This window comes from Stegostoma tigrinum, chromosome 34 (assembly GCF_030684315.1).
Source record: "Stegostoma tigrinum isolate sSteTig4 chromosome 34, sSteTig4.hap1, whole genome shotgun sequence".
Taxonomy (NCBI): Eukaryota; Metazoa; Chordata; class Chondrichthyes; order Orectolobiformes; family Stegostomatidae; genus Stegostoma; species Stegostoma tigrinum.
The window spans coordinates 13,054,599-13,312,513 of NC_081387.1; the positions used below are offsets into that span (position 1 = coordinate 13,054,599).

At 43.2% G+C, this 257,915-nt stretch overlaps 5 protein-coding genes and 1 non-coding gene across 11 annotated transcripts; 3 read left to right on the forward strand and 3 right to left on the reverse strand.

Annotated features, from left to right (window-relative positions):
* Positions 1-2,757: 2,757 nt before the first annotated feature.
* LOC132206282 (U1 spliceosomal RNA) lies at positions 2,758-2,921 on the forward strand. The gene has a single exon (XR_009442957.1). It is a non-coding gene; the product is annotated as a U1 spliceosomal RNA (small nuclear RNA).
* A 44,329-nt stretch (positions 2,922-47,250) lies between these two features.
* On the reverse strand, positions 47,251-71,932 carry c34h6orf136 (chromosome 34 C6orf136 homolog). 2 transcript variants are annotated; one of them, XM_048520115.2, is made up of 7 exons: positions 71,870-71,932; positions 70,698-70,884; positions 66,670-67,554; positions 65,040-65,128; positions 60,830-61,030; positions 57,471-57,540; positions 47,251-54,901 (listed from the first exon to the last, which is right to left on the reverse strand). In XM_048520115.2, the coding sequence occupies exons 2-7, from the start codon at positions 70,860-70,862 to the stop codon at positions 54,758-54,760; spliced, it is 1,554 nt and encodes a 517-aa protein (XP_048376072.2). In that variant the 5' UTR covers positions 70,863-70,884; positions 71,870-71,932; the 3' UTR covers positions 47,251-54,757. The 2 variants fall into 2 exon arrangements, with proteins under 2 accessions (XP_048376072.2, XP_059495358.1); XM_059639375.1 differs by having other exon boundaries at positions 70,698-70,945; positions 71,870-71,906.
* Positions 71,933-86,560: 14,628 nt separating this feature from the next.
* Positions 86,561-149,389, forward strand: abcf1 (ATP-binding cassette, sub-family F (GCN20), member 1). Of its 2 annotated transcripts, XM_048520258.2 has the most exons (27): positions 86,561-86,822; positions 90,444-90,484; positions 94,123-94,191; positions 95,995-96,121; positions 97,587-97,633; positions 99,314-99,427; positions 101,901-101,978; positions 106,772-106,849; positions 107,202-107,288; positions 112,718-112,840; positions 120,663-120,776; positions 123,698-123,820; positions 125,171-125,271; positions 128,014-128,099; positions 128,947-129,086; positions 129,911-130,059; positions 130,543-130,626; positions 131,689-131,813; positions 136,326-136,438; positions 138,863-139,034; positions 141,010-141,084; positions 142,448-142,518; positions 143,722-143,754; positions 144,520-144,688; positions 146,649-146,713; positions 147,720-147,792; positions 148,891-149,389. In XM_048520258.2, the coding sequence occupies exons 1-27, from the start codon at positions 86,705-86,707 to the stop codon at positions 149,055-149,057; spliced, it is 2,742 nt and encodes a 913-aa protein (XP_048376215.1). In that variant the 5' UTR covers positions 86,561-86,704; the 3' UTR covers positions 149,058-149,389. The 2 variants fall into 2 exon arrangements, with proteins under 2 accessions (XP_048376215.1, XP_048376216.1); XM_048520259.2 differs by lacking the exon at positions 107,202-107,288.
* Positions 149,390-151,572: 2,183 nt separating this feature from the next.
* mrps18b (mitochondrial ribosomal protein S18B) lies at positions 151,573-169,411 on the reverse strand. 2 transcript variants are annotated; one of them, XM_048520260.2, is made up of 8 exons: positions 169,252-169,411; positions 168,895-169,033; positions 160,918-161,044; positions 159,257-159,354; positions 157,911-157,979; positions 154,701-154,767; positions 152,902-152,961; positions 151,573-151,886 (listed from the first exon to the last, which is right to left on the reverse strand). In XM_048520260.2, exons 2-8 carry the CDS (start codon positions 168,961-168,963, stop codon positions 151,663-151,665), a joined length of 714 nt encoding a protein of 237 aa, XP_048376217.1. In that variant the 5' UTR covers positions 168,964-169,033; positions 169,252-169,411; the 3' UTR covers positions 151,573-151,662. The 2 variants fall into 2 exon arrangements, with proteins under 2 accessions (XP_048376217.1, XP_059495540.1); XM_059639557.1 differs by having other exon boundaries at positions 168,895-169,411.
* An 823-nt stretch (positions 169,412-170,234) lies between these two features.
* Positions 170,235-200,362, forward strand: ppp1r10 (protein phosphatase 1, regulatory subunit 10). Of its 2 annotated transcripts, XM_048519877.2 has the most exons (20): positions 170,235-170,625; positions 176,115-176,336; positions 178,159-178,297; positions 179,360-179,446; positions 180,530-180,665; positions 183,196-183,247; positions 183,825-183,905; positions 184,813-185,013; positions 185,465-185,564; positions 187,141-187,250; positions 187,672-187,772; positions 188,743-188,887; positions 190,089-190,268; positions 190,816-191,062; positions 192,518-192,593; positions 193,598-193,798; positions 194,298-194,394; positions 195,899-196,009; positions 196,128-196,376; positions 197,334-200,362. In XM_048519877.2, the coding sequence occupies exons 3-20, from the start codon at positions 178,191-178,193 to the stop codon at positions 197,441-197,443; spliced, it is 2,391 nt and encodes a 796-aa protein (XP_048375834.1). In that variant the 5' UTR covers positions 170,235-170,625; positions 176,115-176,336; positions 178,159-178,190; the 3' UTR covers positions 197,444-200,362. The 2 variants fall into 2 exon arrangements, with proteins under 2 accessions (XP_048375834.1, XP_048375832.1); XM_048519875.2 differs by lacking the exon at positions 176,115-176,336.
* Positions 200,363-206,954: 6,592 nt separating this feature from the next.
* Positions 206,955-241,296, reverse strand: atat1 (alpha tubulin acetyltransferase 1). Of its 2 annotated transcripts, XM_048520033.2 has the most exons (11): positions 241,225-241,296; positions 239,807-239,898; positions 237,281-237,338; positions 235,478-235,591; positions 232,898-232,999; positions 229,207-229,252; positions 228,457-228,540; positions 226,851-227,061; positions 215,450-215,556; positions 212,436-212,487; positions 206,955-210,142 (listed from the first exon to the last, which is right to left on the reverse strand). In XM_048520033.2, exons 1-11 carry the CDS (start codon positions 241,243-241,245, stop codon positions 209,725-209,727), a joined length of 1,305 nt encoding a protein of 434 aa, XP_048375990.2. In that variant the 5' UTR covers positions 241,246-241,296; the 3' UTR covers positions 206,955-209,724. The 2 variants fall into 2 exon arrangements, with proteins under 2 accessions (XP_048375990.2, XP_048375991.2); XM_048520034.2 differs by lacking the exon at positions 232,898-232,999.
* Positions 241,297-257,915: the final 16,619 nt, after the last annotated feature.

Genomic DNA, 257,915 nt, shown 5'->3' on the forward strand with positions numbered 1-257,915 from the left:
CCTCTTGCCCCCCCTCCCACCCCACCCCCCACTCATCCAAGGCTCCTCAAGCCTCTGCTGCCAATCCACCATCCGCCCCCTGGCCAAAACTTCCACTCCTTCAGGTGCCCGGGCCTAGCGTACAAGTCCGGGCTGGGGGAGTCAGCTCGGGACCTGCTCCGCCCTTTGCGGGAGCGGCCGGACTGAGGTGGAGATGTGTCTTGCTCGTCCTGATGTTGTTGTTGCTACCACCGCCAGAGGGTAAATACCAGATTATTTGGCAGGGAGCGGAGGATGTAGATTTGGAGCGGCTGTTTGTAGGTAAATCCACATTAAGGTACGGGAATCTTTAAAGGCTGTTTATTATGGTTCAGGACCAACAGCCCCCTGTGAAAATGAAGTATAAGAATGGTAAGATTCAGGAATATTGGACGACAATAGGAAACGGAGAGTCCAGTCAAATAGAAAAAGAGACATATGTAAGGGTTAGGAAACTGAGGACAGACAGAGCCCTCGACTAATACAACAATATCAGGATAGAATTCCAGCAGAAATTCGGAGGGCTAAAAGTGGTGGTGAAAAATCTTTGATAAGCAAGATTTAAGGAAAACCCCAATGCTTTTCATAAACCCAGATTGAGCAAGAGGTTAGCTTGGGAAAGGCTAGATCCGCTCAAAGGCAAAGGGGAGGGTATTTATGCGTGGAGAAGGCGGAAGTAGGTAAAGACCTTAACAAATAATTCACATTGATATTTTCAAAGAGCAGAAGGATATGGTGGATGGGGTGTTTTGGCAGAGGTATGTGGATATTCCAATGCATTTTAATGTTTAACAAGGAGCAGGTTTTGGGGGTTTTAAACGCATTGAATTCATCAAGTCCACAGGATTTGATGGGCTGTATCCCAGATTGCTGTAGGAGACAAGTGACAAAATTTCTGGAACCTTGTATCCTCTTTTGTAGGCAGTGGAATATCCCTTTGAAATCAAAGAACAGCTCTTTTGGGCCACTGAAAAGGAGCATTGGCCGACTGATGGGCATGCTGGGAACACCGGCCAACCGAACATCGTGCTGGGAATCGGATCAGGCATTTCAGACAGATATACAAACGGTTCCTTTGGTTGGTTTAATCGACTACGTGTTCATGTCGCAGTGGAACTGAGAAAATAAGCCAGAAGCTTGCAGCATTCACTTGGATCAAGCCAGACAGGCACGCAAGCCTTTCACTCTGGTTGACAGTCGCATAGGTGTTCCTGAGATAATGCTGCGGCCCATCTGAGTTTGGATCAAACTGCTTTTGAGACAGCTGGGCTCCTTAGGTCAGCCCATTCAATAGGGGAAATTGTAATACCCAAGACTGTCTTTTGTAACACCTTTCCTGAGACAGAATTCAATTAACATCAAGTAGCTAAATTACATTAATTACATTGTCACATCAAACTACTGCAAAGCTACTATACTTGGAAATGTATCAGAGATAATGGGAACTGCAGATTCTGGAGAATCCAAGATAACAAAGCGTAGAGCTGGATGAACACAGCAGGCCAAGCAGCATCTTAGGAGCACAAAAGCTGACATTTTGGGCCTAGAGCCTTCATTGGAAAAGACCTGGATATCTACTTTAAATAAAGCAATTTAAATTGGGATAGGGGGTTTCTCACACTCTCCAGGGAGAATATCAGGAAGAAGAAACGGGAATATCAGGGGCAGGGCAAACAGCCTCAACTCCAGTTTGACCAGCTTCAGTTGGGATAACATAAACCTCTTTATCAATTATCAGACCCTCCTCATGCCCCATTGCACGTAAGAGGGACCTTTGGTTTGTTGGGATAGAATCAACCTAAATGTTTTCTTTGTTTACTAGAGATGCAACTGTGTCGAACCGAACTGCATTTGTGGCTCTGTATGAACAAGAAGTGATTTTTTTTAATGAGTAAAGTATACTTTTGAAGCTACACCGAAATCTTGTGCCCCCTCAGCAGATTGCAAACCAGCATGAGGGCATTTAAGAACTGTGAAGTTACTGGAGAAATTAGAGGGAAAGACGGGTTTGTGGAGTCGCTCTGATATTATGCACCAATACTCACCGTGTGTTTCAGCGATAATAAGCCAGGTCTCAAGTGTCAGCAAGTAAATCAGACGCACACTGTTGAAAACAATCTTTACATTTTAATCACGGGTCAGGTTTTTTTGACACAGAGAGTAGTGACTGGAGCGTACAGCCAGAGGGGGAAGGCGGTCTGAGTTTAACGTCTCATCCTAATATTATTGAGAAAAACCGACTGCTGCCCGACACCCTTTATCTAGAATGTGATTTGTCGTGAACTCATGTGTCTGATTGAGGACAGATGTGCAAAGCTCCAGTTCAGCAAAGGCTTAGAGTAGGGCTAAATTGGTTAAAACGAAATGTTTCAAGATTCACGAGCGAAATGTGGAAGTTTTATTCGCATTCACATCAAGTTGTGAAAAGTCTTTTGAAAACAGTGAAGTTCGAACTTGCAGTGTATCTGGGGATTTCTATCAAGAGGCAGCGTGAAGGCAGCTGGGGGCGGAGCGTTTCCTTTTCAGGGATATATGCAAATAAGGAATGTAGCATCCATTTTGCGTATTATTCCAGTAAAACATGAGATTTGGAGATGTGCTGTGATCCATGTGAGGAATTGGGCTGGTCTTCTGGCAGGAAAGGTTCGGTGGGTGATTTTGCGATGTTGGCAAACAGAGTGAATGTGAGTGTGAGAGGTAGCGGGTGTTGTGGGATGTGAGCGAGTGAGAATTGTGAGCATACTTACCTGGCAGGGGAGATACCATGATCAACAAGGTGGTTCTCCCAGGACGAGGCTAGCCCATTGCACTTCGGGTGTGCTGACGCCTGCGATGTCCCCAAATGCGGGATACTCGACTGCAAAATTTGTGGTAGTGGGGGACTGCGTTCGCGCTCTCCCCTGACTTGTTACTCAACAGACAGATTAATATACTCACGACGTTCGGTGAAGTCTACTTGCGTGCTGTTTTCGGGTTCAGTTCTCCATATCTCTGATTGGCGGAAACTGCGGGTATTTTTTATGAGCGGTGTGTTGTTTAAAATTTCCACTTCAACCAGCGTCGCTGCGCACCTTGATCTCACGACATCGCCATTACTTTAAGCATACTCATCCATGTAACCTGCACTTCGCGTTTGAACCGTTGGAGCAATCCCACCAGTACAGACGTGGGAGCATCGTGCAAACTCTCTGCAAGTGTAGAGTTGAACCAGCTGCTACATCCAGGCAACGATGCCGACTTTATACTGCAGAGTTGGGCACACCTAATCTTTAAATTTGTTAAGGAATTTGAATGCGGGTGCAGAAAACATGCCTCCTTTTGGATAACTCCAGAGAATCATTTATAATTGTTGCATCGGAAAGAGTAAACAATTTTGGAAGACCTTTTTCCCCCGCATACTGTTTCAGGTGTGGAACTCGCTGCAGAATGGAGTGTTTGAAGCAGTCTCCATGCATTCCTTTAACAGAAAGTTGCATGCATTCTCAACAGAGAAGGAAATAATGGATTATCGAGCCTGACGTGGCGAGCAAGTGATTGGAAGGCCGGTACTATCTGCAGTTTATGATAAATTCTGGGGCACAGGTTCGAGTCCCACAGTGACCGATGGTGGAATTTGAATTATTTAAGAAATCAGCCAGCCTTTAGAGGTTAGGTTTTTGACTATCATTGGTTAAAAAAGGCTGACGGAAGTAATGTGGGTAAACAGTTGGGGTGTGGTTTGTGCCGTACATTGGTACCACACGTGTATTTTTTTTGCTTTGTGTTTTAACTTCAAGTGGGTCTTATTTGCAGTGCGGGGGCTACTCCAACAGAGGGAGGCAGCGATCCATCTATTTGGATCTGTGGAGCTGAATGTGACGGGAGCCCAACTTATTAAAGCATTCGAGAAGACATGCACTCCAGCTGCCTGAGCCACGGCAGCGTCACAACATAATAACGGGAGTAGACCATCCAGCCTGATGATTCTACCCCACCATTCATTTACGCCATGGCTTTTCATCATTTATATTAATGGTTTGGGTGTGAATGTGGGAAATATGGTTAGCAAGTTTACAGATGACACCAAAATTGTCGGTGCTGTGGACAATAAAGAAGGTTATCTCAGAGTACAAGGGGAGCTTGATCAGATGGGCTGAGGAGTTGCAGGTGAAATTTAGTTTAGATGAATGTGTGGTGATTCGGTGATCCAGTGTAGGATTTATACAGTTAATGGTAGGGCCTCAGGAGTGTTGCTGAACAAAGAGACCTTGGGGTGCAGTGGATTTGCAGGTAGACAGGATGGTGAGAAGGTGTTTGGTACGCTTGCAATCATTGGTCAGTGCATTGAATATAGGATGTTGGGATGTCATGTTGCAGCTGTATAGTACATTGGTCTGGCCACTTTCGGAGTACTGTGTTCAATTCTGGTTCCCCTGCTATAGGAAAGATGTTGTTAAACATGGAAGGGTTCAGAGAAGATTTAAGACCATAAGACATAGGAGTGGAAGTAAGGCCATTTGACCCATCAAGTCCACTCCGCCATTTAAATCATAGCTGATGGGCATTTCAACTCCACTTCCCTGCACTCTCCCCGTAGCCCGTGATTCCTCGTGAGATCAAGAATTTATTGATCTCTGCCTCGAAGGCATCTAACGTCCCGGCCTCCACTGAATTCCACAAGCCCACCACTCTCTGGCTAAAGAAATGTCTGCTCATTTCTGTTTAAAATTTACCCCCCTCCAATTCTAATGCTGTGCCCACAGGTCCTAGTCTCCCCACCTAACGGAAACAACTTCCAATTTACAAAATTCCAACAATTTACAAGGATATTACCAGGGTTGGAGGGTTTGAGCAATAGGGAGATGCTGAATAGACCGGGGCTATTTTCTCTGGAGTATCGGAGGCTGAGGGGCAACCTTATAGATGTTTATAAAATCATGAGAGGCTTGGATACAATCAATAGCTAGATTTCCCCAGGGTAGAGAAGCCCAAAATTAGAGGGCATGGGTTTAAGGTGAGAGGGTAAAGATTTGAAAGGGACATGAGGGGCAAGTTTTCCATGCAGAGAGTGGTGCATTTATGGAATCAGCTACCAGAAAAAGTGGTGGAGGCTGGTACAATTACATCTATCGTCTGGATGGTCGCATGAATTGTAAGGGTTTAGAGGGACATGGGTCAAATGTTGATAAATGGGACTCGATTCATTTCGGATATCTGGGCAGCATGGATGAGTTGGACCAAAGGTTCTGTTTCTGACTTGTATAACTCTATGACTCTATAAGCAAGTTAGAGAAAGGAGAGACAGTGGATGTGATCCATGTGAATTTCCAGAAGGCCTTTAACAGTAAACCCATCACTGCAGGTTTGGAATCAGCTGTAGCTAACACCATACTGAGGATAACAGATTTCCTTGAGAAAAAGACTTTAGAATTGACAGTAGTTACAGCGTCCTCATTAGGCTAGGGGTTTTGCCCCATAATTTTCATTGAATTCAAATTTCCCGGTTTTCTAGGATTCAAAACAACGGCCCTAAAACATCGGCATCCCCACTGCATTATCCCAAGGTTACTAGCCAACCCCCTCTTCCCTTCCTGGTGGAGTGTCAGGGCAGTTTGTTCAGCGCAACAACTGTGAAAATGTCTATAAATGCTCTCACAGAGCAGGAAGCTTTCCAAGGGCCAACATTGCAAATCTGTCTAAGTCTTGAAAATACTTAATGACCCTACTGCTGCAGTAAAGAATTCCACTGATTCAATACGCTCTGAGAGAGAGAAAAAAATTCCTCCTCACCTCATCTTAAATGCTTTATTCTTTGCGATGCAGGCCTCTGGTGCTAGGCTGTCCCCACAAGGGGAAACGACCTACCCATATCTACCCCGCCAAGCCCCTGCAGAATCTTATATATTTCAATAAGATCACTTGTCATTCCTCTAAACTCCATTGGGTACAGGTACAATGTAATCAACCTTGTGAACTGCCTCCAGTGCCAAAAATCTATTCTTAGACACAGTGACTAAAACTGTTCAAGATATTCCAGCTGTGGTCTGACTAGTCCCTTGAATAGTTTTAGCAAAAACCTCCCTACTTTTCCATTCCATCACCCTTTGAAATAAAGGCACATATTAGGCCATACTTTGTGAGTGTCCTGAGGCCTCATCATGTGGTATTAGACAGCAACATGTCTTTCATTCCACTCTCTGAATGGACTGTAACCTGTTGAGGGATTTCACATTGTTTTGACACTGAGATACACAGGAAGCGGCTAACAGAAGCCAAGGAGGCAAAGTTTGATCAGAAAAATGGATTTGAAGGAGTGTCCTCGGGGGGAGAGAGGGAGAGGTGGTGTTGAGAGAGATGGATGGAGACAATTTCCAGAGTTTAGGGCTGAGGCAGCAGAATTTTCTAAACAAAATGAATAGAATGTGTGATTAAAATGTTAAAGTGAATCAAACAAACTGCTGACAAAGTGCCCCTGGAGATCAGAATGTAGCTGACCACATTCTATGTTCAGTGAGTGGTGCTACATTCAGTCGCAACACAGTTTAACTGACCTCGAAAACTAAACATGCACTATTACTGTAAGGAAAAACAACAACTGCATTTTCAGTCAAGGTCTACAGATGATTCCTGGAGGAGAAAAAAAGAAACAGTTGTGATAGCATATTCCAATGGAATGAGATCATGGGGTGTGCGGGTGGTTAAACTAGTGCCAGTTGCCTTTGCAACAGATGTCTTGCCCCTGGTGGGGATTATTCAGAGGAACTTTTATAGCTGCTCAACAGAAGAGTGTGCAAGAGAGTATAACCAGGGTGGGAAGGGTCTTTGATTATGTTGGTTGCTTTCCCAAGGCAGTGGGAAGTATACAAACAGTCAATGGATGGAATGCTGATTTGTGTGATGGACTGGGCTGTGTTCACAACTCTGTGTAGTTTCTTGTGGTCTTGGGAAGTCCAGTTGCCAAAACAGAGATGCATCCAGATAAGATGCTTTCAATGGTGCATCTATAAAAATTGGTTAGTGTCTGTGTGGGCATGCTGAATTTCCTTAGCTTCCCGAAGAAGTAGAGGTATTGTTGTGCTTTCTTGACCATTGCATCGACATGGGTGGACCAGGACAGATTGTTGGTGATCATCATTCCCAGGAATCTGACTCTCTCGACCATCGCCATTGGTGCTGATGTGAGCATGTCCTCCACTCTGCTTTCCGAAGCTGCTGACCGTCTCCTTCGTTTTGCTGACGTTGCTGGAGAGAGACTGTTGTCTCTGCACCATGCTGCTAAGCGCTCTGTCTTTTTCCTGTACACTGTCTCATTTGTTTGAGATCTGACCTACAATGGTGGTGTCGTCAGCAAACTCATAGATGGAGTTGGGGTGGAATTGGGCCGCACCACTGTGAGTGTGTAAGGAGCACAGTGGCACACAGACTTGTGGGACACCAGTGCTGACGATTATGGTGGAGGAGGTGTCATTGCCCATTCTCATTGAGCAGCACATTTTCACAATTTCCAGTGACTTCCAGGTTCCTTGAATGAATTTGGTTAGCACCCCTGCACGGACAGAGAGGCCAGATTGCAAATCCAGCAATGTCCTATGAGACTTCCAACCGGGCCTGATGTGACACCAAAACAAAATGCAACAATGGGGTGTAGGCCAAGTTTAAAACTCACCCTCCGTCCCATCTCCCAACTCCAAACACACACACACACACTGTTTCCTCACTGACAGCAATATTAACACAGGTAGCCAATATGGGAGGGCTGTTCCAATCGGAAATTGTGGAGGGGAGAGGCATTGCTGAGAGAAAACAAAAAGCAAACGTTGCTGGAAAAGTTCAGCAAGTTTAGCTGCATCTGTGAATAAAAAGAAACAGAACAGTTCTGAGGAAGGGTCACCAGACCAGAAATGTTAACTCTTTTTTTCTTCACAGGATTGTCAGACCTGCTGAGCTTTCCCAGCAAATTCTGTTTTTGTTTATGATTTGCAGCAGTTCTTTCGGTTCTTAATTGCTGAGAGATGCTTGCTCTCTAGAGTCAGATCTGGGATCAATTTTAACAACGGCAGAGACTCTGCTGTCCTGTTGATTTCTCTGGCGGGGGTGGGGATGCCAGATGTCAGCTCTTCAAACAGGTACCCGCTGAGTAAAAGAAAGGGAAGGAATGTTCAACTGAAGTTTGTGGAAATTCACTGATCTTCTCAGAGGATACACTGTAGCGGCAAGAAATGCCAAGAGAGCTGTGAAACTGATAGTCCGGTGAGTGAAACGAAAATCCCTGTCCATTTCACGTTGTAGCCATTTGAAGCAGCAACATTGTCGCTCATTCCGAGACTGTGTAACAATCACACAAAAAGAATGGATACTTTATTTCTGAGCGGGAAGGCCAAAAGTGGGTCCCAGCTGCCTGCTTGTTCTCATTGCCCCGCAGTGACATACTAATGTCGCGGGAGGCGGAAAGTGAAGATGCAAACGACGAGAGCTTTTTCACCGTTACTACCTCGGGGCCTTTGGTGGAAGGTAAGGGCGACGGCTTTTGCTTTGTGCTTTCTGTTTTGAATAGACTCCAGCCCGTTCGCGTGTAAAAAAAAACTTTGGAGAAGATTTGCAACTTCTGGCGCCTCCGGGGTCCAAATGCTGCAGTTTACACCCCCCCCCCCCCGGGCTCCCTCTCCTTTCAGACTCACCTCGCTTTTGATCATCCCTCCTTGCCTCGCACTTGCGGCCTTTCACTTTGTTCCACTCCTGCAAAGCGCCTTGAATTGTGTTGCATTGAAGGCGCTCTATGGATTCACGTTGTTGTTGTTGTAATTAAGGTGCCAAACTACTGAACCCACAAGCCCCAGCCTCCTCCCGTTTTACTTCATAGATTTGTAAGAGACATACAGCACGGAAACAGACCGTTTGGCCCAACTCGTCCCTGCCGACCAAGTTTCCCAAAGTCAACTAGTTCCATTTGCCTGCACTTGTCCCATATTCCTCAAAGTCTTTCCTATCCATGTAACTGCCCAAATGCCTGTTAAATGTTGTAACTGTACCAGCCTCCACCACTTCCTCTGGCAGCTCATTTCACGTACGAACCACCCTCTGTGAGAAAATGTTGCCCCTCAGGTCCCTTTTAAATCTTTCTTCTCTCACTCAAAAATATGCCCCCTAGTTTTAAACTCCCCGACCCTAGGGATAAGACCCTTGCCATTCTATTTATCTATGTCTCTCGTGATCTTATAAACCTCTGATCTTATAAACCTCTATAAGGTCACTCCTCAGCCTCCTGCTTTCCAGAGGGAAAGGAAAGGTCCCAGCCTCCCCAGCTTCTCCTTATAACTAAAACCCTCTCGTCCGGGTAAAATCTTTGTAAATCTTTTCTGCACCCTTTCCAATGGAGTAATATCCTTCCTATAGCAGGAGGCCCACAACTGCACTAAGTACTCCAAAAGTGGCCTCACCAACATCCTCTACAACATCAACATGACATCTCAAGCCTTGCACATAATAACCTGAGAAATGTAGGCAAGCATGCCAAGCACTTTCTTTCCCACCACTTTTAAAGAACTATGTAGCCAAACCCCTAGGTCTCTCCGTTCATCAACATCCCCCCAAAGCTCTTTCTTTTATTTGAAAAAATATACTTTATTCGTAAGATGTACCAAAAATAAAACATATTTACACACCTACCCAGTCATGCAAGCCGCTCCGGGTTACCCAGGGGGTACATACACCAACTAAAGGAAAAAAAAAGAAGGAAAAAAAAAAACAAAGAAAACACCCCGGCAGTCGTCTCCCCGCACAGTCCCTGTTGGCCCCCTGACCAGTTGGGGAAGGTGCCAGCTGGGCCCAGTTACCAGATAGGGCCCTTGTTTCTATTCTGGACGAGGGGTTTCATACGGTGGTCTTTCCCCACCGCGCCTTGGCGGCGGCTGCCCCAAGCTTTAGCGCGTCCCTCAGCACGTAGTCCTGGACCTTGGAGTGCGCCAGTCTGCAACACTCGGTCGGGGTCAGTTCTTTCAGCTGGGAGACCAGCAAGTTGCGGGCAGACCAAAGAGCATCTTTCACCGCATTGATGGTCCTCCAGGCGCAGTTGATGTTGGTCTCGGTGTGCGTCCTGGGCAACAGCCCGTAGAGCACGGAGTCCCGCATCACGGAGCTGCTCGGGACGAACCTCGACAAATACCACTGCATCCCCCTCCAAACCTCCTGCGCATAGGCACACTCCAGAAGGAGGTGATCGACAGTCTCGTCCCCCCCACAGCCACCTCGAGGGCAGCGTGCGGTGGCACAGAGATTCCGGGCATTGCATAAAGGATCTCACTGGTAGAGCCCCTCTCACCGCCAGCCAAGCAATGAACATCCCCCCAAAGCTCTGCTTCATGCCAATCTATTTTTTTTAAATGTCCTTCTAACCCTTTGTCACTGAGCAGTCTATTTATAATAGTCTATTTTATTATCTTGGAACTCTCCAGCATCTGCAGTTCCCATTATCTCTGATACTATTTATAAACCTCCTCTGTACATATATGCTGCTTGTGTCCATCCATCCAATGTGTAGTATGCTCGCTAATCTCCGGGAAGATACTTTTATTATCAAAACACATTTTTGGAGCAGGTGATCCTTGGACCCCAGCAGTAGGAGTGCAGTCACCTAAATAACCCTAATACTTTTAAGCGGAGGTGGTTTTAGGATGCTGTCTATCTGCAATCCAACTGAATAGCAGGTCTGGACCAGAGAGGCTGAAAGGTCTGCCCTAACTTATTCTGAGTTAACTAGTGTTGGTAACAGGAGTGAAGCAGTCTGTGTTCAAATGCAGTAAGACCTGGGCAATATTTAGTCTTAAGGTGCCAAGTGGGAAGTAATATTCACACGACGCAATGACCATCTCCATTAAGAGACTAATCACCACTGTTGACATTCAATGGTGTTACAGTTATTGAATCCCCCAGTTTCAATATCCTGGAGGCTACCACGATATTGAAACTCAATTTGTCTCACCAGAATGTACAGTGGCTGCAAGTCAAGGGATACTGTCGTGAGTAACTCACCTTCGAACTCCCTAACTCCTGCCCACCATCTAAAACACCCATGTCAGGAGTCTGATGGAATACTCCCCACCTGCCCGGATGCACCACATCCCCTCCCTCCACCACTGACCCTCTGCAGCAGCAGGGTGTACCATCTACAAGACACCCTGCAGAAATTCATCAAAGATCCTTAGACAGTGCCTTCCAAACCCACAGCTACTTCCATCTAGAAGGACAAGGGCAGCAGAACACCACCACAAGCCACTCACCATCCTAACTTGGAAATCACTGTTCCCTCTGTGTCGCTGGGTCAAAATCCTGGAATTCTCTCCCGAATGTCATTGTGGGTCAACTTACAGCAGGTGGACTGCAGCAGTTCATGAAAGCAGCTCGCCACCAAGGGAGCAAATTGGGATGGGCAAGAAATGCTGTGTCTAAGCCTACATGTTGCAAGTGAATACTAAAAGAAAATGTCTGAGGAATACTGAGAGTCACAGTGCAGCAAAAATGCGTGTGTTCTCAACTTTATGTACACAGGACCTTTGGTGGATTTGGACAAGATCAAAAGCTTGCTTGATCATTCGAAAGGTAAAGGATAACTATCGCATCTGTCTGGGAAGTATGTATTGGAGAACATTTGCTTGCTGTTGTAACAATGTCACTTGTGGTTTATTTCCTTTTTGCCCCTCAAATAAATTTCAGCACGCAATTTGCTGGGCGACAGAGAAAGAAGGAGGGGAGTGGGGTGAATGAGTCAGGTCTGTGATGAACTAAGCAACCTCGTCCTGTGCTAAGGATTGAATGAGGTATCTACATGCACCTTGAATGACATGACACAATACAGAGAGATAGCCTCCAGTTCAATGCCTGAAGATCAAAAGCAAACAGCAGCTTCAATTTCCAGCCCAGTTTAGTAGGACTGTAAAAATATGGACCCAGATTTTCTGTGTTCCTGTCATCCATATCAGGGTGGCAGGAGATGAGGATTTAATCTGAATCACCCTGGGGGACAATGTGGGAGTGTCCCATTGTTGGTTTAATCCCACCCTTCTGCCTGGCTCAGATACTACCCATCAATGTCTGACTGTTCAATTTACTTCTGTGAGAACCCTTCCCTCAATTTGTTAAACTCAGCCTTGCATAGTTTTAAATGTCGAATGTGGCACGTGTGAAATAGTTACATTTCAATGAGCCATTCCCCAGTCCCCGGGAATAGCTCCCCAGCTACTAAACTGAGAAAGTTTGGCTACTTTTGGTTGCCAGCTCCTTTGAGATACACCTTGGGATTGTTTTTCTGGGCCGGGGGTTTTGGGGGTGTGGTGGGTTTTGTTGGGGATGTACAGGGTGGAGGAAGGTTTCTGAGAAGTGCATGCTGCGGAAGTAATTTGTTTTCTTTTATTCTTAAGTGTCTGCAGTGATATCCACAAAATGTGTTCATCTCTTTTTCTGCCTCAGAGCCCACGTCCCTGCACGACATGCGTGAGTGATAACATCAATATGTAACAAAGAGGTGACCTGATACAAGTTCTTAAAGTTTATGAAAAAGTTCTGTGATGTTGCTATAGACTGGATGCTTGCACTTGTGGGTAAGATTAGAATAAGGCCTGTAAGTATTCATTACAAGGTAATCTCTTAAGAAATCAACCAGGGCTATTTAGATCTGAACCAAATGCAGAGAAAATCAACTGGAATGCATATGGTGGTAGCACTGCTGCTTCACAGTGCCGGAGACCCAGGTTTGATTACAGTTTTGCAGCATAATGAAGAAGGCATTTGGCACGATTACCTTTATTGGCCAGTGCATTAGGTGTAGGAGTTGGGAGGCAATGTTGCAGCTGTACAGGGCATTGGTTAGGCCACTTATGGAATACTGCTTCCAGTTCTGCTCTAGGATGTTGTGAAACCTGAAAGGGTTCAGAAAAGATTTACAAAGATGTTGCCGGGGTTGAATAGGCTGGGGCCGTTTTCCCTGGAGTGTCAGAGGCTGAGGGGGTGACCTTATAGAGGTTTATGAAATCATGAGGGGCATGTACAGGATGAATAGACGAGGTCTTTCCCTCAGGATAGGGGAGTCCAAAACTAGAGGGGCATAGGTTTAATGTGAGAGGGGCAAGATTTAAAAGGGATCTAAGGGACAATGTTTTCACACAGGGTGGTGTGTGTATGGAATGAGTTGCCAGATGAAGTGGTGATGGCTGGTACAATTCTAACATGTAAAAGGTATCTGGATGGGTATGTAAATAGGAAGGGTTTAGAGAAATATGGGCCAAATGCTGACAAATGGAACTAGATTAATTTGGGATATCTGAGCAGCATCGATGAGTTAGACTGAAGGGTCTGTTGGTGTGCTGTACATCTCTCCGACAATGACCCTATCATTGTGGGCCGAAGGGCCTGTACTGTGCTATACTGTTCTATTTACAAGTCTGTGTGGAGTTTGCACATTCTCCCCGTGCCTTGAGTGGGTTTCCTCCCACTGGCCAAAGATGTGCAGGTTAAGGTGGATTGTCCATTCTGTATTGCTCATAATATCCAAGGAATGTGCAGGCTAGGTGGATCAGCTCTGGTGAATGTGTGGTTATGAAGGTTGGTGAGCTGAGTCTGGCTGGGATGATTTTTGGAGAGTCAGTGTGGGCCTGAGAAAAGATATAATCATTACCGGTTGATTGTACATCCTGTCTGCAATAGCAAGGTGTAATACTCTGTTTTGCAATTGTCAATTTGTGAAATATTGACGTTAGTGTATTTATTAACATGAGAGGGGCTCTCCCACTTTGAGAAAGTTGCAGAATCGTCTCTCGTGATTAACAATGAACGCATCACTCATTCATTTTTCAGATTTGAAAACCCTCACTGACATATTTGGTATGTATTGGTCACTGCGCTTCAAAACTTTATCAAGTTACTGAATGGAAAAGTTCTGGGCATCCTGGCCATTGGTCCACAGACAATCATGTGACAAAGCCCGTGAAAACTCCTTCAAGACTTAGTAAAGAAAGACGCAGAACTTAAATTCTCCAGAATGGTTCAAAGCCAACAAGATCCACCATGTTTTAGACCAAAGTAGCAGCTAATTTACACTCATCGGTGGTTTACAAAAACAACGGGGTTGTCTTTCCTGAAAAGCTATAGAATCAGGGCGGACTGTCGCAGCTAAGATACAGATCAGACACAAATGTAGTTGAATCAGAGAATCTCCGACGGCGTGCAATCAGGCCATTTGGCCTGACTCATCCACATCCACCCTCTGAAGAGCATCGCTCCCCAAAACCCTACCCCTGTAACCCTGCACTTCCCACGGCTAATCCACCCTAACCCGCACATCTTTGGACTGCGGGTGGGAACCGGAGCACCCGGAGGAAGCCCACACAGAAACAGGGAGAATGTGCAAACTCCTCGAATGGCAGACCATCTTTTCTAATGGTCATTTTACAAAGTTGCACGAGGGCAAGGCCTAACAGACCCAGATCATTCCTTCTGACCTTGATGCTTGGCTTCCAGCTCCTTTTCCTCCTGACTCCTACAATCGGATGTTTAACCCTAGCGTTTTTATTCGGGAACGCCAGGCTCTACGTTTGGCATTTCCCGGAGTGAGTTGCAAAAGTAGCAATCAGTACACGACTTTGCGTTGGGCTATTTTCTTCAGCAGCTCTTGGCTTCCTCCTTGAGTACTTCATGTAAAAAGGCAAGGAATGCAACATTTCCCTTGATCATTTTTATGCTCGCCACAAAACAGCAAGGGTTTCATTTTGCCTGCTGATGTTTTCCAGACAACTCAACCCATACTTTATCCCCCTTCTTGCCTTGCAGAAACCATACAGCCTGATCAGGATAAAGGTACAGTATCCAGATACTGATGGACTCACTCAGTGCTAGATTGAAGTAGTTAAGCGGTGACATGCTTACCTATATTGATGGGAAGAAGTTCCCTATCATTTTCTCTCTCTCCCTCTCTCTCTCTGCTCACTCCCCACTCATCACCACACCATTCCACCTCCAGCTCCAGTTGTTAATTAAGGGTTGGGCAGCTGAAATGAAACCAGTTTGAAAAGGGTGATGGTAGGTATCCCATTGTCTGACAAATTTAAACCGGCCCCTTTGGTCCTCTGGGCAGAGCACCCAGCGGAAGGAAGCTCCTTTATTGAGTTCCAGACAAGTGCAATTTAGAATCTGCCAAGTCAATGACAAAGAAGGGGTTTCATTCTGCCTGAATTGTTACAAAAAAACACAAAGTGCTGGAGAAACTAAGCAGGTCTGGCAGCATCTGTGGGGAGAGAAACCAAGATAATGTCTTAAGTATAATATGACTCTATGAAACCAAAAGGTTAGCTTAGAAGCAACAGTAACACTTGTTCTCTTCATTGACACTGCCAGACTTGTTCAGTTTTTCTAGCATTTTCTGATCTCAGATCTTGATCATCTGCATTATTTTATTAACCCAAATTGTTATTGTTTTCACCAGAGTATTCAAAATCATCTGAATATATTGTACATGGAGTCATAGAGATGTACAGCATGGAAACAGCCCAACCCATCCACGCTGACCAAATATCTTAAATTAATCTAGTCCCATTTGCCAGCTTTTGGCTCATATCCCTCTAAACCCTTCCTATTCATTACCCATCCAGATACCTTTTAAATGTTATAATTGTCCCAGTCTCCACCACTTCCTCTGGCAGCTCATGCCATACACACACCACCCTCTGTGTGAAAGAGTTGCCCCTCAAGTCCCTTTTAAATCTTTCTCCCCCTCACCTTAAACCTATGCCCCTCTAGTTTTGGATAGCCCTACCCTGTGGATCTTGGCTATTAACCCTATCCAAGCCCCTCATAATTTTATAAACCTCTATGAGGTCACCTCTCAGCCTCTGCCGCTCCAGGGAAAATAGCCCCAGCCTATCCCTGTAGCTCAAACCCTCCAACCCCAGCAACATCCTTTTAAATCTTTCTGAACCTTTTCAAGTTAAACAACATCTTTCTGATTGCAGGGAGAGCAGACTGAACACAGTATTCCAAAAGTGGCCTACCTAATGTCCTGTCCACCTCGAACTCCCACACTCAACACACTGACCAATAAAGGCAAGCGTACCAAATGCCTTCTCCACTATCCTGTCAACATGTGACTCTGCTTTCTAAGTACTATGAACCTGCACTCCAAGGTTTCTTTGTTCAGTAACACACCCTAGGATCTAACTATTGAGTGCATAAGTCCTACCCTGATTTGCCTTTCCAAAATGTGACACCTCACATTTATCTAAATTAAACTTCTACTGCCATTCCAGGTTCCTTGTCACACTGTGTCCTCCCATCTATTTTTGTATGATCAGCAAATCTGGATTTATTGTGCTAAGCTCCTCAGTAATGTATGTGGTGAACAATTGACACCCTTGTGATCCTTATAGCACTCCTCTCGTAACAACTTCCCAGTTTGAAAAAAGACCCAGGAATGCCAACTCCTTGTCTTCTGTATGTTAACTAATCCTCACTCCATACTAATGCATTATCCCCCCAACACTGTGAGCTCCCTGCTTGTGTAATAGCCTTTTATGTGACACCTTATCAAATGCCTTGTGGATATAAAGGGATAAATGTTGGCTCGAACTCCCAGACCACCCCCTTGATCATCTTAAAAATAGCACTGTGGGATCCATTATGCCCATTTGAGAGGACATGGAGGAACTCTCAGCACCCTACCTCATCCAAAAACCTCATAGTGAGCTCGAGCAGTGTAAGTTCCTCGGTGAGTTTCACCATTTCATAACATGTTCCATTTTGTTTATGGTAGAATTGATGTTTTTGAGCCTCTGATCACCAATGGCCCTTCACAGGGCAAAAGAAGTATCATCTTCGTAAATTTCCTACTGAGCTAAATGGAAGTCGTTGGTTGTAACGTGTATTGTTAATGTGTGGATACTAAATGTAATCTTTGCTTCATTGTCTTTCAACAACAGAAAAGGCGGGACTCACAGAGAAAGGTAGATGGCTTTCCTAACTTCCAGTTACACCTCAGCCTTTCCTAGGCCACCACTGCTGCAGTGAATTTGTCACGGTTCTACACACCCCACATATCAGCCTAGACAGCAATAGAGAAACTAGGGGCAGGCGTATGGCCCTTCGAATGCAGGCTCAGTGAATCCAATCTCGCCTTATAGGACAGTCCTACCAGCCTCATTCTCAGCCTAGTGAACTTCCACTGCTCTCCCTGTAAGACCAGTGTATCCTTTCTTCAACAGAGAGAGTAAAACTACTCGCAGTTCTCCAGGCGCGGTCTTACCGAGGCCCAGCTTAACTATAGTGAGACATCCCTATGTCTGACCCCAATTCCCCTTGAACGAAGACCAAGATACCATTTACCTTCATGTACAGCTACATCCAGGTGTCACCGCTGTCCTTTGGTAGGATGCAAAAAACCTGGAGGTGACTGATTGATGCATTCCATGCCCAGAAATTACAAAATCCTACCACTTCTGGGGATATATTTTTGGTCAATTTTGCAAATAGCAAAAAATGTTTCAGCATTGGAGTCAATTGGATTAGTTCCAACCATCCCAGATTTTGATTTCTGCAAAAAATTGCTTCAGCAAGCAAGTGTGATATTAACAGAGATATTGGCAACTAAAATCTCCATTATGAGTTGACTAGAAGCTGCTGATAATGAATGCAAGGCTGACCAAACAGCCTCACTTTGAACAGAAGCATTTCAAAAAAGATTTTGCTATTTAATCAGAGTTCAGTAACAACTAACGGCCCACCATTATTTTCCTCATTCTCCACGGAGAGTGAAGCCCATCTCATATGGCTGAGCCAGCTATTGGGCATGTGCAGGACCCAGACACTCACGTTCTGCATGAAAGCAGAAATCACCAGTCCCAGGGAGCCCGCTCTCACATGAAGCGGTCACTTTCGCTGGATGAATAAGCACAGAAAGAGCCAATCTTCGCGGGAAAGCGATTATGAGATCAGAGCCACATGGAACTGAGGCAGACATTGTAGAATCAAACATTCATCAGGTGGTGGGTCATGTGGTTTTAAAAATGCCTTCAGGTAAACCCCGCATGGAACAGTAGAAGCAGATGTAGGCCATTCAGCCTGTCAATCCCACCCCCTGGCTGATGTGGTTGCGGTCACAGCTGTGCTTTTCTGGCTGCAACCTCCATAATTTTTGACTGCCTTGTCTATAGAAGAAGTATATATAACATTATAGGTAAATATATGATGAAATCTCTTAATTCAATCTTGAATCAATTTAAAGACCCAAGATCCGCCACCTTCTGAGGAAGAGAATAACACACTGTAATGACCCTCAATGACCCTCATGGAGAAAGCTTTGCTCTTCATCTCTCTCTATCCCCTTACAAAGGGAAACGTCTTCATTGGAAACCGTGTGCCCTATTTTTATCCTCCCTCACAACGAGAAACATCACCCCCTGCACCAGAATCTGCTCCACCTAGTCCCCTCAAGACAGCAAATACAGTGTCCCAGTGACTCCCTTGGTTAGGTTTGACTAATTCAGCAGGAATTGGAGACATCGTTTTTGGTTTGCATTTTGCTGCTAATGGGCTTATTCACCAGACTCCTGCAAGAACCAATTGAAAAGTTGTTCCTACTTTGCCTTCCAGAGCTTCAAGACCTCCTGAAAAAAGGAGGTGAGTATCCCAATGTCAGCAGGTGAATGCTATGGTGAACAGTGGGGGTGGGGGGGTGGGGAACTGGGGGGACCGGTGGTGACACTCATGTACCAGGTAGGCTCTGACTAGATTGGATGTAGGACCAGGATAAGGAAATCCTGGCCGGCTGACTGGTGTGGTCTCATTCCACTTTTCCAGGTTCAACCTGATAACCCATGGCACCCACGATGGGCTCAGTGGTTCGCCCTGTCAGAGGGTGGCTTGGTTCCATCATCGGGCGACTGTCTGTGTGGAGTTTGTACATTCACCCTGTGCCTGCGTGGGTTTCCCTCCGGGTGCTCCGGTTTCCTCCCACAGTCCAAAGACGTGTGGGTTAGGGTAGATTGGCCGTGATAAATAGTCCCATACTGTCACAGGGATGTGCAGGCTAGATGGGTTAGCCATGGGGAATGCAGGGTTACAGGAATCGGTTGGGTCTGGACGGGAATGTTCTTTGGAGGGTCAGTGTGTCGGCACTGGGCCAAATGGCCTGCTTCCACACCGTATGGATTCTACGATGAATGAAAAATGTATTAGATTGAGCCTTGAATCCAGGTAATGTCCCACCCTCCACTACCTTCTAGAGAAGGGCATTCCACAATCACACTGAGGAAAAAGACATGTCTGTCTTCAAAGGGAGATTTCTTATTCCTAAACCGTAGTCTCTCCACAAGAAGTAACATTCTCCTGACATCCACCCTATCCACTCCCCACGAGCCAACACATTTCAGGCCGGGGCGCTGTTGAAGTAGCATCAAAAATACAACCTATCCCAAAACCCAGGGCCTTTGGTACAAGGTAGTTGGCTCTTAACCCAATCAGGAAGGGTTTCTTCACACAGACAGTGGTGGAAATGTGGGAACCCATTATCAAGGACACAAACAGCGCTACCTCAGCGCTGACCCTCTGACAGTGCAGCACTCCCTCAGCGCTGACCCTCTGACAGTGCGGCACTCCCTCAGTACTGACCCTCTGACAGTGCAGCACTCCCTCAGTACTGACCCTCTGACAGTGCGGCACTCCCTCAGTACTGACCCTCTGACAGTGCGGCACTCCCTCAGTACTGACCCTCTGACAGTGCGGCACTCCCTCAGTACTGACCCTCTGACATTCCCTACACTGGATTTTCTATTCTATTATCTAGAGAAGAACTTGAACATGTGACCTCCCAATCCAAGGATGAGCATGTTACCCACAGAACCAAGACTGACACACTGTGTAAGGGTGATGCTATATAGACATACAGATGCTTCCGTTTTCCAATGCTACAAACAACGGTCAGAAATTGTTTTATCTGTGATGTGCCATGTATTCTACAATGAATAATTCTCAAATGTCTGACTAAGACAGAGCTTTAATCGAGTTGGCAAGGATCACCTTCAAGTCTCTTTGATTGACTGTCCTCTATTTTTTGTATGACAGAAAAGAAATGGAAGGGCCTGGATCTAGGTAAAGTAATCCACAAAGTGTAACTCATTCAAATGAGCAGGAGGTTTGATGGAGATTGGTATAAACCACCAAAAATTCAATCCATAAGTATATATCTTATCATTAAAACACACACCAACATGCAATGCTACACAAGTCACAAATAGATACTTGTCTCACCCGCACACATCTGAGAAATGCCTGGATGGAGATACATCTTGGCCAGTTGCTAGGAACAGTTTGTTATTATCAAAGCCCAATATTCAGTTCCATTACAGTATCATAAACAGTCCTGTTACCGCTCCAAGATTAATTTCTAGCCCGTAGTATCAATTCATTGTTTGTGAATTCTGCTTATTGTTGAAACAGGGGCACACTATCAGGACAGAATTGCAAGAAAACCAAACTTCAAGGGGAGCAACAATTTCTACGGTGTGGGAGGAGAGTGCAGATTGGTTGAGACATTGTCTTGGGGGAAAAAAAGAGCGAGGAATACTTATCCTAAATCATTTCTTTTAGTTGAGGAAGGCACAAAGTGTGGGTATGTTCTTCCTGAGGCAAAAATGTTTTATTCAAAATAAGCTTGTTATACAAGAGTATATTGCCTTGTGTTACTGAATATATGCCATGCCTTTATAAAGCTCTGGTTGGGTCACGAACAGAGCATTGTACCCGTTCTGTTCACCACCAGTTAGGAAGGTAGTGGGCTCCCTTCACACTGTGCAGACATGGTGTTCCAGATTGGTTACAAGGATGTGGGATTTCATCTACGGTGTTACGCGAGAGAGATTGGGACTATTTTCTTTGAAACAAAGGACATTAAGATTTGATGGGCCGGGATAATGGTACAGAATTCTCTCAGATTGGAATAACGTGGGTAAAGAACTGTCAAGCTTTGGGTAAAAGGATGGAGGGTCACAGATTTATCACATTGTGTGAGATATATAGGAGAAGTGTTTTTTTTTGCAGAGCACATTGTTATGAGGGTAACCCTCTGCACAGGTGGGCAGTAGAAGGGGAACTTTCTAAAGGAAATTGGATGGGTACGTGGAAATAGATTTGAAGGGCTGTGGAGATAAGGTAGGTAAATGGGACTGACTGAATTGGTTTACAGAATTGGACTGAATAGCCTCCTTCTGCGCCAAAATAAGCCTTTGTGTTTTGTTAACAGTAACAAGGTTATATCGAGCAGAGGCAGGTAAGTGCATCTGAACAATCAAACTCCCTTAAAGCTTAAAGATGTCATAAGTTAAGGACGTTTTGAGGATCTTTTATTGAATTTGGAGGTGACTTACAGAACAAGGAGCGAATTTCAAAATTAAAATCATGCAACGTCAATTCACGTTCGAGGGACCCCATTTTCTGAAATTTCTTGGCCGAAGATTTGGGATTTAAGGATGGTCTTGCAGGACAAAGAGGAGTTTGAAAAGCAGAGAGGAGTAGGGAAGGAATTCCAGAGCCTTGGCTGCTGAAGGCATGGCCAACAAAGGCTAGTCAGTTAGGACAAGTTTCCCGCTGGACAGACAGAATAATTCAATTTCTGCGCTTCATTTTGGAATTCCTGGTATTGCCCTTTGAGTAGCCTAGTTATAATGATATTGTAATGCCCTTTCCCGTCTCGTACGGGTTCCCCCATCTGACACTGCCTCCCACCCTAGTCCCACAGAGGAAATAGGTTTCCTCTGTCCATTTTCTCAGCTCCTTCAGTGCTACGTGGGGCAGAACCCAGCCGTTGGTTTTTGGCCGCACTAATTTCCATTGCCGAGCTCCCCACTCCATCCCTCTCCACAGCAACTGTCTGACATTAAAACAGACCGCCCACGACCTTGGCGTCACAGCTGATCCTTTGGTCCCTGCATTCGTGGCATCTCGGAGGCCACCTTCTCCACCTCCACTGGGAATGTCATTCAACATCACCGTCAACCCCGCCTTCGTTACCTCAAGCCCCGATGATTCTCACCAGGTCCCTGGGTGGGTCTCGCACATTCTAACCTCTCGGTGAACTTGGGGTCATCCAAAACTCTGTGACCCTGGCTCTTGCATTAAGTCCCTCTGTCATCCCTGTGCTCCGTTGACTCCTGGCCGAGCAGCACCTCAATAGTAAAATTCTCATCCTTGTTTCAAATCCTTCCACAGCCTTGACTTTCCAGATTTCCTCTCACCTCCCCCAATCCCATAGCCCTTTAAGAAATCTGCGCTTCTCTGGCCCACTGTGTGCCCTCAGGGATAATTCATAGGCGTGGACCAGGCCATTCAGCCCATCAAGTTCACACCAATCTTCAAAAAAGCATCCCACCCAGTCCCTATTAGCCTTACAGTTCCTGTGGCTAACCCACCTAACCTGCACATCCCTGGACATCTTAGGTAATTTAGCATGGCCAATCCACCCAAACCTACACATCTTTGGACGGTGGGAGGACACCAGAGCACCTGGACCAAACCCATGTAGACACAGGGAGAATGTGCAAACTGCACACAGACAGTCGCCCGAGGCTGGAATCGAGCGCAGATCCCTGGTGCTGTGAGGCTGCAGTGCTAACCGCTGAGCCACTGATAATGGAACTTATTGGCTGTGCCTTCAGCTCTGGAATTGTTGCCCTATTCCTCTCTGCCTGTCTATCCTTTTAAGGCCCTCTTAAAATCCAACCCATAGAGCAAGCAATTGCCGCCTGGACCAAGAACTCCTTACATTGTGTGTTGTAACTGTTTGTGGAGCACCTCGGATATTTCAGTACCGTAAGTGGGCTGCAGAAATATGTGGGTTTTGTTTTCATTATTGTCAAGACCACCCACCCACCCCTCCCTAATATTGTATATTCAAAGTTTAAGGTCATTGGTGAAATTTACCTTTTGCTTGACACAGTGGCTCAGTGGGTTAGCACTGTGGCCTCACAGCACCAGGGACCCAGGTTCGATTCCACCCTCAGGCGACTGTGTGGAGTTTGCACATTCTCCCCATGTCTGCATGAGTTCCTCTGGGTGCTCTGGTTTCCTCCCACAGTCCAAGGATGTGCAGGTTAGGGTGGATTGGCCATACTAAATTGCCCCATAATGTCCAGGGATGTGCGGGTTAGGGTGGATTAGTCATGGGAAATACAAGGTTACAGGGATAGGGTCTACGTGTGATGCTGTTCAGAGGGTCAGTGTGCACTCAAAGGGCTGAATAGCCTGTTTCCACATCGTAGGGATTCTGTGATTCTAGCTGTGAAAAGAGGGAAGCAGGCCTCTTGCATTTTAAACCTGTTGTAATAACTCAGGGATCCCGACCAGAATGGAGCATCATTTGCTAAAATAGAGCCAATATTCATGGCTAGTATATGAACTAGCCTCAGTCTGGGTCAGCTTATTCTGCTGACCCATCCGTGAGCCTGCTTTATAAAGGGCTCAGGTGATGAGTTCCTCTTGATCAGGCCATTACCTGTTACCAAGAGAGCTCATACTCAACAAGCTCCACAGGCAGATTAATTAGTGATTCCCCATGGGCCAATACATGTACCCCCATGCCTATTGTTGTATTTTGCTGGTAAACAGAAAGAGATTAATTGTTCATTGATTTCTAGCATTAAGAGCACTCCTGGAGTACCATCTGGAGAGGGGTGAGAAGTGAAAACACTTAAACTTTTAAAATCATTATATGTGTGTTCGTAAGCTAAATTTAGAATGGTCGGGTCAATGATATTAATTTTCATTTCATTTTTTGTTGTCTCAGGGATGATCACAGACTAATATCTGTATTCCACCAATGTGTCATGACTCTTTATGCTGTTTAACTTCTGAAACTCAGTCCAGATTATTCAATGTGGCGGGAAGCGGTTTTCCGTGAGGATTGACATTGGGACTAACTGCAGATTACCAATAATTTAGATTGTGGAATTGACAGCAGAATTTCTAAGCTCAAAAATTGAGAGAGACTGCCACATGGAACGGCAGCAAATTCATAAAATCACAGAATTGCACAGTACAGCAGAGGTCCATCAAGTCTGCACTGATGAAGAAACGGCACTAAATCCACACTAAGCCCACTTTCTCACACTAGGCCCATAGCTTTGAATGGGAATGACATTTAAAGTGCACATCCCAATAACTTTCAAACATTGTGAGGTTTCCTACCTCAAATACCCTCACAGGCAGTGCCTTCCAGATCCCCACCACCCTCTTGGTGAAAAATTGACTCTTTAAAGCTGACTAAACCTCCTGCCTTGCACTTTTAAAATGATGCCCCCCTCGTTCTTGATCTAACAGGAACAGATCTTTCCTTTCACCCCTGACAATTCCCCTCTTATCCACAGTTTTGCTCTCTGTCTATGGAAGCATGTACTTGCCATAGAGGAAGCTCAACAGACCTTCAAAAGTCTAAACCCTTGGATGGTTGTGTTGTCTTACGAGTAGAGACTAAGGAAACCCAGGCTCCGGTTTGTTTTAATTTCAACTAATAAGAGGTGAAACTTATAAAATTCTCAAGGGGCATGTCAGAGTGGACATAGATAGGATGTTTACCCTGTCTGGTAAATTCTTGAACCAGGGTAGAGTTTGTCTGATAGAGGGGCGGGTCGTTTAATTGAGAAGGGGAGAAATGTGGGGATGGTGGTGAGGTTTGGAATTTTTCTAATCCCGGTGGAGATTCATTGAGCATGCTCAAGGTAGAAACAGAGAGATGACTGGACACCAATGGTATCAAGGGATATGGCGAGAAAATGACATTGAAATTGATTTGATCAACCATATCTTAACAGAGTGGGGGAAATGACTTCGCCAAGGGAATGGCCCCTCCTGCCCCTCTGTTCCTAAATCATGAAACGGAAACATTCCCAAGTTTGTGTAAAAACCAAAAGAACTGCAGATGCTGTAAATCAGGAACAAAAACAGAAGTTGCTGGAAATGTTCAGCAGGTCCGGCAGCATCTGTGAAATTAAAACAGAGTTAATGTTTCGGGTCCGGTGACCCTTCCTCAGACTCCCTGTTTTCACCTCCACAGATGCTGCCAGACCTGCTGAGCTCTTCCAGCAGCTTTGTTTTTGTTCCCAAGTTTATGTATTTCATCAGTTTTGAAGTCAGTCAGAGTCCATCAGCCAATTGTATACTTAGGTCAGCTGGGTTAATCCCTCAGTGAGTTATGTTTCCTGTTTTCCAGAGCTGGAAGGCTGTGGCCGCACAAAATGTGAGTATTTGACAATGGCAAAAACCTCATCTAATGAAACTTATGGTATGAATTCATACTGGGAGCAAGAAATTAGTAAGAGTTTGGGAGAGGGTTGTGGGGAAGGTGTAATTGCATCATGACCGTCTGGGTTGGAGTTGGAATTGCACTGTGTATATTGCTCATTTGAGGCCACCATATATGCTTGGACCAGGAGAGGGAGTCTGCTAGAATTTGTGATTACCATCTCATGTGGGCATCTCAGTAATTGACTTCCACTCACAGGACAGGATGTGGAGCTCTCCAGTTTCATACGCAATATTAGTGCCTGTTGACCTTCAGCAGTGCGGCAAATCAAGCTGGCAGTAAAATCCAGCTGATTCCACCACATTCCCCATTGAAGTTGCGTGGATTTTAACAGCATAATGTTCACTCCACAGTCTGTATTCAGATAAACTCAGACCTGTGATGAAATCAGTTGTCCACACAGGAGATAGCTTATGCGTACAGAGAAGAAGTCATACACTCTTTTGTCTGTAAGGGAGTGTAATGACAACACTGTAGTGCACAATTTCATGTGAAAACTTCACTGGTTAATTATTTTGACCACTACTGGAGGTTATATCAGTAGGAAACATAAAATCTTGGCACAATATCCTACTGGCAAACATGTTCAGAGCTCCAGCCGATGTTCAGCTCCCCAGACCAATATCAAACAGCCCAAGGTGGAATTGGACCTCCATGGGTACAAACCAATGAAATGGACTGTTCAGGCTAAGCCTCAGTCAGCATTTATTTGCCTTTCCAAATACCATTAGAGATACAAAAGGTGGATCAGGGCTAAACTATGATTGATGTCGGCATCAGAGAGAGTCAAAGCTGGTTCCATACACTGCCCTGATCCAATTCTGCAGTGATGTTGGCATATGATGCTGTTGTAAACCACCCTATCCCCATAGTATTCCACCAGCTCCCTGTTAAGTTTGACTGAGGTCACCAGCAATGATGGGGAGGGGTATGGGACTCAAGGGCAGAATGACTGATGCAGTTCCTTGCTTGTACTGAATGATTTGACCTGGGATAAGAAACTTTGACCTGTCGATGTTAGAAGTGACTTCTCTGAGCCAAGCAAACTAACTTTCCAAGCGTTGGCTGTCCGAGATTTAAAATGGACAGCATCCACACTGCAACGGGATCTATGTGGCCCTGATGCCAGTTTTAAGACTGACTAGTTGAATTTATAATTTCCAGTTGCCAAGGTGAAGTGTGAATTAATTCATGAATAATCATTCATCTAGACTTCTAGATATTAACAACACAATCGCAACACAACCATTCTGAATTAACCTTATTTTTTTTACAAAAAGAGCACTAATTTTGATTGTTCTTCTTGTAGTTTTGAATCACTATTTCATCTCTCCTTTAAACAGTAACTGAAGAAGGGCAGCCCGACGGTCAGTAAATATTTGTACACTTAGTTTATCATTAAGTTGACATTTCGAATTCACTTATCAAAGCTGAACAAAATGGAATATGCTGGAAATATTCTGCAAGATGTCCAGTGCCTTCTATTACTAAACCATGTCCAAAACAAATTATGACACTAAATTTTCTACCTAAGCTTTTAAATTTGTGTCTATATATATCTGCATTTACGTGTTTGTCTATCCTTTCATGGGATATGGACTTGACTGGTAATAAACAGGCATTCATTTGCCACTTCTAGTTGTGCTTTGCTCTCAATTGATCAGCTCTTAAGGCCATTTCGGAGTCAACTGTGCTGCAGTGGGTCCAGAGTCATATATAAGCCAGGCCAGGTAAGGATGGCAGATTTCCCCACCTGGGGAGGCAATCGCCTAGTGGTATTATCACTGGATTGTTAATCCAGGGATCCAGACAATATTCTGGGAACCCAGGTTCAAATTCCACCATAGCACATGGTGGAATTTGACTTCAATAAAAAATACCTAGAATTAAGAATCTAGTAAAGACCATGAATCCATTGCTGACGGTTGAAAAATACCCATCTGGTTCACTAATGTCTTTTAGGGACGGAAATGGCCATCCTTACCCAGCCTGGCCAACATGTCACTCCTGAACCACAGCAACGTAGTTGACTCTGAACTGCCCTCTGATGCCCTCATCCTGTTAATTAAAAAAAAGAGCATTAGTGAACCAGATGCATTTTTATGTTCATTGACAATGGTTTCTCTTCATCTGAAGCTGCTTTTCTTTTTATTCCACAAAGGTTTATTAATGAAACTCTGCAAAACTTTCCTCAACACAGGCCAACACCTCCCAGCTGGTTCTAATGCTTTGTTAAGCAGAGCAGACTCAATAGGTTCAATTACCTACTTCTGCTCATAGGTCTTTGTATGATTGGAATGATGTCAGCTAGATGGATCCACAAAATATGAGTTCCCTGATTGGCACTGTTAACCTGGTGCAATCAGGGAGCCCTGGCTGACAGATAGAAACAGGATTGTCAGAGGTTCACTCTAGGAGTGTTAATCTAGCTGCATCAGTGTCATGTCCTATGTAGGTGTAAATAAAGGGTGACTTGGTGGTGGGATACCAGCCTTCAGTCTTAACCATCAATTTGGAGTTATTTCAAATCCAACAAGTTGAGCGTATTATGAAACAGCCTCAGGGCAGGTGGGACTTGATCCTGGACTGCATAGCCCAGACAGAGGTCACGCACTATCACTGCACTACAAGACCTCTGTAGAAACCGGTTCTCTTGTGCTCAGGATAAGAAAAGCTTTCCTTTCTCACCCCGTAAATTGGTATTCTTGCAAATTATCCTGGTGAGGGCAAAATGAAGAACTTTCACCAAATATGTCTTTTTTTCACCAAGCAGTTACTTGAATTTTGGTATTCTTGTGATGCTATCTTGATGAATGCAAGCCAGTGAGCTTCAACTGCATACCTCTGTTTTTACAGTAACAACAGTAATCCAATGCTTCTTAGAGCAAACACAGGCTAATAGATGATGCAAACTGTCATTTCTGTAAATATTGTGATCAATGCCCATTTCCTAGCTAGTTGTGTCATGCACGAAAAAGCACACTGACCTTTCCTGACATGTTTTTGCATTTCGGGTTGAAATTTGACAAAAGGAGGTGACTGAGTAACAATGCAGTTCTCTCAATCTAAATGATCCGTGAGAGCCCCTAATCTGAAGCTGCAATCCTCAATAAATTGTTTCTTTATTTCAGATGTCGAAACGTTAAAAGAAGCTCTTAGAAAAACAGGTGAGACGATAATAAAACTGTGTAGAACTGTGCTCGGCAGTGTTTCATTGCCTCGGGCGAGCTGGAGTGAATAGCATGGAGTGGAGAGATGGAGGAATTGGGATCATTGAGCTGGAGGTGATGGGTGGCAGTGGTCTTCTTAGAGTCAAAGAATTGTACAGCAAGGAAACAGACCTGGTCCATGCTGACCAGATACCCTAAATTAATACAGCCCCATTTGCCAGCATTCGGCCCATATCCCTCTAAACCCTTCCTATTCATTACCCATCCAGACGTTTTTTAAATGTTGTAATCGTACCAGCCTTCTCCACTTCCTCTGGCAGCTCATTCCATACACACACCACCCTCTATGTGAAAATATTGCCCCTTAGGTCCCTTTGAAATCTTTCCCCTTTCACCTTAAATCCTTGCCTTCTAGTTTTGGACTCCCGTACCCTGGGGAAAAGACCTGGATTGTTCACCCTATCCATGCTCCTCAACATTTTATAAACCTCTGTAAGGTTACCCCTCAGCTTCTGATGTTCCAGGGAGAACAGCCCCAGCCTATTCAAACCATTCAACTCTGGCTGCATCCCTGTGAGTCTTTACTGAACCCTTTCAAGTTTAAGAAAACTTTCCTATAGCAGGGAGACCAGAACTGCACGCAGTGTTCCAAAAGTGGCCTAAACAATGTCCTGTACAGCCGCAACATGACCCTCCCAACTCCTATACTCAATGCATTGACCAATAAAAACAAGAATACCAAATGCCTTCTTCACTATCCTGTCTACCTGCGAATCCACTTTCAAAGAAATATGAACCTGCACCCCAAGGTTCCTTTGGTCAGTAACACTCCCCAGGAACTTAAAATTAAGTGTATAAGTCCTGCCCTGACTTGTCTTTCCAAAATGCAGCAACTCACATTTATCTAAATAAAACTTCACCTACCACTCCTTGGCCCATTAACCTATCTGTTCAAGATCCCATTGTACTCTGAGGTAACCTTATTTGCTGTCCAGTACATCTCCAATTTTGGTGTCATCTGCAAACTTACTAACCATCCCTCCTATATTCACATCCAAATCATTTAAATAAATGACAGAAAGCAGTGGACCCAGCACCGATCCTTGTGGCACATCAGTGGGCCACAGGCCTCCAGTCTGAAAAGCAACCATCCACCACCACCCTCTGTCTCCCACCTCTGAGCCAGTTCCTCATCCAAATGGTTAATTTTCCTTGCATTCCATGTGATCTTACCTTGCTAAGCAGTTGACCATGCAGAAATTCGTCGAATGCCTTACTGAAGTCCATAGAGATCACATCCACTGCTCTGCCCCCATCAATCCTCTTTGTTACTTCCTCAAAAAATTCAATCAAGCTAGTAAGGCATGATTTCCCATGCACAAAAGCCATGTTGGCTATCCCTAATCAATCCTGCCTTTCCAAGCACATATAAATTCTGTCTCCGAGATACCCCTTCAACAACTTACCTAACACTGATGTCAGGCTAACTAGTCTATAGCCCCCTGGCTTTTCCTTGGCACCTTCCTTAAATAGTGGCACCATGTTAGCCACCCTCCAGTACCTCACCCGTGACTATCAACAATTCAAATATCTCAGCAAAGGACCCAGAGATCACTTCTCTTGCTCCCCACAGAGTTCTAGGGTGTACCTGATCCAACTTTATGCATTTTAAGACATCTAACATCTCCTCTTCTGTACTATGGAAACTTTTCATGATGCCACTATTTATTGCCCCAAGTTCTCTAACTTCCATATTCTTCCCTAATTACTAATATACTGGATTACTAATCTAGTGATAATCTCAATATGCCACAACCTCCAATCAGATGGATCAACTGATGGAGAAAGGTGGATGGGATGAGTGGCCTAGTGCTGGTCCTATGTTTCTAATTATAGATTCTCCTTTACTTTATGCTTTTGCTTCACAGAAGAAAAATTAAAGAAAAAAGAGGAAGGTAAAACACATTATTCTGACAGATCCCAAGTTTCTACAAATTACCCGTGGCATTGCTCATGGATAGGGTGGGGTTTTGGTAGTGCATTTTGAGACAATTTATGTCGTGGGGATGTTAGTGTCAGTGAAAGCACAAACTAGAATGTGTTACATTATGTGGAACAGTTTGAGCAGGAATTTCCTGGGGTATTTGTTTTTCAAGGACGAGCGTTCAGAGGACTGACAGGTGATCCAACTGGAATGTCTCCAAGATGTTAGAGGTTTTGACTGTCCAGTTCTTAGAAAATCTAGGGTGCAGGATCTTAGTCTCAGGATGATGGCCTGATCGGTATCTGACGAGGGTGAGGAGGAAATAGTTCACTTGGAGGGTTGTGAATTTCGGAAAACTGAAACCAAGAGGGTTGCAGATGCCCACTCCCTGAATGTATTGAAAATGGAGATTGAAGAATTATTGGAATCTAAGGGAATCAAGGTATATGAGGACATTGAGAGGGGAATGATAGGTGAGATGATGCATAACATCAGTCATGAACTTATAAAACAGCAAGCATGAGGGACCATATAACCTACCCTGTTTCTGTTTCTCATGATCTTAGGTCAGAGGCACATTGACTGTCTTTGGAAGTCTATTCACACCCTTCATTAGGAAGATTGATTGGGATCCCAGAGCATGTATTTGATCATTTTGACACGCCAATGTAAAGTGGGTGAAATGGTTCGTGATGAAGGTGAGAGAATAGTGCCAGGAGCTGAATATGATGACATTAGTAGGAATTTTAACCTAACTCACTTGGAAGAAAATCCAATGGAAACAGGTAAGAGGCTAGTATTACACCCCTGCCTGGTATTAATCTCCAATGACGTCGACGAAGAATAGATGGGGTGAGGGTCAGGGAGGAAATAGGACACCAAGGAGGGTAAAGCCAGTACTGCCAATGAGTTAATTAAAATTGCAGCCCCCCAAAGGTTAATTGTTAACTGTTATTCAGTGCAGACCAATCTATTAGTGTACCGTGTATTTATTATTTTTACCCCTCCTCCTTCATTGCAGAATGCAGCATGACAAATAAAGAACTTGATGATCTAAGTAAGGCCAAATTGAAGCATGAAAAATATCTCTCTTTGCTATTACAACATGTGCAAACCTGCATACCTCTCCGATTAGACCTCAAAGAAGCCTCCAGTTTTATTAATATTCTATTTTTGCCAGCATTCCCAAATTGCAATCTCATCTCTTTAGCTTTCTAGCGGTGAATTGGTTGTCTTCGCTGTGTTATAAACCCCAATTTCTGTGTCTACTTTCGGAATTTCACCTTGGGGGCAAAGAAAATGTCCAAAAAAGATCTAGTCTAAAATAACTTGCTGTGCAATTTAATTTGCATTTCAAGAAAACCTGGCTTAAGTTAGCAGAAAGGAAATCACACCACTAGGTGCCGTTTTAAGTTCCATTTGAGAAGATGTTAAAAATAATTAATCCTGTGGGACTGTGTGACAGGACCTGATAACTTGAGGTTGCAGCCTTGCTCACTGAGCCGGTCTGTTTGACTGTAGACATTTCGTCACCCTGCTAGGTAACACGGTCAGTGCGCTTCTGGTGAAGCGCTGGTGTTCCCTCCTGCTTGTTATTTATATGCCTCGGTTTGCTGGGGGTGGCTGGCATCACTTCTGGTTCTGTTTTTCAGTGGTTTGCACATCAGCTCCAGTTCAATGTGTTTGGTGACGGAATTCCGGTTGGAATTCCAGGCCTCCAGGAATTCCCTGGCATGTCTCTGTTTGGCTTGAGCTCTTATGGATGTGTTGTCTGACTCGAATTTGTGTCCTTCTTTCTCTGTGTGTAGTGAGTCCAGTGAGAATTGGTCGTGTTTCTTGGTGGCTAATTGGTGTTTGTATATCCTTGTTGTTGGTTTTCTTCCAGTTTGGCCTTTGTAGTGTTGCTCACAGTCCTTGCATGGTATTTTGTATATTACATTAGGTTTATTGGTTGTGGGCATGAGGTCCTTTACATTCATCAGTAGCTGTCTCAATCCACACAGACAAAGAAGGCCAATTCGACTGACACAACACATCCATAGTAGCACGAGCCAAACAGAGATATGCCGGGGGATTTGTGGAGGAAATCCATCAACAAACACATTGAACTGGACTCAATATACAAACCACTGAAGAACAAAACCGGAAATAAGACCAGCCAGCCCCAATAAACCGAGGCAAATAGATAACAAGCGGGAGAGAACACCAATGCTTCACCGGAGGTGCACTGACCATGTTACCTAGCAGGGTGACGAAACATCTGCAGTCAAACCGACCGGCTCAGTGAGCATGTCGACAACCTCATCCACAACCCGAGCTACAAACCTTCTCCAAAACTTTAAACCTGATAACTTTAAACCTGTCCGAAGTCAGATCACCTTGTCATTTCTCCATTGATGTGTGTGAGCTAACTGCGTGTAAATTGGCTGGCAGGTGTCCTACATTACGAGTGACTTCCTCGAGTCACAAGAGGTCACAGCTAAACACAGTTGTTTTTGTAATGTGCGTGTTTGCTCCTTGCTTTTCTTTCGGGAAGCAACGTCTTTAACAATTGATTTCTCTTCCTTTATCTCTCCTGGAAACCAGAGAATAGTCTGAAGGAAGGTAGGGCTAGAGAACCTTTTTCTTTTTCTCGATTAAAATCTAATCAAGTGGCAACAACAGCCTTAACAAATGAGCAGGAATGCATTTATACCTCTCTGATCAACAGTGTGAAACTTACACAGAAGACATCAATAACAACAGGGCATTGCCTCCTCTTTTTCAGAACTTGAGAAGATCCGCAAGAATTTTGGTAAAGGACTTTGTAGAATCATAGTATCCTGCAGCGTGAGAGCAGGCCATTCAGCCCATCAAGTCTGCACCAACCCCCTCCAACCGCATCCCACCCAGAAACACCGTATCTCTTCAATTCCCAAGGCTAAACCACCCAGCCTGCACATATCTAGACACTTGAGGCAATACACCATGGCCAATCCAGCCTAACCTGCAAATCTTTGGACTGTGGGAGGAAACTGGAGCACCCAGAGGAAACCCACACAGACAGAGGGAGAATGTGAAAACTCCACACTGTGACCCAAGGGTGGAATCAAACCCAGCTCCCTGGTGCTGTGAGGCAGCAGTGCTAACCGCTGAGCTACCCTTCTGGGAATTCACATCAAACTTAGCTTAGAAGTAGCAATGTGCTGGGATTCAAAGGAAATCAGCTTCTGCCAAGTCAGCAAAAGTGCCTAGTTTGCAAAAACTTTGCCAACAAGACACCAATTAATGGTTTATTTCTTTCTTTCTGACCCCAACAGTGGATACATGCCAGAAGATGGAAGGTAAGATATCCACAAAATCAATGAGTCGTTTGACTCCTGAGAGTGGCAAGGGGTCAGAAGCTCATCAGCAACATGGAAGGATGCCATTTGACCCATGGAGACCATTTCAAGTTAATGTTTCCATTTGTAATGTGTACACTTTTTTCCTACATCAAGCATACTCTTATTTACGTAGCCCCAGGAGTCTTACAGCAGTTGCCAGTGTATAATGATGGTGAGTTCCCTGAGTTGTTAAAAATAGCCTTATGTCCAAATCTTCTCAGTTCAGGCAAGCCTGGTTAAAATTGTCCCTCCAAATAACCTTGGCTGCTCACCAGTGGTTGTTTGTAAGGCTTTGACCCACATAGGTTGCTGGCGTGTTAAATTATTGGAGGGTTGGCGCATGGGGTGACTAGAGAGTTTCGGGCCGTTTCAGCAATTGGTTTTCTGTCTGTGAATTCAAGCCAACGTCCCTCTTCATTGTGCTCCTTACAGCTCTCCAGGAAATCTACGTGGACTTTGGTAGGCCTCAATTCTAACACAAATCTCTCAAAAATATCGTAGGAACGTGTGATGTAGGAAGAGGGAGAGCGGAGGGATAGTGGCCAGAGAGAGGAGGGGTGGTGTGGGTCGGCAGCTGGGGGAGGAATATGAGGGATAACAGTGGAGTCGATGGGCGATAGGGAACGGTGACGCATAAAGGCACCACTAGCTCTTTGGCTCCTCTGGTGGTGATCTGGAGATTATTCAGGGATGCTGAGATGGGGGTCGTGGCTTTTTGGCTACTTTAAAGTCCTTTTCTATTTCAAAACTATACCTTATTCATGAAAAATATCTTTATAAAGTCACAAATGCAATTCTGTTCTGAATAGTAGCATATCAAGGAAACAAAAATAATGGAGTTTACTCAATCCAAACAAACTAAAAGCATGTCTTACACATATAAGACTTACTTAAATGCATTTGAGGCTTGAGGAGAGTCCAATAGCTGAACAGACCGCTGTTTACCTTCGGTAGAAAGACCTCAGACCGTGGTCTTTCTCTGCTGCCCCAAGCTTTATGTTTCCCTCAGCATAGACTTTGGAATGTGGCAGTCTGCAACACTTGGTCAAGATCAACTCTTTGTTCTGAAAGTTTTGGGCAGACTGAAGAGCATCTTTCAACGGCTTGATGGTCCTCCAGGCACAATCGATATTTGTCTCGGTTGCATCCTGGGGAACAGACCATAGAGCCTTGTTCTAGAGTCCATGTTGAAGACCTGGAGCTTTGTGGATAGTGTTAGTTAAGGTTCAATGTGGCACATGAGCTGAATAGGAATCTCTCACACTTTAACATTGTGAGGATTTACGAATTGATGGTCAGTTTGTTTGAGCCACATTATAAATGAGCTTGCCTTGACCTTCGAACCTGGAACTTCTAGATCAGAGTCAGGGAGCCAAACTATTCATCGGAGTCCTTCATTGTCGTGTAGGAAACAGGGCTGGATGCATAACTTCCTATGGGAATCCCACGGGATCACTCTGACACTCCATCCCACTGAAGTGCAAAGTTTTGGTTGGTGGACGATTGTGAGGATGCCTGACAAATGTTGTCCCTTCCGCATCCGATCAGTTTCCCGGGCTAGGCACATGGGTTTTGACAACAGTCTTACAGTCACTGCTACTGAGACTAGCTCTCAATTCTAGGCTTTGTGAAATGTATCTAGCTGTTACCATGGCATTCGTACTAGTGAACCCAGACCAATAACCAGTTTTGGAGTTTAGGCCAATACTCTCTGGAATTTAGAAGAACAAAAGTAGAGCTAATTGGGCTACGAAAGGCAATTGACCAAGTAGACATAGAGAGGATATTTCTCCTTGTGGGGTAATCTAGAAGGATGAGGGGGTGTCAAATTTAAATGAGAGATGAGGAGAAATCACTTCCCTCAAAGGGTTGTGAATGTGTGAATGCTGGGACATTGGGTAATTTTATGGAGGAGATAGATTTTTAATTAGTCAAGGGTGGAAGGTTATGGAGAGTGGGCAGGAAGGTGGAGTTGAGGCTGGGTTGACATTAGCTATGATGTAATGAATGGCCGAATGGGCTCGAGGGGCTGATTGGCCTATTCCTGCTTCTAGCTCTTATGTTCTAGGTCTCTGGATCACTAGTCCAGTGGGCATTACTACTACACCACTATCTCTCTGTTAATTGATTATTAATCATAAAAGTTCAGCACAGATACAACATGCTGAATGATATATTCTTACCCATTTTGTACAGCAAAAAAACTCCATTGATCCTCTTAAGGTAAGAGCAGTCTTTGTGCTATTTACATTTATCCTGCCTGCTGAGGAAATTCCAAACTTGGATCCTCCCAACCAGATCCGAAGTGGGACCGGTCACTGATGATTGTACAGTGTTCAGGTCAATTTACAGCTCCTCAGGTACTAAAAGTATTCCTGCAGCCAGGTCTTGTACGTTATTCAGGCTTGAGCAAAATGAGATTTGTTCGGTGCTGAATTGGACAGATTTTGACGGCCCAGCTCCCACCTTGGTATCTAACCTTGGCATTTAACAGCCTTACCACTACAAAACACCCCCTACTATCGTACCATCAAGACAACAAAGAAATAGGAGCAAAATTAATCTGATCTTGCTATTCAATAAAACCTTGGTATCTAACCTTGGCATTTAACAGCCTTACCACTACAAAACACCCCCTACTATCGTACCATCAAGACAACAAAGAAATAGGAGCAAAATTAATCTGATCTTGCTATTCAATAAAATCATAGTAGATCCAATTATGGTCTTTGTTCTGTTTGGCTGCTAGTTCCCACATAACCCAAAATTCCCTGTCTATCAAAAATCTGTGTAATCCAGTCCTGAAGATACTTGGCATCTCATATGTTTTTATAAGATATTTATTTCAATTCATTGGCCGTCATCGGCTGGGCCAGAATTTATTGCCCATTCCTGATTGTCCAGGGGGCAGTTAAGAGTCACCGTTGAGAATCTGGAGTTACATATAGGCCAGACCAGGTGAGAATGGCAGATCTCCCTTCCCTGAAGCAAGATGGGGTTGTTAAATGCAACAGACAGTCATCATTAGGGCTGGCTTTTTACTCCAGTTTTTTTTTACCGAATTCCAATTTCTCAATCTGATATGGTGTGATTCTCACTCATGTCTCACTGAATGTCCGACTGGAAGTTAAATCACCAGACCAGTGATACTACCACTGTATCACCACCTCCCAAACTCCAAGACCAAACGTTTTATTCTAACAGTACCGACTGAGCACATGCTAGACCATAACATCATCAGATGAGATTGAAGTGGGATCCGAGAGTACAAGGCTCCAAATATATCCTTTCTTACAATCCCTTGTAATATAGAGTCATACAGCATGGAAACAGACCCTTCGGTCCAACTCGTCCATGCTAAACATAATCCCAAACTAAACTAGTCCCACCTGCCTGTGCTTGGCCCATATCCCTCCAAACATTTCCCATTCATGTAGTTATCTAAGCGTCTTTTAAACGTTGTAACTGTATCTATATCCACCATTTCTTCAGGAAGTTCATTCCACACGTGAATCACTGTCTGCATTAAAAAGACATTGTCCCCCATGTCTTTTTTAAATCTTTTGCCCCTCACCTTAAAAACATGTCCCCGGTCTTGAAATTCCCCCGCCCCCACACCCATGGGGGTTGACTGCTTTCTGTGAAAAAGCCAGACCTGCTCTTACTACAACATATAACAGGCTGGTCCTTGGGATAAAGAGGAAAGGTTGAAAGGGTTCGACAGAGTAGGTGGTGGAGGGAGGGGATGGCTCAATGACTGAAATCACAGGGCTAACGGCGCTGCTCGTGGTCTAGGTCTTCCACCCAACCCAAATACAGCACCTCTCCCTCCACCCCAGTGAGCCCCAGTTATTGAGTCCTGTTGTACCAGTCACCACTGTACTGAGACTTGTGCCGGTGGAGCCCAGAATGGGAGCCAGGGTATTGTGGCCACAAATTTAATAAATGGAAATAAAAATGACCTATTTCACACAGTCAGGAGTCATGGTGTGGAATACATTGCCTGGAAATGTGGTGCAGGTGAGGTTTAAATTCAGACGATCCAGAGAGCCAGCAGACAGATACATGGGTAGAATTGATGCTCAAGGATAGCGGGGGTGTATGAGATTAGTATCGGGGGGGTGTGGTAGAATTGGTGCAGACATGATGGGATGACTGGCCTCCTGCACCATAACAATTCTGTGGTTGAAGGGTCATCAGTTGTTGGAATTCTGTTCCCCAGTGAGCTAGTGCCACAGTGACACATAAAGGCACCACTAGCTCTTTGGCTCCTCTGGTGGTGAGCTGGAGATCATTCAGGGATGCTGAGATGGGGGTCATGGCTTTTTGGCTACTTTTAACACCTTTTCTATCTCAAAAATATACCTTATTCATGAATTGCTTCAAACGCCTGATAAAAGGAAATGGGAAATACTGCAGACGGGGATCCAGGTGCCTGCCTCACCACTGCCATTCAATGATTTTTAAATCCCATCTCCCTTACAATAGATGCCGACATTCAATAACTGACATCTCCAGAGACCCACACACCCGGTTCCGCGTTCCATGTGACCTAATGTCACAGTGGTATAGCACATACTCAGCAGCTATTGTTAGAGGAAGGACACCAGAGAGAACAGAAACAGACCATTCAGTTCTAACCTTCCATACCAATCAAGTTTCCCACACTAAACTAGTCCCACTTTCCTGCATATGGCCCATACTCCTCTAAACATTCCCTATTCATGTACTTGCCCAAATATGTTTTACAGTACTAGATTCGCCAACTTTAGGTACATTTAGGTCGTCATTGGATAAGCATATGGACTTACATGGAATAGTGTAGGTTAGATGGGCTTGAGATCGGTACGACAGGTCGGCACAAGATCGAGGGCCGAAGGGCCTGTACTGTGCTGTAATGTTCTATGTTCTATGTAAATGTCGTAACTATACCTGCATCCACCACTTCCTCTGGCAGCTCATTCCACGTATGAACCACTTCCTGTGTGAGCAAGTTGTCCTTTTAACTTTTCCTCCTTTCACCTTAAAAAATATGCCCTCCAGTTTTGAAATCCCCCACCCTAGGGAAACAACCTCTGCTATTCACCTTATCTATGCCCCTCAGGATTTTATAAACCTCTAATAGGTTACCCCTTAGCCTCTTATGCTTCAGTGGAAAAAAAACAGTTCCAGCTTATCCAGCCTCTCATTAAAACACAACCCCACCAACTACCTTGTAAATCTTTTCTGAACCCTCACCAATTTGAGAATATCCTTCCTTTAAGTGGGCAACCATAACTGTACACAGTACTCCAAAAGTGGCCTCACCAATATCCTGCACATGACATCCCAACTCCTGTACTGACCAATGAAGGCAAGCACGCTATATACCTTCTCAACCATTCTGTCTGCCTGTGATGCAACTTTCAAAGGACTATGTGCCTGAACCTCTAGGTCTCTCTGTTCGACAGCACTCCTCAGGGCCCTACCATATCTGTATACATCCTGCCCTTGTTTGTTAAACCAAAATGTATTTACCCAAATTAAACTCCATCTGCCAATCCTCAGCCCATTAACCCAATTGATCAAGACCCCTTTGTAATCCTAGTTAACATTCTTCACTGTCCACTCTTCCACCTATTTTTGGTGTCATTCACAAGTTTACTAACCATGCTTCCTAAATTCTCATCCAAGTCACTTATATAAATGACCAACAGCAGTTGTGTGATCTTTGTGTATAAAGTGATCCAGACGCCTTTCCACCACGTTGTCTTCTGCTCTTCTCCTGCCACAGGGGAGAACTTCAGGTTTGCCCATGTAACCCCATCTGACAACATTACGCTCGCTCACTTAACTTCCCTGTGTCTGTGTGCTGCTTGGGGCTGAATCTTACCAAGAATCAGCAGCAAGTCAATTTTGCCAAAGGCTATGGAGAGGGTTTTTCTTTCGGTGCGAGCTTTTATAAACCTCTAGAAAGGTCAACCCTTAGCCTCCTATGCTCCGATGGAAAAGAGTTCCTGCAAGCTTCTTGAAGCTATTTACCCGACTGTCACCTCAGCACCATGGTCTCTACTTCCCGCTGCTCACTGTTTTTACCCACTCACCCATTAGATGCAAACAACTCACAGTGGGAAAGAAGGCATTAGGACAATCTTTAAAGCCCTGATTTCCCAGATTGGCTGACAGTCTGCATCCAAGCCCCCTGACCACAGCCTGGGCTTACTGCTCTGTGTTTGGATTTCCACTTGGATAAGGCAGCGCCCCAAAAGGTGAGCGCTGGTGGTACCGGGGCTGATACATTAGAACAGACAAGAATTTGGCACTCAGCATCAGGAATCAGAGTGTATCTTTGGGTCAGTTAGCTTTAATTCATGGGGTGCAACAGGGATTGGTGCTGGGGTTTCACAAGTGTCTTGGACTTTACAGAATTATTCTGGATCCCCTTCTCCCACCAGTACCACAGCCCAGACATGGCTTTCCTGGGTTGGCATTTGCGCTGGATAGTACCTGTTTATCTGGCAGTGCTACTACGCAGTCCAGGCCGACACAGTATGGGCAGGCGGACACAGTCATGAGTGGCTGTACCACTCTCTTTCCCCCAATCTAGGGGTGCTCTACAGGCAGGCTGAGCTGGGCCACAAATGATGTCCTGGGCGAAAGAGGCCTGGTGGAAGCTTGTCACCAGTAGAGAATGGCACTGGGAATTTTACTGGCAAGGTACATCCCATCCATGGTCAAATGTGGAAACACCCCCAACACCCACCTCAGAGTAAACCCTCTTTAATAAATCCATCTTTAATCCATATACCCTCTTGCTTTCTTTTTCAGAGACTGAAATCTGAACAATGGAATAAAACGCAGATGAGGAACGCTAAAAAGAACAACGGTTTATATGATATTAGGAAATAGGGAAAAAAAGACTTCAGGAGTCCTTTAACTCTAATTCCTTTGCAACTGTAGGTACCCGAGGAGTACAGGCACCTACAATAGGGCAGACAGCAGTGTTTTCTCACACTGGAAATGAGGTGAGGCTACAAAAGTTGTAATTACTTCAACCTTAAGATATGGGCAGCAAAAAGACAAAGACAAAGCTTCACCCAGGCATTACAAATCCTGCCTGAATTTGTACTTCAGACAAATAACAAGAAATCTGCTCCATTGGTCTAAAGTCTCCAAGGGAAGTGAAATTGAAAATTAATCCACCCCACATTGCCAACACCACAGGGCAGATTTTTAGCTTTCCATCGGAGCCATGAAAATATCTCTGGTCAGCTTGGATGGCAGTTAACAGAAACAAATCAATTTTCCTTTCCTGTTGCTTTCAAAGCCGATAAAAAAAAAATCAGAGCAGTTTCCATATTGGACCGAGGATCTGATCCTTATGCTTCGATAACGGGTTGTAATCCTTCCTTGTTGTGTCTGTAGGTCGCAGATTTGGTGGGAAGGAAACTCAGAGACAAATGGAAATGGATACAACTTTATAAAAGGGACCACAATACACCAAATAAAATTACAAGGGGCTTAATGCCACCTAAATGCATAAAACGCCCAATGACTTGTGGCAAGGATGAGATATACTACAAATTGCAAATTGTCACAAGTTGCTGGGCTCTGCCAACATCCTTGCAAAAGATGGAGTCTCATCATCAGCTTCCCCATAGCACACAATGCTGCTATATTTGCATGTGAATTACCAATTCAAGTTTCTGCAGAAAATGAACACTAGTAATTAAGAGCGTAACAATGCACTAAATGTTTATCAGCCATAACAATGTGATAAATGTGAATGACTTATATGCAACCTCTCTAACCCAGAAAATGAATAACAGAAAGTGTGGGGTCTCATTTCTTCTGCTCCTGTGTTGTTGTTGGAGATTTTAGAAATGGAAGATTTGAAATAGAATAAAAATAGTCTTTCCTGCCTCAGCATTTTATTATAAAATCATTATATCACTCCCTATTTCTCTTTCTGTGCCCAACTTGACTAACTCACCTTATTTTATTCTTGATCATTCTTAAGGTTGTTTCTCAATTTTTGAACCTTGGTGAAAAGGAAGAAACCTTTCTGGCCCATCAATCATAAATGCCTCACTGCCCTGACAGCCCAGCAGGTTTTGGTGAAAGCATTTTGAAGGTTGTGGCTAGTCAGGCATGTCCTAAGACGTACGGTTTCAGCAACTAAAAAGTACCAAGTTCTTGCGTAAAATATTTTTCCAGATTACAGCAATGCTGACAATTTGAGGGTCTCCTAGAAATATTTTGCATTGGGGAAGGTCTAATTATCACTACTCTATTAATCTGGATACCCAGGTCAAGTTCTGGGGACCTGGATTAGAATCCAGTCATGGTAAATAGAAGTCTGGAATTAAAAGTCTAATCACGACCATGAAACCTGCACTAACAACATCGTAGGGGCTATCATTGATCAGAAACTCAACTGGGGCCACCGCATAAAACACAGTGGCTACAAGAGCAGGTCAGAAATTAGGAACTGTGGCTATTAACTCACCTCCGGGCTCCCCAAAGCCTGTCGCCATCCACAAGGCATGAGCCAGGGACGTGATAGAATACTCCCCACTTGCCTGGATAAGTGCAGTCCCAACAATACTCAAGAAGCCAGCTTGATTGGCACTACATCCACTCCCTCCACCACTGACCCTCTGTGCATAGCAACAGTGCACAATCTACACGATGCACTGCAGAAATTCAACGATACTCAGACAGCACCTTTCAGACCCACATCTAGAAGGAAGAGGGCAGCAGATACATTGGAACACCATCACCTCCAAGTTCCCCTCTGAGCCACTCACCATCCTGAAATATATCACTGTTCCTTCACTGTCACTGGGCCAAAATCTTCAAATTCCCTCCCTTAAGGGCATTGCAGGTCAACCCACAGCAAGTGAACTGCAGCGGTTCAAGAAGTCAGCTCACCACCACCTTCTCAAGGGCAACTAGAGATGGGCAAGAAATGCTGGCCAGTCAGCAATATCCATGTCCCACAAATGAATTAAACAAAAACACACACAATGTCTTCACTTGGCTCAATGCATTTTACTTACATGTGAATGAGTTGAACACTTAGCTTGTTTGTTACAAGCTAAATGTGCGGAGGAAGATTTTCAACAATTAAAGCCTTTGTCTGCTCTTTCATAGCACAGGTCACTGCAAGACCGTTCTCCTCAGACTTTCGATTAAATAAGAACACACATGCAACTTTTTATTCCCTTATTTTGATACTTTCTGAAAAAAAAATGTTGACTATTATCAAATGGTTTGTTTCAGTTGGACAACTGCTGCTGACAGACACCAACTGAAGGAACAGTGATATATTTCCAAGACAGGCCGGTGAGTGGCTTAGAGGGGAACTTAGAGGTGATGGCATTGCCACGTATCTGCTATCCTAGTCCTTCTAGATGCAAATCGCCGTGGGTTTGGAAGGCACTTTGAGGACCCTTGGTGAATTTCTGCAGTGTATCTTGCAGATAGTACGCACTGTGCAGGATGTGGGTGTAATGCCAATCAGGTGAGCTGCTCTGTTCTAGATGGTATCAAGCTTCTTGAGTTTTGTTGGGGCTGCACTCATCCAAGCAAGTAGGGAGTATACTATCACACCCCTGACTTAAGTCTGTAAATGTGTTACTTAACAGTGTTGTTAGTGTGCCTTTGCGGAAGGAAAGCGCAACTAACACCTTGGGAGAATCACATGAAGAAGTGCACAAACACACTCACTAAAAGAGTAGGCCACTTTGCCCCTCTAGCCTACCCTTATGCAGCATGTTCCTGGCTGATGGGAATACCACACAGTCCCGCCAAACCCAATGACTTTTCACTCCTTTGTTCACCAAGAATTGATCCACCTGAATAAAAATATTCAGGTTCTCTCCTTCCATAGCCTTTTGAAGAAGAACTCCAAAGACCCACGTGCTTTAGAAAAATAAAAATTCTCACTTGTGTCAAATGGGCGACTCTTCAGTTTTAGGCAGTGACCTCTTGCTCTAGATTCTCTGGCGAGAGGAAATATCCTTTCCTCAGGTATCCTATCCAGATCCGTCTGGATCTTGATGTGTTTCATTTGCAGCCTGATCGATGCTCTTCCTTTGGATATAACCCCGATCGTACCAATCAATAGGTGCATGGTTCTTTGAGGTGCAAGGGTTTATTGGGTTCCCGTTCATCTGAGTGAGGTATGGTCACACATATGATCAATGAGAGGGATAGAGGATAAAAAAATCCTAGAGGCGATTGGGTGAATTGGATTGTCCAGAGCCAGAATTCAAACCGGAACTGATGCTTAAGCACAACGCTAACCACTAAGTCATGCTGTTGGTGGTGTCATGTTAGCAGTAAACTGTGAACATTTCAACATTTGGTTTAGCTGTCACTTCAGAATCATAGGCTGTGAGAGGCAAGTTATTTCATTATAACTTTGGCAACTGAACGTTACAATAAATTTTCAACAAAAAAAACCAATGCATCTGTCCTTTATTCTGTCTTAAAGAGTAATATTTCTACTGCACCTTTCATGACCTGAAGAGACACTAAAGCACTTTACATTCTATTAAAGTATTTTTGAATTGAAACATGGGAGAAGCACCAATTTTTACATAGCAAGTTCCACAAACAGAAATGTCGTATGGTGAGAATTGGTTTTAGATGTTCATTGAAGGATGTATATTGGGTGGAACCCGAGGGAGAACTTCGGTTTTTGCTCTTGAAATTAGGGTCATACAATCTTTACCAACCACCTGCAAAAGGTAGAGATGGCCTCCATTTGATGTGACTACCAAAACCGGGCAATTCCAACAACGCAGCAGTCCCTCATCAAGGGTGAAGGTCACTGAAGTTCAGCTATTGTGCTCAAGTCCCCACACTGAGACGTGTTATTTTGGCTCAGAGAGAGACTGCTTCAGTGTTATGGAATCACAGCTGACACCTAGTTGGAGCTGGATTGAGCAAACCGATCCACCATTAAGCACATACTTAATTTCATCAAATGGCTCCTGGCAAAAAAATGATCCTGGAGGCAACCTTAACTTTAATTTAAAACTTTGGAAGTTCTTGAATAAGCTATCAGCCAAAGGCCAAACTTGCTTTTCCTTTCATTGACATCACTATCAGTTATGTTTTACTAAGCAAACCCCCACCCCTGCACCCCAATATTTGCACTCTCCACCTGTGTCTCTCTCTCACTTTGAGCTTAGTGAGTTGTTGCCTCAATCTCATTGTTAAACATGGAAGAACGTAACAAATTATGAAATGGAAACATTCAAACCAATGAGTACTTGGCCCAGTTCCTGATCCAAATCCAAACTGCTCAGATTAGGGGAAAAAAGGAGTAGACCATTCAGCCCCATTGAGCCTACATGACGATTCAATTATGATTACCTTTTCACTTCCTTAGGCCGACTAGGACATAGAAGCTGAACAGAAAATGTGACATATTTTACATATTGACAGTGTTACTAATCAGGTGTGACAAAATTCTTGAACACTCTTGCTAACAGCATCTTAGGTCTACCAACAGCAAGTGGACTGCAGTTGTTCAACAAGGCAGCTCACCACCATCTTCAAAGGCAATTGAGAATGGGCAACAAACCCACGAAGGCCCACAACCCACAAATGATTTTTTAATAAAGATATATAACACTTTTAGGGAAAAATGTTTGGCCATAAACCTGTAATTCCATTACTGATCAAAGCTTGCAAGTGGAGAATCCTGGTGCCTGCAACTCAACAGCTCCTTACATTCAGGAGATAAGATCACAAGATAAAAGCAGTAGAATTAGGCCATCTAGCATACTGAGCATGCCCTGCCATTTGATCATTGTGGATGTGTATCTCAACCTCATTTCTCCTTGAACACTCTGGATCGTTGAAACTTCAAAAAGGGAGGAGTTCATCAAACATTGCCAGTCACCAAAACAGGGGGCGACCAAGCCAAACAATTAGCTGAGTTTAGCCTGATAATTTAACGTCCAGAGCGTGTGCTCAAAATTAGAACACGCAAAAACAAATATTCTCCTAACAGCTACCTGATGTAGGGCTTTCGATCAAATTGGTTAATGTTTCACACCATAATTTCTATTCCCATGTGGAAATTTCCAACCAGGGCATGGAAACAGTCAGTTTGGAACACACTGGTACGGTTTCTTAATTTCAGTGACTGTGAATGCCACTTTTTAATATAGAGTCATAACACCCAGCCTGGCCATCGCTTTTGAATCAGGAACTCCATGCAGTCTTCAAAATAAAACTGGCTAACTCAACATTTTTTCAAATGTTTAAAATCAGGAAAGAGCAAAAGGAGGGCCATTGATTAATCAATTCGTTCCATCCGAGCCCCGAATTTGCACGAGGGGCTAAATAGGTTCATTCTATGCTCAATGATTGTAATCGCCATGCTAGTTTACCAATATCCATTTAAACTGATAAGCAGCAAGGCATGTTCACAAAAACTACCACACACACACATTAGACATACATCAGGAGGGAGGGACATAAAACTGCATGATAGTCCACATGATTCCACATGCATGAATGATATGAAGCAATAACTTGTTTTCATGGGACGCAGCAATTGCTGGAAAGGCCAAATGTTGTCCCATTACTGCCCCTTGAATGGAGTGGTTTCCTCAGGCTATTTCAGAGCAACCACTCTGCTCTGGATCTGGAGTTACACGCAGACCAGACCAAGCAAAGAAGCCAAATATCCTTTCTGTTATGGATCACAGTATATCTTGAGGGGGTTGCTAAGATGGTGGTCTAAAACATAACCTTTTAAAATCAAAGTGCAAGGCAGGCGTTAAGACATTTCCTAAAAGGAAGGACGTGCCCCAGATGGGTTTTACAACAATTAGTACAATACAGTACAGCACAGCACAGGAGCAGACCCTTCAGCCCACCAGGCCAGTGCCAATTCTAATCCTCATTTGGACCTGCTACTTCCTGCCCATGTGTGGTTTCTATTCCTCTGTTTGCCTCCATTCATCTGACTATCAAGGTACTCCTTAAAATATTCTTAAATGTGCCTGCGATAGGGTTAGGGTTAGCATTATAACCATTTCCACCAGGAAAGCTTTCCAGGCTGCCACAACCCTGTGAAAAAATTTCCCTGCACTTCTCCCTAGATTCTCCCCCACTCGCCCTGAACTTGTGCCCTCTTGTAGTTGACATTTCCAATCTGGGAAAAAGCCTCAGACTATCCACTCTATCTATGCCTCTCAAATTTTGTAGGCCTCTTTCAATTACTGATAATCGTTTCACGGTCACCAGTAGATGGAATGGGTTTTATAGTTTAGATTAATGGAATGTAAACACCAGTGGGATTTGAACCAAATGCCAACAGGATTAATCTGGGCCTTTGGATTACTAATCCAGTGACATTACCACAATCTTCACCCAATAATGACGAAAGGAAAGCAGAGATTAAGGCAGAAATTTGGCATTAGTTTTATTTTCTTAAATATTATGTAGAACTATATACACAGTTTATAATTACAGAGAAGGCCACAATCAGATCACAACAGTAACAAAGCATGCATCCGTGCAGAATACAGCTAATTTTTGTCCAGAGCAAGGCTGTGAAGCTTTATTCAGGAGAGGAAACCACGGGCCACTCAACATGTGGAGACACAGACTCTGATTGAACATGTGATAAGGCAGTGTAAGTCCTTCCATTCAGAGCTCCACTCTGCTCACCAGTGCTCTTTCTCAGTCCTTTATTCTCCGCTCTCTTCTTATTACAGAGGTCAAGATTCTGTCTGTCTCTCCTGACCTCCTTTACCTACCTAAGGAGTCGGGAAAGAGCTGGGTCACGACCAGGAACCATGTGGCAGGAGATGAATGTGCGGGCCAGTGAGGCTGCCAATACTGACTCTGATGGAGTATGACAAGGGCCAGGAAGCCCTGACTGGGACTATGGCAGTGGAAAATTGAGCTCTCAAGTTATCTTTTGCTGATCTTAAGTTAAGGCGAATGGCACCATCTATGTACACTTCTCACTGTATTTTTATATCAAACACACGTGACAACAAATCATTCAGATCAAAATCAAATCAAGTATTCCATATTTGCATTCTGATAACTAAGCATGAATTCCAGCATGAGCAGCTCTAAACAGCCTTGGAGCTTAGCAACTTCTATCTTCTCCAAGATAGTTTCCAACAGTGCTTGAAGTAACTAAAAATGCAGGCTTGTCACCAAAACAGATGGGTTTATATTTTACTGCCGAACTCCTCCTCAGAACTGAGTCATTGAAAGGCAAGCCACAGAAAGTCATGCAACCTTTTTCCTTGAAAGAACCTGGACAGCTTAGGCCAGTGCTGTCCTATTTGGTTAAAATTTCTTCTTAAAAATTTACTTTTCCAAACTTTAGTTTCCAGGCTTTGATCTACATGAGCCACAATGCCAAAACCCCACACAGCACAACAGACGTGACATATTGCTGAAGATCAATGACTCTTTTGTTTGGTATCTTAGAAGTCAAGCAGAAGGTTAAGTGCACAGTGTCAATCCAACAAGCTAAAGTCATGACAGGTCACTAACCTGAAACATCAGCTGCTTCCTTCTTTACAGATGCTAGCAGACCTACTTAGCATTTCCAGCATGGTGTTACTGATTTCAGATTATTGCCGAAATCCTTTTTAAAAAGCTATTCTGAATTGGAATTCTGAATGAAAGCAAGTTCTTCAGCACTGATCACTTCAGATTAATTTTACATGATTATTTTAACCAATCTTTATCAAAAAAATTCTAGCTTTTCTGAAACAGCAGGTTCATAAAACATGTTCTTTATATTTTTCAGATAATTTTTGCACTTTCAGTCCTACAACAAACAGGAGAAATCCAGCCCAGATTAGTAAAGCACTGGCCAAAGCCTTCCAGCCTCATTCAAGGGAAAGGCTGCATTACTTTCTGGGGCTTGCCCTTCAATGACTCAGTTCTCAGTAGGAGTCTAGCAGTGAAACAGTAGCCTTTGTTTTGGTGACAAACCTGCATTTTCTTTTGTTACTTCAAGTGCCACTGGAAACTGTCTTGGACGGTATTTTGTCAGCCAGTCTTTGAAATTATCAGGGCAATATCCCTTTTGCCCACTAAAAATGGACCTCAGTGCCACCATTGTGGCAGCCCCTTCGCCATGTAACCCAGTGTTTCAGACAGTCTCGCCACCTCTACTTTGTAGGCAACTGATGCTGGCCTAGTCAGCAAAACCCTCCACAATACAGGGGGGGGTTAGTGGTCTGGTCACCAGTAGCAACACCATTGTGAAATTGCTATGACCTCCTTCCACTTGATGTTCCCAACAGCAAAACACAGCTTTTGAAGGGAGAGGTGATTTCTGGAGGATGCATCCAGTAGGTGGTCAGCAGAGCTGGACAGAAATAGCAATGGGAATGAGTGGCCAAAAATTACCCAATATAGGAAAAACCATAAACTGTTGGGAATACCAGCATCTTCAAGATGAGCTCTGAAGCCATATCATCCAGACTTGGCTTCTGCAGTGTTGTACACCATACTGGATTTCACTACCTAACCAACCACCGCCAGTGTGAAAACATCATCTGTATAACTGACAGCAGCAATTACAAAAAATGCCAGAAGTTCACAGACACAGGTGGCAGGCAATAGTAGTCCTCTGAAAATCACTGCTACATCCAGTCCTGTATCTACTTCATGATGATTAGGCAGTGGAGTTACCTCAACATTGATCCATTTAGTTTCGGCAGAAAGCCAACTTTGGGTACAGCTCAATATGGGAAGCTACTACACCAACATAAATCTGCGAGCATCCTAAGAAAAATCTTTGGCATGATTAAGTGCTAACTCAGGCAGGGGAAAGTGGAGACACAGATGACCAGGATGTTGCTGCACTGACAGAAATGCACTAAGCACAAGGTCCAGGCAACAGCAGAGCTGGAGAGATATAGCAATGGGAATGAGCGACTAAAATTAGCCAATACAGGAAAAACCATAAACTCGATAATACCAGCATCCTGCACAAAACCAAAGTTGGCAGATTCAGAGAAAATAATTGAAAGGGCATGAGCCCATTTACATACATGAGGAAATGCAAAAACAAGCCGAAAGTCTTTGCACGTTCTTGAAAAAAACAAATGCAGTTGGGTGAAAATTAGCCACTGAAGGAGAACTCAATAAACAGTGTCAGATCAAAGGTTTAAAAAAAATTCAAAACAACTATCTTTAATCATTGAAATTAACTGTTTTACTGAAAACCCTGCTGCAAATGCACTACTCTGTCCACTGGGGTTTCAACGGCCTGTTTTAACAATCATGGGTGCAGAGACTCTCCTTGCCGCCGATTTTAAAAGCGGCTGCTCACCAAAAATCTCACAATGTGCGGACAGCACATTTCCCTTTTCCCAATATCAGTGTGAACCTGGAGCCAAACCAAAGTAATCAGCCAAGCAAACTGAATTATTCACAGACAGCGAACCAGTAAGCAATGTGCACTTGGTTGTTCATTTTGATCAATTATTCGTACAGCAACTGATCGTGAGATCAAGATAGAAGCTGATTTCTTGTTAAATTTTACATGTCACAAATAATATTTTTTTCAGATTTAATGAAGCAGTTCAAGTTTAACTATGAACTTCACAGGCCATTAGAAACTCAGTTACACCAAGGGTTTGCTTTTAAAAACACAAGACTAATAGTATAAAGAGACACATCACAAGTTTTTTTTTTCCTTGATTTTAGTCAGGGTGAGACAAACTACACAACCTACGAGGGAGTGTAAAATCATTGACAGTAACTTCTGAATTTCCACATTATTCTGTCCATGTGGCGTCTCCAGAAACAGCTGTCAGTTGAAGTAACAAGGGTAAATGTCCACAGGCTTGCTATCATTACAACTGCAAACTCTACGCCATTATGACTGATACAGGGAGCATGATTCCTCTACCATAAGGCTCTTGATCAATCAAGTTTTAAGCAGTAAAAAGGATTTTTATAACAACAAAGAGTCCCTCAGGTCTGATCAATAGAGGTACCTCACTCTATATCACTGAGATTAAACAGATGGGAGGCAAGGGAAACAAGATTTGCACAGTGATTCCTCAGGATGCACAGGAACTGTGTATTCTGCACAGACCCACAAACTAGCAAACGTTCAATAAACAATAGAGAGCCTATAAAATCCAACAGTTGTGTATCAATCCAACTTAATGACACAATTGGGAGTACTCACTCAGCAAGGAAAGACTAACGACACTGCCTGATGTCTTAATGCTTTTATTCAGCTTCAGGGAACATTGAAAGCCACTTCACATTTGCAATTTTCAATTCCATCTAAACTTGGCAAGGGATTCGAGCTTAAGGGATTCGATTCAGTCTGGTTGAGAGTCAGGGCATGTAACTAGAAGAAAGTAAATTTTTTTTAAAAAAAGGAAAACTATCACCGAAATTAAGTGAAATTCAGTTCAACCGCATCAAAGCGACGGGCATAAACACAAATATTTTGTGACCTTGTAATTCTGAAATATTCTTTTAGATATGCATTCAGCAACCAAGTAAATAGTTGGATGTTTGAGGCAGACATAAATTCTGCCTCACCCTTTCCTAAAAAGGATCCAATTACGGTTAGAATGCAGCTACAGGAACAGAATTGCAAAACATCAGGAGTGTTCAAATGGAAGCCAACACACACCATTCCAGCCAAATTATAAATTAATGAAATGTTCTTTGTTCAAGAATACAGTGCATGAATATACTTTATCCAATTGCTCATAATCAGCCTAATCGCAGTGCGGAAACAGACATCAAGACAAACGCCATGCTCTTTTCCTCACAGAAAGATAGCCCACTAGGATCAACACTGGACAGAATTGCCAACTTAGCAATTAGAATTTCGGTACAGTAAAGTATGTTTGAGGCCAATATCTAAATCAGTTCCTCCAAGATAATTCACACCCTGCGCTCCCTCCAATATATTCTTTCATATATTCAGGTCCGCTCTCAAGAAACATGTACATAAGAAAAAAACAGCCATAAGTGGTCAACAAAACATAATTTATCCATTCATGTCTAGTAGACAAATACTTGAACACAATTAAGGGCAAATCTTGCTGAGCTGTTAGCTAATATCATCTGGATGGAGAAGACGAAGTAAGTTAAGCCTCCACATTTCTGGACTAGTTTGGGGAGTGGGGAAGGGGTTAATTGTCAACCAGAACACACACCCATTCACTGCCAATGGTGTATAGTAGGGCCTCAGCTCTGAAGCCAACAGTTGAAGACAGTGTAAAGTGAATAATCTGTCGGGTAGGTTCAGCTATGATGTCCTTAACATGCCCTCACTGCTATCAAATATTCCCATCTTTATCACCACCCAGTTCAACTCACTGAAAGCCATACAGCCAAGTAGGAGACACCTTCACGAGAAATTTGCAGGATTTCTCTCTGATCCAGCTGCCTGGGTTTGCATCAGGAAAACTACAGAGACTAGCTTCCCAGTCAGTAACACACACTAGGACATCAGGAAAAATTCTTAAACAAATCTGTTAACTACTTAAGTTATATAAGTTTTGTTCCTTGTCAAATTGGCTGGTGTACTTTCATGTAGAAAAGGGAGGAAAATAACTTGCTTGCTCTATTCCAAATAGCAACAATTTTTTTTGCCAAGACATTTACATGTTATTTACTTTCTGGTGCATAGAATCAGTTCAGTTAACATTCTGAAGATAGATTACAGATTCAAATCAAGGCCACACTGTCAGTACAGAATTGACAGGACAGAGTGAAAAGTATCAAGGCCTAAGATGATCATCTGTTTCACACAAACATCAAACTGTTGTGATATTTAAGAAAACAATGGGGGGTTTTTAATTAAACAATTAAACCTCTCCTCTCTGGGTGACAAGGAAGAGGTCCTGAACATTGCTAAGACAGCACGGTTGAATAGCGTTGAAACTCTGGAACATACTGCACCATATACGTAGTGGGCATTTGCTCAATTTTGCCTTATCTTCTAGTAGAAGTTTAAACCCCAAATTTTAAATTAGGTCTACATTAAAAAGGCTCATTTATGCCGTATATTCTTAACTCCACAGCGCTGCACTAAGCAAAACCCATTCCCTTTCAAAGCAGCCCAAGAACAAACAACCACAACAGACAAAATCAAATGGAAGTGCAAGTGTGGCTGAGAAATAGAAGATGCAACATCTACACCCTCAGCACAACTTAAAGTGCTTTAACTGCCCATGGATAATGCTTTAATGTACGGAAAGGTGGCAGCCAATTTGGACACAGCAAAGTCTTTAAAATAATGATAGAGCACAGCCAGATAATTTGTTCAGTGCAATCAGATGAGGGGGGAAATAGAAGCACTCCCTCAGAAATACTTCTCAGTGACACGACAGGACCTACCCAAGTGGACAGATAGACCTTTGTTTAACATTATACCCAAAAGGCCCTTGCACTCTCTAATAACAGTACTCTCTCAATAATGCTCTGGGAGTCTCAGTTCCTGCCTGTCTCTAATGGAATTTGAGGCTATGGCTAAAATCCTAAGTGCAACAAGTGTTGCTCATACAGCTCAAATTTGCACACAATGGGATTCTGCTAACAGTAATGAAATGAATGATCAATTTTTGTTTTACAATTCAGGGAGCTTTTCCAGTCTTTCAGGGTCTTTGACAGCAACCTGAGCCTGAACGAGCAATTTAACCAACATTAATGAAGCAATATTCTCTAAGTTACGCTGCAGTATCAGGCTGAGATTACATGTTCAAAGGCTGGAACCACAATTAAACCAAACTGATCCATTCAGTGACATGAATAAATGAAAAATAACAACAAGGATTGCTGCCCGTTGAGGAATTACTAAGCAATGAACTTGCGTGCTTCTTCTATTCTCAACAGTACTGCTCAATGTGGTCATGTAATTAAAGGGACAGTTACGGAAAATTCCGGAAACACTCGGCAGGTCAAACAGCATCTGTGGGAAGACAAGCTCAGAGAGAAAGCCGATGGAGAATCACAAACAGGCTTCTTGACAGGCAGAGATGTTTATCCCCTTCTACCCCAGGCAATCAAGACTATCCAGGAACAATAGCAGTCTTCCTCCCTGATAAAAGGCCATTGAGCTGAAAGGTCAAGTGCTGTCGCTCTAAGTGCCTCCTGAACCACTGAGTATCTCCGGTATATCTTGCTTGTCAAGATTTCCAGCATCTGCAGTAATTTCCCTTTGCATCGGGTTTATTTTCCAATATGAACCATCATGCAGCAGAGACTGCAGTTGAATTGCAAATGGGAGAAACCAGAATACAGATTCAGTGAGGCAAGTGTTCCGACTACTGCAGCTGGGGCTATGGCAAAAGCAAGAGGAAATACAGCATTCTGCCCTCTACCTTCCTCAAATCCACGTCCCACTCCGCAAGCCCGCCATTGAATCCCATTGATTTTTTCTAAGTGCAAAGTTAGGTGATGGGGGAGCGGGGAGCCTGATGCATTCCGGGAAATCCAACAGCCTGACGAACAGAACAAACCCAACATTTTTGATTTGATCATCTGGACAACTAGAAATATGCTCCCAACACAAACAAAATGCAAACCCACTGATGCCTTACTCTAGTAGAGTTCACAATCATTTGGATGGAAATTAAAAAACACAATGTACCATGGTCATACTATTTTACACATGGCTCACCTGACAGTATGTACTCTCCAGGCAGCCTAATGCTGCACAGATCTGCATTCTCTCCACCACTTTATGTACAGTGCAAAATCAGTTCAAAGGGGGCGAAACACAGGGGTGCAAGTGGGTGGGGTTTCCAAATGCATCAAGACATGCGACGACCGAAGGAACCTGGATATGTGCAAGGCGCAGCAACTGCCAGCAAGCGAGCGAGCAAGCTTGGCATGTGTGTTCCTGACAGCGCAAAACCCTCTCCCCATCCCTCCCTCTTTGGCGCTCTCAGCAGTGCTTCTCCCCCACTTTGCCAGCAGACTGAGCAAGCAGCAGATTCAACGCCGGGCGGTGTTCTTCCAATCCAAGGGCAACCAGTGCTCCAACAAGCAGTGTCTTCACTTTGGTAAGTGGGGGTTGGGTTGGCATCATCTGTGGGCATAGAAAAAGCAGGGAGAGAAATCAACGAAAATAGGTCACACCAGTATCACGGTTAGAAAACTGTTTCATAGAATCCATACAGTCTGGAAGCAGGCCACTCAGCCCCATCCCTGTAACCCTGCATTTTGCACGGCTAACCCACCTAGTCTGCACATCCCTGGGCACTATGGAGGTGATTAAGCATGGCCAATCCAACCAACCTGCACATCTTTGGTCAGAGAGGAAATTCATGCAGACCACGAGAAGAAATGTGCGAACTCCACACAGACAGACAGACAGTTACCTTGAGGCTGGAATCAAACCCAGATCCCTGGAGCTGTGAGGCAGCCACCTTGCTGCACCAAAGAAGGATCTAAATACTTCTTCAGTTTTATGAACACTTCTGCCTCGACCCGAACCTACCGACAGCAAGTTCGAAATTGTTACCACTTTCCAGGTTAAAAATGCTTCTCCAGACCTCCTCTAAACCTGACACCCCTTACCTTAGTCTATGTCCTCTGGTCCCTTCTATCAAGGGGAAATGTTTCCTCCTATCCAGACTCTATAGTCCTCAATTTTATACACCCCTATCACTTGCCCTCCTCAAATCTCCTCTGCTCTAAGGTAAACAACTCTTGTCTAAGTTCTCTGAAAATTGAAGTGCTTCAGCACAAGCAACATCCTAGAAAGTCTCCTCTGTGCCCTCTCCTGTGCTATCACCTCCCTCCTATAATGTGATAAGTTGAGAAATGAATGTAATTACCAATTCATTCATTTGATAAAAACTATTACTACTACTGATAACTGGAAAGGCAGTGGAAGCGGTCTGAACATTTTTCAGGCAGAGACGGTTTGATTCTTGATAAGCAAGAGTGTGAAATGTAATCACACTCTGACACCAATCCTACGATCAAGCCAACTGCACATGTTCGCCACCATTTTTCTTCCCCCAAGACTGTGCATGCACAGGCACAACATAAAGCCAAATTTTAAAAATTTAGAAGAATTCCTTTGTTTAACTTTTTTATATTCATCAACTTATGGCTTTAGCAAAAATTTGTTTTTACATTTTATTTTATTATTTTTCATCTTTAGGTGTTTTTGGTTTTATTGCTTTTTTAAAAAATTATATTTGAATGACTTCACTCCAGTGTGCAAATAACTATTGTTAGGAAATATGGAAACAAATGTCTTGCCCTTTTATCACTGAGAATAAGCCATAAGCAGCTATGAAATGAATAACTGGATAAATTACTTTGCAGTTGAATAGCATCTCTGCACCTACACTAGAACTTGCAATTTCTCAGCACAACAGATATCTGGGAGTGCTGCACTCAAGTGTCAGCTTAGGACAGTTGCAAAGTTCCAACATGTGAAGTGGGAGGAGGAATAGGGCAGACAGTCGCTGGAACTTGCTCTTCCAATTAATATCATGGCTGAGCTAATGCTCCCTCATGTGATTACATTTCACACTCTTGCTTATCAAGAATCAAACCATTTCTACCTGAAAAATGTTCAGACCGTTTCCACTGCCTTTTCAGGAAAATGAGTTCCCAGGACCTGCAACCCTCCAATGACTTCTGATTGGAACTCTAACCCATATCTTTCTACCCAGGGAGAGAGTGTGACCAACTGAGCCAAGCCTGACAGGCAGTGTGACAACCACTTGTACTGGCTGCCAATAGAAGCTGCTGGTGCAATAATGGAAATTGCAAATCCCCAACTGTTTTACTCCAGCTTGTCCGCTGTGGAACCGCTGAAAAGAAAGTGTGGAAGAAGTCAGACAGAATAGCATTCACCCACAGATTAAAATAGGAGGCTGCTCTCACTACTGCCCTCAAGGGTCAACAGGAATCAATAATAAATGCTGATCTAAGACAGCTCACGTCTCGTGAATTGCAAAAAATGGACAACTGACTTTTGAGGGTGCAGGATGTCATGGCTATGTGGATACTGCAAACAGATGAGGGATGGCCGACTTAAGGGAGCAGGCATGGAGAAACGGAGTAGTTTCAATGGATGACCTCCTGTTCTCTAAAGGTTTGGGGCAATGCCCATCGTTTGAACATTGCCTTGCTACTGGGTACGATGAATTGTACTTGGTTGCTACTATATGACATTCAACATGACAACCACATACAAAATCAGATTTCGTACTGAAGCTTTGCAAAGATCCCTTCAGCCGCAAAAAACAAGAAAAGGAATCTGAAATAATCTTAGCCCCTCTCCATTGTAGTGCGCTCACAAATTTAAGTGTTAGGTTTCGGGAGGTAGAGGGGAAGACAAGTGGTCATTTTTTCTTAAATCCAAAAAACCACCCTAAACAGCTATTCAGCCCAAATTGTCTGCGTTGAATCAACAATGGCACATTGCTCTATTTTCACCCCTCTCATCTAACCTCAATAACTATTTACCTTCTATTGCTTTTTCTTTCATATGCTTTTACACAGATTCCCTTCAAATGTATCTATACTATATGTCTCATCCACACTATGTTGAGAGTAGTCCCACATTTTTAACCACTCTGGGTAAAAAGACCTGCACCAAATTCCCAGTTTCGTATGATCATCTTTTTGCTGACCTTGTCAATCTTGTGTCGGTGAATAAGTCCATCAGGTCCCAAATAGAATGTGGAATATGCATCGTAGGTTCTGCAGCATTGGGAAGGAAAGAAGAGCAATACGCATATTAAGTTTGAAGCAAATCATGGAATGTGCTGCATAGCTTCAACAGCTAAGAGGAATCAGTTCCCTTATTTTCAAAAAAATCTTTATCCTTTCAATGGGGTGTGAGCATCACTGGTAAGGCCAACATTTTTTGCCTGTATGTTTTTTGTAAAATTATGTTCATAAAATTTGTAAAACTATTATTAAACATTGAATATTACAGAGTTTGCCATAAATTCAATATGTCTCAGATTCAGCAGACTAGATATTTATAGGGTGCATTCCGTGTCAGGTATGCTGCCTAAGAGTAAAAACAATTCAAATTAAGTTAGAGCAAGTACAAAACAATTCCTCAACACACCATGGTACACTAATGTACTTGAAAATGTTTTTAATTTGCTTGATTTAAAAAGGTAGATTCTTTGTAAAGTAGACAGACAAAGGTGCTCTATGTTCTCCAGCCCCTCAATACAGTGGTTGAAATGTCTGTCTTCGACATGGGCTGCTATACCGTTATTCAAAGTTTTAGCAAGACCCACAACAAGTCCTGGACCTTGGAACATGCAAGCCTACAACACTTGGAGGACATTTGTTTGCACTGAAAGTTCACCACATTTCAAAGAGTGTCTTTCACCATCGCAGCTGTCATTTAACTCAGTTTGTGTCAATGGAAACAGGCCATACAGCAGGACGCTGTGTCACAGAGCTGCTTGGGATGAACCGTGACAACTGCATCTCTCTCCAAACTTTCTTTACAAGGGTAGATTCCATACACACAGCTGTCTCATATAGGTTGTGTGGAAACAGTTAAACTCTGTGCATAGAAGAAAGATGAAAAGAAGGGATCTTCTCACCACCAGCCAACTGTTGCTCATTTCTAAGTTCTGGAGCGGAGAGATGCCGTTAAGTGACTTTAGATAAGATAAAGCATGGTTAAACTGCTAGAACCGATCCCGAGAGATTGGATAAACTGTCACTTCAAAACACATGGGATAGCTAGTGTGGATTTGTTAAGGGAAGACCGTGCCTTACACATTTGATTGAATTCTTTGAGGAAGTGACAAGTAAGATTGAGGAGGGTATTGCAGTGGATGTTGTCTATATGGGTTTTGGTAAGGCATTTGACAAGGTCCCACATGGCAGACTAGTTAAAAACAAAGCCCACGGGATACAGGGCGATGTGCAGAATTGGTTCAAAGTTGGTTTAGTAACAGGAAACAAAAAGGGGTAATGGTCGATGGCTGCCCTTACAATCGTAAAGCGGTTTCAAGTGGTGTTCTGTAGGGCTTGGTGTTGGGACCCCTGCTGTTTGTTTTACACATGAAGGATTTTGACTTGACTGCAAGGGGCACAATTGGGAAATCTGCCGACAACACACAAATTGGCTGCACGGTGCATAGCTGTAATCTCCAAAATGATATAGATGAGTGGTGGAGGAAACTGGCAGATGGAGCTCAACTCTGGTAAGTGTGAAGCAAGGGATTTAAGGAATACACAATAAAGTGGGAATATGTGAGAGGGATTGATGGACTAAGAGATCTTGATGTGCAAGTACATCTTTAAAGACAGCCGTACAGGTAGCTAAGGTTGTAAAGGAGGCATACCCTCATTAGCAGAGTTATAGAATACAAAAGTAGAGATACAATGATGAAACTATCAGACACCGGCGAGGCTTCATCTGGAGCATATTGTGCACATCTGGTCACCACATTACAGGAAGGATTTAATTGCTCTGGAGATGGTGCAGAAAAGATTTACTAGAATTTTGCCAGGGCTGAAGAACTGTAGCTGTGAGGACAGATGGAGGGGCTGGGGTTGTCCTCCTTGGAATATAGAATGCCGAGGGGTAGAGACAGACACGAGGAGAAAACTTTTTACCCAGCTGTTGCTGGGCGTCTGGTATTTGCTGCCCAAGTTGGAAAGGCACCTGGGTGTCTTTGAGTCAGATAGACAAGATGGGTCAAATGGCCACCTTTGTGCTGTATCATTTCTATGGTTTTTATCTCTTCTATCCACAAATTCTTAAGAACATTACACACTGACCATTGTCTGATGGACACACGATCAAAGGTGTTTTAGTAAATGACACTCTTCGCAATGGATAAATGGTACAGTCAAATATGGCCAGACCTATCCTTTGTTACACCAGGAACTTGGCTGAAACTTACAAGTTTGGGAATCAATACTATATGGAAACAGAGGGTGAGTGATGTACTCAGCCATTAACACAAGTGATAATGGATGCTGTATTAAAATTCTCATGGCTCAAATTACGTTAATTCACAGCTCACAAACTGGTCATTTGGTCCAAAAAACAGCTAGTGCACTACAGCAGCCTCTGCCCAATTTTATCAACAGATTCTTGTGTTTTTGGCTCCCCAATTTACTTAACTAGCCTCTTCATATGTGCAACCCTGATTATTCCAACTATAAGTCATGGTAGTAATTTCCACACACACACACACACACACATCACAACAAACAGACACTGATCTTGAATTCGACAGCAAACATCTTAACAATCGTATTATCTTCTTAGATCCTAGTTTTGCCTCGTCTCCTAAGTGAAGATATCCTGAAGATATCCTCAACAACTCTACTAAAATTTGAATCATTGCATGTTTTTAAAAACGGCCACTAACAGATCACTGCCAGTTAGTCCAGTTTGCCCTGACTCTACTTAAGGATCCTGGGATCATCTCAAACGATGACCAAATGCTCTAGCATAAAACAAATAACTGCAGATGCTGGAGATAGAATCGGTTCTTCAGGCGACTGTTTATGCAAATTCCACACCTTCTCCCTGCATCTATGAGGGTTTCTGGTTTTCTCCCACAGTCTAAAGACGTGGGGTGAGGCGGACTGGTCATGCTAAATTGCCCATCGTGTTCAGGGATGTGTAGATTAGGTGTGTTAGCCATGGGAAATGCAGGGTTACCGGGTGTGGTGAGATGCTCTTCGGAGGGTCAGTGGAACTTGTTAGGCCAAAGTGCCCATTTCCATAGGGATTCTATGGTCTGAAACAAAAAATGTTGAAGAAACTGAGTGGATCCAACAGCATTTGCAGACATAAAACAATTAATATTGAGTCCAGTGGCTCTCTGTTTTCTCTTCAGATCTGACAGACATGCCAAGTTTCTCGGGCAATTTCTGTTTTTGTTGGTTCCGGATTTTCTTGTGACAGGTCTAAAATTCTTTAAAATGCTACAGCCAAAGGACACACTGCAACCAACTCCCCCAGTGAGTATTAGGCAGCTGTAGCCCATAATCTTACCTATAGAGTTCAGTCTTGTCTTTCTTGTAAAATTTCAGTATCAAAACATGGAGCGGGAGTCCTGTAATTCTCCAGCGTACTTGGATGGTCCAGTCCTCAGGATGCTGTGTCATTTTCATTACCTCCATGTGAACATCTGCACAGTAATTCCATGCAAGAAATCGAAGCAACATCACAACTGCCTGATAGGTGGTACGACCCCTTGGAGATAAGCAACAAAGCAGTGTAAATACGAGCAAATTATAAGCTTGGGGGAAATTGGTTATTCTGCCTCTCAAGCTTGCTCAGTTATTCAACACAATAATCTCCTTTGACTCTGCTGTCTCACCCACGTCCCATAACTCTTGATCCCCTCAGGAGGTTATACCAGGCTTGAAAATAACAAGTGATTTCACTACACACATGCCTCTGGGATAGAGAAGACCAAAGATTAAACAGAGTGAAAAACCTTCTCTTGCCCACTGTGAATGGCCAACCCCTTATCCTGACACTATGCTCCCTGGTCTTTGCTTTTACTGGTGTAGAAGCTATATAGAGGGTGGCAATGAACATCTTTCTTTTCCTTCTCCAAAGGAAAGGGATAATGCCAAACTCTGATCCCAACAGCCCATTGAGCAAAGCTACTTTTTGAGAGAGAACAATTTAAAAAAATGGTGGGTAATGACTAATTATGTAGAAGAACTTTGTGACATCAAAATACAAAGAGTTTATATGAGCCATTCGGTCTCAGAGAAAGCAGTGGAAACAAAGCCAGCTAAGTCATTTTAATATTCTGGTGGTGGATTATAGTCTCTTTTGAAGAACTAGACTTGGATTAATAAATCCAAGACCACAGTAGACAAGTTAGAATTTATTTGGGCTTCTCCTTTGTGGTGCCTACATTAGTTCTGTTGTGGTCTACCTTTTCTAAAGAGAATAAAAACGAAGACAGCAGGCAATCAGCAGATGTAATGAAAACACTAGAGGTGGGATAAGTTCCATAGTGTGCACATTACTTCCCTTGGTACTTATCCTTGGTCATTCTGAAGACCTCACACAAGGGACAAGTTGACTCAAATGGATGGAGATAAATGTGTCACAAAACAGGCCTGGCAATAGAAAGCAGCGTGTTTACTTAAACTACACAGTCCCCTTCTTGAATTGCTGCCATCTATCACGGCTGTGTAATTATCTTGTAAAGACGGTTGATCTGTCCTTTGCAGAATGACGACAGCATCTTACAATACACTCCCAGAGGTAGTGTAACTGCTCACGTTGGTTCAATACAATCACAAAAAGTAAAATAATTCAAAGAATTCCAGGTCAGTCCTTTGAAACTTAAAAGGGTGTGAAGCCGCCAAGGCCTCTAATGTTGAACAGGAAGCCACAAGGCCATAAGTCACACAACACCAGGTTACAGTCCAACAGGTTTATGTGAAATCAAAAGCTCTCAGAAAGCTGCTCCTTTGTCATGTGAAGTGCACCTGAAGCAACAGGGACATTGCAGGGAATTCCAGTATAAGAAACATAATTGCTTTAAACTGTGATCCTATAATTAGAATTACAACGCATCCTTTAGGCATCACCCTTCAGAGGACGCTGTCGGTGCAATTTCACATGAACAGTTTCAAGCATTCAACCATGTCTGCAGCTGCAAAAGACTACCACTAGATGGAGATAAGCTACAACTACCCAATGGAGAGGTCAGGCTTTTCAGGCGCTGATATTAATGACCCATCACCTAGATAACTGAACATGCAACAGCAGGTCAATGATTTCAGCTTTAATGTTTGAAAAATACAAGAACCACAGCTAAGTACTTATGGCAGTAACCTCAGTGACCATAGTTGCAGCCTTGAAACAAACAGACTGGAGGGAGGAGATAGTAGGAACTGCAGATGCTGGAGAATCTGAGATAACAAGGTGTAGAGCTGGATGAACACAGCAGGACAAGCAGCAGACGAGCAGAAAGGCTGATGTTTCAGTCTAGGCCTGAAACGTTAACTTTCCTGCTCCCCTGATGCTGCTTGGCCTGTTGTGTTCATCCAGCTCCACACCTTGTTATCTTAGGCTAGAATGACGCCACTTCCTGATGTAACAAGGTGTACAGCTGGATGAACACAGGTCAAGCAACATCAGACGAACAGGAAACCTGATGTTTCATGTCTGGACCCTTCTTCAGAAATGGGGGAAGAGGAAGGGGATTCCGAAATAAATAAGGAGAGAGGGGGTGGCGGATAGAAGATGGATAAAGGAGAAGATAGGGGGAAGAGGAGACAGACAGGTCAAAGAGGTGGGGCTGGAGCCAGTAAAGATGAGTGTAGGTGGGGAGTTAGAGAGGGGATAGGTCTGTCCAGGGAGGATGGACAGATCAAGGAGGCAGGATGAGGCTAGTCAGTAGGAGATGGGAGTAGGCTTGAGGTAGGAGGAAGGGATAGGTGGGAGGACAGGTTAGGGAAGCGGGTATGAGTTGGGCTGGTTTTGGGATGCGAACAGGGGAGGGGAGATTTTTGAAGCTCGTGAAGTCCGCATTGAATCCATTGGGCTGCAGGGTTCCCAAATGAAATATGAGGTGCTGTTTCTGCAACCTTCAGGTGGCATCGTTGTGGCATTGCAGGAGGCCCAGTTGTTTGGTGTGAACCGAGACTAGGTGTTCCACAAAGCAGCCCCCAAGCCTCCGCATGGTTTCCCTGATGTAGAGGCGGCCACAATGGGAACAGCAGATACAAGATACCACATGAGCAGGTGTGCAAGTGAACATCTGTTTGATGTGGAAGGTCTTCTTAGGGCCTGGGATGGAGGTGAGGGGGGAGGTGTAGCACATCCTGCTGGTGGGGAGTGTGGAGTGGACAAGGGAGTCACGGAGAGAGTGGTCCCTCTGAAAGGCAGTTAAGGGCATGGAGGGCAAAATGTCTTGGGTGGTGGGGTCAGATTGCAGATAGTGGAAGTGTCGGAGGATGATGTATTGAATCCAGAGGTTGGTGGCTGGTACGTGAGGATGAGGGGGATTCTGATTTGGTTATTGTGTGGGGAGGGGGTGTGAGGGACGAGTTGCAGGAAATGCAGGTATTGTAGGATGCGTGGAACAATCCCTCTACCAAAGCTACGCCGGCCCTATCCCCCAGTTCTTCCTCCATTACATCGACGACAGTATCAGCGCTGCCTCGTGCTCCCACGAGGAGCGCAAACAGTTCATCCACTTCACTAACACCTTCCACCCCAACCTTAATTTCACCTGGACAATCTCCAATACCTCTCTCCTTTCTGGACTTCTGTTTCCATCTCTGGCAACCACATGGAAACAGATATCCATTTCAAGCCTACCGACTCCCACAGCTACCTAGAGTACACCTCCTCTCAGCCACCTTCCTGCAAAAAAAAAGGCCGTCCCCTATTCCCAATTCCTTCACTTCTGCCACATTTGGTCCCGAGATGAGGCATTCCACTCCTGGACATCACAGATATCCTTGTTTTTCAAGGACTGCAACTTCTCCTCCACAGCGGTCGAAAACACCCTCGACCGTGTCTTTCCTGCATCTTATACCTCACAGCCCCTCCCCGCAATAATAACCAAAACAACAATGCCACCCGAAGGTTGAAGGAACAGCACCTCATATTTTGCTTGGGAACCCTGCAGCCCAATGGTATCAATGTGAACTTCACAAGCTTCAAAAATCTCCCCTCCCCTGTTCACATCCCAAAACCAGCCCAGCTCATACCTGCATCCCTAACCTGTCCTCCCACCTATCCCCTCCACCCACCTCAAACTCCACCCCCATCTCCTACCTACTAGCCTCATCCCGCCTCCTGGACTAACCTACCCCCTCCCTAACTCCCCATCAACACTCACCTTTACTGGCTCCAACCCCAACTCCTTGACCTGTCTGTCTCCTCTCCACCTATCTCCTCCTTTGACGCTATTTATTTCAGAGTCCCCTTTCCCCCTTTCTGAAGAAGGGTCTAGACCCGAAACGTCAAGTTTCCTGCTCCTGATGCTGCTTGGCCTGCTGTGTTCATCCAGTTCTGCACCTTGTTGTCTCAGATTCTCCAGCATCTGCAGTTCCTACTATCTCTAACTACTTTCTGATCTGTTGCCCACCCTTAGTTATCCATCCCATTTAATAACTTTTTAAAAGTACTTTCACAGGCAGCTAAAAGGCAATAGGACATGAAGGATCAATAGTTTTTGATAATACCCACTTTACGTATCTTTCAACAAGCAGGTACACACCTTGTTTTGATCCTTGGAAACTGGCTGATGAATTCTACATTTGGAGAGTACATCCCATAATCGTGCGGCTTCAAAAAGAAATTTGGCAACTAGAAATGTAAGAATATTTTGGTTACAAGCTGTTCATGCTGGCTTATCAATAAGTAAAGCTTCATTTTAATATGCGAGTTGTCAGCAACAATTGGGAGGAAGACTTCAGAAAGCTATTGTACATGGCTACAGCTATGAACACTGACAGTTGACACAAATTTAAAGGAAACTGTGATAACACAATGTCTATTGAAAGTAACAAACAGGAAATACACCCATATGAACAGGAAGCACATGACCATGAACTTAAATAATAATTAGTAATTCAAAATACCAGGCTAACATTCTGGTGATGAGTTTGAACCACACCACCTCAGATGGTGAACTCTGAATTCAGTAACGGCAACCATATCAGCACACAGTCAATAAGGAGGTCAGACACCATCCGAGGAGCAGATGTTGAGAGTCTGGACTCTTCCACTGGCACTTGTTGGAGGGGTGGAGGGGGAACCTGCTGGCTGTGTAGGCAGGTACTAAAAGGAGATATGGCTGTCTTAGTGGGCTTGTTTCAGGATGTGGTCGAAGAGCTTCAGGGCGGAGGAGATATCCAGGGATTGCAGCAGGAAAGAGACTCTCAGCTCTCTTTGGACGGAGGAAAACTTCCCGGTGCATCCTTGGAAGAGGCTTCGCACTATGGATTTTATTGACAGCAGATAGAAAGGACTGCAGATGCTGTGTCAGACCTGATATGCTCCTCCAGCTCCACAAACCATATTAGTGCAGTTGGGAGGGGAGGGCGAAAGGGAGTGTTCTTGCTATGCTGTTTCTTATGTGCTTACAGTTAACGGTGCCTCTTTTGTCCCTGTGTTCATTAATTCATTTTTCAATCAGGATTCACAGGCACCCTCCATTACCTTGTCCAAGTAGTCAACACCTCTTTGACAGCACAAGATTATGAATTTCTCATAGCTGATTCTGATTTTAGTCAGTTATCCATGATGCAGAGTGGAGAGAAAAGACTGCCTTCACCCTTCTACACCAGCACAATGATCCTAATATCAAGACCACAGTACAAACAACTGGTGGACATGAAGTGTAGATTTGGATGGACGCAGCAGCCAAGCAGCACAGAGGAGCAGGAAAGCTGACAGTTTGGGCCCGAAACGTCAGCCTTCCTGATCCTCTGATGCTGCTTGGCCTGCTGTGTTCACCCAGCTCTGCGCCTTGTTATCTCAGATCCTCTAGCATCTGCAGTTCCTACTATCTCTGAAACTGATGGACATGCCCTCTGCTGCTTAGGCATTAAGCTACCAAATCACTCCCTACACTGTTCCACTTATTTCCCCTCCCATTTGAGAGGATCCTTAAAATCTTCCTCACGTATCTAAGCTTTTATTAATTTGCCTTATGTCTCTAGCACCTCAGGATTGAATTTTAACAGAAAGCTCTACTGAAGTACCTAGGGATATTTATTCTACATCAAAGGCACTATATAAAGGTACTTTGAAGACAAAGTAGGTAGCATAGTTACCAATTGACCTAATTAGCTTAACTCTTTCATATATTCAGACAACTAAATTAAAATAAGTAGCGGTCTTACCTCCACCCTCAGCTTTTCATAAAGGACAGCTAAATGTTCCTCCATACTGGGTTCCTTCTTGTGAGAACTCACACTTGCAAGGTTACCAGTGCCACTGAAAGCAGCCAATGCCCCAAGTCGTTGTGCAGAAGCTGTCAGGTGCTCAAAAGCCAAGTGGTATGACATCGGGCAGTAGTCACTGTCAAACAGTGACCTGACAGAGTCCGAGTGCCCTTCGTGCACATCCCAAAGGTTCGCTGTCATCTCAGAAGGTACATCTGGGTGGCAAAGTCGTACACTTGCAAGGGGCATTCCAGTTCCCTCAGGCTTCCCTGTCAGTGATTCTGGAACACTCTCATCCACCAATTCTTTCACCACTGCCCTACTGTCTGAATTAGAGGAGACATGCTGCTCCACTGCAATATCATCTGCGTTGCACCCATCAACGGTCGTGATTGAATCCAAGATGCCTTCGAGCTGGGCCAGTAGAAGTGCACCTGCTTGCTCAGCAGGCAGGCTTTCCACCCTGGAGGCCACCAGCTGCTGCAAATGCACCGACCTGGAGCTGGGCACCTCCAGCAGGGCAGTCTGCTCCTTACCCCGGCCACTCACAACCAGCTGCATGCTAACTTCCTCGTCCAGGATACAGATGAGGGATTGCAGGCGTACGTCACTTGGGAATGACTTTCCACTGCAGGCACTGTGCAAGAGACCATACATGGGTACCTGGGCCCGTTCCAAATCCGGAAAATGGGTTGGCCCAAAGTTAAGGCTATGGGCACCCGCCGTACGCACCGCGACCACTGGCTGTCTCTTGGTCCGGGACTGAATGTGCGCAGCAGCGTGTGTGGCCCACACTGAACTGCTAATCCGCCGGGTAGACCTGCCATTGCACACCTCGAGCTTCTGAGTAGTAAGAGAGAAAAACACAAAGGCTTAGTCACAACAATAACATGTTGCAAGTAATTTCTGACAACTGACATCAACACAGAGCAATGCTCGTCCTCGTGTTGCAGAAAAAAAACAAGGTTTAGAAGGATACAATCCAATAATACAAAGACAGGACTTCACACACCGAGGTCCGGACACCGATGTGTGTGCGCGCGCGTGCGTATATACTGCCTGACAAGGTGCTCCATTTGAGTATTAACAGTTGTAAAGCCCCTTCAAACCTTAGCTACACAACTAACTGATCTTTGAAGACCAATACCTGCTCCAAGAAAAAGCCAGTGAAATGGCAGGTTTTTAAAAATTTCTCAAGTTTAAAGCTCCAACCGTCCTGTTGCCCTCAGTTTCCTTACAATAGCCATAAAAACCAAACTGGGATCATGGCAATTTTCAAACCTTAAAATGGATCATAGCGGGAGGTAGTTTGGAAGCACCTACGATTTTTATCCAACCATGTTCTGTGCCAGCACATTTTACATACTGACATGGAAAGTACAAGACATCACCTTTCTGAGATAAAGGACAGGAAGATTAGAAACTGGATCAGAAGCAGCTTTTTGAGCATCTAAGAAAACTGGCTAATATCAGTTGAATGGTGGTGGGTGAGGGTAGTGAGCAGATGAAGATTAGATATATCACATTGATCAGCTACCAAGATCATGTGGTCGTTGCAGTCTTTTCACATCAGCAACTTGTGATTATAAATTGGTGACCTACTCAAAACAGAGATTTCATTAAGTGGCATTTGTCTGTTCACAACTGCAGTTGGGCATTTTGAATTGATTGACCCAAGGCCATCAGGAACAGGCAATGACAGCCTGTGGATTTGCCGACTGGAGCTGCAATTTGTCTTGAAATTTAACTCAGTCACAAGTACCGAAAGGCATTTCTAAAATAAAGGAACAATTTACTGGCTGACATAAAAAAAGACCATGTATGCTGTCTAATTGTCAGAAAAATGTGTCACGAGTTTACTAGTCACTTTTTCTTGTCATTTCTTGCCTGATTTAATCTTCACATGAACCTAGCCTCATGAGCCTATTTGGCTTCCGGGCAATAAAGCATTGCCTTATCAACGTTTAAAAAAAATCTGCTTGGTTGACAAACAACTCCTCTATCCAGTTAGTAATAAATCCAATTAAGAATTTGAGAGACTTCTCTATCAGCTTGTATTCTCTGCAATTTAGAAGTGGGGCTCTTTCTGCAACAAGTACAATTCTTGAGAAGCTTAACAATGCTAGACATTGTGAACATACATCACATGGGTGAAAAGTCTAACACTGGGCAAAGTTTCATGATAAGAGATGACAATTAGGTGCTGAGACAAGGAGAAATTTTTCCACTCCCAAGAGTTGAGTGTCTCAGAAATTCTCCACCCCAGAGAACTGTGCAAGTTCAGTTGTGGATTATGTCAAGCCAGAGATTAATAAACTACATTGAACACTGAGAATTAAGGGATATAGTGGAATAGCACAGTTGAGTTAATCAGCCACAATCATACTTAAAGTGGTTTGGGCTCAAATTTCTCTACAACCTACTCCTACATTATTTTGGGGACATAGTGCACTAGTAATAATGTTACTGGATGAATAATCTAGAGGTTAAAACAGAAAATGCTTGAGAAACTCAGCAGGTCTGGCAGAGTTGTGGAGAAACAAACAGCAAACATTCTGAATAACTGTAGTAATTCTCCCCACTGCTTGAGCAATGTGTGCAAACAGCACTTGCAATGAATGTTAGATAACTTGCTTTAAAAAGGTTCAGTAATACTTCATGCAATCCTGGATTTTCAAAACAATCCTTATCCAGTCCCAAAACAGAAAAATAAAAAGATACGGTCTTTGTAAGACAGCCAATACTGCTGACCTAAGCAGCAATGCCTACATCTCATAACTGGCTATTAAAAATACGAGATGTTTCACGGACTATTAAGGATGGACAATACCAGAAATGCTCGTATCCCCTGAACAAATAAACAGAGTGTAAGATACAGGAACAGCTAGTGGCCACCAGGACCTCAAGCCTGTTTCAGTCATGAAATGGACTTAATCCCACTTCTGTACATGTCTGTCTGCATTCCCACTGCATCATAACCCTTGACCTCTTGTAAACCTCAGCCAACATAGGAAAGTTGAAATTCAGGATAACCCCAAACTTTGCACGTGTGGATTACGCCTGACTTGTGTTTAGTCTGATTTGAGATGTTACTCAACCAAAATCAAAAACTTCTAATATGAAACAATTCACCTTATAATATCCTGCAATAATTGCTGGCACTCAAAGCTTTCTTCTTCACCACTGTTGCCACACTTTGCAATGTTTCATAAAAATGATCAATATAATTTGCCTTTCAAACAAAACTCACTTGATCGCAACCCATTCTTTGCCATAGTTACAATGATGTGAACTATCTTCCCACCAGTCTGCCTTGTCCTTGTTATTAAAAGCTTGCCTTTCCTAACGTCTATATCATATCTTTCTTCCCCACCCCTTTCAACATTGATGACGTACTGCACTGGTGGGCTCACCATTTCACTTAGTTTGCCCAGTTCAGAGAAATCCCTTGAGTTCTTTGAAATATGATATTCTAATGAAAGTAGTCTGAGAATAGGAATGGCGAATACATCATATCCCTGACAAACTGTTCCTCAGAACATCCTAAAGCACTGAGATAAGAAATAACATTTTTGAAAAATTAGGACAAATCTTGCCCAAGTCGTGACTTTATTGAACAGTGGAACAAATCTGAGAAGAGAAATGAATTAGGGGCAGGAGCAAGTCATGTGTGTTTATGACACCAGCAGACTTTTAGTTGGGTTTTTTCACACTGATGCCATGGGACCTCTTACTCCCATTTGAGTGTGCAGACGCAATCCTTGTTCAACAACATCCAAAAGACAGCACTTCCAACAGTGGTGCACTCTTCAGGTTCTGGCACAGAGAAGTGTCAATTTAGACTTCATGCCCAAGAGCAGGAATGGGACTGGAGATCACCAGTTTCTAACTCAAAGGATGAAGGAAGTCACTCTGCTGACAGGTAACACAACTAATGGACCACAGTATGGCATGCAGTTACAAACCTCAGAATTTTACTAGCTTACCTGTTTATGGCAGAGAGGCAAGGTACTCCATCTCCAAGTCAAATAGTAGTAGCAATCATCGCCCTGTGTCCTTGGAAGATTCCCACAGCAGAGTTGGCGCTGCCTGAGTCCAAATGATGCCAGGCCTCTGGCTGCACTCTGCCTGCAGCTCACAGCAGCTGCCATGCTGGCATACGGCCCAACGCCACTGTGATGTACAAAATCCTGTTACTCCAACTCTCCCAAAGTACCTCACTTTCTTCAGACAGCTAGCAAACAAAAATAAAATCCCACAAGATTCTACTATACACCCAAATAAACAGACACATCAGAAACCTCTTTACTTCTTTCACTACCAACGCACATAACTTATTAAAAACCTCATCAATACACCAGCTTCCTTAAGCTATTTAGCCCCCTGGCTCTCACAACCTATTGTAGTGTTTGGGTAGCTCCAACTCCAGTTCTATCGCACCTCCTAGGATAAGCCTGCCACAATTTGAAAGCTCAATAGGCAAACCCACAGTTCTACCAGTCCTCCCAGGAGCAACAGACTCAGATTGACCACTCCTCCCAGGAGTACCAGGCCCAGTTCTAAAGCAATCACCAATAATCCTGTCCAGAGTTCCAGCAATGCTCCCAAAGGTCGCAATAGCAACTCTATGAACAACTCCATAGTAAACACCCTGCCCACTTAACGCCACCCTGAATATACCAGACACAAGTGCCCCACCTCAGCTCTATCACAGTCCTCATAACTCCCCTTCTATGACAGCTGCAGTAGCCTCCACTCCAGCCACCCCACCTCAGGTCAGCTGCACTCCAGCCCCAATAACCCCGCCCCAGCCACGCCCCGGCCCCAATAACCCCGCCCCAGCCCCAATAACCCCGCCCCAGCCACGCCCCGGCCCCAATAACCCCGCCCCAGCCACGCCCCGGCCCCAATAACCCCGCCCCAGCCCCAATAACCCCGCCCCAGCTCCACCACCACCACCAAACCCTCGCTCTCGACGATTTAAGGTCCAGGGGCCAGCGACAAGCCGATGTCGGCCCCAGAAAACAGCAACTCTGAACTGGAACTCAAGCCTGTGTATCAGCGCGCAGCTTCCTACAGCACCATGCACCCTCTCCTATTCCAGCGCACCCCCACCTTCCCTCACCAGCCGCGGTCTAAACGGGTTGAGAGCGCCCACCTCACTCCAATGTCCTTGGATACCGGGAGCCCACGGCCCCGCGCATGCGCCGCCACCCCAGCCGCAGACGCTTCCAGAAGCTGCGGCGCGGCGCAAGCACCGGACGTGCCTTCCGATTGGCCGCCGTGCGGAAAGCCAGGCGAGCGCCCATTGGCCCCCGTCGCTGAGCGTATTGTGATGTGTGGCTTGGGTAATGCTAAACGTGTGCACCGCCACCCCAGCCCGGCATTCTGGGAGTTGTAGTCTCACTTGCTTGAAGGTTGCTGCTGCTTCTGATACGGGGTCAACAAAAGGTCTGGAGAGGAGAGGTAAAGGATCTGAAACTGAAATTGCTGGAGAAACTCAGAAGACTTGGCCTTTCTTGTGGGGTGAGACAGAATATTGTTCACCTTCCCAGTCTGGTGCCCATATAGATATTTATAAAATAGTGAAAGGCATGAATAGGGTGAATAGCCAAGGTCTTTCCCCAGGGTAAGGGAGTCCAAAACCAGAAGGCATAGGTATAGGGTGAGAGGGGAAAGATTTAAAAGGTTTGGAGGGAAAGGATTTGCAGCGTTTGAGCCTGGGGATTGGTCTCCAACCTCCTTTTTCCTTCTCCTTCTGGCTTTATTTGATCAATAACGTGGTGGAAAAAATGATAAATCCCACCCCCCCCCCCAACATCACTATTACTATCGTTGAACTCAGGACCATCACAAAGCACGCAGAAAGGAAACCAGAAACTTCAAAACTTACAACGCTTGGAAAGAGGGTGCGGGGTGGCCACGGTTTTAGTACAACTAGCAAAAGGTCCCTTGAGAGTGAGAGATGGGAGGATCTTTCATGCTCAGATTCCTAGAGTATGTACAGCATGGAAACAGACCCTTTGGTTTAACACGTCCTTACTGACCAGATAGCCTAAATTAATCAAGTCCCATTTACCAACAGTTGGCCCATATTCCTCTAAACCTTTCTTATTCATATACCCATTCAGATGCTTTTTAAATGTTGTATTTGTACCCATCTCCACCACCTCCTCTGGCAGCTCATTCCATAAGTGAACATCTCTCTTTGTGAAAAATTTGCTCCTTTTAGTTTTTTTTTGTATCTTTCCCTTCCCACCTTAAACCTATGCCCTCTGGTTTTAGTCTCCCCTACCCTGGGAAAAAGACCTTGGCTATTCATCCTATCCATGCCCTTCATAACTTTATAAACTTTATAAAATTTCCCCTCAGCCTCTGACGCTCGAGAGAAAATAGCCCCAGATTGTTCAGTCTGCCCTCAAGCTCCAACTCTACAACCCACGCAACATCCTTGTAAATCTTTTCTGAACTCTTTCAAGTTACACAACGTCTTTCCGAAAGCAGAGAGACCAGACTGAACACAGTATTCCAGAAGCGGCATCACCAGTGTCATGTACAACCACAACACGACCTCCCAACTCCTATGCACAATGCAATGACCAATAAAGGCAAGAGCACCAAACGCCTTTTCACCACCCTGTCTACCTGCAACTCCACTCGTTTGTTGTAATCTGCAGCCGGAAAAAAAGCAGAATTAGTTGTAACTTTCAAAAGGAAATTAGCTGACGACTTGAAGGGAAGCCCACTGCTGGTCTGTGGAACGAGCGGAGTAGTGCGTGTAATTGGAGAATTGTGACAAAGCAGCAGTACGAGCACAACAAGACTTTGATGTCCACCGTCACCTTGTTCAGCTGATTTTTGAAGTGTCTCGTGCTGCATTTCTGACTTCATTTCAGTCTCTATCTCTCCTGGCCCTTGTCGCCAGTTGTGCGGGTGAAAAGACAAGTCAAAAGACTTGCATTGACATGGTGCTTTTCATACTTTCTGAACATCCAAATGTGTAATATAGCCAATCAAGAATTTTTGAAGTGCAGTTTCTGATTTGGTGCAGGAAACAAGGTCGCCAGAGGCAATGGCCTAGTGGTATTATTGCTGGACTGTAAATCCAGAGACCCAGATAATGACCCGGGGACCCAAGTTGAGTCCTGCCATGGCAGATGGTGGAATTTGAATTCAGTAAAAAAAACCTGATGACCGTGAGTCCATTGTTGATTGTTGGAAAAACCAATTTGGTTCACCAATGTACTTCTGGGAAGGAAACTGTCATCCTTAGCTAGTCTGGCCTACATGTGACTCCAGACCCACAGCAATGTGGTTAACTCTGAACTGCCCTCTGGGCTACTAGGGATGGATAATCAATGCTGCCTGGTCAGCAATGCCCTCAACCCATAAATGAATTTTTAAAAAATAAAAACAGAAAGACTATAAATACCCATCAGGTTTGGTGGGAAAGGTGGACAGAGAAACACCGGTAAAGTTTTTTAAGCTGAATGCAAGAATCCTATTCTGTATTTTCTTAACTATCTGCATCTTTATTGACCTACTACTTAACCTAATTTACCACGTTACTTTAGGTGACCCCACTTTCATGTCCTCACAATTGGCCTTATTTAAGCTAAAACTACCTGTCTCTCCTTTCCCTAAAACTGAACTTAAGATTCAAAAAAACATTAGTTGCTGTTTCTTCGGGGCACCTTCACTATTAGGTTATTACTTAATCCTATTTTGCGACACAATACCCGGTCTAATAAAGCCTGCTTTCTGCTAGGCTCCAGACATGTTGTTTTGAGATCAGAGATAATGGGAACTGCAGATGCTGGAGAATCCAAGATAACAAAGTGTGGAGCTGGATGAACACAGCAGGCCAAGCAGCACCTCAGGAGCACAAAAGCTGACGTTTCGGGCCTAGACCCTTCATCAGAGGGTGATGAAGGGTCTAGGCCCGAAACATCAGCTTTTGTGCTCCTGCGATGCTGCTTGGCCTGCTGTATTCATCCAGCTACGCACTTTGCTATGTTGTTTTAAGAATCTGTTTTGGTCTGGAGTTGTTGATTCACCCTCACCAGACTATACAGTATCTGGCAGGAAGATCTCTGAGAGCCTCAGACTACTTAGGGAAATGATTGCCTCTTGTGCCAGGTAAAACTTCCGAGCAGGCACCGGGATGTAGCTTGGATGGTGTTGAGAGCGGCACTCGTCATCATACTGTTCACGCACAGCTGGACTCTGCACCACCATATGTTGCTGTCAGGTGGGTTACAATGTTGTAGAAACATATTGGACACCTCCTTCTGATTGTGCCTTTGGAAGTAAGCTCGAGAGAGAGAGAGAGAGAGAGAGAGAGAGAGAGAGGGTTGTGGAGGTTTTTGTCATGGCTGATTTTGAGTAACTGAGTGAAGCAGAACTCTTGTGGTCTGTTTCCTGACAACAGAGACAAATGTCCAATGTGTCCAGAGGATGATCAACTCAGTACAAGACTCTTTGGTGTTCTCAAAACTTGCTTGTCTTCCAGTGCCAGGAGTTATCCTTGACTGAGTGTTGCAGACTGGCTCATTCCAAGGTCAGCTCTGAAGGACACATTAAAGTTTAGGGCGGCCTTTTGTCCCTGTTATTACAACCTCTGGCATGATCCATGATTGACTTTTTTGTTTGCATTTTCTATCCCTTCCTGTTACAGTCTGTTTATCATTTCCCATATTAGGGCCTATTTCTCTCTCACATCGTCTCTACTCTTTAATTGACCACATCTTCACAGATTTGACTCCTTGCCCCTTTAGTTTTTCCCTTTGTTCTATATTTTGATAATTATGCAGCTTGCTAGAACACTAGTCCCAGCAGGATTCAGTGTAGACCACCCCAATGGTAATGCTCCCACTTACCCCACTACTGGTGCCAGTCCCCGTGATCAGGACCCCTTTTCCACACACCAGTTTTTCAGCAACAGATATGTTCCTCTAATTTAATTTATCCTATCCCAATTTATACATGGATCAAATTATAATCCAGAGATCATTACCTCTGACGCTGATTCGCTACAGACATGTTTACCCTGCTTCACGTTGGAGCACAGGAAGTCCCACATCCTGTAATTTCATCACGACACCTACCCTGCCATTTTTAATGTCTCTTAATTAAATAATTAATTATACCTGTTTTTCATCAACCTGTTCACATGTGTTATGACATAGCTTCTGGACTAGGTGGAACTTGAACCCAGGTTCAAAGGTAGGGATACTACCGCTGGACCAGAAGAACACTTACAGTCATAGAGATGTACAACATGGACACAGACCCTTCTGTCTAACTTGTCCATGCTGGCCAGATATCCTAAGTTAATCTAGTCCCATTAGCCAGCATTTGGTCCATATCCCTCTAAACCCTTCCTATTCATGTCCCGATCTAGATGCTTTTAAAATGCTGTAATTGCACCAGCCTCCTCTGGCAGCTCATTCCATACACACACCATCCTCTGTGTGGAAGGAGTTGCCCCTTAGGTTCCTTTTAAATCTTTCCCTTCTCACCTGAAACCTATGCCGTTTAGTTTTGGACTCTCCTACCCTGAGGAACAATCTTGACTCTTCACCCTATCCATGCCCCTCACAATTTTATAAACCTCTCCAAGGTTACCCCTCAGCCTCCGACACCCAAGAGAAAACAGCCCCAGCCTATTCAGCCTCCCCCTTTAGCTCAAACCGTTCAATCCTGGCAACATCCTTGTAATCCTTCCCCGAACCCTTTCAAATTTAACAACATCCTTCCTATAGTAAGGAGACCAGAATTGAACACAATATTCCAAAAGTGGCCTAACCAATATCCTGTACAGCCACAACATGACCTCCCAACTCCGACACTCAATGCACTGGCCAATAAAGGCAAGCATACCAAATGCCTTCTTCGCTAACCTGTCTACCTGGGACTCCACTTTCAAGGAACTATGAACCTGCACTCCAACGTTTCTTTGTTCTGCAACACTCCCTGGGACCTTACCATTAAGTGTATACGTCCTGCCCTGATTTGCCTTTCCAAAATGCAGCACCTGACATTTATCTAAATTAAACTCTATCTGCCACTCCTCAGCCCATAGGCCCATGTGATCAAGGTCCTGTTGTACTCTGAGGTTCCATTCTGCGCTGTCCACTACACCACCGATTTTAGTGTTATTTGCAAATTTAGAAACCATACCCCCTATATATTCACATCCAAACAATTTATATAAACAACAAAAAGAGGTGGATCTAGCACCAATCACTGCAGCGCACTGCTAGTCACAGGCCTCCTGTTCAAAAAGCAATCCTCTACCACCACCCACTGTTTCCTACCTTTTAGTGAATTTTGTGTCCAAACAGCTAGTTCTCCTGAATTCCATGTGATCTAACCTTGCTTACCAGTCTATCATGCAAAACCTTGTCAAACGCCTTACTGAATTCCATGCAGATCACGTCCAATGTTTTGCCTTCATCAATCCTCTTTGTCACTTCTTCAAAAAACCCAATCGAGCTTGTGAGGAGGGAGATAACAAGGTGTAGAGCTGGATGAATGCAGCAGGTCAAGCAGCATCAGAGGAGCAAGAAAGCTGACATTTCAAGTTTGGACCCTTCTTCAGAAAAAAAGTTAGTGAGACATGTTTTCCCATGTCCAAAGCCATGTCGACTGTCCTGAATCAGTCCTCGCTTTTCCAAATACATGTAAATCCTGTCCATCATAATCTCGTTCAACAACTTGCCGATCACTGATGCCAGCCTCACTGATCTATAGTTCCTTGGCTTTTCCTTATCCTTTTTCTTAAATAATGGCACTACGTTAGCCCATCTCTAGTAGTCTGGCTATAAATGATACAAATATCTTAGCAAGAGGCCCAGTAATCACTTGCCCAGCTTGCCACAAAGATCTAGGGTACACCTGATCTGGTCCCAGAGATTTATCTATTTTTATGCATTTTAAGACATCCAACACCACCTCTTCTGTAATATGGACACTTTTCAGGATGTCACTACTTATTTCCCCAAGTTCTCTAGCTTCCATATCCTCCCTCACAGTAAACACTGATGCAAAATACTCATTTAGTATCTCCCCCATCTACTGCAGTTCTACACACAGGTCATTTTGCTAATCTTCAAGGGGCCTTATTCTCTCCCTAGATATGCCTTTGTCCTTAATGTATTTGTAGAGACCCTTTGGATTCAACTTAACTGTGTTTGCCGAAGATACCTCATGTGCCCTTTTTGCCCTCCTGATTTTCCTCTTAAGTATACCCCTACTGCCTTTACACTCTACTAGGGATTCACTTGATCTCTGCTATCTACACCTGACATATGCTTCCCTCTTTTTCTTCACCAGAACCTCAATTTCCCCAACTTTCTGTGGTTCCACACATAGTCAGGTTTGCTGATCTGTAAGTGCCCCATTCTAGTTACTCCTTTGTTGTTAATTTATTTTTAAAAACCCTTTGGATTCTCCTTAGCCCTATTTGCCAAACCTATCTCATGTCTCCTTTTCGGCTTCCTGTTTTCCCTCTTAAGTATAATCCTACTGCCTTTATGACCTGACACGTCAACATTCCTGCTCCTCTGATGCTCCCTGGCCTGCTGTATTCCTCTAGCCTCAGACTGATCCCTTTTCTCACTTTCTCTCTGGATCCCCACTTCCCCCACTAGTTAAATCCTCCCAGTTGGCTTTAGCAAATTTTATTCTCCGAGCACAGTCCCCTTTCAATTCAGGTGCAACTCTTTCTTATACAGGTACCTTCTACCCCAGAAGAGATTCCAATAATCCGAAAGTGTGAATCCTGCTCCCCTGCACCAGCTCCTCAGCCATGCATTCATCTGCTCTATCCTCCTATTCCTATTCTCACTAGCATGTGCCACCAGGAATAATCCAAATATTACTACCCTCAAGGACCTACTTTTTAACCTCGTGCCTAATTTCCTATATTTTCTCCTCAGAAGCTCATCCTCTTCCGTTCCTAAGTCATTGGTTTCAATGTGTTCAATGACCTCCTGCTGTTTCTTCTTCCCTTTGAGAATATTCTGCACTCTCTACGAGACATCCTTGACCTTGGCACCTGGGCGGCAACATACCATTCTGATTTCTCATTGTCAGCCGCAGAAACGTCCGTCTGTGCCTCTGACTAGAGAGTCCCCTATCACAATCGATTGCTTGGAACCTTGCATTACCCTCATTACAGTGCAGCCAGTCTCAGAAACTTGACTGTCAGTGCTACATTTCCCTGAGAGTCCAACCCCCCTCTATGTTTTCCAACATGACATACTTGTCTGAGATGAGGACAGACACAGGAGACTCCTACACTGCCTGTCTAGCTGTTCTACCTTTCCTGGGGATAGCACATCGACCTTTCCACACCGACGGTTTTTCTACCTTGATCAGACTGCCATCCATCACACCCTGCCTCCTGTAAATTCCTCATTGCCTCTAAGTGCTCAAACCTATCCCTGCGATCCAATAGGATTTAAAACCAAGCAAGCATCCTGCAGACATAATAATTAGCAATGTGGAAATTGTCCCTAATGTCCCACATCCTACAGGAAGAGCACATCACTCTACTAAAAACTCTCCTGACACCTCAATAATCTACAGACCCAGAAAATAGCACAGTCTTACTGCTCTGAAAACTCTGCTGGGGGCGGGGGGGGGGGGGGGGTGATCACTTGGTACCTATGTTTTATATTTTAAAAAGCAGTTTAATCTCGAGAGTTAAATTGGAGGTGAACCCAGATGTTCTGACCTAGAGGTAGAAAGATTAGCATGAGGCAACAAGACCCTGCTGACATCAGAAGCGGAATTCAAACCCATGCCTCCAGATGGAGACCAGAACACACAGCTTTCAGTGGAAGGACTTTATTTCTTAAGTCTGGCACTTTAATATTTTGGCTATTCTGGCACCAATAATTAATTAATTATATGATTAATTAAATTATTAACTGTATTAATGTCTTTTCTCACGTCCACCTATTGTACTAACTTAAATCTAAGAAATCCAAGAAACATTACCATTTATGACTGAGATGAATATTGAAAGCACTACTGATGGAAACTCTAAAATAGTGATAAGCTAATAAGTTTAAAAAAATTTTCTCAGTTTACACACAGTCCCTAACAGCAGTTACTCACCAATCATTCAACCCACAACTTCATGCGATTTCACTTCCCTTTTCAAAATCTGTGTATTTACAGCACATCCCGCTCTACATATCTCCCACATGTCCATCTTTCTCCCAGACAATCACTGTCAAGGTTTCCTATGTTGTCAGTGTTCATCGCTTCTCAAGGTGCCTGTCTCGGTGTCCTCCTCTTACCCATTCCACCAGTCAATTGGCACAAGTGTGGAGCTTTCTCACTACAAACATGCAAGAAAGTATTGGAAAATGTAGTGCCCAGTTCCCCATGGTTACTGTCCTCCTGATGACAGTAACCATGGGGATCCTCCTGATGCTTTAGAAGCACTTGATTAACAAATTGGACTGAGTCGGACACAATGGGTAGACCCCAGGATAACTCCTTGCCTCCTTGGATAAGAAGATTGTTTTGCTTGTGAAATTCAGCTTGTCTGGTTAATTATACCTCTCGTGGTGGCGTAAATTCCTCTTTAGCTTGCAAATCACTGACAGCATTCCATCTTTACCCCCACTGCAATATCGTCTCATGTGAGCTCTTTGTTTGTGTTATTTTATTGGCAATTATCCATGAAGCATTCTAAATCATTTTTAACAGAATCGATGTTTTCCCCTTGGTCTTGGCTAAATGCATAAACGTATAATGGTGGATGAACACAGCAGGCCAAGCAGCATCTCAGGAGCACAAAAGCTGACGTTTCGGGCCTAGACCCTTCATCAGAGAGGGGGATGGGGAGAGGGAACTGGAATAAATAGGGAGAGAGGGGGAGGCGGACCGAAGATGGAGAGTAAAGAAGATAGGTGGAGAGAGTATAGGTGGGGAGGTAGGGAGGGGATAGGTCAGTCCAGGGAAGACGGACAGGTCAAGGAGGTGGGATGAGGTTAGTAGGTAGCTGGGGGTGTGGCTTGGGGTGGGAGGAAGGGATGGGTGAGAGGAAGAACCGATTAGGGAGGCAGAAACAGGTTGGACTGGTTTTGGGATGCAGTGGGTGGGGGGGGGAAGAGCTGGGCTGGTTGTGTGGTGCAGTCGGAGGAGGGGACGAACTAGGCTGGTTTAGGGATGCAGTAGGGGAAGGGGAGATTTTGAAACTGGTGAAGTCCACATTGATACCATATGGCTGCAGGGTTCCCAGGCAGAATATGAGTTGCTGTTCCTGCAACCTTCGGGTGGCATCATTGTGGCAGTGCAGGAGGCCCATGATGGACATGTCATCTGGAGAATGGGAAGGGGAGTGGAAATGGTTTGCGACTGGGAGGTGCAGTTGTTTGTTGCGAACTGAGCGGAGGTGTTCTGCAAAGCGATCCCCCTCCCCCTCCCATTCTCCAGATGACATGTCCATCATGGGCCTCCTGCACTGCCACAATGATGCCACCCGAAGGTTGAAGGAACAGCAACTCATATTCTGCCTGGGAACCCTGCAGCCATATGGTATCAATGTGGACTTCTCCAGTTTCAAAATCTCCCCTTCCCCGACTGCATCCCTAAACCAGCCCAGTTCGTCCCCTCCCCCCACTGCACCACACAACCAGCCCAGCTCTTCCCCCCCACCCACTGCATCCCAAAACCAGTCCAACCTGTCTCTGCCTCCCTAACCTGTTCTTCCTCTCACCCATCCCTTCCTCCCACCCCAAGCCGCACCCCCAGCTACCTACTAACCTCATCCCACCTCCTTGACCTGTCCGTCTTCCCTGGACTGACCTATCCCCTCCCTACCTCCCCACCTATACTCTCTCCACCTATCTTCTTTACTCTCCATCTTCGGTCCGCCTCCCCCTCTCTCCCTATTTATTCCAGTTCCCTCTCCCTATCCCCCTCTCTGATGAAGGGTCTAGGCCCAAAACGTCAGCTTTTGTGCTCCTGAGATGCTGCTTGGCCTGCTGTGTTCATCCAGCCTCACATTTTATTATCTTGGAATTCTCCAGCATCTGCAGTTCCCATTATCTCTAAACGTATAATGGATTTTGTTTTAAGCTGAAACAGGAGTTCAAAGCCAACACAGTGTGGAGCTGGAGGAAGACAGCAGGACAGGCAGCATCAGGGGAGCAGAAAAGTTGACATTTGGTTTGGGACCCTTCCTCAGAAAAAGCTGTGTTTTCAATTCGTGCGTTACAGATTTTCCCTGGTATGCCTTGTCTCTGTGTTTTTCAGAGGATGGGGAAGGCACTACCTTTACCATCATTGGACCATTTTCTATATGGGCTTTGGTAACTAAAATGCTCTTATTTCCTGTGCACTTTTTTAGCTTTTGTGTGGGCTTTCCCTCACTCTGGTCCGTTATGTGGGTTTCTTTCTTTTCAAATTTTCTTTTAATGGGGCGTAGATAAAGCCATCATTTATTTCTTATTATTAATTTGCGTTGAGCTGAGTAGCTTGCTGGGCCATTTCAGAAGGCATTTAAGAGTCAACCACTCTGCTCTATGTCTCGAGTCCCATGTAGGCCAGTGCAGGTAAGGACGGCACGTTTTGTTCCATGAGGGATGAGTGACTAAAATGGGTTTTACAACAGTCAATGATAGTCACATGGTCACCACCACCAAGTCTCGCCTTCAGTTCTGGATTTTAATCAAATTTGAGCCTACTTCCTTGGGCATTAGCCTGGCAGCTCTTCCGGTGAAATTAGCACTATGTCATTATCTCATGTAGTTACGTATCTCTCTAAACTTTCCGATGGACAGGAACTTATTAACCACAGTTAAGGATTGATTTTCTTTTCTTGTTGCTTGCCTTTTTCTCTCTTATGGGCCTTCTCCCAGGCCTTTTCACTTTTTAGACAGTCTTTCCTATTCTGTGGCTCACCGTTCAGTTGGACCTTGAAATATTAAATCCCCAACAAATGCTGAGCTTTACTTCAGCTGCCTCCCCATCTCTTTTGTTGAATCTCTGTACTGGCCTCACGGTATTGTCGCTGGGCTTCAGTGGAGGCTTTTCCTGGTGCTTACCTCCAGTCAATTGGGTCTAAATCATCACAGCTTCCATATAGAAGGTAAGTTGTACATTCAGATAACATGTCTTGTTAATTGTAATTGTTAATGAGACATGGTGAAAGAGGACATACTTCCTGAAGTCTTACACACTCAGATTACAGTTCTAAATGATCTAGAACACTATGATACAGCTCCTTTCACACATGCTCAGCAGCTATTCTTCAAGTAAAGGTATGATTAACTCTCTACACTCCCCTAATTGGCTTTTGTATTTGCAAGTTAACGTTCCATGATTCATGTACAGGGCAATCCTGAATACCAGCACTTCTTATTCTCTCACAATATAAAAACTATTCTCCTTTTCAATTTCTCCTTTCAAAGTGAATAATTTCACACTTTCCTGTATTACAGTATATTCCAGTGGCAAATAAAACACTCAGTAGCTCACGAAGCCTTTTTGTGGAGAGGGAGACAGAGAGTTAAAATTTTAAATGATGCCCAAGCTGCTGAGCATTTCTAACATTTCCAGTTTCATTTGCAGATTTCCAGGGGTTAGACTCTGAAAAATGTGATGCATAGAGTCATACAGCTGTACAGCACAGAAACTAACCCTTTGGTCTAACTCGTCCATGACAACAGCCATCTTAAATTAGTGATAATGGGAACTGCAAATGCTGGAGAATCCAAGATAATGAAATGTGAGGCTGGATGAACACAGCAGGCCAAGCAGCATCTCAGGAGCACAAAAGCTGATGTTTCGGGCCTAGACCCTTCATCAGAGAGGGGGATGGGGTGAAGGTTCTGGAATAAATAGGGAGAGAGGGGGAGGCGGACTGAAGATGGAGAAAAGAAGATAGGTGGAGAGGAGAGTATAGGTGGGGAGGTAGGGAGGGGATAGGTCAACCCAGGGAAGATGGACGGGTCAAGGAGGTGGGATGAGGTTAGTAGGTAGGAGATGGAGGTGTGGCTTGGAGTGGGAGGAAGGGATGGGTGAGAGGAAGAACAGGTTAGGGAGGCAGAGACAGGTTGGACTGGTTTTGGGATGCAGTGGGTGGAGGGGAAGAGCTGGGCTGGTTGTGTGGTGCAGTCGGGGGAGGGGACGAACTGGGCTGGTTTTGGGATGCGGTGGGGGAAGGGGAGATTTTGAAGCTGGTGAAGTCCACATTTGATACCATTGGGCTGCAGGGTTCCCAGGCGGAATATGAGTTGCTGTTCCTGCAACCTTCGGGTGGCATCATTGTGGCACTGCAGGAGGCCCATGATGGACATGTCATCTAAAGAATGGGAGGGGGAGTGGACGTGGTTTGCAACTGGGAGGTGCAGTTGTTTATTGTGAACCGAGCGGAGGTGTTCTGCAAAGCCATCTTAAATTAATCTGGTTGCACTTGCCAGCGTTTGGCCCATATCCCTGTAAACTCTTTTTATTCATGTACCCATCCAGATGCCCAATAGATGTTGTAATTGTACCAGTCTCCACTACCTCCTCTGGTAGCTCATTCCATAACACATCACCCTCTATGTGAAAAAAATGCCCCTTAGGTCCCTTTTTAGGGATTTGAAGCGGTATAGTTTAAATTGCATCAACTTGATATCCTTTCTTTTCACAGTTCTTGTTAAAATTAAGTGTGTTACAATAAATAGTGATTTTACACTTGTTGAAGAAGTGTGGTGTGAATTGCTTTAGTCTAAGTAGCAGTCTATCAGATAAAATGGTCACAAACAAAAGCAAGTTGCTGGAAAAGCTCAGACTGTCTGACATGTTTCTGTGGAGAGAAATCAGAGTTAACGTTTTGGGTCAAGTGACTCTTCCTCAGATGATAAACTCATCATTTTGGTGATCTAATTGGGATTTAATAATTGTGATGACTTGTGGAACAGTGAGGCACATATTTCCCAGTATATTCATGACATGCATTAGTCATTATGACAGGACAAGCAGAAAGCAGTTAAAAAATCATACAATGTTCAAAGCTTCATTAATGGGGATATAGAGAATGGGATCAGGTAGGTTATGCAGTCCATATTTAGGACCCTGGTTAGACCTCAGCTGGAGTGCTGTGTACAGTTTTGGACACAATGCTGAATGAAGGATGTGAATGCATTAAAATTGAACACAGTTCCCAAAAAAACCCCTCATTCTTGCCACGATTCACCTTGGTTCCTGAGGCCAGTTCGAACTGATTGTAGATGCTCATGTGCAGTGACAGCAGATCTGAGCAGAAAACAATGATGGCCTTTTTCTGGTCCAGGCTGATGAGGTAGGCTTCCACCGCCACTGTCCCCCTCTCCCACAAAGGCCTTCGGCAGGATATCGCTTACCTACATATTGAATGTGCTCTCCAAAATGGGCTTTGGGGAAGGAATCTGCAACTGGATCCTTTTGCTTTACATCCTGCAGATAGGCAATCGTATCCCTGAGGAGCAGGAGGCTTTCAGAGATTGTCTTGCCTGGTACAACACAAGTTTGGTCATGGTGAATCACCGATTCCAGAACAGACCTGACCCAGTTGGCAATGACATTGGGCAGGATTTTGTAGTCTGCATTCAGCAGTGAAATTGGTTGCCAATTTCTAATTTTCTCCCTCTCCCATTCAGCTTGTAGATGCAAGTGATGATACCCTTCCTCATTGATTCGCACATGCTAACTGCCAGAAGCAAAAATGTCAAACACTCCAGTAGATCCTGGCAAATCAAGTCCCACTTCCGGGAGTTTTATTTTTTTCTAAGGATTCGAGGGCATTGGTCAGCTCATCCAGAGCTAATGGCTGGTCCAACCTCTCCCATGTGTTTCATCTAAGCTCTACAGTCTGTCCCCTGGGACACACACCAAAACAAACATCAAAAGGTCCTGGATGACCATCAAGAGGGTGAAAGACACAGTTCGATCTGCCCAGAACTTGTCGGTCTTCCAGAGCAAAGAGTTGATCTTGACCAAGTATGGCAGACTGGCACATTCGAAGTCCAGGACTATGTGCTGATGGACGCAGTACACTTGGGGCAGCTGCTGCCAGGGCAGAGTGGGGAAGGATCACCGTCTGAGGTCTTTCAGCTAAGGTTAAATGGGAGTCCGTTCAGTTATTGGGACCTTCCGATGCTTCAAATATATCTAAATATGGTCTTGTGCAAATAAAAAAATGCCTTGGTTTGTTTGCTGGATGGAGTCAAACTCCGATGTTTGTTTGTTTCTTTAAATGTTACCACACATAACCGAACTTCTTTAATGTATAACGACATTTTTATGAAGATAAAAATTTCAGAGGTATAGGAAAAGGCAGGAAATTGAAACAAAGTCAAAATACTTTGGGAACCGGTGCTGACAAAAATGGGCTGAACAGCCTTTTCCTAAACAGGAACAACTCTGCCTCAGGCGCCTCATGATTGGTTCTGAAGATTGTTGCACTCTATTTGTCATAAGGAAAAGTATATTTTTTATATATTTAGACAGATGCATATGTGTGTGAGTTCATACGTAGTTTTGCATACTCTCACCGCTTGTAAAATGTGGAACGTTGCATCGGGTTAGGATCTTAGACGGATACTTAATCCATACCCACCCACGATCCAAGAAGAAACGAGAGCTGCAGGAAATGCGCAGCCGCAGTTGGAGACTCGCCTGCGGTTGCGCACCCTTCCTCGACGAGACCCGCCGGGACGTTCGCGCCAGTGCGCAACCGCAATTTGGTGCCTCGCCCGCTGGGGGTGCCAATGCGCTCGCGCCTTGGCTCAGCCCGTTCCGCTCCGGCGCGTTAATGCGCGTGCGCGGTTTCTTCTGTTTTCCTTCCCTTCCGCTCCCCCCCTCCCCCACAACCTTTCCCCACGTGAAGAGAGCTCGGCGACAGCATCCGGGTTCTTGTTCGATCAGTGGCTGGCAGAACGGGGAGCGCGAGCGCCTCGCAGAAACCGTTGGAACTTTCCAGACGTAGAGCGAGCGCGAGGAGATGCCCCGAGCCCGAGGCAAAGCCGGCGGTGGGCGGCAGGTGCAGGAGGACGAGGAGGAGCAGTGGGTGGACGGAGAGGAACCGGCGGTGCCCCCACCGTCAGCACCGAGCCAGGACGGTGAGAGGGCAGCCCGGAGGCGGAGATGTGCAGGCCATGGGAGGGACCTTCATGGGGAGAAATAAACCCTTTCCAGTTAAATAGACCTGGAATGTAAGCCACCGACACCGCCTTATCCACAGCTGTTACCTCATTAATACTGGGAATGTAAACTCCAGACACTGATCCTCCCAGATCACTGTTACCCCATTAATACTGAGAATATAAACCTGAGAGATTGGTCTTCAGAGACCACTGTTACCTCATTAATGCTACAAATATAAACCCTACAGACTGATCCTTACTGACAGTTGTTACCCCAATAACGCTGGGAAGGTAAATCCCAGAGACTGATCCTTTCATGCAGCTGTTACCACAGTAATACTGAGAATATAAATTGCAGTGACTGTTCCACATAAACAACTGTTATCCCGATAATATTGAGGTTGTAAGTCCCAGGGACTGATCCTCATTGGCATTTGGCACCCCCATAACACTGAGATTAACAATCCCAGAGATTTTTTCACATGGCTAGCTGTTACCTCAGTAATACTGAGAATATAAATCCTAGAAACTGAACTTGCTGACAGCTGTTACCCAAAAATACAGAGGTTATAGATCCCAGACAGCTATTGCCCCAACAATACTGAGAATGTACACCTGTGAGACCCACCCTCTGGATGCTGTTACCCTAATAATACTATGAATATAAACTCCACAGAGTCTGGACTTCATACACAGTTCATACCACGATACCAAGAACATATACCCCAAAGAGACTGATTATCGTGGATCAGTGTCTGGGATTTATACTTTTGAGTATTATTGGGGTAACAGCTGTCTCTCTGGGATTTATATTCTCAGTATTAAGGGGGGAGAAGCTGTCTGTGTGGATGTCTCTGGGGTTTGAGAATTAGGTCGTACATTGGTGAGACTTCTTCTGGAGTACTGTGTGCAGTTTTGAATACCTGTTATAGGAAGGATGTTATTAAACTGGATGGGGGTTCAAAATGGATTTCCCAGGATGTTGCCAGGAATGGAGGGTTTCAGATATAAAAATAGCCTGGAAAAGCAGAGAACCTTTTCACTGAAGTGTAGGTGGTTGAGAGATGACTTTCTAGAGATTGATAAAATCATGAGGGCATAGATAAGGAGAATAACAAAGGTCTTTTCCCTTGACTGGGGAAGTTCAAAATTAGGGGCCGGCCATATTTTTAAGGTGAAAGGAGAAAGATTTTTAAAAGAAATGAGGAGCAACCATTTTTAGAGTGGTTCATATGTGGAATGAAGTTCCAGAGGAAGTGGTGAATGCAGGCACAGTTATAGCATTTAAAAGGCATTTTGGGTAAATTCATGAATAGAAAAGGTTTGGAGGGATATGGACCTCCAGGCAGTTGGGATTAGTTTAGTTTGAGAGTGTGGGCTGGTTGGACTGCAGGGACTGTTTCCAATCTGTACGATTTTGAGGTTTGATGTTCTATAACTTTGGGTCCATGGAGAAATTAGTGAAACTGTGTTTGTTCTCCTTCAAGAAAAGTGGGCTGAGGAGGATGTTGATTTAGATGTTTAAAATTGAATAACGATACATTAAATATGGCTGAATTGTTTGCTGTGACTGGGTAGTTTGTAACCAAAAGACAAAATTAAATTAATTGGCAAGCCAGCGGCAACTCAAATTAATCTGACTGTGCTGCCTGAAAGAACAAATTCAGTTGCAACTTTCAAAGGGGGTTGGATAATTACTTGGAAAGCGGAAAATGTTTGCAGTTGTGACAATAGCGTAGGAGAGGGAGACTAATTGAATCTGCTAAAAAGTCAGCGCACAGCTGAGCAGCCTTGTTCTGCTATGTGTTGTTGTGATTTTTGAAGATTATTTTTGCAAAGCAAGAAGAATGCTCTTTTTGGAGTCAGCAGGCTCATTGTGAAGTTATATTGTACTTGTAGTTTGAAGGGATTAATCAGGCTCAAAGCTACTCGTGCAGTTTGACAGACGAACCTGAAAAAATGAACATTAAATTCAGAGAAAATTGTGTCCAAAAGTTGGGCATAAATGTCTGATGTCATATATTATGATTACTAGTTGCATCAAAAAGTACAAGAAATCTGAAAATGAAGTGAGATATTCCACCCCTGTGGAGGATCACTGAAAATTCATTCTTCTTTAGGGGAACCAAGTATACAAGTGATTTGAGTACAACCATATCTGTGGTTAATTGTACAAATGAAGGTTGCAACAAGATTGCAGTGGCATTGGAGGACGTGCAGAGGATGTTCACTTGGTAGATTTTTGGAGTTGAGGGCTTTGGCTTATAACAAGTGATTGAGTCGACTGGGAATATACTCATTGGAGTTTGGAGGAATGAAGTGGAAATTTTATAGAACATGTACAATAATGAAGGGAGTAGGTAAGAAAGAAGTAGGGAGGTTGTTTCCACTGGTGGGTGAAACTAGAACTAGTTGGTATAACTTCAAAATTATGGGGGAGCAGATTAGGACTGATTTGAGGAGGAACTTCTTCACCCAAAAGCCTTGTGAATGTGTGAAATTCCCTTCCCAATGAAGCAGTTGAGGCTACTTCGTTGCATGTTTTTATGGCAACGATAGATTTTTGAACAGTAAAGAAATTAAGGGTTATAGTGAGTAGCTTGGTAAGTGGAGCTGAGTCCATGAAAAGATCAGCCACGGTCTTATTGAATGGCAGAGCAGGCTCTGCCTCTGTCCCTATTTCATATGTTCTTATGTTTCTATAGGCTGGGGACACCCATTGGGTAATTGCTTGTGCACATGTAAAGAGATATGTACTGACATTGTAGGTTGTTAGATGAGAAATCTTCTAATGAATTCTGCATGAATGTCTCAAGCCAGCCTACTTTTACTGGTCAACATATGTATTGTGGTTCCAGCAGCGCTGTTCTACAATATTAACTCTATTGGTAGCCTTTGCAAGCAGGGCCCTAGCCGTGTGCTCACTGTGTGGTCTTGATGATGAGATACAGAATATGAAAATTACCTTATGATGCTGGTTACCATAGTCAAATGTATGTTGCAAGTTCACGAAAGGCCCTGTGCGCACTTTTGGCCCTGAAGGGTGCCCTGTCTAACTCAGATTACCTTGGAAGGGAAAGGTGTCTCAAATATTTGAGCAATTGATGAAAATAGCTGTGTAGCACACTGTATCACAGTAGAGCCATGTCTGGTGTTGTTTACCAATATTATATTGAAATCAAGCCGAAAGGTTGTTCTGAATATCCCTCAAATCAGTCATGTGGAATCTGAATTGCAGTGCCGGTGTGATTCAGATTTGTAGGGCATGTGTCCAAGCGACTGACTGATAGACTGTATCAAGAAAAGTGTTTCTTTTACTGTTGTATTGTATCAGGATAGCTGTAAAATAAAACAAAATCCTGAACACAGTCATTGACTGTAGGTAAACTATGTTCATGCTTCCTTACTGTTGTAGTCTTTTTATACATAGATCATGGCCTGTGATGTTATTGCTCAAACTTGTAGTTAGGATAAATCTAGCCTTCTAACCTGTTTGGGAATAGTTAAAACTGAATCATAAGCTTTAAGCTTCTGGTATTTTTAAATAAAGAAAAATTGTTATTTCGTGACACTAAGATTTTAATTATTTTCACACAGTCCTTAAAAAAGGGAAGAAAGATAAGAAGGCCAAGAAATCGGTACGTAGATATCCATATATATCCTTTTAACTTTGTTATATTGTCTTACAAACATGCACTGGGTCTCTTGGAATTATTTCTCTGGACAGGTCAAGTCATCAGAACAATTAGTCCAGTCCTTGATGTGATTGTGCCACCTATTTTGTTATATTGACTCCCTCCACCAGCCCCATTTCGAGAATGGTTATTTGTAACCCTGTAACTTCTCCATATGTTGTCTGTCTTGAATGTGGATTTCTGTGTTGGCCCCTCTGTCTGTACATGCCCACAGATTTGTCTGTGGTGCAATGTTCCTCTCTCTCGAACCTTTAGTTTTGAGACAGGTTCAGAGCAGTACAAGTAGGAAATGGCATGAGTTGGAGATTACCCCAGTATTTTATTTTCAAATTTAGTTGCTGTTCAGTTGTGATTCTTTGAAGAGGTAACAAGTATGTTAGACCTGGGAAACCCAGTAGATGTTATTTATCTAGATTTCCAAAAGGCCTTTGATACAGTGCCTCACGGGAGGCTGCTGAGCAAGCTGAGGGCCCATGGTGTTCGAGGTGAGCTACTGGCTTGGATTGAGGATTGGCTGTCTGACAAAAGGCAGAGAGTTGGGATAAAAGGCTCTTTTTCAGAATGGCAACCGGTGACGAGTGGTGTCCCGCAGGGTTCAGTGTTGGTGCCACAGCTGTTCACCTTATATATTAATGATCAGGATGAAGGGACTGGGGGCATTCTGGCGAAGTTTGACGATGATAGAAAGATGGGTGGACAGGCAGGTAGTACTGAGGCGGTGGGGAAGCTGCAGAAAGATTTAGACAGTTTAGGAGAGTGGTCCAGGAAATGGCTGATGAAATTCAATGTGAGCAAATGTGAGGTTTTGCACTTTGGCAAAAAGAATGCAGGCATGGATTATTTTCTAAACGGTGAGAAAATTCGCAGATCAGAAGTGCAAAGGGATCTGGGAGTGTTGATCCAGGATTCTCTAAAGGTTAACTTGTAGATAGAGTCAGTAATTAAGAAAGCAAAAGTTATGTTGTCGTTTATCTCAAGAGGGTTGGAATATAAAAGCAGCAATGTGTATTTGAGGGTTTATAAGGCTCTAGTTAGGCCCCGTTTAGAATACTGTGTCCAATTTTGGGCCCCACACCTCAGGAAGGGCATACTAGCCCTGGAGCGTGTCCAGCGGAGATTCACATGGATGATCCCTGGAATGTAGGTTTAACGTAAGATGAACGGCTAAGGATCTTGGATTGTACTCATTAGAGTTTAGAAGGTTGAGGGGAGATCTAATAGAAACTTACAAGGTAATGTATGGTTTAGAAGGGGTGGATGCTAGGAAGTTGTTTCCGTTAGGCGGGGAGACGAGGACCCGTGGGCACAACTTTAAAATTAGAGGGGGTAAACTTAAAACTGAAATGAGACGACACTTCTTCAGCCAGAGTGGTGGGCTTGTGGAATTCACTGCCGCAGAGTGGAGTGGAGGCCGGGACATTGGATGCCGTCAAGGCAGAGATCGACATCTTCTTGATCTCAGAAGGGATCAAGGGCTACGGGGAGAGTGCAGGGAAGTGGTGTTGAAATGCCCATCAGCCATGATTTAAATGGCGGAGTGTACTTGATGGGCCGAATGGCCTTACTTCCACTCCTATGTCTTATGGTCTTATTGCTGAGGAAGCTCAGCAGTGAGTGTGGCTGGCTGTGTAAAACAAAGCAATACAAACCGGCACCAGGACACCTTCGAGTCGTAGTTATCACTAAATAATGATCAAAAGCTGGAAATTGGATCTTTTCAAGAAACCTTTATCTGAGTTTGTGCCCTCTAGTCCTAGATCCTCCATAAGAGGAAACTACCTTTCTGTAACTACCTTGTCAAGATCCTTAAGAACAATATATGTTTCAATAAGGTCAACTGTTATTCTGAATTTTGATGAGTATAGCCTCAACATCTCCGAAATGAATCTGTCCATACCACTATCAGCCTGGTGAACCTTCTCTGGACTGCCTCCAGTACAGTTTTTCCTTAGATTAGGGGCCCAAACTATTTATAGTTTTCCAGCTGTGGTCTGACTTGTATAGTTTTAGTAATTTTGTACTCCATTCCTTTTGAAATAAAGGCCAACATTCCGTTTGCTTTACTATTACCTGTTGAATATGGATGTTAGATTTTGTAATTAATGGATGAAACTCCCAAATCTGTTCTGTAACTTGCTGAAGTCTTTCTCCAATTAAATAATGTTCAGTGACTTTAATCTTCCTGCCAAAATACATAATCTTGCATTCCCCTATTTTGTCCCATCTATCAAGTTTTTTGTCCACTCATCGTCTATAGTGATCTGCAGACTGTTATCCTCAGCGTTTCCCCCTCCTGTTCTTGTATTATCTGCAATCTTGGCCATAATACATTCATTTTCTTTGTCCAGGTCATTAATTTATATTGGAAGTAATTGTAGCATAACAGATTTCTGTGGCACTCCACTAGCTTCAGGGTTACCTGCTTATCCCAAATCTGACATGTACTATTAACCAGTTTTCTATCCATGCCAATATTTTTCCTCAAAAACAATGAACTCTTGTCTTAAATAGTCTAACATATGGTACCTTGTCAAATGCCTTCTGAAAACCCAAATATATGTCAATTACTGGTTCTGATTTTAATCTATTCTGCTTGTTAACTCCTCAGAATTGGTGTATATTTTTCAAAGTTTCCCCCTAGTGACTCCAGGCTGACTGCTTGATCATGTTATGTATTTATTTTCCATATGCTGTGCAGTAAACTTGGAACGTCTTCCCAATAACATACTGTAAGTGAACTTGCTGATAGTTAGCTTTTTTTAGTCTCCTTTCCCCTTTTAAGAATAGATGTTTCATGGGCAATTTTCCAGTCTTCTGGGACTTTTCCAAAATCTAAGGATTCTAGGAAGGTTGCTACCAGTGCTTCCATTATCTCTGTAGCTACTTGCTTTAATTTCCTAAGATGTATCCCACAGGACTTAAGGGGTCTTTGGCCCTGTTGTTACCCTCGAACGTTTCTCTTGTGGTAGTTATTGTTTATTTCTTTTCCAACTTTTGCCCCTTTTTATTTAGTAATTCTGTGTGCTCATACTGCTTTGTTTGCGGTCACGCCATCCTGTCCCTGATCACAAACAAATTCAAAGGTGCCTTTTCTGAGGGATGGCACTGTTCTCTGGAGCAAAGTGTCCAGGTAATGTGCATGATGTTGCATGATGTTAAGAGATGCAGGTAGAAGAGCTGAATGGGAGTAGGTGCTGAAGTGGAGAATGTTAGTCCAAAATATGGACTGGACTAGCCATTACTCTAGATGCAGTCACTAATACTGGGTGCTGGCTGAGAGGTCTTACTTGGGCCAACCGTGTCAGGAAGCAGTATAAACAATTTTATAATTACACTGACTGATCCCTGGGTGTTTGATCACTTTTGAGCCTGTTTTGATGACTTAGGCCATGATAGTATTAAAAATTTATCACACTCTGTTCTTGTCATATTAAGAAACCATGACTTTTACACTTTTTTTTTACTTTTAAGCTTGTCAGCCATGGAAGACCTCAAACTATACAGAATAACAGCCTCTTAAGATGACATCATCTTCAGTCCAGTTTATATATCGTGTGAATATTTTCTTTCTGTCTCACTAGTTCTTTGAGGAGCTGGCAGCTGATGATAAGCAAGTTAAAGCAGAAGAAACGGTCATCATAGAACAGCAGGTATTAAGAATGTTGCCATGGTTTTGCAATCACATTTGTTAGGAGTTACAGAAAAAGAATGCAATGTGGATTTCACATCAGTATCAGGGTGTCTGCATACTGACTTTTATTCATTCTTTAGATGTTGTCTGTTGGCAAGGTCAGTATTTATTGTTAACCTCTAGGTGCCAATTAAAAGTCGTGGTGAGCTCTATTCTTCAAGTCTTGCAGCCCATGTAAGGAAGGTATTCGCACATGCTATTGAGGAGGAAGTTCAGGGTTTTGAACTAGTGGTGAAAAAGAAAAGTTATATTTTCCAGTCAGAATTATATCCAACCTAAAGGTAAATTAATAGGTGTTGATGTTCACATTTGCTTGTTACCATGGTTCTTCGAGGTGGTAACGACCATGAGTTAGAGAAATAATGCAGTACATCTTTTATGCAAGGTCAATGCGCTGGCATCCACTTTCGGTCAGCAGTGCTGGGTGGATATCCGTTATCTGCTTCTTCCTGAGGTTTTCTGCATTACTAGATGCTAGTCTTCAGCCAACTCAAATCTCTTCGTGATATCCAGAAATTGCTAAAGGGTACTGCAAAGGCCCTAACAATGTTCCCGAATAATATTCAAGATTGTTTTGGAACTAGATATACCCCTAGCCAAATTTCCAGTACAACTATAACGCTAGTATTAAATTGGCAATGCGGAAAATTGCTCAGTTGTGCTTTGAACACAGAGCAGAATAAATTCAGTTTGGCCAATTGTCGTCACATCAGTTTAGATATGAGAAAAACTGTCAGGATAGTGTTGGTAGGGCCATTGACAATGCTGTTAAGTGACTCTTGGTCAGCAATAATCTATTCACTAACATGCAGTTTGGGTTTCACCATGTCCATTCAGCTCCTCCCCTCCATACAGTATTCATCCAAACAGAACAGGAAAAAAAGGCTGAGCCCCAGAAATGGCTGACTTGATTCCAAGATAGCATTTGACCAGGCATGGTGTCAAGAATCTCGAACAAAACTGAAGACAATGTGAATCAGGGGAAATCTGTTATTTGGGGGTCTTACCTAGCACAAGATAATCCATCGGTGGAGGGTGGTGGTCCTTGGGATCGATTCCCATTGACTTCAGTTTTGCTATGGTTGGCACTTGTCACACATGGTCAAATGTTGTGTTAGTGTTGTGGTAGTCACTCTCAGCTTATCTGAAATTGAGTTATTTTGTCTGAATTTGGAGTCAGACTATAGTGAGATTTGCAGCTGACTGCGTCCAAGTAGAATTTACTGTTTGTATGTGTATGTGGCCCATATAATAACCAACTGCTACCAAAAAAATCTAGCGACTCCTAAGGCATACAGATGTAGGATCAGCACTTCAGAAGTAAGTCACGAAGTAAAATGTTTTAGGGCACTTCAACGATGCAATGAAGTGCACTTATAAATTGTCTACTAAATGTGTTGCCTAGAGAATAGGATGTGAAATGGGACTCAATGACAGACATTAAATATCACTACAAAGCAGTTTATTTTAAGAAAACACACCTACCAAGTGCAACAAATGACATTTTTGCCCAATCAGTAAACACTGCTAATAACAATAACATTACCTCATCAATAAAGTTTTGTGATTGAAAGTTAGTTATTTACAGTAATGTAGTCTCAAGACATGACTGACAGGTGAAGTCATTGATCATTTGTATTCTCGCTGGAAATACTGGAGTCACTAAATGCTCTGTTTTATAAATGCAAATATTTTTTCTGTGTGGCATAATATGCTGTAATGGCTTCTGGCCATTTGTTTTGTCTTGGTGCTTGTTTAATAGCAACAGAAGAAAAAACGTGATAAGAAGAAAGAACGGAACAAAAAGAAGAAGGATGAGGATGTTGACAATGTGATTGAGAATCTGACTAAGCTGTCAGTGCCAGCTAGTGATGAGGAGGAAGAGGAAGGTGAGCTGTGCTGGAAGCAGGGGTTTGGCACGAATGATTACCGCTTCAGAAGCTTGACTGTTAACTGGGAGTACTGAAATTTATGGTTGTTAAACCTACAGGGGTGGAAGGTGGACTAATTGACTTGAGGAATTACAGCAAAACTGGCATTAAATTAACCACTCTGCGTTGCCATTTAAAGAAAAATGGCATGTGATGTTTGTTTTGTATGTTTACTTCTGTGTGAAACATTGTGTGGTATAATTATGATTTTAGCTTTCAAAATTGAAATTTGCGTGGCGGACTTTGAGGTGTGTCAAGTCCATTTCAAGTCATGAATAAAGAATAGTGTCAAGTTAATTATTTATTGTAAAATTAGAGACAAGAATTTTCACTTTCCTTGAAGATACCTGTTCATATAATATTTATTCGACTCTACTTTCAAATGTCAGCATGAACTTAACTGTAGGTCTCACCTCTGAATCAGATGTGTTGATTTTGTGTTGAGTTCTTCTCATGAGGTTTTACCTAAAAGCTCCTTTGTCCTTTTAAGTTATATGAAGAATGTATTGGCACTGTTTCAGAGGAGAGCAGGCAGTTTTCATCTTGAGTCCAACCTGCCAAAAGAAAATTAAATGTGCTGTATAAAATAGGTTCTCAGTTTGCCTTTCTTTTTAAAGAGGGAAAAGAAAAGGGAAGGTGGAAGTGCCTTTGAGAGAAGCGTAGGGAGAATGATCAAAATTATTCCAGACATGAGATTTTCTGCAACATTAAAGGTTAGGGGAGATTTTGGAGGTACACAAAATTATAGTTCATAAAGCTGTTTTACCTGACAAAGTAGGTAAAGAAAAGGACTAGGTATTTATCAATTCAGTGGGGGAGTGTGGTGAGTTATGAAGTAAGTGATAATGACCAAGAGCCTACTATGTGCAATTGTGACAGAAGTGGAGATGGTAGACAATTTCAAAAGACGCTGACAAGCACTTGTGGGAAATAAACTTGCAGGGACAGTGGTTTAATTATTTCAGTAGTAAAGTTCTGTGCCTTCATGATTCTCTGACTCGAAGAATGACATTTTTTGTTTTAGATTGTAACAAAAATTAATTTGCTGAAATTATGAACAATTTACCAGAAGAGTCTTGCGAAGGTTGGGGTTCAACGTAATGGAGTGAGAGTTAAGATGACATTCTGGATTTGTGTGGGGAGGAGTAGCTGGAGGAAAAAATGTTACAGAACTGGAATGTGATCCAAAACTAGATTTGTGCCTCTGCTACATTTGGGAGCCACCAAGTTACTGCTTACTGTGTTTCCCAGACTATGGTGTCAAAAAATAAAGCTGCTTCAGTCTGATAGATTAATCAAGCCTTGGTTATTTGTAGTGCCCATAGACTAACTTCTCTGAAAATAAACATGAAGCTGCGGGTAAAAGTCCCTTGTGGGCAAGAAGATCCACCCTGACTCAAATATGTGTTCTTCCCTTCTCCAGAACTAAAGCCAGGACGAGGCAATAAAAAGACGGGAAACAAAAAGATGGTAAGTGTCGCATGACTTGCTGCTTGTTTTTCCTTCGAAGTGTCACTTCTAGTTTCAACTTCAAGGAAGAGTAGAGGAGATTGAGACGAATCTTTGTTCAATGTAATGTCTGAGCATTCCGTTTGAAATTTATATCTTTGAGTCTAATTGCTTGTTTGAGTTGAAAGATATACTTTTTTTTCTCAGAGTAGCAACCCACCCAAAAGTGAAACTTGGTTACAATATCTTTAGTGTTTTGATACTGTACTTCACCAATGTCAGTTAATGATGAAATAGATTGAACAGAGCTTATAAGCTTTCAGTTCCAAGATAGAAGAAATCAGGGTGATGGTACTTGAATCTTTCAATATTTCTAACTTACAAATGTGTTAGACTTTTTAAGTTGTTCATGGGATGCTGACGAAGCCAGACCTCAATTACCTTTGAGTAGGAGGGGTGAACTGACTTAAACTTCACTAAGCAAAATGGTTTTTGATCATGCAACAGTGAAAGAACAGCCAATATGTTCTCCAAGTTAATCCGGTAAAGTGGCTTGGTAAAGAACATGGCGGTGTTCCCATGGGTTTGCAACCCTTCATGTGAGATGATTGCCCTCAACAACATTTGTTGAGTTGGGTATGTTTCCAACCCATAGTGTTTTTGCTGATTCCTGTTTAGTCCAACATTGTTCATACTCCTTGATATCATGTCCTATCAAGTGCTGCCTTGACGTCAAGGATTGTCCTTCTAATCTCAGCTCATGTCTGCTGGGTGCAAGATAAGGTTAGGTTTTGTATACAGCCAGAACTTGCCCGCTAATGTAACACTTCATACCTTATTTGCCAATAACATTTTCTGTCAAAATGAAACTTAACAGTTTATCTCTTGGAATTCTTCACCGTTTGCCTTCAAGTTGGGTTGCTCTTGTTTACATTTGTTCTCAAGTCTGTATGATGCAGTTAAAGTATTGATTTCTTTTTTTCATGTTCCATTTTTGTCTTCTGTGTTTAATTTGAGTGATGTTCATCTGATTGTGATGTTCCAATTCATTCACAAGCCTTTTCCCTAACTTTTTAAGCACTTGCCCTCTCTCCTTTTGTTCAGCTATGGTCATGTATGAACCCAGAAACAAAGGAGGCAATGTGGATAGGTACACGTCATTCTAACATGTCTGAAGAACTGTGGGCAGTTCCAGAACAGGTGTCCAATCGGAGGCATCCTGGAGATCAGGAATTTTCAGATCCATGCTGGAAAACTTGCATGAGATGCTTCGTGAATTATTTTGTAACCCAGTTGTCAAAACTAAGCTCTTGAGATTATTTAACTTGAAACAAATGTTTCCTTTTCAATTTAATATAGGTTAATTTTGCTGCCTGGCTTTATCAGTTGGTATTTGAGTTTTTGTTGTTGTGTTATTGAAAAATGATGGTTTCACGGGATTGACTCCTTGTTATTTGGAAATAAATGATTTGTAATTGGTAGCAGATGCTGTACATCCAGCATGTTCAATTTAAAATATCCAGGTTTTTTTTAATCCGAGATAATGGGAACTGCAGATGTTGGAGAATCTGAGATATAACGTAGAGCTGAATGAACGCAGCATCTTAGGAGCACAAAAGCTGATGTTTTGGGCCGAGACCCTTCTTCAGAATCATTCTGGACTTACTGTATTTTCACATTAATGTTTTTCATTTTTTTAAGAGCGGGAATGTCTTTGCGGCTCTAAGTCTGGAGCAGAGTGAAGGTGAAGATGACGGTGAAGATGATGAAACAGAAAGGCAGCTACCCAAAACAAACAAAAGTCAGAAAAATAAGGTTAGTGTCACTTTTGGGGAGAGGAGTCTGAATATAATGAATTTTATATTTGTCTGTTGACACGTGATATCCTGGCCTGTTCACCAAAGACTCATCTCGCGTGCATCAGTCTCACATACTTAATGCAATAATGGTTCTTTCAGTTGTCATGCATTTTTTTTGCAAAGTTAGAATTTCCATTCAAGGCCATTGCTTTGTGATCTTGCCAGCATTGTAAAATCACTAGCTTTACTCAGCCCTTGATTGTGAATATCTGTGATCTCTACCACCAGATGGTGCTAACCATCTACAGTTTTGCTGTCAGGAAACAGGCTTCTGGCAGTATTGGGATAAATACAGGTATGAGCATTTTGCTGCTTTCTGCATTTGGTGCCAATAGTCTGAGCTCTGGAAATCATTGGGTCAAGGCAGGTGTCTTCAAAAGACAAGCCCATTTGTGTCAACAAAAGGAAATAGCATGTATTAACTGAAGAACGTGTCAATTGGCTCAACTAGTCTACGCGGTATTCAGAGATAATGGGAACTGCAGATGTTGGAGAATCCGAGATAACAAAGTGTGGAGCTGGCTGAACACAGCAGGCCAAGCAGCATCTTAGGAGCACAAAAGCTTTGCCATGAATTTCAACATGAGGTTAAAGAGTTCAGTGCTCAAGGAGCTGATCATGTGCAGACAATATTGTCTTTTGAAACTTTCCTTTTCATCACCCATGCCATCACTACTGGACTGCCCATCTGATTCCTTGAGTGGAATTTTCTGAAGTGTCATGTTTGCTATATCTTCCCAGCTTAGGATGGTAAACATTAAGACTCTTAGAAACCCCTTGCAGATGTGTTTGAAGTTGAGCATACACTGTCCAGCAGCCTTGCATTATCTGTAACTTCACCTTCCATCTTTTGCGTCCATTAGCCATGATAATTGAGCTTCACAAATTATCAGTCTTAGCATCTTTACCTTCTTGCTTTGTCTTTTGTGCATTCTAAGTAACACTGGCTTAAAAATAATTTAACTGTCTTACATGAAAATAAAACAGTTTAGGTGCAGAGAATCTGAAATAAAAACGAGAAACTGCTCAAAACATTCAGCAGATCTGGCAATGTCTGTAGAGAGAGAAAGAATTAGCGTTTCAGCTTTGCAATCTTTCGTTAGAATATGGAATGTTACATATGGAGTATTTGAAAGAGGAAAGGCAGGAAGAAGAACAATGGGCAAGGCCTGGGATAGAATTTCAAATGTATTAATTTGAAGAAAAGCTGTGGAGCTGTCCTGAAGAGTGTTGGCCAGTTTTGTCTGTCCTTCGTTTATTCATTCATTCATTCATTCGTTCATTCTTTTAAAAACAAATTAGTTACGATACAGACCTTTTTGAAATTGGCAGGTGCAACGTTGAAAGGCAGTCCACTGCAAAAGCATTCTCAGTATTCTTTCCATTTTTATTAAATATGGAACGTTTATTGGATTTTTCACTTGGATACTGCTTTATGCAAACTTTTCTGTTTTTGTTTTTCTGCACTTGCATCTTTCCTTTTTGGTCTTTTGCATTTACAGACTGCATTGAATGAGAATCTGGGTAACCAGAAACAAAGCAAAATGAAAAAGAAAGACAGTTCTGAGGGTAAACAGCAGGTAATGTGTCACTGCACAAAAGGCATGTTGCTTGGCACATTGGGGTCCCTGAAGTTTTTAACTACTTCTTGTCATCACAACCTGTTATGGAAATAACTTAGACACAATTTCAATGATTAGATGTTGGGTCTGCAATCCAGGGTAGCTGGAGCACTTTTCACAGGACATGTTTTTATCAAGAAAGTCATTCCCTATATGGTCTTAGTCCACTTTAAAGGGTAAATCTTGTTTCATAGACTGAGGTCCTCAATGTTGGGCTTCTCTGGTGTTCCTCTGTAACTGACGGTGGTGGTGAGTGATAGCTCCTCTGCCTTGTGCAATCTAAATAAAACTGAAGGACTGAGCTGGGTATATGAACTCTCTCCATTGAAGGTTTAGTTCTCAGTTTTGATTACCATTTTCACCAGAGCAGTCCAGCAGGTTTGTTCAAGAATCTCAGTACTGCTGATAAACTTTGTTTTTACACCAATAACAGTTTGTTCTATGAGTGTGTTCTTTTTTCCCTTTACTTGAGGAACAGTGATGCTCTTAGTCATAATTTACATTTGTTAACAAGTACTTGAAGCAGTTTGGTTTTGACATGTTGAACAGCTAAACTAAGAGTGTCGTGTCATATTGTTAAGCCCACAAAATATTTTTACATGGTTTTGCATACCTTTTATTATAAAGTAAAATGAATTTAGCACTTTAAATGTGACCATTATTATTTAATAGCCATATGGTTTGAATTTTTAATCTGTTTTAAAAATCAATTATAAAATTGTTATGAATTTAACAAGGATTTGCAAATCTTGAGTTTCATTGGTATGTTTGGGTTAATGGTAATTGTGTTGTCTTTGTGCTCCTTAGCCTATACCTGAGGAAGGTAACAAGAAGCAAGGTAAAAAAGGCAAAAAGGACGAAAGAGGAAAAGCAAATGAGCAAAAGGTACAGTTCTCTTAATTATCTTGTGGCGTAGCTGACTTAGAAATATGGCCACTAGCAGTTATTTCAGTATTGACAAATGACAAGTTCCTATTAACATTCCTCTACTGACAGTTGTATCTAAATAGATTGTGAAGATGGTGATAAATGGAGCATGGTGTCTATTGTGTAACTGAATAAGATATAAAACATTCAAGGTATCACTTCTTCTTCATTGCCAATCTCAATTGTGAATTTTGTGCACCCATATTGGGGGAGGGGAAGGGCACTGGGGATATGCTGTTTTTGTCAGATACTTTAAAATTTTGAGTGGTCCACTGTAAATCATCCCTCTTGAGGTGTTAACTTTACTCAGTGCAATATTTATAAGCCCATCATCACATTTAAAGATTTTTTTTGTAGTGTTTGGGCATGAATTATATTAGTGGTATGCTGTAAAACCCTGTTGCGTGGGTTTTTCGAAATGAAGGCTATCATTTACCTAAAAGATTTAGTTGGAAATGGACTGGATTTTGTCTATTAAATGTAGATAACCAGTGAGTTTTGAGAAGATTTGTAGCTCAGGTTGAGGTTCTGGATGTGAGTTTGCTCGCTGAGCTGGAAGGTTAGTTTTGAGACGTTTCGTCACCATTCTAGGTAACATCAGTCAGCCTCCGACGAAGCGCTGGTGTTATGTCCTGCTTTCTATTTATCTGGTTAGGTTTCCTTGGGTTGGTGATGTCATGTCATGCGTTGGTGATGTCATTTCCTGTTCTTTTTCTCAGGGTGTGGTAGATTGATTTGAAGCCATGTGTTTATTGATGGAGTTCCGGTTGGAATGCCATGCTTCTAGGAATTCTCGTGCATTCCAACCAGAACTCCATCAATAAACACATTGATTTGGAGCCAATGTGTTTATTGATGGAGTTCTGGTTGGAATGCACGAGAATTCCTAGAAGCATGGCATTCCAACCGGAACTCCATCAATAAACACATGGCTTCAAATCAATTTACCACCCCCTGAGAAAAAGAACAGGAAATGACATCACCAACCCAAGGAAACCTAACCAGATAAATAGAAAGCGGGACATAACACCAGCGCTTCGTCGGCTCACTGATGATGTTACCTAGAATGGTGACGAAACGTCTCAAAACTAACCTTCCAGCTCAGCGACCAAACTCACATCCAGAATAGATAACCAGTTTTTTAAAATGCTACTGTTTCTGTTTCATTGAAGTCTCAAGCCGCATTGTCTCATCTCAGGCTTTGATGTCATTGCGATTAACGGGAACTATTTTCCTTAGATATTGTTTCACGGGTACTTGCTGACATTTGTAAGAAGGGAGAAGAGATAACCAGCTTTATTTGTGAGAAATAAAAGGATATTATGTATCTCGGAATCTAGTGCTAGAGATACTCATCAGGTCTGGTAGCTTTTGTGGTGAGAGAAAGAAAGTTAATATTTTGAGCTGATCATCATCTTTCATCAGAACTGGAAACGTTGGCTCTGAAACAGGTCTGCATTGTTTTCCCTTCCTGACAAAAGATTAATGACCTGAAGCGTTGACTGTATTTCTTTCTCCACAGATGCCGACTGACCAGCTGAGTATAATCCAGTATTTTCTATTTGTTTTTCAAGTTTTCAGTGTCTACAATAGTTTGCTTTTGCCACAATTCTTAAAAGGGCTGGATATAATTCTAAAATTCCCATGGGGAAACATAAAGGGATTTAATAGTGATGTAGTTGAGAAGGAAACTGTAATTATTTGAATTTGATTACACTACTGCTAAGTATTTTTGTTTGCTGTCTGTAAAAGAAAATATCTTCTGATTTGTTTTCGCAAAAAATTGCCAGTGTGTGGAAAATTCACTAACCAGTTTTGAACGCTTTGTTTCCATGATTAGCCCCTGCTTTATGCTACTGTATGAATATAAATTCATCAGAACAGGCACCCTCTTTACTGTTCATTTACAGAAGTGACCATAATCACTGTACGCAGGACGCTATTGAAGGTGCACCTGTGACTAACAGTGCTCTTTGTGCCTCATTCACCCATTTTCTGAGAAGCTACTTAATAGTTGGTAGTCTTCTGTAGCTGATTAATTCTTTAGGTTCTGCACTAGTAGCTTAAATCTAGCAGACATTTCTTTAGAAAGTTGTTACCATTGAAGGGTTCCAAAGGATTTCCTATCCTAACATTCAAAGGTTTGTGCCAGTTATCTATGAAGAAATAGTAGTTCCTTTATTTGTTTATGAACAATTTTCAGTTGGTTCATAGTTAATGGTGTTCAGCTGCTTGGCTTTAGGGCAATTAGCAGTATGAGTTAGGAGCAGGCATAGGCCTTTTGGCACCATGAGTCTGCTCTGACATTCAACAAGACTGTGGCTGGTATGATTGTAATCTCAACCCCATGATCCCATCCACCGTGATAACTTTGCAAGCAAACATTCCAACCTTTTTTAAAGAAAAAAAAGACCCTGGGAAGTTGTGGAATTGGTTAGTCTCCTGACTTTTTAACTTATTTTTCTAGAACTTGACTGGAAGTGAATAACTCCAATTTTCTCTTCAGTATGTGGATGTACCCAGAGAGGTGGCGAAACCTGACCACCTTTTGGCAAGTAAGGCAGTGCAAGTGACTGAGGTGTCTGGAGTTGCACTTTGGGGCAATGATAATAATTGTTAGTTCTAAAATAATTATAGAAAAGGATAGACTCTATCTGAAAGTTAAAGGTCTAAATTGGAGTAAGGCCAATTTTGACAGTATTGGGCAGGAACTTTTAAAAAGTTGATTGGAGGAAACTGTTTTGCAAGTAAAGGGACTGTTGGAAAATGCGAGGAGGCCTTCAAAAATGAGATACCAAGTTCAGAAACTGTGTGTTGCTGTTAGTGTGAAGAGCAAGAGTGATGGGTGTAGGGAATGCTGAATGATTAGAAAAGTTGAGGTACTGTTCAAGAAAAAAGGAGGCGGCATATGTCAGGTATAGGTAGCTGGCATTGAATGAATCCTGAGAGGAGTCAATCAAGAGGGAAATCAGGTGGGCAAAAGGGGCACATGAAATAGCTTTGGCAGATAGGGTTGAGGAGAATCCAAAGAGATTCAAAAAATCCATTTGGGACAAATGAGTAACTTATAGATCAATGATGCTGTCTGTGTAGGACTTCAGGAAATCGGTAAGATACTCCATGAATATTTTGTGTTTGTGTTTACTTTGGAGAAGGAGGTGGAAGCTGGGGAACTTGGGGAAAATAAGTGTTGTGGTCTTGAAAAGTACCCATATTACAGAAGAGGAAGTGCAGGAGGCCTTAACCTATAAAGGTAGATAAATCTCCAGAACCTGATCAAGTGTATCTCAGAACTTTGTGGGAAACTATGTAAGAGATTTCTGGGCCCTTTGTTGAGATGTTTGTATCATCAACAGCCACGGGTGAGGTGCTAGAAGTCTGGAAGGTGGCTAATGTGCCATTATTTAAGAAAAGTGGTAAGGAAAAGCCAGAGAGCTTATAGACTGGTGAGCCTGACATCATTGTTGCATAAGTTGGTGGAGGTGATTGACTTGCATTTGGAAGGACGAGGACTGATTAGGGATAGTCAACATGTTTTTGTGCATGGAAAGTTGTGTCGGTCTAACTTTGAGTTTTTGGAGCAGTGACAAAAGATTAATGAAAGTGGAGTGGCAGTTGTCAAATGGACTTCAGCAAAGCTTTCAAGAAGGTTCTGCATGCTAGCAAGATTAGATCACATGGAATCCAGGGGAGCTAACCAATTGGGTGCAAATTGGCTTGAAGATAGGAGGCCTATGACTAGTGTGCTGCAAGTGCTTAGTTCACGGCTTTTCATCATCAATATAAATGATTTGGATGTGAATGTAGGAGTTATGGTTAGTAAGGTTAAAGATGACACCAAAATTGGTAGAGTGGACAGTGAAGAAGGTTATCTGTGAGTACAAGGGGAGCTTGATCAGATGGGTCAGTGGGCTGAGGAGTGGCAGATGGAGTAAAATTTAGATAAATGTGAAGTGCATTTGGAAAGGCACACCATGGCAGGACTTATACAGTTAATGTAGTGCTCTGGGGAGTGTTGCCAAACTAAGAGACCTCAGTGTGGGCGCATAGTTCCTTGAAAATGCAGTCACAGGTTGACAGGGTGGTAAAGGAGGCATTCAGCATGCTTGCCTTCATTGGTCAGAGCGTGGGTATAGAGTTGGGACTTCTTGCTGTGGCTCTACAGGTCATAGGTGGGATTGGAGAGATTGAGCTGTAGGGAGAGGCTGATTATGATAACAAAATCTATCAATCAATAATCAGTCAGTCAATCAATAGGCTGGGCTTTTTTCCTTGTAGTGACAGAGGCTGGAAGGAGTGACCTTATAGGTTTATAAAGTCATCAGGGGCATGTATAGGATGATTAACCAAGCTCTTTTACCAGGGTAGTGGATTCTAAAGATGGAGGGCAAAGGTTTAAAGTGAGCGAGAAAAGATTTCAAAGGAGCCTAAGGGGCAGCTTTTTCACTGAGACTGGTGTATGTTTGGAAGGAACTTCTAGAGGAAGTGGTGGAGATGGTACAATTGTATTTAAAAGGCATCTGGATGGGGGCATGAATAGGACCGGTTTAGAGAGACATGGGCTAAATACTGGCAAATGGGACTGGGTTAATTTAGGATATCTCATTGGCATGGACAAGTTGGACCAAAGGTTCTTTTTCTGTGCATTATAACTCTCTGACTCTACAATCAGCTCTGCTTATGTCAAATCTATGTGAAGAAATTGCAAGTTAATCAGAAATTAAGTTGGATCTCAATGCTTTCTGCCACAGGTAGAATCTGAAGATGAAGAAGAAGAAAAGCCAAGCACACAAAGTAAAAAAGTGGAGAAATCAAAAGCAAAGCAAAAGGTAGACAGATGGGGCTTATGGAAACGCAATGTTCATATTTCTGGTAACTGTATAATTAATAAGTCTTAATTTTTATAACAATGATAATAGCAATTCACTTCCAGATTCCTTTTCCACCATTAAGTTATATATGGCTACTGTCCCTTTTAGTATCTTCTAAAATGCATGCTCCATATCCTTTAAGAGCCATACCAAAACACACTGCAGGAGAGAGCAAGATATCAGAAAGTACTCGACACACGATGCGCTCCTAAACACTCAACAAATAAAAAGTGAGCCTAAAAGCAACTTTACAGGTCATATTGCATTCAAAAGGAACTAACTGGACTTCCTCATTTAATTTGCCTCAAAGGCATTCTCTGACAATGATGAGATGGAGGAGGAGCAGGATAAGCGGCCCACTAAAGGAAAAAATGCAAAAGCTAAAGGAAAGCACAAGGTAAAAAAAATTTTGAAACTACAGTGGCTAGAGTCAGTCAGGGTCAGTTATATAAATGACCAGCCTTTGCTTAAGGGTGATATCAAAGGGCCACCACTCCGTTCCCAGTGGTGTGTCCTCCTTTTGATTAACAACATTGGAAGCAGAGAAAAATCCCAAGACTCGTTATGGTTGCTATGATGCTTTTTTTCATTAATGTATGTATTAATATTAATACTTGAGGTGCACTTTTCTGGTGCTTATCTCACAGGCATGGTTTTTTTTTTCTTAATTCATCCAGAGAATGTGGACTTTGCTATCTGGACAATTTATTACCCTACACAAACAGAAGTTACTGGAAAATCTCAGCAGGTCTGGCAGCATCTGTGAAGAAAAGATGAGAGTTCAAGTTTCGGGTCCGGTGACCCTTCCCCAGACCACTTTCTGGTCACCGGACCTGAAAAGTTTACTCTGATATTTTCTTCACAGATGTTGCCAGACCTGTTGAGCTTTTCTAGAAATTTCTGTTTTTGTTCCTGATTTACAGCATCCACAATTCTTTCAGTTTTTAGTTTATTACCCTAGTTACCTTTTAGGGTGGTGAGCTGCTGTATTGAACTACTGTGAAATATTTTTTCTAAGTACTTGGACGTGCTGTTAGAGAGGCAGTTCCAGGATTTTAATGCCGTGACTGTGAAGGAACAATGATGAAGCTCCAAATCAGGACTTCAAGAGTGCATGACTTAGAAAGGAATGTGCAGATGGTGATACTTCCGTGTATCTCCATAAATTGATTTTACTGGTTTAAATACACATCTTGCCCTTCCCCATGCCTGAGTTACGCCTACAGGTAGTATTGTAACTGTAAGGCTAAATATAATATAAGAGCAGCATTTCTGCTTAAATCTTACTGAAATCTGCATGGCAGAATCATCAAAACCTTGGTGTGGAATTAGGGCTTGTAACTTAAGTCTGAGCACTTGAAGCTGATGCTAAAGGTTAGAGGAGTTTTCAGTGCTCAACATTAAATTGCTCATCTAGGCAAGCAACTGTGACTAAATTTCATTTTCATTACAGACAACATCGCAAACACCACCGTCACTATCCCTGGATATGTCCTGTCTCACCGGCAGGACAGACCCAGCAGAGGTGGCAGCAAAGTGATATGCAGTCAGGTGGGAGTAACTCTGGGAGTCCTTGACATTGACTCCAGACCCCATGAAATCTCATGGTTTCACGCTAAACGTGGGCAGGGAAAACCTCAGCTGATTACCACGTACCACCCTCCCTCAGCTGATGAATCAGTACTCCACATTGAGCAACACTTGGAAGAAGCACTGAAGATGGCAAGGGCACAAAATGTACACTGGGTGGGAGATTTCAGTGTCCGTCACCAAGATTGGCTTGGCAGCGTACTACTGATCGAGCTATTCTGGTCTGAAAGACACAGTTGCTGGGCTGGGTGCAGCAAGTGGTGAGGGAACCACCAAGTGGGAAAACCATACTTGAAAACCTTGCCAATCTGCCAGCTGCAGGTCCAACTGTCCATGATAGTATCGATAAGGGTAACCACCACATTGTCCTCGTGGAGGTGAAGTCCCGCCTCGACATTGAGAATAACCTTTGTGTTGTGTGGCACAATCGCCATGTTGAATGGGTCAGACTTTGAACGGATCTAACACTCAAAACTGGGCATCCATGAGGCACTTAGGGCCATCAACAGCAGCTGAATTATACTCCAGCCCAATTTGTACCTTCATAGCCTGACGTATCAACCATTGCCATCAAGCCAGGGATTCAACTCTTGTTCAGTGGAGACTGCAGGAGGGCTGCTGAAAGCTGCACCAGCCCTACCTAAAGATAAGGTGTCAACCTGGTGAAGCCATCCAACAGGACTAGCATTCCGAACAACAAAAACAGCAAGTATAGACAGAGCTAAATGATCCCACAGCCACGATCAGATCTAAGCTCTGCAGGTCTGCCACACCAGTCGTGAATGGTGGTGGATAATTAAACAACTCACTGGAGGAAGGGGCTCCACAAGTATTCCCCTCGATGGAAGAGCCCAGTACATCAGTGCAAAAGGTAAGGCTGAAGCTTTCACAGCAATCTTTAGCTAGAAGTGCCGAGTGGATGATCCATCTTGGTCTCCTCGGTGGTCCCCAGCAATACAGATCCTAGTCTTCAGTCAATTAATTTGACTCCACATGATATCAACAAACAGTTGGAGGCACTGGATACTGAAAAGGCTATGGGCCCTAACAGCATTCTGGCAATAGTACTGAAGACTTGTGCTTCAGAACTTGCAGCTGCACGAGCCAAGTTGTTACAACACTGGTATCTACCCGACAATGTGGAAAATTGTCTGTGTGTGTCCTGTACAAGCACAGCAGGACAAATCCAACCTGGCCAATTATAGAACATAGAACAGTACAGCACAGAACAGGCCCTTCAGCCCACAATGTTGTGCCGACCATTGATCCTCATGTATGCACCCTCAAATTTCTGTGACCATATACATGTCCAGCAGTCTCTTAAATGACCCCAATGACCTTGCTTCCACAACTGCTGCTGGCAACGCATTCCATGCTCTCACAACTCTCTGCGTAAAGAACCTGCCTCTGACATCCCCTCTATACTTTCCACCAACCAGCTTAAAACTATGACCCCTCGTGCTAGCCATTTCTGCCCTGGGAAATAGTCTCTGGCTATCAACTCTATCTATGCCTCTCATTATCTTGTATACCTCAATTAGGTCCCCTCTCCTCCTCCTTTTCTCCAATGAAAAGAGACCAAGCTCAGTCAACCTCTCTTCATAAGATAAGCCCTCCAGTCCAGGCAGCCTCCTGATAAACCTCCTCTGAACCCTCTCCAAAGCATCCACATCTTTCCTATCATAGGGCGCCCAGAACTGGACGCAGTATTCCAAGTGCGGTCTAACCAAAGTTTTATAGAGCTGCAACAAGATCTCACGACTCTTAAACTCAATCCCCCTGTTAATGAAAGCCAAAACACCATATGCTTTCTTAACAACCCTGTCCACTTGGGTGGCCATTTTAAGGGATCTATGTATCTGCACACCAAGATCCCTCTGTTCCTCCACGCTGCCATGAATCCTATCCTTAATCCTGTACTCAGCTTTCAAATTCGACCTTCCAAAATGCATCACCTCGCATTTATCCAGGTTGAACTCCATCTGCCACCTCTCAGCCCATCTCTGCACCCTGTCAATGTCCCGCTGCAGCCTACAACAGCCCTCTACACTGTCAACGACACCTCCGACCTTTGTGTCGTCTGCAAACTTGCTGACCCATCCTTCAATCCCCTCATCCAAGTCATTAATAAAAATTACAAACAGTAGAGGCCCAAGGACAGAGCCCTGTGGAACCCCCTTCACCACTGACTTCCAGGCAGAATATTTTCCTTCTACTACCACTCGCTGTCTTCTGTTGGCCAGCCAATTCTGTATCCAAGCAACTAAGTTCCCCCGTATCCCATTCCTCCTGACGTTCTGAATGAGCCTACCATGGGGAACCTTATCAAATGCCTTACTGAAGTCCATATACACCACATCCACAGCTCGACCCTCATCAACTTTTCTAGTCACATCCTCAAAAAACTCGATGCCGCCAGTCCATTCTTGATCATTAGTAAAGTGATGGAAGATGGCATCAACTGTACTATGAAGCATCACCTGATTGGCAATACTTGCTCAGTGACGACTGGTTTGAGTTCCAGGGTCATTCAGCTCCTGACCTCATTTCAGCCTTGGTACAAACACTGACAAAGGAGCTGAATTCAGGAGGGGAGGTGAAATTGACAGCACTTGACGTCAGTGCTGCATTCAACAAAGTGTCGCATCACGGAGCCTAGCAAAACTGGAATCATCGGGTATGGGGGGAAAACCTCTGGTTAGAGTGATACCTTGCATGGGGAAGATGGTGGTGGTTGATGAGGGTCAGTCGTCTCAGGTCCGGGACATCTCTCCATGAGTTCCTCAGGGTAGTGTTCTCTGCCCAACCATCTTCAGCTGCTTCATTAATAACCTTCCCTCCATCATAAGGTCAGAAGTGGAGATGTTCACCGATGTTCAGCACCATTCATGACTATTCAGATACTGAGCGGCCCGTGTCCAAATGTAACAAAGTCTGGACAATATCCAGGCTTGGGCTGACAAGTGGCAAGTGTCATTCGTGCCACACAAATGCCAGGCTATGATCATTGCCAACAAGAGACTATGTAACTACCTCTTGACATTCAGTGGTGTTGCCATTACTGAATCCCCCACTATCGACATCCTGGGTGTTACCATTGACCAGAACCTCAACTGGATTCACCATACAAATGCAGTGACTACAAGAGTAGGTCACGGACTAGGAATAGTGTGGTGAGTCACTCACCTGACTCCCAGAGCTTGGTGGACAAGTCAGGAGTGTAAAGGAATACTTCCCCCTTGCCTGGATGAGTGCAGCCCCAACAACGCTCAAAGTTGACACCATCTAGGAATATTTACATTCTGACTTCGAAATATATCACTGTTCTTTCTCAGTTGCTGGGTCAAAATCCTGGAATTCCCTCCCTAATGGTATTGTGGGTCAACCCACAGTAGGTGAACTGAAGCAGTTCAAGTAATCAGCTCACCACCACCACCTTGAGGGCAACTAGGGACGGGCAATAAATGCTGGCCAGCCGGTGACACCCACATCCTGCAAAAAATGAATCAATTTAAAAAAAATAAAATTCTTTGATTAAATGACAATCTCAAGAATTTTCATAATGTTGACCAGTTATGTAATTTGACAAGGCCGAGTGAATGTTACATGGGTTTTTGGCAAAATCGCATATTTCCTAAAAAGAGCCGGATCGATATATTTATGCATATTATTGGTTGGAATTAAACAATTCTGACTTTCTAGACTGCCATATTGTTGAAGTTCATCATGCATAGATTCCTACAAACCACAAAAGTCAAGTTTCATTTTCCAAACTGTTAAGTTTGGTTATATATAAATGTTTTTGATGCCCTGAGTAAGGTAAAGGAAAAATGGATTGAGCTTTGTGCACCTGTGAGGAAAGTACATGTGTAAGAGCCGCTCGTGAACGCAGTGTTGTTAAATAGGGTAGCAACTGATTATGTAGTCATTGCATGTAAGGAATGCCTACTTAGGGTATGAATAGAGAATGTCTGGTGCCCACAGAATAGGATTCCATAGTTAGCTTTTTGATGAGAGAGATTGCTTGTCAATGATGGCAATCACTTTTGAGCTGTTTAGTGTCAAAGTATCAGTCTTTTATGGTTACTCACAAGCACCTAGTACAATACAAAACAAAACTGGCAGGAATCATGAGAATATCAATTAAGCTGTTTTGAATGCAGAATAAAGTTTTTACATGCAGACTAAAATTTGGCAACATAAAAGCAAAAAAGTTAACTTTGCTTTTTCAAACAGCCTGTAAATGCCTTTGCTGCCCTTGAAATGGAGGAGGAGCTGGAGGAAGATCAAGAGCTGGAGGTTGAGAACGAGAAGGACATATCCCAGGCCAAGGGATCCAAAGGCAATTCAAAAGTCAAGGTAAATATATCAGAATATAAGCAACTTTATTTTTGTCAGGCTGTTTATACTACTGTAATATACATGTTTATGGCTAGGGTCAATTGTTCAGCCCAGCAGCAAGATACAGTATTAACAGGAGTCTGCAGCAAATGCTGGTGATACTTTGACAGTAAATGAAAATGGTGGAACGTGTTTTCTCCTCGCAATGATATTCTGAAATACTTTGCTTGCTGTTGGTGTGTGCATTACATTTGATTAACGTCTGTTTGATTTTATAGAACTATAGATAACTTCAGCAGCAGTAAGCTTGTTTCTGTAGCTTGGTGTAGTGGAACATTCCAGTGAGAACCACACAGTGAACAAGGGAGTATAGTGGGGAAATCAAATGCAATAACTAGCTGGCTGAAGCTGCAAGAGCTTGTTGAATAGCCACATTTCTAGGAGGGTTTTAAAGGTGGTGTAATTGAACAAGCAAACTGAATATAAGAAGTTGTCCTGCACTGATAAGGGGTGGTGTGGGGGACAGTGGTAATAACGGTGACCATGAAACTACCAGGTTATCGTAAAACACCTATCTAGTCCATTGATGTCCTCCACAGTGATCTATTGATTGACTTTTGACTGCCCACTGAGCAGGTCTCTGAAACTTTTCATTTGCTACAAATCACGACAGTAAAGTTTAACAGAACACAAACTAGATGGCCTACCCATCGTTGATCTCGATACCAGAAACAAACAGTAAACCTGTCCAGCCAGCTCCTGCAGATATTGCTCGCCTCTCTAGGATGTACCAAAATTGGGTTTGTATATCCAGCCTGGTTAAGCACCAGTTTGACATGGTCCTACTTGTTAGTTTATACCTTGCATCCAATGTCTCGCATGCCTTAAGAACATGGTAGGCCAGACCTGGCACAAGTGCCAACACTATTATATGGTTAAGAGATAACAAGGTGTAGAGCTGGATGAACACAGCAGGCCAAGCAGTGTCCGAGAAGCAGGGAGGCTGACGTTTCGGGCCTAGACCCTGTTATATAGTTGGCAGCATATTTTCATGGAGTCCTGATCATTATCTGCAGAATAAATGAAATCACATGGCATCCTCTGCTAATAACCATGCTATCTACTCCTGTCACTCAGCTGTACTACCCCATTTTGAACACCACCTGAAAGTTCCAAAGACACGGAAGGTGCACATGGTGTGAAACTTCATTTCCCGTCACCAAGAGTGGCTTGGGAGTGTTACTACTGATGGCTCTAAAAGGCAAATTGGACTGGCTCAGAGGTGCAACAAGCTGTGAGGAACTGAGAGTTAATGCCACATCATTCTTTCAGTAAAGAAAGGCTAGTCTTCACACCAGAATCATGTTATGTGCCACAACCATTGTGCTAACTGGAATGTCTGAACAGTTCTAGCAGCTGTAAACCGGACATCCCTGAGGCACGGTGGGTTATCAGCAGCAGAATTGTATTCAGTGACAAATTAACCTCTGGTCAAGCATATCCTTCACTTTAACCATCAAACCAGAGAATCAGCTTAGTTCAGCGAGGAATACAAGAGAGCATACAATATGATTCAAAATTGCCCTGGAATGCCCTGCCCATAAAACAAGGATAAATCCAATCTGGCCATTTCCCACTTCATCAGCCTACACTCAGTGCAGAAAATTCATGGAAGGTGTAATTAATAATGCTGTTTAGTAGCACTTGCATGGCAATGGTCTAATCACTGATGCTCAGTTTGTATTCTGCCAGGGCCATTGGTTGATAACCTAATTGCAGCCTTGGTCTAAAAGTGGATAAAAGTTGATTTCAACAGGTGAAGTGAGTGAAATGCCTTTGACATCAAGGCAGGATTTGACAAGTGTGGCATCAAGATACCTGAACAAAATCAGAAATCGATGTGAATTAGGAGGAAATTTCTCATTTTGGTTCTCAAATATAACAATTTTTGATAGTGATTATTGGAACCAAATCATTTCGGCCACAAGACATTGCAAGAATTCGTCAGGTCCAACCATCTTCAGCTGCTTTATCAATTGTGTAATATCCATTGTAAAGTCAGGAACACTAATTTCACTGATTATAGTTTCCACCATCCTTTATGACTCCTTGGGTACTGAAGCAGTCCAAGTCTATATGCAGCGAGACCAAAATATGGTCAAGCTTGGACTGAAAAGTGGCAAGTAATTTTTGTGCCAGGCACTCTGCACCTCCACTGAGAGCCAATCTAACCATCTCCTCATTACTGTCAATAAATCTCTTGTCGTAATCCTGCAGTTACTACTGACCAGAATTCTAATTGGACCACTCAAATATCCTGGCTGCAACAGTCAGTCTGGTATTTATTGCAAATAACTCATTGAGTACCTCAAGCTTGCCCACCATTTATATGGCACAAGAAGGCCTGCATGAGTGGAAGTCCGTTAAAGCTCAAGAAGATGGGCTGATGGGCTGAGGAGTGGCAAGTGGAATATAGTTTCAACAAATGTGTGAGGTGTTGCCTTATCAAAAGGCAAATCAGGGCAGGACTTACACACTTAATGGTAAGGTTCTGGAAAGTGGAGTTGCAGGCAGCCAGGGTAGTGAAGATGATGTTGGTTTGCTTGCCTTTTATTGTTTAAGTACAGGAGTTGGGATGTTATGTTGCAGCTGTACAGGACAGTGGTTAGGCCCTTTTCGGAATACTGTGTTCAGTCGAGTTTTGAGAAGATTTGTAGCTCAGGTTGAGTTTCTGGACGTGAGTTTGCTCGATGAGCTGGAAGGTTAGTTTTGAGACGTTTCGTCACCATTCTAGCTAACATCATCAGTGAGCACCGGTGAAGCGCTGGTGTTGTGTCCTGCTTTCTATTAATCTGTTTAGATTTCCTTGGGTTGGTGATGTCATTTCCTGCATTGGTGATGTCATTTCCTGTTCTTTTATCCTGGTGGCTAGCTTTCTGCCTGTTTGTCAATGTAGTGTTTGTCACAGTTCTTGCAAGGTATTTTGTAGAAGACGTTCGTTTTGCTTGTCTGTATAGGGTCTTTTAAGTTCATTAGCTGCTGTTTTAGTGTGTTGATGGGTTTGTGGGCTACCCTGATGCCAAGAGGTCAGAGTAGTCTGGCAGTCATTTCGGAAATGTCTTTGATGTAGGGGAGAGTGGTTATGGTTTCTGAGCCCGTTTTGTCTGTTTGTTGGGGTTTGTTGCTGAGAAATCGTCGGACTGTGTTCATTGGGTACCCGTGATGATGGGAACTGCAGATGCTGGAGAACCCAAGATAATAAAATGTGAGGCTGGATGTACACAGCAGGCCCAGCAGCATCTCAGGAGCACAAAAGCTGACATTTCGGGCCCATACCCTTCATCAGATCTAGACCCTTCATTGGGTACCCGTTCTTTTTGAATACGCTGTATAGGTGATTTTCTTCTGCTTTTCGTAGTTCCTCTGTGCTGCAGTGTGTGGTGGCTCATTGGAATAATGTTCTAATGCAGCTTCGTTTGTGGGTGTTGGGATGGTTGCTCCTGTAGTTCAATATCAAACCAGCGTCTACAGGAAAACAACACATACGGACCAAATATTGAACTACAGGAGCAACCATCCCAACACCCGCAAATGAAGCTGCGTTAGAACATTATTCCAACGAGCCACCACACACTCATCATGGTAGCCCACAAACCCACCAACACACTTAAAACGGCAGCTAATGAACTTAAAAGACCCTATACAGACAACAAGCAAAATGAACGTCATCTACACAATACCTTGCAAGAACTATAACAAACACTACATTGACAAACAGGCAGAAAGCTAGTCACCAGGATACAGGAACATCAACTAGCCACAAAAAGACATGATCCACTATCACTAGTATCCTCACATACAGATGAGGAAGGACACCACTTTGATTGGGACAACACATCCATCCTAGGACAAGCCAAACAGAGACACGCACGAGAATTCCTAGAAACATGGCATTCCAACCGGAACTCCATCAACAAACACATTGGCTCCAAATCAATCTACCACCCTCTGAGAAAAATAACAGGAAATGACATCACCAACCCAAGGAAACCTAAACAGATTAATAGAAAGCGGGACATAACACCAGTGCTTCACCGAAGGCTCACTGATGTTATCTAGAATGGTGACGAAATGTCTCAAAACTAACCTTCCAGCTCAGTGAGCAAACTCACATCCATTGTGTTCAATTCTGGTCTGTGTGCGATATGAAGAATGTAGAAAGGGTGCAGAAAAGATTTACAAGCATGTCACCACGGTTGGAGGGTTTGAGCAATAGCAGGAGGCTGAAAATGCAGGGGCTATTTTCCCTGGAGCATCAGAGGTTGAGTGGTGTCCTTCATAGAGGTTTGTAAAATCATGAGGGACATGGATAGGGTGAATAGACAAGGTCTTTTTCCTAGGGTGGGGGGAGTCCAAAACCAGAGGGCATTGGTTTTAAGGTGAGAGGGGAAAGATTTTAAAAGGAACCTGAGGAGCACTATTATTGCAGAAAGTAGAATGAGCTGCCAGAGGATGTTGTAGAGTTTGGTACAGTTACAACATTTAAAAGGCATCTGGATGAGTACATGAATAGGAAGGGTTTAGAGGGATATGAGCTGTTTTTATGCTGTACAAGTCTGACTTTAAACTTGGCACCATTCAGAATAGGTACTCATCAGCTACCAAACCCTTCACTACTGATACAGAATAATAGCCTGCATCATACACATCACCATTCCAAGCCCCCCCTTATCTTCTAAATTCATGACTGCAATCATCTGGAGCACACCTTTAACTGGGGTAGCATGCTGGAAATTAACCTAGCTATTCCTGGTGTCATTACAAAAGTTTAAAAATTTCTAATTATTTAAAATTCCCCATTTTAACCTGTCTTTTAAACCCATGTTGACAAGACATACAGACCAGGTTTTAACTGCGATAAATATTTATTCATTGATTCTAGTTACAGATAAACAACTGTGAATCACCAATGTCTTTAGAACATTATCAAAACATCAACCTCCCTCAGAAAACTCTACCTTAGAGTATACCCAAAAAAATGGGTGGTATGGTTGGAGGGAAAGACTGGAAAGGCACTTCGAGCCCCTGTCACTGGTTCACTGAGATGATCATTTTAACTTAGTTTTCTGCTCCTTGATCTTGCTACTCCAGCTACTTTCACTTGCTTGCAACAGGCACTGAAATACTGTTTCACACTTGTAAAGCCACTGCTCACAGCAACTGATGAAAGGAGATAAATTTGTTTTTTTTTCAGGCTTGAGAGTATTTGTATTGCGGAGAGAATGACAGCTCCTTCCTTTCCAGAGGTCTGATGTCTCTGATCAAAGCATTAACATCTACAAAGATAAGAGTGCTTGCATCAGCCTCACCCTCAACCTCAACAACTTCTCTTTTAGCTCCTCTCAGTACCAGCATGGGCCCTAATTATGCCTGTCTCTTCATGGAGTATGTGGAACGTTCCTTGTTCCAGTCCTATTCAGGCCCCCACCCACAACTTTTTTTCTCTGGTACATTGATGATATTATTGTGCTGCTTTCCTCTCTTGTCTGGAATTGACAAACTTCATCAAATTCTCCTCCAGTTTCCACCCTGCCCTCACTTTCACCTGGTTTATCTCTGACTAATCCCTTCCCTTTCTCAACATTTCTGTTTCCATTTCTGGGAATAGACTGGCCACTCACATCCACTACAAACCCACTGCTACCTGGACTATGCATCCTCACACCCCACTTCCTGTAAAGACTCCATCGCATTCTCTTAGTTCCTTCGTCTCCATCGTATCTGTTCAGATGAGGCCACCTTTGGCAAGGGATCCTCCGAAATGTCCACCTTCTTCCTCAGCCGAGGATTCCCCAGCTCTGGTGTTGACAGGGCCCTCAACCAGGTCTGACCCATCTCCCACACTTGCGCCTTCACCCCTTCTCTTCCCTCGTGCAACAGCGATAGGGTTCCCCTAGCCCTTAACGATCATTTCACCAGCATACACGCCTAGTAGATCATCAGACACCATTTCCACCACCAGACACATTTTCCTCCCCTCCCCCTGTCTGCCTTCCGCAGGGACCCCTGGTCTACACTTCCTTCACCCCCAACATGCACGTGCGCGCACACACGCACATGCAGACACACCCACGGCCCCATGGCACCTTCCCCCGTAACCAGTGAAGGTGCAATGTATCCAAGGGCCCAAACATACCTTCCAAGTGAAGCAACACTTCACCTCCACTTCTGTGAATCTGGTCTATTGCATTCGCTGCTCGCAATGTGGTCTCCTATACATTGGGGAAACGAAGCGTAGACGAAGTCACCACTTTGCAGAACATCTATGTTCTGCTCGCAAAAAAAAACCCTGAACTTACCTATTGCCTGCTACTACAACACACCACCCTGATCCCTGGCCAACATCTCTGTCTCTAGTTTGCTGCAGTGTTCCAGCAAAGCCCAATGCAAGCTGGAAGAACAATACCTCATTTTCCGCTTCAGGACCCTACAGCCCTATAGACTCAGTATTGAGTTCAATAATTTTAGACAGTTGGACAGAAAGAAGTTGATAACTATCAGGCTGGGAAGGTGAATAGTTGTTAATGGGGACTGATGGTAATTAACGATAGGTAGCATGTAATGGCAGGCTATGTGATAACAACTATTCACCTTCCCAGCCTGATAGTTATCAACTTCATTTTCTCAGCCACCATCAGTTCTGAGGAAGGGTCACCGGGACCAAAATGTGAATTGCTTTTTCCTTCACAGATGCTATCAGACCTGCTGAGCTTTTCCTACAACTTCTTCCATTTACAGCAGCCGCATTTCCTGTGGTTGTTATTCTCATCTACAAGTTGTTCAGCTACCTGGGAACCAATCACAGACTTGTTGGCAGCAGAAGGCCTTCTTCATCAATAACAAATCACTATTCCCCAGACTAATCAGCTGCTTATTGCTGGTCAGATCACATCCCTTGGCTGTAACTAGACTTCCCTGATTGCTTGAATAAACAACAGTGTAAACAGCACTCAGAATTAGTCAAGTAACTTGCTTTTACTACTAATGTTTTCCACAGTCCTTGGTCTTTCCACCTCAGATCATGATCAGAAATACAGAAAAATAAGGAGGTTTGGTCTTTACATGCAGCAGATGAGCTCCATCACTTGCAATTTCCCTTTCAAAAGGTACACCATCTGAGCTTGGGGTTCCATCACTGTTCAGTCAAATGCGTGGAACTCTCTTCCTAGCACCTACCGATTTCTGCATGTACCTATATCTGTTGGACTGCAGCAGTTGATATGTTATCGTCTTCCCAAGGGCAATTAGAGATGGGCAACATTGGCTAGGCTTGTCCATAACATTTACATTTAATGAGGTATTTTTGAAAAATGGGAGGTTTTTCCCATTTTGCACAGAAGGGTCAGAGCCAGGGTGGTTGTAGCTGGGCAAGCAGTGTGAAATTTACCAGTGCTTTCTGCATTTGGTTATATAGTTGTAGTTAGTTGAGACCCAGAAAGTACTCAACATATTTGGGAATGTGTGGTCCTTAGTTCTGCCAAAGCTGATTTAATGAAGTTGAATATGGTGTGTTCTTTAAGGATGCTTCAGAATCAAACACACACAAACAAAGAATTTCTCAGCAGCTTGTTGAGAGATTTTAAATATAGTTTTAGTTTTCTTATTGACAAATCACGTTGACTTAAAAAAAGCTTTCTCTTAGCTTGTGCCAGAGTTTCCTTTTGGACTAAGCTCAGAACAAAGGAAAAATTACCTTCTATTCCTTGTACCACACAAAATGGTTATAAACACAACTCAAACCCACAAACATGCTGACGTTTTTCACTCCCTGGCAATGCAGATTGAAGCAAGTGAAGATGAAATGGAAATGGATGAAAAGGCTGCGGAGGAGAAGACACCTGATGACAAGTATGCTAATATGAGCAAAAAAGAGAAGAAGAAACTGAAGAAACAGGTAAGAATTATGTTTCTATTTACATTTGAGCATTTGCGTTTTGTAGTTCTCAGCAAAATCTGAAACTAAGCTGTGCTGCATTTCACTGGAGTGAAGAGGAGGGATTATTTTGCTCATTTGGTATTTTTCGTTGTCCATAGGTGGGTGCTTTAATAAATTGCTGTGCTCCTAACATCTGCAAAGTTGAATTCTATGGTATCCAACAATTGTGATCAGAAAGCGAAACAAAAGGCTTTAACCAAAATGACTGCAGCGTTTTACTTTGGGAGCCAAAACTGGAAGGAGGATTATTACCTGAAAGATGACAAATTAGGAAAGTGGGGATATAATGAGATTTGGGTTCTTATGCACCACACTCTGAAAGTAAGCATGCAGGTGCAGCAGGTAGTGAAGAAGGCACATGGTCAATTGGCCTTCAAAGTTTTGAAGAGATTGAATACAGAAGCAGCGATTACTAGCTGCAATTCTGAGACTTGCCTTGTGAGACCATATCTGGAGTGTTGTGTGTAGTTTTGGCCTCCTTGCGTGAGGAAGGACGTTCTTGCTACGGAGGGATTTGCCAAAGGTTTGAGTTCCTGGGATGGCAGGAGGGAAGAGAGACTGGATCAGTTAGGACTATACTGCCTGGAATAATGAAGGTGGGGTGGGTGGGGGTGGGGTGTGGGGTGGGGGAGGAGGAGGAGGAGGAGGAGGAGGAGCCTCAAAGAACCCTATAAATTCAATAGCGCTAGTCAGGCTAAGCACAGAAAGCATGTTCTCAATGACTGGGGAGTCCAGAACTCGCGTTTACAATCTAAGAATTTGGGTGGGCCATTTAGTATTGCGATAATTGAAGGTTGTTTCACCCAGAAGAGTCATGAACTTATGGAATTCTCTGTCACAGGAAGTAGTTGAGGCCAGAATGTTGAATATTTTCAAGATAAAGTTAAATGTAGTTAGGGCTAAAGGGATCAAAGGATAACACATTAAAAATGGGAACAGCGTACTGCATAGCATGATCAGCCAAGATCATACTGAATGGTGGGACAGGCTTAAAAGGCTGAATAGCCTACTCCTGTTCCTATTTTCTATGTTTGTGAAGTACTTAGCTTAGGAGCTAATGTGCCTCTTCACTTTTTTTGTGTGCTCCAAGAAGAACTGGTGGCACATCCATAAATGTGTTACTGCAATTCCTGGCGTTGAATTATAGCCAAAGGAAGGTACCCTGTCGAGCACTCAAGTTGTTCCCTTACATATGCGCAGCTGCGCAAAGAAAATTTAAAGGCACCATGGTTATTCATCCATTCAACAGCGTCACGTGAAGTGGAGTGAATGTTTGTGATGGTATCAGGTGTGGATCTTGTGGGGCAGAAGTTCAGTATGTGGACGGTGGTCCAATTTACACAACACAGTCACAATCTGACTTGTGGAACATGACCACAGCTTCCCTGGCTTGTCACCAAGTGATTCTAGCTTGCTTAGATTTTCAGTGGAAGGTTGATGCCTGGGTCTTTGGTCATTTCAGTCACCTGGCAGGTGGCACTGTGATCAATTACAATGGCAGTGAATTGTGTTCCAGTTTGGGCCGGGGTGGAGGATTTCAGGATTTCTGTGAGGTTATTGTGTCTTATTTTATTTATTCATGTTCTTTTAATGGGTGTGCTTTGTAAACACTGTCTGGTGGTGTACTTCGGGTGGACGTTTTTCCTGTGGCCTCAAGATGTTCAATGTCTGCCATTCGAACTGTGTTGGTCACTGTTCCTGAAATTGCTGTTTGACATCAGAGAGGTATAAATGTACCATGCTGTGTGGTGTTTTCTGAGACAGATTGAGAAGTTGGGTAAATGAAGCTATGCACAGTGTGGTCATTCTACTATGCTCAGGTGATGCCTGCTTGTTTTTGGTTGAGATCCACTTTGATCATGATCTTGGCAGCGATGTTATTGGTGTTAGCTGTTATGCCAATGTACATTCGAAACTGGTGCCAGTGTTTATTTTTTGCATCGGGTCGTGCACAAGTAGTTGACCACAGATCAGAAATTGTTTTTCTTGCCCTTGCAGTTTTTCAGCAAGATGGCTGAAACAACAGTCTTGCAACATTTGGTCAAATTCTCCATTTTTGTTTGAACTAGGCTTCCAGGGCACAGAGGCCATTAGTGAGTATCCTGAAGTTATTTAAACTGGAGAGCCAGGGTTAATGCAATAATTTATGCAAAAAACTGAGGAAGGAGGTCACTGATGTAAATGTTGAAGACAGCCTGTGCTGATCCCTGTGAGACTAACTGTTGCAGGGCTGCCCAAAGTGGGGATTGGCCATGGCTAATTTATCTGTTAATTCTTACGGCATAAATACAAAACCGGGTTGGGAATTCAATTTTGATGCCAATGTGGAAACCTATAATTGTGAATGTTTGGCACATCTGTGTGGACAATTTGCGGAAACCTATTTAGAACCTCCTTCTCTCTTAGCCAGGTCTCTCTTCTAGGGTTGTTGACTTGTGCTTATCGACAGCTTGACTTCTTCACTCAACAAACAGTGGTCAACATATTTCTATTTACCAAAAACAGAAATTGCTGGAAAAGCTCAGCATGTCTGGCAGCATCTGTGAAGAAAAGATAAGGTTCTGAGGAAGGGTCACTGGACGGAAATGTTAACTCTGATTTTTTTGTTTCTTCACGGATGCTGTCAGACCTCCTGAGCTTTTCCAGTGACTTCTGTTTTTTGCGCCTGATTTACAGCGTCTGCAGTTGTCTTGATATTTATATTTCTATTTAAAATTGGCAATTACACAGATCTGTTTGGACCAGAGAAAAACCATAAAAGTGAATACGTTTTAAGATATTATAGTAGTTTCATATCCTTTTTTAAAATTGGGTCACATCAATGCATTGGAAAATATAGGTGTAAAGTCTCATTTGTCCTAATATCTTTTTCTGTCAAGATTGAATTTCAACGTCAAGTAGATGTACTGAAATCTTCAAATGATGCTGAGGGTGATTTCTCTGTGTCACAAGCTGAAAAATCATCAAGACAAGCCATGTTGGAGAACGCATCAGATATCAAGGTACTATTGTGATGTCCTGGCAATTAGTTCATGTTGAAATATCAGTGCTAACAGCTGACTGAGTTGAGCCACTTGGATTTAAGATATTGAATTTACCCCGTGCTGTAACACCAGTTGCTACTGGATTGTGTACTAGGCTTCCTGCCTCAATGAAGGTATGCTTGACAGAAAAAATTGACCTGACAATCTTTCCACGTCAGTATTTCTTGAAATATTTGACACAGCTTCTACACTGAAGTGCAATGATTTTGAATAATTTGAATTTACAGTGTCACAGTTCCACAATTTGAGTACTGCAGTAAAATGTTGTGCCAGATTGTGCACTCATTCCGTCTGAACTTCAGACCTCTGTGCATCCTATTCAGCGATGTTACTTGAAAATCACACTGGGAAGATCTCTGCAGGTGTAGACAACGCAGCCGGAAAAATTTCAAGAGTAATTACTTCTTTTAACATCGGTTTTGTGAATAGTTTTGTTCTGAAGATTGAGCGCAGATCATCTTTTAGAATTGTGACATTAGTTGCCTACCGATTGTAAAATATAAAACTTAATTCCGACTACCCGTCAATAAGTGCTTTTAGGATCATGTGTGGTTTTAAGTTTTTTTTGTTGAGTTGCCTCAATGTAAATCTTTAGTTTGAGTTTGCGGAGATGTTACAGAAATAAAATGTTCAGATTTATTTTTAATGTTCCTCGTATAAGTAATTACTTCTGTCCCAATTTCCTGTGGTGCCACAAGTCCAGTTGGTAAGATACGAATCACGAGATGAAAGCTGACCATTGAAGCACTTTTCCCACAGCTTATGGCCTAATTGCATTTTGACTTGTTTGGAAATACTGAGTAACAGTTTTGTGTAGTTTGTTCTGGCAGCTATCTCACGTGAATTAAAGAATGTGTGTCATTTCAGTTGGTACAGCAATTGAGATGTAATATTTGGCTGTAGTCCCACTCAAATCAGGCTGATGGGGTTTGGAGGAGAGAGACTGACTTGCTGCTTGTGACTACAATCCAGTAATTCCTGTTCAACAAAGGCAAAATTGGACTGTGCTGCAATTATCCCCCATTGTTGAATTTTTTGCCAATACCTACATAAAAGATGACAGATTCTGTAAAGATCCTGTAGAACTCGGCACCTGTTAGTATATTTCATGAGCTGAGCGGAGAAGGGTTGAGGAAGACAGAAATTTCCAGCCAACAAATGTCTGTACAACTGGAACTTAAAGAAGGGTGTTGGACGAATATAAAGCTTACAGTGAGATGTTACTGTTTTTTTTCCTTGAAGTTTTCTTCTGGAAACTACTTTTTTAAATGGACCTTTCATTTCTTCCTTTTATCTTTCATTTTTCAGCTGGAGAGATTCAGCATCTCGGCTCACGGGAAAGAGCTGTTCATCAATGCTGACCTGTTCATTGTGGCTGGTAGGAGATATGGTTTAGTTGGACCCAATGGGTGAGTTGGAAAACAAGACACTTTTCAGTTGTCTTCTATTTTTAGAAATCTTGGTCTTTTATCGACTTTCTCAGTTTGATAGTAAAGCTTCACCAAACAATTTTTACTGTTGGGTTTCATGTATTATGTATTAAATCTCTTATTGTGTTATGCAATGCTCATCTATCCACAATATCTGCGTCTTACACTGATGTTTAGCTTTGTACAGATGGGCGAGACACAGGCATTTATCTTTGATTATGTATTCAGGCCAAGTCATTGTGTTTTTAAAGCAGAAGTTCTAGCAGGCTCTTGATTGGTAAGAGGATCAAGCGTTATGGGGAGAAGGCAGGAGAATGATTTGGAAATGAACATAGGAGGAATGGTTAGTAAGTTCGTAGATGACACCAAAATTGGAGATGGAGTGCACAATGCAGAAGGTTACCTCAAAGTACAATGGGATGTTGATCAGATGAGCCAATGGGCTGAGGGGCGCAGCTGGAGTTTAATTTACATAAATGTGATGTGCTGCATTTTGGAAAGGGAAATCAGGACAGGACTTATACGCTTAATAGTAAGGTCCTGGGGAGTGTTGTTGAACAAAGATGTTGGAGTGCAGGTTCATAGTTCCTTGAAAGAGGAGTTGCAGGTAGATAGGTTAGTGAAGGAGGTGTTTGGTATCCTTGCCTTTATTGGTCAGTACTATGAAAATAGGAGTTGGAAGGTCATGTTCCAGCCATACTGGACATTACTAAGGCCACTTTTCGAATACTGTGTGGAGTTCTGGTCTCCTTACTAAAGGAAGGATGTTGTTAAACTTGAAAGGGTTCAGAGAAGGAGTACAAGGATGTTGCCAGGTTTGAAGCATTTGAGCTAGAGGGACAGGCTGAATAGATGGGGGCTATTTTCCCTGAAGCTTTGGAGCTAAGGGGCAACCTTATAGCCATTTATAAAATCACAAGGGGCGTGAATAGGGTGAAAAGCCAAGGTCTTTTTCCCCAGGGTAGAAGAGTCCAAAACTAGAGGGCATGGGATTAACGGGACAGATTTAAAACGGGCAACTTTTTCACATGGGCAGTGGTGCATATATGGAATAAGCTGCCAGTGGAAGTGGTGGAGGCTGATACAATTACAATATTTAAAAGGCATCTGAAAGGCAATATGAATAGGAAGGGTTTAGAGGGATGTGGGCCAAATGCCAGCAGATGGGACTAGATCTATTTAGGATATTTGGTCAGCATGGATGAGTTGACCGAAGGGTCTTTTCCGTATATGTCTCTGACTGTAATGGGATATCAGCCATGATTGAATGACTGAGCAGGCTCAATGGGCCAAAATGGCCTAATTCTGCTCATATATCTTGTAGGTTTATGGTCTGTAAAAATGTGTTTATTTTTCTCAACAACATTTGTAGCCCTGAATCTTTCTGATGACACAAAGCTATCTGTTGTCATTGCAGACTTTATTTTGCTTTTTTATTGTACTCCATTATCTCCTTCACTCACTTGAGTGCCAAGTCTTCATTTTTACAAGCGTTGGTGCCTCTCAGATTTCTTGCCCAAGTGAATATTATATATGTAAGCTGAGAGTGTAGTCATGTGGAATATTCTGTTGTGTGAATTTCGACTACACCTGAAATTACAATTATCAGTTGTTCAGAGTGATTAGCTCCTTTAATTTGAAAGTGGCAGTGAAGTTGAATCTATCTTTTTCATCCCTCTCTTTAGCTTGTTTTCACCTGTTGAGACGAAAGCCGCCAATGCTGTGCATATTGCTCTCAATTTGGCAGAGACTTTCCTCACAGTAGAATTTTAGGTTAAATCTTTACAGTATGTTATGTGTGGAATAACAAGTTTGCGTTATGTTGAGTAGAGGCCATCAGTTTTGTCTGTGTCCAGCAGTTAGGGAAGATGGATCTTTGTGCTGTATGATACGTGGGAGCGGAAGGCCATTCATGTTTCTGATGGTCAGAGATGTTTGGATTTGAACATATCAATAAGGTTGACACTCTGGTCAATACTCATGGACCACTGTTGTCAGAAGTGGTGCCTTTTGGTGAAAGGTGCACCAGACTGTTGCCTCAGATGGATGTAAAAAAAAATAGTGGCAATACTTGAAAAGGGGAGGTTTAATTTCTGATTCTGTGCCTTAAAAATTCAGTGTATGTGAGTGCCTTCTGCGAGTACCAGAAGTTTCGCTGTTGTGGACTACATTCCAAAATACCAAACTGTTATTAACTAAACACTTGAAAGTTGGATGGAATGTTGTCTCCAAATCTACGTCTTGGGGAGGCAAGTGACAAACATAAAATGCAATCATTTCAGTTCTGTGACAAGGACATGCATTTCAGATTTTGAGGACCCATCTTAGTGGGCTAATTGGCACGTTATGGACTATCAATATAACTTTGCCTTCGCCCATCAGTGTGGCCACGGGGAGGTGATGAGCTAAGAGTAAAGAAATGTCTTTTTCTAGCATAGTAGGTCTTAATTAGTTCTTTTGTTGATGGTTGGAGGTAGACAGCTCGATTTCAAAGTCCTTTGTGTCAACCTTTTTGCCTATTTATTGCAGGGGTTTAGGAGATTCTGTAGAAATATGTTCATGTCAGCCTAGGCTGGTTTGTGTCCAGGAAGGTTGTCTATTTATAAAATGAGGGGAAATTAAGCACAAAAATGCAGAAAATACAGTATTTTTGTGATTTCTCTTGCCTTCTGGCCATGGCAAAAGGAACACAGCACTAACATTGTGCCTTCTCTTTATCAGCAAGGGTAAGACAACGTTGCTAAAGCACATCCAAAATCGAGTGCTCAATATACCTCCTAATATTGATGTGCTGCTCTGTGAACAAGGTAAGCCAAGTTTGACAAGGGTCAGTTCATTTCACTGTATGTATGACAACTGAGAGAAATTGGACTTGGTCTTGCTCTTGATTACCATCAGATTGTCACTAGACCAGTAATCCACAGGCCTAGACTAATGCCTGAGGCATATGCGTTCTTATACCACCACAGTAACTGGTGGAATTTTAATTTGGTTAATAAATCTGGAATTGAAAGTCAGGCTTAGTTTCATGGTCACCATTACAATCATTGTCATTAAAAAAGTGATTTGGCTGACCTAATATCCTCTTAGAGAAGGAAATTTACAGCGTGGCCTGGCCTATATGTGATTCCAGATCCACAGCAGTGTGATCGAATCTTAACTGTTCTCTGAAGTGGCTAAGCAAGCCACTTAATCATGCCAAACCACTTTAGAAAAGTTAACTGACTGCAGCAATTCAAGAAGATCACTCATTACCACCTTCAAGTGGATGGTAACAAGTGACACCCATATACCAGTAAAGAATAGGAAGAAAACCTCTTCCCAAACAGCTTGGGTTCCACGGTAACTTGTTCCCATTCACCTCTGGATTAACGACCCTTGACGTTTCAGTATATTCCAACAAGCATTTCTACCAGGGCCTTTTTACATTGAGATAATTTAAAATGTAGTGTCTTCTACTTCAAATGTCTGACTCATACATCGAGTTAGAAAGAATATGCACTGTTTAAACAGAAGCTTAGTAAAAGCCACATTCCTCACTAATGGGGGAAATAGGTTTGACAAACAATGCGAAGGAGAGAGGTACAGAAATACATGTTGTATTCATGAAAGTGATCATTGAGCTGGTTTATTTTTTGTTTGCTTTATCCTCAGAGGTAAGGGCCGATGACACAGCAGCAGTTGACGCAGTTCTGAAAGCCGACATGAAGCGGCTAAAACTGTTGGAAGAAGAACGGCAGCTCCAGGCTCTCTTAGAGAAAGGAGATGATCAAGCTGGTGAAAGACTGCAAAAGGTGAACATTTAGGCTACAGTTATCTTTTCTAAACTCTTCATCCTAGTCTGACTGATTTGACTGATTATGATTTGAGCTGCCATGACTTGCACAGAAACTAGCAGACAATAATTCTCCAAGCTGCCTTAAACAGCATGTTCCAAACTGGTGATCTCTACCACCTAACAGGGCAAGAGCAGCAAATATGTGGGAACCAATTGTCCTCCTGAATCATACACCATCCTGATTTGGAATGATATTGCTGTTCTTTCACCACCACTGAGTCAAAATTCTGGAACTCCCTTCCTTACAATGGGTTTTCCCAACACTACAAGGATTGCAGTAGTTTAAAACAACAGCTCACCACCAATTCTCTGGGAAAATGTTGGCCAAGTCAGTGATATCCAAATGACATGATAAATTAATAACTTTTAGATTTTGTCATACACATTTGAGAGTCAGTTATGAGATTGTGTTTAAAACCTCCCTCTATGACCTGTACATAAATTGCAGACTTGTGCAGTACTGCAGGACAGCTGCATTTTGTTGTTAGAGATGCTATACTTAGAGTGAGACTTTTTTGAAGGTAGGTAATTGTACAAAATCATCTTAGGAGACTTGAGTACATATTAATAGTTTGTTTTGCCAATGTATTGGGAGAGGACCACCCAGGGAAAACTTTTTGTAAATAATTTTGAGGGTTAATGTCTGATAGGATCCTTTGCATCCGTTTTCTCCACTCAGCTTCTGTCTTCCTGCATTTCCCTATTTTGTAAGTAGTGAGCAGTCCTTTATGAAGCTGATATTGAGAGCTCTATAGTGATAACCTGGTATGCCTTTCGCAGGTATACGACGAATTGCGAGCTACAGGTGCTGCTGCAGCAGAAGCTAAAGCCCGTCGTATCCTGGCTGGTCTGGGCTTCACTCCTGAGATGCAAAATCGACCTACTAAGAAATTCTCTGGAGGATGGCGAATGAGAGTATCACTGGCTAGGTAAGCAAAGAACTGGTGAAGAAGGAGTGGTTGATGGTACTTGGTGCTATGATCAGGGAATAAAAGGTCCATGCTAAAAAAGATGAGAAGCTGCCCCTGTTCAGGCTTCATGAGGGAGCACATTTTCATTTTGGAGTGGTTGAGGGTTATCAATGAATGTCTGTCTCTGAATAAAAAGGAAATGCAGTTACCATTGTCTAAGTCAGGCCTGATGAAGGCGTAAAAAGAAGAATTGCTTCCAGTACATGTAAATGGAAGCAGTACAAAGATGAGGACAATAATCTTGGGAAGGTGAGAATGGGAGTAGCATATAGATAGGATTCCTTCCATAGATGATGGAGGGAATATGCTGACTTTGCTGAACCAAAAACTATCATTTTACTGCTTAATGACTTGAAGGAAGAAACAGCAGGAAGTCTCATGGTTTCAATCAATGATAACCTTTGTGATGTGTTCCTTGTTGTGGTTGCCTATGCATTACAGAGCCCTGTTCATGGAACCCACATTACTGATGTTGGACGAGCCCACGAACCATCTGGACCTTAATGCGGTCATTTGGCTTAACAAGTAAGTGTGATGTAGGTAGTGCAGGTTCAAAGATCTACTGTGCTATTCTGAAATTTCAAACTTTCAATTCACAAATCTGTTTAAACTCACTTCATCCATCCACAAACCTTGTATGGGAGAAAATCAACCGAATTGCTGTAGGTATAGCAGTAGGAGAATCTCGTCTTTAATGTTTTCAGACTCTGGCCAGAATTCCAGAGTTGAACCCAAGTCGCTGCAGGTGACACGAGTGTCATGGTCTTTGGTTTATGCCCATTTCGACTGAGGTTTCAATGTGGCTCCAGAGTTATCAGCCACTGCTACAGTAGTGGGTATGTGAGTTGACTCTACACCTGAAAACAATGGTTAAAGATTCCTTATTTGATTCAAAGGTGATCAACTTACATTTCCTTGGGTAACTGCAGCACCTCCAACACTCAAGGAGCTTGACACCAACCAGGACCAATGGTAGTGATCTTCTATCCTTTGAACCTCAGCCAAGCACCTACTGAAGGAATTGTGAAACATGACAATGAAGTCAAGCGCACGATTGGATCTGTTTCTTTCTGACAGGAATAGTGTTTAAGTTGTATGTCCATTTGAACTATTCAAAACTTTTTAACATTAAAAAGTGTTGGTGTGTAGATATTGTTTTTGTGTTTGCTTGCCTCGCAATTTACATGACAACTTTATTCTGATGGTCAACATCACTGAGACCTTTGATTTAATTCCAAGTAAACTGAAAGTTTTTCAGTGTGAAATAAAATTGGGCAAATCCAGTCATTTTTCATCAAACCAATTCTGACTGGACTACCAAATTAACATCATTATATGAATTCTCTGAAATTGGTTGATTATTGATAATAGACTATCTCAGCTTGTGGGACTTAATTTTTTCACTTACACTGCACACCCATGTCAAGAACATAGAACAGTGGTAGCATTGTGAGAGGGCAAGAGGAAGTTGGGTGAGGGCTTACATCATTTGACTTGGTAATTTACTGAGTCACTCCCACAGCTCATTGGAACTACTCTTCATTATGTCTCTTTGAACTGTACTTACTTGCTGTCTCTTATTCTCAGTTACCTTCAAACCTGGAAGAAAACTCTGCTAATTGTGTCCCATGACCAGGGCTTCCTGGATGATGTCTGTTCTGATATCATTCACCTGGATGCACAAAAGCTCTTTTACTACAGAGGGAACTACAGTAAGTGGAACTATAACAGGAATAATACTGTGTATTGGATTACATGTTTGGAAAACTGGTTAAAAATTCCTTATTTGATTCAAAGGTGATCAACTTGCATTTACTTGGGTAACTGCAGCACCTCCAACACTCGAAGCTTGACACCGACCAGGGCCAAGTGGTCTGCTATATTGCCACAAGTATTCACTCCTGTAGTACTAACACTAAGTAGCAGCAGCGTGTACTGTCTACAAGATGCACTACAGAAATTTACGAAAGCTCCTTAGACAGCATTGTCCAAACCCAGTCACTGCAGTTTAGAACAAAAAGGGCAGCAAACAGTTGGAAGCAACCACACCCTCAGGTCAGTCGTCATTGTTGAAACATAACAAGATTGTTTGGGACTTAGCTCACTCAGTGCAGAAAAGTCATTTTTCCTTAATGGACAGATTAGGACCAGAGGGCATATCCTCAGAATAAGAGGTTACCCTTTTAAAACAGGAATGAGAAGCCAGTTGTGGAATATCTTACTACAGATGGATGTAGAGGCTGACATGGACTTAGTGATTAATTAGTATGGGAACCAAGGGTTATGGAAATGTAAGGAAAGCAGACTTTAGGATATCAGATCAGCCATGAGCTCATTGGTGAAGAAGACTTGATGGGTAGAATAGCCTACATCTGATCCTTCTATGAGTATCGTGACTTGAAAATAAACGACTGTTCCTTCAGTGTCAGTGGTTCAAAATCCTGGAACTCCCTCCCCAGCAGCATTGTGGGTGTTTCTATCGCAAGTGGATTGCAGTGGTCAAAAAGGCAGTTCGCCGCCACCTTTTCAATGGAATTTAGGGATTGACAATTAATTCTGGCCCAACATCCCAGGGAATTAAAAAGGATGTAAAGTAGTTTTACAGGGATCAATTTTAAAAATACACACCATTGATTCATTGACTGAAATATGAACCTTGCACTACAATGTAAATTAGAAGGGAGGAACTTGCACACGAGGGAAATGTAAAGGACCTTGAGCCAATACAAAAATGGGGCAAAATTGCAAATGTGAAAACAAATGGAAAGCACTGGGAGTGCTAAAGAAAAGCAGATAGTCCTAGAAAGACTTTAAATCCATCAACAAATATTCAGTGTTTCTCTCTCTAGCTGGTGCTTCTCGTATTTTCTGTTTTCCCACTTGATTTTTCCAACAAGAAGCTGAGTCATCTTCCCCTTGGAATTACTGACTAAGGAACGGCATTGATACAATGTAAACAGCTTAATATAGAGCAGAGGTAGGGCCCAAGAAGCCTTGATTATTGCTTGATGGCCATTTGGTAAAGAACACGTGGATTGACGTTTGATGAGAAACTCAACTTTAATCCCACCAAACTGTCTGTTTGCATTGGCTAATAAGTACAAAAGGAATGAGTAAACAATAGCTACTGGCCCTTCTAGCCTCTCTGATAGTTATGAAGCCTTCTGAATGCATTTACTCCTCATCGGAACTACAGAGATTAAAAATTAATAAATTGAACAGAGAGGGACACCCCCACCCCAGCAATTCAGAATTGCACCCAAACAAAAACAAAGTGCTGGAGAAACTCAGATCTGACAGCATCTGTAGAAAGAAACAAAATCATTGTTTTGAGTTCAATTTGAGTCTTCTGTGGAATTGGAGAGGTGGGAAAGTGATGGATTTTTTTTACTGTTGATAGGAGTGAAGTAGAACAGAAAGAGATGATGAGAGGGCAAGGGAGACTAGAGATCAGAGGTGTCAAAGAACAAAGGACAAAATCAATGGCATTGATCGTAGAGAAGAACTAAAGCATAGATCCACAACTGATGTAAATAAGGAGGCAAAAGCATGAGAACAAGGTGCTAGATGGGAAGGGGAGAAAAATCTCAAAATGGAAGACTGAAATTGTTCCACTGTAAGCCCTGAAGACTCTGAAGTGCCTAATTGTAAAAATAATGTACTGTTCCTCCTGATTGTGCCAGCCTTCACTGGATCGCTGAAGCAGGTCTAGGCCAAATGAGAGCAGAAAGCAGAATAGTGTATTGAAATACAAAGCAACCAGAAGACAGGGGTCATGGAGCAGACTGTGCAGTGGCGTTCTACAAAGCAGTCATCTGGTCTGCACCTGGCATGTCAACGTAAAGGGCCATCCTGTATGTGTGCATATATATGTAGAAACTTGGTTGTTTTAACAGTACCCTTCAATGTCTTGTCTTTATGTAGCTGCGAATCTTCATCTTTGTATCATGGTAAATAATAATAAAGGCAATACCAGGCAGAAGCCGATGAGGAGATTGGTGGGAGATGGGAGAGAACACTTTGTGGAAATATAGATGCATGTTTTTATATAGGAGCTGCCTAAAGCTGAATTATTCCATAAAAGGGAAAGGGATGGAGGGTCCTAGTGCAAGTTTCTCAAGATTACCATGCATGTTCAGTTGGTAGTTTGGAAGGCTAATGCAGTGATAACATTCATTTTCAAGAGGGCTAGAATACAAGAGCAGAGACGTACTGCTGACGTTGAACGAGGCTTTGATCAGATTGTATTTGGAATATTGTGAGCAGTTTTAGGGCCCCATTTCTAAGGAAGGATGTGCTGGTTTTGGAGGGGTCCATAGAGGGTTTACAAGACCATAAGACATAGGAGTGGAAGTAAGGCCATTCGGCCCATCAAGTCCACTCCGCCATTTAAATCATGGCTGATGGGCATTTCAACACCACTTCCCTGCACACTCTCCATAGCCCTTGATTCCTTTTGTGATCAAGAATTTGTCGATCTCTGCCTTGGAGGCATCCGACGTCCCGGCCTCCACTGCACTCTGCGGCAATGAATTCCACAAGCCCACCATCGTCTCATTTCAGTTTTAAATTTACCCCCTCTAATTTTAAGGCTGTGCCCACGGGTCCTAGTCTCCCTGCCTAACGGAAACAACTTCCTAGCGTCCACCCCTTCTAAACCATATATTATCTTGTAAGTTTCTATTAGATCTCCCCTCAACCTTCTAAACTCTAATGAGTACAATCCCAAGATCCTTAGCTGTTCATCATACACTAAACCTACCATTCCAGGAATCATCTGTGTGAATCTCCGCTGGACACGCTCCAGGGCTAGTATGTCCTTCCTGAAGTGTGGGGCCCAAAATTGGACACAGTATTCTAAATGGGGCCTAACTAGAGCCTTACAGCCTCAGAAGCGCACCGCTGTTTTTATATTCCAACCCTCTTGAGATAAACAACAACATTACATTCGCTTTCTTAATTACGGACTCTATCTACAAGTTAACCTTTAGAGAATCCTGGACCAACTCTCCCAGATTCCTTTGCACTTCCGATTTGTGAATTTTCTCACCGTTTAGAAAATAGTCCATGCCTGTACTCTTTTTCCAAAGTGCAAAACCTCACATTTACTCACAGGTAATGATTATGGAGATGATGGCTTTTTGTTCTGAGGAGCAGTTGTGGATTCTGAGTTTAGAAGAATGAGGGGACAACTTACAGAATATTAAGAGACCTGGATAGAGTGGATGTGGAAAAGATTGTTTCCATTAGCAGGAGAGACTAGAACCTGAGGGCATAGCCTCACTGAAGGGATGTGCTTTTAGACCTGAGCTGGGAATATTTCCTTCAGTCAGAGGGAGATTAATCTGTGAAACTCATTGACGTAGAAGGCTGTGGAGGCTAAGTCATTGAGTGTATTAAGACAGAGATAGACCACCCCTGGTTAAAATGACTGTGGGCATTAAGATTGCAGTTCATTGGTACATGAAGGTACAGGGTTATATTCTAGAGCATATCACTGTGCATTTGCAGATGTTACTTCCCCTCCTCCCTAGTTGTTCAAAGTTCCTACTCTGCTCTGACTTGGTGTTCATTGCCGTTTTCTTTACGCAGCAGTTTCTTTAGCTAACTGGGCCTTCAAACTCTGAGCTTCTTAGCCTATTTGCCTTCCTTTTCATCAAGGCTCACTTTAAATACACTGTTTTGACCAAGCCTTTGGGATCCTATCCTAGTCTCCTCATTTAATGTAGTTCATTTTTTTTTTGATTTATGCTTGTGTAAACTGCCTTGAAATCTTATATTACATTAAAAGTATTTTGTGCATAGAAATAAAGAGGACTTGTGTTCAGATTGGTAAATGGTTACAGTTGACTTGAATAATTCAAGTTTGACCAGTGGGAAAGAGAAGCTGTGAGGAATCATGTTCTTTGTATCCCATGTCATGTTAAATGCAAAATGGATTGCCCGCTTCCCCTCCTACAAACTCTCAATGCTGAAAGGAAACTACGTGCAGTTTTTTTTTCCCGCACATTATTCCTTGTCTTTCCTGTCTCATTACATTTATTATCATGGGGCTCACAGCATCGCTATTGTGCAGCTGTGGGTAAATATGTGACCTACATCTCCTAAAGGAACATAAAGTTTCCTCCTACTTTCACGGTATTTGTGTGCATATGTCGATTTTTTTTTTGAGGAGGACTGACTCTGGCTTTTTTTAATTCCTGTGTATTTTGTGCCTAAATCAGATACCTTTAAGAAGATGTACCAACAAAAACAAAAGGAACTGCTGAAACTCTATGAGAAACAGGAAAAGAGACTTAAAGATCTAAAGGCGGGAGGCAAGTCAACCAAGCAAGCGGTATGTGATTCTGACAAAGTAATGCAGGTTCGGTGGCTCTGGTCTCTTTGTGATGGGTTGAGCATTAGGTAATGGAGAGATCTACAGCTCAGACAAAGGCCCTTTGGCTCATTAAGTCTGTGCCAGTCAAAAACAAGTACCAAACTATTATTGCGTTTTCCAGCACTTAGCCCCTACCCTGTATGTCTCGGCAGCGCAGGGTACATCTAAGTACTGCTTAAATATTGTAAGGATTTATGTGTCCACCTTTACAAGCAACAATGTCCAAGTTCCCAACCATCATCTGGGTGAAAGACTTTTTCCTTGCATCACCTGTAAACCTTTCTGTCCCTTGCTTTAAATTTGTGCTTTGGTCATTGATCGATCTGCCAATGGGAAATGTTTCTTCATGTTTACTTGGTACATGCCTTTCATAATTTTATACATTTCAATCAACCACTCGCCTCAGTTTCTGCTGCTCAAAGGTAAAAAAATTCCAGTCTATCCAATCTCTCTTCATGATTGAAACTCTTCTGCATTACACTATCTGTCTTCTCATGCAACAGCGGCAATCTATGATGCAGTATTGACTGCTGTGGTTCTAGCTATCTAGGCCTTAAGGTGCTGGAATTCCCTTCTTATAACAGAACATATTATGTAGAGGTGCCATGTAAATACAAATTGCTGTATTCCCCTCATCCCAGGACTTGAGCTTGTTAAATCAAGGCATGCACTTCAATGCAGTATGGAGTAAGTGCTGTGTTGTCACAATGTGTCCTGTGGTTGAGATGGTAAATCAACACATGCTGTACTGAGTCACCTGCTACTTATAGGTGATGAAATCCATAATGATAGTGTCAACATGCTGTGTATTTGCTGAAAGTACTCTACCTTTTGAGCCCTATGGCTATGCTTGTGCTATCAGCCTGCCTACTTTTAAGTTGCAGTTGAGCCATTTTTCCTTTCTGAGCGCTTCAGGAAGATCTATTGCTTGATGGAAACAATACACTCTCTTTCTTGTAATTCTGTTCCCCTTTCATTTTGTTGATTCAAATGAGCAACTTCACTTCTCCATCTTCCAAGCTAATACTGCAAAAGCTTGGAATGTTCTTTATCCAGCTTTATTTCTCAATAATTGGGTTGAAATAGATCTTCGTTGTCTTCATTGGTCAGTGCATTGAGCATAAGAGTTGGAATGTCATGTTGCTGCTGTACAGGATTTTGAGGTCACTTTTAGAATACTGCGTACAATTCTGGTCACCCTTCTACAGGAAGGATGTTGTCAAACTTGAAAGGAGGCAGAAGAGATTGGCAAGAATGTTGCTGTAACTGGAGGGTTTGAGTTATAGGGAGTGGCTAAATAGGCTGAAGCTAAACCTAAGAGATGTTTGTAAAATCATGAAGGGCATGAATAGCGTTCCTATCCACAGCGAGTCCAAAACTAGAGGGCATAGAAAAGGGAAAGATTTACAAGGAACCCGAGGGATGGAATAAGCTGCCAGAGGAAGTGGGGGAGACTGGTACAATTAAAACATTTAAAAGGCATCTGGGTGGGTATATGAATAGGAAGGGCTCAGAGGGATATGGGCCAAATGCTGATAAATGAGAGTAGATCAGATTGGGATGTCTGGTCAGTTGGTCTGAAGGGTCTGTTTCCGAGCTCTGTGACTCTACTTATTTTTAAAAATCATTCTCTGGTGTAGAGCCCCTATGACGTAGTGACTGAAGTTAAAGACTGTAAAAATGACTCTGCAATCTCGATCCAAAGTGTGTCATCTTGTTGGAGGAATGCTGTTACTTGAGAAACACTGAGCTGGACAATCCATTTATTTTTTCAAAGTAATGAATAATATTCAAATAATGGTGTGAAAAACTTGTAATTTGATTGACTATATCCTATTAATCAAAAGGAATGTAGGAGAGAACTTAGGAGAGTAGTAGTGTATGCACATTGAAACATGTTGAAAATGGGACCCAGTCTTTTTATGGTTAACATTCAGGAGTTGAAACCTGTTTATTTACCCTGTTTATTTACTTTATTCTTTGCCCCCACTGGAGATAGCAATGGCCAACTGGAGTGTGCAACGATTAAATAATTGATTGAAAATGGTACTGTCCCAGTCTGTGAGACACAGCTGCTGCCTTGGAGAATTTGGGGTAGACAAATGAAATCAATTTTAAATGTAGGGCTTGAAGGATTGTAGTTAAAGCAGTGGATGGTTTAACTTCTTTGCAACTGCTCTGCTATTAGATTGGAGCATTGCTGAATGTACACATTTTAATGCATTGGTAATTTTTATTCTCATTTTGGAGTTCATTTAGACAATTGAAAGAATCAATGTTTTGCCTTTTAACCTCAGTAGGTAGACAGATCGTTTATTTCTCATTTCACCTGTGGTTCATCATCTGCTTTTTCTCTTCTTCCAACCAATTTCTGCTTTATAGGAGAAACAGACAAAGGAAGCACTGACACGCAAACAGCAGAAGTGTCGGAAAAAGAACCAGGATGAGGAGTCAAACGAGGCCCCTGAGCTTCTGAAAAAGCCTCGAGAATACACTGTAAAGTTTACATTCCCAAACCCTCCCCCCCTGAGCCCTCCAATTCTAGGACTGCATGGTAAGAATTTGAATAGATGAAAGGTGTCCGACTATATTTTTCTAAGTAGTGCTATATGGGAGTTTGGAATATCTCTTTCCCCTTGTATTTTCCCTTGATTCTTGTGTATCAGTGTTCTCTTCCTATGATTCCCTAGCAACGGCCATTAGCTAAGTTTAAAACATGGTCTAGGAGTTAAATTTTACTTTATTTGCCTCTCTTAGGTGCTTATGGCTTTCAGCTGGAGTGGAAATGCAGTGAATGTTGCTCAGGCTTCCAACTGTAACACAGATTATCTCAAAGCGCTTCATCATAGATAATTATTTTAAATCAAAGTCAACACTCTTTTTTGGTCTGCAAATGCAGCAATTAATTGGCAAGTGTCAAGTTTCCTAAAGATGAAAATTTTGGGAGTGACAAAGCAGTTTGATTTTTGGTAGAGGCAGGAAAAGCAGAAACTGTGTCTACAATATTGGAGACTTAATTCCTCTTCAAATGGTTCCATAGGATCTGTTGTGAGCATCAAAATGAACAGACTTTAATTCAAAAAACGCTATGTCCAAAAAAAACTTGATGCTCGTGCACTGACATTGTAATTTATGGTCAGCAATGAAATGATGATACTTGCTGCTGATCTTGAAGAAAGCTACCCATAAAAATCAGATGATCCCTGTGATGTGATTTTTGTATTTCCAAACACTAATCCAAGTTTGGTGCCAAGGTAGTGTGGTCTGCAGGCATTCTGGCATCAGTGATATTGTCAGGCAGGATATTCAACAGTATTATTCTGTCAAAATAGATGAGTGTGATGTTCCAGGGCCAGAAAAGTTGCTTACTAATTGTGACTTTAAGTCTAAACATCTTGAAACCCTCAGTGATACTACAGCCTAAAAGGGGAAGTTCATCTGAGTTGAGCAATTGGTAATCAAGGACATGAATAGTACATACTGTGTGCATGAGCAAAGAGCCACATGCAACAACTTCTAGATTTCCATGCGCAATTGCACGTGTGAAGGTGTCAAAAATTGTTGGTTTTGCTGTTATAATTAATGGTGAAGACTTGAGAATTTCACCATTGTTACAAATACAAAACCTCAATGTGGCTTATACTCATGATTTTTTTTGCTCTAGAGAAGGGAATGTTATCAACTGAACCAAGTTGACATCAAAAAGCAAAGTGTTGCATGCTCTGCTTTGTAGTAAGTTAGTTACTTGGTGTTTAATGATTGTCCTGAAAATGAGCAGACAACAAAAACTAAGGGATGGAGAAAGACCATTTATCCTGTTGAACTCCTTCATAGTCTAGCTTGCCCAGCTTAATGTCCAACTATAATCTTCAGTTACCTAAAGTCTTAATTCGACTGCTGTACATTTTTTGAGTTGTTCTAAAATTTCAGTTCTGTTATCCCCCAAAATCTTGTTTAAACTTTCCCAAGTTTTAACTTGTGCATTCATATCCTGTTGACCTTGAAAGTTGTTTTCTTTTTAAATCACCTTGTGTGCTGCCGACCTGAATGAAATTGTTTTCAACTGTCTTCTTTCTAGATGTCATGTTTAAGTTTTCAAGTCTTTGTGTCACTCCCTTTTAATTTTTTAAGCCACTCTTCTTGCTTTCCTCTGCACAAGGATGTTAGGGGAATAGCAAGGGCCTTCCCTTTAGGGTGGGGGAGTTCAAATTTAGGGTGCATATTTTTAAGGTGAGAGGAGAGAGTCTTTTTTTTTAAAAACAAACGTGAGGTACAACTTCTTTACACGTTGGCATGTGTGTGGCATGAACTTCCAGAGCAAGTTGTGGATGCAGGTACAATTTAAATGACATTTGAATAAATACATGAATAGGAAAGGTTTGGAGGATATGGGCCAAATACAGGTAAGTGGGATTAGTTTAGTTTGGAAACACGGGACTCATTGGACCAAAGAGCCTGTTTTCGTGCTGTAATTCTAATAATTGTAGCATTGAATGTACTTAATGCACTATTTTTGTCTGAACTTACAGCTGTTGATTTTGCGTATGAAAACCAGAAGCCAATTTTCAAAAACCTGGACTTTGGTATTGACATGGATTCCAGAAGTGAGCGTCTGTTTTAACTTTCCCATTTATAAACTGCGAAGGATGTTTAAAAGAATATGTTTGTATCTGAAAGTCATTATTTAGTAGTTCTATCTTCTGTGGAGCATATAGAACATAGAAACTAGGAGCAGGGTATTTGGCTCTGAGGCTGCTTTGCAGTTCAGTATGATTCCATTCTGTTCGATGCCTCTAATAGCTAAAAATGTATCAGCCTCTTTCTTGAAAATACTCAGTGACCTAGCCTCCACAGTCTTCTGTAGTAGAAAATACCACAGGTTGATCATCCTCTCAGTGAAGATATGTTTTCTTATCTCAGTCTTAAATGGCCTACCCTGTGTCCTGAGACTGTAGTGCCTAGTTCTTGATTTCAGGTAAAGATTGTTCCTGCATCTAGTCTGTCTGACTCTTAGAATTTTGTACATTTCACGCAGATCTCTGTGCATCCTTCTAAACTCCAGTGATTATAGGCCTAGTTGAACCAATCTCACTGCCATATGACAGTCCTGCCATTCCTGAGCCCAGTGAATCTCAATTGCTTGTTTATCTCCATTTTTGATAGGAAGAACTTTGTTCTTCCCATGTCTGTGTGGCTTTTCCTCCTTTTGAGACCCATAACATTCTCATGTCTGATAACCTGCATGTTTTTAACCAGACTCTCTTTTTGTAGAAGTTCTATGAACTCTGCTGACATAATTGGAGCCTGAAATGCTCGTAGGAGAGAAACTAAATTAGCTCCAAACTCAACAGTGGTCTCTCCTGAGCAGAAAACAAAGCTAATGCCTACTTTACCTGTCATAAACCAACAGTATAAACATCATTTCATTAACATCCCAGGTTTGTAGTCATCTGCGCTCTGGCACATATTTGATGCAGTCACTGTTCCAGATGGCTGTCTGACCCTAATGTTTGAAGCAAAGACCGGCTGAAAAGTAACCAACACCTATTTGCCACTATTACGAAATCCAAACTCCAAACATGGTGTTATTAAATTATACACAGTCCATCACAGTTGTATGCTGGAATCTATTCAGGAGGCTCAAATATATAGGGTAACATATACCTGGGAGAGACTTTTATAGGCTGAAATCTAAGCATGTTTGTTTGAATTGTGTATGTGTTTATCCTGAGTTCCAATGAGAATGCTACCTTGATATTAGTGCATCATAATTAAGTGTATTAGTGATAATTGTTATCTGCTCTAAAGTTTGTCGTTTAGTGGTACTGTTTTTCAGTATTTCAGTTTTGAATGTTTTCTGATGTCAGAATCTGTTGAAGGGATGCCAAAGTGAGTCCTTTTGACACAATGTTCCCTGCAACTTAAAGTCCCTGGTAATTATTGCTTCTGTTCTCTCCCGCCTTTCAGTCTGTATTGTTGGACCCAATGGAGTTGGAAAAAGTACTTTGCTGCTCCTGCTCACTGGAAAACTGACCCCTGTAAGTTGTTGCACAATTGTCACTCACTGTCACTTATTCTCAGTTACATACTGATACAGTACCGTTCCGTTTTTATTCTTAGCATATTGGTAAAACTTGCAATTCCTGATAATGCCTAGTTATCTTGATCAGATGGTTGTGGTTTGCCTTTTTGTACTCCAGACAGTAGATTCATGAGTCATACGGTATGAAAACAGGCCCTTCGGTCCAACTCGTACATGCTGACCAAGATTCCCAACAAAACCAATTCCTATTATCTCTCATCCCACTTGCCTGTGTTTAGCCTATATTCCTCTAAACCTTTCCTATGTTTGTACCTGTCCACATGATTGGACTGCGCTCTCATTGGAGACAGAAAGAGAGGGACAATGGTGGTGATTTAACCTGAGGGTTACTATGCCACAGACAGTCCTTTCTGTTGATCTGTACTGGTGCGGGAATTGAACCGATGCCGTTGGTATTGCTCTGCATCACAAACCAGCTGTCCAGTCAACAGCTTTGATGCAGCTGAATGAACCAGAGTATTTCAGATGACTATCGAGGAAGAGTCAGCCACATTGTGCATGCATACTTCTAGTTGATTCTTTTAAGCTGAATTCAAGTTCTCGAAATGGTGGCATTTACACATATGTTCACTGGTCCTAGATTGTTAGAACTGTAATATAACCACAAATTTTATAAAGATCAACAGCTATGTGATTCTTCCATTGTGTCAGTGACCCTTGCGAGACTGAGAATTCACCAAACTACAACTCTTGCACAGCACCCAAGTTGTTATCAGAAGGTGCCTTTTAAGCAAGTTACACTTGCATTTATAATATCCCTCATGTCCACAATGAATTCTCATCTTGTCTCTCTTCCTCCGTGTCTCTCACTTTACTGCCCACCACCAACACCAATCAAACATTCTACATCCTGCAAATAAAACCGTTGATTTGTAAGGATCCTTCCAACTGGTTCAAATCAGCTCTTTTTAGTGTGCAGACTGTATTCTCATCAGTCTGTATGTCACAATAGTATTCTTGCCATTGCTGGATATTTGGATAAATATTAGGGAGAGAGAGTGTGTTCTGTGTGCATAAACACCAGCTTAGACTAATTGGCACAAATGGCCCATTTCTGTGCTGATAACTGTAGTAACATTGCATTAGTGTCATATGTGTGACTTCAGTAGAATGAAATTCCCTCTTCCTTTGATTTCAGACTGCTGGTGAACAGAGAAAGAACCACAGATTGGTAGGTGTCTGTTTTCGTGTATTAGCTACTGTCACGGAAATAGTTCATTATGTTTTAAATAGTTTGTTTCATGTTTGCAAATTTGGAAATTGTTGTGACATGGTAATCATTCTGCAAGACTGACAGTGTCACCTGTCTGCACTGACTTCCGATTTCAGTTAACGATCCTGCTCCTTAATGACACTCACCTGATGCTAACATCTCCAGTTGTGTTTTTATGTTGGAGGGGTATGTCTGACTCGTGTTCTTGGCATCACAAATAAGCATTACAGAAGTGATAGTTCATAAACCACTGAACTCTTTAAACAGCATGGGTTGTTTAGTTGGCTTGACGTATAACAGTCATTGACAGTAGTGCCCAGAGTCAACAGGTGGGAGAATCAACCAGGAATACTGCTCCTCAGTAGCATTTTTTTACTCTTGCTAGAAGAGATGTCCAGTTTGGATGATGTTATCCGACAAGAACTAGATTAGGTGTGACTGCACTTCTCCTTGAAGCTTTGTGCAAATACATCATTCGTACGTAAAAGCACAGCCATATTGTTATGACAGATGGAAACTTAGCCCAGTGATGGGGTTACCATGTAAGGTGGAGGGGAAGTTGGAAACCTGAAAGATGTTGAGCATGTAATGGTGCAATGTTGAACTATTGGCATACTATGTCTATTTTAATTTATTTATTATTCTACATAAGGACTTTACTTGAAGTGTTTTGGTTGTATTTTTCCTTAAGTCATCTTTTTGTCAATTCCCACCCACACACAGAAAATAGGTTACTTCAACCAACAGTATGCGGACCAACTCAACATGGAGGAGACAGCAACAGAGTATCTCATGAGAAACTTCAACCTGCCATACCAGGATGGGAGGAAATGTCTTGGGCGCTTTGGCTTGGAGAGCCATGCCCACACCATCCAAATCAGCAAACTCTCAGGTACTGAGTGAGTAAAGCTGTCTGGGAGACGGAGCAATAAGTCACTTATTTTCTTTCAGTCAACTGACTGTGGCAACAAAGGCATTGGTTATTTTGAATTAACTTTGTGAATAGGATGTGTTCAGTCATTTTGGACTGTTCAACTGTAGCCAGGACGTTTAAAGAGCTGTTATAGTTGGTCGAAGAAATTCAAGCTGGAAGTTTTTATATCTCAGCTGAATGTAGCTAATTTCCTTGCTGAACAACTCAATCTATGTCAAAAACAGTGTGATTAGTGTAAATTTTCACCCATACCTGCTCTCTCTTTCTCAGCTTGAGGGAGTGGCAGAGTTACATGGGCACTTCTGAGTTGTCAAATGAATAACCTCACATTTGTCCAAATTATGCTGCATCTGCCATTAATTTGTCCACTCACCCAACTTGTGCAGATCATGCTAAAGGATCTCTGCATCGTTGTCACAGTTCACACTGTTTCTTCCTTCTTGTAAAGGGACAGTGTTACCTTGGTGCCATAGAGACAGTGGGTTCAGTAAATCCCTTTAACATGGTATTATTAGTGCCACGACCTGTGGTTACACAGGGGCATATTAGGGTGATCCATCTGATTGAATTATATACATTTGCCTGGATCAGTACAGCTCCAACAACCACGATCTCAGACAAAATAGCCCACTTGATCAGCACCATATCCGAAAACATCCACTCCTTCCACCAATGACACTCAGTAGCGGCAATGTGTACCATCTACAGGATTCATTTCCGAAATTCCCCAAAAATCCTTAGATAGCACCTTCCAAACTCTCAACCATTTCCATCTAGAAAGTCAAGGCCACTAGATACATGGGAACACCACCACCTGCAATTTCCCATCTCAGCCACTCATTATCCCGACTTGGAAATATATCGCTATTCTGATAGTGTCGGTGGACCAAAATCCTTGGATTCCCTTTCCGACAGCATGTCCTGCAGCAGCTCAGGAAGGCACCTCACTCCTACCTCTGAAAGTAACCAGGGGAGATGCAATAAATTCTGGCCCAGCCAATAACACCCACATCCCAGAAGTAAATTTTTAAAAAAAGTTAAAAGGGATTGACAAAGTTGACATCCAAAAGATGTCTCCTTATATACAGAAATGAAGAATGAGAGGTCGTAGTTTTAAGATAAGGGTTAGGAGATTTAAAACTGAGATGAGGTTAAATTACTTCTGTCAAAGGATTATGAATCCAGAATAAGTTGAGCCACGATCATACACAGACTTGAGGGGCTGAATTTCCTACATCTGCTCATAGCTCTCAAATTCTTATGTTCTAGATGCTTTATATCAATGCAATAGATGTTGATCAATAAGCTTTATTATAGAAATATAGAATGTAGGAACAGGAGGAGGCTATTCAGCTCTTCAAGCCTGCTCTGCCATTCTTCACAATCATGGCTGAACATCCAACTGAATAGCCTCATCCTGCATTTTCCCCTTAACCTGTAATCCCATTTGCCTCCAAGTGCTATATCTGATTGTCACATGAATACATTTAATGTTTTATCATCATGGTGATGGTGAGCACGAGGGGGCATAGCTTTAAATTGAGGGGTGAAAGATATAGGACAGATGTCAAAGGTAGTTTCTTTACTCAGTAGTAAGGGAATGGAACGCTTTGCCTGCAACGGTAGTAGATTCGCCAACTTTAGGTACATTTAAGTCGTCATTGGATAAGCATATGGACGTACATGGAATAGTGTAGGTTAGATGGGCTTGAGATCGGTATGACAGGTCGGCACAACATCGAGGGCTGAAGGGCCTGTACTGTGCTGTAATGTTCTATGTTCTAAATCAGGTGGTCAACTGTCATCAATTAATAAGTTGAGCTGTGTGGCTAATACTCAACACTTTGGACTCTGTGATCCTGCTCAACTCCTCATGGTCTGTGGTCTTGTTGCTTATATCACTTTCTTTTTCATACAGGTGGTCAAAAAGCAAGAGTTGTGTTTGCAGAATTAGCTTGCCGACAGCCTGATGTACTCATTCTGGTGAGTAACTGGGCCAGTACTATTTTTTTTAAATTACAAATAATTTAGTTTCCTAAAGGTGTGCTAATCTATGTTGGGTTCTGTTCCCCACACAACAGTAGCCCTTCAGGCACTCAACTAAGTGGTCTTTCTTCACGGATAAGCCTTTGACGAGTTTTACAAAATGTCAGTCATGTGGAGTTTCATGAACATTGCTGATTTTGTACCTAATGAATATTAAGTATACAAGTACCTTCTCAAGTCAGTGAATAGTGATTACTCACGAAGTCAGGTGTATTGTGGGCTGATTGTTTTTAGTGTTCAGTAGGCACAATGATTCAGAGAGCTTATACTTCTGATATAGATATGTTCAGAGGAAGGATTTGTAACGAGACTCTGTTGACTGAGTGCAGCAAGGGACCAATTTAGAGAAATTAGATTATTCTGAGAGCTTTCTATCTGAGTAACAAATGTCAAGAGGTCCTTTTGAATCTGCTTATACTGGCAGTAGAGAGACCCAATAGCAGAAATGTAAGCTCCTCCTTGAAGTTAGTCCTGTGAAATACAGAATTCTTGATAACTTCTCTGAATGGATTTCCCTCAGGTTCAGGTTCAGCATTTCAGTACAATGTTTAATTCATAAACATGGTGAGGGAGAGACTGCAAGCTGTCTAACTAAACACATGGAAAAGTCTTCAGCTGTGATACAAGTTAATACAACTGCAGCCTGATGATTGTATATTGTCAGATCTAGAGGTAGGATTCTTCACTACTTTCATGAACAGTCTCCAGGTTTGAGCCGAGCTAGTATTTGGAAAGGATAACAAGCTTGTGATATTGAGTGAAAGTGGAACCAAGTGGTCCACTGCATCCCATCACCTGTTTTCTTTCCCCATCCCCCACCAACCAGCTCAAACTTCTATGTAGAAGTAGCTATACCTATCCAAGGATAGGAATTTTCCTTGCATCTGGAATTGTATCCAGTTTACATTTTAAGGAAATGTTAACAAATCCATTTTTATTGCAGGATGAACCCACAAACAACCTGGACATTGAGTCTATTGATGCTTTGGCTGATGCAATTAATGTCTACAAAGGAGGTGAGTCTGCCCTGTGCTGTCAGAGGGTAGGAGTAACCTAATGCAGAGCTATTTGTTTCCTTTCTCACTGCAGTAGAAAGACCTCTTTTAAACTCCATTTCTAAATACAGAACAATTTGGCCTGCAAAGCACATACTAATTCCTTGGAAGAGCCGTGCAATTAGCTCCCATTCTTTCTTATAGTCCAGTGCAGTTTATCTTCCAAATGTCCAAAACTTTTATTTTTGAAAGTTGTTATTGTATCGGGTTTCTCTTTATTTATTCTGATCATTGTGAACATCTATCAAATAGCTTCTATAACATCTCTATGCAGCAATCATAGCTTCTCCTGTCTCTGCAACAGTGATTCCCAACCAGTAACATGGCACATTTCAGTGAGACACAGTTGCACAGCACACCTCTTTTTCACATCGTCTTTCAGCTATATGTATTTAGAATGTTCATGTTTTAGAATCAAAACTTTTATTTAGTTAATTTGCATGAGCTTTGAGTTATAATTTTGGTTGGACAGATTATTGTTTAAAATGGAACACCACATTCTCGGATAGTTCTCACACCACATCAGTGCCGCAACAGACTGATTGATTGAAAACTACTTCTGCACAAGTCCTTCATTCCTGGTACCATTTTGATGAATCTGTTCTGTATACTTCATAAAGTTTTATGTCCACATTTTATCTTGAAGGTGCAGCATCTTTCTGTGGTGCGGTCTCAAAAAGTTTGTGCCATGTCCAGTCGATCATTTGGGTCCCAGTACTGTCAAGTAACTGGCTCATCTGTGACTCTTGCAATGTGCAAACCTCTTCTTTACCCTGACTTCACATAGCCACCCACCCACTCCCTCCAAAAGCTGTGGTTATTTTTAATTGGTGAGCTTTTGTTTTGAATATCAGACAAGTGAAGTTCTGTCCTCATCATTCACAGGACCCCGGCTAAAGTAAAAGTGACACCAGTTGTTATCCTACACAGGCCAATACTGATACGCTGCATTTATCGGTATAATGCACAAGATTATACTAGCATGCAGTGCCGTGTTAATTCAACATAAACTGATACCATGACCTGTGCTGTAATAATACTTGCATTTTCTTTCCACAGCTGTAATCATTGTTAGCCACGATGCCCGGCTGATCACGGAGACTAATTGCCAGCTCTGGGTAGTGGAGGAACAGACAATAAACCAGATTGACGGCAACTTTGACGATTACAAGCGTGAGGTGCTGGAAGCACTTGGAGAGACCATCAACTGCAGGCAGAAGGATTGAAACCTCACGACTGCGGGTTAAAGTCTTTCTAGCCATCAATGTTGAGAATGAATAGCAGCACTCAACAAAATAAAATTGCAACACGAAGGGGAGCCTAGCCTATTCGGAAGTCTCACATTGGTAGAGGCGGAAGTTGTCTACGTCCTTCTGCAGGCTTCTCCCTGATGTTGTCCTTAACAGTATTGGGGGAGGTGGGGAGGGAAATATGCCAAACAAAGAACTATTTTCATTTGATAATCTACAGATGTTCACTTCTCTTTAGAGTGGCGTTGAGCCCTCTGAATAATATGATTATAAATTACTGAAAATATTAAAATAACCCTAGTCATGGACAGGTCAGTCAGCATTTGAAAGAATTGCAGCAAATGTAATGGTTTTGGTAGGCCCTTCAGGAGTCAATTCTGAAATTGAAGTATTTGCCTCAGCTTTCCAGATGCTGATTGTTCTGCTGTGCCTTTTGAGCAATACCTGTTATTTCACTGCATTAAGTCAGGGGATTTAATTTCAGAGGTGGGTCTTTCACGGCTCGTGCTTGGTTCATTTTCATAGAAGTATAGCAGTAAACAGTCCAAATAGGAAGCTGCTCCTTGACAGTTCAGTCTGACCTTTTCAGTTCCCTTTTGAATGAGGGTGATTTAGCAAGACACCATGAAAAATGCAAGGCTTGGCTTCTGTTGTGCCAGTGGCCACTTGTGTGGTAAAGTTGACCACCTTTGTGGGCTGCAGGACATGCTTGAAATGAATTAACCAGAAGCTAAGTTCCAACCTATCCACAGAAGTGACAGTAACAGTGAACTGCTGAGTGTAATATCAGAGCAGAATAGATTACGGATGTAACTTAATTCCAATCTATGAAAGTGCTTTCATGATGGAATTGTATTATAATGGAACATGTGAATAGCAGATATGTGACCTTGCTCTTTGATGGCATCCACTTTTACCAAAAGGAAGATCAGTACTGTGAGTTAAGTCTCTAGATAGTTTTTCATTCAGATGGAAATGGAATACATGGAATTAAGGTTGCCATCCATCCAGAGGAGTACAAGTCACATTTAATTATTTATCTTAATGGCTATGCAGCTAAGTGCAGATACCAAAATTGGAAGCATCTTGGACTTAAATATAGAAAATGTTCTCTTGCCCATTTCATCTGTTCATTGCATTACAGCAGTTCAGGCATACTGGTTTCTCAGAATTCAGCATGTTTTAAAAGAGACTTGAGGGTTTCTGACTCACTGAAATTCAGTACTACAGTAGCCCAGTGGCGTCAGAGATTGCTCATGTGCAAATTTGAATTACTGTACTTGTATAAAGGCACACTGAAGTAGGTATCAACACTGCTGAAATTGGTCCTAGAAACAGAGGTATTGTTTAAGCTGCATTATCCAAGCATTCAATTCACTTTGTACCTTCTGTAAGTGGAGTGGCAGGGGAGAAGTGCAGCAGATGGTAAGTGAATCAGGAAGAAGTGGTCTGGGATGTCCCAGTAGCCATCACCTGTCTTTTCACAAACTCTGTTTATCATTGATGGAATGTCACTTGCATCTGAAGCTCCCAAATGTCAAGTTATGTCCTGCTGTATTATATAATTATGTGGTATGAGCTTAATCTCTCAAGTGACTTGGCTAAATATTGGGCAGCAGTTTCACTTTTGGTCACATTTTAGGATTGCACAGTGGGCTTGATTTTTTTTTTAAGTCAAAGAAAACTTTGCATTTGCACTAATCTTGTGCCAAGTATAAATAACTTAGTGCACTTGCTTTGTAGAACTGACCACTTTTTAATTGAGAACAAATACCACAAAAAAAGCTAGAGAGCATACAACTAAAATTATTTTACACTAAAGAAACATAGCTGACACATTCTGCATTGATTTTTTTTAGTACTGAATAATTATCAGAATGAGATTCAACAAATTGGTGGTAAAATGATTACAGCACTACCATGTAAATAGGTTTTGTTTACTGGCTGGTTATTTGTTGTGATGCCTGACTCAGCTTGCGCCCTCTTTCTTAACTTTTTCCTGGTGTTCCTCAGTACCTTTCCACTGTCTCTTCAGTAGACATCAATTGGTTTCTAGGCTCCTGGCTCTTTACTATACAGAGTCCTGCAATTTATCTACCATTGTGTAGTTAACTTATTTCCCTTTTTGGAAGTTACTGTTACCTTTGCCAATATCCACCATCGGGATGTATACTATTCACATTAGTCAGGATAGATATTTAAATTATAAGTGTAGTGAAATATAACCAAGACATTATTATTATTCATGTCCTCAATATGCAGCCTTGATGATTAATTACTTAAATTCTGAATGCCTTTTAAACTTATGCTGTCCAAAATATTACCAATCCCAGGTACCATCTCTACACCCCCTTACAAATTACACTGCCACAACCATCAGGTAGTAAAATTAAGTTGTATTGGACTTAGTAAATACTGTCTTGGTCACTTTTTGTTTAATATTTCAACTATCAGTTCCCCATCCATTATGAATGGCAGTGAGTAGGCCACATTGAGTGTTTTCACATTTTATTCAAAACTTCAGCATGCTCTAGAAACACACCCAAATGGCCATTAATAGGTGCCAGGATCATTTGAAAGGCTATGTTGTTTTAGTTGAAGTTTGAGCAATGTCCTCTTTCAGGAAGGATTTGTACATCTTGCGAATCCGAGTAATCTCCTTCTCAGGTGGATCCTGCCACTCGTACCAGCTGTACCAAGGACCTTCCTGTCTGGGTGGGGGTGGGGTTGTGCCCACTGCCCCATGTGAGCCAGAGTAATTGTCCAGATTGATCTCAATGTGTGGGACTTGGAATCCAAGCAAACCTGCAACAAGGTGCAAAGCTGAATTAGGAGCAGGACATGGCTATGTATGTGAGGGGCCAGACCTAAAGGAGCAAATTATATTACACCAGTCAGGAACTGTGCCTTGTAAAGAGTAAATTTAAATTTTTTTTAAGTATAAATTGAGCCAATGCACTTGAACATTTTTAAGGATTACAGATCAACTTGAAGTCAAGTGGCTATTAACACAGTCCTCATTCCTGGACAACCAGATGACAACTATCAAGCATTACCTAGTACAGCACAAGAACTCAGGCACACTGTTACCGCCCTACAAGAGTGCACAATCACTAGCCCAAGAGACCGCTGTTCTACTCAAGTTACAGCTCTGAGCCGTGCGGCCTGGATTCAAGTCCTACCTTCTGAAAGGTGCATTTAACACATTTGAACAAGTTGATTAGAAATATGCACAGCACAAAACAGTTGTAACTCAGGATCTTTGTCTGGTTCAGAAAAAGGCACTTTACAAAACATCACCTCCAGTGCTAACAACTTGCTTGTATTAAATATCTCAAGTGGCCTTCACAAGATGTCCTGACACTGAGCCATGGGAGATATTAAGGACTGGTATCTGTTGCTACCTGTGATGAAATGATTATATTTGAAGGAAATTAGGGATATCAACAATTTGGAAGATGATAGAATTTTGGGAGCTGTGCAGAATGGGAAATAGTTAGAAACAAAAAGTTGTAAGAAGGCAGCAATGTGCATCATTGAAAAGAAAAGTCAAACTGATGATATTTTAGTGAGAATTTGCACTCCTCTTCAACAAGCTTTGCAGAAGATGATTTCCTGTGTGCTACAATTGAATGCCTGTCCTACTGATGAAGAGAATAGCATGCATCCCAATGTGTCTTTAGATTCCAAGGGGTCAAACAGTGATTTGGTTTAAATGGCAGAAGTTTCAATCCAAATAATTCACAATGTAGGTGGATTAGGATTTCTCCATAACCCTTTCATCTTATCCTTTTGTATCCCTATGGCCCAGATCACTTACCATGATCCTTCGCATCTTGTATTGCTTTGGTCAACTTCTTGTACTGTTTCATACAAACACCTAGGACCAAATAAGATGAAGTTATCAGTCAAACAGAATGAAATTAGATGGGTAAAAAGGAAATGTTTGGTTCAGATAAGAATTTATAAAAGGGAAAGAGGAGAAAAGCTAAATGATTACTTTGTGTCTGTTTTTACAGAGGAAGTGCAAAGAAATTTCCCAGAGCTAGAGACAATGAGATGTTAAGAAAATCAGCAATGCTAAGATGATTATACTGAAGAAATTAATGGGTTTGAAAGGTGGTAAAACTGTCAGGCCCTGCATGTTGCAAAGTAGGAAAAGTCACCCTACTATTTAAAGGAGGAAGTAAAAGAAAACGGGGAACTATCAACCTAGGAGCATGACATCAGTAGTAGGGACATTCTAAAATGTATTATGAAAAGATGTAATAAGTAGACATTTGAATGATAGTGATCTGATTTGGCACAGCATGGATTTGTGAATGTGAAATTGTGTTTGATGAACTTGGGAGCTTTCCTGAAGTTGTTACTAACAAAATTGATGGAATCCAACAGAGGTAGTAAAATTAGACTGTCAGAAGACTTTAGCAAAGGTTCCCTGCAGGAAACTGTTCAGAAAAATTAAAACAAGAGATATAATGTTCTGGCATAATTAAATGATTGGTTAACAGTCAGAATAAATAGGTCATGCTCATGGTGGCAGACTGCAACTTGTGGGGTATCACAATGATCAGTACTTGGGCCCCAGCAGTTCACAATAGATCTTAATCGTCCAAATTTTTGGATGCAATAAAGCTAAATAGGAATGTTGCAAAAAAAGATAAACAGCTTCAGAAGGATTTAGTGAATTGACAAGAGCATAGCAAGTGAAATATAATATGAAACCCAGGTGTCCTTGTAGATACATTACCAAAGGATAACGTGCAAGTCCAGCAAGCCGATGGAAGATTAACCTTTATTGTAAGAGGATTTTGAGTGAAGATTTGCTTCAATTTTATAGGAGCTTGGCTAGACCACACCTGCAGTGTGCAGTTTTGATCTTGTTAGCTCAGAAAAAAAATATTACTGCCACAGTGGGATTGAGAAAAAGGTTCATCAGACCTGTTCCTAAAATGTTAGGCTGTCCCAAGAAGGGAGTGATCAAACTGGGTTTGCAGGTGAGAATTTCAACAAATGAGAAAGGTGATCTCATTGAAACCTACAAAGTATTTAAAAAGTGAGACAAGGTAAATGCAACAAGGCACAATTCAAAAATAAAAGGGGGATGCCATTTAGGTCCGAGGTGAGGAGGAATTGTCTTACGTGAGTTGTGAACCTTGAATTCTCTAACTCGGAGGGCTGTGGTAAATTAGCCTGTGGGTATGTTTAAAGATAGAAGTTTCTGTTAACAATTGGAAACACCATTACAGGGATGGGATGGGTAAAAACCACTGAAGTGTTTGCAGCCAAGACTGTATTCAATAGTGGGGCAGGCACAACAGTCTGAATGGCTTACTCCTGTTTTCCTAAAAGTACAATGTCTGAGTAGTGCCCCAGTTCAACCCAGAGGGAGAAATGATAGGAACTAATCTCAGTTAGAAACTACTCCCAATCCATAGCTAAGATCATTAAAAATCAACCTGTGAAACTCTGACCACCTGGTCTGTCAGGTTCAACCATAAGCCAGGTACCTTATTTGAACAGCAGACTGTGCGCTATGTATTTCACTTGAGAACATATTTTAAGTTTCAAACTTCTGTGTATTAAAAGTAACAAAGAAATGGTAAATCTGATTCTTACCAGTTCTGGTCGGATGATATATGGTCCCAGTGTGAGGACAAATGAACTGTTCCAGTAATTTCACATTCTGTAGGAAATGAAACTCTGAGTCAATGAGCACTGGATGATCTAGACAACCTAACTCAACATATGCTCTGCCTTGCTGTAGTGCTATCAATTATATACTATCATAAATCCTGAATTACATGGAAGATACAGAACAGTAACAGGACACTCAGTTCAACAAAGTGTGCTGCTACTTGACAGTCGAGTATCTTCTGCCAATTCCACTCATCAGTAAATCTCCCTATACTTTTCTCTCATGTATTCTTATTGGGAGCTCTTACACAATTCAGATCAACCATTTTTTTTGTAGTAGCAAGTTCCATGATCTAACCATCTTCTAGATGTAGAAATTTTTAATTTCCCTCTTGGACTTATCAGTAACAATCTTGTATTGGATTCTCTCAATTAGGAATATTCTTTCCATGTCAACTTTGTCTAACACTTAAGAGGCCTCCATCAGGTCACTTTCCTGTCTTTTCCAGAGAAACAGAAGATTCAACTTATTAATTCTCTCAATATCTCCAATCACCAATAGTTTGTCACTAGTATGGGTGAAAAACCATTAAATCAAAGAACAGCCATCAGAGAACAGCTAAGAATCAAAAATGATGCAGAGAAAATAACTTTAACTTTGGTCTGGACTTCTGATTTGTGGAACCCTTTTTTGCTGTTTGATGTTCTTTCATTTATACTGTCAACTAATTTATCTCAAATGTGAGTATGTGCGCAAGCACACATGCATTTAGCACTTTTGAAGGAGTATAAGCTGCACAGTCATAGATTCTCTGTAATTTGCTAAAATTAGTTGTGTTTATAATAAATGGAGTTATTTTCTGTTAATGACAAAATCTGGTGTGAACTGTACTAAATAGCAGCCCCTCAGCTAAATTTGAAACTTAGATTTTTGGGATGGCCTGTGAATTATTGGCACACCCTTCACAGTTAAGTCGTGCCAACAGCAAATTTATTGGAAGTTCAACAACAAGGAGGTTATCAGGACAGATGACTGAAAGCTTGATCAAAGAGTTATATTTTAACTCATTTCTTAAAACCTAGACAGAGAGTTTACAGTGTTCATGGATTGAATTCCAGAGCACAAGGCCAAGGCAATTGAGACACAGGCCCTAATGATACAGAGTTGAGAGATTGCAGAAGGTTGCAGGCAATTGCAGGTACGGGAATGAGGAGGCTCAGAGAGACATGAACCCTTAGATGAGAATGTGTGAGATGCCAACGGTGAATTTTTACAGAATTATTTTCAAGGAGTTCACAGCACTGGCAAAGCCAGCATTTATTGCCCAGCCCTTGAGCAGATGGTCATGAGAAACATTCTCAGTTATGCAGCCACTTCAGGGTTCTGTACATAACAATCGATGTCAGCATGCTGACTGCAGCATTAACTTCCAGTCCCAAAGTCTCTGCGGAACATAAACGTCAGAGCCCACGCAGCAGGGAAGAAAATTAGAGGTGATGAGCCTTGCTAGGCCTTTCAGACAGCAGTTCAGAGTCACACTGTTGAGAATCTGGCGTCACGTGGACTACATTGGCTAAGGACAGCAGATTCCTTCCACAAATGCCCAGGAGTTTTTTCACATCTATAAGACCATAAGACAGAGCAGTGGAAGTAAGGCCATTTGGCCCATCGAGTACACTCTGCCATTTAATCATGGCTGATGGGCTTTTCAACTCCAACTCCCTGCACTTTATCTAGCAGTTTATTCCAGATTTAATTAATTACATTTAAATTCCTCCATTTTTATGGCAAGATTTGAACTCATGACTCCTGACCATTCAGCTGGGCTTCTAAATTACTTGTCTATTCACATTACCATAATGGCACACATTCCCCCAGAGGGCAGTCAGTATTAAAAATTATCACTGTGAAAACCTTGCTTTTCAACTGGATACAAAAATCAGCTTGACTGCAGGAGATAGAGGGTAGTGGTGGTAGAAAGTTGTTTTTCGGATTGGAGGCCTGTGACCAATGGTGTTCCGCAGAGACTGGAATTGGGTCTACTGTTGCTGGTTATTTATATGAACAGTTAGGATGAGAATTTAGAAAGCGTGGCAAGTAAGCTTGTGGATGATACCAAAATTGGTGGTACAGTGAAACAGGTTCTGAGAATATAACCGAATCGCAACCAATTGGGCCAATGGGCCAAGGACTAGCAGGTGGAGTTTAATTTAAATAAATGCAAAGTAGTGCACTTTGGTAAGACAAACATCAGCAGGACCATCACATGTCTTCATGGTAAGGCCCTGGGGAGTGCTGTCAAACAGAGAGACCGAGGAGTTTAGGAACACAGTTCTTTTAAAGTGGAGTCGCCGGTAGTCAGGGTGGTCAAGGTGGCATTTTCATTGATTAGAAGATTGAGTATAGGAGTTGGAACATCATGCTGCGTCTATACAGATGTTAGTCAGGCCACTGAGTACTTTGTATAGTTCTGGCCGCCCTGCTACAGGAATGATGTTATTAAAAATTGTAAAGAGTGCAGAAAAGATTTACCAGGGTGTTACTGGGACTGGAGGGTTTAAATTAAAAGGAGACACTGGATAGGCTGGGACTTTTTTCCTCAGGAGTGGAGAAGGTTGAGGGATGACCTTACAGAAATTCATAAAATCATGAGGAGCATAGATAAGGTGAATAGCAAAGGCAGTTTCCCTAGGGTAGGGGGAGTTCAAAACTAAATAGCATAATTTTAAGGTGAGAAGAGAAAGATTTTAAAGATACCCAAGGGGTTTTCACACAAAGGGTGGCTCACATGTAGAATGAACTGGTAGATTGGTAGATTCAAGTATAGTTACAACGTTGAAAAAACGTTTGGACAGTTACACAAATAGGAAAGGGTTAGAAGTATATGGCACAAATGCAGACAAATGGATCTAGTTTAGCTTGGTAAACATGGTCAGTATGGATGAGTTTCTGTTTCTGTCCTGTGTAACTCCATGCATAAGAGGAGTTTGCAAACTTTACTTGGTCTACTGGTCCACTCCAAAAGCCCATCAAATCTAGCCTAGGAAGTCATAGCCATTTACTTGAAGCCTCAACTACCCACTTTTCAGGGAAATCAGGAAAAAAAAATGTTGTAAATGCAGACTTGTAAGAATCAGCCATATTGTCTGAATCAATAAAAATAGGCCTTTGTCCGAAACGAAAATGCTCACCCTGGGGTCGACCTGAATCTTTGGATCTCGACATATGGGGCAAGGATTACCACTGATCTTGTCACCCCGCTGCAGAAGAAGAAAAGTAATTTGTTAAAATGGTCCAATTTTAAAAATGCAGTGGGGAAAGGGGAAGTGCTGGCAATTTACACGCGCAAACCTCTTCAGACAAAAGGTTGCAGCACAAGTGGTGCAGAATTACACAGACTCTAAAGCACAAAAACATGCTACACTGACACGAAAACAAAACGTTCCAGATGCTGGAAAGTGAAATAAAAGTGAGTGTTGAAAGAACTCAGCAGGTCAAACATCTTCTGGAAAAACAGAATTAGCATTTCAGGGCACAATGAATCTGCTTAATATTTTCAGCATTTTCCATTTTGACTCCAGATACAGGCCACTTATTCCATGAGCAGTCACTTCCTCCCACCTCCTGTCCATATAACTCCAAGCTGTGAAGGCTGTTAAAATATCACATAGCATCCTTGGTTTCAATAATAAAGTAACCAAAATACAAAAGTGTGGAGGGTACAATCATCTTTTCACCAAATACCGGCACCTTCATTGTACAGCATTTCTGCGCACAACACCTGTAGGAAGGCCTTGAGAGGATGCAGAGGATAGAGTAGAACATACAAAAGGATAGGGGACATCAGTGCACATAGGAGGGAGAAGCTGAGAGTTTTCTCAAGGAAGGTGAAAGTGGAACTTGAACCTATCCAAAATCACGGGGGACTTTGACAGTGAATAGGGATGACAAAAAAAAGGCAAAAGAACCATAGCTTGAAGGCAGAGGAGGCTGCTTGTTTAAACCATAGTAAATTGTTTCAGAGAAGAGATTAACAATAATTTTCAAAAAAAAAGAGGAACTAGACAAACAATCACAATGCAAGAAACTTGTATGTCTACAATCTTCATTCCAACCCAAAATATCAACTCCGCAATTTTTTGTGTTTTTATTTCAAGCCCCCATTGCCCTCCAGTTACATAATGCCCAATCGGAACGACTGTTCCATTTGTCAGCTTTGTCTTTACATATTTCAACACCTTTAATAAAAATTTACTAATCTTTGTCTCAAATATTTAAGTTCACTCCAGTGCCTTTTTGGCCACTAGTTCCCAACTTTCATTCCTCTTTTACATCAAAAGGAACTTTCTAATTTCTGAACCACATAGTTTGAATTTTAAAGGACCGCCTCCTCCTCTTGATCTGCCCACTCATGAAGTCAACTTCTCTGAACTTAATCTATCTGCTCACGCACTCAAGACAAGTGGGTTAGTAAGAATTTTAAAAACCCTACAGAACTTAAAAGTAAACGGCCCTACTATGAACATGCTGAACTTACGATGCAGGTTTTCCGGGTCTTCTGAGGTGGGATGCCACCTTTGTGGTTCCTCCGATAGTCAGCCCAGACTGGCTGTTTTCCATAACGCTCAATGTATTCTGCAACATGACACAGAAAGACACTGAGGGAAAATTAAAGCCAAGGGAATGCATCCTTGAATCACTATCTTTCAGCAGAAGAATTTTGATTTCTGAATTTGCCATTAAATAAAAATCTACAATTCACAAGCACAACTTCCACAGGACTCAGCCAGCAAGCCTACAAAGGTGTTATGCAAAGTGCCAGAGCATAATAAAGGCCATAATCTCTCAGCCCATGTGAATTAGTGCCTCAAAATTAGTTGTTGCGAGTAGGGAAGGTGCATAGGGGTGGGAGGTGGGGAGCAAATTTGCCAAATCTGGACCCTCACATTCATCTAGACTATCCTCTGCAATTGATTGCCTGACACATCTATCCTCAGGGAGCGTGGTCAATAAAACTCAGCCAAGTTTCCTGATACCTGATTGAATGAGTCTTAACAGTCAGTCAAACATCCCTCTTCCCGCACCCAACAAAGATCCTGCAATAGCTGACAAAAATAAATGGAACGAGTGACCTAGAGCATCATCTTGGAAAGCTGAGGACTACTCTTTATGGTTGAAAACACGTCATTAGTTCTGGGTCTGTAAAAGCTGAATGATGATCCAAATCAGGGGTGTTCTAAAAGATGTCAGAGGAGTAAATCTGGGCTATGACCCATTTGTGCAACAACTTCTTATGAAACTCCACTGGTGTTGGGCGGTGGAGGGGGGGGGAAAGAGGTGTCATGAAGAGGAATAACCAAGCCCATTCACTACTTCTCTTCACACCCACTTTCCGACCAAAGCCCTGGGTGGGATTATGGCCCTAGCAGGAATGCTGTATTCTATGAAGCAAGCATAAACCACCTGAATGATTACCCCATCTAGCAGTGGAGAAAAGGGCAAAGGACAGAATCTGACTCACTGCCCCACTAGTCCCAGAGGGGAAGAAAGGATGGTGTCTGACCTATCTCAGCTAATCCCTCACTGTCCAACATTTTGTTAACACTCTTACACCTGATCAGAGATCCACCAGACTAGCAGAAAGAAAAATTAAAGTTCTAAATAGCCATAATCACTGAATCTCCTTGATGTTCAAATGCTCAGCCATTGAATGGTCAGCACAAATAAAATGAATCAGAATGCAACTGTTTCAAAAGGCTATGGTTAACATAACAAAGTCATCAATCATATACAGAACTAAATCCAGGACAGAAATGATCAGACATATCCGGAGATGCAGAGTGTCCATGACAAAGAGAGAGCCTAGCTACCCATACTTCTTTAAGTGACACCCCACAATGGGTCAGAGTGAAGCATATCCTGCAACCAGCTCTCTCAGTGACTGAGCAACAATTTCATTAATGTCAAGTTCTCTGCCCACATTCATACATTTAAGAAAGCCCTCATATTTTACTTAAATATCATAGGTCATTCTGGTTACAAAGAGTGATCAGCACAGCCTGAGACAACTTGCAAGAGAAACCCACAGTCTGAACAAATTGCTGCAAACCATTCTGCATCACTCAGCAGTTTTTTGTCTGTTCACAGTGGTGGAGCCAGTATGGAGCATGACTTGTTTGTTAGATATGCAGCAAACACCTTCGCTCTGCAGATATTCCCAAGGGCACTCCTTGTAGCGAGAGATGAGGTCAAAAGTCATCTGGTCTGATCCAGTACTGAACGGCTGGAGAACTGGTTGCAGCAACTTCTGCTGTGGAATTGCACTCTGCAGGTGAGGGAAAAACAAAACAATGAAATTTAGTCACTGAAACACAAAATCCTATCCTGGATGACACTCCTGCCTCTTTGTTCACGGCCTCTTGCATCGTCTCAACAGTGCTGAATAGACGCTTGATACAAAACCAGTCCCACGTGCCCACGTTTGGCCCATACATACCTCCAAACGTAGAATACAGGGTCTTTGCTGTGCTGTGCTGTCCTGTCCTTCTGCCCATGATGTTGTGCCAAACCTTTATCCTAAACCTAAGGTCTATCTAACCCCCACCCCTACCTTATACTAATCATCCATATGTCTATCTAATAGCCACTTAAATGCCCCTAATGAGGCCGATTCCACTACCCTCTCCGGCAATGCAGTCCACTCCATTACCACTCTGGTGAAGAACCTATCTCTGATATCTCCCCGATATCTACCTCACTCACTTTATAACTATGTCTCCTTGTAATAGCTACCTCCACCCTAGGGAAAAAAGCCTCTGTCTCCTCTATCTATACCTTTGATCATTTTGTACACCTCTATCAAGTCACCTCTCATCCCTCGTTGTTCTAAAGAGAAAAACCCTAGCTCTCTCAACTTTTCCTCATAAGACCTTCCCTCCATTCCATGCAACATCCTAGTAAGTCTCCTCTGCACCTTTTCAAATGCTTCCACATCGCTCCTGTAATGAGGAGACCAGAACTGGATACAATACTCCAGATGTGGCCGAACCAGGCCTTTCCTATTCATGTACTTAAAGATGTTAAAGATCTACTGGGACCTCTTGAGGTGGGGGGGCAGCTAGAACTTGTTTTTAGTTTTGGGACAGAGGTCTGATTGTTCCTGGCTGTCCCCTCTTTATCAATTTATTGAAAGTTTGGAGAATAGAATTTAAGAATTAGGTGGCTATTCCTTGGAGCCTGTTGGAAGATATTTGCATGTATTGATGCTGTCAGAAACCAAGCAAGGTATATGTGCTGATGACACTACAGATTGTACAGACTGCTTAAGTGAACTGACCAGTTACAATCCACTTAATTTTTCATTGATTTATCCCTAGTTTCTTTGTGAGCAAGGGCTAGAATTAAATACGTATGAGTTGAAATTGTTGACATTGATTAGATTAGTTTATTGATTAACTTTTCTCTGCTAAAGTTGCTGCATTATTAATAAATTGTTAAATCTTTTGTTTAACCTATAAACTGGTGTCTTGTACCGGTTATTCACAAAGTCTGGTTCAGAACTATTGGACTCAATTTAGAAGGTCATTAAATATTTTAATTCTATAGTGTTGTGAATACAGGGATCGCAAGGCTGGTTTGATTTTGCTGTCTGTCTCTGTTGTAACACATGAGACTGATGACAAAGGGAGAGTAAAGATCATGAACTGTAAAAATGGATTAGCCAGAGGACAGGAGATGCGATAGTTGTGAAAGGTAAAAAGCCAGTGTGTAGGTACAACCAAGTTTGGATGCAGGGCCTTGCTCACGGAAGCTTCAGACTGGATTCACCCAGAAAATTTAGGAAACACTGGACTGACATAATCAAAGATCCTTCCCACCCTGGTGGGATTTTCTTCCACCCTCTTCCATCAGGCAGAAGATACAAAGGTTTGTATACATATAGGAAGAGATTCAAGAACAGTTTCTTCCCTGCTACTGGATTTCTGAATGGGTCTCTTAAATTTTACATTTAATGTTGATCTTGCTCTTCGTTCATCTTCTCTGCAGCCATAACATTGTATTCCTCACTCTGTTCTATTACTCTAATGCACTTTGGAAAGTATGATCTGCCAGTACTGCATGGAAAACTTTTCACTCTAGGTAAATGTGGCCATAATAAATAAAATCATTTCTGTTCAAGAAAAAAAAGCATCACTCCAAACTATTCATATAGTGGTTGGTGGGTAGGAAGTAGCTCCCACAGTTTATGTGCCATTTTATAAAGCGAACAGAGCTGTGGGATAGGAGACCAGATCCTGCATTGAGTAACCAATTGCAACCCAACTGACTGAGGCTCGTCATTGAATATGTGGAAACCAGTTATTAGTGGTGGATCAATGATTCAGACAAGGACACCACAGGCTGCTCACAAATCTACATTCAGTCGTGAGGTGAATGTGCTGTTGGTACACTCTACAAGTTTGCAATAAACACAAGATCTGCATGAGTATGAGGACCCCATTTAAATATTTGTTTCTGGGAAGTGAGTGTTGATTGCTCATCCCTATTTTCCCTTGAGAAAGTGGTGGTGATGTATCTTCATGAAACACTGCAGTCCATGTGTTGTAGGTACGCTTACAATGCTATTGGGAAAGGAATTCCAGAGTTTTGATTCAGTCACCATGAAGGAAATGTAATTATAGCTCTGAGGAATGCTCTGCGACCTGGAAAGGAACTTGCAGGTGATGATGTTCTCACATATTTGCTGTCCTTGTCCTTCTAGTTGTAGAGCCAATTTAGAAGATGCTGTCAAAGTGAGTTGCAGTCATGCATCTTGTAGATGATGAGGATGAGTGAAGGGAGTGAACATCTAAGGTGGTAAATGGGTTGATCAAGTAACTACTTTGGCTTGGACAGTGTCAGGTTTGAGTGTTGCTGGACATGCATCAGCCTAGTGGACAGCATTCTTTTACAGTCCTGACTTGTGCTTTGTAGATGGCGGTCAGGTTTCAGGGAGTCAGGAAGTGAGTTACTCACTGCAGGATTCCCAGCCTCTGAATTCCTCTGATAGCCACGCTATTGGTAATGGCACGTCCAGTTAACCTTCTGGTCAATTGTATTCCCCAAAATATTGGCAGTGCTGGGAAGTATTTGTGGTGGCAGGACAGAGAGTAGACAACAGGTGGGGTTAGCGATCATAATTGCATAGAATGACAATGTTAGATGATAATATTTTCTCCTGTTGGAGACAATCATTACCTGACACTGTTCCATGAATGATGCATACCAAAAGTCACCACAAAATGTGTTACCCAATTTAATGATCAAGACAAATCAATTCACCTGATTGACTGCTATTCCTAACATGAGCAATTCACATCAGGTTTTGTCATCAACAGAAAATGACTCCACCTACTGTATATAAAATTAACTTTGACAATGGCAGAGAAGAATAAATTATCTCTAAACTACCACTACACAACTTAAAATATATAAAAACCAAAAGAACTGTGGATGCTGTAAATCAGGAACAAAAACAAAGTTTCTGGAAAAGCTCAGTTCTGGCAGCATCTGAAGATGTTCTTAGGAAGGGTCACCGGACCCAGAACATCAACCCCGTTTTCTCCTTCACAGATGCTGCCAGACCTGCTGCACTTTGCCAGCAACTTTGTTTTTGTTCACAACGTAAACTATACCCACTTTGAAAACATCTAAATAGCAATAATATAGACAAAGATGCTTTCTTTTAGCTGGGTCCAGATGTCTTTGCTATTCTACATCTACACATCTGTAACAACCTCCCATGGATTGGTCCAGCTGCAGTTTATCAGGCTGTTTTCTCCTAACTCAAGAACTAGTAGTGGCACTCTGATGCAATAATGTGATGATCACACCACCCCAAAAACAACACTATTTTCATCAACCAAAAATGTGCATCACTTGATTTTTTTCTTCCAAGTTGGAAAATTCTTCTCATAGTTCATGATATAACAAATCCACCCACCATTCATGTTTATAATCCAACATGAAAAAAAGTGGCCCCTTACAAAAGCCCTGATTATGTCATATGTAGACTGAACTGTCCAGTTTTTGAGCCCTGGGAGATACAAAGGAGGGTCACTAGAATGATCCCACAATCTAACAGCCTTTATGTATGACAATAGATAGGTCTGTTGGTGGCAGTGCAGGGAGGGGGGATGGAAAAGAGAGAGAGAGAGAGAGAGAGAGAGAGAGAAGACTGTACTTCAGAACAATTTCACTGAAACACTAAATATGTTGGAAGGCACCAGAATGTGTGACCAAATTATTTACCTTAGAAAGTGGAGGGATCATGCAAGAGATCAGTAGATTCTCCTGGCCATCCTTTGCATTAATAATACTAGTAACGAATTGCCAGTTAACAGTGACTCACTGACACAGTTTTGAGCTGTCAGCACAGGTAAAAGAGAAGTTGGGAATTTCTCCATTGTTCCCCCACTCCTGCAATGGCCTACAAATTCCCCAGAAGTCTGCATAGCTGATGGAGTGGAACTCCAGAGGGTGTCTTCATTCAGTTGCTGTGATTTTTTTGAGTCAGGCTCAATGAACCAATTTAGTCTTTTCTCATATTTGTGTACACAAATTGCTTTAGCAAATTTCAAAATGCAGCCATTTTGTATGTGGAAAGGCTCTGGAATAGATGGGTTGCATTATGAGGAAAGACTGGATAAGGCTAGGCTTGTACTCACTGGACGTTAGAAAATTAAGACATGACTAGATTGAAAATCACAGGATCCTGAGAGCATTGGCAAGGTGCACGTGCAACAAATATTTCCACTTGCAGGAACATCTGGACATAGGGGTAACCGTTTATGTATTATGTAACAGAACAGCCATTCAAAACAGATGAGGGCTTTTTTTTCCATCACCACAGAGGAACAGGAGTCTTTGGAACTTTTCTTCAAAAATCAGAGACTGAACTTTTAAAGGCAGAGATCGATATATAGATATCAATGCCCTGGAAAGTGTTCAAAGATTTACTAGAAATGATACCAGGAGTGAAGGATTTTTGATGCAAGGAAAGTCTAGAGACATTGGGCTCATTCATCTTGGAGTAGACAAGATTACGAGGTGACCTTATTGCAGCGTTCAAACTTATGAACAATTTTAACTGGGTAAAGAAGTATATTCTGTTTACACCAGTAAGTATGTCAGTAACTAGGGGTCATAATTTCAAGATGGTCAGCATGAGGGCAAGGAGTGAGAGGAGGAGAAACTTTACTTAGACAGTTGCTAGGATTTAGAATGCACTGCCTGGGAGAGTAGTGGAGGCCAGTTCCATAGAAGGTTCAAAAGAGAGCTGGATATATATTTGAATGTGAAGTGAGAGGGCTACAGAGAGGGCTGGAGAGTGGGACCAGCTGGGTAGCACTTTCAGGAGCTGGTAAAGATACAATGGGTCAAATGGCCTCCTTTTGTACTATAAATTTCTATGATTCTTGCTAAGCAAAAGATTGAAAGGTCATTGAGGATTGGTGGAAATATGCTGTAATCTGCCATGATTTTACCTGAACGATAGACTAGGCTTGAGGGCTGAGAGGCCTGCTTCTGCTCATATGCTCACTGATATCTTTGATGTAGCACGAGATTATCAAGGCTTTCATTCAAACATCTAATCCAAAGAGTGACTCCATCCACAATTCCTTAGATAATGCAGCATTTAAGGTATGCTGATAATGTCACTGATCTAATATTCAGAGGGCCAGGCCAACGTTTTGAGATGGTTCAAATCGATCGGATAGTGTCTGCAGTGACAACTGGAATCAGCTGTTATAAAGTTATTACATCATTACAGTTATACAATTGTTAGTTGTTATAAAAACCCATCCTGATCAATAACACCCTTTAAGGAAGGAAATCAGCCACCCTTAACCAAGCTGGCCTCTATGACTGTGGTTGATACTTAAGTGTCCTCAAATTGCACAGCAAGTCACGCAGTTCAAAGGCCATTCAGGATGGGCCACCAATGCTGTGTTTGCCAGTGACTCTCCAATGGTTCCAACTGGTGTAGCTCAATTATTGCTAGAAAAAGCTGGACTGATTTAAAACCACAACCAACCATCTTCTCAACATTCCCCCCATGACCTGCTCACTCCCTTTTTCCCTACTTCCTAACATCATTGCCAGATTCCTGGTCCCATCATTCACCTCTGCTATCCCTGGATTCCTTTGCTACTTTCTCCCCCAACCACTACCCCTCTCCCTCCCCCAGTCAGATTTACTAATGATGTGGAGGCGCTGCTGTTGGTCTGGGGAGGACAAAGTCAGATGTCACATGACACCAGGTTACAGGCCGACAGGTTTATTTGAAATTACAAGCTTTTGGAGTGCTGCCCCTTTAAGTGAAGCGTTTCTGACAGCTGATTCAGATTTAGTCTTCTATGCAGATCAGTAAAATGTAGCAGTCAGGGACAGAAACAAAAACCAGAAAGACTGATGGAAAAAATTATCTCCCTAAAGTTCTAGACTACAAGGGCAGAAACTTTTTGTTACATGATACAAAGCTGGATTTGACAGTGCTCCAGGATACTATGTACAGTTCTAGACACTGCACAAAGGATACATTAATCTTTGAAGGATTGCAGATTTACTAGAATTTTAACAGATCGCCAAAGGTTAACAAGGAGTAAACACACAATTGTAAGATAGCATAAGCCAAACTTGAGCAACGTACAACTTTAAGAGGTGATTCAAGTGAGCGTTTTAAGAGTAGATTTTAGGATATTAGAGCACAACCTTTAACAGAGCTAGGTTATTCAGGAACTCCTTGGATAAGCATATGGATGATGATGGGATATGTAGGGGAGGGGCTTAGATTAGTTCACAGGTCGGTGCAACATCGAGGGCTGAAAGGCCTGTTCTGCGCTGTATTGTTCTAAGTTCTAACTCTCATCCACATCAAACAATAGGTGCTAACTCAAGTAAAAATTCTAATAGCTTCAAAAGATCTAATTCAATAGATCTTGTAAATCTAAAGGGATGAAGGGACTTGCAACAGGTTTGGATATACAACAGTTACAGTACAGAAGCCAGCCATGTGGCCTTTTGTGCCCATACCCACTCCAAAAAAATTACCTTGTGTCAATCTCCTGTTTTTTTCTCCCCAATTAATTATAATAATAAAAACCTCGATCACAATCTCACTAAATAGTGGAACAGGCTCAAGATTAAATAATTTGCTGCTGTTTCTATGTTTCTCCCACAACACAACAAACTTAAATTCAATCACCGTTATGACAATACAAATTCAAAAAGAAGCAATGTTCCGAAACGTGCCTGCAAACAATTTTTCTGAGTGGTCTATCATACACGTGATAACAGACTGATAACAACCAATGTACAGCAGATAATGTAAATCATGAACAAAAACAAAGTTGCTGGAAAAGCTCAGCAGGTCTGGCAGCATCTATGGAGGAGAAAATAGTTAACTTTTCAGGTCCGGTGACCCTTCCTCAGAACAGGAAGGGTCACCAGACCTGAAATGTTAAGTCTGTTTTCTCCTCCACAGATGCTGCCAGACCTGCTGAGCTTTTCTAGCAACTTTGTTTTTGCTCCTGATAACAGATTGATGTTGTCTTAAGGATTTTTCACTTATCGGTAGCACACTCAGCTAAACAAAAGGGGTCAAATTCCATTTAAATTCCAGCACATAATTGGTATTTCCATATAACACTTGAAATTCAACACAGATAAAGCTACCAACTCTCAGATTTGGCTCTTGTAGTCTGTCAGATGACCTTTCAGGTCCCCATTGTACCATTCAAACTGCAAGAACGCTTTCCCTGCTGTCACAGGGTCACAGAAAAAGGTCCTTTGGTCCATCCTAGAACAGGCCTTCAATCAGCCCATGGTTATTTAGACTTCATAACCTCACTTTATCTGCTCCACCACAAATACCCGAACACATCTGCAGTTATTCTGGGAATTAAGAGAGTTAGCCTTGGGTTGGTAGATAATAAACTGATTCAAGTCGATTTGTCTGTAAAACGGCAAGAAGTGTTGGCGGCGGGGGGGGGGGGGGGGGAAGAAGGAAGACACATACACCCTCCAACATCAACATTAGCCCTTTAAAAAGCGAAAGATTACGCAGGCACTATCTTCAATAATATTGTAAATAAGACAGAATGTCCCTCTTGAAAAGCAGCACACAAGTCTTACCAACAACCCTTTACGAACCACTGCCACTATCCGGAGTTGAGACCTCACTTGGCTCACTAGCGCCGCCATCTTGTTGTGCTACGAAGGTGAAAGGTCAACTTCACGGTCGCTTTTTGCCCCTCCTCTACTCACACTCGCCCTTCAAAAATAAAATAACCCACACTGGTGGAAAGGACCTTTTCTTTAAAAAAAAATTTCAAAACAAAAGAACATTGTTTTGAACGCAACGAACAAAAACGGTCTCCGGGGCGAAAACTGCACGAGCTTCGACACGACGTCATCGCGTTCCAAAAAAAACCGTCTCCGAGGGAGAATTATTTCTAAGAAACGCTGTTATTTAAAAATAAAGAGCCACACCTTCATTCATTCTGTCTCTGGTTTAGGCTGGCTGGGGTCGAGGGTAAATAGTTTTCATTTATTGGAGCGCAACGCACGTCACGTGGCACGCGTTTTCGTGACCGTGCTACTGAAGAGACCTTGATATCGCCTCCTTTCGTGCGTTTTTATTTTTAACAACGCCGATTTGGGAGACGGGAGAAGGGGAAAATAAATGTACAATTTCTAGGATTTAAGAGGATGAGATGATGCTGGCGGGGGGAGGGGAGGGGCGGGGAGGCGTTGAAAACGCTTTTTGTAGCGGGATCATTCCAATGCGCCTGCGCCAACGCTACGAAGGCGTTCTGCAACTCATTCTGACGTCACCTGAAGTTACATAACAGACATCCACCACCCCCCCCCCCCCCCCACCAATTTGGGAGGAAGGAAGAGACAGGGAGGGTTAGGGAGACGATAAAAAAAATTTTGGTGGGGCGGGGCGGAAGGAAATCGGTGGAGTATTCAAGCGTTTTATCTATTTCAGATTATTTTGCCTCGCCGAATTGCAAATACATTTCACGTTCAAATTACGAAGGGGACGGGGAATCTGGGGTGGTGGGGAAAAAATACTTTTCAATTTTGCAGAACCGACCGCGATACAATTTTTTTTTAAAAAAAAGAAAAAAGTCGGTCAGGCCGCCATGCGCCCAATGAGATTCAAACCCTAACGGCCGTGTCCACGTGACCGCCGCCCCCCCCCCCCCCCCGCCGCCCGCAATTCCACTGTGACGTCCGCGTCCTCACTATAAAAGGCTGGACGCAAGCTGCTGCGCCATTCCAGCGTTGTTTTGAGGTATGTGCGTGTTGGGTGTGCTTGGTCGAGGTCGTTTGCGTGGGCTTTGTTCCTGGGGTTTTTTTCTAATCTTAAAAATTTTTTTAACGTATTCAGAGTGTTCGATTTTTTTTTTGCTTATTTGCTTATAACTGTGTTCCTCCTTTTGTGTTTGTTTTTTCACTCTAGGTTCCCCCCCATCCCCCCACTTCGGTGAAGACGACGGACAAAAGAAGCCTCTTGTCTGTGTGTGTGTGAGGATAACAAAAAAAACAGCCGCACCTTCAAAAAAAACAATTTTTCACGTAGTTTTGATCAACCTTGGGACACCTGATCTCTTTGTGTTCGCTCTTTTAAAACGATTTTTTTCCAAAAAAAAATCAAAGAGAAACTTCTTACGAAAGAAGGAGACAGATCAGCAAAAAAAAACCGAGAATATATACTTTACCCATATAAGCTCCTTTTTTAAATGAAAATTTACAAAAAATAATAAGTCATGAGAGTCTCTCTAACAAAAAATTTGTCAACATTGTGTTGTGTTTGCACATAAAAAAAACGAGTCGCTGTCAAGGAGATTTTTAATAGTAAGTTTCGCTTTTGGCAACAAAAAGAGAATGGAAATTTAAGGGGGGGGGAGGGAGGGTGGGAGTGAGGCGGCGATGGTTGGCAAATGAAGATGCTGGGTGTATATAATTTTAAGGGCTTTTTTTTAAAAAAAAATCAAATGACGGTGGGGATGTAGCGAAGGTGGGCGAAGTAGGAGATAAATCCATGAGCTCACACGCACGAAAAAGATTATTGATACTGAGCGTCATTTTTTTTAAAGTGGTAATAAAAAGCCTTTTTTTTTAAAAAAAAGACGTACGATAAGTCGGCGTGTGTGTGAGACGGTGAGGGCAATCTGTAAATAAAGATTGCCGTGAATAAATCTCCCGGGAATGAAAGGGGTGCTGGGTCTTAAATTTTTTCTAAAAAAAAATCAGAAGCGAAGGCGGGAGGGAGGGGGTTTGTTGCTCGTTTTTTTTTAAAAAAAAATGTTCGGTAGCGCCTTGTTGATCTGCAGAATTGTTTTTTGATTTTTTTTCACGCCCTTTTTGTACTTCAAGCTGCTGCTTTTTTTTTCTCGAGGTCGCCTCCCTAAGATGGCGGCGGGTTGTCGTTGTAAAATGGCGGCGGCAGTCCATGTTGTCTTTCTTTCTCTCCCTTTCCCCCCTTCCTTCTACCCCCACCCCCTCGTTGCGCTGCCTGATTGTGTGGTCATTGTCAGTTCCTTTTCCACACCCTTTTTCCCCCCCCAATCGCTGGATACGCCAGCACAAGGACAGGGCTAGGGCGAGGCTGGATGACATCAGTGCTGACTCGACCTTCCCCTTTCTCCACCTCCTCTTTCTCCCTCCGGCCGGCTTTTCAAACCCCCTTCCTTTTCTTCGCCCTCTCCCCCCCCCCGCGCCAACTGTCTTAACCCCTAAAGCCAGCTGACACCCTAGCTTATTTTAAACAAAGCCTGCCCAGATCGAGACTTTTTTTTTAACAAACCTCTTGAAAAGACTTGATTCTCTTCCCCCCCGCCGTAGCCCACTCAATTCAAAACTGGTAGTGCAGTTGTTCTCTTTCTCGAACCGATGGCAAATTTCTTTCAAACACTTTTTAAAACTGCTACCAACCTTGAAGCGCCCCCCCCCCCCCCCACTTCCGACCAAATGCTCGTGTTTTTTTTAGAAAAAGTCCCCGCTAGTCACCCGCGATTTGGATGAAAAATTTGCTAGCTATATACTCCACTCGTGTGGAGTTCAGAAGTGTTTCGACATTAATTCTTTCTTACTTTCCCCCCCCCGCTCTGATGTTCAAGGAATCTTGAATTTTTTTGTGTTAAATATACAGTTCATTGTGATTTGAAGGACTTGATTGATGTCTGTTTTGGGGGCGGGGGGGAAATTAGTCTCCCTATTTAATTGGTTACCTGCAAGCATTTAATCGGTTTGGAAAATGTCCGCTTTAATGCAAAGCAGTGGGGCAGTAAGTTTACTTAGCAGCATCAATCAACTTCTGGATCAAATTGATTTATGATTTTGTTCATGGAGAAAGTACCTGTAACCATGTTACCACTGGGCAGCATGTAAATTCATGCAGGCCATAACTTAATGATCACTGTTTTCCATAATAGGTGCATAATTCTTTGCAGCGAGCATCTTCATATGGGAAGCGGTTAACTTTTCATATAGGAATTAAGTGCCCATGTCTGCACGCTTTTGTACTGTTTAGTTTCCCAGCACAAGTAGGGCTGATGAATAGGGGGAGGTGAAGCTAAAACATCCTGCACTTTAAAAACTCATCAGGGACAGCCACATGCAAACTGGTAAGCAAACCTTTCTGACCTTAATTACATTTCACAACTTCATTGCTTTCTTGAACGTGTAATGTTTGCCGTTCTGCAAAAGAAAACAAATCCATGGTGAAATATTCGATACATGCATGCAAAAAGGCTTTGTTGACATTGTTCCAGTGAACTACACAAGAACTTGTTTCACAGTCTGTTTCCATGCCTGACTTAACCATTGGTGGCCATGTCTTCCATAGAACAGTAGAATATTTTTTAGAATCTATCAAATTTATATTTTTGAAATTTGATTTTTAAATAACCTTTTTTCAACATTTGAGTAATGGCTGGGTTTTTTAATAGCAATTGTAAGAACCTTTGAGATGGTGGGGTTATTTGAAATTGATCTCAAATGGGTTAACAGCCGTACAGGTTAACGTGCAGCGCATTTACATGAATTTGGCAGTGTAAACTCTAGACCATTAATTGAATTCAATTTTTAACTCAGACTTCTTTCTCTTTTCCCCTTAGTGTATTAAGAAATGGCGTCAGTGCCCCCCCGACAGCAGGGCTAATTTCCTCCGCTCCCTTCCCCCTGCTCCCTTTTCACACTTGATTCTGAAAGTGGTCAGGGGTACTGCAGATTCAGTTGAAGGGCTGTGTAAAGGTTTTGATATCTAATGCGAAGATATTCGCAACCCGTGTTAGCTCTGGGTAAGGTAGCAAGAAAGCCGTCCTGTTACCTTCTTATATAAAAAGGGAGGTAGGTCAAGAAAGCATTTAGTGCACCTGTGAAGGTAAGAACTCAATGCATACCAACTCAACTCGGCTAAGACAAGCTTTGTCTTGTTATGTAACAACCCTACATGTGGTTGAATTAGTTAGCCTTGGCCTAAATCCCCTCCAGTGACCTGGTGGTAACATGTTCAGTGATACTTAACTCATTTGTGAAAAAATTGTCTAATTTAAATGATAAAATAGACCTTGTACTTGTAGAATTCCATTGTATCTGATGTAATTTTTATAATGCACGTGAGGGTGGGTGGGGGCGATGGTGGTGGAAGATGTATGTAACCATATATAAACTGGTTTCTTGCTGCACTCATCAGGTTTGTGCAGTATGTTACAGGAAACCAGTGATCTTTGACAAGCAACTGGATGCTAGATTCATAAGCTGGTTCCTAATCAGAGTTCCTGCAAGCCAATGTCCATTCTAATTTTTGAAAAGATTATGGGGTTAACATTTAAAAGCTCCACTTTATGATGAATCAAGTGTAACTTAAGCACGACAGCACACTTTTGATAAAACCAAAGGTAGGTGGCATGTGGCCATTTGAGCACAAGCATTTGTCCATGTGACCAATTTAACTCCCTTGTGAATTAGCCATTTGCAAAACTACAAACTCACCATCTTTGAACCGTTCAAGTGAATTCATTTAACAACACATTGTAACAACAGTAACATGCATCAGGTTTGTATTTACTAACCTAGCTGCACATTGCTCCAAATATATTACAAGTGAATAGGAAATATGGAATCACCATGGGCAAGTGGTGTATTGCTTGGCATCAATTTCATTGGGAGCACCATCCAACTGTGCTGAAATTGTGCATGTGACTGCAGAATACTGCAAGTTTTTAATGCCTTTTTCAGATAACATCAATGCCATTCCTCAGCACTTGTGCTAAGTCAATAGCTATGCGTCTATATCTTGTGTACTTAATGGTTTCTGTCTGCTCTAAACACCAATCTAGTCAGCCTGAAATGGGTATTTTGGCTTGTAAAGCTCATGGCTTTACTTTGCCTATCTTGTACAATCTTTCCTGGAAGAAGCTTGCTACTCAAAGTCGCTAAAGTGTAGTACCCACTAGTGTTGGACTACTTGAATTCTGCTTTTAATTTTAGCCATTCAATAGAAGGCTCTGTGCATTATTGAAATAGGTCAATTCATTGTAAAACAATTAGATAGCTTTTAATTTTGGTTTATGTATGCAATTCAGATTTGGTGTTTTGCATTTTCTGTAGACTGATAATATATTTTAATTCACCTTTGAACTACACCACCAATGCAGCTAAAACTTGCTCTTTCGTATTTGATGCTTGGAAAGATGATCCATTCAGGTGACAAAAACATTCCTTGCCCTCTACACTTTAGTTGTCAATGTTGAAATGTCAGCTGATTCCATTATAATCTTGATTCAATCTAAAACATGTAGTCTTTACATTACAAAGTAGAATTGTACCCAAGTAACTTGGGATTTGAGAGCTGTAAAATGTTCTTTAGTTGCTGCCTGGCTCATAGGTCTGAGTACAGCAGTGCCCAAAATAAACCTGCAGTATGCAGGGTGTTTATTAGTGTAATTTAGACCAGCTATAAGTGATTTCTCTAGGCCAATATTTTTGACTAGATCAGAGTCCAGGGTAGTTTCACCCTTTTTCCAAACATGTCTCAATCTGTTGAACTGGATGCACACCAATTAACTACATTAACTGACAAGGCAGTTGGGTTTCCTCTTTTAGCTTCAATGTAAAAGTCCAAATTCAGCTTAAACTAATCAATCTGCAGTTTGGAGTTGGTCTTAATGCTAGTGGGCCTTAATAATGTGCTGGAGACTTGAATAATGCATTGGTTTAGTAATACAAAAGCAAAATGCATTCTAAGTCTGTAGCTGATACTAATTATGGTTAAAAACACTTGGTATTTCTGGGTAAGTGTCAAAAACTGTGTCCCATGTTCCTATCACTAGTTTGAAATTCATTCTTTTCACAAATCTCTGCTTGTTTGTAGGTTGAGTTATTGCCTCAATTGCAAGATTAAAAAAATTGAATAGATGTTACATTTTCATTGAAAGGGGTCAAGTTTCAAAATCTTAAGTAGCTAGGCTTGTTCTCTGGCAAAAATTAAAATTATACTTGTGTATTGGCGATTGATGAGCACTTCATGAATGATCTGATTGAAGACAATTGAAGTGCTTCTTCAGATGGCCTAATAATTACAATAGATTTTACATGTTAAAGGATATTTTATCTAGTAGGGGGTCAATGGATAAATTTGCAAACTTCTAGGGAATATTTTCACCAGCTTCAATGCTTTCATTTTGGCTTAGAGCTGAAGGGTATTCAGTGCTGAAGTATAAAGCTGAATTCTGGCTTGCCTCCACAAAGGGTGTAGCTAGTCATATTCTGGGTTTCTAGCCATGGGCATGATTATTGCACAGCAGTGCTGCTTTGAACTTGCGATTCAGTTTCCCACAAACACTCAAGCCAAATTACCTGATTTGTTTGAGGTCCACTCTTACCAATACAATGACCAGAAATTCTGTGACTTTACAAGTATTCTTTATTCTGATAAAGAACCCAACATAATCAAATACTGAAATGTTAATTTTCAGGCAGTAATTTGTATACAGTACTGCAGAGTTTATTTGAGGCACAACAGTTCTAATAGGTATTGTTTAATCTAGACCCTCAGTTAAAATTGTAAAATTTCTGACATTTTGCTCAAGTTCATCCTCGGCAAATTTGGCAACATAGTTTCATAAATAAACTGCTTTTATAAGCCAATCAAAAGTTTTTAGCATTTGCTTTCTGTCATAGACAGGTTTTTAACTTGGATACATATTAGTAATACGTTATCATAAACAGTTTCAAAAGTTGTGCACAGGTTTCCTGTCGAGAATGGGCATTATGCAGTCAAATTTTAACATTAAGTTTTAATTATCTCTTTCCCCGCCCTCACCCCCTTTTTTATGTAGTCTCCCAGACCCATGGACGTTTTGAGCAGGCAGCTGGAGATCTGCATTCAACTGATTCTGGTAGCTGATGCTGAATTGCAGGCGATCACTGTTTTGACTCTTCCCGTGTCCTTGCTATCTGTTACTGTACCTGTTTTTGTGGGACAAGAGAGGAGTCGACAAGATCTGCATTGTTGTCTGCAGGAATCCAGCTCAACTGCACAACCTGAAAATGCTGCTGAGGTTGCATCGTGAATAGACCATAATATCTCACTGCATAACCCTCTCTATAGGGCTAGTTTTTCACACTTCAGTTGGGGAAATGACAAGATCTGAACATTTGTTTTAAACATGCTCCATCTACCTGGCTGTTGCACAACATTTTTGTCCTTGAGTGATTCCAGAGCATTTAACACCTTGGTGACAGTCCCTGTGTTTCGGGTCTGGCCTCTCATTGACACTACCATATTAGAAGCAAAAGCTAAATTGCATTGCATTGTAAAATCTGACTATCAATACTGCTTATTGGTTTAATGGCCTTCTGTAGGGTGATTGCACATGGTATAGTCTACAGTTGTGATTCACCAAGGCCTTCTATACCCTTTGTAAGGCATGCCTACTTGTTCCATCCTCCCAAAAAATACTCAAGCTTGCTTCTTTGAATCATAAAATCAGCAAAACACAAGCTCTGACTGTCTAGTAGGCAGTAGACTTGTGCACTACATACCCACTATTAGAATACACCCTATTAGTACCACTATAATTTAATAGTTTCAAAATTAAATGGCTTTTAGCAAGGCACTGGGGCCAATTAAGTATTTTATCTGCACTGATATATAAAAAAACCAATAGTGCTCTTGTTTTATTATAAAGAACTTGAAATACAGTCAATGAAAGAGCATTTCAATCAGCAGACCATTAATTGTAAGAGCTCTTAAGTGACCTGCTTGAAGCTGTTAATACTGTAACTTAGTGGCAACAAATGAGTGCCTTCTGATGCAAAACATACAGATCTTTGCTATTGCCATTTTTAACGATTTCAACTTGTCAAAATAAAGGTTTCTGCAATTTTGTTTTGCATATATTTCCATAGCCTATCTGCCTACTTTTTAAACTTTATACCTTTCACCAGCTAGTTGTAATTTGAAAACTAGTTTCCCAAGTGGACTCAATCTAAGTTTGAATATATGTTAATGCAGTTCGGGTAGGATGGATTGTGACACTGCCCACACCTATATTCTGAAATTGGCTGTTCATATTGCCATTCAATAATTTGTTCTAAATTTAGTCGTTAGACTTTTGAGTAGGGTGGAATTGGGGATAAAAAGTAATAATGTTTACCTCGGTAGCTGTGCTTTTAATTTCTAATAAATGGCTGTATCTGGGCAATTTAACTGAAATAGTCAAGTCCAGGAGGAAAACCAAGCTGCCTTAAAACGATGTATATTGTACTCAGCTAGTAATAAACAAGCCTAACCCAACCATACTTGTAAGAAGACTGTTCACCTTGTTTTGCTAATGCTGTTTCTGATATCACTTTGAGCTGGGAGGGATCTGATTTGTTGTATCTGCCTAGTTTAGGCCTATTAAAGAGATTCCTAAACTAATGGGTGTTACCTGAATGTTTGGATTTGAAATGTGTAAGCAATTGTGTTTAAAACAGTGGAGAAATGCAAGAAAGTTTTAATCTTAGACTGGGTGTCTAGAAAGTGCAGGTGACTGGAGGCAGAAAATATCTTATCACTTGCTGTCCTTTACGAATTGTGTAAATCATGTTAAAGTATAATTGTTGCATTTTCAGAACTGGTTCAGTGATTTTTCTACCGATTGGTAGCGAGGGATGGTAGGGAAGAACTGAATAGATAAGTCATTTCTTGTAAGGCCATCTTCAGGAACTGTGAACTTAAATGTGTGCAAGTGAGTGCAGCAAGATTACTGGACTAGGTTTGCATACATATTGATCCTAATTATAAATAAATAATCTGATATTACTTAATTATTTTTGGCCAGACGGAGAATTTTAAAAAAACTGACATTTTTCTATTTTTTTTATTTCTTTTAAAAGGTAATTGATACAATTCCAACCCCTTTGATACGATGGGTTCAGGGCCTGTAGATCCAAAAGAGCTTCTGATAGGGTTGGACTGCCTACTTGGTAAAGATGGGGAAATTAAAAGTGGTGATGGTGTCATTAGAATATACAGGTAATCTTTCATTTTCTTTTCTCCAGAAAGTTATACACTTACAAAACACAGCTCCATACTTGTCTCACTGTCTTCAGAGTTTGTTACAGCATGTGATTTTTAAGGGTTTGCTGTAATAACGTATGAGGTATTAAATAAATGAATACTGATACGTAACAAGTAATTTCAAATTTTAACCTATTTTCTTGTTCTGTGAGAATCTATAACTGCTAGATTTTTATCATCTTATTAATGGGTTTGAATATTTATGAACATGGGACACCATTGAAGAATTTGCCTACGGTCTTGGTAGGTTGGGCAGGGAATTGTAAATTTTTTTTTGGAGAAGCTATTTTGACTTGTGCACCCAGTCACCGCCTTCTGCTGTGTACGCTAGAGATTGTCCATTTGAGGCAGGTGGTGTTCACAACATGTACAATGGGTATGATCCATAAATTCTGTTTAGATAACAGCCAAGAAACCAGGGTTGAGCTGATGTTTTAATCCTTCTTAGCTTGAAACTGAGTGGGATGCACTTTAACATTTGTTATGGCTTAATAGCCCTTGTTTACGCAGCAGAGTCCGATATTTTTCTTCAATTGTCTCCCCCCTGCAAGTGGACAAAGACCTTGCTCGGTCAGGAGCATGTGGTATTCGGTCAGTGTGCGCTAGCCATCCCAAATTTAATGATTATAGGCATCTTCCATCCCCCCCCCATCATGCAGTCTGTTTATATCAGGAATTGTAGCTAATTCAATGTTACACACTTCTATCAACAATAGAAAAGAAAACTGGGAGCCATATAAAATTAGCACTCCATTCAATCCTGCTAGTTTCCCAACAAATAGACTAGATCAAAAGGACCTCTTCTACCAACCATCTTGATTCTTCAGTAATCTACTTGCTCTTTTGAATTTGAAATTCCATTTCACAACTAACGATATCCATTCTGTTTGAGTTATTTTCAATCTATTAAACACACTATTTCTTCCTTTTGAATAATGCCTATTCAGAATATTTATGTTCTGTGCCTTCTTTAAACCCCATGGCTTGTTAATTATCTTTCCTACTTTTGACCTTCAGGTTAATGAAAGATGCAAAAAAATTAGTGAGCAGATGCATGTACTTGAACATTTTGCTGCAGACCAGATCGGAGGATATCTTGAACCAGTAAGGACGCTAGTTTCTAACTTAGTATCAATGTTGTTGGTCTTTTGGCTGTTCTCTCCATCAATATTGCAGCATGATATTTATAAATGGATATTATTCAACCTGTCATCCAACCTTTTTATTGACCCTACACATTAACCATTTTGTTTCTAATTGTTGGCCATACCTATAGTCAACCATACCTATTCAACTTACTGTAGGCATCACCCTCCAGCTTGCATTCGAAGTTCTGTTTCTGTGTATTCACTGTTGGTTCACTCAGCTTTGTGCTTCTGAAATCCTAAAGACTGCACTAAGCTTTGAAGAGTTGGGAGGTTGGTGTCATGTGAAAATTCATTCTAGGGCAAGTTATCTCAATATATTGAGGTGGCCTGTTCAGAAATGGCAAACTCTGCAGGTTTCAGCTTGCTTGGTTTCTGGCACGCTTTCCTGTAGCTCAGCAGGTTGTTGAACTCAACCACTTGATTGTGAAGTCTGGGTTAACACCCCTAATGTGTGACTGAGCACATCTACTACATGATTGGAAAACTTCTTTTGAGTTAGACATTAACTCACCTTTGTCCAGTTTAAAATTAGAAATGACGGGTTGACAAAGGATGGTACCAAATAGAATGAAAAGCCTTTGTCATCATTCTTCAGAGTTACCACTTAAAATACTAACTGCTACTTACTCTCTTCTCATTCTCCCTCTTTCCCACCCACCCACGTTCACTGATTTACTTTTGTTGTAAATGTTTTCCATTTTTAGTGCTGTACTTCTGAAAAGCAAGATATGCAATGTGAGATAACAAGGTGTAGAGCTGGATGAACACAGGAGGCCAAGCAGCATCGGAGGAGCAGGAAGTCTGACGTTTTGGGCCTAGACCCTTCTTCAGAAAGAAAGGTCTAGGCCCAAAATGTCAGCCTTCCTGCTCCTCTGATGCTGCGTGGCCTGCTCGTTTCATCCAGCAGTACACCTTGTTATCTCAGATTCTCCAGCATCTGCAGTTCTTACTATCGATGAAACAGGGTATGCAATGTATTTTCTTGTGGATAAGAGCTGACGAGATTGGGTGCCTAACCTGATTGATTATTTCCTTGAAGGTTCATTAATGTTGGTGGTTACAAGCTGCTGAATAACTGGCTGGCTTATTCCAAATCTACTAGCAATGTACCATTATTACAACAGATTCTGCTGGCATTGCAACTGCTGCCACTCACTGTGGACCATCTAAAACAAGTAAGCAAACAAATCACTGTCCATTGTAACCTTGAGGATAGGACTTGCCTTTTATGACCATGTTCACCATACAAAGGACAATGAGTAATGATTTGTGTTCTGTGCAATTAAACTAGTGATGAAAAATATTCCAGTCTGGCATGTATGAATATGATAAGTGCTTTGCATTGGCAGGAGGAGATGATTAGGTGATTAATAGAAAAACTAGAGAAAAGATCAGAATTTTTGACACAAAAGTGATGGATGCAGTTTGAAGAATAAGTTTTTAAGTGAGACGTCTGTAGGGTCAGGTGGAGGGCAGGGGACAGAGACAATTTAAAAGTCCTTTCAAAGTGCCAAGACTAGTCCAGTCGTTTGAATGGCAGCTTCTTTTATAACTAATAGCTTGATAGTACAGCATTTGAACTTTGCTAGAGTTGAGAGGCGAAGTGAAACTTTATTTTTAACTTACATTTGGGGTAAATTCAAGGCTAAAAGTTGTCATTTGGCTCTTCTTAGCTTTATAAAATTCTAAGTACAAGAAAAGGGCCCTTTTTGTTTGCCTATGCTCTGTTATGCTGTGGTATGGCATCTTTTTCCATTGTTAGAGCCACGATTTAATATATTTTCTTCCAATTTGCTAGTGGTTGTTAAGTTGTAATTTATTTTTGCTTTCAAATAAACTCCTTTTCTGCAACAATATTTTCCCATTTATGGGAAGAATCAACCCTTCTCTTTACCTGTCTCCCTTGAATGATTTATCTTGCATAAACTTTGCAGACTTCTGGTAATAAAATTCAAAATAACTACAGATACTGGAAATCAGAAGCAAGAACAGAAATTGCTGCAAAAACAGAAAAAGCTCAGCGGGTCTGGCAGCGCCTGTGGAGAGAAATCAGAGTTAATGTTTTGTGTTCAATGATCCTTGCTCAGAACTGATGGTAGCTAGGAAAAAATTGTTTTCAATGCAGAAAGTAGGTTGAAGCGAGGTGGTAAGGACTAAATGATAGGTGGAGTTAGAACCCACCAAAGAAAGAGAAGAACTGTTGAACAAACATAGGAGAATGAATTGCTCTAAATAGGGACTATTAGTGGCTAACAATGGGTTGTGTGTAGTAGCAGTTCATGTGATAACAAAGCTAGATGTATGGGTTTGGGATAATAACATGGGAGAAGGTGCCTCTTGCCCTAAAATTTTGAACTCAATATTGAATCCAGAAAGCTATAGAGTCCCCAAACAGAAAATAAGGCATTGTTCTTCCAGTGTGTGCTGAATTTTGGAGCACAGCAGCAAGCCTGAGACAATTGTTGGCTAGGGAACAATGTAGTGTGTTGAAGTGGCAGGCAGCTGAAAATTCAGACTGTTCTTTGCAAACAGAATATAGGTGTTCTGCGAAGTGGTCGCCTAGCCTATACTTCATTTCCTTAACAGAGGACACCATATTGTGAGCAGCAAATACAGTAGACAGACTGAAGTACAGGTAAAGCACTGCTTCACTGGAAGGTGTGTTTGGCGCCTTGGATACTGCTGAAGTAGGAAATAAACTGGCAGGTGCTGTGGGGGGTAGCGTGTTGGGAGTGAAGGAGGAGAGGACCAGGGTGTCCCAGAAGGAATGGTCCCTGTGGAAGGCTGACAAGGGAGGGGAGAGGAAATAATGTCTGGTGGTGTAATCCCGCTGGAGGTGGTAGAAATGGCAGCTTATGATCTCTGTATGTGGATGCTGGTGGGATGGTAGGTGAGGACAAGTGGGGGGTGGTATTGTTGTGGGAGGGAAGAGAGGATGTGAGGGCTAAAATGTGGAAGATGGGTCAAACCTGGCTGAGGGCTGTATCAACTATGGAGCTGGAGAATCCTTGGTTGAGAAAGAAGGTGGACATTTCAGAGGCCCTCTTGTTGAAGTTGACAGCATCCGAACAGTTGCGACAGAAACAGAGGAACCGGGAGAATAGAATAGAGCCTTTACAGGAAGCGGGGTGTGAGGATATACAGCCAAGATAACTGTGGGAGTTGGTTGGTCTGTCATGGATATTAGTGACCAGCCTATCCCTAGAAATAGAAACAGACGTCAAGGAGGGAGGGGAGGAGTCAGATGGATCAGGTGAGAGCAGGGTGGAAATTGAAAGCGAACTTGATAATCTTTTCCAATTGCAGATGAGGTTTGGAAGCAGCACCTTTGATATCATCGATCTACTGGAGGAAGACTTGGGAGTGGGAACTGGAATAGGACTGAAACAGGGTGGAACATTCTCCACAAAGAGAGTGTGTCCAGGGGAGATAGGAGGAAGTATGTGAGAGCAGGTGCTCGGGCACTGCAATGTAGAAGTCAGTCTGCCAGACTTTTGATAATGTTGGATGTCTGAGTTGCCCTAAGTTTTGTGAGCACCTTTTATGCTTACACTGGGTATCTGTATTGCTGGCAAATATAGGCATCTCTTTGAAGGAGCTTTCTAAGTATGGTTGTGTTACAAATGGTGTGTTTTTCATAACATCTGTGGGTTGTAGGGAAGCTGCAGAATGCACGTGCCTTACCAGAGCCTGTCTCTATTTCAGAATAACACAGCCAAGATAGTGAAACAGTTGAGCAAGAGCTTTGATGATGAAGGTTAGTTGTAATATATTCTATCTGCTTCAAGTTTAAAGGAGCTGAAGTTGCATTTCTTTAAACATCTGATACTCCCACAACCAGTTTGACTGTTCTGCTTTAACTGCATCTAAAGAGGAAATAATACATGCTTGTTTCTGTTTTATGAATAGTTCCTTTCAACAGCAAGACAAAGTGAAATTGGTTCCATGTTTAATTTTTGGTGCAAAGTGGTTATAATTCATTTGTTTCCAATTTAAATAAGTTTCTTTCTAAGACATACCTCACCAAAGCTACAGGCACGAACAGTCCTTTCATTCACAGCTGGTTATTTGCCTCTTGGTGCAATGAGTGTCAATTGGCATCGTAGTCAATCCTGATGATGCTCAGCTGCCTGAGGATACGTGCATTTTCTAACTGATAAGTAGATAGTGGGTAAGAGTTAAGCCTTCACTAACACCCATTCTCCAGCAAAATTTAATCATCCAACCATTACTATTGTGGACCTAACTATTAACTGATGGTGCAATTAGGTCTCAGTGGTGTTTGTCTTGAAAGTAGTCCTTTATTTTTCATAATTTCTTATTTTATGTTTTAGAGCTCAGGAAGTTAGCACAAGTTCTGGTCAACCATTGGATGACTGTAATTCGATCTCAGAGCACAGGTCCTGGCGCACAAGGTACGGTTTAATTATTCATGTGTAATTTTCTTGGTGTTTTATGTCTGATCAGACATGCCTTATGCTCCATTTTACCCATTGTCAAACTGTTTTTGTGGCACTGCTTCTCCAAAAACAACTCATCCCAAACCTTTAAAGGCATTTCTGCTACAATTCTGCAGATTCAACGCATCTTCCAATGCTTTGTGACTCATGTTTTACTGCAGGACAAATGCAACCAGTGTTGTCCTCAGAAGATGCCCATATCCATTGATGGTTGTTGAGTGACAATTGAGAGAGAGAATTTTATGTTGAATCAAAGTGTCCTGAGGTCTAGGGACATCGTAAATCAGTGTAAAACCCAAACTTTTGTCCAAGCTGTGTAAGCCAAATCTCTCCAGTTCAAGGAACAGGAATTGTGCTTGTAAATGTGGCTCATTTTCACACTGAGTATTCTACTAGATGCTAAACCTATATTTTGGTGTTGGGGGTGAAGGTATCAGAAATTTTGGTACTTAGTATTATGGATTTTTTGTGCATTGTTTTTAATAGCATAAAATTGTAAGATCAATAAATGTAAGAGAATGTGTAAACTTAATGCTACCTATAAAGTAGCCTGTTGTTATCAACTAATGAAATCTTTAGGTATCTGGCAGACATTCTGGTTCCTATCTTCTGTGGACATATTTAGGTTTTTCATTATTGAATCCAGACTAATCCAGTATAAATAGATCAGTCAGAAAATGTAGTGGAACTGTTACTTTTGACTGTGATGTAATCATTTCTTTAAATCGCTGTGGGTACTCCTGATTAAAGAAAGAAGATATAATTTGGTTTAGTCTAATATTTAGATCCTTTCCCTCTTCTCGTGTTTGCCTAGCAAGTTCTTTTACCTTTTTTTTTAGTGTTTTTCTATTTAAATCTGTAGATAAACAGCCAGAGAGGAAGAGGCGGAAAGATGAAAAGAAAGATGAAAGCAAGATTCGAGCACCAGTTTCTGAGCGAGTCCCAGATCCCAAATCAGACCTCCGAGTGGAGACGAAGGAAGAGGAATCATTGGAGAAGAAACGCGAGAAGCCCAAGTCGTTACGGACAACTGCACCCAGTCACGCCAAGTTCAGATCGACAGGTGGTTATCACATGGCTGTCATACACCTGTAATGCATTTTAAAACACCTTAACTCCCTTAAAACATCTAGCCTGAATATTACTTGACTTTTTTATTAAACTTTTCTCTTACAACTGTTCTTGCTTGATTCTTCGCACTCTCTAGTTCAGTCTTTGTCAGAAGTAAGCTCAGTCACCCACAGATAACTGTTGAGAATGACTGATGCATGCTTTATTTTTACACATCTGTTTCGGGACTCCATTTGACGTAAATGGTTTAGAGATGTTTGATTTAATCTTTTTGTGAATTTTAAGAAGAAGAGATAATGTACAAATGACAAGTGACGTTCCCTAATGAAGTGCGGTTCTAGCGTCTTGTGATTAACCTTGCTTTTAAGAAATTACCAACTGGTAACTGCTTACTTCCCTTGGTGGTAATGTGACACTCACCCTCCTTCTAACTCCATTTGTAGGCCTGGAGATGGAGGTTCCCGTTCTACCAAAGAAGAGTTCTTCTGGCCCGCTAATTTCCGACAAGTACAACATCAAGCCAGCACCTCTGAAGAGACCAAGGTAAGATCACTTTGTAATGAACAGCGTGAACAGTGCGGTTAGATGCAACAACATGTTAAGGTATAGCATAGTTACGGCAACCAGAGGGTTTGGAGCTACATGTGCATACTGGAGAAATATGCAAAAAAAAAATGACCATTCTCATGCTGGTATGAATGTTAGCTTCAAGCAGATTAGTTTGAAATATGTTTTATGTTATATTGTGTGGATAAGAGTAGCTCTGCAGTGGGAACTCGGATTCTATATTCTTTATCTCCCCAATGGGGGCATGAGCCTGTGGGCCTTATATTGCTTAAAATGCATCTTATAGCTGAGCTCAGCTGTGGTTTTCCTTCCTTGCTGTTTCCAAACTCTCTCAACCTGTTCCGAGTCCATGCTGATGTCCTGCAGGTGACTTAGACCTGTTCCCTTGTCCTTTATGTCAAATTCTGTAAATATGTTATTTCAGGTACATATGCAGTTCCGATTTAAAAGCCATGGCTGAATTTGTCCCTTTCACATTCTTCAGCAGTACGATCTTCGTGTGCATAAGAATACACTTCCTCAAGTTGCCAATAGTTTATTTGTCAGTTATGTTGCATCTGTATCCTCTGATTTTTCAACCTTTCTCTCTGGGAGGCAGTTTCTCTCCATATATTGCCCAGACACCTTGTGATCTTGAACATGCCATAAATCTCTTGAGACTTCTCTTTTAAAATCTTTGGCTTCTTTGAATAATCAGCAATAGAAGTCCATCATTCTTCTAAGTTTCTTCCGAACCCTTTCTAAAGTATAAAATCTTCCTAAAATGTGGTACCTGGAATCAGACATTGTACACCAATTGAAGCTGAATTAGTTTAATAAAAGATCATCATCATCATAACTACTTTTTGTAATTTCTACCTCTACATTTATGAATCCCATGATTCCGTATGCTTCATTCTTTCTACAACTTGTCTTTGACCAATGCACAAATATCACCGGGTCTTTGTATTCCTGTAATTTAACTTTTGGATTGTAACCTTTATCTTCTGTTGCCCCCTCTTTCTTCCTTTAAATGTATTACGTTGTAGCTCTGCATTAAATTTCAGCTGTTATTCATCTGCTCAAGGATGGTATGGTAACTCAGGGACCCAGCTTGAGTGACTAGTGTGGAGTTTGCACGTTCTCCCCTTGTCTGCATCAGATTCCACCGGGTATTCTGGTGTCCTCCCGCAGTCTCAAGATGAGCAAGAGAGGTGGATTGGCAGTGGTAAATTGCCCCATTGTCTGGAAAATTGCCGAGTGGGTTGGTTTTTGATGGTAAATGTAGGGTTAGGAATATGGGGCTGGTCGGGGCTGGTCAGGGCAGGATGCTGTTTGGAGCATTGGTGCAGACTTGATAGGCCAAATGGCCGTGCACGCATACATACCCACCCCCACCGACCCGCCTGTGCTGCCTGTATGGCCCGCTGGCTGCCTCAAAGTCCGCAATGTGCACTGCTCTTTTGTCACTTGCAGAATTATCGTTCTATCCATGCTGCCACTTGATTGTTTTACTAGTAAACTGAAATTCTCTTCATTGCTGATGATTCATTTCATTTTTGTTGATTCCTAGCTCATCTCTGACAAGTGGCTCTGCACCACACATGGAGAAGAAATACAAACCGCTCAATGTGACACCCAACACTACTAAGGAAATTAAAGTTAAAATAATTCCTCCCCAACGTAAGTAAGAGTATTTTGAAAATTGGAAGTAACAATTTTTAATTTGTTTCTCCTCTGAAAGAGTGAGTGGCTGTTGAGGATACCGTTCTACAAGCACTGAACACATGCTGTAACTTAACTGAGTATCACATCCATTGTTTGAAGCAAAGGGTGACAATTCTTCGATACCTGTGATCCTGCCCTGCCTTAGCAGTGTCATGTGCTTGCAATATCTTGAGAATGGATGCTTTGTTTAACTGTGCTCACTTGAGTCTTCTCACATGGCCAGAGGTGTGGAGGGGCCTGATGCTCTAGAGGTCCCAGTAAAACACACAAAGCACAAAGGATTGTGTCTAGATTATCTTATTGAAAAAATATTGGATTTGGAGTGTTTCTGTTGGTACTTTAGCTCTAATTTGACACTTTGCTCATACTTCTGCAGCTATTGAAAGTACTGGTTTTCTAGAGGCACTCAACTCTGCGCCAGTACATGGATTAAAAATCAAGAAGAAGAAGAAGATCACTTCCCCAACTAGCGTCAAGGTACTAAGATACAAATGTGCAAGCTTCCCTTTCTTTTGTTGAAACACTGGACATGTTAAAGGTGGAGATTATTATAAAGCGGCACAGTTTATTGGTAGAAAACTGTTGGTCATGCTTACTGAAAAACGTTTTGTGCAGGGAAATGTTATGAACAAAATTCTAACTTTTTTTGGGAAACACTATTTTGAAGCCCATTATTAAGATCCACTTTTAATTTGATATGAGTTTGGTGTGCTTTGAAATAGCCTGCCAAATGGAAGAAGCGTCAGTGATGATGAGCTTCAAAATTTGGCATTAAGTAGAAGTGCTTTTTCTTGTAGGATGTTCCGGTAATAAATTCTGTTTCTTGGAGAGCTTATATTAATGTTGGTTTCTTGGAGAATGTGTTTGGCTTGCAAATGCAATTTAAGAAGCTCATTGTTGTTCAGGACATTGCTAATTAAGGTGATGTAACTGAAGCATAAATTTAAACATGTACAGTTGTAAGCTTGCGCAACTGTGGCTTATCACAAGTGGCAGTTTAGACTATTAGGGCTCGCAGGTGAAGCTATTTAGAAAAGCCAGAAGCCATACCATTACCCAAGTCATAACATGTTATGGGAGGGCATACTATAAAAGGGTGTTGAGAGACATTTGGATGAGATTTCCTGACAGTAAGTCTAGTTATCATGTAAGTTTGAGCTTGTTTGATTTTCTTTCTGTTTTTTTGATTTTTAAAAATCAAAAGTCAGTTGTTTCGTGAGCATATTAAATATACAGTGGATCCATCCAAATTGGGTTCGCACAAAGATGGTGATTAAATCCCAAACAGGGTTTGTGCATTAATATGGGCATAAACACCTTTATCTGCAGTCTGTTCTCAAATTCCAGTTGGAGAACTTTGTAATTGTTGTGAACATTATTGCTTTACTTTCTAAAATTGTCTTTGACCCTCTAGTTTTACTTTTTATCATTTCTTCCTTCCCTTCAGTCCAATCCTTTTGATCAAAAATCCAGTCCTGAACAGATCAGCACCAAGCCTGCTTCTCCGGAAGTTGCTATCGCTGAGCCCATGGAAGTGGAGAGACCTAGTACACCGGTGCCACTGGAAGAGGTGTCTGAGCCTGTGGAAATGGGTAAGTCTACTTGTAGTAGATGCATAGTGCTTCACATGTTTCAGCCAAGTGAATGTTGATGGTCCAGTTAGTAAACCGCACAGTAATTCAGATCTATTATAAGCTTTACCTTCCTAAGATGCTAGGACAGGGCACCACCTGGCATTTTGAGTTTTATGTCCTCATTGCTATCCAGTGATGACAGGAGATGGCAGATATCGTTTTCATTGTGCCCAATAACCCATCTCGCTGAGCTGTTGCATGGAATTTACAGCACAGAAACAACTTCTTCAACCCAAATTATTTTAGACTTCAACTGAGCCTTCTGTCACCGTATCTGCATATCCTCACTTCCTTTCCATCACATACTGATCTAATTGCCTTTTAAAGCTACTTATACAATCTACCTCAACCAGCAACTTCCACCCTATGGATGAAAAGTTTCTCTTTAAACCAATAGAGGACCTATGAGTGACCATCATGTATTGATTCCAAATTTTAAATTTTTGTCTGGTGTTAGGTGCAGATTATGACTGGCATTTCTGTTATTGCATTAGCCTTTGAATTAGAAACTGTGAAACGTCAGGCTATCTGATTGCATTTCTTTCATCTGAGGTGCTTGCTCCACTTATTTGCATGGGATTTTATCTGGAAAGAAAGCACAAAGCTGCCTGTGGCAGTACTCGTTTGAAAATACCCAATCTTGCCTGACCTCTGAAACAAGGCAGACTTAGGCCTGATTAGTAATTAGATGGGAGTTTGCCGTGGGATACAAGATGCAGTCAGCTAAGGGTCTTACAACCCAGTCATAACGTCCCTACATTTTTGACCCTAAAGCCCTGAGTTCCAGTCTCGCCAATGGGCAGGTGGTGGTGATAGCGTTGGAATTGTAAATTGGAGATCCAGTTAATGCTGACCTAGGTAAGTAGTATGGATTCAAACCCCACTGCAGGCAGTGAATTTTCACACACTTTTGTGCAGTAGAGTTATCCCTATCTCTGGGTTCAAGTCTCACTTGCCCCAGACTTTGTTGTGGTATGTCTGAACAGGTCAGTTAAAAATATCTATTAGGAAAGCTAATATCTCCAGAAAGTAGAGGTGCTATTTTTGCTGCGTTCCCAAGATCTCTCTTTATCTACCTCCTTTGCCTATATTGAAGAATTTAAATTTTCGTTGTGTGTTTCAATGTTGTTGACGTCTATGTTTCTCTTTTAACTTGCAGCTGTTGAAGAGGATATGACAGTGACTGCAGCTGCGACAGTGGCTGAACCTTCTCCACCAGAAGCAGTGCCAGAAGCAGCCAAGCTGACAAGAAAGGGAAAGAAAAGGAAGACTGTGTCATGGCGTGAAGAATCCAAGCTACGAGAGTATTTCTACTTTGAACTGGATGAAACTGAGAGAGGTGAGATATGTGCTTGCAATAAAGGAATGGGAGAGGAGGGCTACTGTCCTTTAAATACTGACATTTTTTAATCTGACATGCCACAAAAGCATGGGACATGATTGGGTGTAATGTCAAGTTTTCCTCGAGTTAGTCTAACAATCTGAGAGGCATGTTCGGTAGTTGAGCTGTTCTAAAGCTCGCTTTTCCACTACCTGTGGACTCAGGATCTGAATTGACACATTTTAAGTGACTTGTACTGTTTTTTGATAGCGACGTGTCACCGAGAATCTTTGCTTTAATTTCTTCAACTTCAGACTTTTCCAAGTATTGAGTCACTGGAACAGTACTTCTTTGTTTGGTATCAATTTTGAGCTTGTCTCATTTGTCAGTTTCCCTCGTCTAGTTTGGTTCGAAAGGATTCCAGTTTCTTCCCTGCTTTCTCTTGTTCATGAGGCTAAAGTTGTTGATTGTGTTCAGTCAAGTTGAATAAGCACTTTTCTTGCATGCTGTTGGTCACACTACTTTGTTTTGTTTTTGCTCATTACTTATACTGGTTTCCTTTCAGTTAATGTGAACAAGATTAAAGACTTCGGTGAAGCTGCCAAGCGAGAAATGATGATGGATCGGCAGGCATTTGAGACTGCTCGCAGGTTGAGCCATGATACAATGGAGGAGAAGATCCCTTGGACATGCCCTGTTTTAATCGATTTGGGTCCGCAGTTAGCAGAGAGGGGCAGTAGCAGTCAGGAGAAGTACATTCAGGAAGAGCGAGAGAAAGGGATTCTGCAGGAAATCTTCCTGTCCAAAGACTGGTATGTTCTTTCTGTATATAACTCATTTTGTCTTTCCCCCTTTCTTGACTGGATAGCAAAGCTCAGTATGGCTGTGTGTGACTGCACTTTAATGGGAATGTAGACAAACTAAAATTACTTGATAGCAGTGATTGACAATAGCTATGTCTGGATCAGAAGTTCTGTAGTATAAAAGTAAAACTCTTTGTTAATGTGATAGGAAATGGGACTTGAGTAGGCCATGCGCTTCTCAGCAGTCACCCCTCCAGTGGCCAGATAGTTTTTTGACCTACCTTTCAGGCATGTGAAGGACCTTGTATGTAACATGGATCAATGTCTTCATAAATGGGGTGAGCGGGGTGGTTGTATGCACAAGAATGTGGGAATTGAGGAAGCAAGGTACCAGTGTACATGAATCCAGTTGAATAAGTGGATACTTTGATAACAAAATGTGGAGCTGGATGAACACAGCAGGCCAAGCAGCATCTTAGGAGCACAAAAGCTGATGTTTCGGGCCTAGACCCTTCATCCTTTTCTGATGAAGGATCTAGGCCCGAAACGTCAGCTTTTGTGTTTCTAAGATGCTGCTTGGCCTGCTGTGTTCATCCAGCTCCACACTTTATCTCGGATTCTCCAGCATCTGCAGTTCCCATTAAATTTGAACTTTAATGCTGTGTTATTAAATATGATATAGACATTGCACTAAAAGCAGGTCTTTGGTAGGCTTATGCATCCTCTTGATTGCCTTCTGTGATGCACAGTGGTCAATTGGGCTTCAGCAGCTCTTTGAAGCAGGTTTCCAATTAGACCCTTTCCCACAGTCCTTTCCTACATCCCGTCTAATTTTTCACACTATCTAATTCCTTTGGCAAGTTATTGGTTCTATTTCTATTGCCCTTTCAAGCAGTGCAATGTGCAATTTAATTTCTCCTCATTTCAAGACTGTTTTTAATGCTTTTGTTTGCTACTGTAGTTTCCTGTGCTGCCTTATCACTTGAGGAAAATATACCTTATCATTTACTCCGTCAAAAAAAATGCTTTTAAACATCTCTTGAATTTCCCCTGCTGCTACTTTAAATGTCTCCTCAATACTGGAGTTGCCTGTCCTACGCTAGTCGGTTTTCTCTGTACATGGAAATAATACCTTATCAGATGCTATTGAGAGTGTGTAGCAACAGTGAATAACTGCTTAAAGTATAGTATGCCAGTGTAGATGTCACATTGTTTATCCAAAATAGGTATTTGAAACCTAAACATAGTCCTGTGTGCACTTATCCTCATTATGTAATTAGCTCATCAACTTTTGCAGAACCAAAATGTAAGTTCTTTCTTGGGGGTCAGTCAGACATATCTAACAATGATGCTGATTTTTTTTAAAATTTAAACAAGCTAGTTTCAAAAATGTACATTTATTTATTCACCCTATTGTGCCTGTACTTTTCATTACTGACAATCTAATTGCACTTAAATTCTCAGTGTTCCAGAGAGTCCTCATGAGCCTGATGCTGAATCTTATGAAACTATTCCACCCAAGATCATTCCTTTGGATGATGTAAGTCTCCTGTGGAGCTCAATCAGTTAAAGCAGCTTATATTACTTGCTGAGGAAAGTTGCTTCTTTTGCATCATTTGATATCATGGGAGAATTTCAATTTATACAAAACATGATTCCTGTGTTGTTTTTGTAATTTCAATTGTTGAATGCCAAAGAAGGTTCTTCAGCCCATGCTCGTGCCAGCACTTTGAGCTATTCAATTCTCGTTCCTCTTTGCTCTTTACCCCATTGCCCTGAAGTTTTCTCCTTTTTTTTCCCAAATACTCATTTGATTTCCTTTTAGAAATTTAATCTGCTTCCACTGGCCTTGCAGATCATTTAATTAACTGGTATAAATAATATCTTGGCTTTTTCTGCATGTTTTCATTGTAAAACCTGAGGAAGTGGTGTCCAATAAACCAAGTTTCATTGTAGTCTGCTGAGTTAGGCCACCCTCAAGATCGCTGTAACGATTTGCCCCAAGTATTCTAAAAGTGAAGGAAGTTTGAGGTATAATATTTGGTTCACCTGCACACACTTTTCCACTTTACTGAATCTTGATCATTACGGTACATGACCATGCCAGTCAGCCCATAAAGCTCGTGCACAGCCATCCAATCGGTCTTATTCCACTCTACTATCCCTGTACACCGCAAGTTTTGTTTTCTTCATGCGTATCCAGTTTCCTTTTCTGAGATTGTCAATTGTCTCTGCTTTGCTGCCCCCTCAAGCAGCAAAGTTGCCACATACTGAAACTCCGTCCCCTCCTCCCCCAAAAAAGCCCTGCATCTCTTGTCCAAGATGTAAAATTTGTAACTCCTGTTCTTACAATAAGCTAATGGGGACAGATTTTCTTGCCTTGAGTGAAAGTACAAGATAAAGATGCTCACATGCAAGCAGTGACAAACAGACATTAATAAGAAAGAACACAGAATTTTGTCAGGTGTGTTCTTGTTTGAATTGTTGCAATTTAACACCGGTTGAAAACCTTTCCCCTCATTGTGATGCTTGTTTTCTCCCTAGGAGAATGGCATAGAGGACACCACGTATGAGGAACCAACGAAAACAGTTGCGGCTTCTCAGTCTCCTGATGGTTCAGGAAGCTCCAAGCTGCCTCCAGTGCTGGCCAACTTGATGGGCAGTATGGGCATAGTGAAGAATCAGCAATCTGGATCAAATGCCAATACTGGCATTAATGTCCAGGAGTTACTCACCTCCCTTATGGTAAGTACTCAGTGGTTACATTTATTTACCTGGGTTGCATTCTTGCAACATTTGACTTGGATCATCTGAAAATTAACGCTTCGGATGGCACTCTGTATACAGTTTTGATCAGGTGGCTTTGCTCTGTTGGTGGCACTTGTGGATGATAGGATATGAGTTCAAGCTCTACTCCAACCTTTTACTGCCCAGTTGACACTCCAGCACAGTATGATGGTTGTGCTACATTGCAAGTGATCTAGAAGTTTCAAGTGGTTGGACTCCATGATGTTATCTGGCAAATGGCTGATATCCTGACCGGGCCGAGATCCAAGTTACACATTCAGCTGTTTGAATGGTTGTTCATGCAGTGTGAATCTTAATATTTAAGCATGGGAATCGTAAAATAACTAATTTTATAAATTAGATCTTGTGACCTAAGGTACTGTGAAATATATGGCCTTGTGAAGTGAAGGGTAATTGTTGGGTCTGTAGAATAACCTGTGTTCTCTATTATTTACAGAGCAATCAAAAGCCCATTGAAGAGTTAGTCAAACAGCCAGAATTCTCTGATAAAATCAAACAGTTGCTGGGACCATTGCAGAACCAAGCCCCACCAGGTATCCCATCCATAAATAACACTGCTCTCTATCTGTGGCAGTGAATGATGTGTACTTCTAACCTCAAAACTACCTCATTGTAATAAGGAATTGAATTTTGCTAAGTTTGGTAATGCCTTGTTCTGCTGACTCAGTCGTAAAAATGTGGGAGTCCATCTGAATCGCAGAGCCCCAGTACCCGATCACTGATTTTTGCTGAGTTAACTAACCTCAATAGGGATGCTCAAATTGTGGCTTCAGGTTTCAAGAGAGGAGCTTTCTGTGCCTTTCTAATAATTGTGCTAAAAACTGTAAATTGAGGGAAAAACTGGGTATGCATCTGTGATGTCTTCTGTGGTTTAATATCTGCTGTTACACTCTCTGCCTCTGCTTACAAAGAATAAATGATCCAACGGACAGGAGGCAACAGGGTGGCTGCTGTTTGATTCTCAAACGCCTGAGGCATTCTGCAAGGCTGGAAGGAATATATTGGTTTAAGAGTAATCTCTGCTGCAAGTTGGGAGTGTTGTCTTTTCCATTGTGAAGGCCAGTGAATGCTCTTGCCCCTGTGATTGATTCAGTGTAGTTTTGTTTCCAAAGGCATGTGACTGTGTCACTCAATCTATTAAGTTTCCTGTACACAGTGGCTCATGGAGTGCTATATCCTCTGGCCAGCTGTAAGCAAAACCTCATACCTGATTTGGTATACAGGCCATTTAGTTATTAACTTGCAGGGACTGAGCATCTGGTGCTTATTGTGTGAATTCAGCTCTATCACAGTGTGAAAGGTGACCACCCAGCCATGAAATCTGTTAACTTTAGGGATGCTTAGCTCAGGCTTGAGTAACTCTGAAAACTTATTCCTGCAAGCTCTCTCTCCTCTCTCAACTTTAACCTTAAAGTGGGCAGGTGTTAAAGCAACAAGAACAGAAGTTGCTGAAGAAACTCAACAGATCTGCCAGCATCTATAGAAGAAAGCAGAGTTAGTGTTTCTAGTTCGGTGACTCTTCATCAGAACTTTCTGCTTTCTCACTACTGCTGCCAAGGCTGCTGTATTGCACCTGCAATTTCTGTTTTTGTTCAGGATCAGCAGCATCCTCAGTTCTTTATTTTCATTCAATTAATAATGTAAGTTTATCTTCACTTACCTATCCTTTGTATAAATGTTTCATCACAGAAACTGGTATTCAACGCAAGCACCTATTGGGTACAATCTAATTTTCATCAAGTTGTGAGCTCTGAAAGAGACCGTTCAGCTTAACAATTTTATACATGACACGTGAGCTTTTTGCCAACCATATCTCTCAATACCACATTGCCTTCTATCCCTTTCTGCTACGTGACTATCTAATGCCTTAACGTTACAGTATATTCTTGGGATGAAGATTTAACTATATCGTCAGCCTTTGTCGACCTGCTTAACATTGATAGCTTTGTGGAAGAGTTTGCTTGACTTTGAACTGCTGGTTGATGTTTCTGAATTTGTATTGAATATATCTCTCACTGATGCTCTATCTTCCTGCAGGTCAGCGAATGGCTGCCCCACCACCACCAGTGAATGGCTATCCTCCCAGCCAGAATAACATGCCTCACTTCCATCCTAGTGGCCCTGCAGGACCAGGGGGACCTTTCCCAGGTATAGTCATGGCTCTGTTCCTGCGCTCAATACCAGAGGCGCTTTTGCTTTAAAGTACGTAAGCCAAAGTTTTTGTATTTGAAGATTTCTGACTGTGAGATTTTTGTTTTCTGCTCAGCTCCCCATGGCCCTGGTGGCCCAAGAATGATGGGCCCACCTCATCATCAACGAGATGGCTACTGGGACCAGCCAAATGACAACATGAGGGGCAACCCACATGGCATGCGTGGAGGTCCCTACCAGCGAGGTCGGGGACGTAGTGGTGACCAGAATTTCCGAGGTCGCAGTGGACGGGGCCACCCCCATGGAGGAGGAAGGGGAGGACATGGCAACCACGGGGGAGGAATGGGTGGCAACCATGGTGGAGGTATGTGGGCAGTTGATAGCCTGCCATTGATCTCTGGAGTTTGGTTGCATTTGGGAAGCTTCGAGAGGATGGTTTCATTTCACTGAGTCATTTATATAGCTTATAACTGTTGGTGATTGTGATGTTTGGCCATTAATTCTGAAGCTTCACCTTAATGAGTTACGTTTTTTTTCACAAAGAGCCCACCTTAGAGCTCTGAGCTTTTCTGTCTCTCTGTCCCGCCCATCCCCACTTATAGAATTAAGTACTGCTAGGCTATTGTTAAACTGTCAAACAACAACCCAGCAAAAGGCCTCACTTTGGAGGTGTGAAAATGATTCAAATAAGTTGCTCAGTCAGTTTTTGTTTTCTATTTAGCTTGAAAAAGAATATCCCTTTCAATCTGGAATTTTGAACAAGTATAATTACTACAGTACTGAGTAGGCCAGCGCCTTCTGCCATAGCCAATGCAACCCTTTTGGCTGTGACAATGTTTGAGCAGACCCAACTGAAAGGTCTGTCCATTGGCGTCCTTTGCATGCAGTGCTCAGTTCTACCCCACACTGTCCCAATCCTTCAAAGGGTCTTTCTCAATGTTATTCCAAGAACTATTTACAGAGGGTAGTCGTGGCTAAAATTATACAGGGCAAGTGCTGGGTACACCTAGCCTGATGTCCTCCCTTATGGGAATTAGGGGCAGGCAAAGTCTTGGCAGCAGTGATCTTGTTCTATGGAAGAGTTTTGAAACAAAACAAAATATTCTTCATATCTGTCCCATCATAATCTGAGTGAGCATTTGTATTCAAAGAGGTGAAGTTTTAAAATAAGTGTGAGAGAGAAGATTGTGGTGGAACAGACTAGACCAAACCCTTCTCCTGTTATATTAGTTTGGCATATTCATAACTTTCCTTAAAAATGCTGTTTAACAATTTTGTATTCTCTCTCTCTCTCTCTCTCTCTTCCCCAACCCCCCAACAGACATGTCAAACAGACCCATGTGTCGGCATTTCATGATGAAAGGCAGTTGCCGTTATGAGAGCAACTGTGCCTTCTACCACCCTGGGGTGAATGGGCCCCCGTTGCCGTGAAATTCAACACGATCCGGTTTTAAGAAGTAACAGAAGAAAATTAGCATCGGCTGAAGAGTGCGAAAATATGGTCTGGCTGGGTCAGACACTAGTTCCTGTGGAGACTCCTGACATCCCAGAGTGAGCAGGCCTCCCTCTATCCTGTGGAAAGTTTGAACAGTTTTCACTGCTGTATTACAGACGAACAGGGCCCTGCCTGGGTCTCCCATCACGGTCTATGTAGGCTTCTAAATAATGGAACTGAAAGGACATAAGGCTTGGGGTTTAGACCACTACATTATTGTTGCTGTTGCTCAGATACTGGATCCAACTCCCAGTTTGTTCCTGTCCTTTTTCTCCCTAACCCCTGAACCCTTTTTTTGTGTTTGCCTCTGTGAGGCTTATTAAGGCAGCCTGAGATGTAGATGAACTTTGAAGAGGAGAAAAAGAACTGCTTATTCTCAACAAGGTTACATGTTGTTCTTCTGCCAGGATGAAAAATAAACAAGACTGCCCTCTTCCCATTTAGTCATTGTGACACGTGATGAAGGGCAGAGGGTGGGTTGGGGTGATGAGCAGCTTGTGGGTGGCCTGCTGAAGAATTGGGAAATGCCTTCCCACCCTCTTTTAGTCTGCTGGTCTGTTGTATTGGAAATGAACAGCGCAGAGAGGACATCCACATATCCAAATAGGTAAACTACTGAACACTTCTACCTCTGCATTTTTAAAATAAAAAAGCGGTCAGCTATTTCAATACTGCATTCAACACCCAGCTGAATCCTCTGTCCTTGTATCATGTCACCACTCCTTTTCCAATGAAGGAGAAAGTATACTGAAATTGGAGCTTACTTTCAACCAGTGTTTTCCAGAGATCTGTTGTGAAAATTCCCTGATTCATTTCCCTCTTGGCTCCTAGCTTCCTGTTTCCTTTTTATATCTCCCCTACAAATCAACTTTCCATAGCAGAAGCACTGACCACATTTCAGTTGCCCTTTCAGTGTGCAGTAACTGAATTTTTCTCAAACTATTTTTGTAAATATCTATTTTGTAATAAATGCTCTGCATTTAGCTGATGGGATTGGGGTGGGGGAAATCAGTGTTGTACTTATAGTGGGTAATGCCTCTGACTCTTCCCTTGGTCAAGCATGTAGTTTGCGTCAATCCCAAGTAACTGCTTGCAGTGTTCTTCCCACTTGCCCCTCCCTTACTTAAAGTAGTTAATCAAACCCAGGATGTATTTCCCATTCAAACTGTATCAATTGCATGCCACCAAGTATGGCAGAATACATTCACCAGAGTACAGTGGACATTTTTCCTTACATTGTCCAATTTGAAGTTCTTGACTGTGGTTATGGTATAAATCTTTTAGCATTTCTTAAGGAAATGATGATCTGGGCATATTACTGGAAACTTTGTATAGGGAGCTGACCATTCAGAAACCAGTTTCATGCCCGTTGGCACAACTGTCCTGTACGCCTTTAGAGTATTAAGGAAACCCAACTTAATCATAACTGCCTGAACTACAAGGGGTTTCAGAGTTTAAGCTGAATTTTCAAGGACACTGTAGGGTGATTAAGTAGGTAAGAGCCTAGTACAAATTGTCAGTTGCTTAACACTGAAGTAAAGCATTGTGATTTATAATTAAGACAACCTTCAATTGCGTAACTTCGGTTCAGTCTTTGCTGTTCCCCTTTTTCTGATTTTTTTTTGGCACTTATAAGAAAAATATTGAAGGGTTAATTACTTTTTTTTTGTATACTTGAGAGCTACAAAGGAAACATCCGTATCAGTATCCAGTTGCTTGCTAATGGATGTGAAAATTATTGATATCTAGCTTAGTGCTCAGTTTCATTCCAAGCCTGAACCTCTAGTTTAGCGGTGATAGGAAGGGAGGAGCTACTTTCCTGGCCCACTGAACATACTTGTGTTCCTGTGAAGATTATTTTCTTAAATATTTTGAGTGAGGAACTGTACAGCCATTTTTTTTATTAATTAGGGCCCACAGCACTTTGTCTGATTTAATTTTTTTCTGGCTTTAACAGATGTTTGTGAATTGAAGCCCTGGCCTGAAATAAAAGTTATATTACTTGCTTCAAGTAAAATCAAGGAAAATCCAGACCATTTAAGTAATTCACAACTGTCATTTGCCACAGTTAGAAGTAGCATTTTTAATGAAGGTTCGAAGGCAGGACCTAAATTGACACCGTTATTAAAATATGATGCAGCTGTTAGGAGGGAGCAAGTGGTTGGTAAATGTGAAACGTTACTTGGAAATCAGTATTGTTGAGGATTAACCATTCCGATCTTCCCTCGGAGTGGGAAGTTATTAACATTGTAAGAAAGCATTGGATCAGCTGAGCTTCCCCTCCCCTGACCCCCATCTAAATTCTACATTGCACTAACAGTACTGTTGTACATAAACAAAACAAGGACAATTTAATGATCTCTGGAACAGGGCAGTTACTTTATATTTTCTTTGAGATACTTTAATTTTACAGATGTATATGTTCATTTTGTCAAGTTTGTTCCTTTTATATATATATATATTAAAAAAACCCCATCAGAATTGATGTGGTGATAATGGCTGCTACTGATCATTTTACAGCTCAACTTTTTTTTGAACAATGGATATTGTACAGTTATGTTCCTGTGCTTATTAAGAAAAGAATAAGTAACTGGGACTTTTTTTTTAAACAAACCAATAAAGTATTTTGAAAATAGCCTGTGCCTGTGCATGTGTGCACCTATGAAGGTCTGTGTATTCAGGGATCTTTGCTTCCTACAAGCATACACAACTAACGTGATTTTTACTTTCTGTGAAAACTATTGCTTATCTCTCATTTTTAGAGATTTATTGTTGGGATAATCTTTCCCTGTAAATTTGTCCTTTTTTGTATGATATTCCTTTTTCTATTTTGATAATAAAACATTGCTAAAACACAGCTGTTTCTTGATGTTAATTTGTGAAACTGCACCACACGGAATGAATGAATGACTGAATGAATGAATGAACTGATGGAAGAATATAGAAGGAGGTTGCTAATGGGAATTGTCATAATTTTAAATATATATGAAATTCTGCTTTCAGTACTTAAACGTCCAATCCACTTAATCTCCACAAGAGATAAATAAACTGAAAGCCATCACTATGCTTTTAAAATAATTGTTCACCACTTATTGTAACAAGTAAAATGGCTTTAGCCTAAATGTAAACATCTTGAAAATGGCTTTAGCCTAAATGTAAACATCTTAAAACTAGCAGTATTAAACTGAGTTTAAGAAAAACTACGCCATCGAGTGAATCTTGCATTCAAGTATGCAGAGCTTTGTACATAACAAGGTTGCATAAACAAGTTTTAGCCATCCTGTGGGCATAAATTGCACTGCATAGAATAATCTCATCTTAAACATGTTACAAACAAGTTAAAATGCCCATTTGAGATGGGTAAGAAATGTATAAATTCTGTAGCAGTAGTGTTTTATGCCCATAACAGAAAATAAAGTTATCTGGTGTTATCTAATTGTAGCTGGGACCTGAGATGCATGTTTACTTAAGTCCCCAGGTTTAGTTAGCCTGTTCTTATTTCACTAGCTGCGTCAACACTGCACCTATCTTTTTGTCAATCTTAAATTAGTTTGGGCTGAACCTGGAGAAAAATGGATATGCTAAAAGCAAGCCCGAGTATTCCTGAAACACAGCAAAAATTGCCTGTTAAACCTCTCCTGTCTAGCTGTGACTGCAAAGTATTGAAAGTGAATTTGTGTGTTGTATGGTGCAGTTTACAAATTAACTTCTGATTTTCTCCAAAATTTGAGACAGCTCCTAATCTTTGCCACAATGAGGATCATTAACACAATTTGGACAACTAATTTAGCATCTGGAAACGTCGGGGAAAGAAAATTCAACAGTTAATTTCTTGCACAGTATATCTGCTTTTTGTGATCATTAATTGCATAGTGTTCAATGTCCTTCACTATTACAGCTGCCTTTAGTAGGTAAGTTTGATTAGTTTATATTTGGTTCATTACCACTTTTTCAAGAGGCAAGCAGAGATTTTTTTGTTAATTCATGGGATGTGGATGGCACTGGCTAGTGCAGCATGTATTGTCCATTCCTAATTGCTGTTAAGAAAGCAGTGGTGAGCTGCTTTGAACCACTGCAGTGCATTTGGACTTTTTAAGAGACAACTAAAGATGAGTAACAAGTAACAGTTATAATTATTAAGAAAGGATTTACTAAAGGAGCCTTGACAATTTAAGTCTCGACTTAATCTTTGATTAGATAGAGTTTTATGAAAGGAAAATTGCATTTGACATTTGTTTTTTTGCAAATTTGACTAGTAGGCCAGTGCTTGGATTGCCAAAGGCTGTTCAATGTAGTGCCAAGCAAAAGGTCAAAATACATAGGCTGAGGTTTACAGCGTTATATTTGCATAGAGAGAATTGATTAACGGACAGGAAGGTCTGACGGCATCTGTCCATCTTGAGAATCATGAAATGCATACATGACCTATGTCACTTCTGCATTGAACACTCTGTGGCTGTAGAGATTGGCTTCTAAGTGGCAATCCCTTCTGGAGCTGGCATGAATGAACGGCGTTGGCCCAAGGTTGGATATTTTCTCAGGCTCTCTTTTCTGCCATCTCTCATTTCTTTTGTCCTCTGCTTCTTCAATGCTCTTCCTGACAGCTTGTTTTCAGGCACTCAGCTCACTGTGGATTTTCCATGTATCAACCCTGATCCCAGTCAATGTGAGATTTTGCTTGCTACTATTGTTCTGGTCTGATGGGCAATCTTGTGCTGATAGGAGACAATTGAGGATATCTCTGGGGATGTGGCATCATCCACTCAGCTCATGTGATTCAGCCAATTGGTTGCTGCTGGCTTGAAAGGGGAGTGAGAGTCCCTTTCAACTCCAATCCCTCTTAAACCTTTCCTATTCATGTACCCATCCAAATGTCTTTTAAATACTGCAAATTGTACCTGCCTCTTCCACTTACTCTGGCAGCTTGTTCTATAAATGCACCACCCTCAGCATGAAAAAGTTATCCCTCAGGTCCCTGTTAAATCTTTCCTCTCTCACCATAAACCTATGGCCTCTAGTTTTGGACACCCTTACCCTGGTGGGAAAAAGACCTTGGTTATTCACCCTATCCATGCCCCTCATGATTTTAAATCTCTATAATGTCACCTCTCAGCTGCAGTAAGTGAACAAGAGCATGGAATATGATTGCAACTTCATCAGCAAACAGTAACTTGGGCTAGGACACATTGGTCTTGGTGCATGGTCTTGCTAATTTGAACAGCTTGCCATCAGTTCTGGCATGCAAGTAGACACCCTCATTTGAGGCACCAAAATTGCTACAATAACTGCATAGAGAAAAATTTGCCAAAGAGAGTGATTGCCATAGCTCAGAGATGCTTTACTCTGCTATACTGATGATGAAAGCATCCAGGGATACTCCATTATATCTGAAAAATAAAACTCTACATGTTTGTGTGGGAGGGAAGAACGATGTGTAAGTTTCTACAGCAGCCTGATGGCACTATCTCCACTGATGATATTGAAAGTGTTGGTGAGGTCTGTGAAGGCAATGTTGAGTGAGATGCACCTTCTGTGGCAGGTCTTCTGTAAGCGCTGGAGATAAACACATGTCAACGGTCAAACTGCCAGTTCTGAGGCTGTACAGGGGCTCAGTGTAAATGTATGATGTCAAGTTCCGTAATTTTGCTACAGCAACATTAGTAGAGATCTTGCCCATGATACTTAACAAGAAGATGATCAGAGATTGTTAGTCACTGCAATCCCTTTTGTTTTTCTATCAGGTAACTATTTTTACATCACCCATGTCCTGACATGCAGATGTTTCTTCCAAAAGAGAGACAAAGTTCCTGACAACCATGCAACAGCACACATTTTAATGCTTTTAGGCAGTGTATTTTAATCTGTTTGGCTTTACACTGGCAAGATGTACAATGGCCTTATTACTCTAGGCTTGCTGTCCAGTTCCTCCTCAAAAGAGAAATTTGGAAGAATGTTGAGAGAGAATCATAGAACCATATGGTCATACAGCACGGACACAGCCCCTTTGGTCCAAGTTTCTCAAACTATTGCATACCTGGGAGACTCTGGAGGAACTGAAATCACTTGTCTTTGGGCACAGCAGGTTGAAGAATGATTTTATCAAGGTGTGGATTTTTTTTTGTGACAGTTTTATCTGCATAAGAATTCCTTTTTTCTAGTGCAGGCTAGTTGGTAATCACAGAACATAACTTAAAGTACGTGGCAAAAAAAAACACCCAACGGCAAATGAGAGAGATTACTTTACCAACTGAGTTTCTGATGATCTTCTTCACTCACAACGTTCTCCCACCACACAGAGTATGAGACAAAGCCTCACTCCAACCTTTCCATCTGCTTGCTGGGTTCAGTTATACCGTTCCCTGCCTTTGCCTCAATGTGGCTGATTCAGTTCCTGCTCAGTCTGTCAGTTCAGACTCTAACAGAAGATGGTTTGCTTTTTACAGAGTTTTGGAAATTAAAATAGCACTTTCCGAGTTGGCAAGGTGTAATTAGTGGAAACACAAGGAACAGTGCTGTGGCCTCAGCTGTTTACTTTCCACATTAATGGCTCAGACCAAGAGTCCAAAATTAATTATCCTAAGGATGTTGCCAGGATTGGAGGGTTTCAGAAGAAGCTGCAAAGGCAGGGGCTATTTTCACTGGAATATTGGAGGCTGAGGGGTGACCTTATAGGGGTTTATAAAATCATGACATGCATGGATAGGGTTAATAGCCAAGGTCATTTCCCCAGAGTAGGGGAGTCCAAAACTAGAGGGGCATAGGTTTAAGGTGAGAGGGGAAAGATTTAAAAGGGTCCTGAGGGGTAACTTTTTTCCACGCAGAGGGTGGTGTGTGCACGGAATGAGCTGCCAGAGGAAGTACAATTACAACATTTAAAAGGCATCTGGATGGGTACATGAATAGAAAAGATTCAAGAGGGATATGGGCCAATGCTGGTTAGCATGGACAAGGCAGACCGAGGGTTCTGTTTCTGAACTGTACATCTCCATGATTCTTACATTTGCTGATGATGCAAAACAACATGAATATAAACTGAGAGAATATAAGATATACAGATGTGCTGGTAAAGTGAGTGGGCAACAGATAACAGATGGAATATGGTGTGTGGATGTAGGAGGTTATTCTTTTTAGTGGTGGTAGAAATGTAGACGATTCTTTAAAAGATATGAAACTTAAAAACTGATGTTCAGAGAGATCTGTTGTGGTGCAATAAGCAACAAAACAAGTCAAAGATAACTGATATACCATTATCACCTTTATTGTGAAAAGACTGTATTACAAGAACATGAACGTGTATAGAGCTTTGGTGAGACTGCAGCTGGCATACTTTAGTAGTTTGGTCTTGCTATCTAAAGAAGGATATACTATTTTAGAGATATTACAGCCCACGAGTCTACTAGATTTATCATCATCGAATCTCTACACAGTGTGGAAACTAGCCCTTCGACCCAACAAGCCCACATGGACCCTCAACATTCCACCCAGGCGCATTCCCTATAACCCACCTAATCCACACAGGCAGTTTATTATAGCTAGTCCACCGAGTCTGCACATCTTTGGACTGTGGGGGGAAACCCATGCAGACATGGGGAGAAATGTGCAAACTCCACAGTCACCCGAGGGTGGAATTGAACCCAGGTCCCTGGCACTATGAACCTCATTCCTGGGATGAGAGAACTGTCCAATTAAAGAAAAGGCAGAGGGGTAATTTTTTGAAACATGCATATCGCCGAAGGGGTTTTGCAGTGCAGGCACCTTGTCTTCCCCAATAAGGGGAAACAATCTCTATTACACAAGAACACAGTCTCAAGACAATGTTTCAATCATTCAAGGATTTAGATTAAGAAAGATTTCTGACCAGAGGTACTTGAATCTCTGAACTGCTGTACTTTATGTCATTGTGGACTATGCATCATTAGATATATTCAAGGCAGGCGGTGATCTTTAATCTCTCAGGGGATCAAGGGAGCATGCACTAACATGGAATTAAAGAACATCAGCTGTCAAGTGGTTGAGAATGTTTAAAAGGCTGTGGTCTTGCTTTTCTTATCTCACTTTGCCAGTGATAAACACATCCCAGGAATGAGTAATTTAAAAATAAAATGCCACAAATTCACAGGCTACTGACCAGATGCTTGAGGTTTCTGTTTTATGAGATTATGCTTGAAGTCTCTTAAATTGTCTCAAATCACATCTTGACCTAAACTTAATCCAATTAATTCACTACTTGAGATTGTATTGCTATTCTCACTTCATGATTTCAATACATCACTTGCTTGGACTGTTCCCTGCTAAATCCATCACCAATTTCCTGCCCATCATCACTTGGATATATTACATTACATGTACCACATTACGTGAACCTGGACCATACGTAGTTTAATCAACCTGCTTGAAAATGTTTTGACACACAATTGGGGCAGAAGAGACTTGAACCTGGGTGGAGCCATACAGCACCAGACACAGACCCTTCAGTCCAACCAGTCTATGCCAACCATAATCCCAAACTAAACTAGTCTCACCGGCCTGCTCCTGGTATATCCTTCCAAATATTTCCTATTCATGTACTTATCCAAACGTCTTTTAAATGTTGTAACTGTGCCTGCACCCACCGCTTCCTCTGGAAGTTCATTCCACACATGCATCACGGTGTAAAACAAATTGCCTCATCTTTTTAAAATCTTTCTCACTTTAAAACTAAAAGTATGCCCCTTAGTCTTGAAATCCCCCACCCTGGGGAAAAGACACCTACCTGCCATTCAACCTTTTTCTATACCCCTCATTATTTTATAAAACCTCTGACATCACCTCTCAGCCTCCTGTGCTCCAGTGAAAGAAGTCTCAGCCTATCTTTATAACTCAAACCCTCAATTCTAAGCAAGATCTTGGTTAATATCTAAATCTGGATCTTCTTGACCAGAAGTAGGAAGACCACCATTGTGCCTCAAGAGCCCTTTTGTCTGATTCTTCATTTGTGTTTTTTGTTCAAAGATTGTTTGCAGATATTTTCTAATCAGACCATTCAGAGATGTTATTACACACGTCTGGAGCAAGTGGGGATTTGAACCCAGGCCTCCTGGGTCAGAAGTAGGACACAACCACTACACTACAAGAGCCCTCTAACCCGCACTGTACGCTGTCAAGCTCTTTACTGATTGACAGGAACAGGCACTGCCCCTGTAACCTGATCTCTCTCACCTAAAGGGGGTGCACAGCAATTCAAAAACACTTCAAGAAATGTTACTTTTTCAAAGTTGACTGAGGTTCAGTTTGATATTAGTCTGCAGCCTGATTTCACCAGATCCCCACACTCAAATCTCTCAGCCCAAAACGAATTTCAAATTTACATTCACCAAGTACGTTACTGAACTGTTTCTTTTGAAGACAAGGACTTTGTTTTAGTCACGGCTTGGTGCGTCAAAGACACAGACAATAGATAGGAACGCATACAAAAATACTGTTTTTATTTTGGCTATAGTGAATACATCAAAGCACTTCAGATTCACCAAGTGTTAATAATTTGATAGTAGCTACATTTTGTTTCATTTACCATCAGGATTGTTTGTACAATAGGGATTGAGGCCATGTGTATAGTGTAATTCCAACCCCAAGGAACCATAAGCATGCCTCATGCACTTGCAGAAAATGTTAAATGGCAAATGTCCCAACTCTTACTGTTTTTACAGTGCTGCATCTCCACCCAGATGGTCCAAGCCGTCTCCATTTGATATACTAACAGTTATAAAGCAGAGTTGCTCAATGTAAAATAACTGGGACAAAAGCACTGGGCAACAACAACATACAACTATTTAAACAGTGGAGTTTCTTTAGATTGCATTCATGACTGAACTTCTGTTCTATGAAAGCCAGAGGTTCTGTTCATTTTCTGTGTAAAAGATGGATTATAGGTGATTTATACTAGCCTTGTTTGAAGGCAGAGCCATTGTCAAGAAGGCAGTGGAGAAGAAGTGACAACATCACTAGACTAGAAGCCCAGGCGCCCATGCAAATGTGGGACCACTGGTCCCCACTACAATGAACAAATTCTGAGTATAAAGTGATTCTCAGTAATGAGGACCATGACAATCATTGGCAATTGATGTAAAAAGCCAACAGGTTCCTTCATGTCTTTTGGGAAAGAAATCTAACACTCTTACCCGGTTTGGCTTACATGAGACTCCAGACTCCCTGCTACCCTCCGCAATGACTTGCCAAGTCTCTCCATTCAAGGGCAATTAGAGATGGGCAACAAATGTTACTCCTGAGGGTGATGCCCATATCCTATGAAATTAACAAGAAACAGTCCACTAGCAGAACTCCCATGCCACTGCTCACAGTGAATAGGAGGATGGAGTATTTTACCTCGACCGTACTGAGATGGTTGGAACTCACTCCCACACAGGAGTAGTTGAGGAAAATTGTGCAGATCTGCTGAAGAGGGAGCTATATCTGCAGACGAAGGAGAAAGAACAGTGTGATTGGAGGTGAGATAAAGTTGATTCAGATGGAAATGTCAGCAGCATTAACACCAGCAGAGAATGACTAGCTCTGTTCTGTTAACAAACAGGACATGAAAGTAGTTCTGAGACAACTACAAAGTCCAAGATGAATATTCCCAAGGGAACAAAAGGTTCAAACTGGGTGAATTCCCCAGAGATGCAGCAAGGCGTACAGCAACTTCACACCACACCTAAGTAAAACTTGCAAAGTTTCTCCACCAGTGGGATATTTCAGCGGTGAAGGCAGTATCATTGTACAATATACAGTTTACATTTACAAACTGCAGCTCTTCAAAGATGTTCACACAGTGACAAAAGTTGCAGTGAGTAACCCTCATTTCAGCAAAAGCCCAAAAGATACTGGGAGGATTCTGTGCAGAAATGGTCCTCTGGCTCCTTGGCTGACACTTGAGTGGCTCCTCGTTACCAAGGTGCAGTTTCCTTGTTTTACAAAATTACCACAGCGATACAGCTTAATCTCAATCATCAGTCCTTTTGATTTCTTGACTCATCGCCCAGTGAATGAAAAGGTTCCAATGGCATGAAGACCATATGGGATGTGGGGTGGGGGCAGCCATGTTGGCCAGGATTCCCTTCTTTTGATGAGCACCATGGAACTTTTACAACACACTCAAGCGGCTCGGCCTCGGTTCACTTGACAACAGCTCACTCCTGCATTTTGAGTTACCCCGAAGCGTGTTAAACATAGGTGCCTCACATCAGGAAGGACACAGAAACCGTAAACTGACCCTGGAAATGTCAAATTCAATTAAGTTCCTCTCTAACACCACTGTGGATCAACCCACAGCACGTGGACTGCAGCGGTTCAAGGCGGTGACAAGGAATGGGCAGTAATTGCTGGCATAGCCGGCAATGCCCAGATACTCGTGAGTGAGTAAAAACATTTTTAAAAACCCTACAGAAAACGCTGAAATGCCCAGCTGTGTCATCCTTTGTGCAGTGAGAAACACGAGCTAACGTTTCAGGTCCTGATGGCCTGTTAACTCCCCGCAGCCTGGTCGACCTGCTGAGCCTCTCCAATGCCCACGCTGCTTTACGATGCCAACTATCCTTGGTGGCTCGAACACAGTCAGGAATTTGTGATCTTGTCATGGAGCTCAGTGAGCTACCATCCCCTCTCCAATACAGCAACAGTCTCAGAACAGTCTTTCAAGAATCCCACCTTGTGGGTGAGACACAGGACGGTGTAAAGCAACGATGGTGAGCCACATTCGGTGAGGGAAGTGGGAGACTGGTGTGGCTGAGGGCCGTCGGTCAATAAGGTGATGAATTTTCATTTTGCCTGATTCACCTCCTACTCCACCCAGAAGGCAGCATGCGGTTCAGCTCTGAACCAGCAGCTGGGTTTCACTGCCTGAATGTGGTGTCTTCCTAGCAGCACGCTCTCCTCCCCGTTTCCAACAAGGAGCATGAGGAGGTATCTGGCTGCTTCCGATTATAGGCACATCCTGGTGGCAGCAGTCAGAGGTGGGAAGAGGGCATGTGCCTGGACCTGGTTCCAGATCAGGATCAGCCTGAGAAACAGCGCCCTGGGATGGTGCAAGAAAACAGGGTGGGATCAGGTAAGTGGTGATTAGTGGGTGGGGGCAGTGCGGCAACGTGGGAGTGGGGGCCATGATTCTCAGGAATAAGGCAGCCGTCCCATTTCAAAGGAGCCCCCCCGCTTCACCCCTCCACGGGTGGTAGTGCTGTTGTCATCACCAGGGTCTGGTGTTACGGAACTCATGTTTGTGTCGTATCCACTGGGCACTGAGGGGCCCCCTCAGGTCCGTCCAGCTGCCTCGCCCCTTCCCAGCCTGCAGCCTGGTCTGCTGTTCCTCCCGGCAGGCCTGGGCCTGCTGGTTGTCACAGGCCGCAGCCACATCACCATCCCTCTCCTCCGGCCACTCCAACCTGCCTCCTTCCCCGGCCCGGGGCTCCCCTTCGCTCGGTGCCCGTTGCCCGGTGGCAGGCCGCTCCAGCGCCCTGGGCGCCAGTGGGGTATCGAGGTTCCCAGCGCATGGAGTCTGGACCCAGGGAGAGTCAGAATCTGAATCGCGGGTCAGGCCTCTGAGATCCAATGGCGGGGGACGTTGGGTTAGTTGGTCTGGCTCAGCGGTCGGGGAATCCATTGACCTGAATGAAAACATAAACCACACTATGTTAGGAGTGGGGAGAGAGAGTTGGCAAAGCCAAATCATGGAGCATGTGTTTCTTTGGTCAATCACCTCAAAATCGCCATGTGCATGGGTTATGGACTCTATTGTAAACAGTTGCTCTCTCTCTACTTCAGTCATAACACCTTTGCAATTTGAAACAGGTGCATCAAACCTCCTTTTAGCCATGCCCGCCCCTAGGGCGGAGGATTACGCCACACTCTCCCACCACAAACTTGTTCAGCACCCAAGTGAAGGGCCTTGCCCATTTGGAGCCATTCCCCAAACTCATCCTTCATGTTGGTTCCCCAATATACAACACAATACTCAAAGGGCTCCGTGCACAGTTTATCGTTTAAACTCCACAATTTCATCACACCCCATCGTAAGGGAGCAGACGTAGGCCATCCAGTCCACGGAGTGTGTTCTGCCATTCAGCGAGATCACAGCCAATCTGGTGATCCTTTATTCTACAGCCCGTTCCCTCTAACCTTCGATTTCCCTCACTGGGTAAAAACCTGTCGTCAGCCTCAAATGTACTTAATGACCCACAGCCCTGTGGGAAAGGATTCCAGGAGAAGAAATTACTCCTCACCTCTGTCTTAAATGGGAGACCCCTTATTCTGTGACACTCCCACAAGGGGAAACACCAAAGATGATGTGGAAAGCTTAAGTCCTCTAAAGGATACTGTATGTTTCAAGAAGGACATATCCTGTTCTTCCGAACTCCAAGGGGTAGAAACCCAACCTCCTCAATCCCTGCTCACAAGACAGTCCCTTCCATACCCAGAATCAGCCCAGTGAGCCTTCTCCAATGACAGTGTTTCATTTCCTAGGTGAGGCTTCAGCACGGCCTTCTATACCTTCCTACCTCTCGTGTTTATTTTCCTTAAATAGATCTCAATTTGACCGGGACTGAGGCAAAAATTGATAGGGGCCAGAGAACCTCTGAACCCTCCCCGCAGACGCTACCAGTTTCTCCAGCACTATCTAGTTTTATTGCAGCATCTACAGTTTTTTACTTCTCTGCACTTAGAAACACACAGGGTCACACTTTTCTCCTCTTGTTTTCACTGGTTGAGGAGCCTAGAACTGGGTTGGGGTCCACAGAATAGACCATTTAGTGCTGAGAAGAAAAACCAGAAAACTGGAGCAGGAGTAGGCCATTCAGCCTGCTCCACCATTTGATATGATCAAAGCTGACCATCCAACTCAGTCCCCTGTTCCCATTTTCCCCTTAGATCCCTTTACCCTCAACAATTGTGACCGTCTCCTTCTCGAAATCATTCAACTTTTGAACGATTTCTTCACCTATAGGGGTTGTGAAACTCTCTACTGCAGAAAGCAGTGCGAAGCCAAGTCACTGAACATATATTCGACAGATAGATACATTTTTAGATTTGAAACGCATCGAGGAGTGTGGGGAGGTGGTGGGAATGTGGCCATAAGACAGGACGACCATACTGAACCCGGGGGGGGGGGGGGGAGCGTAGGCTTGAAGGGCCGAATAGCCTACTCCAGCTCCAAGTAACACAGCACCGAAGCTGATGACTCCCCTCATTGATTCCTCGATCAGAAATCGACACTAGCCCAGGTGAGGAGTACAGTGGGGACAGTTTAATATCCTAACAGCTCCCTGATAAAGCAGTTGCTGCTCTGTGATCTCTGGGTTTAACCCGGCAGGGTGACCCACTCAGCTTCCCACTGAGCTATCAGACTTGACGGCAGCAAAGCCGGCAAAGAGGGGAGGAAAGGGAGCACGTTCCTCCCAGACCTGTGCGATCTTCACTTGGCCACGCGTGGGGTGGAGAGGGGAGGGGGTTAACAAATCAAAGAATGGTTAAGGCCATCATACCTGTGCTGCTCCCCTCCGATCCCGCAGCCCGACATGATCGCCCTTTCCTGCTAACAATATGAATCCCTCCTAAAAGCCCTGGTTGAACCTGCCTTGTCTACGCTCTCAGACACCAAACCTCTGGTTGTCTCAAAAAAAGATTTTCCTCACTTTGCCTTTTTTCAATTTTGCCAATTTCACCAAAAGTGTGTTCTCCGGTCCTCCTCCTGTTTCCAATGGGGAGACAGGGAGCCACTCCGGACCCTCTACTGAGATTTTTGGGGGTGGGGGGGAGGGGGGTGGTGGGGAGGCATGCGAAAGACAGCCAGAACACGTCTTTTATATATTACAGAGGCAGTTCCGTTCTGGGGTTGGGGGGGTCGGAGACGGGGGTGGTGATGTTTAATTAACATGCAGCAAATAGGCACTGGTCACTTACCCAGGTCCCAGTTGTGGCACATCGCTCCGTTGTGGTGAGTCCTGGTTGGACACTGATCGGAATAAAGAAGCTCCTGTTAGGTTATTGCCGAGGAAACAGCCCCCGTTCCCTGCCCTCCACACAGTGACACACTGGCAAAAGATCATTCTGTGTGTCATAGAAACAAGCCCCATCTCACCCCAGCCACAGCTCTCCCTCGGCTTAAGGGAGCGAATGGCATCAAACTCATCGTGCCATATCCCTGTCACTTTTAAACCGCCCCCCACCCCGGTGATTCTGGTTATATACATAGATGCCCCCCACCCCCCCCACCCCGGTGATACTGGTTATATACGTACCCGCCCCCTCCCACGGTGACACTGGTTATATACAGCATTGTTTTACACCATGGTCACAGATGTAAACAAAGATACTTCTCAGTAATGGTAAAAATGTCAAAGCGAATCCAGCTCAAACCAACATGAATGTATCAGACCCCAGCAGTAACACTCAATGTGGCGAATGGGACTATTAATAAAATAGACAACGCTGGGCTCAACAAGTCTGGGAGCAGCTGGGCTAGTGCTGTCCATTTAAAATATAGATTAGATTAGATTCCCTACAGTGTGGAAACAAGACCTTCGTCCCAACAAAGTCCACACCGCCCCTTGCAGCATCCCCTTAGACCCATCCCCCTATAACCCACACACCCCTGAACACTACGGGCAATTTAGCACGGCCAGTCCACCTAGCCTGCACATCTTTGGACTGTGGGAGGAAACCGCAGGAAACCCATGCAGACACGGGGAGAATGTGCAAACTCCACACAGACAGCCGCCTGAGGGTGGAACTGAACCCGGGTCCCTGGCGCTGTCAGGCTGCAGTGCTAGCCGCTGGGACACTGTACCGCCCCAAAATTTACCCAAATAGAATTACACTGAGTTTAAAGCAAAAGGACTAGGTCACCTGGTGCATTATGTGCCCCTGGCTGTCTCACCCTGTCTGCACTGCTGTCCTTCCTGTCTCCAGCTCTGGTGTTACTCAGCTTAGCCCAGAGTGTGATAGAAGTGAGCAGCATGCTAGTACAAGGTGAAGTGAAGAAGTTTCTCCTAAATTCCTTGGCAGAATCATGCTGACCAGTGCGTAAGGAAACCTCGTTCCTGTCTTTTGGGGAATCACGTTAATTTGAGGCCCAAAATACCCTTCTTTGAGTACAGAGTTTATTAACTGCCAAGTCTCACAGCTCATTCCAAATCCCAATACCTTTAGATGTTTTTAAATCATGCTCTGGCATGACATGACATACCTTTGGAGCAGCTGGAACTTAAACTGACACCTTCTACCCCAGGGACAGGGAGACTGCCGCTGTGTCACAGCAGCCCCAACAGCTCACTCCCACCTCTTTATATCTACTAATTATTCAACCCCAATCACCAGCTTAACAAGTTGCCCGATTAATAAATGGAAGCACAAAATCATTTGCATCCAACTGAAACAACCAAACTGGCAGACAGGAACATATATACAGGAGTAGGCTATTCAACCCATCAAAAATGATCATTGCCGATCAACCACTTCAATGCCTTTGACCCAGTCCATCCCCATATTTGGTGATCAGAAATTTAACTCACTTGAACACAGAACAGTAACAGGCTCTTCAATGTTGTGCCGAACATGACATCAAATTAGACTAACCCCTCCTACCTGCCCTTGCTCTACATCACTATTCCTTGCATATTCATACTCAAAAACTGAGCTTCTACAACATCTGTGGTACAGAGCTCCAAAGGTTCAGAACCCTCCGAATAAAACAATTGTTCCTAACCTCGGACTCAAACGGGGTTGGGGGGGTGGAAGAGACATCTTGCCCGTCTATCTGTTTAAGCCTTTTGTATGTTTCGACGAGATCACCTCTCATGCTTCAGAACTCTTGAGAATACAGGCCCTGTTTGCCCAAGCCCATCACAGGACAGTCCCACCATCCCAGGAACAAGCCTGGTGAACCTTCATTGCATTCCCCCTAACACCCAACTGTTTCCAGGGATAAGGAAACAGCTGCTTGTAAATTCCTGACTCCCACCCTTGGAATGAGTGAGAGTTATCAGGGTGAGGGGAGCCAGAAAGGGATCCTGACAAACCCTCCCTTTACTTAAATACGCAACATTTCAAAACGTGACATTTGGAGTGTGAGTTCTTCAGTGTGACAGCTGCACACGAGACATAACGCTTTAGTATTCATGCAGCTTTGCAGAGATATAAAGCCAGACTGACAATACTTCAAAACAATCTCAGCAGCCACCTCATTCTTCATGGATCCTGTAATTCATTTCCTTCATCAAATATTTACCCAGTTCTTTTATTAGTTCTGAGGAAAGGTTGACTGATCCGAAACAGGTTCGATTCCAGCCTCGGGCAACTGTGTGTGTGGAGTTTGCACATTCTCCCCGAGTCTGTGTGGGTTTTCTCTGGGTGCTCCAGTTTCCTCCCACAGTCCAAAGATGTGCAGGCTAGGTGCTAAATTGCCCGTAGTGTTCAAGAGATGTGTAGATTAGGTGGGTTATAGGGTGATGGGTATGGGTGGGATGCTCTGAGTTTCAGTGTGGAATGGTTGGGCCAAAGGGCCCGTTTCCACACTGCAGTGATTCTATGAAACGTTAACTCTGATTTCTCTCCACAGATGCTGCCAGTCCTGCTGAGGTTTTCCAGCAATCTCTGTTTTTGTTTCTGATTTACAGCATCGGCAGTTTTATCCAGTTTCCACCTAACCTGCACATCTTTGGACTGTGGGGAGGAAACCCACGCAGACACGGGGAGAACGTGCAAACTCTGCACAGACAGTCACCCGAGGGTGGAATCGAACCTGGGTCCCTGGCGCTGTGAGGCTGCAGTGCTCGCCACTGAGCCACCATTTGAAAGTCACAGCTCTCAATAGCAAACTGACGTGACATAGGAAGAAAGTAATGTTTAAGCACAGAGGGGGCTGGGGTAAACCTCTTGCACCCAGAAGAACACAAAATGAGTATGATGCTGCTTACCTGCTGACCATGACCGCTCCATCACACATTCGGGAGACTGAGCGCTAGTCTTGCTGTAGCGGCTGTACATGTTCCCCATGGCCACCATCCCCTGCTGCTCAGGCGTGCTGGTCCGAAGAAAGATCAGAAAAACGGGAAGGGGGTAAAGGGAGGAGATGAGTGAGGAATAGGATGGATTGGCATATGGGCAAGGAAGAGAGGAAAAAGGCACAGTACTTGGGGAAGGATGGTTGGGGGAACAGGGGAAGAGAGATGTGGGCGTAGGAGAGGAGAGGTAGGTGCGCGAAAGTGAGAGAAAGCAGGTGGAATGCCGGGGATTGGTGGTGGGGGAATATTTTTAAAAAAGGCAACGGAAGCATGGAATGCGTGGAAATGAAGTGGAAAATAATTGGGTGGGTGGGAAACAAAAGAATGACAATGTCAAGCCAATGAAGCATGTATGAGGTAAAGTGCAAACTGAAGGTTCAAATAAATATAAAACCAGGATGAAATGGCAGCGCAAGGGAAATCAACAGGGTTTTACTCTGTTTAAAAACTAACCAATTTCCTAATACACTGCTCACCACAGGCAATGTTTGCCCCCAAGGGCTGGAATTTTACGTCAGGTACTGCAGCAAACAGCACAGTGTATTGTAATAACAGGGCAGCTGTCAGAGGCTAATTGCTACGTAGCATATCAAACATCCCTTGGAGTTTAGTTGCTGTAAAAACAATGTACCACGGCTCAATCTTTTCCTCTACCCACCCCCAACCCTGACGGTATCAAAGTGGATACGAGGTTAAAAACGTGAACGGGTGTTTGCCTGAAGTGCAACAGTGTGCAAACAGCAGTGCTTGTGCTGCACACACAACAGGGAAGGAAGACAATCCTGGATGGACCATGCACTAAGCAATGTGAGTCGCCAAGTGCATCGGGTGAAATTGTTTTTTTAGGAAAGCCCTCCTCGTGACGTCTGGACTTTCTTATTTCCCGTCATGTTAAAAAAAAGCTGAAGATTTTAAGTTTGTAAGGGTTGTTTTAATAATTAAGGGCTGGATTTAAAAACACACTGTGTGACTGAAGTTAAAAAAAGAAACAGTTGGAGAAGGGCCACTGGACCCAAAACATTGACTCCTGTCAAACCTGTCGAGTTTCTCCAGAGATTTCTGGTTTTGTTTCAGGTTTCTGGCATCTGCAGTTATACAGTCATAGATATACAGCATGGAAACAGACCCATCGGCCCAACTTGTCCATGCCAACCAATATTCTAAACTGATCTAGTCCTATTTACCAGCATTCGGCTCACATCTGTCCAAACCCTTCCTATTGCTGTCCCTATTAGTTCTTTGGATTTTTAAAAAAATAAAAATTCTTGAAGTCTATGCTTAGGCACTGAAACCAGGAACACGTGGCCTTTTCATTTTCCCCAACCCGGTCTGCAACTTAAACGTTCGTAACCGACAGTCACTTCTTTCGTTCTGCGCTGGGAGACTAATGTGCTCCTAACGCAGCAGTTTCCAGTCAAATCCACTGACACCACTCAAGCACCATCTCACCATCAGCTGGATCTGGTTCCAAAGCACATAGGGACGAACACATGGGACTCCATCAGAGAGCAGTGAATTAGCCCCTTCAATGCCCACTAGTGTTTGGCGCACGGAGAAGTTTAAAACAGAGGGGCTCTCAGGAACCCCAATCAACGTGTGTATGGGGTTGAATTGTTCCTTTGTACCAGAGTGGATGTTCAGGTAGTACAACGCTGAAGCAGTTATCAGGGCTGAGCAGCATCAGATGGGAGTGAATCACTGCCTCGTAAAACAGCTGATCATTCTCAGCAGCGTTCCTCAAACTTCTTCCCTGGTGTGGCCTCCAGTTTGATGGCTCAACTTCACAGGAGCCCCAAAGTGAAAAGTATGAGGTTTATGAGACTCTGAGCAGTGGGTGGGTGGGTGGGGGGAGGGGGGGGGGGGGTGCGCGCGTCAAAAGGTTGATCAGAGCGGTGACTATTTAACAGAAAACCACAAGCGCTTATTCCCTTTCTATGGAGTTATTTGCAGTCAGGACTAGAAGGTGTGCCTGTTAGGCTGGTCTGTACAAAGTGTGAAAAATTAAAGGGACCTCACAGCTGTCAGCATTCAGACCAATCCTCACAGCAGCCACTGCTGGCTATAGGCCCAGGGTCATGACCTATACTTACGGAAACTGACAGTGTGATACTGGACAATGTATTGTTAACGAGAAAGAAAATAACAGGCAAGTGGGGGAAGCAAAGAAAGGTTACAAGGAAATTAAAGAATAAACTCGCACCAGAAAAAGTGTGAAGTTCAGTAAACCCAGGGCTTTATTGTAAACATAGAAACAACATTGTAGGATCTTTCAGTCACTTAATTCTCTACAAACATGCAGGAACTAAATCACACACACACACACCCCAATCTGGATCAGGATTAGTGGGATAGACAACACTGGGAGAGGACCAAGAGACAGGCAACAGATACAATATTCCTAAGTATAACATCACAAGCCACATCCTTGTCAGGGAGAGGCGAATCACATCTCGGGGAATTTCCCATGGTTTACCTTCTCACTGCTGAACATCCCGCACATTAGCCATCCTGCTCTCCCCTTCCTAGGCTGCAGAGCAGATTACAAACTCCCACAGGCCAGCTAACTCCTCAGTGGGAGGCTGCGTGAACTTAACGGGGAGAAAACCTGCCTCGGTCCTCACCACACCTCCAGATCTCACCGAGAAGTCAACCTAACTCACACCTCGCCGTACAGCCAGCTGGATGTGAGTGAGCCTGAGATGTGGTCAACAAATAACAAACCCTCATTCTTCCCATTGCCAGGCCAGATCTCCTAACTCACCAAGAGTTCTTCGATCTTGCTACACTCAGTACCACATTCTAGCAACACAGTTATTGACGAAGTAGCTTTGAGATGCTCAGGAGAGCGACCGTTCCATCTTAGAACTGGTGCCTTCATCTGCAAACTGAAACAGTGTAGTGTGAATGAACAGAGCTCGATAGTGTTGGGGTTAGGTTCCCTGGCCTGACAAGTCTAGATGCTCAAACCCTGCCAGCCAACTTCGTGGGAACGGCTTCAAAACAAAAAATCTCAAATACAAACCAAATACTGCACATGCTGGAAATCTGAGAAGGCAGCTCACCACCACCTTCTCAAGGGCAACTAGGGGTGGCCAAAGAAACGCTGGCCAGCCAGTGACACTCACATCCCACAAATGAATAAGGAAATAAAAAACAGGGAATGGTGGAGAACTCAGCAGGTCTGGCAGCATCTGTGGAGAGAAGAAACAGTGCTAATGTTTCGAATCTGATGTGGCTTCCCCCCCGCACACACACACACAGAGGCAGAGTCAAATCTTGATCATCGGAGTCATAACTCAAAATGTTAAAACTTCCTCCAAGAGGAGTCAGAACAGAACTCATCGCTAATGCTCACACTTTCTCCACAGATGCTGCCAGACTGGCTGTGTTTCTCCACCATTCTCTGTGCTTGTTTAAAAAGTAAAAATAAAATCTCATCACTTCTGGACTGGAGGCAGAACTAACCCCCAAAATTAGCAGGAAATCAGGATGTGATGCTTATTTTCCTAACCCTTCTGATTTTAATGCCCGTTGACTCCAACAAGTAATGCCGTGCCCAAGTGCAAAGCCAGTGTTCCATGCCATCCCGTGGAAACCCTGCCCACAAACTGGGTTGAAATTACTGCAGATTGCTATAGTTATCCAACAGGCTTGCAAACATCCTTCCTGCTGCCCCCTAATATCCATCTGTGACGGCAGTCCAACATTATGTGACAAAAGGACAGCAGCCACACTCAGTTGCAAACGATATGGGCCATCTGGAAGCAGGTGATAAATTCAGGTCCACCTCCCAAAATGAAATAAAGACAAAATTCCAATTTCCTTCCTCACTCCATTAAAGCACTTACTAAATCACAAATGGACAGTGCGTGTGCTGGTACCGGAGCAGGTATCCAACCTGGTACACCATCCTGGTTTGAAATTCTATCACCGTCACTGCTTCAGCAGCCTGGAGTGCCTTCCTGAGAAGTGTTGTGCTGTTCTTAACATCTAAAAGGGCAAGAGGTCATGAATTTGGAACCTTGCTGCGCCACTGCTGTGCATTTTGTAACCGATACACACCGCTGTCACTTTGCACCAGTGATGGAGAGTGTGTCTATTTAAGGTGGTGGCAGGGCTGCCAATCAAGCAGGCTGCTTTGTCCCGGACGAGTCGAGCTTTGTATGCTTTGTCAAAGCTACACTTGTCCAGGCAAGTAGAGGCTACTACAGCACACTCCTGATCTGCGCCTTATAGATTTTTTTTTCATATTGTTCTTTCATGGGATGAGGGCAACGCTGGCTGGGTTAAAAGTCAACAGTAAACCACGTTGGGTCTGGAGTCATATGTAGGCCAGACCAGGTGCAGGTTCCTCCCTTAAAGGACCAGATGCGTTTTATCCCCCCCCCCGCCCCCCGACAATCGACAATGGATCCTTGGTCATTATTGGACACTTCAACTCCAGACTTGTGTGTTATTGAATTCAAATTTCACCATCTGCTGTGGAGGGATGCGAACCCTGGACCCCAGAACATTACCTGGGTCCCCGGATTAACAGTCCAGTGATAATACCACTAGGTCATCGCGACCCCATTAATAAGATATTAATCTTTATAAGTAGAACAACTGCCTGCCATCCATCCCACACTTTCCATTTACTGTTACCATCTTGAACCACATAGTCCACTCATCTAAAACAAAATGCTCCAGACTTGCCCATTCTAATTTCATATATTAATAAAAGAACATTTCCTCCTTCCAGAAGCCTTTAGCTACAAATGGCAAACAGCTCACTTATTGCCTCAGTTGAATCAAGTGGATTGCTCTTTGAATGACCTGTGTTGTACCTTGTAGGATGCATGTAAACCTTTCAACGCAAAGTATATGGGAGTAAGCGTGCCAACCATAATTCACTGTTCACCTGCAAGGTGAAAGGGTATCAGGTCTGTCAAAAGCAAAGCCCAAATACGCACAACCTACAGAACCAAATGAAAACAAGGATTGCTGAAACCACTCAAGGGGTCAGGTAGGACCTACAGGAAGTGATACAGAGTTAACATTTCATGTTGCAGCAACCTTTCACCAGAACTGAAGTTAGATGGGGGTTTTAATTCGGTGGAAGGGGTAGAACATTGGGCGAGGTTTGTAACAGGGTGGAGAGCAGGAGAGATTAAATAGTAAGAAAGCTTCCAGATGGGGCAGTCACAGTCCAGGTCGTGAATATACACGGCTGCCCTCTGAATGCAACAGGGCGGGATAAAGAAGGAAGGCAAGGTTGATGCAGCAATAAAAAATACACACAGAATTACTTACAGGCAGCATTAATTATCTAAATTTGAGTCCTGAAAGGCTGCAGAACCTCATTGGAACATTGCTGCAGACCAAAGACAAAAAATGTCACAGGGATAATAAAAAGGTGCGACACTACTGTAGCTTTAAGAGGTGTATTTTGTCCTTTTGTTTTGAAGGGAGATTTTAACGCAGATGGGTTGAGCAGTCGACAAGGGCCACTAGAGCAAACATTGAGTTTTTTTTTCTTCTAAGAAGTTGGAACAACAGAAGCAGCATGAATGTGTGGCCAAGCCCCCACATGGCCATCATTCTGATTTTTTAGTTTTCAGCAGTTGTTGGTGGGGGTCTCAGCAGGGCTGGAAGCTGCAGAACGCCTCTCCCAGCTGCTGCACTTTCTTGGAATTTTCTCGACTTATTTTTCCTCCTCAGCTGTTGGAGTTGCATGTCAGACAATCTGTTTTCTGAATGTGCCTTATGCCAAGGGTGTGTTTATGGGATGTTACTACAGTGGAACAGTTCATTAGTCATTGTCACTGTTTCTACTGTTCTGTTAAGTTTTCCAAAAGAGTTAAACTATTCCAACTCTTCTTCCTTTTGTTGTATTTTAACTATAGTGGATGCTTAAAATATGGCAATCTGACCAATCGAATTGCATCTGAAATGTAATAACTAATATGTATCTTTAAAATAAGAAAACATTAGGGCGTGACTAGTTTGAGGGTGTTTGACAAGCAACGAGAAGCTCACGGTTGGGCTTTTGTTAGTTATAGTTAATCTCTGCTACCCTTCACCAGGTTGTAGCCCTTCCCTTTTGTTCTCGCTAGCCTTCCTCTACCTTGCCCCCTTTCAAAGGCTCAAAACCATTTACAGCTGTATCTTTATTGAGCTCTAATACAATATCATTTGGACCAGAGATGTTAAATCTGTTTCTCTCCGCAGATGCTGCAGGTCTGACTGGCTGAGTAGTTCCAACAATTTTTTATTTCGTTTTCCAACATCTGTAGTATTTTGCTTTTGTATTTGAATCTAATGATGCCGTTGTCATAGTCCATGAGGTGAATGGAGGTGGGGAAGAGGAACTTAAAGGCAGGTCTCCCAGTAACAGTCTATTTTACACAAAGTCTATTTACTCAGCAAACAATGAACACCACGCTACAGCAAACAGTTTAAGAGGGTCTCTACCAACTACAGCAAAACAGAGCCCTTGACTTCTATAACAGACCATTTCCAAATTTAAAAAAACCACATGATTATTTCTCCAGTAGAATGCAGTCAGTGCAGGATCATTATTGTCACAAGGGGACAGCCCAGTCAAAATGGAGCTGATTAGTTAGACATGGGGGTTTAGGATTAACAATTCTGTTCAGCCAAGTTCCTCCAAGCATCAGCATGACACTCCATACCCCTTTCTACCGTTGAGTACCTGATTCTCAGTGTATCACTTTCCCACAGTCAATCTGGAATCAGGCTCTTCATGATGCAATTGAACAAATTTAGATTGCCCTTCAAACAGATTAGCTTTTTGACAAGTAAACAAAAAGCTTTTAAAAAAGGGTTTGATGAAAAAAACGTTTAAAAAACTTTTTGTAATACCCACATGATTTGGTTCTTGTTGGTGTGAGGTGGAGGGAATGGGGTTAAAAATCTTCAAGTCCTGAAGACCACAAGGCAACACTGGATGGTTTGGAACGCCATAAGGGGTGAGATTTTCAGCTTCAGGGTAAATAAACTCAGTCAGAATTGGTCATCTGTGATACAGAATTACCTCTTTTCTTCATTCACCAAAACAACTAAGTTGAAAAACAATGACTTAGTTAAGGGTTTCCAAAAATCGCATGGACAAGCCAAAGTCCAGCTTGCAACCTCAGCAGGAGTTGACAGCACATCCCTCAGTGCAGCCAGTTTGTGAGGTACACTCATCCCACGAGCTGCTTTTTCTAGTGTACCTGGTTGGCTGTGAAGTACTTTAGGCATTACTTTAGTGCCAAAATGTATCAGATAAATTAAAAATTCCGTTTGTTTAATTTCATTTCTACCTTGGCCATATGGAGGAAGGGGAGCTTTGTGAATACTGACTATGCGTGTCAACTTGCTGGCATACAAAGTATGAACAAGAGTTGAAATTTGGAGAGATCATTAACAAGTTACTAACGACTGCTGCAATGCCAAAGGGGGGAAAAAAAATCTTGCGCATGCGCACATTAACAAAATGCCTGTGGCAACAATACATTGATATTAAACTCCCCTACTCCTCCTACCCATTAATATTCACAATTCTACATAACCAGCATCGTCACTGTGCTTCCAACTGTGCTACATAATGATTCGGAGAATCTCCCCATTGGATTTTAGAAGCATGAGAAATGACATTATTGAAACATGCATCTTTACTGAGGGAACGATAGGCTGGCAAAATGCTTCCCCTTGTGGAAGAGACTAGGAATATAAGTCATAGATGGTTTAATCAGAATGGGTGGGCCCATCTATAATGGAGTTGAAGAGAAACCTTTACCCCCGGGAGTTGTAAATCTGTGGAATGGTGTAGATAGGACTGTTGAATATTTTTAAGACAGAGGTAGGTAGATTTTTGACTAACAAGGTCATCAATAGTTGGGGCAGGGGGTCGCGGAAAGAGTAGTGGGTCAGAACGTAGAGTTGAGGCTACAATCAGTCCTGGCTCTAAGTCGGCCTCTCTATTCAAGCAGCCCATTTATGCCCCTGAGCACATGCTTGAATCCAGTGATTGCAAGTTCCACTGTTAATTGGAAATTGCAAATGGCTTTTGTGCAAAACAAAGTAATGCAACAACATACCATGGGGTGATATGGAGGTGGATTCTACACTCTCTCATTCATTCAGGAAATAAAAACTGCTTTGACCCTAAACCAAGTTGACTTCCATTTGCGAAGTCATCAGTTTCACCCACTGACATACTCCCTATTCAGGAGCCCGCATTCTCCATTTTTCTTCACCCAAAAACAGCACAAGTCCCTTCTTTTTGCAAACTGCTATTTTCTGCATAGGAACATTGTGAAATAAGTAACTCTTAAAGAGCCACAGAGTCACATAGCACAGAAACAGACTCTTCAGTCCAACTCCTCCATGCCAATCAAGTTTCCCAAACTAAACTAGTCCCATTTTTCGGCATTTGGCCCATATTTCTCTTAAACCTTCCCTATTCATGTATCTGTCCAAATGTCTTTTAAATGTTATAACCGTACCTGCACATACCCTTCCTCTGGCAGTTCATTCCATACACAAACTAGCCTCCGTGAGAAAATGTTGCCCCTTGGGTCCTACTTAAATCCCCTACACTCACCTCAAAATTATACCCTCTATTTTGAACTTTCCCCGCTCCAGGGAAAATGCCTTTGATATTCACTTATCTGCACTCCACTTATAAACCTCTATATGGTCACCCTCAACCACCTATATTCCAGCAAAGGGGGTCCCAGCCTATCCAGCCTCTCCTTATAACACAAACCCTCCACTCCTAGCAACTTCCCTGTAAATCTTTTCTGAACCCTCCTCAACTTAATAATATTCTTCCAAAGAAGGGTGACCAGAACGGCACACAGTGGCCTCACCAATAGCCTGTACAGTTGCAACATGACGTCCCAACTCTGACAGTCAATGGTCTGAGCAATAAAGGCAAGCGTGCCAAATGCCTTCTTTACCACCCGATCTACCTGTGACACAACTTTCAAAGAACTATGTACCTGAACCCCAAGGTCTCTGTTCTTTTTTAAAAGAAGTGCAAAATCTTCCTCCACTGTTCTTGTCTCTCACCCCTAGAATACAGTTACACATGTCGCTCTAGTGCTTGAGAGAACATTGTCAGACTATTTAAGTGCAGAGGCATCGCAGAAGAAAAAGTCAAATTTTCTCCCTCTCTCTCACAAAATACAAATGTTCTTTTCCAAATTGGAGTCACTTGAAGGAAAAGGTTGATTTCCAACTCCAGCCACCTCCTCCCCACCCTCCGCTTTATAATTACAACCTTACTGTCTCTAAATTATTATGAAGCTCCTGCTGCTGTCTAGGTTGAGATGAATTAATTAGTACAGAGATCAAATGATTACTCGCTTAGTGTGGGTTATATATATGAAGCACTAGGACAGCTGGTTTAAAACATAGAACAGTTCGGTACAGGAACAGGCCCATGTTTGTGCGAACCACGATGCCACTCTGAACTAATCCCACCTGCCTACACATAGCCTAAATCTGATAACATCACAGATTTTAAAATGGCCAAACTGATCTCGGGGGAAGCAGTTTTTTTTTTTTAAGTGATCATTCACAGAGAGAAACTACATTGTTAACAAAACGGTTTTTAAAAACAACAGGATTGAGTAATAAAAAATGCAAGAGATCTGTAAAAGGCAAATCAACATCGTCACTGCTCTAACAATTTTTTTAAAAGAGGTATTGATCAAATTCATTTAATAAGTGGAAGAGTTGGACATTGCCAATAGACAATGGTATCAGGAGCAGGTCTGCCATCAGGAAAATGTCATTGAAAAGAAAGTGGAGAGCGAGTGAGGGAGCTGGCAAAGAAGAAAGGAGAGACAGAGACAGAAAACCAGAACTTAAAGAGCAGGCTTTCCAAACAGAATGCATTCATATTAATAATAGGATCTCAACATTAGAACAATATTAACACCACACAGAGATACACAGACAGTCAAAAGATACAGCTAAGCAACAGAAAATCAAATCCAGATAAATACAACAAACTAAACTTCTCCCATTCATTCACATTGACTGGATAAATCCTTTACTCAGTTACACTGGTTTGAATCTAATAGTTCTCATTCCTTCCCATTCCCACTAGATCCCTTCCAAATAAGAATGCACAGAAGGCCAAAATCCTTTTCAAGTCTGCAGTATCTCACCAGGTCTTCCAATTTGTTCTCTTCTTACCGGTGCTTGTGTCTGCGCTCACTTTGCGATATCACCAGCCTTTGCCTTTTCCTCAGCTCATCTGTTACCTTCACCATATTTGACTATTCCAATCATTTTCCAGTTGTCCTTGTACCTAGAACAAACTTCAGCTTAGCCAAAGCTTTTGCTGACTATGTCCTAACTTACACAGTCCCATGTACCCATCACTCCTGTGCTGGCTGACTAACATCAGCTGCTGCTTCCACTGATTTCTCGATTTTACATTCTTTACCCTTTGTGTTTTAACTCCTCCATGGCCTCATGATACCTGTAACCTCTTTCAACACAACAATCACTGCCTTCCCTTCCAAGTCTGGCTTCTTGTCCATTCTCTACCCCCAACCACTGCCGGCCATGCCTTCAGCTGCCTCTGCCTTTTCTGAATCTCTCCTCCCCTCCAGTTCTGTCTCCGAGCTTTCAATCACACCTTCCAAGCCACCTTTTTAACCAATTTTTTAAAATATTCTGCCCAAATACACCTCTGTGGGGCTCCTGTGTCTGTGAACAGCTGATGGGTTAATTGTATAAAGGCGACTTGTCATTTCCAACTAATGTCTTTGTTTCAAAGGCATAATCAAGGGTTTGTTCCTCTTTTGGAAGTGGGCCCTTCAATTCAGATGACTAACCACAGAATCACAGATGTGTCACAGTGCAGGAACAGGCCATCGGGCTCAGACTGTGTCAGCTCTCTCTCTCTCTCCACTCAGCTTCATTAACAAGTGTTTCTCTTCCGCCCTTTCCCCAGAACACTGCACATTATTTGAATAAACACCTAATTTCTCCTTTATTAAAATGCCTCAAATGAACCTGCCTCCACCACACTTCTAGGTCTAAGCTTAGAAATTTCCAGGACGGCTTCCTTTTAGGTAATTTCTACATTGTGAACAGATTTCATAAATCTGTAAGCTGTCCCAAGTGCAGCAGAAACTGCGGTAGGAGCATAATGTAGCTCATGGCCCGAACGCATCCAAACTCCCTGCTTTGCCAACCTTCACTGGTAAAAGTCCCATGTAACACTGCGCTCCTGCCCATTTAACCACATTGTAAGGCCGGCCCAAACCTAAGCAGCTTCTGAACAGATGTCAGCATCGTCTCTCACCTGGTTCTCCTCCTCTGGGCCACCAGGTCATCAGCCTCCCTCACGCCATTCACTGCCTGAGGACGTGCCACTCTGACGTGTCGCAGTGCTTCCTGGTGAACGAACTGGGCTCGGCTCGGCTGCCGGTGGGAGTTGCGGCCGAGACTGTTGGAACGAGTCAGAGAAGGCTTCTGGTTGAAAGGCCAGGGAAGCTCCTGATCTTCTGGAGCGCCTGTCGCAGAAGCAAACTTCAGTTAGTCAACCAGCAGTGGAATGGCACTGCTGCCTCACAGCACCAGGGACCTGGGTTCGATTCCACCCTCGGGCGACTGACTGTATAGAGTTTGCACATTCTTCCCGCATCTGAGTGGGTTTCCTCCAGGTGCTCTGGTCTCCTCCCACCATCAAGAGAGGTGTAAGTTAGGGTGGTTTGGCCATGCTAAATTGCCCATAGTGTACAGGGATGTGTAGATTAGGGGGATGGGTCTGGGTGAGATGATCTGTGTGTCGGTGTGAACTTGTTGGGCCAAAGGGCCTGCTTCCTCATTGTAGGGATTCTGCGATTCTATGATCTTCACAAGAGTAGATCGGGAGAAAGTGTTTCCGCAGGCAGGTGGGGAAGTGGATTTGAGCTCACGGTCAGATCAACCACAATCTTATTAAATAGAGATGCAAATGGCAGAAAAATATGAACATACTGAATGGCAGTGAAGACTTTACAGCCTGTATGAGCTCCTTGTGCTCCCATTCCTGATGCTCTTTAAAGAAAAAAAAGAAACCTAATCCCATGTTCCACCCCTTGCCTCACTTCCCTGTGCCTTCCTGCACCTCAAGTTCAGAGTCAAGATCCCCACCACACTGTGCAAAGGAGGACTGCTCAATTTCCCTCCAATCCTTCTGCCAATCACTGTACACTCACTGCAGCTGCTTAATGACCCTTCTGCCAATGTGTGGGAGCGGTCCGAGTGGTGCTTTGTCAGAGGGGTGTGTGCGCGCGTGCATGGTGCGGTGGAGGCGGTGGGAAATGAAGCTTTGAGCCCAGTTTTTCAGCAGGTGGTCGGGTGGGAGATGGGGTTTGCCTTTCACAAGTAACATTCATGGCGAGGGTTTTTTTTTTGGAACTGCTAATTTTGACACTAATGTTGGTCACAGTCCTGAATTCAGCACGGAATGGGCTGTCTTGGGCTACCTGCTGATACTGTTGATGTTTAATTAGTAAAGCACAATTGTCTGAAAGACTCATTTGAGTGTTCCCACCAATCCCACTCCCAAAGCTAGCACAGGTTATGTGACAAACAAAGGTTTCCTGGGGTGGAAGCTGGGAGTTGACTTACTTACACAAGATCAACTATTGCTCCTGAGCAACATTTAGGAGCACTGCTCCACTGACTAATGGACTCAGTTCTTTGCCTGCAAGCAAAAACAGAGATCGAGGCTCCATGCAGAGCTTTGTAACCACGTTACACAGGTAAATGTGTCATAGCAAAGTGCACAGTGATCTGGGTTATGCAATGCTGGATGAGGGAAGAAGCAAATGGACTGCTGAAATGTCACAGAATTGCACCGGGGTAATGGAGCGAGGGGACACTGATGGACAGACAGAGTCATCGATTAAGGGATCACTCACCATCCCGCACAGTAAGAGAGTAGGGCTTAATATCCTGTTCCACCTTCTTTGGGATGGTCCTGTGAACCAGCCTTTCCCCACGCACTGCACAGTAGAAAACAAAGAAAAACGTATATAGCTACAAGGAATTCAGAAAACAAAATATTCACACTGCAGCTCTGATGAGTTCACGTAGAATTATTTGAATTTATTTTCATATTCAGACATTGCTTTTGCCTAACCTGCCACTTGCTACAGAGTAACACACTCAGACTGTGTGGGGGTGAATAATGAGCTGATCTGATTTCATCCACATCATTAAACCGAGTCACTAAGAAACATGCTACACTGAAAACCCAACCTAGTCGCTCTGAGCAAAGAAACATTGCATTTTGGACAAGTAACTGAGTTCGTCGAACAGGCAAGGAGCACCTTGGTTTACTATACAAAATCTTAAAAAGACCAGCTTTAGAGTTGCACAGGAGCAACAGCCTGGATCATGAATCCAAGCACTTAGGAGTAGGACTTGAACCCGACTGATCCAAAGCACTGACTCTAGCTCAAGATCACAAAAACTGAAGCACTAGACGAAGGTTTAACAGTGATTACTTACTGGATGGTATTTTTCCAGCTCTGGGTGGGAACAGAGACCACAATGACCTCTTCACGTCCTGTGCATTCCCACAATGAATTACTAATTGAATAACACAACACTGGAAACAAAAGCTATCACAAATTATTACCCCCTTTACGAGGAGCAACTGGACTTACTCTGTCTGTCCCGGAAGAAACTTTCAAACACCACAAAGTTATTAACCTGAAACAAAAGAGAGGTGGGGAGGGGAGAAGTGAAAGTGGGGGGGGGGAAGAGAAGAGAAAGTGGGGGGGGGGGGGGGGAGAAGAGAGAAAGTGGGGGGGGGGGAAGAAGAAAGTGGGGGGGGGGAAGAAGAAAGTGGGGGGGGGGAAGAAGAAAGGGGGGGGGGAAGAAGAAAGGGGGGGGAAGAAGAAAGTGGGGGGGAAGAAGAAGAAAGTGGGGGGGAAGAAGAAGAAAGTGGGGGGGGGAGGAGAAGAAAGTGGGGGGGGGGGGAGGAGAAGAAAGTGGGGGGGGGGGAGGAGAAAGTGGGGGGGGAGGAGAAGAAAGTGGGGGGGGAGGAGAAGAAAGTGGGGGGGGGAGGAGAAGAAAGTGGGGGGGGAGGAGAAGAAAGTGGGGGGGGAGGAGAAGAAAGTGGGGGGGGGAGGAGAAGAAAGTGGGGGGGGGAGGAGAAGAAAGTGGGGGGGGGAGGAGAAGAAAGTGGGGGGGGGGAGGAGAAGAAAGTGGGGGGGGGGGAGGAGAAGAAAGTGGGGGGGGGAGGAGAAGAAAGTGGGGGGGGGGAGGAGAAGAAAGTGGGGGGGGGAGGAGAAGAAAGTGGGGGGGGGAGGAGAAGAAAGTGGGGGGGGGGGAGGAGAAGAAAGTGGGGGAGGGGAGGAAGGGAGGAAGAAGAGAGAAGATAGATATATGTGGGGAAAAAGAGAGACAGAAAGACAGAGACAGAAAAAAACAAGCCCCATTAGTTTATCCTCCAAGCACTGACAAGGTTCTGCAGCAACCCACTTACAATTTACATTTTTATATTTTTTTTGTGGATTTGGTGTTGCTGACAAGGCCAGCACTTCTTTTGCCCTCCACAAATGAAGGTGAACGTTGCCATTTTCCCGAAAGACCACAAGCTACTCTCCCATCAGAGAGAGTTGACTCATGCTGAGTTCAGTCTGAGTTGCGTTCCTTCATGGTGAGCTCAGCCAGTACAGGTAACAATCCTGTCTTGTTATCTTTACCTGAGATAAATGACTCCAGAGCTTCTCTTGTCCTGGCCTGCTAGGCCATTTTAAAAGATAGTTCAGTGTCAACCACATCGTGGAGTCTGGAGTCACATGTATGCAAGACTGTGTGAGGAGGACAGATATCCTTCCCTGACAACATTAGCGTGCCAGGCAAGTTTTTAGGACTGTTCTTGTGGTCACAATTACTGAAGCTGGCTTTCATATTACAGAGATAACAACGTGCAGAGCTGGATGAACACGGCAGGCCAAGCAGCATCAGGGGAGCAGGAAGGCTGACGTTTCGGGCCTTGACCCTTCTTCATTTTCCTAGACCCCGTTATCTCAGATTCTCTACACCTTGTTATCTCAGATTCTCCAGCATCTGCAGTTCCTACTATCTCTGAAACCCTTTCATATTACAGAATTCCTTTTTTTAAAAAAAAATTCATCGTAACTGAACCCATGTCCCCAGACTAGGTCCTACGTCCTGGGCAAATGTTACAATTCCAGTGAATTTACTACCGGGTCATCATCTCAACATAACACAGCAGCTTTAACACAGTAAAAACGGCCAGACGCATTTCAGAGGAAACAGGAGATATTAGGGCAGGTGACTTCACTCAAGACAAAGGTTTTAAAAAGCAAAGTGAAGTAGAGGGAGCTGAGGGAGTTACACAGCTCAGGGCCCAGACAACTGAAGGTATGGCCACCAATGATGTGAGGTGAAAAATCAGGGATACAAAAAAAAGGCCAAAGTTGGAATTCCAGGAGTGCAGGGACATCATATGGCCAGATGCAACAGAGCTAGTGAGAGAGCAACGGCCATGGAAACGTTTGAAGACAAGGATGAGAAAATTTTAATATAGGGATTATAATGGAAAATAGTTCAACAAGCCCCGAGTAGCTAGGAACAGGTGGCAACAGGACTTGGGCTAAGTTCGGAAATGTACAAATTCGCCTATGTGCATCCTTGCACTATAAAGGACTGCTTCCAAGTCTGTTCACAGTTAGGGTCTGCGCACAGCAGGCATGATCCCAGTGTATCCGCAGATAATTAGTCACTGTGATCCCGAGCACAGTGGATCAGTCCTGAGTCTGTGCTGAGGTAGTTACAGGGCTGCCACTGTTGATCTCATCAGGTTTTTTAAAAAATTTAATCAGGAGAGAAATGGGGACAGGAATAGGGAAGTCGGACACTACTGACAATTACTGCTCAATCACCAAGAGCCTACAGCAGGCACAAGCAAGTACGATGGATAATATGAAAATATTAACTAAATTTAGGGCGATACTCCACTTATGTTTTGTGGTGGGGGGGGGGGTGGTGTGTTGGTGGAACTGATAATTCTCACTCTGGACAGATCACAATTCAAACTTCTCATCTATGAAATGCGGTAGCAAACCAAAGCAAAATACTGGAACTGACAGAAATTTAAAGAGAAAGCTGGGAATTCTGAACATCCAGCAGCATCTGCAGAGAGGTGAGAATGCATGTTACAGGGCACTGACTCTTCATCAAACAGAGTTAAGATGTCAGGGTTGGAAGGTTTGAGCTTCTAGAGAGAGAGGTTGAATAGGCTAGGGCAATTCTTCCTGGAGTGTTGAAGGCTGAGGAGGGGGCGACCTTATAAAGGTTTATGAAATCATTAAGGGTATGGGTAAGGTGAAAAGTCAAGGTCTTATCCCCCCCCAAGGCTACGGAAGCCCAAAACTACGGGGTATAGGTTTAAGGAGAGAAGGAAAAGAGAGCTGAGAGATAACTTTTTCCACATAGGAGGGTGGTGCATGTATGCAATGAGCTGCTAGAGGAAGTGATGGAGGCTGGTACAATGACAACATTTAAAAGGAAGCTGGATGGGTATATGAACAGGAAGGATTGAGGGGAATATGGGCCAAATGCTGGCGAATGGGGCTAGATTAATTTAGGATATCTAGTCAGCATGGACGAGTTGGACTGAAGAGTCTGTTTCCGTGCTGTATAACTCTAGGACTCTCTGGAGGTGTAGCAATTTTCAAGCAATTACAGTTGCAGGGGAAACCGGAGGGGAGAAACAAAAAAAAAATTAGAAGTGGTTTGGGGGATGGGTGGTACACAGAACAGAGGAAACAGTGAGAAAGTGGCAAGTTAGGATAATGATAGGTCATGCTGAGAAGCAAAAGATAGTTCCAGATACGGTGGAAAATTCTAAAGACGACAGGCTTGGGAAATCTGGCAAAGGGCAGGGATGGAAGGTCCCAGGATTGTGGCAGAAAAAGCAGGTAAATCCAGCCCTGTTAGCGTGGATACACCTCTGGGTCCTGACAGCTGAAACTCTAGGGCAAGATTTACACTGAATGTAGAGCACAGAATGAGGCTACTGGATTCAAACATAGTCTGTGACACAGCCACACCCAAATTTCTCTTTGGCTCACCCTACCTGCTAATCCTTCTATTCCTCACTCTCTCTCCTGCATGTGTTTATCTAAATTTCTAGCATTACTAGAAAGACAAGCAACAAAGAGAACATCTGTCAAACTTCTCCTTACATCGCTACTCTCTCTCATCCTTTAATATGCACATAGGCTGCAAGTTTCCAGCATTTTATCTAGCCGTATTTGTGGTGAAAGAAACTGAACTATCGTTTTGGAAAATGCAAGCGGTAAATAAAACAGCCTTAGTTACCTGAGGAATTGTGGCTGCTAAACCGTAGTGTTTCTTGAGGAAGCAGAGGAACTTGCTGGAGGGACGATCGATGGCCAGATGGTGTGGCTTTGTGCCTTCATACTGCATCAAACATATTCAATTAAAGGTTTTGTTCTCAGCAGGAATAGGTTCCTGAGCTTCACCGCTCCCTAGCTCAGTGACCCTCCCAAATCTCTGCACTTTTCCGATTCTGGCCAATGTCTATCACGCTGCTAATGGCAGCAAGTCCAGCTGCCTAGGCCTTGAGCTTTGGAATTCCTTTCCTAAACCTGTCTGCCTCTTTAATTCTTTTCTATTTGGTGTAGTAGCATCAGTGTTTAACTAGTTATGTGAACGAGGCTGTCGATTCAGTTTTAAATGCAGCCCCCAAGAATGAACAATTGTAAAAATGAGTCTTGCGTGACCTCAAAATCTTGTAAATCAGTTGAATACTTCAGCGTTACTATTGTTGCAATTTGCAAAAAAAAAAGCAGTCAATTTTCAAACAGCAACATCCCAACAGAAGCAAAGGAAAAACAGATTTTTAAAAAATTGTCATTTGAGAAATAAACATTGGCCAGGATGCTGGAAGGGTTTCCTGCATCTCCTTCGAGGTCGGGATATTTTACATCTACCTGCGATGCAAGGCATGACTCCAGTGTAATGTTCATCTCATATCTGACAGTGCTGCTTTCCCCATACCACACTGGCATGTCGATCTGAATTATATGCTCGAGAATCTTTGGACTGGGGCTTGAACCCAATTCTCTGTGATTCAGCAGGGCATGCTATGAACTGAGAAACTTCGAAGTTACAGGATATCATAAGAACCACTTCACTGTTTGAGTACTGACTGTAACTGCAGCTGCACCAAACTTACATAGAATCCCTACAAAGTGGAACCAGGCCATCCAGCCCATCAAGTCCACACCAAACCCCCAAAGAGCATTCCCTTACCCTATACCTGCATATTCCAAGGATAATTCAATTCGTCTGCACATCACTGGACACTACGGGCAATTTAGCATGGCCAATCCACTCTAACCTGCACATTTTTGGAGTGTGGGAGAAACTCAAAGCACCCAGAGGAAACCCAAACAGACAGAGGGAGAATGTGCAAACTCCACCCAGACAGTTGCAGGAGGCTGAAACTGAACCTGGGTCCCTAGTGCTGAGAGGTAGCAGTGCTAACCAGTGAACAACCACACTGCCAAGGACGCCCACGTCCCGCGCTGCCCACGACACGTCGACAAAATTCTTGGGAAACAAGTTCAAGGCAACAGCCATTACCCTGAAGGTCCCAATAGGACAGCTTTGAGCCTGCAGCTAAGTGTTAACAGCCTGCATTCAGTACCTCAGAGGAATTCAGTCATAGAACAAAGGAACAGGAGTAGGCCATTCAGCCCATTGAGACTGCTCCACCATTTTACTTGATCATGGCTGATCAAATGTTTTAATGCCTTTCACGCAGTATCACCATAACCAGCAATCTATCAATCTCTATTTTAGATAAAAACTAAGCTTCCCTGCCCCTTTTGTGGTAGAGAATTCCAAAAGTTCACAACCCTCAGAATTTAAAACAAAACTTCCTCATCCTGAACAGAAATGATATCCCTTTCTTTTAAAAATTGTTCAACTCTGTTCTGGACTCCCCACCCAGGGCAAACTTTGCCATCCACAGTCTTGCTGCAGTTATACAGGGCCTTGAGTGCTGTGTGTAGTTTTGGTCTCTAGTCTAATGAAGGATATTCTTGCTATCGTGGGAGTCCAACGCAGGTTCACCAGACTGATTCCTGGGATGGCAGGACTGACGTATGAAGAAACACCCAATCGACTGGGCTTGTACTTGCTGGAATTTAGAAGGATGAGAGGGTGGGGTGGGGGTGGGGGTGGTGTCAAAGAAACAAATTCCCGATGTGACTGGACAGGCTAGATGCAGGAAGAATTTCCTGATGTTGAGCATGTCCAGAACTAGGGGTCACTGTCTAAGAACAAGGGGTAAACCATTCAGGACTGAGATGAGGAAGAATTTCTTCACCCAGAGAGTTGTGAACCTATGAAAATCTTTAGCACAGAAAGCTGCTGGGGCCAGTTCATTACATATATTTAAGAGGGAGCTAGACGTGACCTATGCGGCTAAAAAGGATCCAGGGGTATGAAAAGAAAGCGGGAGCAGGATACTGAAACTGCATGTTCAGCCATGGTCATATCGAACCGGGATAAAGGCTTGAAGGGCCAAATGACCTACTTCTGCAGCTATTTTCAATGCTTCCATATCTACCCCTTTCAGTAGTTTGCAGGTCTCAAATAGATCACCTCTCATTCCTCAAAACTCAAGACAATACAGGTTCAGGTTACCCAATCCCTTTTCATACGACAGTGTTGTAATCCCAGGAATAGTACAGAAAAGCATAAAGGACATTTTGCAGATGGAATGTGTACCAGCTCCTTCACAAACCAAAGTTAGGGCCACTCCACTGCTCCTTCCTTATATCTCTGCAATTTTGTTCTGATCTCCAAAGGTACACGCAATTCCCTTTGGAAGGTTACTGTACAACTTGACACAGTTTCCGTCTGTACCTGAATCATGTAGTCAAATAGCTCCTTCCCATAACCATGTCGCTGTAGTGACACATGTACATAGAAGTCCAAGACACACAAGGGCTCCATCTCGTTGTGTGCACCTCGCCCATCCTACATCCCAGGGGCACAGAGAGAAAACAATGGTGTTACAGAACAAAGTGGGTGCTAGTTTTACATAAGGTAGACGTTTACTGTTAAAGCATAAAATTCAACACCCTCACATCTCATAACCATCTCATAACAGAAGGCAACAAGCTCACGAACCTGTATTTATTTACAGGCCTCTTAATAATGGCAGACATTTCCCAAGGAGTTTCACTGGAGTGCTATCAGATTTTTGTAAAAAGCACAGCTACATGGGGAGGAAGGGTTACCAAAGAAAGTGGTAGGGAAGAGGATAGAGTGGAGGAGAGGTGTAGGGAGGACTCTATTAAGCTTAGGGAGTCACTAGCTGAAGAGATAGCCACCGACGACAAAACAACTAAAAGTCAATTACATGGAGGAAACCACTCCAGAAATCTGTCCGACCAGTAAAGGCTGGTTCACTGAAGGAACTAGATGAGTGCTAATTTATTATTGTCTTAACTGCTTAAGAGTAGGGTGTGATCGAATCAAGGTATTCAAGTTGAGTAAGGAGTTGATAACCAGTTTCCATTCACCCAATCTCCTCCGGTGAGGAGACCAGAACACAGGATATAACTTTTACAATAGGAGATTGGCCATTTTGGCATTCAGGTTGGCAGATTATCAGAGGGACTTTCTTTACATTAAAAAGGTTGTGAAAACTTGAAATGCCCTCCCAAAATAAGGGCAGACAATGGAGTGGTGGTAATGTCACCGGGCGAGGGGAGTCCCAGACTAAAGCTTTGGGATCAATAGCTGGTGGAGTTTAAGTTCCAATATTAAATTGGGAGTAGAAATTCATTGTTAATTGCTGCAAACGCTCATCTGTTCACACATCCTTGAGAAGAGGAGCTCTAGTATCCTTGTGCAGTGTGACCTACGTTGGAATTCCAGATCCACAGCAACGTGGTTGACTCGGAGGCAGGCCTCGGACATGGCCCTGTGAGCCACTCAGGTCAATAGTGATTAGAGATAAGCAACAAATGCTGCCTTTCCAGTGGTGCACACATTAGGTGAAAAGAAAAGGCACATTTTCAATTCCCATACCCCCAGTCGTGACAATGTCAAAGCCAAGATTGATAGATTTTTGTTTTAGTCAGGAAAGGGATCAAGGGTTTGGATCAAAGGTGGGTTAACAAATGTGACGTGCTGGCCAGCTATTATCTAATTATGCCTCTAAACTGTATATCAGAATTGGCCGCTTGAGCCAATGTGCAACAGTGCTTGTCCCATGGCAGGATCTGGGGACAAAGGATGGCTGCTCCTCCCATGGTGGACTCATTATTTTATACTTGACAGCTTGCAAAGCAGCTTTGATGGGGAGGGGTCTGAGAATCAGCACAAACTGGAGTGATATGTACCAAGTTGGGCCAACAGGGACACTAATGTGGCAGGCTTTTATAATGCTCCTGCACAAGTCATCTGGTTTGATATCACAATTTGCCATTTGAACAATACCCTAACCAGTCACTACTGTGACAATATGCCAGGAATTAATACATTAAAACAGCTCAAGAGTTCAGACTGACAGATATTGAGCCAAATTTTATTCCAGTGAAAGGGAAGGATATTCAAAATGCAGGATAGTCACAGGGATTACTATTGCTAAAAAATTGTACGCAATGCTCCAAATGCTGCACTCAGGCTTCAGTTAAAAGAGCAAGAGGGAATACTCACCAACACAAACAACTTCTTGTGGCCGACCTTCAGGAAACCAATAGCAGCTCCCTTTCCACTGCAGAGAGAACACATTAAGTCACAGTCAATCACCAGCTCAGGAGAGGCGAGCATAACTACATATTAGGTCTTGAGGCGGCCCCTGGAAACACTTCCTTCACAAACACAAATAGCATTGAATCAAGCTATAGCAGATCTCAAACTTTAGAAACTTTTAGGAACCCCCAGTCCTGTGTTCTAATTTTCTTTCCACACAGTATTTAGGGCAGGGTCTGCCAAATAGAGGGGGTCCTGGTAGCATTGATTTCCATTGCATTCCAACTCAACGGCACCAACTGCAAGGCCTCTTTTAATTCATCTTTCTCCCAATGTCGAGCATAGCATTAACAGACAGTCAGGGACTGATTTCTGCTGCAGAAAAAGGCCTGTGAAGAGGTAGGTGTAACACTTTTCAGCTTAAACACTTCATTGCCAGGTTCTACACGATTCCCATTGCCCCATTCAATTAAGCCTCTTCCCACTTCGCTCTCACAGCTCTGCCCTGCTCTCACTTCAGGGTCATGACAATTTCAGAACAGAGGTGGTCTCGAAATGGTTTGGCCAAATACCCAGACTCTGTCGGAGCTGGAATTTGCACAGACGTTACTCGGTATTGAAATCAGAGCCTCATCCTTGGGGTTAGATGAGAAAAATCACAGGTCACGATACTAGAGAGGAGGAAAGACACTGGGTTCCTATCAGTCCAGTCATCCAGCATGGTCCAATGTTCTGAAATAATGGGAACTACAGATGCTGGAGAATCCAAGATAACAAAGTATGAAGCTGGATGAACACAGCAGGCCCAGCAGCATCTCAGGAGACAAAAGCTGATGTTTCGGGCCTAGACCCTTCATCAGATGAAATGTCTAGGCCCGAAACGTCAGCTTTTGTGCTCCTGAGATGCTGCTGGGCCTGCTGTGTTCATCCAGCTTCACACTTTGTTATCTTGGTGCAGAATCCACTGTTTTTCAAGATTCCTAGGTTTCACCACCATTAACTTATTTTGCACTCTATAGCTGATTAATTTTAATGCAGAGAAACCATCCTAAAACACTTTTCAGATAAACATGTCTTTCACCACTTTGAACTACGTCCAAACTAGGCAATTTCATTCAAGTTATTCTTCCTGTTTACCTTCAATATCCATCTGTACACCTCGAAACGTCAACCCCTCAGCTCATGCCTTTCTAAGTCAGAAACTCTAAATCCCTCTAGTCACAGCTTAGGCCTTCTGAAGGGGGCAGTGGTGGGAGATGAGCGAGAGACAAAGTACGAGAGAGCAAGCGCACGAGTACACATAGTGGGAAAGATTTTAGCCCAGCCCAATCAAGGAACTAATGAGATTGGGTGAAATTCTTCTTCTGTTTTTCATTGTAGTAACTGTTGGTGAAATGGATCACGTGAATTTCCCAATACATGTATTTGATTAAAATTGCCCCTACCTAAGGAACATTCTCAAATACACTTGGCAAAAATTCTAGGTTTAAATACTATGATCAAATGTGCCTGAAGGGTTCCAGAAACTTCATTCGTAGCCTAAAGGCAAGCCAGACTTACTTCTACACCACATCTTTCTCTACCTCAAGACATCCCAAACAAAACCATAGTGACAATGCAGTCCCTGGGACAACACAAAACACGTGCGCTCATGTATACCCCATTGATGCCAGAGGGGAAATTGGGGTGCTATCACTGGCTTTGGTACCTGTGGCCAACAGAAGTGGGTTTGGGGATGCAGAGTAGGGATGTTTGGAAAAACGTGTGCTGTAAAGAGTGATGGGGGCCAGGCACACCCGTGTGGGTGGGAGCAAGCACGCTAAATTCTGTGGGTTAGGATGAGGGTAATAGCGGGTAGGCGAGCGCAAGCACAAGGCAGTAACAATCGGATTAACCTCGGCTGCGAGGGCCCACATGATGAAACAATTCCCTAGGAATCCTCAGACAGCACTTTCCAGATCACAGCCATCTAGAAGGACAAGGGTGGCAGATACATGGGGACACCACCACCTGCAAAGCCACTCACCATCCTGGCTTGGAAACATATCACCGTTCCTTCACGGTCACTGGGACAAAATCCTGGAATTCCCTCCCTAACGCCATTGCGGGTCAACCCGCAGCCGGTGGACTACAGTGGTTCAAGAACGCAGCTCACCACCACCTTCTCAAGGGCAACTAGGTCCCATGGGTGAATTTAAATAGTAATTTAAATTTCACCTAGTAATATACTCAGAAAGACTGCGCACACAAGAAAACAATGGGAAGACATTTCTTCATGAGGGAGATATGTCTAACTTTGTCCAAGAATTGACTTAATGCCCCAAGCAGTCATCTCTCCAACTCCTTCCTCCAGCACAATCTCCCCTCCCAGTCCAGAAGAGGACTGACTGTAGACCAGCTGCTCTAACCAAACTGCCGTCCCCTTCTCACAAGCAGATGCTCCCCCTAGGTGGGCCTGTGTGTAGAATCGGCAGTGAAATTCCTACTTACTGATTAGCAAGGCCGTCTTTCAGAACGTACAGCCGGTGCCGGTTGCTCTGCATCCGTGAGGCGCTGGTGATGGGCGCGGACAACTGCTGGGCCTGCCAATGGAAACAGGACTGTAACCCACAGAGCCATTCCAGTATTTCCAAAGAGTGGCCGGTCTGCGCCCGGAAACATTGCACGCATAGGGTGCCGAGAAATAGCGAGCATGCACAGCTGTTTTCTTCCCCCAAAAGAAACAGATTTAAGCGGCTGTAATCAGTAAATGCAGAAAGTGACATTATTGCAAGACTCAGCGCTCTACGGACTGTTCCTAGGGAGGCACACCACCATAAACATCAAATGTAGCTGACAGAACTTGGGAACAGGACTAAGCTATTCAGCCACTTGAGTCGGATCCATCATTTCATAAGATAATGGCTGATCTGTGGCTTAATTCCACATATCCTGCCTTTGGCCCAGATCCCATAATACTTTAGACAAATTTTTGTCGAGCAATCTCAGATTTTAAATTAATGACTGATCCAGCATCCGCTGCCACTTATGGAAGAGAGTTCCAGATCTCTATCGCTCTGTGCATCAAAGTGCTTCCTAACATCTCCCCTGAACAGTCTGGCCCTAATTCCCAGACTATGCCCCCTAATTCCAGAATTCCCCCAACCCTGTGGAAATCGTTTATCTTTATCTACCCTGTCTGTTCCTGTAAATATCTTGAAGACTTCAATCAGGTTGCCCCTTAATCTTCTAAATTCTAGAGAAAACGGGCCTGATTTATATAATCTCTCCTCATAACTTAACCCCTGAAGTCCAGATGCCGTTTTTGTAAACCTACACTGTAATCGTTCCAAGGCCAATACATCCTTCCCAAGGTATGGTGCACAGAACACCATCAACTGGTTAAATGACACGCTTTGGTTGAACCAAAACGTGCAGCTCTTCCAGTGCAAGGTGTTGTTGTTGATTGATTATTACAGACTGGCACATTGCAAGGTCTGTGACTACATGTTGAGAGGCACACTCACGTGAAATTTTCACGAAATTGTTAGATTCAAGATATTTATTTTCTTAAATAAAAAGGATTTTCCGCATTCCACCACCCAACTTCTTTGAACAGAAGAGAAGGTTTCACTGGCCTACTCCAGTGCCCATGCTGCTTAGATTGAAGAAGTGTTTGCAGATTTCATTCCTGAACTCAGGATTTCAAGAGGTTTTCCCCCTCTGCTTTTGGGCCACACCTCAGAGGAAATTAGCTGTTCTACTCACTTAAGAGTGTAATATCCCCACCTAAGCTTCTGTACTCTAGATTCCTTCAGTTAATACCAAACTGGGGCTGGAGTCTGGGTTAGACATTAGGGCTTTCCTAGAGATCACAGGCACATAGAGAAGACGTAGGCAACAACATTGTGACACACTGTGGACGTTACCTTGGCTGAAGCCTCCCCCATCTTGTCCAAGACTGTGGCCAGCTGGTGTTCGAGTGTGGCTCTGTTGGGAAAAAAAAAATGATCAAAGCATCAACAACAGCTCTTTTATTAGGATATGGGCAGGGCAAGAAATTGCACAAGTACAGGGCCACTCCAAGCAAGAATGACAGAGTGCTCAAAGGAAATTTACTGGCATCAGGCATTAGCAACATCAGCTAATGTAGAAAAATGAGAAGCTGTGGTTGTTCTTTAGAGTGGAGAAAGTTAAGTGGAGGTTTAATAAATGTGACCATAATCACGAATAGGTTTGACAGTGCAGAGCGGGAGAAATGGTTTCCAGTACTAACAGAAACAACAATCAGACGATAGAGATTTAGGATTGTATCAGAGATAATAGGAACTGCAGATGCTGGAGAATCCGAGATAACAAGGTGTGGAGCTGGATGAACACAGCAGGACAAGCAGCATCTTAGGAGCAGGAAAGTTGACGTTTCAGGCCTAGACCCTTCATCGGAAATGGGAGGAGGAACAGAGTTTTGAAATAAATAGGGAGAGGTGGATCGAGGATGGATACAGGAGAAGGTAGGTGGAGAGGAGACAGGCAATTTAAGTGGGGGGTGGGGGGGAGAAAGAGAGAAACGGAGCCAGTAAAGGTGAGTGTAGGTGGGGAGGTAGGGAGGAAACAGATCAGTCCAGGGAGGACGGACAGGTCAAGGGGGTGGGATGAGGGTGCGGCTTGAGGTGGGAAGAAGGGCTAATTTAAAGATGGCCCTGACCATCCAGTTGCGCACAACTTCAATAAATTTGCTCCCTTGCTAACATTTCTATCGTAGGCTTGTGCAGCTTAACAGAAGTGAGAGAAACAAGACCTCATTTCCCACTTAAGAACTTTACAGACTTCAGGGCTTGACATGGAGTTCAGCAACTACATACTTTGAGCAATGTCTCACATTTTGATTACAACTACCTCCACTCCATGAACAGTGTCTTGTTTGTGTCTTACTGGTTTGTTACCAGTGGTTCAGACCTACCATTAACATGTAATTTGCACCTTATTCTCTTATTTACTGCCCTTTGTTTTTCCCCTCCGGGCTCACTCACCATCTGTTTCACTCTCTTCTCCTCCCACTTTGTCTCATCATAAAAAAACCATTAATTTCAACTCCTCTTCAGTTCCAAAGAAGAATAAATGGACTTGAAACATGACCTGCCTTCTCTGTCTATAGATGCAGCTAGACCTGATGAGCTTTTCTGGCAATTTGTTTTTGTGTGATAATTCAGACTTCAGAGCTTAAATAACTGTTCAGGGATTGAATGAATCAACAAAAGTAAACTGTTACACATGGAAAGAATCAGCAATCAGTCTGGAATAATCTATTAAAGAACAATGACAAACTTATACAAGAATTGAAAGCAATTACCCACATCTAGGAGTGGAGGCTACATAGACAAAACTACTTTGATTAACTGAATGCTTTACTTTGACACGGACAACTGATTGCCTGGGAGGAGAATTTAAGGAGTTAATCACAGGAAATCTGTTTTCAAAAAGATAGTTGAGGCCACACATAACAAGAAACAAAGAAATTACTTTTAATACAAAGGCAAGCTATAGACGTGTGGTAATTTTGAAGAAAGGACATTTTTTTAAAAATCATCAATATATCACCTCATAGACCAAGGCCAAAAATCTGTATAAAAATCGTCCACCAGAACTTCGAAGAACAACAGCACAGGAGGACTCAATCCTGGAAACCTCCAGTGACAGGTCACTGTTTCGTTGAAGTCCTGGCCAGATTTCTCCATTAATTGGGTAGTAGTTAAGGTGGGTCATAGGCTTGTACTTGCTTACTTGAGGGGTCTAATATTTGGTTGCTACATGCAATAACGTTTAAACAATTGTTTCAGTACTTGATTGTCTGAGAGATTTCTTCATAAGTAGCCAAATTAAAGGAAACTCATGTTCATTTACCCAGAACGTTCTACTCATTGACTCCACCTACACTTCTTGTTGCTGCAGAAAGGCAGCCAACAAAGACCTCTCTCACCTGCTATAGTCTCTTCCGCAGCAGATACAGAAGGTTGAACACATGTACTAACAGGCTCAAGAACAGCTTTGCCTGGCTGTTATCAGACTCATGAACAGACCTCTCAAATTTCAAATCTAATGTTGATCTTGCTTTTTGTGCACTTTCTTTGCAGCCATATCTCTATTCCTCACACTGTTCTATCACCCTGTAACCTTTCTTTGTGTGCAATGCAGGCTATAACATACAAAACTTTTCACTGTACTTGGGTATATGCAACAATGATAAATCAAATCAAATCAAAATCAGATTTTCCAGACAACTTGGTGGAGACAACAGGGCGAACTGGATCATTGTTTCAAAGAATCGACAAGGGCATTAAAGGCTGAATGGCATCCCTCTGTGCAGTAAGATTCAAAAATGAGCTTACTTTCTAAACGTGTTTCCCTGCCTCTTCATAGGTATACCTCCGAGCCAGGCAGATTAGGAAATATCTTTGCTGCTCTATATCAAGCTAGCCAATGTCATTTGCGAGTTATCCCACACTCCTGGAATGGAGGGAGCAGGAGAACCAAGTTCAGGGGCAAGGATTTCTGGTCACATTCATTATCCTACTGTCAAAGCTTGCACATGTACAGTCTCGGCGACAGGAAATAGAAAACGCTCAGTCTTCCAAGATTCAGGAAGTAGGTTCATGACCACTTGGGTCAAGAGCACAAGAGAGGAATAAAATGAATTGTCTCTTGGTAAAGAGCAAAAACTTTTGCGAGACCAGGAGTTAACACGGATAGGAAGGGTGATGTTTGCATATTGTTTTCTAAGAAGCCAACATAATTCTTTTTCACCAGATGAACAGAAGCCTTTTGTTTTGAATGGCTTAATAAATTGACATGCAGAACGTTCCAACAGCTGGTGCAACGTCTCACGTGATTAACACATACCAGAAAGATACAAAACCGAGTTACTGAACATAAAGCAGTGGAGAAACTCAGCAGATCCAGCATCATCTGTAGAGAAGAAAATAGAGCTAGCATTTCAAGTGTGCAATGACTCCTAGTCAGACCAGTGTGAAGGACGTGGATTAATTGGCTACAGGAAGTTAGGGAAGAGGGCCTATTGAGTAATAGGAGTCAGGGAGCTGCACTAACATCAGTACAGATATGGTGAGGTAACAAGAGCAGAGATTATTGAGCAGTGTGAGAAAGTTGAATAGAGTGAAAAGGTGTTCAACCAGGGGAGGTGTTGGCCTAGTGGTATTATAACTGGGCTGTTAATCCAGAGACCTAGGTTCGAATCCTGTCACGGCAGGGGGTGGAATTCAATAAAAATCTGGACTCAGAAACTTAATGATGACCACAAATCCATTGTCGATTGTCGGGGGTGGGGAGAAAACCTATCTGGTTCAGTAATGTGGTTGGTCCGGTCTCGAAACATCAGCTTTTGTGCTCCTGAGATGCAGTTGGGCCTGCTGTGTTCATCTAGCCTCACATTTCATTATCTTGGTTCAGTAATGTCCTTACCTGGTCTGGCCTCCAGACCCACATCAGTGCGCTGGACTGTTAACTGCCCTTCATCCAATTAGGGATGGGCTGACCTAGTCAGTGATGCCCTCATCCCGTGTGCTGGGGCTAGCGGGTGTAGGAGGCACTTCTTGAATAACAAGAACAGGCGACTGGATCAACAGTCAAATGCAGCCACAGGAGATTTACCCCCCCAGCCCTCCACATATACATTTACACATGTTCTTTCACAAGAGGTAGGCATCGCTGGTTAGGCCAACATTATCCATCTCGGTCTGGAGTCACCTAGAGGCCTGGCAACAATAACAGATTTCCTTCCCTCAAGGACATTAGTCAACCAGATGGGTTTTTAGTGACAGTCAGCAGCTTTTTAAATATTAAAAATGTCACCACTTGCCATGGTGGGCTTCAAACCGATGATAATCGTCAGAACATTAGCCTGGAGGTTTCCGAATTACTCGTTCAATGACACAACCACATTAGCCATCACTTCCCCATACATAGAGTTTCTCAAAGGCATGGGCTAGCGCTGGGGTGGGAAGGAAGGGAAACAAGAGATTGTTAATTGGAACAGTGAACCATGAAAGCAACGAATGGAAAAAAATCAGTGCTAAGGTTTCCTCCTTAAACCACGGATCACAAACTGTCAAAAATGAGGAGCAGCTGTTTTGTAAATTCCTCAGAACAGCCACAATCAAGATACTGTGCTTATGCCCGCGCCACTCAGGCTAATTTTAGATTTTTGGCAGACAGCGCACAGCAACAAATTCAAGCCACAGCTGTCACGGCCAGAGGGTGGGGGTTTGTGCAGTCTGGCCTCAATGGGCACTCAGCCAGAACATTTCAAAATCACTCATGAGCAGCACAGAGACAGATGGAAAGATCCCACATTTCTAAAGCCCTGTTTATAATTCCAGTACATCTCTAACATTCCAGTCATTTCTAAAAAGAAAGTAAGTGTCATCACCGTTGCAATTTAAGAAATGCAGCAATCAATTTCCACACCACAAACAAGAGTGAAATAATGATCCAGACATCCTTATTTTTGAAATAATTTTTGAGATACAAGCATTGACCTAGACACTAGTTAGATAGATCCTCACTGTAGAATCTTTTATATCCACCTGAGGGGAAAGCAAAAGGCTTTGCTTCGAAGTCCCACCCGAAACAGTAACTACCTCCGACCTCAGATAGCACAATGCTCTCTCAGGTCTGAAATCTTTTTCTCAGAGGGTTGGAAATATTTGGAATTCTTTGCACCAGAGGGGACAGTCAGTCTTTCGGCATGTTTAGGGTGGAGACTGAAAGATTTTTGATTATGGATGGCACACAGGGTTATGGGGATGGATGGGTAAAAGGCATTGAATGTGTTTGATTAGTTATGCTCACACCAGGGGAGGTTCGATGAGCTGAACAGCCTACTCCTATTCGTTTATTCCTACTGATCACTGCATCCCCCTACCCACCCAATTATGCTATACACAGCACAGGAAATGTCAGCTTGGATTTTATGCTCCAATCTCTGCTGTAGGGCACTGCACGAGTTAGAATGCCAGCCACAGAGCCATATTCCGTTTGGGAACCCTGCAGGCCAATAGTATCAACGTGGACTTCACAAATTTCAAAATCTCCCTTCCCCCACCGCATCCCAGCTCACCCCACCTCCCTAACCTGTCCTTCCTCCCACTGATCCCCACCTCCCACCTACACCTCCTACCTACTAACCTCACCCCGCCCCCTTGACCTGTTGTCCTCCCTAGACTGACTTATCCCCTCCCACCTCTCCATCTACACTCATCTTTACTGGCTCCATCCCTGCTTCTTTGACCTGTCTGTCTCCTCTCCACCTACCATCTCCTCTATCCATCTTCTATCCACCTCCCCCATTTCCCTATTTATTTCAGAACCCCCTTCCCCTCCCCCATTTCTGAAGAAGGACCGAGGCCCGAAACGTCAGCTTTCCTGCTCCTATGCTGCTGCCTGGCCTGCTGTGTTCATCCAGCTCTACACCTTGTTATCACTGATACACAGCTGACAGTCAGTGAGCATGGAAACAGACCCTTCAGTCCAACCAGTCCATGTCAAGCAAATTAAAGTAGTTCCACCTGCCTACATTTGGCCCATATCTCTCCAAACCTTTCCCATACATGAACTTATCCAAATTTTTTTTGAAACACCGTAACTGTACCCACATGCCACTACTTCTGGAAATTCATTCCACACATGAATCACTGTGTTAAAAAGTTGCCCCTCACATATTTAAAAAAATTTTTTTCCTCTCACCTTGAAAATATGCCCTCCAGTCTTGAACACCCCCACACTAGAGAAAAGACCCTGGTCATTCACCTCATGCCACTGACTATTTTATAAACGTTAATAAGGTCACCACTCAGCTTTCTATGCTCCAGTGAAAAAAGTCCCAGCTTATCCATCCTACTTTTTATAACTCAAACTCTCTATTCTGGCAACGTCCTGGTAAATCGTTTCTAACTGTCCCCAGTTTAATAACATCTTTCCAAATTAATGTGACCAGAACTGCACACACTACTCCATACCCTAAATGAAGGGAGGTGACGGCCTAGTGGTATTAATCAATGGACTGTTAATCCACAGAACCAGAAGACATTCTGGGGGTCTGAGTTCAAACCCTGCCAATGGCAGATGGTGGAATTTGAATTCAATAAAATAACTGGAATTAAGAATTTAGTGATGACCGTCAATCAGTTGTTGGTGGTTGGAAAAACCCATTTGGTTCACTAATGTTCATCGGGGAAGGAAACAGCCATCCTTACTTGGTCTGATCTACATGTGACTCCAGACCCGCAGCAATGTGGTTGACTCTGAGCTGTCATCTGCACAATTAGGAATGGGAAATAAATGCTGCCTGGACAACAACACCCTCATCCTGTGAACGAGTAAAGAAAATGAACACACAAACAAACAAACACCCAAACTGAATCCTAGTCTGTGCACTGGAGATAAAAGTGGAAGAGATCAAAGTAACGCCCATCTTACAACATCTAAACCTGCAAAGATTTTGAATGGCCTGGGGATTATTTATTCTGAAGAACTGAACCATGAGATATATTCAGCACACAATGAGATTTTACAGGCTGCAGCAAGGGAAGGAAATAAATAACGAGAGCTGCTTCATTCTCATGCTTAACCTTAAAATATTTGACATCATAGTGGCCTTGAACCAGAACCCATGCCTCTACTTCAGCTTGTAAGAGACTTGCAGACTGGGATCTCTCTGATTGGTCCTTAAACCTGGGCTCAGTGGCCCACAATAAATGAGTCCTGATACCATTCCAGGTCAATAGGCAATCTCTCAAAAAGGCCATACATGCGGTTGCTGATGTTGGTACAAGGCAGAGGAGGGCAAGGTTGGGATTGGATTATGTCTCAACAGTCGAGTCTTTTTTTTGAGAGATGTGGGTGACTGGCTGGCTGGCCGGCCTAGAGATTATTGTCCAGCCTGAGCTGCCCTTGAGCAGATAGCAGTCAGCTGCCTTCTTGAACCTCTGAAGTAAGTAGGGTAAAGATGGACTTGTGTGCCACTGGGGTGGAAATTCCAGAATCCGACCCAGCAACATATTTCCAACTCAGGACGGTGAGTGGTTTGGAGGAAACATAGATATTGGCATTCCCATGCATCTGCTGCCCTCATATTTCTGGTTGGCAGGGATTGGGAGTTTGGTGGGTCTAAGGGCACCTCGTGAATTTTTGTACTGCATCTTTGTACACATGGCTGTTGAGTTGGTGATGAAGGGAGTGACTTTTTGTGCATGTAGTGCTAATTAAGCTGGCTGCTTTGTTCTGGATCATGTCAAGCATCTTGAGTGTTGTTGGAGCTACATTCATTGGGCAAGTGGGGAGTATTCTTTCACACTCCTAACTTGTGCCTTGAAGATGGTGGACAGGCTTTGGAGAGCCAGGAGGCAAGTTACTTGCAGCAAGATTCTGGGCCTCTGACCAGCCACAATATTTTTCTGGCTAGCCCAGCACAATTTCAGGTTAATGGTAACCACCAGGATGTTTATAATGGAGGATTCCACAGTAGTAATGCCATTGAATGTCAAGGAGTGATGGTTAGGTTCTCTCTTGTTGGAGATGGGCATTACCTGGCACTTGTACCACTTCTCAGCCCAACCTGACTCTTGTCCAGATCTAGCTGCATTTAGACATGGGCTGTTTTGGTATCTAAAGAGCCACAATTAGGGATGAGCATTGTGTAGTCATTAGATAAATTTTCCATCTCTGGTTTTGCAATGGAGGGAAGTTTGTTGATGGAGCTGCTGTAGATAGTTGGGCATCCAATGAGATCTAAAGTCCACAAAAAGGCCATTCAAATGTATCACGTATACACCATGAGGACTGCATCCCTGATCAAACAAGGTAAAAAAATACACACAGTGTGCATTTACATAGCATCTCTTACCATCTCATGATGTTCCAGGTTGTTTTACATCAGAAAATAACAAAGAGAAGAATAAAGAAGACATTTAAGATGTTTGAGATGACATTGCTTTCAGAAAGATTGTGGCTAATCTTCTATCTCAGCAGCATTTTCCTGCATTATTAAAAACACGAAGGAGGAGTATGGGCATATGTAGAAATCTATCAATCTCAGTCTTGAACACACTAAACAACTCCGCTTCCACTGTACTTTGGAGCAGAGAATTCCAAAGATCCACCAGCCTCCAAACGAAGAAATTCCTCCTACAGCCAATTTACAGTCAAGGTTTTGTCACTGTTTTAAGATAATCAGCACAGCCACCAGTTTATCACACTGTTGTTTGGATACAATGTCCAGATTATCTGTTTTGGTGACTTTATTTGAAGGATAAATGTGGACCCATGCACTGGGGAATAACTCTTCTCTCCTCAACAACACTACAAACTGGATTATGTCAACCTGAGGGGGACAGACAAGGCCTCCAATCCACACCTTACTTGCAGGAAGGTCACACTGACAGTGGAGTACAACCTCGCTGTTGCATTAAAGAGTCAGTCTTAATTACACAACCGATATTCTGGTGACAAGCGTCTGACAAACAGGGCCACAGCTGAGGTCTCTGTTGCTTCACCAGCATCAACAGAGGGAGGAGATGGAAGAATTAACAGCCGGCATGCAGAATTCATCAAGTCCTGATTTGCATTTGTCATTAATTCAGCCAGTGTTATTCCAGTATGCGATTGTGCATTTGCTGGCCCTGGTGCCTGGAGATCAGAGGCAGTGAAGACATCTGGGCTTTGTTTGTTCAGAACAATTAGTCCAATGACACCAACTGAGCTCAACCAGAATCACAGAATTGTTGTGATGCAAATGACACCATTCGACCCACTGTGTCTGCACCAGCCTCTGAGCATTCCAACTTCGTGCTAAAACTCCTCTCCCCATAACTCTATGCACTGTTCCTGTTTAAGCTGTCATTCGATGTTCTCTTGAATGCTGTTTTAACATCACAAGTTACTGGTGAGGGGGCAGGTACCAGCTTAGTCACCAGCTGAGGTAACTCTGGATACAGCAGATACACAATAAGCCGACACAGGTCAAAATGAAGAGGGTAGGCCAGACACAGGCAGAAAGTTTAACACATCCGCTTTTGAGACGGAGGGGGCAGATCGGATCAAAGTAACGGACAGATCAATCCAAAAAAAAAAAGGAACTAACAGTCAGGTATTTGCAAAAGTCAAATCTCACATCATGCTATTGTTTGGATTCAACAAACTTTGTGGTTCTGGAGACGGCTGAATAAACCTTCGTTTGTAACAAGTTGAATCATAGACATTGATTCCGACAGTAGCTGCATTCACAAATGCTTTTCTGACCCAGATAAAAGAGACTCACAAAGCCAAGAATAGATGCATACATGTTCTGACACAACACTGTTTTCAGATCAAAGATGAGTTGTTGGGAAACCAGAAGGATATTGATTGGGATCCTGGCTCTCAACCAGAGGTTGCAAAGATGATGGCGGCCATTTGGCCCATTTTGCCCACGCTGGCCAAAAGAGCTGTGCAGATCAATCCTATTTCCCAGCTCTTTGTCTGCAGCCCTGTAGGTTGTAATATATTGAACGTTTACCTGTATTCAACAGTTTTCAAAACACAATCCGGGTCTCTGCCTCCACCACCCCTTCTGAAAATGAGTTCAAGGTCACCCACCACTCTCTTGGTCAAAAGGTTACTCAATTCCCCTCCTTCCTTTTCACTGATTATTTTACAAGATCCCGGATTATCGACCTCTGAAAATGTGCTTCCTATCCACATCTGCCTCTCTTTACACCAAAGCTAAGGAAGTCTCCACATGCCAAATGTAATAAGCTATGTGGTATGAGTTACTGTACTGCCAAACAGTTTCTGTCTCTCTGCTTCAAATTCATGCCCGGCACCGAGGAACAATGATTGCAAGAGTGTTATATCCTCCCTGGCAAGGACAGGGAAAAGGGGATCCAAGACGCTACTGCTTCCAAACAAAAAAGGCAAACTGAATCTCTGTGGAAATAATGATATCCAACCTGGTCAATGTGCAAAGTTTCAAGTCAGCCTTGCTCATTCGTGGGACAAGAACAGATAAACCAACTACTGGGTCTCAGAATATTTGTTACTTTGCTCCACGGCACTACAAGCCAACATAGGGTGTTCTAGGGTATAACAAAGTTTATTTAGTCAGCTTAGTTTAGATTCACTGGACGTTTATTGAACAGCTTTCATAAACTCTTAACATCCCAAAGCACTTATATGTAAACTGATTTTGAAATATTGAGGATTGTAGTGACCTTAACAAAACACATGGGATCCTGAGCTTGACAAACAAGAGCACAGATATAAAAGTCAACTAGTTATCACAATCTCTCATGAAGTACTGGTTCAACCTCAACAGGAGTACTGCATTCACCTCTGGTATCAGATTTCAGGAAGGATGTGAAGTCATTAGAATGGATGCAGAAAATTTGGATGAGAACAGTTCCAGGAATCAGAGACTTCAATTGCTTGGATTGACTGGAGAAACTGGGACAGTTTTCTTAGTGAAGGGGTAATGATGAGGAGATTCATTAGAGGTGTTCAAAACGATGAGAAGTTTGTACAGATGGATAGGACAAACAGTTCCCATTGGCAGAAGGGCCAGGACACAAAGGAGATTGTTTTCAGGTAATGTGCAAAAGGAGAAACGGAAGTCATGAGAGAAATTGGTCTCTACCCAGTGGGCAAGTGGGATCTAAAACATGCTGCCTGTAACTGTGATACAGACAGATTCCGTTGAGGCCTACAAGAGACAACTGGACAATTATCTTAAGAGAAGAGAGATTGCAGGCTATGGAGGAAAGGCATGGGTGGAGGGTGAGCTAAGTAGCTCCTACAAACAGCCAGCATGAACCTTATGTCCAAATGGCCTCATTCTGCCCTATAACCATTATACAGTTGTAGGTAGAATTTCAGCTAACACAGCATCTTTCATAAACTTAAAACGTCATATAGCCTTTTACAGCTAATTTAATCTTAATCACTGCTGTAACTTCAATAAATGCAGGCACCATTTTGCACATCGTAAGGGTCCCACTAACAGCAATGCTGTTAACTCAGCAGAAAATATGATTGGAGGTATGCTGGCTAAGGGATCAAAATTGGCCAAATGACGACTGGGTAAAGAACATCTTTGCTCTTCTTTGAAACAATGCTACATTGAGACCTTCTAAAGGACACCTTGTGAAGGCAGATGACACCTTGGTTTTAACAACTCATCTGGAAAACTTTTCTGAGCATGTATGTTCTCAGCTGTGTATTCTATTTAAATACGCGGGGCATATCATCTTCTTGCCTGCAGGAGAAAGGGCGTTAATGTTGATGCCCTGTTCCAGCATTGTGTCTTTTGCATACAGCGGACAATCCTCAACTCTCAGTTCTTTCCAGACTGTGCCTTTGTTCTCTGGTTTTAGGTTCACAAGGTGCAGTTCCATGAGGAGACTGTACGCACTTTACACCCCAGAACCATAAATACCTTACTCTTGCTAAGTTGGGGAGGAAAAAAAAAGGAGTCACATCTAGGCATCAAAATCTCAACAATATTCAGAAAATCAGCAAGGATGTTAAGGTAACTGTCACAGAGACCACTGATCAGGCCAGCTTGTCGTTTCATCGATATCAGTATTAATATGGGCTGGGAGTGGACGGGGTTAATGATGCACACTTACATGTGGCACAGCCAAGCAGAAGTTGGAGAATGCTGCATGATCTCAAGTGGACACATGATGGTGGTGTGGGTGAGAGTTGGGGATAAATTGGAAGTTGAACTTGGTATTTGGTCAGGATGAAATGACAAATGGCCCAAAGGCCTTCACTCATCCAAAGTGATTTTTGTGAAGTGATGTCAATAACTATAATATCACTTCTCCACTCATTACAGGTTCAATACAAGTTCATCCACCACCTTCAACATTCAGTCACTCTACTACAGTTGTGCAGTGACACCAGCGTGCATCATATTTCTAAGTTGCACTGCATCAACTCAGCATACCAACAGCATCTTCCAAACTTACTTTTACTGTAGTGCTTCCCAAATATTTCCCACACTTTGAGGCTTGAAAGTTCTCACAATTGCTTAGTGAGAGCTAAGAGTGTGGGATGAGACAGAGGACCTGTCTGTTAGGGCAGCTGTCACATATCAGCTGGTAACGTTAACAGCAATCCAGTCTGTCTGATAAGTGAATGCAACTATTTGCTCTATTCCTACAAGCTGAAGGTTTGGGTACCAGAGGATCTAAATTTATAAAAGTAATGACATTAGATCCAGAGACAACATGAGGGAAAAGAAAATTATGTAGTGACTTTGCATAATCAGAGTCAAACTATAGTAGAAGAAAATTTCGTAGAAACTTTTAAAAGGGAACTGGATAAATACATGAAAATGAAAAATTTGCACAGCAAGAGCTAATGGATTGAATTATACAGCATGTTCAATTATAGTATGTTGAGCAATAAGATTTCCTTACGGAAGAGAGGGGCAGACAACTAAGACATGGAAAGTACAAAGCAGACGCAGAGACAAAACATGGAAAACCAGAGACACAACAAATGGCAGGTTGAGTCACACATTACTGAATAGATCTAGCTATACTATTGCCTAGTGAGGTTAATGCTGACCAGCAGGCTAGGTTTGGCAATCTCTCCCATCTTGATCTACTGCTTCTAGAGAAGAGACATTTGGAGATTCTCTACCTCACTTGCCCTCTCTTCATACAGCATGACCTTAATACTACAGGCCAACTTCTGTGTTGGCTCGTGGTTATGCTCAACAACACATTGGATTGGTTTATTAGCTGTCTACAGAAGACAACTGAGGGGACGTAAAACTTACAGAATCTCTACAGTGTAGAAGCAGGCCATTTGGCCTGATGAGTCCACACCAACCATCCCACCCAGACCCACACCACCCCTCTCCCACCTTATTCCTGTAAACTTGCATTTCCCATGGCTAATCCACCCAAACTGCACATTGCTGTACACTATGGGGATTTAGCACAGCCAATCCACCGAACCCGCACACCTGAGAGACTCTGGGAGGAAATTCACGCAGACATGGGAGAATGGCAAACTACACACAGACAAGTTGCTTGAGGGTGGAATCAAAACCAGGTCTCCAGGACACTGTGCCACCCTCTGTCACTTCAGAACAATTATAATTACATATGAAGTGTTTCCCATCCTAACCTCCTGCTACTGATTGCACTATGAACACACACCCCTAGCCGTCAAGTCGTGCAGACAGACTTGAACCCAGAAAATCCAGGCCAGAGATACGGTTATGACCAGACTCGGAAATGCTACAACATTTTGCCATTCACAGAACCTCAGTGTCTCTAATGAAGGGAATAAAAGATGAAGAAGCAAGTTATTGTTTTCCTCATCACAAATATCAAAAGGGAGGTAGGACTATGGAGGGTGCGGCGGATCCTTTATAATGAGTTTTATTTTCTCATTTTAGCATGCACATATCTGAATAATGCGTCAAACTGGTCGGGGAGGGGGGGAGGGGTCGGGGGGGGGAGGGGTCGGGGAGGGGGGGGGAAGAGTGGTCGGGGAGGGGGGGGGGAAGAGGGGTCGGGGAGGGGGGGGGGAAGAGGCGTCGGGGAGGGGGGGGGGAAGAGGCGTCGGGGAGGGGGGGGGAAGAGGCGTCGGGGAGGGGGGGGGGAAGAGCGTCGGGGAGGGGGGGGGAAGAGGCGTCGGGGAGGGGGGGGGAAGAGGAGAGGCGTCGGGAGGGGGGGGGGGAGGGGGAGAGGCGTCGGGGAGGGGGGGGGGGAGGGGGAGAGGCGTCGGGGAGGGGGGGGGAGGGGGAGAGGCGTCGGGGAGGGGGGGGAGGGGGAGAGGCGTCGGGGAGGGGGGGGGAGGGGGAGAGGCGTCGGGGAGGGGGGGGGGAGAGGGAGAGGCGTCGGGGAGGGGGGGGGGAGAGGGAGAGGCGTCGGGGAGGGGGGGGGGGGAGAGGGAGAGGCGTCGGGGAGGGGGGGGGGAGAGGGAGAGGGGTCGGGAGGGGGGGGGAGAGAGGGTCGGGGGGGGGAGGAGTGGGGGGGGGAGGAGTGGGGGGGGAGGAGTGGGGGGGGGGAGGAGTGGGGGGGGGAGGAGTGGGGGGGGAGGAGTGGGGGGGGGAGGAGTGGGGGGGGGAGGAGTGGGGGGGGGAGGAGGGGGGGGGAGGAGTGGGGGGGGGAGGAGTGGGGGGGGGAGGAGTGGGGGGGGGGAGGAGTGGGGGGGGGGAGGAGTGGGGGGGGGGAGAGTGGGGGGGGGGAGGAGTGGGGGGGGGGAGGAGTGGGGGGGGGGGAGGAGTGGGGGGGGGAGGAGTGGGGGGGGGAGGAGTGGGGGGGGGGGAGGAGTGGGGGGGAGGAGTGGGGGGGGAGGAGTGGGGGGGGGAGGAGTGGGGGGGGAGGAGTGGGGGGGGGAGGAGTGGGGGGGGGAGGAGTGGGGGGGGGAGGAGTGGGGGGGGAGGAGTGGGGGGGGGAGGAGTGGGGGGGGGGAGGAGTGGGGGGGGGGAGGAGTGGGGGGGGGAGGAGTGGGGGGGGGGAGGAGTGGGGGGGGGGGAGGAGTGGGGGGGGGGAGGAGTGGGGGGGGGAGGAGTGGGGGGGGGAGGAGTGGGGGGGGGAGGAGTGGGGGGGGGAGGAGTGGGGGGGGAGGAGTGGGGGGGGGAGGAGTGGGGGGGGGGAGGAGTGGGGGGGGGAGGAGTGGGGGGGGGAGGAGTGGGGGGGGGAGGAGTGGGGGGGGAGGAGTGGGGGGGGGAGGAGTGGGGGGGGAGGAGTGGGGGGGGGAGAGGAGTGGGGGGGGGAGGAGTGGGGGGGAGGAGTGGGGGGGGGAGGAGTGGGGGGGGGGAGGAGTGGGGGGGGGAGGAGGGAGTGGGGGGGGGAGGAGTGGGGGGGGGGAGGAGTGGGGGGGGGGAGGAGTGGGGGGGGGGAGGAGTGGGGGGGGGAGGATGGGGGGGGAGGAGTGGGGGGGGGAGGAGTGGGGGGGGGAGGAGTGGGGGGGGGGGAGGAGTGGGGGGGGGGAGGAGTGGGGGGGGGGGAGGAGTGGGGGGGGAGGAGTGGGGGGGGAGGAGTGGGGGGGGAGGGAGGGGGAGGGGGGGGGGGGGAGGGAGGGGGGAGTGGGGGGAGGGAGGGGGAGGGAGGGGGGAGTGGGGGGGGAGGAGGGGGGAGTGGGGGAGGGAGGGGGGAGTGGGGGGAGTGAGGGGGGGAGTGGGGGGGAGGAGAGGGGGGGTGGGGGGGGGAGGGAGGGAGGGGGGTGGGGGGGAGGGAGGGAGGGGGGGAGGAGTGGGGGGGAGGGAGGGGGGAGTGGGGGGGGGAGGTGGGGGGGGGAGTGGGGGGGGGGAGTGGGGGGGGGAGTGGGAGGGGGGGAGTGGGAGGGGAGGGGAGGGAGGGGGGAGTGGGGGGGGGAGGGAGGGGGGAGTGGGGGGGGGAGGGAGGGGGGGAGGGAGGGGGGGGAGTGGGGGGGGGAGTGGGGGGGGGGGAGTGGGGGGGGGAGTGGGGGGGGGGGGAGTGGGGGGGGGTGGGGGGGAGTGGGGGGGGAGGGGGGGGGGAGTGGGGGGGGGAGGGGGGGGGGGAGTGGGGGGGGGGGGGAGTGGGGGGGGAGAGTGGGGGGTGAGTGGGGGGGAGGTTGGGGGGGAGAGTGGGGGGGGAGTGGGGGGGGGAGTGGGGGGGGGGGGAGTGGGGGGGGGGGGAGTGGGGGGGGGAGTGGGGGGGGGAGTGGGGGGGGGAGTGGGGGGAGGGGGAGTGGGGGGGGGGAGTGGGGGGGGGGAGGGGGGGGGGAGTGGGGGGGGAGTGGGGGGTGGGAGTGGGGGAGGAGTGGGGGGGGGGGAGGGGTGTGGGGAGGGAGTGGGGGAGGGGAGTGGGGGTGGGAGTGGGGGAGGGAGGGGGGAGGGAGGGCGGGGTGGGAGGGGGGGGGAGGGAGTGGGGGGGGGAGGGAGGGGGGGAGGGAGGGGGGAGGAGGGGGGGAGGGAGGGGGGAGGGAGGGGGGGGGAGGTGGGGGGGGGAGAGTGGGGGGGGAGAGTGGGGGAGGGAGGGAGTGTGGGGAGGAGGAGGGGTGGGGGGGGTGGGAGGGGTGTGTGGGGGGGGAGGAGGAGTGTGGGAGGGAGGGAGGGAGGGAGGGGAGTGGGGGGGGGGAGGGCAGGGTGGGGGGCAGGGGGGGGGGGAGTGGGGGGGGGGGGTGGGGGGGGGGGGTGGGGGGGGGGGGAGTGGGGGGGGGGTGGGGGGGGGGGAGTGTGGGGGGGGTGGTGGGGGGGGGGGTGGGGGGGGGGGAGGGGGGGGGTGGGGGGGGAGTGGGGGGGGGGTGGGGGGGGGTGTGGGGGGGGGGAGTGGGGGGGGGAGTGAGGGGGGGGGGTGGGGGGGGGGTGGAGGGTGGGAGTGGGGGGGGAGGGTGGAGTGTGGGGGGGAGGTGGGGTGGGTGGGGGGGAGGGAGGGAGGGGGGTGGGGAGGTGGGAGGAGGGTGTGGGGTGGGAGGGAGTGGGGGGGAGGGTGGGAGTGGGGGGGGTGGGAGTGGGGGGGGAGGGAGGGGGGGGGGAGGGGAGTGGGGGGGGGAGTGGGGGGGGGGAGTGGGGGGGGGGAGTGGGGGGGGGGAGTGGGGGGGGGGTGGGGGGGGAGTGGGGGGGGGGGGGGAGTGGGGGGGG

Excerpts from the sequence above, each read along its gene's own strand:
- c34h6orf136 (XM_048520115.2), bottom strand. The coding sequence starts at position 70,862 with ATGGCAGCTGCTGTGAGCTGCAGGCAGAGTGCAGCCAGAGGCCTGGCA. Across the intron at positions 65,129-66,669 it reads ATGAAAAGCTGAGGGTGGAG|TTGCCAAATTTCTTTTTGAA; the intron begins GTAAGACCGCTA and ends TTACATTTCTAG. Across the intron at positions 57,541-60,829 it reads GACAAGACTGAACTCTATAG|AACCTACGATGCATATTCCA; the intron begins GTAAGATTATGG and ends CCAATGCTGCAG.
- abcf1 (XM_048520258.2), top strand. The coding sequence starts at position 86,705 with ATGCCCCGAGCCCGAGGCAAAGCCGGCGGTGGGCGGCAGGTGCAGGAG. Across the intron at positions 90,485-94,122 it reads ATAAGAAGGCCAAGAAATCG|TTCTTTGAGGAGCTGGCAGC; the intron begins GTACGTAGATAT and ends CTGTCTCACTAG. Across the intron at positions 130,060-130,542 it reads ATGAGAGTATCACTGGCTAG|AGCCCTGTTCATGGAACCCA; the intron begins GTAAGCAAAGAA and ends TATGCATTACAG.
- mrps18b (XM_048520260.2), bottom strand. The coding sequence starts at position 168,963 with ATGGCGGCGCTAGTGAGCCAAGTGAGGTCTCAACTCCGGATAGTGGCA. Across the intron at positions 159,355-160,917 it reads GGAATATCTGCAGAGCGAAG|AATACATTGAGCGTTATGGA; the intron begins GTGTTTGCTGCA and ends GTCATGTTGCAG. Across the intron at positions 152,962-154,700 it reads ATATCATCCGACCAGAACTG|GTGTTTGTATGAAACAGTAC; the intron begins GTAAGAATCAGA and ends ATTTGGTCCTAG.
- ppp1r10 (XM_048519877.2), top strand. The coding sequence starts at position 178,191 with ATGGGTTCAGGGCCTGTAGATCCAAAAGAGCTTCTGATAGGGTTGGAC. Across the intron at positions 187,251-187,671 it reads TAAAATAATTCCTCCCCAAC|CTATTGAAAGTACTGGTTTT; the intron begins GTAAGTAAGAGT and ends ATACTTCTGCAG. Across the intron at positions 191,063-192,517 it reads ATCTTCCTGTCCAAAGACTG|TGTTCCAGAGAGTCCTCATG; the intron begins GTATGTTCTTTC and ends TTAAATTCTCAG.
- atat1 (XM_048520033.2), bottom strand. The coding sequence starts at position 241,245 with ATGGGGGAGGCTTCAGCCAAG. Across the intron at positions 228,541-229,206 it reads TTTCTTCCGGGACAGACAGA|TGCGTGGGGAAAGGCTGGTT; the intron begins GTAAGTCCAGTT and ends TCTACTGTGCAG. Across the intron at positions 215,557-226,850 it reads GCCCAGAGGAGGAGAACCAG|CACGCCTGAGCAGCAGGGGA; the intron begins GTGAGAGACGAT and ends TCTTCGGACCAG.